The sequence below is a fragment of the Amblyomma maculatum genome, chromosome 4 (assembly GCF_055883805.1).
Source record: "Amblyomma maculatum isolate TAMU_Amacu chromosome 4, ASM5588380v1, whole genome shotgun sequence".
Classification (NCBI taxonomy): Eukaryota; Metazoa; Arthropoda; class Arachnida; order Ixodida; family Ixodidae; genus Amblyomma; species Amblyomma maculatum.
This window is the reverse complement of record NC_139347.1, coordinates 161,995,144-162,264,323: the sequence shown is the minus strand read 5'-3', so window position 1 is coordinate 162,264,323 and position 269,180 is coordinate 161,995,144. Positions and strand designations below refer to the sequence as shown.

The 269,180-nt window shown below is 43.4% G+C and overlaps 1 protein-coding gene and 1 long non-coding RNA gene across 3 annotated transcripts; one reads left to right on the top strand and one right to left on the bottom strand.

Annotated features, from left to right (window-relative positions):
- The first annotated feature begins 63,285 nt into the window (after positions 1-63,285).
- Positions 63,286-268,458, top strand: LOC146193380 (MAM and LDL-receptor class A domain-containing protein 1-like). The gene is made up of 65 exons (XM_084600534.1): positions 63,286-63,443; positions 68,300-68,431; positions 68,983-69,239; positions 73,772-73,862; positions 78,520-78,660; positions 81,405-81,572; positions 86,017-86,117; positions 91,272-91,365; positions 94,751-94,912; positions 96,010-96,155; positions 96,618-96,734; positions 98,718-98,841; positions 108,449-108,586; positions 110,004-110,287; positions 115,308-115,416; positions 115,558-115,674; positions 120,397-120,536; positions 122,061-122,171; positions 128,287-128,503; positions 129,330-129,494; positions 133,762-133,980; positions 136,645-136,677; positions 137,242-137,376; positions 139,699-139,834; positions 140,921-141,029; positions 142,738-142,819; positions 146,070-146,195; positions 148,433-148,580; positions 165,725-165,836; positions 166,799-166,895; positions 167,077-167,127; positions 169,342-169,422; positions 171,743-171,948; positions 172,638-172,731; positions 172,851-173,096; positions 189,177-189,308; positions 192,003-192,148; positions 196,293-196,377; positions 199,035-199,154; positions 206,092-206,247; positions 208,985-209,070; positions 211,343-211,510; positions 215,792-215,888; positions 217,139-217,288; positions 221,346-221,519; positions 223,519-223,617; positions 226,982-227,136; positions 229,426-229,510; positions 229,756-229,914; positions 230,421-230,526; positions 231,658-231,808; positions 234,053-234,146; positions 234,981-235,091; positions 237,983-238,233; positions 239,132-239,363; positions 242,248-242,370; positions 243,377-243,513; positions 245,593-245,707; positions 251,393-251,476; positions 257,403-257,582; positions 262,450-262,581; positions 264,123-264,266; positions 266,718-266,826; positions 268,082-268,137; positions 268,379-268,458. The coding sequence occupies exons 1-65, from the start codon at positions 63,335-63,337 to the stop codon at positions 268,399-268,401; spliced, it is 8,658 nt and encodes a 2,885-aa protein (XP_084456660.1). The 5' UTR covers positions 63,286-63,334; the 3' UTR covers positions 268,402-268,458.
- Positions 150,026-159,231, bottom strand: LOC146193381 (uncharacterized). 2 transcript variants are annotated; one of them, XR_014706833.1, is made up of 5 exons: positions 159,127-159,231; positions 157,115-157,251; positions 152,321-152,478; positions 151,266-151,406; positions 150,026-150,534 (listed from the first exon to the last, which is right to left on the bottom strand). It is a non-coding gene; the product is annotated as an uncharacterized LOC146193381 (long non-coding RNA). The 2 variants fall into 2 exon arrangements; XR_014706834.1 differs by having other exon boundaries at positions 157,115-157,248; positions 159,127-159,192.
- Positions 268,459-269,180: the final 722 nt, after the last annotated feature.

The window sequence follows — 269,180 nt, the reverse complement described above, 5'->3', positions numbered from 1 at the left end:
TTAGATTTACTCGTGGATCATACTATTATAAAATCAGGGTTTCATCTCTAAAATCAGAATCTGGTTTATCTACACGTTTATGTCGTCGTCTAATTTCCAGGTTTTCATGTATCACAAATTCTTCTTTTCCTCCCTTAATAAAGCACCCGACATCACAGAAGCACCATGTATATCTTATCGAACCAGCCATCCACATTACCTTGCACGCGCGCGCGTCCCACCTTCACTGAGCCTGGATCATCCCACGCGAAACGCCCTAGGTCCCAGAAGCAACCATCACCGATTCTCCAGAAAACATTGGGGTAAATAGTGTGTCAGTAGTGTTCTGCCAAAATATTTTTGCGAATTCTTTTTTTTATTACGTAAGCGCGTTTCGAAGTTTCCGAGAACAGACAAAAGATGCTGCATTTAAATATCCTTAAAGCAAAGCAATTGCGAAAGCAGATAAAATACCAGATTCTATTTCATATTATCGCAAATAGGTTGTGCTTTCATTTCATTTCATTAGTGCCACCTGTGAGTATTTTCTGCGGTTTCTTGTTTCAATAAATGAGCAAAATATTATATGAGGGTTAGCTTGCCTTAGTAACAAGCGCTCCCGCATATAAAAAGCGATATGTACAATGGTTCCTTTCGCCGTGTGAGCCGCGATAGGGGTGAGGTGTTAGCGTTTTGTTGCTGATTGCGGAGCTATTGCCCGTTGTTCTTTCGGTTCAAAAACTAAGATGAAAAACCCAACAAAGATTCTTTGAGGCGAGAGCACACCTTGGGGCATTAAAGGAGCAGATAAAGCTTTTGAACGAAGCGGTACCTCTTCAGATGATGTTATATGCGCGTGTTATTCAGACCTAATTATTTTCAGCTGGTAAAGCTGTTGTGCAAAACTATGTTCAGCCTCACCACGGCCAACGGACGAAAACATGCGCCGTCACCGCCGATTTTTTTTTTTTTTTTTTTTGAAAGTGAAAGTTGTTAGGTTGAACATATTTACACAGTGCATATAGAATACAGACGAGGGTCCTATAGTCAGAAGACTGAACCGGGACCCTCGATAGATCAATACAACAAAATAAATAACAGCATAGTTAGCGAATGGTTATATTATGAAAAACATGGCAAATCAGTATTTTTACACAGAAACAAAGGCGCTAGTACAGGTATTAGACATACAAAATATAAAACATCAGCAATTCAGCAAATATATTTTCAAGTTATTCTTAAATCTGGGAAAGAATATATATGTTTTCAGTGTTAAAGGCAATGAGTTCCAGAATGAAATGGCTGCAAAAGATGTGATCCTTTTTCCATAATTAATACGAACTTTCAAGAGTAGGAGCTTGTTATTAGCTGCAAATTTTGTAGAGATATAGTTCGAAAGTAGTATAGGATTAACAAACTGACAATGCAGGCTGCCATTCAATAACTTAAAGGATGCGCTTACAAGGTCATACTGAAAGAAGTGATGGACTGATAGGATATGATGTTCATATAAAAAGGAACAAGCGTTAGTGGAAAAAGGACTGAAGGTGATAATGCGGATGACCTGATTTTGTAAATGCTGTGGCGACGATAAATGGCAGTTGTATTTCCCCAAGCCACAACCCCGTAAGTGAGGCGCCAGTGAACGAAAGCTTAATGCAGAGATAAGAGAATGTAATATGGAAAATATGGGCGTGCTTTAATGAAAGCTGGGATGTCAAACATGGATATTTTTTTTTTTTTTTTGAGATGAGCAATGGTGGGCTCAGAATTTAAGTTTAGAATCAAGAATAACGCCTAGAAAGCTAGTGATACCAAAAGCTGGAATAGTACGAGAACGGGGGTTAACGTAGGAGCGAGTAGAAGGATTTTCTGGCTACTTTTGAAGGTTAAAAACTTTTTTGTAGTGAGGTTAATAACCAGTTGGTTATTGAGACACGATTTGTTTATGTTACTTAAAACGGTATTCAAATTTACAGTAAGATCATCAGTGAATCTATTAGATAACGACATGGCAGTATCTTCATCGTATAAAACACAGTGAGTTGGACTAATAATAGTAGGAAGGTCGTTAATATATAATATGAACGGTAAATGTCCTAAAATGGATCCCTGAGGAACACCTTGGTTGATATAGCTGGAGATGTAGTTTTATTAATATTGAATATTTGTTTACGATCTTGTCAGTAGCTTTTCAGAAGGAGAGATATAGGGCCTACTATGACATGACATTCTAGTTTCTTTAGCAAAATCAAATGGTTACTCGTATCAAACGCTTTTGTGAAATCTAACAACACAAAACCAACATATTCGCCATTTTCAATGCCATGGTTAATAAATTCAGTCAAAGAGATCAGAGCCAAGTCCCATCATCGCAGAACCAAGCGCGATTTGAACGTGTTTCATTGCCTGCACCAAACAAGAGTGTGCAGGAGCCAGTCGCCGCCGTCTCCGTTTTGTCACTCCAGCAGCCGCATGCGTTCGCGCGACTACGACCTATTCTCGAGCCTTGCGTATTGCTGGTGCTCGTTTATCAAATAACTCGTGAGTGCTGCAAAGTAAACATACTCTATTTAGTATTTAATGTGACAGCACGAAACTACCACAGGAATGCGCTAATTCGCAACGTCTTTGTTTACATAGCTTTTGTATATAACGGGATGTATGTTGCTCGTTCAAACAGCATAAAATACAACCTGAGCTGGCAATCTGAAAATATTCTGCTATTTTCACACCAGTTGCACCTTTATTGGATTACATACTATCCAACAGCGCTGCAAGTAGCGCCGAGGATGATACGTTCCCGGCCTGCGCCGGGTACACACAAGCGCCGCCTAAAGCTGCCAGCTGCCCTCAGTATGCTCGCCAGATAACGCTCCCCGCCCAATGTCCACATGCTTTGTGATGTAAGCAATCGTCGATTTGGGGTCGATATAGCCAGAACTACCCTCGGTGGCCCTATTCAACCGTTAAAGCTGGTGAATGCGTGCTCCGTACTCGCCGAAATTGAAGACCCGAACAATGCATACTCGAGCTAGGCCTACTCGTCGCTGAATGGGCAGGCAATTTGGCACCGACTGGCATTTCTAGCGAGGGTCATTGCTGATGAGAAGTGTGAATATACAAAGTGCAGCTGCCTCTTTTCCTTTTTGTAATGGTTAAGCTATATACCCGGGCAAGTACAGTAGTTCAAGCCGTTAATCTCATCGGGCGTCGTGTTCGAAAACAGATCGGGCAACTGTCCGCTGATCTGTTCCATCGGCGTCGCATGGTCGAAAACCTCCCACTACTAAGATAGGCGACCGTCAGTAAGGCTGACGACGTTGCCAGTGTAATACGTCACATCGGTGACGTATTACACACATGTCTAATACACACATGTCTAATACACAATACAATACGTAATACACACATGTCTATAAGCTAAGGAACCTAACCACGCAGCTCACCGACCACGCCGTAGAAAACATACCTTAATATTTTTTTTTTTGTTTACGGTAACATGTTCATGAATCACTTTTGCATTAGAGAGGACCACTGCGTCAATCGTAAACGAAAGAAACACAGACGTGTGCTTTGAAATTACAGCCTTCATTGCAGACGGCGCTCCAACATCTGTTCTCCTCGAACGTCGCACAAGAATTTCAAAATGATGGTCGCTCTCGGTGGGAGAAGTTTCCCCATTCAGATTTCTATCCTGTATTTTGTAATATGCGCCACGCTCTAGGGACAAAAACTTTGCGAGGAGAATTACAGACCTGTATACTATTCACAGAAGTATAAAACGGAAATACATCGAAGGAACCGGTCATCGCCCCTTTAAAATAATATTCCAGTGTAAAAAGAAAGAAAAAACCTGACAATGACGTAGTGGCAAATTAACTGCATTTTTTTGGCTCACAAAATATTATTCACCTATATATATCGAATATAAAGCTTATAGGCACTCTGAAATTGAGCTGTAGTGCGTAGGTCATACGCACTGAAAGCATAGTTCGGCAGTGATGAACAGTAATTGTGAATTTCAAAAACATTTCACGCGTCGGACAAAATCTACTGAAGCAAAAAGTTCTGTATTGTAAGCTGAAAACGTTATGTGTTTAATGAGCCATGCAAAGTAACTTTCTCTCGAAGGCTTTCATGCTTAATATACCTCTCAGTTTAAAAAGAGTATCGCTTTTTGCCAAGTTTGGGACCGACTTCCCAAAGTACTCCAAAAGTACTTCTTAAAGAAAGTTTAAATTTTTTTTGGCCTCAAGTTTATCATGAAGTAAGAAGGTAATAATTTATTTATACTGAAACATGAACTAAGGTCTTCATAAATATTACTAAAAATGCACAATATTTTGCTTCTGTATTCAACCAAAAAAACGCAAAACAGGCTTGCAGAAAAGGCTTACATTGGGGCAGTTATGAAGGTACATTAAAGGTCAACTGCGGCGATTTTTCAGTGCTCACAGATATCAACTAAACTAGCATTAGACATTCTTCTAAACGTCAGCATTACATGTTCAAAAAGTATATTTGAGGACGCTTTAGTTTTCCCGCAAGTAATTTTAAACATAGCGTTCTGGGACCCACGACACGCGCTGCCAGATAGGAATATTTTACGGCCAACACTGGGCTTGATGACATCACAGTCGTACGAGGGTTTTCGAGCAGACGACGGCGACAATGCAACGGCACTACTGGGTGCAAATTGCACGGTGTGGCGTCACCTGTACGATCCTATGAGGTGCTGCTGGCACGGGGCAGGTGACGGGCCACTCAGAAACAGCCTGATACGACGCAGGCAAAGCAGAGAGCGTTCTTGCAAACAGCATAGATCTTGGAATCACTGTCTTCTAGTTTCAGCTCACACTTTAAAGCATTCCTCTGCAGCGATGGGTGGTAGCTAGCATCGTATTATGGCTGCACGAGTTATTCTATGAAAAACAACATATTGATTTACCACCGCTATTCCGGGAAAAACAAAAGTTTGACGACAAATTAAATTGTGCGATCCGGCGCTCCCTCTACACCTAAGAAGGAATATATGGTCAGAACATTTCGCGCGGGTCTGCTACCTACACAGGATGGTTCTGAACTTCTGATAGAAGAGTGGCTTTGCGATATACTAGGCGATTATTGAAATCGAATGCTTGTTGACGATTTTTCCACACGCGACATAAGCTAAACCATCTGGCGCAGTCCGCCGATGCCAGCACGGCAGATTGTTTGCAAGCCATCCTCATAAAAAGAAAAAGGCATGCTAAATTCTATTGATCTCCTAAATAGTAGGCAACCAGATAAATAAGTGTTAAAAAACCCTTACTAAGAATTAGTCATCTGAAACGAGATTCTGGGGAGAACTGCGATGCAAGCTAATTTCTGCTCGCAGCTTACAGCTGCCGATATGTCGCTCAGCTCACCCGATTTCTTTAGCTCCACTGCTTAGGCGTCGCCGAGGTTACATCTTTCTTTTACTTTGAGAAAGTTAGGTTGACAGTAAGGCTTTTCCACAAACAGACCGTTTACTATAGCGCTGATCAATCCTGGAGCGCCATCCGCTTTAGCTTCGGTGTGACGCCTGGGGCGCAGCGCACGGCCAGAGCGCCATTGCCCGCCTCTCTCGCGGGCAGCACCGTTGCGGTAAGCTCGCTCCGTTTAGTGCGGCAAATGTTGTGATTTTTCGGCTACTTTATTGATGCGTCTGGGGTTGGTCATATTTCGACGTACCGCTTAGCATTTATTACCCTGAGCAAACCATCCTGAGAGGATGGAACGGGGCTACATGCTGCGCCGTCGGGTGCGTACTCCCTAAGGTTGTATCCGTCGATCGGTACTCTATATGCAATGCCTATATATGACTTGTTGCTCTTGAAAGTTGCTTTAGTGTGCGAAGTACATGTAGTTGAAACTGCATGGCTAGGCCGTACGCACTAAAATTTTGTATCCGGGCTCGGCGCACCTTCCGCACCTTTTCGTAAACAAACGCGACACCGCCGCTGAGCTTCGTAATGGAAAGTCGTGATCAGCAGGATGGTTACGTATGGCAGATAAGACGTCAACGGGGTTTTGAAAACTGCTTTCGCTCACAGCGCAATCATTTTCATAACATATCGAAGGCCTGTAAAATTTGTGTGCTCAATGCTTCAGTTCAGGCGTTCAGTCGTGTCCGACTCTTCGTGACCCTATGGACCATGTCACGCCACGCTTTCCGGTCTCTCACTATCTTCTTAACATCACATAGCTTCATCTGCAATGCCTCGAGAATGCCATCTAACCATCGCGTTCGCTGCCTACCCCTTCTCCGGCGACCCTCAACCTTTCCCAACATCAAATCTTTCTCCAGCGACTCCTCTCTTCTCATCAGATGACCAAAGTAGCTGAGCTTTAACTTTAGAATTTGACCCTCCAATGAGCAGTCAGGGTTTATGGTCGACAATATCGACTGATTTGATCTTCTGGCAGTCCAAGGAACTCTTAAGAGTCTTCGCCAGCACCACAATTCAAACGCGTCAATTCTTCGGCGGTCAGCCTTTTTCACAGTCCAACTCTCGCATCCATACATCACAACTGGAAAGACCATAGCACGGGTTATACGGATCTTGGTTGGCAGACTAATGTCTCTGCTCTTTACTAGGCGGTCAAGGCTAACCATTGCTCTCTTTCCCAGAAGCAGGCGTCTCCTAATTTCATGGCTGCAGTCTCCTTCCGAGGTAATCTTGGCGCCCAAGAACAGAAAATCTGTCACAGCTTCCACTTCTTGTCCATTGATGCTCCAGGACTTGATAGGGCAAGACGCCATGATCTTCGTCTTTTTAATGTTCAGTTTAAGCCCAAACTTCTCACTCTCTTCTTGTACGCGCATCAGAAGTCTCTTGAGTTCCACTTCACTTTCTGCCATTAAAGTGGTATCATCCGCATATCTAAGGTTGTTGATACGTTTTCCAGCAATCTTCACTCCAGCTGAAGACTCGTCCAGACCGGCCTTCCTCATGATGCACTCTGCATATAGGTTAAATAGGCAGGGCGATAGTATGCAGCCTTGCCTCACCCCTTTCTCAATCGGAAACCAATCAGTAAGACCATGCCCAGTTCTGACTGTGGCCTCTTGCCCTTCATACAGGTTCCTGAGGAGACAGATGAGGTGAATTGGAACTCCCATCTCTCGGAGAGCTTGCCACAATCTGCTGTGATCTACGCAGTCAAACGCTTTCGCATAATCAATAAAGCAGAAGTAAATGGGTTTCTGGAACTCTCTTGCTTTTTCCATGATCCAGCGAAGGTTGGCAATTTGGTCTCTAGTTCCTCTGCCCTTGCGAAACCCAGCTTGCACGTCCGGAAGCTCCCGATCCACATACTGCTGCAGCCTACCTTGCAGGATTTTTAACATCACCTTGCTAGCATGCGAAATAAGCGCGATCGTGCGGTAGTTGGAACAATCTTTGGCACTGCCTTTCTTTGGAATGGGGATGTAAACTGACCTCCTCCAATCCTGTGGCCACTGCAGGGTTGTCCAAATCTTTTGACATAATGTATGCAGTGTGTTAACAGCGTCGTGGTTGAGGTTTTGAAGCAACTCAGCTGGAATACCATCAATTCCGCTTGCTTTGTTCTTAGCAAGGCTGGCTAAGGCCCATTCAACTTCACTCTTCAGGATGCCCGGCTCGAGATCAGTAATCACAACCGTCCTATGTTGGGATTGCACATCCGGGTCCTTCTTGTACAGTTCTTCTGTGTATTCCTGCCACCTCTTCTTTATCTCTGAGGCTTCAGTGAGGTCCTTGCCTCGTTTGTCCTTTATCACGCCCAGCTTAGCACAGAAGCTTCCTTTGATATCTTTGATTGTCTTATACAGAGCTCTTGTGTTTCTTAATTGGCTGTTGTCCTCAACTGCTTGACACTGTATGTTCAGGAAGGCATTCTTATCTCTCCTTGCTATTTTCTGAAAATCCGCATTGAGAACCTTGTATCTTTCTCTTTCCCCCATACCTTTTGCCATCCTCCTTTCCTCAGCTATTTGCAAAGCCTCTTCAGATAACCAGTTTGCTTTTTTGCATTTCTTTTGCTTTGGAACTACCTTAGTAGCAACTTCTTGTATTATATCACGAACATCAGTCCACATCTCTTCGGGCTCTTTGTCTTCTAGATCTAATTCTTGAAATCGATTCCTCACTTCCACAGCATATTCTAATGGAATCTGATCCAGATCATACCTGAAAGGCCTTCTAGTTTTCTGCGTTTTCCTCAATCGAAGCTTAATTTTGGCAACAAGAAGCTGATGATCGGTGCCACAATCGGCCCCAGGCCTTGTTTTTACTGCTTGTATAGCGCTTCTCCATCTCTGCCGGCAAATAATATAATCGATCTGATTCCTGTACAGACCGTCCGGTGAAATCCATGTGTACAGGCGCCTCTTGTGCTGTTGAAAATGAGTATTCGCTACGGTCAGGTTGTTTTCTTGACAGAACTCTACTAGCCTCTGCCCAGCTTCATTTGGCTCACCAAGACCGAACTTGCCTGTAATTCCGGATATTTCTTCACTCCCGACCTTAGCATTCCAGTCTCCTATGAGAAAAACGACGTCTGATGATGGGGCGCGGTCTAAAAGGCATTGTAGGTCCGCATAAAATCTCTCAACGTCAGCTTCTTCAGCAGCAGTGGTCGGTGCATAGACTTGGATAACTGTTATGTTGAAAGGGTGACCTTGGATCCGAAGTGAAATCATTCGGTCGTTTTTGGGGTTGTACCCTAGCACTGCTTTGCCCATTCTTCTGTTTACTATGAGAGCGACCCCATTCCTTCTCTTGGATTCGTGCCCACAATAAAAGACATAATGGTCGCCGGAGTTAAATTCTCCCATTCCGGTCCACTTGAGCTCGCTGATACCCAAGATATCAATGTTCAATCTGTCCATTTCTCGCTTGACGATATCCAGTTTACCTTGCGTCATAGATCTTACATTCCATGTTGCTATGTGACATATCTCCTTGCAACATCGGACTTTCCGGTCGCTTCCCGACACATCCACAACTGAGCGTCCTTTTGGCTTTAGCCCAGCCGCTTCATTCGTCCTGGAGCTACTAGGAATCGCCCTTTGTTCATCCCCAGTAACATGTGGGACGCCTTCCAACCTGGGGGGCTCATCTTCCGGCGCCATATCGATAATGGTATTGTGACTGGCCATAGGGTTTTCTTGGCAGGAAATACTGGAGTGGGTTGCCATTACCTTCTCCAGTGAATCACATTTTGTCAGAACTCTCTGCCGTGACCTGTCTATCTTGGGTGGCCCTACACAGCAGAGCTCACGACTTCATCGAGTTTCGCAAGCCCCTCCGCCACGACAAGGCAGTGATCCATGAAGGGGCTCAATGCTTATCATGCCATTATTTGCAAAAGGCATCAGTTTTGATTGTTTAGCAGCGCGTAAAAGAAATAGTAAATACGAACGAAAATTCCATTCGGTGGGAATGACATAAAATTTTCCATGTGGCAGGGGTATTCTTGTGTAGACAATAATCTCACTCACAGCGAGGTGGATTTAGGGTCCGTATCGAGAAAAAAAAAAGGGAAATTTGTAGTAATGATCAGTAGCCCTCTTATATGCTGGGCTCTTCCATCGGGTTTGGGAGTGCATAAATGGCTTAATATTACAAGGAATTGATGCTTCATACGGCAATAATTTAGCCTCATTCAAGATTGCTAGCTCGTCTTGCCCTCATTGGCAATGTATGCATGTCAAATATTGCTGTTTTCTTTTTTTTTAATTGCATTTTGATGATATCGCGTCCTAGCGGTCTCTGTCTAATGACACCGAGAGCGTCTCACCGACATCACATATGTTTAACATGAGGCCGTACGTGACAGCGATTAACGTTCGTACACCTGGACAGAACGGCAGTGGGTGCGTGATGTGCGCTTGCACGCCTGCACGCCTGTGTCGTCATTATATGACTTCACGCAAGGCACTTCTCCCCGGGTCCCGTGCGAGAGTTTCAATTGTGATTCAAGTTTTTTGCTTCTTTGAAATTATAGCTTCGTATTTTAATTCATTAATTCATTACGATCAAAACATTGCTGGAGTTGCCCTTTAAAGAACATATATGCGATAATATAATATGCAATTTATTATTGTGTTTGCTTTCGAACCCGATTTAAAAATACGTAAAAGCAAGCAAGATTTTCGTGTCCACGAAACACTTCGAAAGGCGCTTACGTTAAGAATGTTTTTAGCCAAATTACTGCACTAAAACAGTATTCAGAAGATCGAAAATTGCCAAGCTTTTTTTTTTAAACAGAATCTATGATGGCCGCTCCTGAGGCATGGGACGTTTCGCTTGGATTGACCCTGCTTCATTTTTATTCCGAACGCCCCAAACTGGAACCACCTTTCTCACGAAATCGCTCCTACTACTTGCCAACCTTCTTTTTTGCAAGTTATTACTGACCATTTTTCTCAATAATTATTTGCCATAATCTTTCTGTTTGCAGAAGACTGCACCTCTTATGTAATATAAAGGGGGACATTTAAGGTAACAAACCGAACTCAGCTGAAATTATTTGATTGTAAATGTTTGCATATAATACGGCACAGTACCTGTTTGAGTGCGTTACAAGGAAAGGAGTACAAAGGTTAGTAACTAGCCTACAAAGAGAAATTGAGCGTCACTCTTAAATACTGCGTTCATCCATGTTAGCTCATATTCTGTAGGAAATGCTACATATTGTAACAGTACAGAAGAAGATGAAGTTTAGAACACAAGTGAAGGAAAAAGACGTTGGAAAAAGACTCTCGTGCCGGACGCGCTGCCGTTGACCAGCTAAGCTCCCTGCCCTATCGTCTTGTTGCTCAGCGCTCCGACGTCTTACCCCGTCGTAACAAATTGGTGGTCAGGTGCTGGGTACGACTACCCTCAACACGCATCCTCAACCGCTGGAGCTTCGTCAGAGCCGTCGCCTCGCTGGTCTCTCACCCTTTTCAACAAGAATGCAGCAGACTACCGAGCAGCCCCGAACATCAACACGGGACCCTCTACCCCCGCCGACCACCATGAATGCGACGCTACCGTTTCGCGAGCCTCGTTCCTTTGCCGGCCAAGCAGGGGAAGATGTTGATGACTGGCTCACTCATTGTAAATCTGTCAGCCGCTATAACCGTTGGGATTCGGTGGCTAAACTAGCCAATGTTGTCTTTTTCTTGACGCAAACCGCCTTGTTGTGGTATGAGAACCACGAGGACTCCCTGACAACTTGGGAAGTTTTGTCGAAGCAATCAAGGAATGCTTCGGTGACCTAGCTGCAAAGAAGAAACAGGCCGAGCAGACGCTTGCTCAGAGGGCCCAGGCAGCCGGAGAAACTTGCACCACCTACATAGAGGCCATACTCAAGTTGTGCAAGACCGTCGACAGCAGGATGGTTGAAGATGATAAGGTAGGCCATCTGCTCAAGGGCATTGCAGAAGATGTCTACCACTTCCTCATTGCCAAGGAAAACTTGGGTTCGGTCTCTGACGTTATCCGGCACTGCCGAACATTCGAGGCCCTAAAGACTCGCCGCATTACACCGAAATTTGGACGGCTCGCAAATGTGACTACAGTGGCTAGTATTGAAGAATGCCATCTAAAAGGCTCCTGTGCACCCTCTGTGAAATTGTTCGAGATGAGATATCACGACGTGAGCAGCTTGCCCGGCGCAATGGCTTCGGAGGGGACGTATATGCTCTTCCAACCTATGGGGGTGCGTGCCCGCCGATGTCAGCAAATGTCACCAACTTTGTCGGCCGCGAAGACCTATACACTCCGCTACCAAGATCTGAAGAGAATTTCCATCAATTCTCTTGCCATCAGCGTAGAGATCCTCGCCCTTACTCCAGTCGTACATCGCGCCGACCGCCGGACAACTACATCGTCCCGGAACCACCATCTGGATATTCGTCGCGGCCTACCATGCAGGAACCAGCTGACACGCCACTCTTTGACCGACGTCTTCCGGTGTGCTACCGGTGTGGTGCCGCGGATCGGATTTCCCACTACTGCAATCGGCGCACATCGCTCCGGAATCCCCCGACAGCACCGAACCGGCGCATCGTCCAGTCCTACATCGACAACTATCGGCCAGAACATCCCTCCCGGAGGAGCCGTTTTCAAAACGAAGGGCTCCGCAGTCATTTGCCAGCGTCTGACCGTAGTGTGACACCACCCCCATCATTTCGTGTGCGCCGCTCCCCGTCTCCACGCCGCCGATCTCCACCACCAACGCAGGAAAACTAGCCAGCGCGGCCAATGGAGGTGAGGTCGCTGGACAATGTGCGCTGCTACCTATTATTCCTCCGTCTGTGTTCATGTTAAAGTACAAGGTCAATGTGATTGTTGATGGTTTGCCAACGATGGCGTTGGTAGACACTGGTGCTACAGTTTCAGTAATGAGTTTAGATTTTAAGAACCTTTTGAAGAAGAAAGTTATGTTTGTTTGGGACAAAACTGCCAATTTTTATGGAGTAAGTAGAGAGGTATTGTATCCGGTTGAGGTACGCAGCGTTAAAGTTTCCTTGGGGGGCACAGTATTTGCGGCGGAGTTTGCAGTGCTGCCCCGATCTACACACGACGTAATCTTGGGAATTGACTTCATGCGTATGTACGGCGCTACAGTTGACTGTCGAACGGGAGAGCTAGGTGTTAGTGGTTCTCTTCCTCGTGAACTTTTGGAAGAGACACCAAATTATGAAGATGTTTTGTGTGTGTGTGATGAAGTCGTCATACCGCCACATTCAGAAGTGTGTGTCGAGGTGTCCTGCTCCCGTGCTATTAACGACTCTTTTGAGGCTACTGTGACACCTCTTAACTTACAGTGTGTAAAGAAAAATGCGTTAGTGCTTAATTGTTTGGTTCGCGTGAAAGAGGGCCGTACCGGACTGTGGACTATAAATTGCTCATCGAAACCAGTTGTTTTTCCAGCAGGCTCCAAACTAGCTTCATGTAGCGCAACTCTCCCGAATTGTGTAGCTGTCGTTACTCCTTCCCTAGACCACCCCGCTACTAACCCACCTGCTGACGAAAAGCTTCTTCCGATGATCAGCGCATCGTTGAACACCTCACAACGACAGATATTCAAGAACCTCTTGTCCCAGCACCTATCCGTCTTTGATTTCACGCAGTCCGACGGCTCGCAACGTTTTCCGCTGTCGCACGCACGCCACAGGATTGACACGGGATCTGCCCATCCGATCCGTCAAAAGCCGTATCGTGTGCCACCATCAGAGCGAAAGATCATCACCGAGCAAGGCCAAGACATGTTGAACAGGGGCGTAATACAAGAATCCTCCAGTCCTTAATTGGGCTGCTCCCGTGATATTGGTGAAAAAAAAAGACTGAACATGGAGGTTCTGCATTGACTATCGTCGCCTCAACTCCATCACTAAAAAGGATGTGTATACTCTCCCACGCATCGACGATGCCATAGATTGCCTTTTCTCCGCGTCTTATTTCTCTTCAGTTGATTTGCGATCGGGGTATTGGCAGATTCCGATGGACCCTGCTGACAAGGAAAAAACTGCATTTGTTACGCCGGATGGCCTATTTGAATTTAACGTGATGCCCTTCGGCCTATGTAATGCGCCGGCCACATTTGAAAGATTTATGGACACAATACTTCGTGGCCTGAAGTGGGAAATCTGCATGTGCTATTTAGACGATGTTATTTTTCGCCGGACTTTTACTGAACATAACACACGACTCGCTGTCGTTTTAGATTGCCTAGAGAAAAGGCTGGCCTTGTCCTGAATTCCAAAAAGTGCCGTTTTAGTGAACGTCAAGCGCTGGTACTCGGGCATTGGTCGACCGCGATGGAGTTCGGCCAGATCCACAGAAGACTGCAGCAGTTGCAGCATTCCAAAGACCACAGACTCAAAAGGAGCTCCGCAGGTTTCTGGGCCTGTGTTCCTACTTTCGATGATTCATGCCAGGGTTTGCCGCCGTCGCCTACCCTCTGACATCCCTTCTACAAAAGGACATCCCTTTCGACTGGACCTCAGATTGTGACGCGTCTTTCCGCCAACTAAAGTTTCTGCTTACATCACATCCCATACTACGGCACTTCAACCCCTCCGCTCCGACTGAAGTCCACACTGATGCAAGTGGGATTGGTGTTGGCGCTGTGTTTGTGCAACGTTCGACATCAGGCGAGCATGTAATTGCGTACCCAAGCCGTTCCCTCAGCAAACCTGAGCGTAACTACACTGTTACGGAGCAGGAATGTCTCGCTGTAGTTTTCGTTGTTCAGCGGTTTCGGTGCTACCTATATGGACGCCATTTCACGGTTGTGACGGACCATCATGGCCTGTGTTGGCTTGTCAACCTTAGTGATTCATCTGGTCGTCTGGCACGCTGGGCCCTTCGTCTGCAAGAGTACGACTTCACTGTTTCGTACAAGAGTGGCCGCAAACACGCCGATGCAGACTGTCTTTCACGTCTTCCTCTTCCTACGACCGAATGTGACTCTGGTGATTTCGATCGTTACATCGCCTCCGTCGTGCCCGAGTTTCCCGACGCCTCGGCTCTGCGGACTGCGCAAGAGACCGATATAAGCCTCGAGCCCCTACTTGCGGAGGCACGGGATTCCACTGCTTCCAGCCCATTTTGTTTCCGTGATGGCCTTTTGTACAAAAAGGCTTACTCAAGCACCGGTACGAATTTTGTGCTTGTGGTTCCCGAGCGCTACCGCTCCTGCATCTTACGCGCCATGCACGACGACCCCACTTACAGTCACCTTAGCTCTGCAAGAACGCTCCATCGTGCCCGCGACCGGTTTTATTGGCCAAAGATGCGCCAGACAACTGAGCGATATGTGGCGAGCTGCACTGTGTGCCAACGACACAAACGCCCTACGTCCACGCCACAGGGCCTGCTGCATCCCGTGACTTCACCACGTGGCGCATTTGAGAAAATCGGAATCGACCTTATATGGGTCCCTTCCCGAAGTCATCCGACGGAAATCGTTGGATCGTGGTTTTTTCCGACTATCTCACCCGCTACTGCGCAACGGCAGCTCTTCCTTCCTGCAGCCACAGCTCACCACGTGTCCCTGTTCTTGCTCTGTTCTGTGATTCTCCGCTATGGACCTACGCGAATGATCATCAGTGACCGAGGTCGCCAGTTTGTGGCAGATGTTGTGGAAGAGCTTCTTCGTTTGTGTGCGTCGCATTTGCGGCATTCCACACCATATCACCCTCAAACCAATGGCTTGACGAAGCGCACAAACCGCACACTCAGAAACATGTTATCTATGTACATCGCATCTGACCACAAGAATTGGGATACTATATATAACGTTTGCATTGAACACTTGCAACACACGAGACTACTGGCTACAGCCCGTTCTTCCTGCTATATGCCCGTCCTCCTCGGTATTGTCTAGACACCATTCTTCCTTACTCCGTCCATGACGAACCGTGCATCGCGGAAACTCATTGTCGAGCCGAAGAAGCTCGCCGTTTCGCCCGTTTGCGAATTCTCGCTTCGCAAGAGCGTTGAAAAGCTCGGTACGACAGCCGGCATAACCATGTGTCTTACATCCCTGGAGATTTAGTGTGGCTTTGGCGACCTCTCCGAAAGCGTGGTTTAGCCCAGAAAATGTTGGCGCATTACGCTGGCCTTTACGGTGTGCTTGAACGCGTCAGTGAAGTGAGCTACCAAATAGCACGTATGACAGAAAGTGGTCGTCGTTCAGTCAGAACCGAAGTTGCCCATGTCGGCCGGATGAAGCCGTGTCACTCTCGTGGAAACGAATAACTACCTCGCCCGGGGGGCTTCGTCTGCCCAGGGGGAAAATGTAACAGTACAGAAGAAGATGAAGCTCACAACACAAGTGAAGGAGAAAGACGCTGGAAAAAGACTCTCGTGTCGGACGCGCTGCCGTTGACCAGCTGAGCTCCCTGCCCTATCGTCTTGTTGTTCAGCGCTCCGACGTCTTACCCCCCTCGTAACAATATGTAAAGTCATTACAGAGAATAACATCTGAATATCAGGATAAAAAGAAAGAACATGCTTTTATTAGGAGGTATGTCACCACAGCCAGCCCAATTACTATCATTTAGAGAGGTCAGCAAATCGTTTAAATCTCAACCACAATCGTAATTTGAGGCCTTAATGTTTCAGCATAACCGATGAAGGTAGCGGTACTCGATAAGCATTCCGTGTGTTGAAAACTAATTTAAGCTATTCATTGAATGGCTTAGGCGTTTCATCATTACCACTGAATTCTTCATTCTAATGCTTAATAATTTAGATGCCTGTCTTTTCATTATGAGATTTTTTTACGTGCTTCCAGAGAAGTTAAGAATTTCTGAGAGATGCTTTTCGAGCCTGATATAATAATATAACCACAGAGTGTAGACATCTCGGGGTGAGGTGTAAATAAAATTTTCATAACATGTGTTTAGGTGATACACCATAGCACTGGAATTAGCCCTCCGGCAGGAATAGACATTTCTCATGCCCTAAACACGAGGACGGAAGTTTGAAAGCATAAGAACAGCAGAAGTAATTTTTTGTTCATTACTTTCTTCAGTTGTACTACAGTAACCATGTTTTTGTCATGACACAGTAATAAATCGGTACATTAAAATTGCGTAACCATTTGTTTACACTGTCTTCATAGCCATTCATGCTAATCAAGTCATAGAATGTGTAGGTGATCCCGAGAGGTCGAGTAATTTTCGCCAGGGATGGTAGGAATATTAGATCCATATTTGACGTCATGGGCTCATAAGGGAAGCATTATGGTGTCGCAGCGCTGGTAGATGAGAAGAAAAGGACGAAAGGCATACACATAACTGCGCTGAACAACAGTTGTGTGAACAAGCAGCAGCGCAGTTGTGTGCGCGGGTCTCTCGTCATTTTGTCCTCGTCTGCCAGCGCTGCGACACCATAATGCTCGACAACCACCAACTAGCCTAGCAACATACCCTGCATTAAAGGGAGAGTCCACGACAGAGTCTAAGGCCTTCATATAACCGTCGCCTGACTGGAAAGATTTTTCCAATATTTTACTGCACGAATCTGTTAATTTATCTTGTAATAAATAATACATATGATGTCTGATGTCTGGTGTCATTTGATGCAGCTAGCACAGAACCGGGTTAAGCGGAGAAATATGGGAGAGGCCTTCGCCCTGCAGTGGGTATAGTCAGGCTGATGATGATGATGATGATGATGATGTCCGTTACTCCCTCGAGTGAACTTCGATGGTGCGAAAAGATGAGCTTCTTTGACCACAGGATTTGACAACTAGCCATGACCGTAGCATACAGAGTATCTTCGTGCTTATCTACCTGTCTCTCGCGCTGCGCTTTGCACGTCGTCTTCATCAACTTTCATCCGTACAAATATTGTCACGCTGGCAAAAAGGCGTGTGAACGCCGCAGAGCCGGTAATACTGAGAGCCCGGTGTTTCCGAAGTCCAGGGACGTATGGTCCGAGCGCGAGAAGGAAACTTCTTCGTCTTCTGCTTCTCTTCCTTGTCTTCCTAATACTAGCATCATTAGCTCCCCCCGGTGCGGAAGCATCGCCCCTATGCTCGAGGCAATTAATGGACTTACAGGGAAGGCGTCCGGGCATGTAAAGGTCTGAGTCGAATGACGTGGGCCATCTCTCAGCTTGCGGCATGACTTGATTGTGGGGCCTCGTGAGGAAGAACTTCATAGCTGAGAGCGCCACCGCGGCACAGAACTCGGTAGGACCGAAGTAGTGACGCAAGAGCTCTTCGCTAAGTCCGGATCGTCGAACTGGAGACCAAACCCAGACAAGACCACCCGTCTGATATTTAACACTACGGTGCCGCAGATTGTAGTGTCGCGCATCCTGCACCAGCTGCTAGCGGATGCGCAGCTTAGCGAGCTGGCGGGATTCTTCGCCACCTCGCAAAAAGTACACAACGTCATCATTGCTGTGGTCGTCGACATGGGGTAGCATAAACAAGGCTAAGCGGCGTCATATTGGTCGTTTCTTGGATGGCTTTGTTATAGGGGAACGGTACATAAGGTAGGACTGCATCCTACGTTTTGTGCTGAACGGCACCACACATTGAAATCATGTCGGCAACCGTTCTCTTTACACGATCGCTTAATCCGTTCGTCTGGGGATGGTAGGAAGTAGTCCTGCGGTGACCTGTGTGACTCAAGTCAAGAATATGCTGCATAAGCTCAGCAGAAAAGGCAGCACCTCTCTCCGTGATCACAACCCGAGAAGCACCATGGCGCACGACGATTTGCAGTTCAACGAATTTTGCAACATCAATAGCGGTTCTACTCGCAAGAGCCGCTGTCTCCGCGTAACGTGTCAGGTAGTCGGTGGCGGCTATTATCCACTTTTGTCTGCAGCTTGAGGTAGGGAATAGGTATAACAAATCCATCCCGATTTGTTGAAACGGTTGGGAGGGAGGCTTTATGGGTTTTAGGAAACCGGCTGGCTTGACAGGAGGAATCTTTCGGCGCTGACAGTCACGGCAAGTGCGAACAAAATTCGTAACGTCATGTCCCAGACGAGGCCGATAGTATTTTGCTTGAATTCTGACTTGCGTTCTAGAGATTTCAAGGTGTCCGGAAGCTAGTTCGTCGTGGCAGGCATGCCTAATTTCATTTCGTAGCTTCCTAGGATCGACAAGCAAGTAATGTCGACTGTTGCGGGCAAAATTTTTCTTGAAGAGCATGTCGTCGCGTAGGCCGAGAGAGGATAAAGCGCGCCGGTAAGCTACAGAAACTCTGCTGCTAGCACTTTGCAGATAATCAATTACTGCCTGAAGATCAGGATCGGTGCGTTGTTGCACGCTGAAGTCTGTAGAGCTTACTGCGTTGACGAAGATGTCGTCTTCGCCTGCTTCAGTTTGGCTCAGAAAAAACAATCTGCGTCCAAATGTCTACGACCGGATGTGTAGGTCACTGTGATGTCATATCTTGTGATGTCTTGTAGGCGCAGACTCCATCATGCAAGATGCCCTGATGCATCCTTGATACTGGCTAACCAGCAAAGTGCGCGATGATCCATCACTATATACTTTAAAAGGTCTGCCGTACAGGTACGGCCTGAACTTCATAATTGACCATACGATGCCGATGCAATCTTTTTCAGTGGCAGAATAATTGCCCTCGGTCTTCAACAACGACTTGCGTAAGCAAGTACACGTTGTTGAGCTTTTTGGACCTGAACTAGCATAGCGCCCAAACGAAAATTACTCGCGTCGGTGTGTACCGCGGTATCAGCGTGTTCATCAAATTGCGCAAGAACGGGTGGTGACTGAAGGCGGCATTGAAGGTCCTGAAACGCCTGCTGCTGCGGTGTTTCCCATTGAAACTGTACATCTGCCTTGGTGAGATACGTAAGGGGGTCGGCGATGTTTGAGAAATTTGGCACAAAGCGGCGGTAGTACGCACATAACCCCAGGAAGGGCCGAAGTTCCTTCTGGTCTCATGGCGGCAGAAAATTAACGATGACAACAGTTTTCTCAGGATCCTTGTTGACGACGTGGCATAAATTCAATTTTTTGTAGTCCAAGTGACATTTGTCTGCCTTTAATGTAAGGCCGGAGGAATTTATACCTTGCAATACCGCCTCGAGGCGTCGAATGTGTTCTGCAAAACTTGGGGCGAAGACGATCACATCGTCGAGGTCTACGAGACAAGTCTGTCATTCCAAGTCCGCGAGGACGCTGTTTATAAGCCTTTGAAAGGTATCTGGCCCGTATCAATGGCCGAACGGCACAACCTGAAACTTGTACAGCCCGTCTGGAGTCCTAAATGCAGTCTGCTCGCGGTCTGTCTTGTCTACCTCGATTTGCCAGTACCCAGACTTCAGGTCCATGGAAGAGAAATACTTGGTGTTGAATAGGTGATCTAAAGCGTCATCGATTCAGGGCAGGGGGTAAACATCCTTTTCAGTTACAATGTTAAATCGTCGGTAGTGAACACAGAACCGTAATGTGCCGTCTTTCTTCTTGACAAGGGCAACAGGTGCCGCTCAGGGGCTCTGAGATAGTCGAATAACATCGTGATCAAGCATTTCCGTAATTTGAATGGTAATTACGGCACGCTCTTTAGATGAGACACGATAGGGTGACTGTCAGAGTGGTTGTACTCTATCGTTCGCAAAAATACGATGTTTTACATCCTGTGTTCGACCGACGCACGGCAGAGACGCGAACGCAGTTCTGTACCGATTCAGGAGGTTCCTCGGGATATCTTGCCGTGTCTTCGGTAGTGCCGGGATGGTGTCGTACTTCAGGTCGGCACTTCCTCTTGTTCCGGTCGAGAATAACAAGTTAAACTGTGCACGCACTTAGTTTCAACGATGGCATCAATATAAGCAAGCGTTGTTCCATTAATGAAATACCGGTGTTCGTTAGTGAATTTGGTGCGAAGTAAGTCATACTTACCATCTTCGAGGAGGATGACCGCCCAAGCAAGAGAAATTCCGCGGTCGAGAAGCAAAGGCGGTTTACTCTCGATGACCCCTTTAGCTCCCCGGAGGGTGTGAACATCGACGGTTACTATTACACTGTAGCGGGGCGGAATAGCCACCTGCTCGTCGAGAATGTGGAGCGGCGCCGGCAGAACACAGTTAACTTCGAGGGAATTCTCAGCCGAAAACTGAACCGACTGAGATTGCAGGTCGATGATGGCGCCGTTTTCCGTAAGGAAGTCCATGCCCTGTATAACGTCGCTGGAGCAAACCGCTAGCACAACAAATGCACCCAGGAAGGTTCACCCTTGAACGGTGGCTCGCGCTGTGCTCATTCCTCTAGGTGTAATCAAATGTCCTCCAGCGGTACGTATCTGTGGCCGTCCCAAGCTGTCGTAACCTTCTTGAGCGCCGCGGCGAATGATCCACAGAGTATGGAATAATCGGCCCCAGTATCCACCAAAGCGGTTGCGGCGATGCCGTCTACTGAAAGGTCTAAACAGGCTGACGGTGACGTCTCGCTGCAGTAATGTCGAGGTGTCCGGTCTCGCATCGAAGAGGTCCGGTGTCGTAGAGGAGCAGTCGTGCTACGCAGTTGGTTGGGTTGTCGGCTTGCCGTTAACTTGGGTGGCTCGATAATCGTCGTTGTCTTCTCTGGGTTGTTCGGCATCGGTGAAATGGTTTGCGTCGTTGGAAGGTCTTGTACTTTTCGTCGTCAAGCAGCCACACGTCCAGAAGCTGCAGCGTCTAGTTTCCCCTACGGGAATTTCTAGACTGGTCCCGCGGTTCGGAGGATTCGTAGTGGTTGGGCGAAGGTGATCGGTGGCGCTGGACTGAGTCCAGGTTAGAAAGGTAGTCGGGAATCTCCCGTGGGCGCTCTCCCGGCTACGGAGAGCGAGCACCGAAGGAGAACCTGCGAAGACCCATCTCTTTGTACGGGCAGTGACGCCAGGCATGTTCAGCTTCGCCATAATGGTAGCACAGCGGCTGGTTGTCCACGGTTCGCCAGATGTCAGTTCGGCGGGGCATGGGTGGCTGGAGAAAAATCGACTGGAATGGTGGCAGTGGTGTTTGGGGAGCGGTCGGCAAAGGTGCTTCGTAACATGGTGCTGAAGGCGGCAGAAAACGGCTTGCGACGGTGGGGAAACTCATTGTAGGCGGTTGTGGAAGGCTTGCAAGAAGCGGCGCGGCACCCAAAGCTTGTTGACACTTCTTCGCGAACAACATCGTTGACCGATGCACTTTGCGGCTGAGCCGGTGTAGGCAAAAGTTTCGCCAGCTCTTCGATCAGTATGGCTCGAATGGCCTCACGTAGTGACTCTCCTGATGACAGAATGGAGCTCTCAGTAAATGTGGACAGCATCGACACAGTCATGCGCTCGTGCTACCGTGACCGCATGCCAAGAGCTCTCCCGATGGAAGTAGCTTCCATGAAAAACGCAGCTACGGTCACTGGTAGACTGCGAACGAGGCCAGCGAAGAGCTGTTCTTTCACATCTCTCAACAATAATCGCACTTTCCGCTCTGCCAACATATTTGGATCTGCGCGGCGGAACAAGAGCTTCATCTCCTCCGCGTACACCATCACGCTTTCGTTCGGATGCTGGATGCGATTTCAAAGTAGAAGATCGGCCTTTTATTTACGGAATGTGCTAATAAATGTCTGCAGAAATTCTGTTTTGAACGTGCCCCATGTTTGCAGGCGAGATTCATGATTGACGTACAAGGTCCTCGCCGAGTTCTTCAGGGCAAAGTAAACATGGCGCATCTTGGCGTTCACGTTCCAGGCATTAAAAGTGGCCACCCGGTCGAACTGGTCAGCAAGTCCTCGACGTATTAGTGGAAAAGACAATGAAAGCTAGAGGGGTCTCGCTGGTGAAGCAGGATATTGGCAGCTATTTCTTGTGTGTTCATAGTGATAGCTTGTGTGCTTGTAGACCGTAGATCAGGAAGCTGACCGAATTCGCGAGATAGGCCACGCAGTCGCCGGCTGCCCTGGTGAACAGGCGTTTCACCTTGGGAGTGCGTACTTGGCTGCAGTCACGGCTTGAAAGGGGCGTCCGGTACATGAAAGATATACCCCACACCTCCACCAGATTTCACGTTAGCAAAAAGACGGGTGAAGGCCACAGAGCCGGTAGCACAGAGCGCCCGGTTTTGGCGATGTTGAGGGACGTACGGACCACGCGCGCAACGGGAACTTCGTCGTCTTCAGGTTCTCTTCCTTGTCTTCCTCATACTGGCATCAATATGATACAAAACGCAAACCTTGTGGTGACAAAGTTTATTAAGGAAAGTGAGCCTTAGTTCTAACGAATGGGATTGCTCTTGGTTGCGTGTCGCAACCGGAAGGTCACGCTACTCGGCGACGAGTTGGATGTTAGGCAACTTGAAAATTTCATCGAAAGTCATCGATTTCGGCGCTCTTCCTCTGACGTCTGCTATATGTTGAAAACAGATCCTGGGACATCAAGCAAAAAGAAATCCAATATGCTAGCAGACCTAATTAGTTATTGGCCTAACCACTCTAAATCGTCATCTTCGTAATGATTAAGACGCACCATTATCCTTCGTCTGTCTAGATTACTGATCACAATTTGAAACCCATTTAGTTACCCACCAAGACAATGTGATCAGCTGATCGCAGATAATCTGCAATGCACTTTTTTTTGGGCGGCTTTTCCTGTTTCCAAACGCTCATATGCGACCGTGTATCATTATGTTTGCTAATGACCTGAACACCTAATCTCTGGGAGCGGAGTCGCTTAATGCGAGGTGTTGACGGAGCGGTGATCATTAACGACGTGCAACGCATGGGATGACAACTGCCTGGCGATGGATGACCGCCGCTCTTCGAAGACTGGTATCTTCAGTAGCGACAAGCCGCGGCCGAGCCGTGTGCATTTACGGGGGTAAGTGAGTCGAATAGCAAAGGCGGGTGTGACGGGAACGACAAAATGCAGGTGGGGGACCGCATAAGCCACAAACGTTTCTGGTGGCAAGAAAATGGCTTCTGTTAAATCTTGGAGTGTTCTCAGTGATCGCACAACTTTGTAGTGGGGAATGGACATCTCATCAAGGGTTGAAAGCCGGTGGTATGTCTACGCAGGAATGTGGCGGCATCGCTGCGTTGCGACACAGAGGTGCAGTCGGTGAGATGCACAGCCGGATAAAAGAGTTAACGGATTAGTTTGAAGGTTGTGACAGATTTCTGGTATGCAGCAGGTGGCGCTTCTTCTGGTGTAGAGAGGGAAAACTGTTACAGCGCAAAACGACTGGTTATGAACTCGAATCGGTATAGCTTGTGCCGGATGCATAGGCTGAAAATGATGTTGTCATTTGCGTTGGAAACCAGAGTGCTTGAGGACAGTGGCATTGAGGTGATCGTATATTATGGGTCAAAGCGGCGGCAAAAGCATTCGAACAGGCAGTCTAGAAACGCATTGTGAAGGGGTAGCATCGGATACCTGCGCAGGTGACCGCGTGGGTATGAAAATTGGACCTGACTTGCACGAACCAGCATGAGGGGTCGCTGGTGTAGAAAGATGCTGAACCCTGCAAGTGTGGGAACTATATGTCTGGCTGCTATCCAGGTAGCACCAAAACACTACAGAAATGTTACATGTCTGCATCCTTCGGAAGTTATTTTAATGTTCTTAATGTCTTGTTTTTTTTTTAGTTTTAGGAACGTTGAATATAAACTTTACCATGATATCTTTATACACATTCAAACAACATAAATTCAGCATTCTTGATGCTGATAAAGCGAAGCTACACGAGCGTGTAGGCCAAAAGCACGTGTTTTTACACCAATTAAACCCTTTGCAAAGATCACAGTGCAGTACAACTCCTTACACAGCACAATGCCTAACGTAAGGTTTGGCGCTGTCTCTGGCAGGCATATTATCTCCAAGATTTAGATGGAAAATAGTGTTATTTAAAAAAAAACATGCTTAAGAGAAGATAAAGTTTTAAATTGAAAGTGCTCAGCGTGTTAAATAGATTTCGTATCTTATTTTATAACTATAATTCAAACAATGTTTTAACGTGTATAAGATCATATTAAAACGTTTCCCTGCAACACAGAAATAATACTTAAAAGAAAACATAAATTAATATATAATAATACAGCAACCTTCAAAGTCAAAGTTAGAACAATATTTGTTTTGAAATTCCTCTAAATGTTTTCATTTGATAAAACATTATGTATAAGTCAGAAAACTATATAACACTCTTATAACATTATTCTAGCGTTCGCGCCGAAAGCTTGGGTGAGCATAAGGAAAGAATCGCCTAGGCGGGATGGGACCCAGTGTGATGTGTGCATGGAGCTGCTCGGAACGATCGATGACTACGGAAGAAGAAGCGGCTGGGATGCGGCGAATGTCTAGGTTGTACACGGTCCCAAAATGTGACAAATGATCCACATTTATTCAAGCAGCCCACGATGAGTGCTGATCGGCGCCTGCCAGCTAATGAATGCGTAAGCGCCGAAGGAAAGCCATGTTGTATGTTCCAGGGAAACGGGAAACACCTTTTCCTCGTCCACATACTGCCACGCTTGGTGGCGCTAGAAGTGCGACCCGGGGACGCTTAGAAGGTAAGTGGCAGGCATTTCCAAGCACGGCCTCCAGGCCTCTGCGGGCTTGCGTCACATCGGTTCGACATAAGCAGTCGTGTAGTATGTAGTGCCTCTTTGGAGACAGCGACAGTTTTAAATCTAAGATGCATGATCATTTACATATGATTAAGTATAGCCTATGCGCAATACGCTTTTAAGAATTTTCAGACTGCCTCCGTTGTGTACGAAATACGTGATTTCTTCCAGAGCTAACATCCTTATCTCTATTATCTGGTAATTATCAATTGAAATTGGTAGTTCTGCAAGCTCTATTCTGCAGTTGGACTAAACGTTTTTGTGCTTTGACCTTCTGTACGTCGTTCGTCTCTTTACGCAGTTTACATTTACTATGCCTACATAGAGTACCGCCTAGTTCTACTGCACAAACCATTCTTATCATTCATTGCTCGAACTCATTCACCTTAAATCCTAATATCTTCTCCGAAGTGATGCCTTGAATTTCTCTGTATTCTCTCCTATAGCTATATTTGATAGATTTTCTAAATGTGTTTTTCGTTCTCACTTCAAGTACAGACTAACTCGAGGCCGTACCATTTCATGATTGCAATAACGAACGTTTCCGATGACTTCCATATGTACATTATTCGCAATAAGTGCAAAACATAAAACCTACTTCGTCACAAGGCACTGACCAATCTCAAGCCCTGCGTTTGCTGAAAAAGTTTCCTGAAAAGTAAAATATTTCCGAGCTCTGGTGAAGACTGGCACCTGCTGTACCTTAAACCCGTGCCGTCCACCCACTGTCTAGTGTGCAGCTTGATTTTTGCCTACGCTGGCAATGATGTCTTGATATTATATAGTATATCGTGTTTCTGTTTTGCCAATATCGAGTGTATAGACCTGAACAACCCTCAATGTATACCTTTCATTTCAGGCTATGACAGAACAGTAGTTTCTTCTCACTTACGGTTTGGTTTGGATTAGTTTTGGGGTTTAACATACCAACGCGACTAAGGCTATGAAAGACGCCATAGTGGAGGGCTCCGGAAATTTCGAATGCCTAAAGGGGTGCATTGTTCATTGTAATCAGTCGGACAGACACTCTAAGGTTTAAAGCTCTCATCATGTACATCCTTCATAATGTTCCTGTCGTGACACATATCGTGACAAAACGAAGCTATAATTTAGGTTCCACTCCAATGTTTTATGTCCCGATGTGTTCGAGCTGTAAAGAGAAACACGTCATATAAACTGAAACGTCTGTGTGAATTGCCTGCTGCTTTAATTGTCAAAGCGCTTTCGTTTCCTAGGGCATGCCAATCACAAAAATAGGAAACGCATTTTCAAACTTCCTGGAGCAAGAACTGGTACCATAACGCTAATCTCGCCACGTGCTTTCTCTCGCATTATTGCACTGTTACAGAGCTCCTGGCCTTTTATACGCGCATGGAAAATATTGCAGGTGGTGACCACTGTTAATTCTCCGTCACCAAAGCCAATGATTATCATGCTGAGTTAGCGCAGCCTAGGAATTGCTTGGTCGGCGGCACATTTTTCCTGGTACAATGACAACAGTGTCGCGTATGCAGGGTGACAACTAGTTTCGATCTTGTTTTAAAGCGGTATGCATGCTGACTCCTATCCGCCAAAAGCATTGTGCAGAGCACGACTTAACTGCTTTGCATTCATTATAGCGTTTAACTTCCGCTATGATTTGTATTCAATTCTTCGACCCCATTGTAGACGCAGGTAACAAGTGGTGAAATCTCAGAAGTAATTCATGAGGGCCTACATATAAAATATAAGCCGCAAATAAGCGTGCTTCATTCGCGATTCCTACTTATGTAGAGACATTGCTTAGGAAATTTAGTCTTTCACTTTCAGTGCAGTGCAAAGCACATGTTTCACATAATTTAAGATGTGCAAAGCACTGGTTTCCACACCTTAAATTTAGCACCCGTAACATATTTCTTGCGGTGTCCTTCTATCCTATTATCGTAAGGAGCGACCTCTTTCCATGACATTGTCGTCATCGCTTCACCTGTTTTTTAAGCGTATGTAACCGATCATCTTATATGTTAAAAATGGTCCCTGTCCGTATTTCAAATGTATTCCGACCACTTATGTAACACCCCTTGAAATAAAACAACAAAACTAAAGTTAATCTGCACCACAAAACTCGAAGTCAGTAAATACAGGCCTCTAGATTCTTGTCCCCTTCGCATAAAAACAGCGTGAAATGTGAGAAGTATATTATTCGATTCAATTTGTAAAATCACAAAAGATTTCAATCTGGCGAAATCTGGGGAATTTTGTTGCGATCTGGGGTCATGACAACTTCCAAATCTGCAACGCTGAACGGATATATGATTTTGGCCCGTTCCATACAATGAAAACAAGCTCAACATTGACAACGGCGCGCCCACGTTAATGAAATCCACATTTCCATGCAGAAAACAAAAATGGATTGTGTAATCTGAAAGTGTAATTGATTAAGCATCACGGCTCTCTCTTCACGGCTGGCGGGTTTAGATTACAGTGCGTCGATGTATTGCATTATGTCTAAGGGTACTGGAATCGCTTGCTATTCTTATCACTTCGGCTGCCCATTACAATGTACCCTATGACTGGATGAAGCATGAACTATGAGTGTGAGCAAAATATATCTTCCGGCACACCTCCGGCTAAAAAAAGTAATAGCATGATTCATATTTTAGGGTAAAAGTTGAACCAAATTACACATCCTTTGAAGAGATTTCAAGAAATATCTCTCTGTAAAGTGAATCGTGTAGTGTAAATATAACGCAAATGTATGATAATTCTGTACTGTTTATAATGTAACTTAAAAGCTAATTTTGATCAAACTGCAAAGGAATAAATTGTGTCATTTTGTACTGTAGCAAGTATAATAATAAACGCAGGCTCAGCATTTGTTTTCACGTAACATTAGAAACTCGTTGCTGCACATATATGAAGGAATTGAAAGAATATGCTTCAATTTTGGAAAAAAGCAAGCAAGCAAGCCAACCAAGATCCGTATAACTCGTGCTATGGTCTTTCCAGTTGTGATGTGTTGATGCGAGATTTGGACTGTGAAGAAGGTTGACCGCCGAAGAATTGATGCATTTGAATTGAGGTGCTGGCGAAGACTCTTGAGAGTTCTTTGGACTGCCAGACGATCAAATCAGTTGATATTGTCGCCCTTAAACCCTGACTGCTCATTGGAGGGTTAAATTCTAAAGTTAAAGCTCAGCTACTTTGCCAAGGTACTTTGTTGGGTGAGTTGGTACTTATTCATTACTAATTTAAACAGCGCGAACACGAAGACAAAGGACAAGATAAAAGAAAGCCAAAGTACGAGCGCTGACTCACAACTATGCCTAAGCCCCTTTACTCTAAGGCCCAGAAAAAACAACATAAAGAAAACAAAACAATCACGTGAAACAACCCCCGGGTTCACCTGCTGCACAAAAAGTCACTCAAAAAACACACCTCTTTGCTTGAAAGAGCGAGAGCAGTCTTCCTGACACACTTATTGTCCATTGAAATAAAATATAATTCCACTATCTCTCTCGTCATCTTCTCTTTGTGGCGATACAAAATCCTAACCTTGTCAAACTTAGGAGTGCACTTCTTCTCGTTCTTCATTATTTCCCATGAATGGCAATGTGATACCAGAAACGTTTTGTGCTTTCAACTTTCTAAGTTCTTCCGGTGTTCCTGTAATCTCTTATTATTACATCGTCCTGTTTGACTTATATAACAGGCTCCACAAGAAAGTGGAAGCCTTTACACAACACCGGTCTTGCATCCAACAAATGAGTTTCTATGTTTCACCCCACATTCTTGCTTCTTCGCTTCTCTTTCCCTTTGAATAGCAGGGCAAATCCTCTTCATCTTGAGCGGGGTGGTCAATGCGACATCAACACCATATCTCTTGCCTACATTTTTGAGGCAATGTGAAATTCTGTGAACATACGGCACCCCCACAACCTTCCTCTTCCTCTCACCCATGCTGGGTAGGGATTTCAGTCTGTGCGTTCTTTTAAGGCTCTTCAGTACCAGGCAACTGGCCTCATTAATAACCGACTCTCGATAACCGGCCTTTGCAATTCTTGTCACTTGTCTTTCAAAACTCTTGTCCATGCCGTGATAACAAGATTTCTTCAACGCATTTAATTCTTCACTAATTTGGAATGCCCCTGTACTGTGGCTTTGTTTTGTCTTGTCCTTTGACTTCGTGTTCGCGCTGTTTAAATTAATAATGAACCAGCTACTTCGGTCATCTGATGAGAAGAGAGGAGTTGCTGGAGAAAATTTGAAGTTGGAAAAGGTTGACGGTCACTAGAGAAGGGGTAGGCAGCGAACGCGCTGGCTAGATGGCATCCTCGAGGCGCTGCAGATGGTTATGTGATTTTTGGAAGATAGTGAGAGACCGGAAAGCGTGGCGTGATATGGTCCATAGGGTCGCGAAGAGTCGGACACGACTGAACTGAATTGAAGGCGAAATACCAAAAATGACTTTTCTCAATTACCTAACGCCATCAGCAACGTAGATACACAATTTAAAACTTATAATTCATTCTAAACGACGAGGCATAGAGTCAGGGTTAATGAAGGTTTAGCCAGCATTTTGTCACTTTTTAAACCGCCTTCCATATTTGTTCAGCGGGCAGTATGACTTCTAATCTCCGGGGTAATTCGCTAACTCTGTCACAGATTTTTTTGATCACATAATAAGACAACATGGGTTTTCCAGTCAAAAACGTTAAACATTTTCTTCTATAAGCAAGCCACTAGTATTAAGCAACTGCTTACAGGCTTTAATGAGAGTTTGGTCTGGTCGTTATGTATTAAAAGATATCTCACAACACAAAGTTTTCTTTGTTTATAAAAAAAAACACTTTCATATATTACTATCCACTCTCTTGTTCATTGTACCTTGATTTTGGCGAGGAGACCAACGCCACAAGAGGAAAATCAACGTTGGTCTGCACCACACCTTATCTAGTGGTTTAAGTGGTTTAATGTAGGCAGTATTTAACGAGCTTGATATAAAGCGTATTCGGGACGATGCATACTACGAATATCATTTCCACATGACACGAACTTCCATTAGTGTAGCAAAATCCCAATTATCCATTTTTCTGCACATGGCGTTCATTACCCTATATTATTCCGAAAGCCCTACTTGTTTCATGGATATGCAGATATGCAGCTACGTTGAAATATATAGCTCAGTACATAGCCCGGGACATTTCGCATTTGTATGTGGTCACTGAAGGGCTTTTTACTAGAGAACGATCTTCGCAAGTTTTGATAAAAGATAGTAGAGAGTCGAGAGATTAGTGATTTCTGCATCTCTCCTATGCCAGTGAAGATAAAAAAATTCAAGCCTCCCATGAGCGTACATTCTGTAAAACTTGCAATTCAGTGATTCTGAAAAGCAATTAAAGCTGGTGGTCTTTGCAGAAATGTGGCCCCTGATAATTACAATCCGATTTGTTGGGGCGGTGATACTTTCAGTTACGTGCTTAAAATGAGCTCAAAGTTCACAATGATAAATGTGCCAGCCGTTCTTTACCTTTCTAAACGCGTTCAACTTTCACCTCGTTTATATTACGAAAGCATCCGGCACATAAATCTGCACTAACCTATCTCCTATTACTTAACGCATTTAGCGGGGAAAGTCCACCAAGCGTGACTATAGAAAAAAACCAGCTCGTGATAAAAGTGGCAAATATTTTTGTGAACTTCGTACATGGCCCATCGCTATCGACATCATCAAGGTGCTTCGCTAAGATGGTGAGTGTTCCACCGAATATAAAAGAAAGGCTCAGAAACAATCCAATCTAATTCAATCCAAATATTGCAGAAGTAATAAGTTGCCCCGTTGATTCTATAAGGTTTATGTCCATCAACCTACACTTTCGCTCTTTCTAAACTCCAGGATCATCTGCGTAGGCTCCCACATTTGTGTTAGAACTGGTGACAACTATCTTCGCTCTAAACGTTTCCAGGCACTGCTGATCTTCATATTACCTCATTTAAATTACTTTTGCTCGTGCGCTTATGTGACCTCTTTCTCAGTGGGTTTGTTGACAGTTCCGCAGGAAGCTTATATTTTAAGCTATGCCCCTGACATTCCTGAAAGGAGCTCCGGAGGACAATTGCTGTGTTACGCAGTGCGCGGTCTTATTTATTGTCTGAGGTGATAGGTGTTGTTTCCGCAATGTCACTGATAGCAGCCATTGTCTATTAAAACAGCTGTGCACGTCTGTGGTTATGGAGGCTACGTTCCTGCGCTCTCCTATTAGTTTGGCGTGTGCTCTATTGCCGCGCTTATTCTTAAAGTTGCGCTGTGAGCTGTGACCTCACAGCCCACCTCACAGGTGGGCTGTGAGGTCCCAAAGAATGGGGATTGCTGAGTGTGGTACGTCGACTGCTGAATGCTGCACGTGCTTGCGCAGCTTTGCGCTTTGCGCATGTACACATGCGAATGATACTTGCAAGGCGACTGCGAAAAGAGTTGCTAGCACAAGTAGCAGAGGGCTGAAGTTTGAGGAAACCGAGGTGTGAAGGAAGAGAGCACAGCAGACCACGCGGAATTCAATCATAGAGGTGACTGTAGACGGGCTGTGTGTCTGTGTTGCCGAGATGGCCCCTTGGAACACCTGTTTGAAGCCTGGATACGCTTCTCTTGATGCCAAGTCTCTGCAGCTGCTGACGGCAGTCTATCGGCGTCTTCCTTTGGCCCTCTCCTACTAAGACCTGGCTTCCTTTCGCTGTCGTATTTGATGCAACGACAGCGATGCGTCGTAGTTCATCCTTCCACGTCCGCCCTGCCAGTGAGGCATCTCCACTTTACCCTGCACGCTCATGAATTTGCGAACCCTGCCCTTCAACCTGTAGTCTTGTGCACATGTCGAGTGCTTGATTTTTTTTTAGAGACGGTGAGAGAGCAGAACGTTTTATTTACACCAGCGGATGAAGGATGACGGCCTTCATTCGCTTGCGACGGATGGGGGAGGCGGGGGGGGGGGGGTCCTGAGAAGCAGGCCAACGGGCCTTGTTGGGGGGCGGTGTCCCAGGCCAGCTGGATGGCGGATAGCTCGAGACTAGGGTCTGTGCAGAAGCACGATTACCCAAAGTTGCTGCGTCATATTTTGGGCTCTCCCAGGATAAAATGGGCAGTCCTAGATGAAGTGTCGAGGGTGCTTCTCGGGTCACAGTTAATAACGAATTCCAATCTTTCTCCCAGGAGCATATGACTCATCAGGAGCGGGTGTGGGAATGTCAGTCTCCATGGCGGCGCTAGGCGATAGGCTGTCTACAGTTTAGTGTAGGGGCTGGCATAGCAGCCAGCTGTCTATTCAGTCGATAGTCTATAGAATTTCTCTAACATTTGGCACACTTTAAGCTCCAAGCCTTCTCCCCTCTCTGCCACCGACTCAGTGATATAGCCCTCGAGCTAGGCATGAGCAGATGCGTTGCCGGGAATGTCAGTGTGCGCCGGAGTGCAAATCAAATGTACAGTTCGCGAGATTGGAGATTGGTGTAATATTTGATTCGCCTTGGGGGCAATCAACCCACGACTGTAATATCATATGGCAGGATTGCTGCCGCAGACCACAAAACGCCCCTTCGTATGGGCGCAGGCTGGAGCTACTGCCACTGCCTCAGCTATCTCCGAAGGTCTAGGTTTCAGGGTGACCGCCGTGATCGGTCTACCCTATCAACTCGTTGCTGCTGCAAACATAAAGGGGCTTGTCCCTCCGGCAGAATCTGCAATTACTGCGTCCTCCGGTGGCAGGCAGCTAAATTTCCTACTCAGCATTTCACTTCACTTTTTCTCGATGCTCCTTATGGTGTTCCGGATGTATGTATTTTGACAGCAGCGGGAGCATTCATAGCCTTTCTCGTACAGCCTTGCCTGTTTCAGATCTTGGCTGGGCGCCTCCGGAATTGTCGCTCCCTAGGTTGTCTAGTATGAATCGGCCTGCGCTGCTTAGGCGGAGACGTTCTACCCGCGAAGTACACACCGCTTCCGCGATCTTATGTGTTATGGATGCCCAGTTGCAGGAGGCTCGGTGTGGATGTAATGCATGGGTTACCTAGGGATCTTTTAATACTTTTACGAATGAGGCTTTCCATTTTATCTCTGTTTTATTAGCAGGCTCTTTTCCTTATGTCCTCTGTATTTCCTTGAAACTGGGTGGATGAGGCTAAGTTCTTGAGCCTTTTAATCCTTTGAATAGTTTCTTCGTTATAGTCATTATCTTGGAGTAGGAGACCTAATAAACGAATCTGCGAAAACCGGGGAGCATGCTGTTCTTCTACCCATATATGTATATCCACTTTGCGCTGGGTACCGTGGGTTGTACACAAATATTTTTATTTGTACGGCGAGCAAGCCTACATTCTGCTGCGAACCACGCGGAAATGTTCACCGCCTCTTCGAGCGTGTGTTCAATTACGGCATCGCTCAAGCGGCTGATATATAGTTGAATATCGTTAGCATAAATACTAAAATTCATATAAGAGTGACGCCACATTGTAGTAATTTAGCCATTGCTATAGCGAAGAAAAGAGGCGAGAGTACCGAGCCCTGGGTGATACACCTGCTTCCCAGAAGGAAGGGTGATGGTGTGCTATCGTGGAATGTAAAGCGGACACTACATCCACTCAAGACGTTCTCGGCATAGTTATAAGATTTGACCCATACATTCAATTCTGAAAGGCCGTCTATGACTCCGTGGTGAAAGATATTATCAAATGCCTTCTTTAGGTCTAGCCTAAGGATGAACTTATTATCTTTGCTCTTGGACCGGATAATGCTGTTTCAATTGAATCATGAGATCCTGTGTCGAGAGATTGGAGCGTAAGGCTATCATCTCCCGCGGGAAAAGGTCGTGCCTGTGGATCTATTCGGTGAGTCTAGTTAAGAGCACATGGTCTAGTAGCTTCCCTAGCATACAGTTCGGAATACCGGGAATTATCAATCTGAAGCGGTTTAGCTGGCTGGGGTGTTAGATATTATCAGCGTTGTCCACTGCTGAGGTATTTCTCCTTTCTCCCAGCACTCCCGCATCAAGGGAGTAGGAGCGACTAGCGATTAATTTTAGTCTCGCATCATTTTATTGATGACACATTCTAAGCCGGGCGCCGTATTGGTTCTAAGCCGGCAAAGTTGTGCTCTCACTTCCGGCCAAAATATAGGGGCATCATGGTCATTATTGAGGTCACCTAAGTAATCTGGAAGGGGTGTCCTGCTTCGATCGCAATCGCTTAAGCCTTGTTTCTGCCGAAAAAGATATCATCTGCTGGAAACGAGCGTCTAATTTTAATGGAGGTTTAGTGCCTGCTTGATAATTCGAACTCATGGGGTCCAGAAGGTGAAGAAGTCACCAGGTCTTGACCATCATCAAATTTTCGCCATGTGTTTGCCTCAATTCCTTCAGTTTTGCTCCAATAGCCCGAAAGCATTATCTTCATTGGCCTTTACCGAGGTATCCCTACTTAAAAAACTGTAAGGGGCAATAACCTCACATTTTCTCACACAATCTCACTCAATTCACATAAGAGGTCAATCACGTACAGGTTGCATAAAATTGCATAAGTTCTCATAGTTTCTTGTATATTATCATAAATTATGTATGATATTTTATGATAATGATGTGCACCGTATGAGACTCTGTGCGATTAAATGAGATTTTATGAGGTTATTGCCCCGTAGAACGTTTGGTTTTTCAGTAGGGCGTCTTACGCCTAGGTGGTCCTGCACGACTGTCAAGAGCTGAGCGCCATAAAAGCCTTGATTCAACGGACGCGGGCGACGTTGATCGCCAATGGGCCGCCGGAATAGGGATTTCACCTAGTATTTGAGGAGAGGGGTGAATAAGGCTCTAGCCCATTCACCTCCCTTCAAGCATTTTATGATTAATAAACGTTTTACCAGCACTACCTCCGAATACATTTATGTAATTGTTCAGTTGATGAGAGGTTAAATTTAGAAAATCAATACTGACTCGTTACCTCACGTGCTCAAATTTAGATTTGCCATGTTAGCTTTCTTCGGGTTTTCAAACAGTCTCATTCCGATATTTTGTGAGTGAAAATTTTATCGTTGTTTAGAAATCCTTATGTCTTAGGGAACAGGTTGGCCTGTATAAATTCTAGAGCAGTCGTTTTTGAGCTGGGGCGATAGATAATTGACAATATGTAAATACCTAAACTTAAAAAATGTTAGCTGAGCCTGTAACGTCAATTTAAGGGCCACGAGAACATTTCATAATGTTGCAGGCCTTGCCGCTCAAAAATGACGCTTTCGTCTTCTTTGTGATGCGAATTCTGCTGCACTCCTCGATTTATTTTTATTTTTTTGTTCAGCTGAGGAGCAGATTTTCGGCACTGTCTTTACATGATCCCATTAAGTTTGTGCGCGAGTGGGCCTACCTATGCACGTGGTCGCCTGGAACGTTGCTCGCTGCTTGAATTATTAAGCCATGTGACAGGGTGTGCTCATAAAATGGGTTGTAATTGCACGCTCGGTTTTCTCGTGAATATTTCACTTAGAAAATGGGCCTAAGATAAATCTGCCAGCTGCAGGAAAGTGTTATGGTTCGCTTCACCAGAAGACCAGGGCAACTTTCAGTGTTGTTTTTAGCTGTACTGAGAAAAAATATGCATTCTGCATACACTTCTCCTCAAGCTCAAGCGCGCGAAACAATTCACTTCATTCTTTGCGAACACTGATGAGCAATACTGACGGCATGGTAGATTTTCTATTAACAATAAATTTCTCCGCACCACGAAACATCATTGTTCGCCATGTGCTTCCAGAGTGGGGCTTATTGCGACAGAGCACGGAGCAATTATCGTGATAAGCGTCGGCCAGTACACGATCGCTGAACCGGACAGACCTCTTCAGCTGACTTCCAATTAGTCTTATCATACTTCTACGCCAGCGATCCAGATGCCGTAATCTAAGTGCTACCTCACCTTGTCAATGAACTTTATCTTCCAATAAACTAGACTTTTCATTCAGCTGTTACTCCGTTCGTTATATTCAGAGGTGGTGCAATATACATTCCCTTTAATGCATGTAACATGCGTGAGAATATTCCGATTTGCCACGATTAGAAGGCTACAGATTTAGATTCCGTTTTCTAATTCCTCTTGTTTGACCTCTGATTTAACTCTGCACCCAAAGCCTGTCTTTCCCCTGCCACATGTGGATAAAGTTTTTACATGAACTGCTAAATCAGTGTATGCTCAGTTACAGCAGCATCATTGTCGAGATTCCGCCTCGCATCGCACACCTTTCTTTTGAAGTGATTTGTGCTCTTTATTGTTGACGTATCCAGATATTGTCCAGCTTATAGAATGAAGTAGACAAGGAAATATATAGCAGTCTGATGACGTAGGTTTATCACCACTGCTTGCTGCTATCCTCTCTCGGCGCGCCGTGTTGCACAATGAACTACTTTTGCTTTGGCCTGAGCAGTGTCATATATTTTTCACGCGTTATCAGGGTGGTGCTGTATTTACCTGTTTGTGTGTCTTGTCGTGCACAGTTTATTTGTGAAGTATTCGCACAGCCGCGTTTTGCCAACTTAAACATTACAGGCGAGCAGCCCGTATACATGTTTATTTTTCAACGGGGTCATTTTGAAGTAATGTGCTCGTGTGCTCGTGTGACCATGCGGCCAGCCTTTGCTTGTCCTTTACTTCACGCTTATTTCTTCACGCACAGTCAAAGTAAGACGTTATGCTTCCTTGCTGCTCTCAGTATGAGGGAGTATTTATTCTGCAAATCTGAGCTTGAGTTCGGCCAGAGTTTCAGGGCATGTTGGTTTCATATACTCTCGTCGTGAAAAAAGAAATTCTTTGGAAACTGATGGGCCTTCGCACTGCTTAAATTACTGAAAATTGTCTTTTCCATTGGTTTCAAGCACGTATCTTAGATATGTTTTGAGGGAACCTTTCCGTGCATGCTCCACATTATGTATCATAGGATCAAACGAGAGCGCACTATCGCTACGTCGTGCCATTCCGCCATTCCTGTCATTCTAGTGCGTTCCTTGAGACAGACTACTTATACAGGTAGGCCATTGAAAGTGGTGTCGACTTTTCATTCTGCATGAACCGCCTGCAAAGTTTAAAATGCCTCCTATATTTAGGAAGTGAACGTGTAAATTTTAATTCACGCGCTCCCACTCTACAAACCTATACAAACTATAAAAACCTATTAATAAAACTTGTAATGAAAAGGGATAATATCAGATAGAATGACATGCGTGATCAGTTACTAGCCCTATCAGGGTATTATAAAGCGCGGCTCACTGCAATCAAGATGCCAGAGATTCTAGATTATCTTTTTCGTCTGTCTTTAGCGGCACAGGACTTGTTGCAGTCCAACTTAATAAACGTATTTTTCGCCGAGCCATCTTACTTTCGTCAATTTTGATATCGTTTGGAAGGAATCAAGGGGGGTAGAGAATTGGGTTTGTGGTACAAGCGTAGTGACTAGTTTTATTTCTTGCTCTACTCGACAATATTCTTTTTTTTTTTACTGGGCAGATCTGCTAATAGCGTCCGCCCACCTGAAGTTCCGGAACCCAATTTTACGCTTACTCTCGAATGTAACCTAGTACTTTATCTTACCGGTCATCGGTAATGACTGTCGCTGTATTGTACGCAGTTACCCTCCTTGATTTGGACTAGAGTGCCATCCACTCGCGGGCCCTGCTAAAAACTCTCTTTCATGTATTTTAAAGTCAGAGCGATAATGTTTTCTTCAATTGCTAACAGCGTTGTCCCAATGTTATCCCTTACTCTCTTCGTTAGCGTCCACTTTCGCATCGTATATATGGTGTTATTCGTAGCGTTTAAACTCTCAGCAAACACTGATATTATAACTGGGGCCACACAGGAGGGCTCTGCATAGAGAACGACAGCGTGAGGATTTCTAACGTTCGCTGAAATCGCGCAGTACACGGCCGCTTTGCCTTTTGCCTTCATAGAACCTCGGCCGTGTCAACCGGATTTCAGCCCTAGTGTCCAAGAACAGTAGATGAGCGACATCATCACAGACCCTGTCGTGACGCTGGGACTAAGTCAACCCGGCCTTCACTTGGTAGCGTGCAGAGACTGCGGGTTGATGAAGGATTGAATCTTCGAAGTTGGTAAAATATATACAAGCAGGTTTAATGGCACTTTGAGAAAACTTATTTACATAAAAAAAGGTATATCAGCAAAATGGCAAACGTTAAGAGTTCATAGCGAGAAGCGTCTGGATGAGCCGTTTACCCAGGGCTCAGAGCCTCATTTCGTGCTCTGCAACGTCCTTAAATCCCCTATGTCCAGCCCCTCTCTGAATATGCTGACCAATAAGTTCCAGGGCACACACCTCAGATATCGGCAACCAATCGAACACATCACTGCACTGATGGTCTGATGCACTGGCTGGTCCAGTATTGTTTCGTCGGGCGTAGTCACGTGTTGTCGGGTAAAGCTTGGTAACGGCGAGGAGGTAAATTCCGATTCTTCTGCAAAGATCCGCTATGTTGGTTCCGGCAAGTAGATTTCCTTCTCAGAAACCCAAGTGTACGTGCGCGCCACGAGTACTGCTCCCAGCATTGTCCCTTTCCGGCAATTGTAGCTCTTTCCTGCATTCACGGGAAATCCTCTAATGGCCGTAATCCTCATGCTCCTTTCTTCTCCTGTACGTCAGCGGACGTGTCACTCCGATCGTCTCTTTTGGACAATAGGCATTCCTCACTTGACAATAGCGCCTCTCGACGGGAAGGGTGAACAGTTGAACAAAAGCCCTTCCGGCTATTTCTCACAGGGCGACGTTTCTTTGTATTTTTCTTGACGTTCCGTTGACAGAGCCAACTTGGCAGTTGTAGGGTCATGACAAAGCAAAGCATACTCACACAAAAAGATTCATGTGAATACGCTCACTTAGAGCCCTTGCAAAACAGCACATATCAATACCATGCCCACAGGCGCACAATACGCGCGCAAGCGCGGACCATGCGCGGTCACAACAACCCTCAAGATCGGATCCCCATAAGCGTGCACTGGAAAATTGCAGTTGTTTTTGGCTTTCTGTTCTCAGACTACCAGTAATAAGGTATTGGTCATCGACGAGTACCACCCTCCAACCGCACTAACGTGGAGTTCTAAGGGCTTTGATCTGCCGAATATCTACCGGCGATGTCGTGTTAGCGGTATCAGAGCCCAAAACCAAGAGCTTACCCTAGGCAGGTATGGCCGTTTATGGATTTTTATCGCCGTAGCATGTGACGTTACCAAAGCAGACAATATGACTGAATTCGTTGGCGCTGCGAACTCAGACACCACTTGTGAGTTGGAAGAGTGAGGTTGAAATCGAATTCGGACCTTTGACCTTGATCTCAAGGGCCCCACCTACAAGCTACACCGACACGTCCTTACGGCGTGGTTAAGGCTCGGATTTATTCCTAGGTCGGCTGAGCTCTCACATAATGCCGTAACTTACAACTTCATGACAATGAGTAAGTGGGAGTTGATAGAAACTCACATTAAGGGATCAGTGATTAAGTGAGCATCAAAGTGCATATACACGAATTGTAATCTGTAAGAGGAGCCTCAGATGGAAGCCACTAGTGCTGCCACATCACATAAAGCTTCAGCGCTCATCATTTTTACTGTCATATATCTGTCGTGGTTCAAGTCAGAAGTCACATCTTGGCTTAACTAGATGCTTTCCATCACCACCAATAAACTTCGCTTCTTTTGTTAACGTCTATGTTCGAAGCTAGTGCGTTTTTCTGCGCAAAAATTTTAAACATTTCTAGTAATCGTTATTTAATGTTTACTACCTGTCACTGCCCACTTACATCATTCGAGGCGTAAAGCAAAAACAATGCCTGTCTTTACATTAAATGTTCTTATCGTGCCTTGTTAGGGGCAGTCTCCACATAATGCGTTATCTGCTTCAGCCCAGAGCAAACCAACAGCAAATGGCGTATTGTCTTCGCCCGAACACAGAGGCGGAGAAGCATGGTATCATGCTCGCCGTCTGCCGCAAGCATGATACTATGCTGCCGCCGTCTGCCGCAAGCCGTCTGCCGCAATCATTATCAGCAAGTACAAACACTTGCTATAAAAGTGCCAGGAATTGTCAAGGCCAACACATCGGAAAACAAGTTTTTTCATCTTACAGGCACTGCTTCTATTCTTACTAGGCCTTTCACAAGAGTGGACATTTCAAGTAAACCAAAAGGGCAAACTGGTTAGCACAGTCTGAATAATACAGTCAGAGTACAAATACAGAAAAAATGTTTACATCACAACGATGTAAAGATGAAAGGTGACCAAACACGAGAAATGGTAGTTTTCTGCTTTCATTTGCTAGGATGTGCGCATGACAGCAGCACCAGACAAAAACAGGGCGCGGCCAGTCGCGGAAATCCCAATTGGTAGGGTACCACCGAGGCAGAGAGGTCGATAATCAGCGCAACTCGAGGCGCGCTACGGCTAAATAGTCGCTACGTCCCGCAGCCGTTGCTGAGCAGCGATCGGCAATGAGGCAATAGCCCAATCACTTCATACGTTTGACAGCCGCGGCTTCGCCAACTAAGCACTGCGATACAACCAAATGTATCCGAAATATAGAAATTAAAAACTATATAATACCATATCTTGATAAGGTACAGATGGAGATAAGGGGAGAAGGAGACCTTTCGAGTAATTGGCAGTTTGCTGGCTCTATTGCCTTGTTAAGTAACAAAGGGGAAGAACTCTAACCCATGGTCAAATAATTATCGGTCAAAAAAAAATGTGCATGCAAAAAAAAAAAATGCCTGCTTAGGACAGTGAAGGAACCTGGTAAAAAGAAAGCGAAGAGGAGACAATTTTTCAGCTTCTCTGAGATCATAAACGACAGTACAGCAGCATGTCTCATGACAAAAATATACAGTAGCGGTATAATATTGATACGCAGCAATGCTGAGGAAACATGGCGGCAAACAAAGACTATTGGATGTAAAATGGAGAAAACGCGTCGGGTTACGAAATAGAAAACGGTGATCGCAAGGTTGCGAGCATGGAAGGCTGTAGAGTTGGTCACAGAACGCGTGTATATAACGTTGCACTAGAAATGAAGAAAGAAAGCTGATAAGAAGCGCGTGTATTGTTGAAGAAAGAAATTGTCGCTATGTTGAAGACTTGGTTGTAGCACACGGTGGGTGAAATTTAGATGCATTCATAAGATCTCCGCTGACAGCAAGTGTCTGGGAATACATTTCCGCAGCAAGCTTAGGTATATAGTTATCGGATAAGTGTGTGTTCTTCAGTGGGCGTTGTTTGTATGATAATGATGATGAAAACTTCCCTGTGTCCGTGCAATACCATTATCGCAGCAAACATCTTAATCTTATCGGCCCTGGCGTTCTGCCGCCGCTGCCACATTTCCTTTCTTTGAAATATAGTTGGTTATCGTTGAAGACAATGTGTTGTCGTTCTTCCTCTACTTTCTTTCTCTGCTTTCTGCGCAAGTTCATAACCTTTCTGCTAATTAGAGCCAACTCTCTCAGACGAAAGCACTTGTGGTACTAATGTCTCGAACATTAATCTGCTAATTGATTAATTGCTTTGGTTTGATGTTCCGATTTGAGAAAACTATCAGAAACCGACGAAATGAAATATATTGCAGTAAATTATGTCTGGACGTGAGGCATGGGAATGTAACAGGGCCGGTTTGCAATTTTTCCTATCCTTTTGCCCCCATACATGTGACTGGAGATAACATTGTTTCAGGAATTTCCGTGCACTGAGCTGATGAGGCGTTCCGTAGGCATGTTCAGCAATGTGCATACCAACGGCTTGTCGTGTTTCAACAGACCAGCAATTACTCTATTCTCACAAGCTGTTTTGCCCTTTCGCATTGCATTTGAAAGAATATATTTATTTTTTCTTCGTTTATGGCACGATGGCGAAATTTTTCACAAACTTGTATCCGTGCATATCCTCGTATTACGGAGACTGTATAGATCTCAAAAAAGTGTTCAACCTATAATAACTAGCTCATCCCTATTGCTAATTACGTTGCTTTCGCTGCCACGCGAGCGCCAAAGTTTTGCACATATCTAGGCAAATGCCGAACTTACCTATGGAGATGAAACGCAGAGGCTAACGAGGACAACGCAGAGGGCTATGGAAAGAAAAATTGTAGGTATAACGTTAAGAGATAGGAAACGTGCAGAGTGGCTCAGAGAAATACCTCAAGTCACTGACGTTCTAGTGGAAATCAAGAAGAAATGTGCATGGGCAGGACATGCAGCGCGAGGAAAGGATAACCGATGGTCGCTTAGGGTAACAAACTGGATTCCAAGGGACGGAAACCGTAGCAGGGAGCGGCAGAAAGTTGGGTGTGCGGATGAGCTTAAGGAGTTTGCAGGGGTCAAATGGTGTATGCAGCTAGCACAGGACGGGTTAATTGAAGGAGTATGGGACAGGGCGTCTTCCTGTGGTGGGTATAGTTGGGCTGAGGATGATGATGATGGATGAGGTATATACCCGCCACCGTAAGGGGTCGATCAATACGCTTGATGTCATTAATACCATCCAGCCTCCTCTTTGCTTTCTCGGCGTCTCGCTGAGACGGTGTCTACGCTACACCCAGGCGGCAGCCGAAAAGAGACGAAAAGGGTGAGTTAGGCATCGCGGGGGCTAGTCTAGTCGAAACATATTGAGAGCGGGGAGGAAGGCTTGCCGGACCCGCCGAAGAAGTTCACTTTTTCGAGGCTGTTGCGACCGGGCTTGAAGGCGCGAGTAGAAGGGAAGTGCGGGTTCTCTTTTCTCGCCCTACTGGGCAGCGCAGAGAGATATAAGAGGTGTTAAACCAGCCTAGCCATAGCACGCAGAACGCACATCGTCCGAATTAATGTCTGTTTTAGGAACTCAGCCAATCATTAAAGAAAAAACGCTGCCACACGAAATAGGTTCGGGCCCCGGCAATTGACGGGATGGAATAAATTACGAGTGGTCGGCAAATGCGCGAAAAGCGATGCCTCGATGATGACTGAAATACTGGATGCCAACAATTCTTGGGATACGTTGTAGCATCGGCAAGCGCCGCTGGACAGAAGGGATGCCGCCGCACCGCTCAAAAAGAGACGACGACTGTATGTTGGTTTCACTGGTACAGAGTCCTCGAAAAGATGAATTGCATGAAAACATGGTCCAGCGCTTCTGTTTGTCCTCCGCGAAGGTAACGACTCCGTTAAAGCCAATAGTCGGCCCGAATCCAGGAGCGGCGAATTTAACAAAATGGCCTAGAAGTGTTAATGCGTTTTAATCTGTTTTCTTAATGTTTGGTAGAGGAGAGTTAGATAAGATTTACTCTAACAGAATGCAAGTATGGGGTGTGTTGCATATCCTAGTGGGTCAATCATCGCTGTGTCCCCTACCTCAATTTCGGATGGTTTGAAGCAAAATTTATCTCACCGATTCTGCAGGCATTTTAAATAAAAGTTGTTTTCTCGCTCTCTCTCCCCTTCTTCACTGTTTGTTCATGCAAAAGGTTTATGAAGTTCCGAAAATTGGGAGGCGTTCTTCCCAGTTTGAAACCAATCATGTGTTGAGTTTGCGTGATGAAAACGTGGACCGGCCCCTAACTCGGTAAACCTGGGCAACGGGGCCTGGAAAATCGTTCTCAGCTAGGTTTACTTCTTTGCCTCGTCGGCTATATCGAAAAGAGTAAAGCCACTTGCAATTTTTTTTGCCTGTTGGAAATATCGATAGCAAGAGTGATGTATGCCACTGGTCATGGCGTGGTTGAGTCCTTTTGGCGGGATCCGCTGATATTTATACCATAGCGAGGCCGCGGATCGCACCGTATGTTCCTACACACTTCTATGTAAATATAGCCACATCTTAGCCTGTCTTCGGAGCAGGCGTTTCCTGAGAGCGGAGCGGCAATGCACGGAAACCGAAGCTGGAGTAGTATACACAACATTTAAGCTCGACTACAGGCGTATGCAAAGCTTCAGTTTATTTCCCTTCAAGACCTGCTGATTCCAAATCTCGTCTACTGTACCATCTTTGACGGCGGGGCACATTTATTCGTGCCGAAGAACTAATGAATAAATTAAATACCACCTTTAAGCAACTCCCTTTAATATCATATATGTCTGCATTGGTCCGCTTAGGTTATTTTAAATATTATAATCGCTATGCCATCTATGTTTTTTATCTGATTTTAGGTTTACATGCCTCATGCAGCGTGATACTCTGTACAATTTATCATCATCAGCATCAGCAGCAGCAGCAGCCTGACTATACCCACTTACCCTGCCTCGGTACACCAGTGGTTAGATGGCCGACTACTGTGCCGCAGTACCCGGGTTCGATCCCGACTTCCAGCGGCTGCGTTTCGAAGGAGGCAAAACGGAGTCTCATCCGTGCGCTGTGCGATGTCAGTGCATGTTCAAGAACCCCAGGTAGCCGATATTTCCCGAGCCCTCTCCTACGGCGCCTCTCATATCCTGAGCCGCTTTGGGATGTTAAACTATTGAACCCAAACCAAGCTAACCTGACTATACCCACAGCGGGACAGACATCACACATGATATTTTAAATAGGTTCTGTTTATAACCCCTTTAACTCCTCAACCTCGTATCTCAGATTGTTTTGCCGCCCTCTGCTACGTTCGAGGTCCTTTGAAAACTTTTCTTCTTAGCAAACATCACTCACTTTGGTTTCGCATTCAATTCCGGGCCGATGACGTTTCCTTTCTTATTTCAGCTCGAATGCCAGTAACTCGTTCTTGTTCACTAATTCACTCTGCAAGCTTCCTCTCTGCTCATTTCACACTTATCCTTTCGACTATAAATCTCTTTGCGTTGTACCTATTATAAGTTGCACCCGTTTTCTTTAGCCTCCACGTTCCTGCGCCATGGGGAAGTAGAAGTGTTATGTACAGTTTTGTAAAGTCACCTGTGTTCTGTGGGATGTCAGTGCACGTTAAAGAACGCCAGGTGGTCGACATTTCCGGAAGAAGTGAAAGTGCAGTCATGTACGTACTTTCCTATTTAGAGATTTGTAAGATGTCAGTAATGACCTAAGAGGACTTGCCAATGCATTTTCTTTCAAAGCGTCTCTTCTAGCTGTTTCCCTCCCGTTGTTCAAATCTGCGATCAGTGGCTACCGTAAGTAGATGTACGCTCTATCCACTTCTGATACTCTGAATTGCATTGCAGTGCAAACCATTGCCTTATCGCATATTACTGTGGTGTTCTCCACTAAAACCTATGATCCTTGCCAATGGAAGTCTCTGAATACTTCCGATAAGCAAGATTTAAATTGCATGGGAGATGTCGTGTCTCGTTATTCAAATTCCTTCCTTATGGGAGTTTTGTTACTTTCTTTGCGGAAGGCTGGTTGCTGGGGCGCCACATCTGATTGTCATGCCGCAGTGCCACTTTTCTTATTATTCTCATTACTTCGTCTACTGTTAGATCAATACCAAACTCCTCGCCTACTTTAACATTTCCATCCATGTTATAATGACATCGCCTTCTTGTCTCCCTAATGTATCTGATTTTTTCCAGTGCTTATTTTATCTGGTCAGCTAATAAATTACTGTCTCTTCAAAGTCATTGCCAGATCAATTCTTTGTACAGCTCCCTTGCTGATGATGGATAAAACGCGCGTGTTGGTTAGCTGATATAGCTCTGCCATTTCGGTCTTAGCTTGAATGCCTGCATGTTTTGACGTGATACTTAGTCATATCTTCCGTCTCCTTAGTGTACAAGTATACAATCTAATTATCCAATTACCTACTTTACTACGTGCACAGTTTAGACATCTCTAAAATTATCTTTCGTTGCTTCTTCTCTGATGTCTGTGCCTCAGTTTAAGCCGTATATTTCTTCTTCAGCGAGATCCACATTTCTTCTAATTTCTGCCTTAGCACTAATAGTTTGATGGCCTGCTTCCATGATGGTCTCTTTGGTGTCCTTTTCAAGTCTGTACTAATTTGAGAACTTGCTTTTTAGGATGTCTGCTTCCTGCACAATGCTAAGGTTACAGCATAAGAAATATGTCACTACTAGTCTAGACCCCTTTGTGTCCACTAAATGAAAAATCACCAATAAAATCACTACCTGGATGAGTCGAAACATTACTCAACTCAAATGAAAAAAGAACACTAAAGAAGAAACGTTTACAACCTAGCCTCATCCTTGCACTCAAAGATGACCTCACAAAAGCAGTACACAGATCTCAATGCTTCTACCTCAAACCCACTCTGCCAAACTTGCTAAGAAGTGATCCGAGCAAATTTTATGGGTACATCAGCGATTTAAAGCAGCCTGTATCTGAAATAGCACTTGCGAATAAAACAATCAGTGATTAAAGTGTCATGGCAAAATTCTTCAACGATTACTTCCGTAGAGTTGTCTCTCTTTTGGAGCCATCCACGCTTAGCCTTGCTTTCGCTTATCCGTCGGAGGTGAACTTCATAACTTATAAAAACATAAGTTAACCTTAAAACTAAAACTTCCTCTCGACCAGACGATATACTAAACACGTCCCTTCGCAGGTATGCCGAAACACTTGCTTTCTCGTCATTATGTTTCGCACATCTTTGGCTTTAGGGAAAGTGCCAAGCCATTGTAAGACAGCAAGAATCATGCATATTTTTAAGCAAGGTGATCGCCTTGAATAAAAGCTATCGTTCTATATCTTTACTTTTGCCATGTAGCAAACATGGAGCATGTTATCGCCACTCACATTCGTGAATCTGTAGAACGTAATTCAATGTTATCTAATATCTAGCACACCTTTCAGAACGGTTATTCTACTGTGGCACAACTTCTATCTGCTGTTCAATCCTTTGCTTAAGTATTCGACTATAACGGACAAATTGACGCAGTATATTTAGACTTTAGCAAAGCATTTGACGTAGTTACCCAAATAGGCTAATAGCCAAATTGCAACGAACAGGTCTCCCACAAATATTTATTTCTTGCCTAAGTGACTATCCTATACGATACGCATAGTGGGAATCACTCGGCTTCCTTCCCGTCACTTCGGTTGTGACTCAGGGGAGCCTTCGTGGGACATTGCTGCTTTTGTTATATATTAATGACTTAGTAGATGAAGTGTGCCCTGGTGTTCGGATGCGACTGTATGCCGAATATTGTTCAATGTTGCTGGAAGTCACTAAAATTCAAGATAAATGTGACATGAAAGCTACTCTTTGCAATATTGGTGCAACCCTTGGGGCATAATAAAGAAAAATGGTATTATCGTAAAACTCCTCCAATAAAATAGACTTACACAGTCAAATCTTCTGAAATAATAGAGGTTCCTGCTGTGAAATGCTTATGCGTGACAATTACTAGGGGTCTATGCTGGAATACAAATATCCACAACACCTGCACGGCAGCATTTGGAAAATTGTTTTTTTCAGGCATAAGCTTCGTAATTGTTCATCTGACAGAAAAATGCTTAGCCATTTTTTTTAATCAGGCCTAAGCTTGTATATGTAAATCCCGGCCTCGGCGGCCGCTTTTCGGCGGAGGCGAAAAGCAAGGCGCCCGTGTGCTGTGCGACGTCAGTGCACGTTAAAGAACCCCCGGTGGTCGAAATTTCTGCAGTCCTCCACAACGGCGTCTCTCATAGTCTAAGTCGCTTTGGGACGTTAAACCCCACAAACCAACCAACCAGCATGCATAGTTTGGGGCCCGTATACTACTTTGAAAAAATTAGGTCTCTTAGATGTCTTTTAAGAGGAGAATGACGAAAGCCTACCCTTCCTATCTCATAATTTGCCTCCCATCGTTAACCTCTTGTCGGTATTCGTTTCAGTGCTACATATAATTATAATTGGTTTGCAGGAAAGGAAAGGCGCATGGACGCTACACCATCGCTCCTGTTGCGTGGCGTTCCTTGGCTCGCGCTCAAGTGTGGCATTGCAGATGGCAGGGTATAATGGGGTGGATAGTTCCTGGCCCTAAAGGGCTTGGAAGGTAGGTCAACGCCGCTTGCGGCGGGGGCTAGCCAGCCACCAAATTTTTATCTGTTGTAGGCCGTCATTGCACCCGCCACCGTTTAGGTGTTGGACGACGGCTGTTGTTGCGGAGCGCGTCTTTCTCTTCCTCTTCTTTTTTTTATTCTCCATTTTCTCTTCTGTCTGCACGAGGCAGCGGAGGTGCCGCCCTGCGGGAGCGATGTAGTGGTAAGACGCCCGAATACTGTGCCTGAGTACCGGGGTTCGAACCCGACCTCGGCGGCTGCGTTTCGATGGAAGCGAAACGAAGAGTCGTCCATGTGCCGTGCGATGTCAGCGCACGTTACCCAGGTGGCCGAAATTGCTCCGTAGCCCTCCACTACAAATTCTATCTCTTTCCACTTTCATCCTACCTTCCTCCTTTCCCTTACGGCACGGTTGAGGTGTCCACAGAAAACAAGTGAGACACCGCGCCTATAATCAATCAATCCCTTCCTATAAATCAATCAGCGGGGGTGGCTCCCCTACAGAGCCAGTAGCAGGCCCGTAAATTTTCGTTTTTTTTCCAACAGCCACAACAACAACATGCTGCCTCGGCTAATCAGAACGCCGCAAAAGCGGGACCCACTTTGTCCACGATCAAATTTTGGCCCTGAAGAGTCTGGGGCAGGTAGGTCGAGGTCACCGTCGCTTGCGGCGAGGGCATTCCTGCCACAGAATTTTTATCTGTTGTAGGTCGTCATGGCACCTGCCTCCGCTTCAGTGGTGGACGACGGCTGTTCTTGCGGCGTGCGTCTTTCTCTACCTCTTACTTTTCTTTCTTCTCTTTTCTCTTCTGTCTGCACGAGGCAGCGAAGGTGGCTCAGCTACAGATCTAGCAGCAGGCCCGTGCTTTTTTTTTCCTTCTTCCTGCAGCCACAACAACAACAGGCAAGTCACTGCCGCTTGCGGCGGGGGCTAGCCTGCCACTGAATTTTCATCCGTTGTAGGCCGTCACTGCACCCGCCACCGCTTCGGTGGTGGTGTACGACGGCTCTTGTTGCGGCGCGCATCTTTCTCTCCCTCTTTTTTTTCTTGCCTATTTTCTCTACTGTCCGCACGAGGCAGCGGAGGTGGCTCAGCTACACAGCCAGTAGCAGGCCCGTGCATTTGTTTTCCTTCTTCCTGCAGTCACAACAACAACAGGCAGGTCATCGCCGCTTGCGGCGGGGGCTAGCCTGCCACTGTCATTTTATCTGTTGTAGGCCGTCAGTGCACCCGCCACCGCTTCGGTGGGGGTGTAGGATGGCTGTTGTTGCGGTGCACATCTTAGACTGATTATTTAGAGGAAGGAAAAGGCGCGGTAACTGTCTCACTTGTTTTCTGTGGACACCGCAACCGCGCCTTAAGGGAAGGGAGGAAGGTGGGAGTGAAAGTGAAAAGAGAGAAAGAGGAGCCGTAGTGGAGCGCTGCGGAGTAATTTCGACCACCTGGGGATCTTTAACGTGCGCTGACATCGCACAGCACACGACGCCTCTTCGTTTCGCCTCCATCGAAACGCAGCCGCCGAGGTCGGGTTCCAACCAGGGTACTCCGGCACAGTAGTCGGGCGTCTTACCACTGCACCACCCCGGCGGGGCACGGTGCACATCTTTCTCTTCATTATTAATATAAACGTTGCGAACACGAAGACAAAAAGGACAAGATAAAAGAAAGTCACAGTACAAGCGCTGACTCACAACTATGCCTAAGCCCTTTACTCCAAGGCCCAGGAAAAACAAACATGAAGAAAACGAAACAGTCACGTGAAACAACCCCTGGGTTCACCTGCTGCACAAAAAATCACTTAAAAAAGACACCTCTTTGCTTGAAAGAGCAAGAGAAGTCTTGCTGACACACTTATTGTCCATTAAAATAAAATATGATTCCACTATCTCTCTCGTCATCTTATTTTTGTGGCGATGCAAAATCCTAACCTTGTCAAACTTAGGAGTGCACTACTTCTTCACCTTCTTCATTATTTCACTTTTTTTTTCTCGAAACGTTTGCCACAAGGCATAAGTTGAGAAAGGGGGAATAGGATGTAGGAGATGAGTGGCAATGTGATACCAGAAACGTTTTGTCCTTTCCACTTTTCATGTTGTTCCGGTGTTCCTGTAGTCTCTTATTAATACATCGTCCTGTTTGCCCTATATAACTGGCTCCACAAGAGAGTGGAAGCCTGTACACAACACTTGTCTTGCATCCAACATATGGGTTTCTATGTTTATATGTTCCTTTAATCTTGTCCTTTGTCTTCGTGTTCGCGCTGTTTATATTAATAATGAATAAGCACCAACTCGCTCAACAAAGTATCTTGATAAGACAGTTTTCTCTAACTCTTTTTTTTTCTTTCTTGCCTATTTTCTCTTCTGTCCGCACGAGGCAGCAGAGGTGGCTCAGCTACGCAGCCAGTAGCAGGCCCGTCCATTTTCTTCTTTCTTCCTACAGCCACAACAACAGCATGAGCCCTTTAAAGGCTTTCGTCTTAATATAAAAAGGGGGAAAAGGTGCAAAATCAAAGCCTTGAGGTTTGTGTACTCAAAATTTCTGATATCCGATACACATACAGAAATAATGGAACCTTACGACATACCTCTCCTTGAAAATCGGCGAAGAAATTTTCATCAAAAATTTCATGTTACTGAACACCAAAGTAGGTTTTGATCCGTCCCAATATGTAATTTAGCAGACTGCCAGAAGCACTCGATACTAGCTAACTTGTGTAAGTTTTCTTTTTTTTATTCGCACCATTACTGACTGGAACTGTTTTCACAGGTCTGATAAAGCTACCATGAACTAGTACTTCTGGGTAACCAGATCGACTGCCTTTTCCTGGTGAAAAAAACAGGGAATACCCTAACGATTCCTGTGTTGAGCCCAATAAAGAGGTCCCGGAGGAAACCGTTGAGTGGAGCTACCCGGAACACAACAGGTCTAATAAGGACCTATACTTCCCTCTGTCGAACCTGAGTCTTGCCTACCTTGGTAATGAGGTCACGCATTAGTGCACTGTGGTTTATCGAGACCCTGTTTTTATAGGGAATTATAAGGAGGTATTCATAGTCCTCGTGCACACCTCTACGAAACTTCTGCAGTATTTTCAGAGGGCCCATGTTACATTGCTGGAACGCGCATTGCACGTGCCGTGCATTCATAGACCACATACGAACGCTTGGTGTAGAAAAGTGTTTATTCGTACTCCAGCCAGCTTACATAGCGTGGCCGGACAAGGGTGAGGCGCAGAGGGAGCGAGGGAACGCATGACTCTGCGCTGGGCGTTCCCTGACCTATCGAGGGTGAGGGGAGGAAGGAATGAGGGAACGCGTGAGACATGCCCTTGTTGTTCGCCACAGTGATAAGCAGAACGTTTACAATATTCGATCAGTAATTATTCATAGCCTCTAGTTCTGCTGAATTCTCAGACGTGATCGCCCTCAGGACGTCATTCATTGACTGAATACTGGCAAAATTGCCCTTACTTAAAACGAATTATCTCCCTGCTGAGAGATCCTGAATTAATGCACATTTCAATTTACGTTGAACTCGTTTATGTACGGCATTTTAATCGGTTTTCTCTTCTTGTGGCCAGGAGGTCTAAAGTTGTCAAACAAATCCAGGTCTTTTACGATGCCAAGAGGCGCGCATAATATTTTAGATCTGCCCAGATAACCATTATTGCTGATGAATAAAGAAATGAATGAAAATCATATTTTGCAATACGTTTTTAATTTGCTTGTTATACAGAGGAAAATATGTCTTCTATGACATTACCACCGCTCTCGGACGGTGCTCTTCGTCCGCCTAGTTTCGAAAGCACGACCCGTGCTCTAGTCCAGCATGGAAGGAACGGCAGACTGGAAACCACCACTTATCGACGGAAAAATGTGCCCTTGCCTTATCAGTGTATTGGCCGCTCACGCGTCGACATTTCCCCTCCTTCGATGCTATCATTCGAGTGCGCCGGAGCCCAACGCAATATCTTCGCATATTCCTGGCTTTCACTTGCTCTAGCGGCGACGCTCGTCCAATTTATGCGAGTATTGTTCCGGGCGAATCATATTTTCTCCAATGACAGGGATTATCTTTTAGATAGCGTGCTCATGGTTACCACTCTAAGCTGTGAACGACAGCAGCGGACAAAGTTTGCACCTCTCATTTTTGTATTTAGTCTTTCATAAACTAAGAGTCGGAGGCCAGCACTCCTTATTTTTTCCTCAATAATTTAGCCATAGGCAGTCTCTTTAACGTGTAAGAATGCACTGAAAGTGCGCTAAGAAAGGAGTGGTCAAACATTGTCTCCATTAGAAATAAATATAGGGAACGCTTTTACTAGTAAGTGGTCGGCAAATGGTTATCAAATTTTTTTTATACCCTTGCCGAAAATTTTCTGAAAAGAAGCGATGGCGACATATATTTGCAGCGAAATATATTTATGATCAGATTCCGCGAGTTTCAAACGAACGCTGAAAGTATAACAACGTAGTACAACTATTGCCAAATAAGTAGCCGCGTTAAACGGGGCATATGGTAAGTGACCCAAATTGCAACTCAAGAAATACAATTGGTTGGGTTTGTGGGGTTTAACGTCCCAAAGCAACTCAGGCTATAAGATACGCCGTAGTGGAGGACTCCGGTAATTTCGACCCCCTGGGGTTCTTTAAATTTCACTGACATCGCACAGCACACGGGCGCCTTGCTTTTCGCCTCCATCGAAAAGCGGCCGCCGAGGCCGGGATTCGATCCCGCGTCCTCGGGAACAGTAGTCGAGCGCCGTAACCACTGAGCCACACCGGCGGCTTTATCGTATCCGCTTTAAAGCATTCTTCCACTTCAACCGGAGGCTCACTTGGGCTGAAACTGCGTACAAACTTTGCGCGCTGTTGTCATCTTCGTTGTGATGTATGTTTGACCATGGGGCTTGGTTTCGCCGCGCATTATGAGAAATCAGAACCGTCTCCGACGAGACTGAAGAGTAAAAGGCACCAACGCCAATTTTCCGCCGAAGGACAGCGGTGACGCCATCTAACTCCAGGAAGGTGCCATGCTTGCCTCGGCTGTTTTGAACCGCAGCGCTTTCTTCCAGCAATGCCTGATGATGCAACAGCTGCCTTTTGCAGGAAACTCTGCGGTAGCGTATTTGGCCCCTCAGTCTCGTCGTAGACTTTTCTTGTTTTTTTTATCATGAGCGGCTGAATCAATTAAGCACCATGGTCACAACAGATGAATTTATTGATAAGAAAGGCAGACAGGTTGGCCGGAATAATTCAGATCTGGCCTGCTACTCTGCACTGGGGAAGGGGAAGGAGAGAAGAAAGAAGATTGTGATGGGTGACGATGTGGGAGAAGGCATATGAAATATATATACAGGCACAGTAGCTTGCTTTACAAGCGCGAATCAAGTTCGCTGGCGCACAAAAAACAGCAAAGAGCATGCACTGCCTGGACGCCCTTCCCCTTGTCCTGCTAAGCGCTCAGCGGCAGTTCCTCCGAAAGGAACCTTTTGTCCAAACGCTTCAAGGAAGCGGCTAGCACACGTCTTTTGCACTCATACACTGGGCGCACCAAAAATATATGGTCCACAATCTCTGGGATGCCACAAGTTGAACATTCCGGCGAGTCGACCTGTCCAATTAAATGTAAGTACTTGCTCGTGAAAGCTACGTTTAAACGAAGTCTGCATGACCAAACTTACCTTGTGAAGAATGGACAACAACGCGCAAGCTTTCAGCGCAGTTTCAGCGCAAATGAGCCCCCGGCTGAGGCTGGAGAAGTTTTCAAAGCGGGTTGGATAAAGTTGCAGAACACTGTATAGGGCAACCTACCCATATTTCCGGCTTATAATACGCCTTTTTACAAAACGACTCTTAATGTATAAAAGGTTTCAACGAAACTATTGGTATGTGAGCCGTAGGTAATTCACCCGGTTATGGCAATAGGACTCGACCATGCATGATTGTGCAGCCATCACGTAGTGCTTTATGCCTTTTATAGCCTTCTGTACGCAGCGAGAAATGATAATGAAAAAGGAGCAACACTTACGGCAGCAATATATTCCTTTCGCATAAGCAGAGCAGCAACATTTCTTTTTTTTTTTTTTTTTTGGTAATCAAAGCCTGCATCTTCCGATGCTCTATCAAATATTTCACTGGCAGAAGTACTCCAGAGACATCTTCTTCACACCCAGAATGACTGCTCCAATGATTGGCGCGCTTGGGCGTAGCACTCGATGGTCGTCAGGTTCAGACACGTCGTGTCGGCGTAATATACGGAATCGAATAGAAAAGCATATATGCAGTAGCTAACAAATAAATTTGCGAATGGAACCAAGGTAAATGGTTACATTTCTGCTCGTTGCACTTGTAAAAATGAGCTCGCTTGTTCTGGCTTCTCTTGGCAGTGTGGACAGGTGGAGAAAGCGGATGTCGCTAGCTTCTAGCATCGCATATTTGTATATTACTAATGCCTGGTGGCTTTGAGACGACAATAGATCTCGTAATCGCACAAGGGAAGACCTCCCCCGTTTCCAGACAAATTTCACATAGAAGCTTTTCTCGAGAGGAAAACAAAAAGGCGTATAGACACACTGTTTTATCGAAGGTAGAAGAAAATTTCTGCAAAAAAAACGTACCGTAATCAAGCGAAAATATGGTATATCATTATTAGGCTTCTTCGTGACAAAGCTTATGTAAAGATTCGGTTACTAAGCTTTCATTCTATGCGTACAAAGTCATGCTTCCGGCTATGAAAGGGATGCGTTTACAGTTCAGTTCAGTTCAGTCGTTCAGTCGTGTCCGACTCTTCGTGACCCTATTGACCATGTCACGCCACGCTTTCCGGTCTCTCACTATCTTCCTAACATCACATAACTTCATCTGCAGTGCCTCGAGGATGCCATCTAACCATCGCGTTCGCTGCCTACCCCTTCTCCGGCAACCCTCAACCTTTCCCAACATCAAATCTTTCTCCAGCGACTCCTCTCTTCTCATCAGATGACCAAAGTAGCTGAGCTTTAACTTTAGAATTTGACCCTCCAATGAGCAGTCAGGGTTTATGGTCGACAATATTGACTGATTTGATCTTCTGGCAGTCCAAGGAACTCTCAAGGGTCTTCGCCAGCACCACAATTCAAACGCGTCAATTCTTCGGCGGTCAGCCTTTTTCACAGTCCAACTCTCGCAAAAGATTCGGTTACTAAGCTTTCATTCTATGCGTACAAAGTCATGCTTCCGGCTATGAAAGGGATGCGTTTACACCATACGCCTATTGGTTGAAACTGCAATACTAATGCTGTGACAATGACTGGAGTTCGTATCACACGCTTCCTCTTTAGTTAGTCAGGGAACCTATCAGCTGCTGCATCACCTCAAGCTGTTTGAGGCTACATGCATCTGCCTTGTTTAGGAAGCCTCGATAGGTGCCCTTTTGTTTCCCTCATATAGACAGATTTAAACTTTTGAGATAACTTGTAAAGCTTTAAAAATGACAAGGAAGAGTTGAATTCTTGATTTCTTACAGTTACCTAAAGGGAAAGCTGGAGCCGCTTTCTGTGGGCGTTTGAATGAATCTTACAGGAGAAACGTTCAGGCATCATGGGCGCTGTAAGCATCTTGGGCCGCAAACCTACTTGGTACAAGAGCTTCAACTTCTGCCCACAAAGTAATGAAAAATAAAAGCAGTTCTCCAAGCAAATTTGTCCTAACATTAAATATCGTCGCTATATATAAAAGAAACGAGCACAAAAGCATGAAAATGCAAAATTCGGTCAAATAAACGTTGGTTCCTATTCTGCAAGTACTATACACCACAAAAAAAAAAAATATTTCGAGACGCTTTGGCGACTAAAGTGGTGAACGGTTAAAGCATGAGTGCCGCATTCTGCTACGAATTTTTTGCGATTGTGGCGGTGAATGGTGCTTCGAGTAAAGGGTGACTACTGTTTCACATTCCTCCCTTCCTTTATGGCATGGTACATGTGTGCGCGGAGAATTGTGACAGATCTCCGCCTTTTCTATCCTTTAACTCAACTTCAAACGCCGCCGATGCCTGCTGTACGTACTAACCAACGTTAGCTAATCTAGTAACGTTGGTACTAACGTCTCCTAGACATCTGGGTCTAGTTCTGTTTGCTGTGTGGTGCGGCGTTCGAGGAAGCGGCCAATGAAAGGGCGCACGGACGCCTTGATAGGACGCCCGGTGGCGTCAGCTTCGTATATGCATGAATCGCCATATGACGTCATCACCTGAAGTGACAGTACATTGCACGCCCCTTGTCGAACACAACCTGCATTTCACTGAACGCATTAAGGTTCGCCGGCGTTCTGTAATTCGCCTAAAGGAAAGAAAAGGTGAAGTATCTGTCACTCGTGGAATCACTATCATTCTCACTGTAGACAAGGGGAATTATGAAGAGCGTGTCACGATCCGGGGCGTGGCGCAAAAAGCCAGACAATAACGAAACAAGCCCCGCCGGGGTGGTGCAGTGGTAAGACGCCCGACTACGTGCCCGAGTTCCCGGGTTCGAACATGACCACGGCGGCTGCGTTTCGATGGAGGCGAAACGAAGTGACGTCCGCGTGCTGTGCGATGTCAGCGTACGTTAAAGATCCCCCGGTGGTCAAAATTACTCTGTAGACCACCACTACGGCTACCCTTTCTCTCTATCCCTTCCCTTACGGCCCGGTTCAGGTGTTCACAGAGCAAGTGTGACAGATACTGCGTCTTTCCCTTCCTGTGAACCAATTATTATAACGAAACAAGGTTTTTTGAAAGCAAGGGCTTTTATCTGCCATGGGGTTCACTTTGCTTAATATGTAAACAGCCAGAGACAATAGACCATATATTTCTGCACTGTTGGGAGGGCGTCTATTTTTGGGATGTGCTGCAACGAACGTTTAAAAAAGAATTACCATTAGACTCGTACGGGATTAGATTCCTGCCAACTTTAAGTTACATACAGGAACATTATCGGTACGAACGTTTTTTGAAAGCAAGGTCTTTTATCTGCCATGGGGTTCACTTTGCTTAATATGTAAACAGCCAGAGACAATAGACCATGTATTTCTGCACTGTTGGGAGGGCGTCTGTTTTTGGGATGTGCTGCAACGAGCGTTTAAAAATGAATTATCGTTAGACTCATACGGGATTAGATTCCTGCCAACTGAAAATAATGATGGGATTCCACTTGATACGGTTATGCTAATAGGCCTGCACAGTCTATGGCGGTCCAGAATGGCGGGTTTTCACTGTGACCCTGACGCCCGCCCTGCAAGGCTCTACTTTCGCGAGAGTATACACGCATTGGTTGAAATGCACAAATTGAAGACCACTGCGCCAGACTGGATTTCAAGAGTCTAACCACTATGCGAGCTGAAGGAATTTTAACTTGACAAAGGCAACTCGTATGAGCCTGCCGGCTTCTGTATTAAGAGTCATGCTTGTGGTAACCGCTCTCCTGTGAGCATTCTGTTTGTACCGCGTTTTTGTTGGTTTTGGTTTGTGTTGGTGATGACCGGCAATAAAGGAAAAAAAAGGGGCGTGGCGCAGTGTTCAAGCGCTGGGCTGGGGATCCAAAGGATGGAGGTTCGATGGCTCGTTGTGAGACATTGTTTATCATTTATTTTTTAAGTATCAGAGCCGCCGCAAAAGTGTGACACATTTGCTGACGACAACGATGAACCTAATTAAAGGCTTTAACCACAATATTTCGCTCCTAACCCACATTACCCCCCCTAGGATGTGTAAGCCGGGAGCACGAAAATTACAAATATGTGTGCCAGGCAAAATTATCAACATAATTTTTCCTTTCCTGCGAGGAGAAATAAATGCGGCCGATAGTTAAAAAGATGGCAAGTATTTTGGAAAGGAAAAGCCGCGTCAAGTCGTTTTCAAGTAAACTATATTTCAAATTCTCCGATAAATATGTAAAGACAAGACACACATACCTCTGAAACTCTCATCCTCCGCTGTGGGCTTCGCACAATCGCGAATGCTTCTCAAGCTGTCTGATATGCTGCCGTGTAGGCTACACTCCCTCTTGAATACTGCCGCTCAAAAGATACAAACTTTGAATCTTAGTGCAGTTCTCCCTAAGGACAACATACGAACCTTGCTTAGCAGCATATATGACCAAAATCCCCATTTTGCTGGCGCAAGTAACGTTGGTGGACGGGCGTTATTGGCGCTTGAACGTTGTCTGCGCCTTCGTCAGCGATAGGGGTCCGTTGCACTTCGTTCATTTTTCGTTACGTTTAGGCCCATACCTTGAGCGACCGGTGTTAATCAAATTGAGTGCATGGGCCGGCATATCGGTCTACACAAGAAGCTTGCGTCACTCGGAGAAATATTCAGAGGATAGTGTGCCTGTCGGCTATATATATATATATATATATATATATATATATATATATATATATATATATATATATATATATATATATATGTATATATATATGTGTGTGTGTGTGGTTTCACAACACATGTCTTAGCAGCGTTTTCAATGCTGATTGTGTTCGGAAAGCGTTGCCTATATTATGACACATGTCTCCAGACCTCTCGCCAAGTTTTATAACCTTAGTCTCCTTTGGCTTTATAGCCCTCGTCGCGCAACAAGAAAAACTATTACGATGTGTTTTCCTTTAATTTATTTGTGCGAGTACTAAACGTGTATGGTCATGTGTATCGCGGTGTTTAAAAAGTACCCCCTCCCCCCACTTAGATATGACAAACTTTCTCAATTTGTTCTAGGGTGTTTATGCTTTGCTCTGAACCAAATAACCACATGTAATTTCCCTGTTAATTAAGAAAACTGCTTTGAAAACTTTCGCTTCCGTGTATTCCTATGGGAGCTAAGCTTGCCTTTTGCCTCCGGTCTGCAGCGGTAGGGTGCCTCGATGTTGCCCGCGCGGCGGAGTGCAGGCAAGATCGAGGCACCCTATGCTGCGGGATTCGCGAGCTCCCACTTTTTTTGTAAACACGGTGTTGGTGTATACTGAAAAAGGACCTGGATACTTGTCTAAGTTAATAAAAACTGGCACTGTTCGTGTGCATGTATTCTCTTCCAGTGTTCTAACAATACAAATCCCACTTAGCTTTTACGCCATTGGCTGTACATGACTCGCTTTGAGCATGAAAGAATTAGCAGTATAATACAGGGATGAAACCTCTTTAGCGCGAAAATATCATTTCCGCTGGCCACTGTTTTATAGCAGTGCGCCTTCACTGCTGCCCAACTCCATATGTTTATTTGCAACTTTCTTGCGCTGTACACAGCATGTCATTGTCACACACTTGTGGTCATCAGGGGTGGCTTTCACTCGCGAGAAGGGTAAAAATGGAGGGTATGCCATATTTTTGCGGACCCCAAAGGCATCAGCGTTACCGGAGTTTAGACGCCCCTGAAAAGAGGAAGCGGGTCATCGAGCAGGAGCAGATTGCATTAGAATTGTTCAGCCATGAAAAACCTGCACAGCAAGCCACGGATTCAGAAGCACGAACTTAGCAAGCACAGCATGTGCTAGGGCGCACACTTTGCGGTCAGCCGACTGAGCTAAACCGGGTGTACTTTTTCGCCTTCTGCTCCGAATTTTCGCCGGCTCTTCCTGCTGATGCAGTGTGAATAAACTGATCCAACAATGCGCGGTTCCTAACAAATGAAAGGGATTCATTCGCAGTTTGTTAGGGTTGCATGTCTAAGACGCATACGAACCTTAGTGCCCCAGCCAAATTCTTCATAGAGAAGTAAATGTTACGCCAAATTATACGAAATGATGAGACGTCCCGTATGCACTTCTTTTCAGAAAATGATAAGGACTGAAAACGTGCTTAATTCTGCACATTTATTATACATTATCAGCGGTGAAGATACGTTCCGCATGGTTCTTCGCGATTATTATTATTTTTTTATTTATTTATTCCTCAAAGGTCTCTGATGAGACATTACATGAGGGAGTGGGCGTACAGGGCATATAAGTATAACAAAAATCTTAATGAGATGTTTTGGATGATGCGCTTGAAAATTTTGGGGTCGATGATCAATATGAGATGTTTTCAATGAGCCGTATGAATATTTTGGGGTCGATGACTGTAGGGACTTCGGTGGGCAGGCCATTCCAGTCCTGTGCGGTGCGCAACAAAAAAGACTGCTGAAAAATAGTAGTGTGAGCTTGAGAGGGATACACTTCATTAATGTGGCGGGAGCGGGAGATACGGTGGGCTCTCTTTATGTACGTGTTATCAGATGGCAAATAATAAAAACATTTATGAAAAAGGTTAAGGCGCGCGATTCTACGCCGTGAGGCTAGGGAGGGTAAGCTTAATTGTGCTTTTAGTGCCGAAATACTCGAATAGTAGGAATAATTTGGCAAAATGAATCTTGTTGCTCTGTTCTGAACTGATTCGAGGGCATTAGTAACACGCGATCCACGCTTAGTATTGCTTGTTCCACGACAGAGCTCCTGACATACATTTCTGATTGTTACTTAACTGGTTTCGGCTCCAGGTAGTTTATTACAACGTCTTTTATGTAAAGCTCAGCTTTACAGCGTCATCATTTAATAATCCCTTAAATTATTTGTTAGGGATATTACAAAAAGGTAGGAGGATGGGAGGGGGAGACAAAGCAGTCAATATATAGTCATATATAAGCAAGAAAATATAAAATTACAGAAATTGAAAACAATACAACTTGAGCAGAAAACTTCGGGTGGTTAGAACAATTGAAACAAAAATATAGGGACACCAAACGGCAATAAAGAAAAAAAAAATGATATATGTAAAAACAACTACACTGAGTGTAAGTGGTAAAATAAATGAACTGCCGAAGAACAGATTATGATGCAATACTTAAGCAAATCGGATTGCTGGGATAGGAGCGCTAGGAAAAGTAGCTATTGCAGGTTGAAATGGTCACTAGTTGCCTAAATTTGGAAGGAGTAGATTCTGTAGCACTGCTTTCAGGAAGACACTTCCATTCTTCAATGGCAATGTGCAGGAAAAGGTTGTTGGAGGTGTTTGATGAACCATGCAAAGACTGACAGTTGAAAAATCGGAGATTTAAGCGGCAAGAAAAATATAGTAAGTTTTCGCTCAGGCCGGAAAGTTCAAGTATAAGTTCTGGAAAAGACATATCACTGTAACTTTCCGACGAGAGTCCAAGGGTTCAAGACCGAGAGACGATTACAAGTTAGTAACAGTAAGGCTACTGTATATTGGGCAGTTATGAAGCCTTCTTTGCGATTCTGGGTGTAGGAAAAATGTCCCCGAAAAAAACGTCCCCGGATGATACGGCCCCGAAAAAAACGTCTTCGGAAAAAACGGGCCCCGAAGAAGCAGCAACTAGGAAAAAAGGTCGTCTAGGTAAAAACTAGAACTAAAAATGATTTCTTCCGGAACTCACATGAGAAAAAAAAAAGTACACATTTTATGTCATTATTTCTTGGTTTTGAGTAAAATGTATTCATCATTCGGGACCTGTGTCCTCTGGGCGCCCGAGATGTTTACAATAACTACGTAAAAGCATGGTGAAAGAGCCAACTGGCTCTTTACACATTGCATGGTTCCGAGCTCCGCAGCTTGTCAGGCAATCATTGAGACAGTTCTAATCAGCCTGGTAATACTGCCCACTGATGAAGGTACAAGCGGATAGACGCGTGGTAATCTCGGGGATTCGCACAAAGCACAAGACATCACTATAATTACCTTCCAGACTTTTTGGTGACGAGGTTCAACCGTTCCTCTGATAATAGTGTTTAATGGTGAACGGGATAACAGTGATGACGGTGTAAGCAGGGTGAGAATTAACCGGTCGTGCAGCATGCCCACCATAAAGCTTCACTCCAAGTTTCTAGTCCGGTAAACTCCGGTGGTCAGATTGCGTTTTCCTCGCAAAAAAAAAAAAGAAAAAGGGAAGCGAAGACAAGTCGCTGTCACTTCATTCCCGCTGTCATAATTTTTCTTTTTTTTTTTTGTCATGAATGCCCGCATCAGTTCGATGTTCGCGGTCACTTCCAAGCCGACAGGTGAAGCCGCCGTAAAAAAGTTACCATAGATCATTCATCATTGTAGCTCGTCACGGGGAAACGCAGGACTTCAGTCCCCGTTCGGTGACATTTTTTTCCTATTTCGCAAAAAGGGACATTTTTTTCCGGGGGCTTTTCTGCCACGGACACTTACTGCTGGGTCGTTTTTTCCGAGAACGTTTTTACCGGATCCCGTGTGATTCTGGATGTCTTCGGGCGACTGGATGAAGTAGGCCTTGTGGATATTTTCATATGCTATTTCCATATGCATATTTCCAAATGTTTCAATATTTTCCATATGCTATTTTAGGGCAGACATAGGTTTAATAAGCTGGTTGTCTAATAGAAGAAGAGTACATAGTCAGACATTTTCAAGTGAAGCCAAGTGGTCTGGAACTGCTCACACAAGCTTTCGTGATGTGACCCACGCAAGTTAATTGTTTCGTTATTTCGACGTCGAGGTACCTGTATGAGTTGGTTAGGGATAGGTCCGGGGCACTGAGGGAATACGGAAATGAAATAATGGAGTTCATACCAAATATGCATGCATTGCCGTTCAGAAACATTGAACTGCGAAGCACCTTATCTGGATTTAGTTTAGATCGGCTTGTAAAATTTCCTGATCGTGATTGTCGGAAATGAGGCAATAAATGACGCAGTCATCTGAAAAATATGGACGAGCAGAAGTTATCTTTCAAGATTTAGAAAATTTTGTGTATTTGAATATTCAAAGTGTGCATTAACTTCCAATTCCCTCTATGTAGTGACACTGCTCTTTCTTCACTTGCTAAACTTGTGCAGTTACACCCCTCTGCCTTTCGAGTCATTACGAATGCAGAAGAGCAAAAGAAAGTGCTGAGAACCTGCACGCTTGCGCTTTCACAAAAACTAGCTTGGGTAACCTGCAACCGAAATCGGCCGCATTTAATACCATTTTACTTTTTCATTTTGCGAGGCAAGAGCAGAATTTCAGAATGAATAAAGCAATAAGGCGATGTGCTTCCCGTTGGCAATCAATAAGGAAGCAGTGATATGAAAGAAAAAGCCTGGTCGTCAATATAGACAACCGCCCCCATTGTTTCAGCGAGACGTTGTCTGCCTGATACCTCAGTGCTATCTCCCTTGTCTCAGATACCCGTGGCCGCTTGTGTAAGCAGGTAGTCGAACTTACTGACGCACGTCCACGGTACTAGACTCGTGGGAATCCAGGCTCTTACACACCCGACAAATCGGACGCCCTCCGTGCACTCGGGCAGAAGACTGCCGAGTCTACGCAGCCCGCGCGCATTTGTCCGCAATGCAGCCGGACCGAGGAGCACACCGTGTCAAGATGGCACCATTTTTTACTCTCCGTATCATCACAACAGTCTTAATCCTCTCATTGGAAGCATCTCTCATCGCGGCAGGTATGTCTACTCGATTTTATATCGCACTGCATTGAGAGCAAGGTTACTGAATTGGCTGAGCAATCATGGAGTGCGCTTGTTTTTTCTCGGATGCAGAATGTCTCTGCAGCTCAATTATGTAATTATTTGAACCTGTAAGCGGCAAACACATTGGCGATAACTAAAATTTAGTATTACTCTCAATTGAAAACAGGGGAATAGAGCTAAAATACGACAAAATATTACTCTGCGTTTTTTTCTTGAGATCAGCTTTATTTTCTTCATTATTTAGTACTATTCAGTAGTTCTATAGCTCTTGCCGATGTATGCTTCTGTAACTGTATTTTTGCAGAACTTTCCTGTTGTGGCTGCAAAAAATTCTCATGTTAAAACCGAAATGTCACTAAAATTTCTTTGTGGGTGGGTTGGTGCATTTCGGATTTAGAAAACGTAACAACACAAAGGCATGCAACCAAAAGGCAGGCAAGAACACAATGTGTTGCACCCTGTTCTCTCCTGTCTTGGGGTTGCTTGCCTTAGCGCTGTTACATTTTCTAAACTAAACTGAAATGTGTGCTGTCAATAACGATTTCCTACCTAAAGCCACACAGACTTTTTGTTGTGTAATTGGTTGTGTAATTGCAAAATAGTCTGTAGCTTTTTTCGACTAGAACGTTATAAATGACCTATACTGTCATCACACCACACAGGCGTTTTGCAGATACTTAAAAACAATCGTTTTCCAGCAGTACATAGGAAAGGAGTTAACAGACACCGATACCAAAGAAAGCAGTGGACTTTTATTTTAGTGTCCAGCAACGGGAAATGATAGGGCGATCAGGAGCTCTTGGCTCCTTTCTCTTTTCCCTCATGTCTAAACCTTCATTTTATCTGCACTTTGTAGCAAGTATTGAACCGCATTATAATGTCTGAGCATGAAAAACGTTCCTAAATATATCCAAATCTGGATTCTAAGAACGCATTCTTTGTTGCTTAAAAACTGAAAACTTTTAGTGTCTGCTTGCTTTCATCCATGAGAGACAGCTACCTGTAAAATAATTTTGATAGCAGAAATAGACAATTATAAAGCCTAGTGGGCGAACGGTCATATTGTGAAATCACCGGAAAGGTTCTCTTTCTGTCCATCTTGGCAAGATTCTGCAGCCCAATAGTGCATTTTTTCAGCTTCAGAATGCACATAACGTATTGGTTTATTATACGTGACGGGCTTATTCATTTTATTCCTGATTCCATCTCTTCTTTTCTGAATGTCACGAATAAAGTCTATTTTTTCACATTGAACACATTGGATGCTTCGTCTAGATGGCGTAGTTATTATAAGTTACTATTTAGTGATAATAATATTGTCAATATTACATGCCATGGCCAAAATATTGTCACCATCAAAAAAATAGAATTTTCAAGTCATTATATTCACGCCCTCAACAAAAAAAAGTCCCCACTTGGGCATTTTCTTTAAAACGTTGTCAAAGGCGCCCTTCAAACTAATTCATTTTCGTTTACGTCAACTATACCGAGACCCGAAAAAATGGGGCGGCGATAAGTACAGTGTTATTACTAAATGATGTGCGGCCGTAGGTTTCCGGTAGTTATTACTGATAATCCTGCGTCATTTAATTCATTATCAGATATTTCTTGGACCCAGCATGATTCAGCTACGCCCACCCGGTGGTGTTTCGAGTAGTGCGAATAATCACTTTCGTTTCAAATCTGCGGAGCCCAGGTCACGGCGGCGACTGAGATTCCATTGTGTTTCTTTTATCACTAGAAATGGCATGTCTTCTAGAATATCGCTATATATCCAGCAAGCTTCTCGGCTGCTATCAGCACGATATTACGGCAGCCATTTTTCGCAGAACACAATGTCTACACAAAGTTTATTAAAAGAAAAGACGTGGACAATACGAAGAAAAAGCGAGCTGAGACAGATTACTTCAGCGCAAGCACAATGGCAGGGCACACGAGGCTTACGAAAGGAAAGAAAAATCGAAATTCTTTCATTCAGCAGCCGCCAGAAGATTCTGAATCACGCTCTTGATGAGTATATTGAAGGATGGTGTTAACTCTACAGTTCTGCAGACATATTTTTATTTAAATCTTCAGAATTGTGGGGCTTTTTGCGGCTGTGCTAGAAACGGCATGTTGCAAGCTCTCGTTCAGACCAAGACCACATGTCACCCGACAGTGATTCTGGGTGCGTACTAGCAATTATGTAATCCCAGCAACCGGCCATACTGTATAATAATTAAAAACTGCTTTAGACAATCCTATGTCATGCTTAGCGTCGTGTTTATCTAAAGCAATCGTTTTTATTATATATGGAGCCCGCCAATAATAACTTTCACTTCGCTATAATAGATGAGTAATCGAACTGGCGCACGGTAGCCGCGTTTTAACACGATGGAAGGCGGATTAGGTTAGTGGGTTTTTGACCTTACCGTGTCGGCTTTCGCATAACGTGGAAGGTACGACTGCATGCTAATAGGGTCATTTTTTAACAACATACGCATCACTGGACAAAAAGCATCGAATTAAATTTTGGTTACACTTGCGGAGCTGGTGTAGGCAAAAAATTACAGAGGGGATCAAAGGCTCCTGATGAGCGGACATGGGGAAACATTGCTAGATCAAGGCCACAGTTCATTACGGGGCTGTTGTGCGCTTCGTTTGTTTTCCAATACGTACACTGCAAGTTCATTTTTACTTTATTACACAATCTTCATTTACTTGAAATTTTTATTGTTCTTCATATTTAGCATTTTTCTTTATTTTTGTGATTTGTATTCCTCTTTGTCCTATTTCGTCTATTGTTTTTCTTTTTTTAATTAATTTAATTTTATTTTCTCTTTTTCCTAATTTTCACGCTTTTTTTTCTCCTCTTTTTTAATTAGTTTGGAGCCTAGGTACTTTGCTGATTAGTCACCTATTTTGTTTCCCTCAACACAGAGCGTACTTACTCTAGACAAGGTTATTAAAAACGCACTGGAGTAACGTCAGTGTAGTGTATTTAAATAAAGAAAAAATCAACGTAGAGTATTTGTTAAAGCGTTAGACTGGGGAACGGAAGAATGGTAGATCGAGGCCTGGCATGGAGAGCATTTTTTTATTATCGTGATTGAATGGCAGCAGAAAGTGCACGCTCTCTACAACACATCCTGTTGACTGCTTTGCACTCAGATCTTGATGATACGCTCTCGCGATGCCACATTTCTGCCTCGTGAGCCAAGAAAGGCTCCCGATTTAAAAACAAAACAATAAAACAAATAGATCTAGTGAGTAGGAGAGAATAGAGGGGCACAAATTAAGTAAATAGTATTTAAGCTTGTGTCCAAGTGCAAAGCCCCTTGAAACAGCAGTTTGAGAGGAAGAATTGCTAGTGAAGAAGCACTTGGTTCAGGGAAAAAAAGAGCATAAGCTCGAAGATTCGTTCTTTAAGTGTTTTGGCAGTTCTATGTACCATTTTTTTTTTAAATTTAATATTGAGCTAGTGTGCCGGATAGTTCTTTCTGCCAGAGGTCTCTATAAAAAAAAATTTGAGCGTTAATTCAGCGTTTCCGCTTCTGAGTGATAGTGAATGCACAGTCGTTTTTGTGTGCAAAATACTATTAGCGGCATATCATGTTCTTGGTATGAGCTATATAAGTAAAATCGGACGTGCTTTTTGCATTCACTTATGCTGCTTTGAAGGCGAATTGCCACCGTGAGCAAAAGATATACATATATGGTCATGCATGGTGCCTCTACAACTCTTCAGTGTGCTGTATTTCAATAAGGAATGCAGAACTGCGCGCGTTGAAGGCGACAAGCTAAATATGAACTCGGCAAACAAGTAAGCTGAAAGCTTCTAAACACTGGCTACTGTGTCTTCTGTATGCTTCCATTGCATCAAAGCCAAGTGATGCCCTGAATCTGCGACTTACACGCGCTAGCAATTTTCTCTAACAATCTACAATGTCCCGTAAAGTGCTCCGTAGCTGCCATCTAAGTGGTCTCCAGATATCAGCTCCAAAACACAATATTCAAGACTCACCCATTATTATATTTTGAAATGGTTCCTTGCTTCCTGTGTAATATCTGGACCTCCCGACAAAACCCGGTGACAATATAGAACGTCGTATGCCTACATTGAAGAGATGTAGGAGTTTATGCGGAATCAGCCTCACAGTTTTGAGCGGAGAGGGGATTGGGGCTCTCAGCCACAGCTCCTTGTTCTGGAAGGGCTGTCCAGAATGTATTGTTGGCCCTATACAGTCTGCCAAATTAAATGTCTAGGAAGCTCCATGTCAAAGTACTAGTCCAGGCTACCCTCGGCATGTAAATGGTTTCACGACCCCAGCTCCATAAAGACCAGTGCGTTTAAGGTGTCTCTGGTTCAGTGAAGCAGGTTGTCGCAATTTATATTTCGGAGAGATATTAATTCCAACACACTTTGTCTAAACAAGGAAGTATTTCGCCGACATCTTGGATTATTGACGGAGTGAAATACATACAAAAAATTAACAGTTATTTTGGCATAACATTGCCATATAAATTTAGCAAATAATGTGGAGAAGTCGCGAGTTTTAACCTACTCTCCTGTTAACGTTTCTTTGCCCTTTGTCGGAGCGCAGTCGACGCCATAAAGCCTTCCACTCACTTATTCTCTCAAATGAAAAAAATATGATTGCTTCAGTTAACGCTTAATTTACTGTAAAAAAGAGCCGTGTCTAATGTATAGCAACCCGCCTTTTGAATATCAGAAATGCGAGTTTTTATTTGAATATGCATATTATTTTGTGTATGCATGTCAACCTTTCATAACTTTTTGTATTAGGAAAACGAAGTCTAACATGCCGGTATGGTACTTTTCTGTGCAGACATATGCACATTCGAGAATGGCACGTGTACTGGATGGGTGACTTCCAACTGCAAAAGAATGGCATGCTTCGAAGTTCGCAAGGTTGCAGACATGAAGCATGGGCCCGCAGTAGACCACACTCTCCAAACAGGTGAGGACGGGGAACTGCAGCTTTTATACGGACCCTCAAGCCTTCATCCGGTGTTAGTGCGGATTCTTAGCATGTTTTTCGTAGTGTAAATCTGGGTTCAGTAGCGCCTTGCTTCCTTTGTCCAATTGCCTTAGAATGTTTACAGCAAAACTTGTTCCGCCTAACTTTACTGTTTTACGCGTCCTTGCCAAGTGCTTAGGCGTGTAAGTTGAAAATACTATAAAGACGCTTGGAATGGGTGGAATATGTGAGAGGCCTTCGCCATACATGTAGATCTAACACGGCTGATTGTGATAATGATAAGGATGATAAATATGCTTATATGTATGAACCTCGTGCCCATACGGTGTAGCGCTGAATTCTTTCAACTATACAATTTTTATTTAAACTGCAACGAAAACATCGCGAGAACTATGTGTCTCAGAATTAATAAGCTGCAAATATGGCGGAAAGGCCTATGGGCGTTCGTGTACAATGGCTGCTAAGGTGGATGATTAAAGCATGCGGTTAAAAGTACGGTTACTTTTGTTCTTTTGCTCTCTCCCATGCAGAGCTAGGGTCCAGCGTCCACGCTGTTTTGAAGAATTCCTCGATCTGGCCGCCTACGGCTTTGCTCTCACGCAAAGCACAAGGTCCATTTTGCTTCACAGCTTGGTACCACCTGACCGGAGCACTAAGCTTTCGCGGCTCCTTTGGAGCGTACCATTTTTCGGATGGCGTCACTCGAGGCTTCTACATGACAAGACAGGAGCGGGACGGTCGCTGGCAGCGCGTGCGCTACTCCGAGAAACGCACAGGCGAGGTCCAGGTTCGTACGTAGTGTCAGCCTTTTATGAAATTCTTTCTGACTGTATACCCAAGATGGGTAGGTGCTTGATTTCCTTAAGGAGGACTTGGTGCGCTTTTGTATCCGACACTTAAACTATTTGTACGTCTTTTAACTGCGGCAGGTAAAGAAAAACTCACTAGGCAGTCAGAGTCCCAGGTTCACATTACAACCATGTCCTGCTGCAATTATTGTAAACTTGAAGGAAAATTGATTTCGTGAAAAGAAAATTATATCACAGTGATGGACGGTTATGCCAAAAGAAGAAAGTTATATCTCTCTAGGTCTAAGGGGATAATACTTGCTGTGCTTTGCAGATGAATTTATGATTTAAATCTATTTGAACAGCAATCTGCCCAATTTATTTTTGTTTAAATAACACGCGTCTCGCTTGTAGATTGTGAGAAAATGGCAATTACTCATGTCGTTAAGCACCATAAATAATTGGACAGGAAGTCACAATCTTTCTTAGGAAAAACTTACGTTTCTACTATTTCGTACCTTGCCGTGGCATTGAAATAAATTCCGAGAAGTTTTTTTCCCAATTCAAGAAACCAGAATCGTCACAGGTGCGGGGCAATGCTTGCCAAAGAGAAAGCTTTAGCGCATCTCTAATGGTTTGCAGGGTTTTTCCTGAGCGTTTTCTTTTGTTACCACTTTGAAAGCGTTTTATCTGTTGCTTAATTGTCGGGCCTGTAAAAATTTAATTAGTGTTTTCTTATGTTGTGTGGGAAGGCGTACAAAAGCTAGAAACTAGTTTGCCAGCAGCGCAGGCATTCAACTGCCTAATCGTCCCTAAAGTGGCAAAAATTGACTGATGCACAGTAAGTAATAATCAATGTTGAGGCATTCTGATTGCAAAGGTATGTCGAAAATAGTGGAAATTTGAAAAGTTGCTTTATTAGTAATAGTTTGGTTTGTGGGGTTTTGCATTCGAAAGTGGCTCAAGCTATGAGAGAGGCCGTAGTGAAGGGCTACGGAAATTTCCACCACCTACGTGCACTGGCATCGCACAGCCCACGGGAGCCTTGCTTTTCGCCTCCAGAGAAAAGCGGCCGCGGAGGCTGGGACTCGATCCTGCATCCTTGGGCACAGTAGTCAAGCGCCGTAACCACTGCGCGTCACCGGTGGTGCTCTTTTAGTAGTAGCCACCTAGAAAATCTTAATTGCAGCTGGGTCCCAGACTGCAACCCTTCTCGGAGTTGACACGCACATTTATCTCTTTCCTGACATCTGCTAAGGTAAATATTGCTATAAAACAAACTAGAGAGACTTCCCTAAGAAACCAGATTTCAATTAGTGGTTGTGGGCGTCCTTGATGCACGTGGAATATGGTGCTTTCGGTTAATTTTTCCCAGATGTTTGTTTGGAAACCGATGGGAGAGACTGTCTGTGGTCTGTGTGCGTTGATTGCGAAGCAAGGCGGAACATAAAGTTCGGGATAGGCTATAATATTTACACGTTGTACCAGCAGATTGAACGAGCCAAATTCATATATTTATAAGGTACAGTATTGCATGATGGAATTGGTGGCCATCTGTATCAAATTACAGATAATTTCAAAAATTCTTTTAAGGGACAATGTGGGTTCCTACATCGATCGTCAACATATACGAATCTAAGAGCTCGTTTAGTTCGCTTTCCTGCATTCCAAACATTTAAAACGGCTTTATTGTTCTTTTTATCGTGCCGAAAATTAGATGAACGTATTTTCGATTGCACACGCACAAAACACGCCGGTATTTTATAAAAATGTTTTAGGAAAAATGCAATTGGTAGCATGTCGCAAATAAGCCTTAGGTAAAAACCAGACCTATGAGCATTCAGGTGCTGGTGGTTTACGTTCAATGTCTTCAGCAACATTGCTATTAGACTTAAAGAGGCATTTACATTAAATGTTGACTGTCTTCAATTTTTGCAATATATGACGGAACTATAAACAATATATAGAACCATTGATTGTCTAAACTAAATAATTATTTGTCTAACTTTAATAAGTCTTAACAATATAATAATGGCTTTCAAGTCCGTCAGCTGCACTTACTGCACAGACGTTGGGTACCTCCCATAATTTTGTTTTCAGGTATCAAACATGTAAATTTTCAGAAATCCCCCTGTACAATCAATGAAATAAAGACGGCCCTGTACTGCTATGCTCGAGGAATATGAAGCGACCATCGGTTTTCTAGTGGGTTTCAAGGTCAAGCAGTGCGTACAGGCACAATGATCTCGGTTGAGAAATAACTGCTGAGTACATACCCTGAATGCGTATTTTTGTCCCTGGTGTACACACAGTTTTCTACCATTCGTGTCTTTTCAGCTCCTTGAAGCGCTGCTGCAGCTGAAAGAATTGCTATATAGAATTATACAGACAGCCACATAGTATCGTTCTATATATATTTGTTGCAGGCACATAAAGGTGCTCTCACGGGACTTTTTGAAAACATCATTCTCACTTTTATTTCGTTCTCTGGTGGCCAGTGCAGCGCCGCTACTGCTGAACGTAGTCCGCTCAATGACTCGCGCGTTTTCTAGTATCGCTTTGAACGATGTCAACGACTGGCCACGTGTGGCAAACGAATAGGCGAGTAGTAACAGCCAGTGCGAGCGCGAAGAGCAAGAACGTCATGGTGATGTTCATAAGGCGGTCATAAGACGGCTCTTTCCGTCCTCTGAGGTGCGCTGACCCGGCCGTGCCGGTCTGCCAGCGCTACGAGCCAAAACGGCCTCCGCCAGAGTACAACCAAGGAAATATAGAACATAAAGCAAGGCGAGCGGTTTCAGCAAAGAACTGGTGTCACAGCGAAGCACTGCTTGCTTGAAAACTTCATGTTCGTACGCGATCAACAAAACAGCAAAGTTATGAGAAGGACTGTCTGCTATATACCCGTTTAACGTCGGCATTCCAGCATAAGTGCGGCAATTTCGGCAACGGCGCCTCCTCCGGATGGACCGGACGCCCACATACGCACCTGCATGCCTTATATTGTCGCTATAGGCTTCCGGTTTCGCATCAGATATACAGTTGACGGCGTTTCGCAACAGGCCAACACTGTAGTAAAGGTTCGAATTTCGTCATTACTCTACTCGAAGGCATATCTAATCTTAAAATAAGGATAAGCTAGATTTCCATGACGCCTTCAGCAGTGGAGCTAGCAGACGCATGGTCATCGCTCCGGGCAGCAGTAGCAAAGGCGCTGTAAAAAAAAAAAAAAACTCGCCTGTATCGCAGTGATCACTTGTAGTAGCACTTTAGTATTGGCCGAAAATCTTCACAATTAATTTGCTCGTTAATTACAGTCCTGTATCCAAGGCCTTGCTATGCACGCTGAGAGGCAATACTAAAGCATTTTGCCGATGCCAGTGGCCGCCACAGGTCCTCTTGGCTAGCAGCGTTGACAGGTCGGCGCGGCTGGGCCCGCATGTCAGTACCAACGGCACGGAAAGAGCACTAAGCGTCACTCTGATGTCGCCGCTCTTCTTGATTGCATTGGATGTCACCATCCACCGGTGCGCATGCCGCACAAGCCCATCGTTGACATCACGTGGAGCTTTATTGGAAAACATGAGCGTTGCTAAGCGGCCTACGTTCAGCTGTTGTAGCGTATTTATTGACCACTGCAGACGGGTGACCTTTAGCCTCTCGAGAGCAAAGCGTACGGGCGTATTTATTTCCGTGGGCTTACTTTCAGTTGTATTGGCGGTGACAATACGTTTTATTCACGAAGACTTAGAAACAAAATGGCGACGAAAATGATCTTTACCAAAAAACACTTGTGTGCACCTTTAATTGCACTTTATGATATCCTGACAAAGCGCCCTGGATTTTTCGTGTCGCTTCGTGGACGTGTTTTGAAGCCCACATTGTTATTCTGTAAAGTGAGCTGAACCGCACAAAAATGATTACTTTCGAGTCTGCTTATGTACTCGGGTATGTACACCCTTCTCGTTTCATTTTGGAAGGTAAAAGATAATTGTACATATTCCCTCGAGATACAGGAAACACTCAAACATTATCGCTTGAGGTCTGAATGACATTATCCGCAGAGCTGCGGAATACCCAGGTGCGTATTAGCGGTAGACACCTGTCTTTATTCGACGGAGACTGCGCGATCGAGGCGCTGAGTTCAAGATGTTCGGTTAAAAACTGCAATTTGGCAATCCCAAAGCGACAAAATCGAACTGAAAGCAGGTTCGTGAGCTATGAAGTGTCATTATAGCCGGAAGATTTCATGGCTGGAAATATTACGAAAGGTTTGGCTGCGAGGTCTTATTTCTTTTGTGGCCCATTCAGGGCAATAAATTCAGCGAACGAGTTTCATTGTTCGACAAGTACCGAACGAATGCGTTGCCTTAGATAGCGTCGAGAATAAGAAGCTCCATTTCTTTATTTGAAATAGCTCGACTCTCTTTTTATAGACTTTTGTTTATGCATTGCTGGGCTGATGGTCTGCTGCGTACGTAAACGTCGTTGAGAATTTACTGATTACGGTCATTTTACGCGTGCTTTGCAGATTACAATTCGTTATCATGTGACTGGCAGCCCTGAAATAGCCGTCTTTGCATTGGACGATCTGACATTGGAAAGCGGGGAATGTCCACCTGGTAAGGGTTTCTGCCTTAGAGCTGGTTATATCAGCACAAAGAGACAAGGACAAGGCGAGACGACAAGGACGGCGCTGAACGTCCAACCTTTATTACGAATGAATCGCCTGAACATATATATACTCTGAACATCATCATCATCAACATCATCAGCCTGACTACAGGGATCATACCCACATATAAAAGTTGGAAGTTCAGCGCCGTCCTTGTCGTCTCGTCTTGTCCTTGCCTCTTTGCGCTGTTATATATTTGTTCCTGACATGTACCAACGAGCCCAATATAGCACGTTAATCTTGTTAGGTGACCCTTCCAAATTAAAAAACAATTAGACATCGTGCGACTAATCTAGATGGATCGGTAAACTTCTACATATTAACTTGTGTACCGGCTGCGTTATACAGACCATCTTTGCGAAAAGATTTCTACAAGTGTCAAGCTGCAAGAACTTCTCTTTTAAAAGGAAGTCTTTTGACCGCTAACGTACTGACTGAATGTCAAACAAAAGACCTCTTTTCAAGTAATGTAAACAAAAACATTAATTTGAGGCTGTCATAACCACTGCAGCACTTTCCCGATGTCGTCACTTACTCCCACAGAAAGCGAGCAAAATTTCAAATTTTTCATGCGCAGTTTTTATCACCTATTACTATTGTACATTGGTGTGGGGCACCACAACGCAGGGGAACATTAATAATTTATTAATTCTACAAACGAAAGCGTTGCGTTACATCGCCAATGTGCCTTACCAATACACGTGTAAAGAATTGTTCTCTCGACATCGTATAATGAATGTTGAAACAATTTATGATTTTCGTCTTTTACACGTTTCTAATTGCCGATAACGTGTCTGAAACCTTTCTCGATTCTTTATCCAATTTAAGAGTGTACAGTGGTGACCCCCCGAACATTCAGCTGTTAAAAGTGACTCATTCCTCACAAACGTACTGACAGGTTGCAGTCCTTAAAGCACAGGTTACAATTCTTGCTAAATAAAGTTTTCAACTAAGGTTTTGACTTGGCAACTGTTACCAGAAGGCGATTACGCGAATTTCTTGTATCAATTTGCGCATTGCATCTATTTTTTATATTTATTCGTCTATGATGTAATTTGGTTGTCGTTTTCTATCCTACTGTTGCGTTCATTGATATTTTCGGTCTATATTTACTTTGCTTGTAACTCTGACATGCACACTGAAAGAAAAATTACCTATTGTTTTGTTAAATTCACAGAGGGGATTTGAATTCTGCTGACTTGTACGGGCTCCAAGCCCTCTAAAGCTGTTTCTCAAAAGCTGTTTGTCTGAGGACCCCCAACGATACGTTGGTAAATAAATGATGATGATGATAATGATGACGACGAAGATTTAGTAGTGAAGGGTGCCCAGACGAGTGACCACTAAACGGAGTGTTCAACTTATGCGTTAGCTACCGTTGGAATAAAATTGTCTCAGATAGTGCGGCAAGGAAACAAATTCCCTTTCACTTTCATTGTTAGCGTCTTTCTAGGTCACCACAATATGCTCTTGAAAGATGATCATTCAAGAGCTGCGGGCTGTTTACTTCGTTTCCAGGCCTAGTACTCCCACAGACACATATATAGCACAAACTCACTCGTTCAGTGCTGCAATTAAGTCATGGTATGTTGGAGTATAGGGAGAGAGAACTATGGTTAGTCGAATATTATAGACTCTTTCGAACTACTGACCGCGACAAACCTCATCGAGAGGGAGTACGTGTTTGAGTTTGCATGTATATATATCTCCGATGCTTTGAAATCCTGCTTAAAGAACGGTAATGCAGGTTATTCCTAAACCCACTGCATTATAACAGCTGGCGAAAAGACACTATTTCCTATGCTAACTTCACAGCACAAATGCAAGGCGTGAGTAGAAAATTTCCTTCTCTTGTCATTACATATAAAATTCTAGAATCCTATTTCAGCACACACTTTGCTCTCATACGATCATATGAACACTCCCTTAACACTCTCCTATTACTGACGGGTGTAAACATAGCACAGCTCACAGGCTGACAAAATTCAATTTTAAACAATCCAGAAATATCATCACTAGCGTTCACTTACACATGCTGCCTAACGGCCATACGATAAGGGCTTCGTTGTAAAATTTTGTCGATTAGGAACCCGCCTCTTTTTAGTAGAAATAATAAATCTGCGTTTCCGATCAGCTTTATATTGAAGAAATAAATGCCAATGTTAAAAACCACAATGCTAGGTTTACCAAAACTTGAGTAATATTGCACGCAAGACTATAGTGCGACAGACCTGTGATTGTTTATTAAATCGTGTTTAAAACATCTGCTATTCACAGAACTGCTCCAAAAAATTTATAGGCCAAGATATGATGTAAGAAAAATACGGTAGTGCTCTTGTAGCCAAGCTGGGCCGAGTGGAGGGAAAAATAAATCTTTCCGGCGATATGAGTAAATGGATTCAAAATATTTCGAAACAGTTTTCTGATTTCGCAGTGCGCCTATGATGCCGTCATTTGATGCAGGGTAGTCATGGACATTGTACAACAGATTGTGAAAGTATGAAATCTCATTAGACAGGCGGAGCGGTTTTAAAACACTGGTAAACGCACCGGGGCACAAGTCTAAAACACATCAAATACATTCGAGGAAAACTTACCTTGAAACGTTTTCAGTTTCAGAGAGCGCAAATTAATGCGGGCGATGTGTAAAGCTTACCGACTGCTTGTAATATAAAATGTGACAACGTATGCTAATTCATTTGGAACGTACTCTTTTTTTAAAGCGCCCCAATATATTTGTACTGTAAAGACCAACATGCATTTCAAAAATTTGTTATCGGCTTAATGCCTGTCGCAATTGCTACAGCTTCTCGTTTTCTCTCTTAAATACTGGCGCCCAAATTATATAAACATTAAAACTAAATGCTGTCCTGACTTAGTGCAAAAAGCTAGCCTTGCTCAGCAGACGATCTAACTACCCGTCTGCTCACATAATCCGCGTGCGCGGACGCCGACATCATCTGCGTCGCCGTCTGCAACAGTGGGCCGTTCTCTTTTGATAGTTTGTCGTGACGTTTGAAAAGTGTTTTTAAATGTATTTTTGTCTATACTGAATATCTTGAATGACCCGTATTAGCAAATCGAAGGCGTGCCGCAGCCGCAGCACAAGAACTTTTCGCGATTCGGAAAAACCACCGAAAGGTAACGAGCCTGTCGGCGGTATACGTATGGCTTCACAACACATTTTTGGTGATGTCTTAAAGATGGACTGCCTTCAAGCAACTTAGCACACTTTTTCAAACTTTCCTTCAAAGCGCTCGCCAACTTTGAACAACCGACAGCCTTCATTATTATTCTGCGAAAAGAGAATAAGTTCCGCTTACATGTATTTCTATGCGTAGCTCTCTCGACTCGTACCCTCGTGCGTTTCGCGGTGTCTTAAATATACTCTCTCTCTATGAAATCACGTTCCATATTATCTAAATTCGTTCTATTGACTGCATGGCTGTACTGGGCCAAATGGCGACAATATAGGTGCCCTGTGAAATCGGAATGCTGTTTTGAAAAAATTCGCTGCCGTGCATTCCAATGGAAGGTAAGCCTACTGTTCACCCCCAGTCCAGTGCGGCATCAAATAGTGCCCCTTTGTTTACAAACACGGTGTTGATCTACATGCATGCCATCATAAACAAAGCCTCCTCAAGCTGAACATGTAAATCTCCATACAGCTGGCCTGCTGTAATAGCGGCCTGCTGCCTTTACATCAATTCGTGATGGATGAGAAGCTAGCCATTTTCCACTCGATTGTTCGTCTTTCTTGCAAATAACGCGCCGAAGTGCAACATAAAGAGAAAGCAGGGGGTTGGAAGTCTTGCAGAATATGAATAAAAAAACAAGGTTCGAAGGAACAGGTAGCTAGCAACGCGTATTCCACATGATCGGAATTTAATTTGTCCAGAATTGCCATGAACATTGGTGAAGAAGGGCGAAATAAAATTTAATATATAGGAGATATAAAACGCTTTGTTAAAAAAGTGTAATAATAGGTTTGTTCGCCAGCTTTAAACTTGTGAATTTGCAGGGGTGCAAGGAAGTGAAGTGCTAAGAAAATATGGTATGAAAGGATGCATAAACCCAGGCGTTGAGGGTGTGACACGATATATGATGACACTCCTATGCGGCTCCTCTTGCGGAGGCCCATCTACGTGTATTCACATGGCCGTTGGCTTCAGCTCTAAGCCTTTAATTTCTGCCCGTAATATATTTTTGAAATTGATTAGAATACAGGTGTAATATATCGAATTATGTCATAGACTAGGTGATAGGGATATCTCTAATGCACCGCTTTAACCAAGTCATACGGAAGCGCGTGCATGGCTTAGAGTAGCTTGTCTCACTGATAGCCCAAGGGCCCTGGTTTGATTTCAATTTTAACAGTTTCTGCCACGCGATATGGTCTCTCGACATCGCACAATACGCCGAGCAATGAGTACATCTTCATGCCACTTGCAGACTAACACCTGTAGGGCCGTGCCTGTGATATATTGGCCATTAAGCCGAAAACGCCATCATCGATTATATTATGGCCCCCGGGAAACATTTTGCTACCCTAGTCAGAGCATTGATACAGAAGGCCGAACGGGTACATTCTTTGTTTTCTTCAGAGCCTAAGAATGCTTCCTGCGACTTTGACTGGGGCGACACCTGCGGCTACGACCTCGGCAGCGGCGGACAGAAATGGTCACTCGAAGACAGCGACAGAAAAACGCTTCTTTCACCTGACTACTCTACAGGCACACTGCAAGGTACGTTTCGCATTTCGCCAGACTGTTGACCTTATAAAAGGTTGTTTTTACTCCAAAAAATCGCTTTGTTATGTTCGACGTTCTGCAGTACATAACTACATGTTTAAAAGATCCCAGTTAACAGCGAAGGAGCTTCTCGCTAACTTTGATCGCTGCGAAGCCATACTGCTATTTAGAAAAGCTATACGGCTTTCTATGTGCAGTCACGCGGCTGCCATAGGTGGACGTTAACAGAGAGCTTTATATTTTTACACCCATTTGGAATGTTCTCTCTAGAGGCGCCATGCGAAGCGCGTGCGGGCGTGTCTGGGATATCGAGTGCGCTTATCTTATCCGCCTGAGCGGGGGACGGATCCGTCGAGCTAGTTTTGTCACGCGCGACGTTTCGCTAGTGTATCCGCTGCTTCGCTCAGCTCCGCTGGTTGTAAGAAGGCTGAGCTAAACGTCTCAAATGAGTGACTCTTCCGTTATTACGCATTTTATTGAATAACGTATATGGCTCGTTGTTCCGAAAAGCATTTGCCATAACCTAAAATTCAGAAAATATTATCGGAGAAAGTGCGCATTCGTAATAAGTTGTGACTGAACTGAACAATCAGCAGGTGCGGGCTAGTCGATCATTTATCGCATGAAGGGTCAGCAAAACAAACGGATTCACAAGAGAATGCACATAGACGAAAGGACAAGCGCTGAACTTAGTGAATAATTATTGAAATGCAGACAACAATTTATGCAACTTCATCACATTTCCAATTACCAATTGTAGCCATTACACGCCATCCGGCACCATAAAAACACATATAACCTTTTTATCACTGGAGGTGAGAAAAGGCAATCAGCTCGTGGGCATGCCTCCAAATGAGAAAAAAAAATAAACATCCTCGGTGAAGGCAGCAAAAACAACTCGAAAAGCTCCGTTACTGCACTTCTGAAATTCTATTATTTTGTCTGAACTTTGTGGGTAAAACAACTTAGCCGCTAGGATCAATAATCGCATCCCCCTGTTGTCGCTTAGGCAATTGGATTTTACTTGGGTACAGCTCAACTTGTTTCCCTGCCTCTGCTTTCGGCTCCTTCGCTATTAGGGTAGTGCACGGCGCACGTCTAAACTCTGTGAGAAAAAATTATCTCTAGCAGTGCTGCTATCCCACTTATGTGAAATGGTAATTATTTGAAATGTTAGACATGGCTACATGATATAGAATTTATTACGTCGGATATATGTTTTGACATCATTCTTATCTGCGCCCTGTTTGCTGCATTCTGTCACTGACCGCAGCAAATACTTTGCGGAATCTTCACTTTTACAAGCCTGCACGAAATGCTCCTAAATTTTTAAAGTAAAGACATATTTATCTGTAACAACTCACAAACACGACATGCAAACCTGTATCTATGGGCATTCAATTACGGCATCATAAGGTTTTAAACTATCGGAAATTACTTATGGTGTCTTCTCAGAAAAATATGGTTCAATGCTATTAGAAGCGGGATTGCGTGTTCATAAGTAATACGTTGTCTTGTCCACATAGATTATTTTATGCACCCTTCGAATTCATTCAGCGTACTTTTATTTTTTTTTGCGTAATTTATTACCTCTGTCAAAATTTCAAAGTGGCTTCTAAGCATCGTCGTAACTGTTGATTCTTATAGCTCCTTCTCCCTGGTATTCATACACAAATTACAGTACACGACATACTATCCTACTATTCCACGACACATCTTATTTTATGGCTCGTAGGTAAGAATTCCGCGTAAAAGTCTTTGGCATAAAAAAAAAGTAAGACTTTGTGAGAAGTGATTAGCGTGTACGCCTGGCTGTTCGATGCCCAAAATACACACGTTTATCACATTTCTGTTCACTTATTCCTATTTTTTGTTCTAGATTTATGATTTTCGATGGTCGCAGCGCTGAGTACCATGGGTTTTTAGTGAAAAGCGCTGCTTTAATGTTGTCGCGTTAAGACCATACTGTCCAAAAGATTTTATTTTGTACTGTACCATGGTCCCTCGTAATACATCAGTAATGGTACAAATTTTCTAATGTATGCGTTCTATATATGCTGCTGGAGCCCCACTACAAGGTTTTATCTCGAGGATCTGCTGCAATTATAAGTTACAAGAATGGCTACCCCTTCAGCACCAGCAAAATAATCATGAAATTTGTATCACTGGATTCGCGACAAAGCAATCAGCTCTTGTGAATGTCTTCTAAAACAAAAAAAGCAGCCGAGGTGCAGGCAAAAAGAAACAAAGAAACTCGAAAAGCTTCATTATTTGTACATCTGAGTTCGTATTTATTATAGGTCTCTTCCACCAAGTGGCCTACAACCACGCTTTTTTAGGTCACAGATGAACTTCTGGGATCTAAGTTTCAACGTAGGTAGCACATTATTACCGCATTTCTTATTACCTATGCATAAAAGCATGCATAGCTTAAGGATTTGAGTCACTTCAGTGCTTCCAGGGCTTCGATTTGCAGACATCTGCAAATACTTAGCTATGTTTTCTTAGGCGGTTATTCATTGTCCTTGTTTTGTCATGTATTCCCAGATAGATTTAAAGAATCCCTACACGAAATCCATAGCAGCAGCTAAAAATGGCGAAATTATAATGGGTTTGTTTCTTTCTTTATCGGTGTCCGTATTTCAACACATGTAATGAAAACGTTCCTAGTAATGTATAGTTTTGACGTAATAGTGGCGCTGGGCCTCCTAAATGCGGTGTGGTATGCTTTCTCGCAGGTGGATTTGTGCACATGACGGCGATGAGGAATCGTTCCGCCATAGGCACATTGTCATCCCCAGTCCTGTCCGGCCGGAAAGGCATTCAATGCCTGCGATTTCACTACTATGTTCCATATGCCAGGCCGGGATTCGACGCCGTAAATACGTTGAGTGTAACGGTGAGAGGTACGAGTTTAAAGTTTTTCTTTGTGTTTTGATTAGGACACCTGATACCCGTATGCCAAGAATCCTGAAATTTTTCATCAGATGATTTTTAACCACCGACTTAAAGTAAGGAACCAGTTCTAAAGGATTATCGACAGCTTTTATGATGACCACAATGAATGTTGTCGCGAACTATTGTAGTCTTTATTTCTCGCAACTAACAGCTGGCTTAATTACAGTGGCCTTATCAATTTGCTTTTAACGCATCGAAGCATCTAGGTAATGCCGCTGACTTCTTTCTCTTTGGGCGCACTCACAGCTTTCACAGGTGGCTTTGTCGCGTTGTATATAGCGGAACATGCGGTTAGATCTAACACGAATTTCCAGGTTGTTCTAGTTGCCTTTCGCACATTTATGTTCCTGTTGCGTCTCCGACCTTAGCTTCAGTACTGGCGGCACAACCATGCACATCGTCATCTTCAAGCGGAAGACGATTACACAGCCGAGCGCGAAAATGTTTTGCTGTTGGAACTTCATGAAGACGAAGATGTTTAGAGCCCAGCGCAACGTGTGTTGGAGTTTTACACGAGGGGTGACCGGCTACGTGAATAGTATAGTTTTATGTACTTTTGCGTACTTATCTAATTTCGTGGCGATACCTAAGCTGACAAGACATAAAAAAAAGCAATGATAGTATGGTGCTCTCTCGCCTTGGACAAGGAAGCTATTCTGTTTGGATGGTAGCGTCATTCCTGATGGTGACATGATTTCGTTCGTCAGTGCGAAGAACATTTTATGTTTACACGAAGCGTGAGGCAAAAAATGCTGTCTCGTCGACAAAAGCAGCAAACCGGAGCTCCTGTGTCGATGATCGCCGCTTGAACGCCATAACAAAGAAAGATTTCTACTCCCTTCTAAGTAATGACTACACACTGAACGGGCTCCGCAGCACTAAACACTTTCTATAGTTAGACCTGATGAAAGCTTAAGGTCGAATTGAGTTCTACGAAAGAGCTTCTGAGAACACGACTTTCATCACATATCAAATGGCTTCTCTTGTTTGAATGTGAAGTCACTGGGCCCGTGCTCTACACCACCGAAGTTCCAGTGAGTAACGGATGCTTTACTGGCAGGCATTAACTGGCAAATTTGTCTGCGCTACTAAGGCGATGTCTTTGACTTCTCTTTAAATTTTGAAGAGAACCTGAAATAGCTACATAGAGCTCTGGACGCAATCAAGTTATCAGCTCTAAGGTTGGAAACCGAAGATGCCGCTTCACCTAAGAGAAGCTTTTCTGCTAAGACATACCGTATTTATGGCTACAGTTCGTCAAGAACCAGTGGAAAACATATAAGATACAGTTTTTCCAGCCAGTTGACATAAAACTGTGCACAGATTATTCAGACTCTGCACTTATTACAGACGGTTAATCACGAACTTTAACCCATTGCCGAACTTTTGGCCCTTGTTCCATAAGCAGCTGTGACATTTTAAATGAGAATCCCAACAAGGAAAAAACCTAAAGGAGTTTAGGCTCCGCTCACATCTCCTGTCCTCGGAAACGATGAAAACGCTGAGATTGAAATTCATTTTGCAGCAAGCAGCGTGGACCAGGCGCTATTTTCGTTCAAAAATGTCGCGGACCAGAGAAAGTGTTGCATGCTCTTACCCTTTCCATTGCGATGTCAAAGGCAACATTTCGACGGCCCTTAAAGAATGTCTTGCCATGATTGAGACTAGACTAAAATTTTGACCCCCCCCCCCCCCCCCCCCCCGTACAACTGAACATTGAAGGTCTTGAGAGACCACCATTGTATGGGGCGCCTGGAAAAATTTGCAGTATCATTCAGGCCGCTTTGCTCGATAGAGCCTGGGCAATGATGAATTCGATGTGATTGTTGTCTACAATTCTGGCCGCAAGCCCCCGACTCTGACCACTTATCACAATTACCTACAAGACGCATTATCGGAGGAAGACGACGCCGAAGTCTTCTTGGGGCGGAAAGCGCCAGCAGTGTCACATGACAGTGTTGTTCAGGTCTTGGGTTATAATATACAATGAATTACCCGAAAGACGTGACCCTTTCTCTCCTTGCAGTGTTCAAGCGTCAGTTGTCGTCCTTCATGTTACACAACGACGTCCTCGTGTGTGAGTTATAGCGCTTCGTAAGCTTTAAAATAAAAATAAAAAAGGCATCCGCCTGGACCACTTTGTACAACAGGTCGCGCGAATAGTACTTTACAATAATAAGGCCTTTGAAGAACCCCGCGCTGAACAGAATCATAAATCTTGTGCCCGAAACATTTTGGAGGAGAAATCTTGCAGGCTTTTCATTGTAAGCTTCTTACAGCAGAGTATTCTGGCTTAGCATGCTTGCTGCACGAAACTCAAAGGAAGTATGTTTGGCTGCGGCTAGCTTCCGACATTTCGCTTTATGTGATAGCACGCTACGAGTGTTGCCGACGCAATGCGCCTGCGACCTGACTAGCTAGGTGCTAAATCCTCATGCATTATCAAAGCAAGCCCTTTCAGCAAATTTGCGCAGGCCGCCGCCCCTTCCCTTCATCGGTACCAAAAACGAATTTGCCCATTACTCTGAAGGACGAACATTTCCATCTGACATTGCAGCGGTTCTCGCGCAGTTATTCGTATCCTACAACCATACAACCTTACAAGCCAACAACGAATGGTGTATTCTTTCCAGGTCAACGAATTTACACAGTGTCACAAGCAAAAAATTGTGGCGGACATGATTTTCATGTATGTCGATGCTGAGCACAAGGCATATAGCATGCCATTCTTGGGCGCGTGGTCTTGACCTGTAACACCGCCGTCTGAGAGACATCTAGGACAACTAAACTGCAACGTGTGTGTACTAGGAAGCCCACAACAGCTTTCGACGCTGTGCGGCCTCATGTCTCTGACAAACACAACCTTAACGTCACTTCCTACCTTCGGCGCGTAGAGAAAACTGGCAGACTCGCTTGTCTGCGCATATAGACCAAGGGCGCACTGACGTCCGATGCTAACAATTCTGAGGACATGATGCAGACTACAAACAGGGGTCAGTATGTGTCTGGAAGCCGCTTTGCCTTAGTGAAAAGCTAGTTTAATTTTTGGGGTTAACATCCCAAAGCGACTTAGTCAATGAGAAACTTCGCAGTGGAGGGCTCCGGAAATTCAGATAACCCGGAGCTCTTTAACATCAACTGGCATCGCACAGCACACGGCACCTTGCTTTTCTACTCCACTGAAAAGCGGCCGCCATGGCCGGGATTCGATCCCGCAGCCTTGGACACAGCATTCGAACACCCTAACCACTGCACCATCGCGGGGGGGGGTGGGGGGGGGGGGGGGGGGGCATGAGTGAAAGGTCACAGCGATAATTCTGCTTGTATAAGATTCGTCGTGACTTCGGAAAACTCTACTACAAAATCTCTCGACAAGGCAGCAGCGCAACGGCGCCACGTACGCTCAGAAATCTGCGTGTTGTACGTTTTAGGCGTTATTAAGCATGCTATAGAGGCCCGCTGATGTTCAAATTTCTAATGTATATGTGTTCCTTCAGTGCACAGTTCGGAACGATCGAGGCGACACTGTTGGGGCAAAGTAAAGCGATATAGCATTACAAACTTATTTCTTCCTACCAGCAAACGTCATATGCGGTCTTATTACTTTCCTGAAACACATTAAACGATCTCTTTGACCGCAATCTAAGCCGCAATGATTATGTTCTGGTTGTCTGTACCCGTTCAAAGCAGCCGGATGCTTTCAGCGCTACTGGCGTTGTTGGCCACAATTAGAAACGTAGACTCAGTAAACTGTAATTTTTCCGAATGAGTGAACCAGTGTAGGTCTTTTATTTTATCTCCCTCTCTCGGTTCTTACCATGCGTATAAAAGGCGCACCTATGCGTGTGGATCTGACATGGGCTACGTTCCCTGCAAATTTAAAATGATGCAATTATGATTATTTCTCCCATAGCTGATAGAACAACCCGCTTTGATTTGCTACTTTAAAAAAAGTAGCGCGGTAACAATGATAGCCAGGAAAATAGATGGCGAACGAAGCAAGAACAACTAATGCTTTTTGTTTATTCTAGTTTGAAAGACATAGTGCCTAAATAAAGCAAATACCGAACATGAATTACTCTGGAGTAGCATCAATCTATTAATGAACCAGGCATCAATTCTGCTACTTAAACTGTATTTATGAAATGGTCCTTCACTTGAGGTCGACTGCAGCGCCGCAGCGGCTCTGGTAAACCAACTAGCCCCCATTGCTGCTCTGCTTTGCTCTTCATACCTGCAGCGTCACGCGGGAAGGAGTAGTCTGGCCATTGTAATGTATTCTAGTGCACAAAAGCTTCAGCTCAATTCCGAAGCCATTTGTGTTGCCGGCTACTGAGAAGTGTGATTGTTACAAAAACCTTAGAAGTTAAACCCTTCTTTTTTCTTTGCAAGCCCCGAGATATTACTTAGTCTGGTTGAGAAGATCTGAGGAGCTACTGAGGGATGCCTGGACTCCAGTGGACATTGCGTTCAATGCGGAAAGTGATTTTAAGGTAAGAATAGCGCTAAAACCAAATGAAATTTACGAATGTGCATGCGGTCATGATTAGATGAATCCTAAGAAATATCTTTTTATTTTTTCTGTGTGGATGAAGCTAACAGTATTTCTCTCTTTTGTCGTAATACATTTTTTTAAACGTACGCTACCGCTATAAAATGTGTGTTGTTCCGTTACTGATTTCTTTAAAGGAAACCATGACGTTAATTATCACCCCCCCCCTTTACTTCTTCGCTGTCTTTACAAACATCGAAATATCACCGCATTCATTATATCACAAAACAAAAATTGGCTGTCTAATCCATGGAACGTCTAGATTATTCTTCTCCTGGAATGCGTGCGTACTGGTATAAACAAAGTACAGATTGTGAGGAAGCTCATAGTTTTATTCATGCATGTTGTTCCTGTGCTGTTGCGGAGGATAGCGAGTAACGCCATGAGTTAATTAAATAACGTAATTAGGTAATGCTGGTTACATCGACGCGCCGCGAAAATTTGTAATCCAGACAACACGCACAAATTTCAGATAGTGGCTTGAGGTGGGTTAATTATAATAACCATAGCTCATAGCGTCTTTGTAACATAGACGAGAGTTGACAAGTGGGATATGTACGGATCTACATGGTGCCGGCGGCGCCCGCCGTGGTAGTGACATCTGAAGCCAGGGTTCCCTATATTGTCCAAAAACGGCCGTCAAGCTTGGTGGGCCACCATGTTAATAACCAGCTTACGAGGGCACTCTATATATTTACACCAGGCTTGGGTAAAAGGACAATTTTTTCGTATTACCTGATTAGAACTTTACGTGTTTCTATTGGGAAAATCACCGCTTTGTAATTAAACAAAAATAAAATTTCTAATAGGAAGTATCGTTTGCCGATGCGTTGTTTTCATGTCTAGCATTATTTGGCTGAAGTACAATGCCTAGAGTTAACTGGCTGAATACAATGTCCGAAGAGAAAGTGTTCGCAGTAGCCGGGCAGCTCTGTGTTGTTTGAAGTACAACACCACAATTGTTATACCAATGGAAAGCTCATGTCGAATGTAAGTGCACTTGACTATTTGCAGCTGATAATTCATCATCACCGTCGTCATCCGCCTGACTATAAACGATTTTACAGAGGGGTGATAGGTGCTGCCACATTGGGCAGTTGGGCTGCTATCGCAGCACAGGAAAATGTTAACGATTTCCCCCCTTAACCGACCAGTCAAATCGGTTTCCCCAGGATCGTGAAATGGCCTATACCTGCTGCTGGGCGAAGGCCTCTCCCATAATCCTTCAAATAACCCACTCCTATGCTAGCAGCATCCACTTGACCCCTGGGAACTTCGTAACCTTATCTGCCCACCTAACTTACTGCCGCCCCCTGCTAACCATTCCTTTCCTTGAAATCCAGTTTGTTACCCTAAGTGACCATCGGTTATCCTCTCTTCGCACTAGATGTCCTGCCCACGCGCATTTCTTTTGATTTCCACTAAAATGTCAGTATTTTGAGTTATTTCTCTGACCCACTCTGCACGCTTTCTCTTTCTTAAAGTTACACCTACCATTTTTCGTTCCGTAGCCGTCAGCGTTGTCCTTAACTTAAGTAGAACCCTTTTCATTAGTCTCCACGTTCAGCCTTATAGGTGAGTACAGGTAAGATGAAACTGTTATGTACTTACCTCTTGAGCGATACCAGTAAGCTACTAGACATAATCGGTGAATACTTGCGAAATGCGCTGCATGCCAATCTTTTTCTTCTTAATTGTTGTTAGGTGTTAATTGACGGTAAATATTACTTTTATTAAAAATAAACTCCATACTATAACGCCTGGTCATGAATCATTAGAGAGCATTTACCGGGTACGACTGCTCTACACTATTGCTGCTTTTAAATAACAACTTCCAATTAGTTTATTGTGATTAACACTTTTACAATAGACTGCAACGTCAAGTCGTGTGTCACGGCTTGCTTATATGACGCACGATTGCAATGCACTAATTGTCGGTCGTAGTTCCCGGCTTGCCATGGATATCGCTTGTGCAACGGTTTTCAGGCAATTAGTCCTTGTTTTTAGGTGTTAATAAATTGACGGTAAATGATAACATTGAATTAAAATGTAACTCCATGCTATAACGGCTGGTGATATACCATTGAAAAGCGTCTAACGGGTATGACTGCTCTACACTAATTGCCGCTGTGAAATAATTAGTTCTACTTAGTTCATGGTGATTAACACTTTAACATTAGGCTTTAACGTCAAGTCGTATATCATGCCATAGCTTACATGGCACACAATTGCAATACACTAATTTCGGTTTTAATTCTCGACTTGCCGCATTTTTCCTGGCATTTTTTGACATTTGTTTTGCCCAAGAATCAAGCAATTATTGCTGACAAACAGGCTCAGTCGCCATCGTTGAACAACGGCCCTGTTTCATCTTCCCGGTGATATTTCGCTCTCCCCATCTCCCTTTTCCAACAACGTCCCTTGCGTCTTGGGGCCTCAGGTCATCCCAGCTCAGTTTGGTAGCGCTTCCCTTTTTAGACCCTCTTCGCCTGTTCCGTGAAAAATACTTAAGACATGAGTTCTCAGTCTCAGTTGGCACGTTGTGTCCTTATGAATTAAACCAGCGTTGAACGCGCAATATTGCCCTCCGTCAACGGCACCCGACTGGCCCGCTGCCATTCAGACGTGGCTTATCGCTAGTCCTCCACAATGGAGCACCCGCCATGCGGTCTCGATGCATCTGGTAGCAATTAGCTGGCCGGCCGCAGCTTAGGTTTAGGTTCTCGGGTGCTCCACAGCATCCGCCCCAATTCAAACTGGGTACGAAGTAAGCAGCTTCGTCGGAGTGCTAAACGCACGCGCCCGTATGCTTACGGCCATTCGGGAATTCGGAAAAACCGTCCACTACACAATGGGCCGCTATCTGGGCATTGATTCTCCCGCAAGCTTTTCAGCTGCTTTCCGTCGACGCGCGGTGATTATAAGATCACCAGTCCAGTGTGTCACCGGTTCGGGGCAGGGGGTAGACATCTTTTTTCTTTATGCTATTCAAGTGGTGGACGACGCAGAATCGAAGGGTGCCCTATTTCGTCTTTACCAAAAAGGACTTGGGCAACCCAAGAGCACTTTGATGGTTCTCGCGAGCATACACGTAGACTCTATGGTGCAGAGGTCTGACGTGTTCTTCCGTGACGATGCGGTGCGTGGGTAGAGTTTGTAGCACTTTCGATTGTGACGAAGAGCACTCGCTGTAATTTTGAACAATGGCCGTATCTAGCTTTGCCTGTTTCGATGTAGTGCTGGATTGATATCGAACCACTTGGTAAGTTTTGCCTTTCACGGGCTCGTCAGGAGCGAACGAATATGTCTCTGATATCTGCTAATTCGCCGAAGAAGAGGACTGTTGTTTTCTTGTTGAGATGCTGGCATATTTCGTGGATTTGGATATCAGCACCTGACCTTGTTCATTGTGAAAATGAACGTTGCTTCTAGCGATGCCAAGTCCTCTATTAAGTAACAACTTAATGCTTGCTTAGGCGCGAACTTCGCCAATTTCGATTACTTTTGTACCCAATGGGAAGATGATGCATGATCAGAGTGGTATGGTCAAATCGTCGTCGAGGATGTTGAGAGCGACGTGATGCGTCGAAGTTGTCGTAGCCGGCACGGCTTTGTTTGCCGAGAGCATGATCAGCTTAGATCAGAGGTCGATGATCGTCGGATGTTCATTCAGAAAATCTGTACCCAAAATCACGTCGCGCCAACATTGGTGTACGACTACGAAGCTGGTAGGGTAACTACTTCCATTTACTTGTTTGCATCGTCCGGATGGTGTATTAAGGTTACCACGAGCGGTGCGGACTATCGGGATAACGTCAAGTGGTCGTAACTTTTTTCAGCTGAGTGGCGAACGGTTCTCTGACGAGAGAATAGTTGGCTCTGGTGTCCACTAAGGCAGTAACCGTGCGGCAATCGATGTACACTGCAAGGTTACTTGTTCGTTTCCTTGCATTGCACGGGGGCTTGGTGTCCCATCTTCGCTCCTTTCTGTACTGCGGCCGCGGCCGGGGCACACCACTGTCACTTCGATGGGCGGTGTCAGCATGGGCCTGGTCATGTCGTCGTGGATACTGTCGTCGTGCGTAGCGGCTCTGTAAGCGCTGCAGTGACGTCATTCGCCGTCGCTGCCGAATGATCTCCGTTAGTTCGACATGTAGCAACCTCACCTACAAAGGATGCAGCTTTTAGGTTCCCCCATGGGGCAAGGAGAACTTCCTTGAACGTGCCTGCGACCCGACGCGAATCTGGCGCTTGGTGACTCTGCCCTGCGCAAGTGGTTCTCAATTTCTTCTGTCATTTGCCAGGACGCGATCGTGGAGCGTCTATGGCGAAGCCGCGCAGGCCGGTGCATCTGTAAGGAGAGTGGCGTAAAATGTGGCCTACACCACCGCAGTGGAAGAATAGTGGGCGATTGTTCACACTCCTCAGGCGTCGCACTTACTGGGGCTTGAGGGCCGTTCGCTGCTGGCTGGACGGGCGACTACCAAGGGGCGTCGTTCAGTAACAGCTTGTACGCGTCGTGTGGGTCTTGGAAAGCCTCGCTGGAACGCAGGATGGCGTAACGCAAGCAGCGTAGTTTATTGCTGTAGGTTCTTGCGTTGAGCAGTTGGAGGCGTCCCTTGGGAAAGGCCAAGTACCTGATGTACTTCGTCACGGTGACGTCAGCAAACGTCGCTATTTGAGGTAGTTGGGACGATGACTGGACTCTTCGAAATTCTTTGCTGACCATATGGCGGATAGGTTCCCGTAGGTTACTTCCGCATGCAGCTTCCTGACAGAATTCCGCCGCAGTCTGGCGGATGGCGTACAAGACCGGCGAAAAGTTGTTCCTTTACACGGCGCATGATGAAGTTAACCTAATTCTCCTCAGTCATGACGGGATCGGTGGTCCGGAAGAGACACTGATCTCTTCAACGTAAGTAAGGACGGACTCATTTGGGAGTTGAATCCTGGAATAAAGGAGATACTGCGCTCTTTTCCAACGATACTTGAAAAGACCTTCAGAAGGTCACCGCTGTGGTGCCGATAGCGAGAGCTGAATTTGTTTAATGGTAAATATATGCAGGCAAAAAAAAAGACATCTGTTACTTTCCAGGTTGAGTTCAACTGCAATCTACGGGCCAGTGAAAATCACCCATCTTACTGCGCAATAGATGCGGTTCGTCTCGGTGACTGCAAAGGTAATAGAGGTAAGTCCTAGCTACATCTCCCTCAGTCAGCGTATGATTGTTTTGGCCGGCCAGTATATCACTGTTTAGACGAAAATGACTATTCGAGTTGCGGGGTGGCATTTCCGCTTAATGTGGCACTCAAGCGCTCAAGTGTTTTAGCAGTTTACTACGAAAATGTCTTCAGGTGGATGCCTAAATTTAATAACTCACAAGTAAAATTGTTTACATTGTTGACACTGTGCTAAATTTGTCTCTATTAGGGTAATGTATTTCTTAGCCGCGCTCTTCTCCAGCCTCGCTGTAATTACCATTTACTAGCCAGGGGCTCTATTTTCAAGGGGAACTTCGAGAGACTGACTCTGTCTAAAACGAAACCGTGAAGGTGCGATGGAAACTCATAGTGTCTCGACCAAGATCCTCGGAATTTGTAAAATATCAAAAGATACAATATTTATACGAGATGAAGATTGCTACAAATTTAAGGATTGAAATCATACGACACCGAACCAGGCTTCGGCTAAAACTCTCTCCCTAATGCGCGTTATAACTTCTGGCACGGCTTCTTCAAATTACCGCTCATAAGCGGATATTGTGGCATGGAAACATAGGTGCATGCATTACGTAAATTTCTTTACCCAAGTGATCTATTGTCCTCACCTGGCTTCAAAGCAGATTGCTTAAAATCAATTTCAAAATCAACATTAAACACATTAAACCAGAGTAAAACTAAAGTTCTGTCACAAACACTGCGATCAGTTTTAAACATCTCTTTCTGTAAACTGCGCATTGATTTTTCTAAACTGATCCAGAACCAGGGGTTATTTATACTAAAGTGAGTATAGTGCAAGACCACGTACTTTTGTCTTTTGTGTTTTAACTCGGCGTAACTGCTCGTTTTACACAATACTTAGCTGATACAAATTTTTCTGGCTATGACTTTGGCGTATTGCAGTTTCAGCTGTACTTGTGCCGTCCCGTTAGATCCCACCCGCGTCAAATGGCAAAGGCCTTGGTTTCCCGATCGCTTCAGGTCAAAGAAGCGTGTCATTGCAGATTCCCAAAGCTCAGTTCTACTGCATCGCACACTGTGAGCAACCGCGCCAACTAACGGAACTTTAACCAACTTGAACCTGAGTATAACGAGGGAGAGCCCTCGCCAAAGTCGTTACTGGTTCCGACGCTCGGCTACTCGAGCCTATTATCCGGTGTTCGTTTAAAACAAATTCCAGTTTATTGTGATTGGTTTTATTGGAAATTAAATCACTACAAGAGTTTATGGTCAGTTATTTGTCCGTCATGCTCCTTGGTATGTTGGCTGGTGAACATAAAAGACCCGACCGGAAGACTTGTGGGTTAAGCCGCCCTACCGGACTGAATTAGAATGACCCACGCGAGGCCACGTGGTTGTGACCTCACCAAACACCTTAACCAATAAGATCAACGGTACAAACAAGAAAGAATGGACAAGATTCTTGCTCGGTAGTGGTGAGCGTATGAAAGCTTTCGAAAAACATTTGAAGCTGGTATTTTTATATTAGGTTTACGTGAACACGATAATGGTGATGTATTTTGGTTTTGATAAAAAAAAAATTGCTCTCTTGCGGAAAATAGCATTTATGTTTTACCCTCTTTTACAGAAGTGGAACTTACCTTCACAATGATAAATTATTTATATATAAAATAGTTTAATCCTGTAAATATCAGCACAAAAGATATGTTTATACAAGAGCTTTTCCTGCAGTGTTGGCCGGTTTACTCGTGTTAGCCTGTCCAACGTATGTCTCCTTGCGCTAAAACTAATGCAGAAGCTGCTTCAGGGAAGGTAAGCTGGAATATTTAAAAAAGCTTGGCTCGCGACGTATGAAGGTCGCTCCTGGGGAATTTTAGTGCTCGGGGAACAAGGGAAACGTTAATTAGTTAACTCGTTCAGTAATTTCTAACCGTTACATTTCAGCTATTGCAAACAGGTTCCTAGCTGCAGTTACCTAATTTTCGCTAGGTGTTTGTGATTCCTATTTTGTAATTCGTGTGATTCCTATAATAAAACTGGAGACATGCGATTACCTCTAGCCCTGTAGCACAACGGTACCTGCGCTGAGTGAGCCTGGAAACAAAAAACTGTTCTTCGGCGTACATGCTAGAGATTTCAGCTAAAGGAAGATGCTTGACATATGGAATTCACCCAACAACAGTCGAAAGAATATTAAGGAATAGCGCGAAAAATGATCACGGTTTCTAAATTTTAACGGCTCAATACACAATAGTTCGGTTTCTATGTTCACATTGTTGGGTTCGCAATAGGCGCCGATGTAATGTTTAAAATTATCTAATTTAATTTCATTTAGGAACCTTAGCATGATTCACTAATACATTATATGAGCTACAGCAAAGAGAACACGTAATAGTCGGCTAACTAGTTGTAATCTACTGCTAAAAATTGCACCAGCATGGGATCAGAGTCCACAGCTGAGATCAGTGGTGTGCAAACCACGTGCTAATTTGTCGTGAATGAAATATAGTTACAACCGATACCAAGAAAATGCGGCTTAAAAACGTTGAAACAAGCCCGCGCATAACTCGCCAGCGTATAAATAGCAGCGCGCCCGCGTATAAATGCTGACATGGTGTCATAACGCTTCACAAGAACTACTGAATACTCTTACTCTGCCTGGTCGCATTTACTGCATTACGTTTCTTAAAACTTTTTAAAATTTTTCCGTAGCATTGATTTTAGGCGTATTATTTAGGCATCTTTTGTTAGTTTCTTATTGCATCGAGCTTGTTACTTGTTCGGGCGCACTCCAGTCAAAATGATATGGCGATGGTTTTTCGCTTGTTGACCTGCATCACTGCGGTAATACATCGGCATGTAAACGACTAGTGACACCTGTTTTGTGGCACTTGGAAGGTCGGCCCCCGAATAATAAATTCCTTAAGCTGAGATTTTTAGAACTATGCTTTTCGTCCTAAACGTTTTGAGCCAGATATTAAAGGGCTAAAGTTTATTACCAGCGGTGTTTCCATGAAGTTAGATGAGTAATGTGAGCTGAATACACACGAATGTACTTACAGCTCCACGAATGCCCATTCGTTCACCGTGAGGGCTTCAGCTCTGGCGTAGAATCAGTCCGAACATGCATTTACAAACTCCACGCATCAATTGAACTCGTAATTGTCTGTGTGGTCGGCTAATGAACGGAATATATTTACATTTCTTACGAGATTCCATTGCTTTTCCTAAAACTGTACAACCTCTGCATTGGTTTCGTCAGAAGTCGGATTTCGGATATGGACATGGTGTATCACGCTACTGTCATCACAGGCTATATAACTGTATGGAGGTCAGAAAGAAAGACACAACGGTTTGTAGTATTTGTGTCATACTGCTACTTTTTTCTGACAGGTCCAGGAGACCATCTGTGCAACTTTGAAGACGGCTGGTGCTCATGGAGAAACAATGACTATTTGGGCAACAAGCCCGCCTGGCAGTTGGGGGGAGGAACTATGAAGACCACTCTCCTTAGGCCTCATGCGGACCACACGTTCTCGAATGCCACTACACCGGGCAAGTGCACTTTCCATGTGTCTTTATTTAATCTGGCACGCAAAAGTAGGTTTGCTATCCGGGATTTGATTAGGTTATAAAAAAACACAGTGACCAGAGCTGTTATGGACACGCGTTCTGCAAAAGCTGCGTTGTGAGGAAAATTGCCCTTATTCGGGAAAAAACAATATATCAATTTCGCTCACACCTCTTGCTTGCTGAAGTCTAGACACGGGCAGAAGTCTAACCAGAACCTCTTTGATAGTAATTATATTTACACCCATGAATATACTTTACCATAATAATTGTGATTATGTGTGTGTGAAAGTGTGCGGCAACAATTGTTTTTAATTTATTCAGAGATATTTGAATAATCATTCTGCTTCCTAGACAGAATGATTTTAAAGTGTTTTACGTGAAATATGAGATCGGCGTTGAAGAATTTGAAGGTTTTGTATTATTGATTTGGTTTAATGTATGGATTTAACATCACAAAGTAACTCAGGCTATGACAGAAGCCGTACCTGAGTGCTTCGTAAATTTCGACCGCATGAGGATTTTTAACGTGCACTGACATCACACAGTACATGGGCGCATAACTTTTCGCATTTATCGAAAAGCAGCCGCATGCCTCCGGGATTCGATCCCGCATTCTTTCACATAGCCGTCGAGCAACCTAACCACTGCCGTGCAGTGGGGGAGGGGGGGGGGGGGGCAGGTTTTATATTTTTAATCTGTTCTTTAATTGTGATCATGTTTAAGATTGTTACCCAAGTGTAACGGTTATTTTCGAAGGCTATTGGTGTGGGTGCAGCCTTTACGGCCAACTTCTGAGTATAGATCAATTTCAATATGGGCAAAGCCTCTGTCATTTGGCTTTAAGCAGCTAGCAGTCACCCCTCAGAAAAGAGCCTGATAGTAAATGTTCAAGAATATCAAGAATGACTGAGCACTGATAGTTATTACAAAAACCAACTAGAGCATGATCCTGCCTTTAAAAGGGTCAAAGACGCTACGTGGTAAAATGTTGCTAATTGGCGGATTTCCACGAATATTAACACAGCGAAATTTTCATTATATGCTCTCTCCGTTGCACTTACATTTGGCTTCGTTTTCAGGATCTTACCTTTTCTTCAGCAACTACCAGAGGAATACAGGTGATCAGGCAGAACTAATCGGGGAGCTCCTTCCCAGGAACACCAAGATAACACAATGCGCAGAGTTCTGGTACATCATTTCTGGCGACAAGTCTTCAAAACTGGAGGTGAAATAAGCTGGATTGCGGCTATCATACATCATGCAAGAGTAGAAAATTGATATCAAAATTCTCAAAAGCTTTTTGTCTAACCAAAGCGCCGCGAAACTATGAGAAAAAGACTGAACTAGTTACGCAAATGCAAGTTTCAAAACGGCATTTTATAAAGAATGTGAAGTATACTCGTGCAGCGTACTTGCAACGCCTTAACATCAGTGGCATTGATTTTAGATTAGTTTTATTTTATTTGTATAGTGCGCAAGTAATATTGCGTCCAAGGTTGAAAATTCCGGACAAGACAATACTATTAGGCAACTAATTTAGGACAGTAACATTTAGAGCAACCAACGATTTAATAAGCCTGTGTAATTTTTTTGCTCGCTGCTGCCTACATGTTTTTTCGCAAGAATCTCTGCAGCACTTGCGTCGTTGTTTTCCCGGTTTCACTGACGTTTGTATTTGCATTCTCAGGTGCTCTCGATCGATACTTCCAACTCGCGATCGACACATTCCCCTCACTGGTGGCAAGAAGGCGACGGCTCTCACACGTGGCAACTGGGTCGCGTCGCTGTTCCTAGTTACAAGCGGGTATGATCATACTGATGCTTCCCGCAACCTTAGAATGATTTCTATAATTATCGTAATGTTATTTCTATATTTAATTATATAATTATATAGCTATTACCGCTTTTTGCGGTGATAGCTAGAACGAAACAAAATAGCAAATACATTGTCGAGTTTACGGCTATCACGCATAACAATGAGAGCTCTCGGATACCGCGATGCGCTTCCGCACGCTGTTAGTGTGCGCAGGCTGACTGGCTCTCACTCGGCATTGTGCTTACAGCTCGGCAGCACATGACCCCGCGTGCTGCTGTGAAGTGAATTGTGCACACAGGCAGTCACCTCTCCTGCAAGTGGGCATGCATATCATGCTAGGTAGAACCTCATTAGTGTTGGTATTAGCGCTGCGAAACAATCATGAGATAGTTAACGGGTGCTTCCTGAAAAACAAGTTATTATGATTGGCACATCCACGCATTCTATGAATCGAATCTGCAAAGAATCATGCTGCACAAGACAATGCATATTCAGAGCATAGACTGCGGTTTCAGCTTTCTAAAAACCAGGCACATGGTGGAACGCAGAGTTTAAAGAAATGGCACCGGAAGGGCGGCATATGACAGGCTTGAAAACTGCAAGGCTTACCGAGAAGTAGCGGCGTTTCTTGCCTTCGTGTGGTGTGGTGCCGTCAGGTAAATACCCTTGTGAGCTTTCTTGCGTTGCAAAGATCAGGCAATATAAGTGAAGCACTCAATGTGGCCAAACTCAGCACATTGGTAGCCAAAACTTCAATTCGACCGTGAGACTGTGAAGTGGCTGGAAATTTGTGCTACCGCGCAACGCTAGGGGTACTTAAAAATTTTAAATACACACATTTCTCTGGCGACATTGTTGAAGCGCTGTCTGCTAAGGTGGTCATGTCGCGTGTCATGTCAAGTCGAGAAATGTGATTGGTATTTTGGCCCGAATAACAGACTAAAGCAGATTTAACAGAATAAAATAAAAGAAATAAAACAGATTTCATTCTATTTTGTGTTTCCTAAAAATATACTTGGTTTTGTATTCCTCGCATATTAACGTGTCCTTTCTTTTGATGTTTTCGTTTCTGGATATGTGTTGCTTTTAGCTATTGTCATTGTTTGTCTACGTTACTGCAAAGTTGTTCACAGAGCATTCATGTATTTTCGACAGCCCTCTCCGGTCTGAGTCTGACAAAAGCCTTGCAGATAAGAAACTAAATAAACGAATAAATAATATGTGTTCTCCTAAACCCCTAAAGTAGCGAAGAAAAGACAATAAAAACGCGAATGAGCCACATTTGTTTCCGACAAAAGTGGTCTAAAGCTGTGTGCAAATAAAAGCGATATTTAGGGCCTCTCGGGACCTTAAGATTAGCTTAAAAGGTCCATCGGCTCGAGTAAAGTAAGCAAACAAGACATTTCAGGAGGTGCCGTTAAAATTACTCGTTTATTTAATAATGTTTCTTCGTTTCAACGCTGATTAAAGTTTGTCTCATTTATTAATTTGTTTTCTTTTTTAGCACTGCTCTGCATAAAACACGTGTCTCATTCTTTTCATTTTGTGACTCGTTTACAACAGATATCAATGTTGCATAATAAGCGTCGAAAGTCTGTGCATTGAATGGAAGCGCCATTAGGTTATGCAGTCTTGTTCTCAACATGGGCGAACACTGCCGTCCTCCGTACAATATAGTATTGTGATTTGGCAGCCAGGCATGGGAGAGGCGTTGGGACTTTCCAGTGAATTTTAGGGATTTTTACACTGGAGTATATCTTCACTTGTAACATGTATGAAATGAGAACTTTTAACACCTGCTGGATAGCCATCTATTGCGGGACGAATTCAGATTAGCCTAACCTCAACGCTTTTTATTGTTGCTAATGAAAACCAGACAAACGTCTGATAGATCATCAATTCCGGTGTGCCGAGACAGCGCCTTCAAGACAAATGTTCTCAGAATGCGGCTTGTGATATGTTGATTACCAGGTTGTCTTCCGAGGAACCGCGGGGTCCGCATCGACGCCAGCCTACATAGCGCTCGACGACATCGCCATTAGCCACAACGACCGGTGCGGAACTCTCCCCCAAGACGCTGACGCATTATCAACAGGTGAGTGCCAGACACAAGCAATACATTTCCAGAGAGTAGAGCCAACCGCTTTTTTAATACATTCTGTCGTTAGGCCTGGGCACTAGTGGCGGTTGCGCGTCTCCGGCAACCGTGCCTCTTTAATGATGCGCGGCTGGTGAGCCCATCGCAACATAGGTTATCGCTACCCTGACACAAATATTTACCACACATCTTAGTAAGAAGTAAAACTTCGCGAATGTCGTCCCAGATCCGAACGACAACTACAAAAAAGTCCTGCCATTCCAGTTCCTGAAGCAAAACCTAAGGGACAATTACGAGTAAGTATTGACGTGCCAGCTTGCGGTGCGGAGAAGGCGATACAGCGCAGCCTGAGCCATGAATAGCACCCTCATGAAACTTTGGACTGCGGACAGGATGCAGGGAGCCACATAAGGCCTCATAAGTGTTAGAACCACTCATTCAACAACATGGTGACCTTCATTAGACATAACCAGCAACACACTCAATTAATTACAAGTTGAACATCAGTCTTCAATGTATACCCTTCGCCGCAATATCCATATTTAACCGCTCCAAGAGACGGTCTTACGCCCTTGTGATGAGAGTTGACTAACGTTTGATTTTTATTACAATGATTAACATTTGCATTTCTGATGACATCTGAACTAGGCAGTAGAGCGTGAACACAAGAGCGGCTTGCCAAAATGGGCTTGGTAGATACTCACTACAATGTAGACTATTTATTACCTGAGTTCGTTACTTGTCCCAGGTCATCTGTTCTATATACTACCTCGGTAGAATTGTGTGATCTTTCTTGTAATGCAGTAAAGGATTTTTGTCTTCCATCCTTTCGCACTTCCCTCCATTCTGAAGTTCCTATTTTATGCCTCGCAGCGGCAGTCAACGCTTTCATGTTTTAAGTACGCCAAAAAGGTGCTTTGAGCAAGTGTATTAATGTGTAGTGGTACTCGCGTGTACTCTTTAATGGATGAAGTGAGCCTCAGGGAGTTCTTGTGGACTACTCTGCATAAATGCGAACGTAAGCGCTTGCCTGGCTTCAGAGTTGTGTTAGGAGTAACATTCAATATTTTGTTTCTTTAGTAACTTACCCTTTGTACGGTTTTCGTTTATCCGGGTGCCTGTATTTGGTGTCATGTTAAAACCCGTGCTTCAGAATGGCGAGCCCGCTGTGTTGCCTTGCTCCTTAAGGCCCTGGATAAGAGTGACCTAGAGGACACGATCAATGACAGTTTCGGTGGTACCGTTTTAATTAAAGTGCAACTAAAAAACAAAAATAGGGTGTGCGATGTCAGTAAAGGTCAAAACTCCCGAGAGAGATAGGGGGACACTTATTGACTCACCCTGGGTAGGCCGTGGCGTGAAGCCGAATATTTGACTCTGTATTGGCTAACACATGGACGATACGGTCTATGAGATTTTCCTGCAGTATTTTACGGACTTCAGCAGGACAAGCGGCCCAGTTTCCCAATGAATAGGGTACACAGGGTAGTAAGAACGTGCATTCCATGTGATGTGTTTGGTGCATGATATTTGGGCAGACCAAATATGTGGGTAAGCCGTCAGGATAGAGGCCACATGCCTGTAAACCAGCGCGACTCAAAGGTGCGGAGGTTGTTTACACGTTTTTTCAGAGCCTCCTCTCTGACGCTTCGTTTCCTTCAATCATGTCCTCCTCGTGTTCTCCTATAAGCTGTTGGGCAGTTGTCCATCGGTAATCGACAGTTATTTGCTAAGGATATCGCTAATAGAATCAGGACAACCTTAGACTGCAATTAAGCAAAGGATCAAGCAGGTTTTCGGAAACGGTACTCTCCTATCGATCATATCTATACGATCAACCAGGTGATAGAAAAATGCTCGGAATATAACCAGCCCTTATACATAGCATTCATTGATTACGAAAAAGCATTTGACTCAGTTGAAACTTCGGCGGTGATGCAGGCATTGCGAAATCAGGGTGTAGACGAGCCGTACGTGAAAGTGATGGAAGATACATATAGGGACTGCACAGCAGCCATAGTTCTGCATAACGAAAGTAACAATATTCCCATAAAGAAAGGTGTTAGGCTAGGGGACACGATTTCCCCAGTACTAATCACAGCTTGCTTAGAGGAAGTATTCAGAGACTTGGAATGGGAGCAGGTAGGAATAAGGGTTGATGGAGAATACCTCAGTAATCTGCGATTCGCTGATGACATTGCCTTGCTAAGTAATTCGGGGAATGAACAGCAAATAATGATTGATGACCTAGACAGGAAAAGTAGAAAGGTAGGCTTAAAAATCAATATGCAGAAGACGAAGGTAATATTCAACAGCCTCGGGAAGGAACAGCAGCTTACGCTAGGTAGCGAAGCATTGGAAGTAGTAGGCGAACATGTCTAATTAATACAGGTAGTAACCGCAGATCCGGACCATGAAAATGAGATAACAACAAGAATAAGATTGGGATGGAGCGCATTTGGCAATCACTCGCACATTATGACTAGCAGCTTACCGGCACCGCTCAAGAGGAAAGTATACAACAGTTGCATCTTACCTGTACTCACCTATGGGGCTGAAACGTGGAGGCTAACCAAGAGGGTTCTGCTTAAGTCTAGGACAACCCAGAGGGCTATGGAACGAAAAATGGTAGGGGTGACTTTAAGAGATAGGAAGCGTGCAGAGTGGGTCAGAGAAATACCTCAAGCTACTGAAATTCTAGTGGAAATTAAGAAGGAGAAATGGGCATGGGCAGGACATGTAGTGCGAAGAGAGGATAACAGATGGTCGCTTAGGGTAACAAACTGGATTCCAAGGGAAGGAAAGCGTAGCAGGAGGAGAAAGAAAGTTATGTGGGCGGATGAGGTTAAGAAGTTGGCAGTGGTCAAGTGGATGCAGCTAGCACAGAACAGGGCTAATTGGAGAAATATGGGAGAGGCCTTCGCCCTGCAGTGGGCATAGTCAGGCTGATGATGATGATAAATCGCCAGTCTCTCGAGCCTTAGAGATCGCATAAAAACTCCTGTCCCTGTTTCCTGTCGAGTTTGCTGCGTTTGGTAGCACAATTTGTACAAGTCCTTTCCACACTGAAATATTTTTCTCGTAACAAATCGCTGTCTGATTATTTCGCTCTTCCTAATTATTTCGTTTTTGTGCGTAGATGCAGTTTCTAATTTCTTTATCTTAAAAGCGCTGTTATAAAAAATGTGTATGCTTTAGTGTACGTATTTCATTACATTGATTTACTATTGAGCATTTAGTATAATACATGCCTATGTTTCATATATTCACGTATTTTAACGAAGAAAGCGATGCAAGTGTGTTGAATTGCATAACAACCAACAATTTGATAAGCACACAATGTTTATTATCATGAACCCCACGAGAGAGAGGGAGGGAGAGAAAACATTGCTTTTTACAGAGAGAGATGAGGCGCTCATCAGATCCTCGCCACGGAGTCCCAGAATTACTCGTCTATTCACTTGGCCGCCAGCGTGGTACTACAGGTAAAACGGAGTGGAAAGCGCAAATGTGTAATTCTGAGCAATATTAGGTAATGAAACAAAGTTACTGGCCTAGGTTGATGACCACTTTGAAGCAGAGCTACAGGTAAGGAAGCATGCCAAGCAGGCGAATGTCAGCAGAGGCACGAAGAGCCTTGGTTTGAAGAGTTCTGCGAATATAACTGTTAATGGGGCTGAGTTGAGAGATGGGCTATGATATGAGTAGGGGTCGCGGAGCTGCGCTTTGTGTTTGGTGATGGTGCATTTATAGTTCACAGCCTTGTAACTGGTCGAGGGACTTGATAACCAAGTCGGAGGGACCCAAATCTGAGTTTCGTGAGCGCACAATAGTCTCTGCGACCCATGAATCGTTAGGCATCCACATTAGACAGTTCTGTGGAAGAACATATGGTCGAGCCCAGAGAGGTCATAGTTGTGATCAGCTTAGACTGTGTCCTTTCCAAACAAGCGAATGGCGTCCATAGTGTTTATGTAATTTGTGCGTACAGATGCCACTGGTAAACGAGTAAATGAGATAATGATGTGCGCAATGGGGGCACTCACAATTTGGTAGCAGTTGGATATTGTACTGGCCAGACTGTTGATGCAATAAGTTTACCCAGGGCGTGAAAAGCGTGTTGCGTTCGTGGACACCTGTTTTGGTGTGGATCAAAGAAGTGGAATGTGTCGTGCGGGCGCGGTCTGTCTGCTTCCGTCTATCTCTGCTATATTGGGACGGCGGGAGGTGGAGGTGAGCGCCAAGGTTTATTGGAAGTAACCAGCGGCATTGGAAAGTGTCTGTTAACAGCGTATTCAGGCGTTGCTTGTGAATGTTAAGGCGTTAGCTAAGTTTGAAAATAAGCTAGTTTCTTTTAACGTGATATTTTACACATAACCTGGGAGGTATTAGAAGCATTTTTAGGCGATATTAATAAAGCACAGCCTTGGTTATTTCTTGGTAAGGCACCCATAGAGGTGGGACAATTCGTTGTTTTCAGAGCTCAGGGTGCCGTTCAACTGTTTTTTCTCATGACATAAACGTCAGAGTGGCAAGAAATGTTTTAAGTATTGACCACTCCTTGACGACATTCCTTGTTCAAGAGAAATGAGAGTTTGTAGCGCTAACTCCAGCGGTATTTGCACCTATTTAATGTGATGAAAGAGGCAGCCACCAGCATATTGCTGGCAGGAGTAGCGTCAACGAAATAGGGCTTCGGAATTCTCTAGAGAAGTATGACCGCCAGCTTGAAGAAGAACGAAGCGAATGGTCTGCGTCATAGTTGATCTTAAGGCGATCTGTGCCTAAAGCCGGAAGGAAGGGTTGCAAATACTTTGTCTCAGCCAGTTGATGCACCAATGGCGCCAGACTGAGATTCAGCATTGTGGGGAAAAGGGCAGTTTCTTCGTTGAGGTGTAAGTGTCGCTGATTGATAAGGTTGGAGTAAAGTATTTTTTATTTTAAAATGGCACTTTTATCTTCTAGAGAGTTTGGTTTTGGTTTGGTTTGTGAGGTTTAACTTCCTAAAGCGACTCAGGCTATGGAGACCGTAGTAGAGGGCTGGAGAAAGTTTGACCACGTAGGATTTTTTACGTGCTCTGACAACGCACAAAACAGGGGCGCCTTCCTTTACGCCTGCATCCAAGAGTGGACGCCGCGGCCATGATTTGCACATATCCTTGTGCACAGCAGTCGAGTGCGTTAACTGCCGCACAACCGCAGTGCAGCGGGGCTTGAGGCAAGATCAGAAGGCATGTCTAGGTCTCAGTGTCGCAGTTTGTCATGCATGGAGTATGGCGGCCTGTTTTGTAAGACCTTATCGAATGCTGGACACTGACTGAGATCAAGGCAAGTACTTGGGCGGACTATGCGGAGAGAAAGGTGTGTGCCGTTCTCTTCATTTGGTTTTCGCACTCACGCGTGCGCGTTCCCGCACACTCAAGTCTAGCGAGACGATTCAAAGGGGTTTTCAAGCAGGGTTTGTGTATCATCACTCTTAGAGAAGATTTGCAGTAATAGGGAAGAGCGCCGTTTGTTAATTGTTTTTTATTTGATTTAGTGTGTGTTTTTTCCTGGAATTCGGGGAAAACATTATTAGGTGTTTTCTTCCAGTAATCGTACACATAGCAATTTGGGTTGCCATTAAAGACTGCACTTTTGAGGCTTGAAAAGAATCTAGTATATGTGGTCACCACAGCAAAGTTTAGGAAGCATAGGCAAATATGCCACCAAGCATTTTGAAACACTTCATAGACATTTCTTCACGACAATATTAGGGCAATTCTCTGAACTGCAGGTGCTCGATATTTGATCACATGCACAATAGGGAGCACCAAAAAAAAGGACTTCCACATCGGTTAAGCGCACACTACCAACTGCAAGTTTATTTCTAAGGAGGAAGAAGAAAACTTCCGATGACTTCATAAAAAAGACAGGAAGAAAAATAAGAAAATTTGAAGAAGACAAGAGATCGGAGGGACACTCGGTCTAATTTATAACCTACTGTCCCTTCGAGGAGGACACCGCTGGATCCCCTGAGCCGTGCCAGCTGTTCCAGGTTTCTGGAACCTCTCATTCGGCACCGCAGCTTAGACTGGCGAGAAGGTAGTAACGCACCGTTTAATGCTATGCAGCGCCAGAAGTTGAGAGAATCGTGTCACAAACTCTCCCACACGTAAGTTCCATTGAAGGGAAGTTTAAAACACGTCTAACAGAAACGCTGCGGTAGTAGTCCGCTTACAGAGGGGTGACGCCTGGGCCTCCCCAGTGCAGAAAGCGTGCAGGGGAAAAAAGGGCAACTAACATTATGAAAAAAGAACAGTTAATTTTTGTTACCTATAGTTTATGGTCTTTCCAGTTGTGATGTACGGATGCTAGAGTTGGACTGTGAAAAAGGCTGACCGCCGAAGCATTGACGCGTTTGAATTGTGGTGCTGGCGAAGACTCTTAAGAGTTCCTTGGACTGCCAGAAGATCAAATCAGTCGATATTGTCGACCATAAACCCTGACTGCTCATTGGAGGGTCAAATTCTAAAGTTAAAGCTCAGCTACTTTGGTCATCTGATGAGAAGAGAGGAGTCGCTGGAGAAAGATTTGATGTTGGGAAAGGTTGAGGGTCGCCGGAGAAGGCGTAGGCAGCGAACGCGATCGTTAGATGGCATTCTCGAGGCATTGCAGATGAAGCTATGGGATGTTAAGAAGATAGTGAGAGACCGGAAAGCGTGGCGTGACATGGTCCATAGGGTCACGAAGAGTCGGACACGACTGAACGCCTGAACTGAACTGATAGTGATGACATTCGCGCTGTTATGTGTGCTGTAATATATTTATTTTTTTGCATTTGTAGACAATCATGCCAAATTGTCTGCTTAGTACATCAGGACAACAAGACTCAACTCAATGTTTGCCTTCTCTAGATTTAAATTTGTGCCTTGTAAGTGGACCTCCGAAATAGCGGCGTTTCTAGCCGGCGTGTAATGTCCATCAACGTTCCCGCTATTACAGCAAATACAATCAAATGGCTAGCATGTAATGAGAGGACAAGACACGCTACAAATCAGAAGGCCATCAGCGTTAGTTGTAATATTGAAATATATTTTATGCCTTTCTGTGTTTCCCTAAGCACGTTAGTGACAGCTGCCGGATACGGGGTTTCGCAAAATATCGCAGCGTATTCTGACTTCAAACTGTGGTTTCACGTCTGCGCGCATACACATTAAATAATTTAGTGAGGCGACTGTTTGCAATTGTCATATGCAGACACGTAGTCCAGGACTCCAGTGCTCTTAAAAAATGCCTGTGGCTGAGCTTGACTAAGATCAGATATTCAAGCCAAAGCTTTGTTTGCTTGGTTACGCTCCCAATGCTGGATCTGAATTGCACTTTGGCGCTATATTATGGCTGCTTACTATCGGCACCGCTCAGTAAAATTTCGAACAGGTGTCACAAATGTGGGTTTTTGTCGGGCTGTTCGTAAAATTTCAACGAGGCTAAAATGAGGATGGGTATCAGGGCCGGCTTGCACGATAAAGTCCGAGCTAAGTCCAGACTTAAATGGTGTCTTTAGAAAGACCAAGCTTATTTAAGACGGCTCGTGTTCCGAACGTCAAACGCTTCGGGTTCATGTTCACCACAGTGGCTTCCCAGAACGGCCTCAGCAACCACTTGGGGCATTTTTCCTCGTAACACAATCTTAAGCCGCAAAAAGCAATGGCACGGATTTTACACAACGCAAAATTGACGGAATGTGTACATTTTACAGCAGGGACAGTGCTAGCGCATCCCTGTATTTCCCTAATTTCTCTACTTAGACACCTGGCGTCCTTGTGTCTTAACCAAGATAGCACTAGAGTCGTAATCATACAAGCGACTTATTCAAGTCAGGACTGAAGCCCAGTCTTGACTCCAGTCTTAAGCGGCCATGCTAGTGGCCTATTCTTTAGACTCTAGTTAAGTCTGGACTTAGCTAAGACAGTCTTGTTTTGTGCAGGCGGGCCCAGGTTTCAGCTGTCTGCATTCTTCCCGCGTGAAGTGGCGAGTGATGGGTCTGACGATTGAGTGGGTTGTTTTCAAGATAGCTGTAAACTGTTGGACATTTTGATGATGATGAGCCATACGGCGGGAAATGGTGTACGTTTATTCGGGCGATAGCATGTGATCGCTTGTGCGGACGGACTTGTGCCAGAAATCCCAAGAAAAACATCTGGCAATTGAAGCACATTTCCTCGGGTCCTGTTCCGCGGGGTGCATATTTTTCCCTATACTGTATGGAGACAGTGCACTTGGGGCCGAAGAAGAGTGCTTCGCAAAGCTGCATGTTGAGAATGGCGTGCTGAAAAGTAGAGTGGCATTCTTGCAGACGTCGGCCTGAAAGCCTGAAGGCAGAACTCTCGTCACCTGATTGTGAGACGAAAAGGCTGCGCATCACCAATGCTGGGTTTACAGCCCTTCTGCCGCCAGCTTCGTGGGCCTTTCTCGACTACTTATGACAGTACCATTCGAAAAGCTTGATGTTAAGCACATTAGAATATTTATACCCCTTGTGCAGTGCTTTCTCTTCCTGTACATAATGCATTACTGTCTAGATTGAATAGGATAAAACGGTCAGAGGTCACTTCAGCTGGTGGTTGGGCACAAATTGGACATTGTCATAGAGGGCAAAGGTAATAACACTGCTTTTATGTGCTTGTAGTCACGTTATCCTAACACGCTCCAGTGTTAATGAGTTAGACCTCTAGCTCGTTGAGCGGGAGTACAGAGCCCACCTATTTATGGCGGTTTTCCTTCTCGTGTATGTTACCTAATATTTACAAAATGCATTCACTCATATCGCACCCCGAAGCAGGGAAACACAAATTTACCGCCAAATTGAGCCAAGTCGAAAAACAATGGTGCCCTTAAGTTTTAGGTTGAAAGATCTTTACATGCTGCATGAAGGACTCAGTGGTCTGATGATGAAAAGGTCTGCCATATTTTCATATGCATCACCTATTTTCTTTGAGCTTCACTCTCTTCTGGTCGAATATCCATCTTCCACTGATTAATGTCAGTAGTAACTGTGATCCGACGATTTGGTAAAGTGACGTTCAATTTAACTGGACACAGATCATGGTTTACGCTTGAGCAATGCCTGGCAGCGTTCAGTCTAACAGGAAAACAGATGACGTTGACAGCAACACAATTATAAGGTTTGAAAAATCATCTCTATTAGGCTTCCAGCGTTTGTTGATAAGACGACAAATATCGTTATCTACGTTTGAAAGCCTTTTTAGTAGAATCGACTGCCTCCTAGTTAAGCGCGGGTCTTTACTTTTTTTACTTTGATAAGAAAAAAAAAGCAACGCTTCTGGTTTGCGTTTGATATAATCATAGTTGCTACTTACAAAAGGGCGTTGCGTGGTTGCATCAGTCAAGGGGGCTTTCATAACGTATTGGAAATCGATTGAAGGCATTAAATTCCAAATCTTTTAAACAAGAATGGTCTGCAAATGTGACCCACTTTTCGAACTTACAATTCGAACTTTCTAACGCCTGCTCTAATTTTTATTGCTTGTTCCCATCGCTCGACATATAGAGCTAGTTGGCGCTGGAAATATCATCTACTTTATTTTTCCCTTTGGTACAGCTGACTCCTTAAGCTGCAGTTTTCAACGCTTTGACCTCTGCCATTGGATATCCTTGGGTCTTCCCTCCAGTGCGTGGGAATTTGGAACAATTTTCGTCACCAGCCTTGGTCCCTTAGCGCCACCAAAGAATGGAGGAGGTAAATATTTGCACAAACGGGGCTCTATCACTTTCTGTAGCAGGTTTAAATCTTGATTTTATTACCACTCACTCTCAAGCACACACCATTTTACGAGAGTTCCATACTGCCTGGTTTTAGAAGCACTTCCCGAAGAATGAATTTCTGTCATGTTGTAGTGGTCGTTCGCCGATATTAAATTGTATAACACCAGGCATTCCAATGGAAATTATAACTACTGAGTCTTGTAACGAAATGGGCACTTTATTCATATCCTAAAAAAACGTATGTCTTGGTTATGATTAAATATGCCGGCAAAAACATTGTGAGGCAGCAGCGATAGGTTGCAATAATTATGGCTCTGATAGGGTGCGTTGAGAGCACTTTTATTTCTGCACTATTCGTCTGCTAGAATTGCTGATATTATCATGGCCGTGAAGATGGGCCTGTGTTTTGCAAGGAAGTAAGCCCAAGCATGCAACTTGCAAGAAACCGTCATTACTACATCGATGTAGTTATCATTTAGCAGTAGTTCATCACTATTGTTTTGATACCTTTATATTGTGCATGAATAAACATTCGCGATATTTCTTTGTCTGAGATTCTGAACAAGGACATTTCGGTTCAGTCTCGGCGACTAAATCTATATACGTTTTAATATTCTGTAATATATTTATAGATTCCTAAAAAAGTGACTATCATGATAAAGAAATGGATGCTGACTTCTTGTTTTGCTGCCGTCTGAATACTATTTCACTGTTTGTGACTAACTATATCTGTGTTCCTTTGCAAAACCATGATATAAACGCGGCGAAGGCTAATGAGTATATTCATGAAGAAAAGAGCGTTTCATACGCTTGATATCACATTTCTTCCGTAAAATATGTTCCCCCCCCCCCCCTAAAAAAAAAATCTGAGACAACCTTTTCTAGTCTTTTAGCAGCTTTCATGTTTTTTGAAAAACCGGGAGAATGCATTCGCTTAGTCGGCAGAGCTTAATTTAAGACAAGGACTGTTTTGCTATAGACACTTAAGGTTAGGCCGCATGCTACGGTTAACACTTGATCAAACGAACTCTCCCCTCGGAAAATCACTACATCTCTACAATTGCAATGTCTAGAAAAGACCCTTGTGTATTCGTTTGTTGAGTTTAGTGGAAGCATCATTCCAGCCAATTTCACACCGCATATATCCAGAAGTCACTGTCCACCTTCTTTGGCCGGCCTAGGTTGTTTTCTGCTGGCGGCGCTGTAATAACAATAGGGCTGTAGCGCTCTTTTTAATGCCTTTAGAAAAGGCTGCTTGTTGCTCAACACACAAGGCACCAACATTGGCGTCATGCTACAGCCTTCTGTAAGATTATCTTTCAATAATAATGGCGCTATTGCTCTAATGGGGCGGCGAATTTCTTTTCAAGTTGGAACTATGTTCTGTTCAGGCGGCATGGTGTCTCTGACTGGGTACAAACTTGGGCTCTCCGGAGGCACAGCACAGCTGCAGTCTCCCACGGTTGGACTGCAGGAAGAACCCTCGTGCTTTTCTTTCTGGTACCACATGTTCGGCGGCCGAGGTGCCACACTATCTCTTACCGTCTGGAAACCAGACAAGGTGAACCGAAATAGGTGGCAAGTCTCGTCAGTGTTCTTCCAAACTGACCGCACTACTGCCGATCGGTGGTACAATGTGCGCAGGACAATCAGCCTCGACGGTGTGCACAATAAGGTGTGTATGCGTTCTGGCGATGCCAGACGAAATTCTCTCTAAACAGCCTGTTTTGGATTTTTGATGCGAACATGAGGATTGAATTTTACGCTTTACAGTAGCTGACGAAATATTTGAAATTTGTGAGCGGTGCTTCCAGTTAGCCCGCATATATTTAAACAACTCGGAAATGTACGATCTACTTAAAGTTTCTGTTTGTGAATTAAGCGTCTTGATAAGTGATTATCATAACCGAACTTGGCATGCAGTTACCGTTGTGGTGTCTACAACGGTACAGACGCATGCCTTTTTCATAGAAATCAGTGCAAAAAAGACGAAGGACCAAGGCGAGAGGACAAAGACGGGCGCTGAACTTACAACAACTTTTATTGTGGACGATTTCACTCTTACACATTGTGTACAGCTATAGCTATTATTCCCGCATGCGCAAATAGGGTAGCTATTTTTACGAAAAGGTGATAGAGGCGGTGCTGACACAGCCTTCCTCCAGACTACATATCTGTTCAGATTCTGCAATTTCTATTGCGATGCGTTCTTTGCTCTTTCTGGTTACGAAGGTGTTATCAAGTGCAGGTGAACAATCTTGGCAGGTAAGACAATTATTAGCGAGAAAACCTTCAAAAGCATTTCCTTCGCGCGTACTTTTTAACTTTCCTGACTTGCTCTCGTAACCTCTCGTTTACGCATCTCCCAGTTTGCCCAACACCTTTTTCCACAAATTAATGAAATTTTCTCAGTACATTCATCAAACGCCCACCTGTGTTTCTGCCACAGCCGCGCTTCTGCGTTACCTCCGGATCAGTTATCCTGCAAAGCTTGGACAGCTTTTGAGGAGCAGAAAAGACAACATTTAGCGTTACGGCTTGAAAGATGCGTCGTCTTTGTCCTCCTCTGTTTTTGCTCTGGCTTTTCTGGAAAATATGCACCAACACGCCTAACTCACCCCTTTAACACATGTCTTGAGGATAAATTCATTAGTGACTTATCTGCGAAGTGTTGAGTTCGTGCGGGAAACTAGAAAGAGAGATTTGCTTCTTAAAACGGTTGACATGTCTTTTCTAGGCGCACTTCGCAAATAATTTTTATATACAGATTTCAATGACAGGACTTCCAAAGGGTATCAGCTTTCAAATATACCTCGCCTTAGTTTCACGCAGTATGTGTCCAGGTCAAACTGCATGGGTAGCGATGTTAAGAAGGTTGTTATCTATCGACGTTTACCGTTTCCTGTAGGCATATAGCGCGGATCCCCAAAAAGATGAAGCAAATATCGCTGAAGATATTTGCGCACCAATTTGTTCATTCAGACTATATCGTGTCTACCGTTCATAGTTCATCTGATATTCAGAAATATTAATAATAAAAATGATAGATTTATTATTCGTGTCCTCTACAACGAGATGAGTATTTTTTTGCATTATTATCTATGTATATGAGAACACGTTTTTGTCTTTATAACGGAGAAAATATGTATATCATACATATCGCTTTTACTTCAAAGAGGTTTTCATCATTATACATTACTAAAAGCTCTAAACAGCCACGCATGCTTAGGATATAATATAGCCCTGTTGAAAACGCCTGCACCGATTTCATACTGAATTCGCTATAGAGGTTTTTTGTATAGACTGATCCGGTAGGAAACCGGGTGGAGCTGAGATTCCAGAATTTCCTGTATGTGTTGGTGGCCCCGCTTCCTGGATGATTAAAGAGCGGCCCGGGATGGAATAAATGTGCCGAGATATCAAACAACACAAGATTTAAAAAATAAAAAGAAATGGAAAGTTGAAAACTTGTACCACGCAATGGTTTAAACTCCCGTCCTTCCCCAAAACAGAAGGACATGCTGTTCAGTACTCCATGGCAATTTTTCTTAGAACATATTGTTTATTACCCTGAACGTAAACTATGTACAGTGGTTTTATGAAAGGCCACGAAGGACACCTATAAATTCAGTCGACTTAAGGTGGTCATATATCTCTTTATTAGCATAACTTTGCTGTTTTGCTCTTTTTTATCTTTTCTTAGATGTAGAAATTGCGGTCGTAGTTGATTACTCACCCTTTAAACCCGTTGAATCTTTTTTGTAGCACCTATTATGAGGGGAACTAATATCCCACATCTTTATAAATTTTCGATATCCCGCAGGCAGTTCTCAGAATATCTCAATTTGATAATGCTGGCTACTTTGTTTAGTGTCTTAGAACGCATATACGTTTCGTTACATACAAAGATATGTGACAAATTTATGCTGATTATACAACATTCTTTTGCTTTACATGCTGCCAACGCAGCAGCGACGTCAATGAACGCCAACGAACATCAATGAAACTCTAAAGGAAGAGCCGCCTGATATGCGGCTCTTAGTGCATGCTTCGATGGTCTACGTGTGTTCCATTTAAAAGGCAATACAATTCACCATTACATTTTATAAGCATCTGTACATACGTCTGTGGCTGATATGAAGATTTGTTCATTTAGCCGCCACGATTTACTTGTACAGCTGATACTATGCATTATTATTCACCAACCAAATACGTGAGCGTAACAGGGCGATAAATCCTAATGTACTACGTCGTTAATGTACTACGTCGTTATTAAATACAAAGTGCGCTTTTTTGGTAAGGCACAACAGCGTGACAGACCATGAAGTACTAAGTAAAATTAAAGTCAGAGCTAGCTTCCTCAATAAGGCCAGGGCTAGGCAGTGGCTGGTGCCCCTCCCTAATTTCATCCATAGTCATTAGCATAAACTAGCAACCTAGAACTTTACTTTGAAGACTGCACGACATACATTTTTGGTTGCACTTGTTCTTTCAAGCCGTACAAGCCGTAGTTTGGTAACAAGCTTATTCTTATAGCTCGCATCGCAATTTTCGTGGGCTTGAAACCCACCAAAACTTTGATTTTTTAAATAAGGGAAATAATAGTCATATCGTTTCAGATATCTGGTATATTAATTTGCGCTTATTTGTTATGCTTTACTTACTGTTATTCTGCGCTTGATGTCGGGATCACGAAAGCGGTGTGTGTATATAAAGTGCTCACGAAAGATCATGTGGCTCTCACGGCACGATCCTGGCGATCAATCAGAATTTGGCGACGTAAAATCAATGACGAGTCAAGCGTAATTGTCACTGTCTCGGGTCTTCTTTCTTAACGTTAACCAAGCAACAATTAGGGCTGCTTTATAGCATCTTTTTTGTTCTTGCCCCTGGTATTTCTTTTGGACATTGCTGAAGAATGCTGAGTAAACATTTCATTGTATTTATAGCGCTCCGCCGCTTTAGACTATAGCTCATGAACTTGTTTTGAACCGTTGGAGAGCCACATAAAAAAATGCAGCCACCGCCGATAAGTGTTGAAGTGCACGAACTTAAACTGTTATCCATCAAAATATAATTTCCAAGGATCTCGCTGAGATGAATCGTTTGATACCACTCGCATATGTCTGCGACCAGTGGTTTGCCAGATACGAACCGCTTTCCATGCCCCACCTCCCTCGGAAAATGCGACTTTTGACCATATATGGCCCTCCATATCAATGAGAGCAGTTAGATGTAAAATTGCAATTTTACGCGTACGAACCCAACTAATCGTTATTCACTACTTCCTTCTCTACCACCATCCATAAGGTCCCAACTTAGCGTAAATAAATGTTTGTGTTAATACATAAATTTCAGCCCTTCACCGATCGGCGTTAGATTGAAAGAGAATTAGAGGTCCGAAGCGATTCCCCGCTGAGTGGTAAGCAGATATGAATTCCACTGCTTTGGTTTTAAATTCGGGTATCAACATGTTCGTCACTAAACAACGTTCTGTACCACCCGCGTCGGCCTGCTGCTACTGGTTCGCCCGCCATACACGCCATGGTGGCTCGAGGGTTAAGGTGCTCGGCTACTGAACCAGAGTACCCGGGTTTGAATCCCGGGCGAGGCAGCCGCCTTTCGAGGGGGGGCGAAACGCAAAAGCGTCGGTATGCTGTGCGATGCTAGTGCACGTTACAGATCCCCAGGTGGTTGAAATTATTTTGGAGCCCTCCACTTTGGCACCTCTTTCTCTCTTTCCTGTCTGAATCCCACTTCCCTCCGTTCCCTTACGGCGTAGTTAAGGTGCCCACCGAGAAGTGTGACAGATACATGCGTCTTAATTTTTTTTTCCACGCCGCGCCGCTGAACGTTACACTTCCATTACGGTTGTAATGATCAGAGGTCGTCGGTACGACTACGTCACACATTTTAAAGCCCGGCTAGACTAGCAGCTTTATGTACATTGCTACAACGAACCATTTAGCACCAATCCGAACATCGAACTTTAGGGCGGACGCCTCCTTGGATTTATTAAGTGGTGCACCACCATGATTGAGATGGCTTTGGACGAGAGAAATTTGATGCCCCGGCAAAACCGACAGAAGTCGCCAAACGTGAGAAGAGCGTCCGCTCATAAAAGAATGCGACTAGCAAGTGAAATGCGCTTTATCAGTCATAGTTACTTAAACAAGCATTCGCATGAAGGAAAAACAGCGTGCCACGTGTTATGTTTCTCCAAAGTCCTACCGAGTTGAGTCCAAAGCAGATAGATAGGTTCCGTTGCTTCCGTGGACCCTTGAGTGCTGGCAGGGAGGACAAAGGCAGCTCGCGATCCTTCTACAATAGAAACATTTAGGTCAGCGCGTTGAGAATGTCCTAGACCAGGGTCATGACTCTTAATAGGGCGTTAAATATAGTTGTTTCCTCATCCTTCTCCTCGGTCAGTGCTACCACTTACCGCTACCACTACCACACCACTCGACCGGTAATACGCAGGCATAGATCAGTCAGAGGGCGACATATGGCGGCCCGTTACCTTCACATGCAGGCGAATTCGGCGCGCAGGCGCCAATCAGCGCGTGCGCGGCTCACGACACGCTGTAGGGGTAGAAGGTAGCGGTAAGCGGTAAGCGGTCACTTAAACTAAATGTCTATAATATGAAGGGCTGATATGTGAGGATGTGACGTTACGCGTTTTTTTCTGCGTGCAGCTGAGCTTCTTGGTATCAAACGTGCCCTCTATGCGAGGGCCTGCGCACGTGGCACTGGGTCCACTGAAGTTGACTCCCGGCGCGTGCGACGTCTTGACCGACGGTGAAGGTGAGCATTGTTCACATGGTGCTAACCATTTAACAAGTTCCTGCCATTTAGCGTGGTGCCATGATCGCAAATTATACCTTGTGGACCCCTAGAAAAACTCCTAACACTTTATCTGCATACTGTAAACTACCACCTCTACAGGGTACTGCGACTTTGAGTTCGACACGTGTACTTGGACTGCGGCGAAAGGCTGGCGGCGGCAACAAAAAGGAAGGGTCCTGGACCGCGTCGAAGGGCGCTCTGGACCAGCCAATTCAGGTGAGCTAGCGAATAATATCTCTTACATCCAAAAAACAATTTCCAGCTCTACAACAGTACGTTAATGCGAATTTGTTGGTCTAAAACATGAATATCTTATTTAGAATATTCATATTGCATTTCATATATGTCTGAGATGCACTGACAAGCGACAACTGCAATGTACGAGGTTGTTGCAGTATTTTAAGAGTTGATGTTTTCTTTTTTTATTGATTATTTTATTAATGTGATCGTTATATTACTTGTTAATATTTTCTTTTAACAAGCAGTACTTGTCGTGTCAGCATTTGTAGATGAATATATGAAGTCCACAATTTCCCTGCCTCAACTAAAACATACCTATTTTAAGGGTTGCCACAAAGCGTGCAGATCTAGCGCCGCATTTATACATGCCTAGGTTTAGCAGTAATTGGCCACATTCTCCTTTGAATACTCCAATACCCCATCGGCCTAGTGTACCCAGTGGCTGTGGAGCAGCTGACTACTCAGACGGTTAGAGTTCTGACGCTGCGGAAGGTGCTAAGAATCTATGGCTCCAGACTGGCCGCCATTGGAAACTGGTACAGGCAACGTTTAAAACTAAAACCCTAGCTAGTGTGACTGGTTGAGTAGTTCTTTTTGAGGTACTGGCTAGCACAAAAGATGATATCATATGGCTTAGCGAGGTTAGGAGGCCAAATGAGGCAAATACTGAACTAAAGGGCGGGCATCTATTGTGTCATCGACGCTTATCGGAGACACGAGAACTAAGAGCAGGGTTCTTTGTGTATAAGCATATAGCTGGCAAAGTAACGTAAATGAATTCTATAGCATTATTGAGAGTGTAGCATGCATCGTAATAAAGCTTAATATGTGGTACAAACTGAACGTAGTACAGGTATACGCGCCTGCATGTAGTCACGATGGCCAGCAGTAGAAAGCTTCTGCGAGGATGTAGATTTGGCAATGGGGAACGCAAAAACGCAGCATACTGTACTGATGGGCTAATGCAGAGAAAAAGCACGCAGGAGATCAGTCAGTTGGCGCCTATGGTATTGGCTCTAGATATAGCAGGGGGGCCTAATAGTTAAGAACGCAATAACTTACGAATAATGAGTGCCCTCCTAAGCAAAATAAAGCCGAAAATGGGAATGGAAGAGCTCTAAGGGGCAGAATAAATGTGAAGTCGACTTCATACTGTGTTCTATTTTATTTAGTTTTTTATTTATTTATTACATACTTTCAAGGTCCATAGGCACAACAGAAGGGAGGGGTGGAGAGTTGAAGGTGAAAACCAGCGAAAAAAAGGACGCGTTAACAAATTTGATTGGAGTGGGGTTACAGTATTTGCAGAACGAAGAAAAATAAGGAAGGAACTATAAGGTATCGCGAACAGCGAGCTTGAAATTGCTCCTGTCACAAATAGATACTGAGAAGGCGGGAAGGCGGTTCCAATCAGTGGCGGTTCTTGGTAAGAAGGATAATGGTATAACGTAGTGCGGCAGTCCTGGTGATCCGCGGTAGGCTTGGTGTTTAGGATGTATGATAACCGAAGGGTTGCTTTGCAGTGACCACATGATGGCAATGTCTCAAATTAGTATTGATTCGAAGAGGGAACGAACAGCCTCGTAAGAATGAAGTACTCAAAGAATTAGCGGTGAGAGGGATGGGAGAATTTCAGATCTCTTCACTGAATAGATACTCACCTTCAGCTGAACAAGACGACCTTAATGAAGATACAATGAACGATAACTTCAGAGATATCATTATCGAGTGTGCGGTATAAACAGGCGGTAGGATAGTAAGAGAGAATACCACCAAATAATCTAAGTGGATGAAAGGTTTGATTAAGCAACACCAAAGTACGAAAGCATTCAGCCCAACAGAGAGGTCATGTTGACACTATGTACTGTGATTTGCGCAAAGCTTCCGACGTTGTTACTCAGTGATTACTTGTCGGAAAGCTTCTCTTTTCTGGAATCATAGTCCGTATTGTAGCCCCCTGAGTAGTTATCTCCTTGATCGCTTCTGCTTTGCCAGTGTTAATGAAAAGACCTCCTTCGTTCACCCTGCAACCAGTGTTCTTCCTTTAGGTTCACTATTCTTACCGCTTCCGATCTCAGTTTTATTAATTACGTTTCCTCTGTGCTCCAGAACTTTTCGTTATGCTGATGATATAATTATTCAAGGTAACACGCTCTTCACACGATTTATTGTCTTTGCAATTGGACATATCTGCATTGATTGGTTGACGAAAAATTTGCTTAGTGTCAATTCTTCCAAAACTAATGTTGTCTCATTTACTCGTAAAAAGAATAGCCTTGTTTACCCTTATCCTGTGATGTCTGTGATGTTGTCCATGGTTGATAAAATTAATGACCTCGGTGTACGTATCGACCATACATCAAGCTTCTCTCATACTAAACGCATTGATGTGCGAGTTATGCGCACACTTGGATTCATTCACAGGCTTTCCAGAGAGTTCCGTAGCCCACTTCCTTTCTTAAAGCTGTACTTGTCCATGTGCTTGCCGCTCTTAGACTATGCGTCTGTTGTTTGGAACGGTACTTTCAAATGGAACTGTGACAAAGTCTACAGAGTACAGCCTAAGTTTTTACAAATATTTCAACAACGTGTTTTGCTGCACAACTTGCAGCTCTCACTCCGCACGGAGTAAGTCGCCGCATCTTCCCTTTCTTAACTGCCGTCATGCCAGGGCCGACATCATGTTTTTCTACGATGTCCCTCATGGTTGCATTATGTGCTATGAGATCCTTGAGTGCATCTATAGTACGAGTTACGATGAAGAGCATGAGGGAATTGAGACCATTTCAAGTTTCTCTTCTTCTGTATTCCCCACTCGCATCTGGACAGAATGCAGAGGCGGTTTAATCCTATTTGTTCTCACACTGATATTGTTGGAAACTTGCTGTCTTTAATTTTGCCCTATTCTGAACAGTCCTTTCTATCAAATATACTACTTCCTCTTTCCAGCCATTTGTATTTACTTCATTGTGCTTTTCTTCCTGTTTAATTTTGACTGTATTCTCTAGAATGTTTTTAACCTGTTTCTATTTATATTTTAACCTTAAAACTGTATAATAGCATCCGACCATTTGTATCGCTTTCTATTATTTTTTTGCATTTGACTGCATTTTGCTCTTTTTTGTTTTGTATTCGTCTTGCTTTAATGTTTTACAACACATCGTCCGCATTGTTTTCATTCTCTGAGTGATTATTTTATCTAAATTCACCTGCATGTGTTGTTTCCGTTTTGTCTTCTTGCGTGTATATTGTTACCTGGAAACGCGGTACCAAAGTGATGTGCTCACTGACGAAGACGACGACGACAAAGCGTTGAGAAAGAGGACGACGCACACAGAGTGGACACTGCACGGCTACTGAAGTCTCAGCGCCGAGTTCAGCCCATCGCAGTGCTGTTACATTAAGTGCATCCCCGTAACATCTTGGTGGAGGTCGCGGGTTCGACACAATCTGACGCTGGATCTCCGCAGTGGCCGTCACCTCGGAACCGTCACGATGACAACCGACGCGGCTCCATCTACCTCCGCAACCCCAACTGTCGTCGTAGCCCACCCCCGTGACCCTGGCTCATTCTGCGGTACAGATGAGGTCGACGTCGAGGACTGGCTTTCGCTTTATGAGCGTGTTAGCCAGCACAACAGGTGGGACGCCACGCTGATGCTGGCCAATGTCATCTTCTACCTTACTGGCACGGCACGCGTTTGGTTCGAAACGCATGAAGCAGAAATACCCTCCTGGGATATTTGCAAACAAAAACTCCGTGACCTGTTCGGAAAACCGGTTGGCCGTCAACTCGCCGCTAAGAGGGACCTCGCCAAACGTGCCCAGACATCTACCGAGCCTTATATTACGTATATACAAGACGTTCTGGCCCTCTGCCGAAAAGTGGATAAAGACATGCCAGAACCTGATAAGGTGGGGCACATCCTGAAAGGCATAGCCGACGATGCCTTCAATCTTCTACTCTGTCGGGACTGCACTACGGTTGACTCCATTTTGCAGGTTTGTCGACATTTCGAGCAGGCCAAACACAGACGCATTGCACATCGCTTCGATCGGCTCCCCAACACTGCCCCTACCTCCATGTGCGAGGATCTGCCGACCCTAAGGCAACCTTCCAACACTGAAAATGTGACACGCATTGTGCGTCGTGAACTAGAGGCGCTCGCCCCTGCTGCATCCAACCCGCCCTCCTCGGACAGCAACCTAGCGACGATATCCCTCATTCAAGCCGTCGTTCGTCAAGAGGTTGCCAACTTGGGCGTCCCCTGTAGCCACACCGTAGAACAACACAGTTCGAGCTCCGTCCCTCCCATGGTCGCCACCGCTACACCCTGCAACACCTACGCGCCGCGCTACCGATACCACAATCCTGATGAGTGGCGCACCCCTGACGACAGGCCTATCTGTTTATTTTTAAGTATGCTGCAGAACCAAGACCATATAGTTGATCCTGTGTTCATCAAAATAAATATTGATTTATTGATTGATTTTTAAATACATTAATTATTATCTGAGAAAATCTCGAAAGGTCGACTATTTGGTTCTTGCGTCCAACCAGCACAGGTTACCAAACTGTTCGGAGAGAAAGGCGCTGCTGTCAGGTGTCGAATTCTAGTCATCTTAGAAGTTTTAAAACTGTAGGAATACGCGTAGAGAACCTGAAAAGAATATGTTTTCTCTCGTTTGCAATTTCAGCTTACGTCATGACAGCTACAGGGCGTTCCACTCTAGGCGATGGAGCTGAATTGACGAGCCCAGTATGGCAAGGTCAAAGTCAGCCCAAATGCTTGGAGTTCTGGTACCAATCTGCAGAGATCACTGGTTCTCAACTTCAGGTGAGTTTTGCAATAGGGTATAACAAACTTGCCGCTGCTGTGGCACCTTCAGTGTTTTGTTGTCACGTATAGTTTAAAAATTCAGAATACGCGATACATACCTGATATGAAACATTTACTTCTGAGTTTTTGTCAGTCGTGTCAAACGCTAAGTTACCGGCTCACATAATGTTATCTTTATAGTTAATGTTATCTTGTCATATCGTCCTTACAAGCCGGTTCTCCAGGCCGGAGGTGAAGGCTCCTTTTTAGCTGCTAGTAGGTTGTGTAATTGCTTAAAGGCGGTTTCGGCCACTTCAGTTACAGAATCTTTCCTGAAAACACGCATACTTCTTAACTGGCCTTAGTTTGTTGTCATATTCCGCAGCCCGTATTTTGTAACCTCAAATTGCGGTGCTGGGCTGGTCAATGGCTGAGACTTTGGATTTTAAGGTAGTAGAAAAAAAGAGCGCAAAGCAAAAGACGACCCAGCAAAAAGACATCTAACTGACTGGTATGTTTGACTTTATCATGGTGCCTTGACTTGGCCGGGAAAGCCGAGTCCATGAATATTTCAGTTCGTAATGAGTGAACCGATATCCTCTGTTGATGAGGAGACGTATCCGTGTTGTCATAAAGAGATTAAGCTGCTCATACGAGGCCACAACATTGTAAGAGATTCATAGGCAGCTGGAATTTGTCCTTGTTTACCTGCAGACCCTACGGGCTACGAAGCATGGGATAGTTTTAGGATGAAAATAAATGACTTATGCAAAGCCTTTGCGCGGAATTCTAAACTTTGTGCAGTTGAGAACCGATGTGTTTCGCTTTAAATTTAAGCCAGTATGCATTCTTGTACTCTATTCAGGCTGTACATTATATCGTTTGCTCACGGCTTTTGTTTTCTTCTGAAAAATGCTCAATCGCAGATTCTTTAATGGAACCACAAGTTAGTAAATAAATTTTTATTTTCCTATATTTCTGGTGCAATGCAGGCTTTGCAAAAACGTCAGCATATATACATTACTCATATGCGTCATGAAGGCATGTCCTTCTGCAGGCAGTAAGTTGCCGTAGTAAAAATGTCTGCATTCTATAACCAGGCAAACGTGCGGACACCGGGCATCTACCCCTTTTTGATATGGTAGTTGTTCTATCGTTGACGATTACTTTGATATTAATTATATCTTATGCTCGCAGTGCATGTCTAACAAGAGCGCAGAGAACACTGTCGAGAGAGAATAGGGACCCAACAGGCACTTACTTCTTCAATTCTTCCTTCATGTTGGCTATGTGTTCCAACCATCTTTACCAGTCTGCTTTGACCGTGCTGTTCCACTTTCCTCCGCAGTTAAACCTTATAAAAATGTACGAATTAGTTATTTGTCCATATTATTCTGAAAGTTTGCGTAACTAATTAGATTAACTAGAAAAAAAGTTAGGAGAGATCATTTCCTGATCGGGTAGTATCTTTTCACAAAAAGGTTTTAGCATCATTCGTTGCAATGCTTTCGTTTTTGGCTTTGTCCAATTTTCCCCTCGCAGGCTGAAGTTCTGGTAAATGAAAAAAGTGAGGTTGTTTGGAAGAAACCTCCTTATCCGGGACCTGAATGGATGCTGGCGCGAACAGAAATAGTTCAAGAGAAGAACTTCAAAGTGAGTTCCGCAACACATTCATTTTGCTGAAACTCTTGAGGGATGTATACTGTTGCCGTTATGTGTAATTGATATTTTTCGGTAACTTTGAGACTTTCAATGAGCCAAAGCAGTTTTTCTCTATTCCTCTGAGTCAGTTCCTCACCTATGGTCATCCTTATCGTGACATCGTGAAGCTGCATCTTCGTAAGGAGAAAGGGCACTGCCGAAGCCGTAAGTTACGAGGTGCAGTGAGAGCGGTTTATTTCATGCTTTTGGGAAACGTAGCGCAAAGAAGACAAGGACAAAATAAGGGATACACACACGCGCGCGCGCGCGTGTGTGTGTGTGTGTGTGTGTGTGTGTGCGTGTACGTGCGTGTACGTGTGTGTGTGTGTGTGTGCGTGTACGTGTGTGTGTGTGTGTGTGTGCGTGCGTGTGCGTGTGCGTGTGTGTGTGTGTGTGTGTGCGTGTGTGTGTGTGTGTATCCCTTATTTTTTCCTTGTCTTATTTGCGCTACGTTTCCTAAAATGCAAACGCACCAACTCGCCCAATTCCGCATTCTTGTGCAATCATTTCTTGCTCCCGCTTGTGGTCGGCTTTCATAAAGGAGCTTGGCTTCACGTCGTTTACGTATAAAAAAAGAGACCCGAGCTAACACGACTAGTAGATGTGTACGTGCGAACCACTGAATTGGACTAAAGGTGTGCCGCACTCATGAGTCTCTCTTTTCTGTTTCCGTGTGCCTATATTACGACGCCATTTAAGTATACCCTGAGATAATAGTTTTGCGTATTTTTGAATTTTGCTAAAGATCGTTTAGGTTTGCCTTCGCGCTGACGACGGGTATTAAAGTGCCCACCGGAAAGTCAGATATTTTGTTTTGTCTTTTTAGTTTTGACTTACAATATCAAATAGGAATAGTCTTCACCTATCCCTCCTCATGGGACCAAGAACCTAGAACGTTTCAAACGTGGTGGCGGTTCCTAGAGCTGGAGCATCACATCTCGACGTCGCGGTCATCCTCGCCGCAATAGCAGACGATGGCTGTTGTTACCAGCGTGTCCTTTTTTAATCTTATTCTCACTTTTCTTCAATCCGCAAGAAGCATTGAGGGGAGGTCAGCTATAGCCAATTGACGGTCCCGTGCATTTCTTTTCATTCCTTGTACATTCAAAACAACACGAAAACAGCGCGGAATGAAGGAACACACTGGTTGATTCATGCGCTTCACAAATAGCAGCGCAGCATGAAGGGTAAGTGCGAGCAAACTGGTAACAATGAAGTTATTGGTCATTATTATAGGCCGTATAATAAGGAATTAAAAATGAATGTCTTTGGGGAAAAAATAGGCAGGTAAAAGTAAAATTTGAGAGCCCGAACGCAGAAAAATATATAGACGCAATAAACATTTCCAAAAGGGACATAGTGTAAACGATTTGAAGATAGGCACGCATTATCTGCCACGAAATAAAATGGAGCAGAGATTATTCGGTGTCGGTATTTTTACCAGGGCGCAACTCTAGGAGCAGGTTTTTAAGGCGGCCTTGTGACATGCCATATAATTCACACGATTCGGCAACGCAGGTGGTGCGGTCGCTTCCTTACACAGATATGTCTGGGAATAGTGTTACCAACACTTATAAAATACATTTGATTCACCTGCATATTCAAATACAAGTGCTCAAGCCTTTCATGTACTAAAAAGATTCTGGCTTTTGTTTTATGTTACAATTGTCCGGGCATGCTCCTAAAGCAGAACAGCGAACACGCTATCAGGATGCCCTTTATAGAAACTGATACAGATATCGCCCCTTCAAATTATTGATATACGAGCTTCAAGTCGGCCCTCGTACAGGCATTAAATTTGGACACGCACGATCATCCAACAGTAAGGAATACGCTGCCAGGTAAAGTGTGCTAAATTTAGTGGTTTCAAGTGTGTGGAGCCACAACATGTCCGTAATGCCCACAGTCGCATGACCAAATGATGGTGCGATTACGCAGTTGCTGCCAAATCTGGTGTCTAATTTCAGAGATCATAACCCAACCATCCAGAACCCCCGCGTTCTGGTGGAGTACCCCTAAATATTAGGTCAACACCGTTCTCACATCGAGTTATTGATCACTTCGCTCTCGCCGTATACCATATGATCCGCTTACAGCAGTGGTTAGCTCAGTTGGTAGAGCGATTTCCGCGGAAAGGCGGTAATCCCGGGTTTGATTCCGGGATCAGGACGAATTTTTCTTTAACTACGAAGTTTCTGATAAAGCTCTATATCCTTTTTTTTTTGCCGCATGGCTGCGCTTGGGTGGATGTCAATGAGATATACTACCTTATTACAAACCTACTCCACCTTGGGGGATTCTACTAAATATTCAGTCATCAGCGAGCGTTCCGTTTACGTCAATATAATGATGCTATGTCGGTAACAAAATTTTAGTTGTAATGCTGCTGAAGGACGGGAAATCGCCATACGCCCTATACACGGGTTCCCGTAAAAATGTCCCCGCAAAAAAGTTTCCCGAAAGCAAAGCTCCCGAATAAAAGTACCCATTTGGGAAGTAGGAGAAAATGTTCCCAAATGGTTGCAGTCAAACGTGCACCAAAGTGAAGCTTTCGCTACGCCTCGTCCCGGCTCCTCAGAGGTTAATTACGCTTTTTTTTTTACGCCTTTAATCTTACAACTGCCTTTATGAATTTAGCTTGAACGTTATTTGTATTTTTGAACCCCTTTCGTTTTTCTCCTACGTTCTGCAGTTGTGTGTACTACAAGGCGTAGAGGTAATTTCGTAATTGCAAGCCGCAACGATGTTTTCAATAGCGATTCTACTCGTCGGCTTGAAAGGTACATAAAGTGGAACATAAGCCGTGAACTCGTGACAAAAAAAAAATGGTAGCAACGAAGGAAGTCTTCCCGAGGAAAAGTGCGTCTCTAGATCATTCTGCGCATCAAAGAACTGGTCGAACAGTCGTATTGATTGATTTTCCTCGGAAGGATCTGCGCTCCATGATAGTGGTCTGATCTAGCACTCCAACAGCGGACCCGTTAACATCGGCCTTGCTTGCGCTTCGGTCGCGGGATAAAGGGATTGGGGATTCATGCATTTCATAATAATAGGCGGATGTCACGTTGTGTAGCGTTTTTTCGCCATGCTTTCTCGCCAAGCCTTCTACAGTTCCTGTGAACATGCCAGTGACGCAGAAGACCCACGTCTCAAACAATAATTTAATCTAATCTCGATATAAAAAAAGTGCAATCAAACGCGCATTTTAGGGCGAAAGGAGTTCCTGAAAGATTTACTCGAGTTCCTTTCTGCCTTGGAGACGTTTTTTCCTAGGAACCTTTCTCTGAGGCCCCTTTTCTTGTAGGGACGTTTTTCCCGGCGCCATATCTTCCGGGACCCCCACCCCCCTCCCCCAATTCCTTGTACAGGGTGGTGGTGGGGGGGGGGGGGGGGGGTTCTTGGCAATTTTAAGGAAACGCTCACATTCCACCAGCTGCTGGAGAGTAAATAAAATAGTGCCAAATGCAGAAGCGAATACTTGATATCCCAGGTTGTTTCAAGATAAAAATGCTCGTTTCAATACCCCAACAAAAAATAGACAAGGCCGAACTATTATACTAGTTTTGTGCAACATTCAGCTCATGCGAAGTCCTTCTGAACAAAGAACAAAATATTCGTTATGAAATTCATCGCAGGCCTAAATGAGGGACAAGGAGCCGGTCGCATAAAATTGAGTCATCTCCGACCTTCCCAGCTAATCCGTGACAATTACCCGCAGGAAAAACTTTTTCTGCTGCTCTGAAGTCATCGCAATAAAAATTTAATTCCCGAACTCCGTAATACAAGATGGGTAAAAATTTTTTATTAAACCACTAGTATGACGGCGCGAGCAATGACACCAGGAATAAAATTCGACACATTCATGGTCTCACTGCAGTTTCAAAAATCCGGGAATTTAAATTTCCACCGACACTTACGGAGAAGGGTCATTTATCTTGAGTCACCTTGATATGGAGCTATGTCCAAGCTATAGAGTCCTGCTCATCGAATGATCAGAATCATCAAACGTAGACTAAAGGAAGCGCCTAGCCTAGTTAATAAATTCGCATGAGCCACCGAAAAATGAATACGCATCTCCTACCTGAGACTCGAGCCAAGTCTACATCCTACGTAAAATTGTAATCCTCCAAGCCGTGCTGCACGTTTAATTCTTTTTTTTTTGAGAATCCTCCCCGTACTTCAGCATTACAACACTAAAAAGTGTGCCACGTTGGATACCTTATCACTACGAAAGAAACACTCTCGCCTATTACTATTTCATAAATTTTATAACCAGGATCATTTACACGATGACTTTTTCCAGTCGCCGTCAGTCATTTTCAATCACCGAGAACCCCCTTACAAGGTTAAACGCCCAACAGACCGCTCAACGCATTACGTACAATCGTTTATATTCACAATCATAGCCGAGTGGAATAGCCTAGAGTCCAATGTTGCCGCTGAAGATTGTGCAGATCAATTTTACAAAATGATGCGTAGTTTTATTAAATTGAGCTGCTTGAGCTTTCGGGTTTGTATATTTTTTTTCTCTGCTTGTCAAACACCAATCCGTTTTTCCGATATTGTTCGGCAATTTTTATAATTTTATATTGTTCTTTGTATTATGACTACAAGTGCCGAAAATATCCATGCTTTCTGTTTATTTCGGGCTATTTTGTAGCGTAAAAGTACACTACGCGGATCACAGCAGGAGTCTTGCCCCCCGTTATGCGCTTGCGCGAGAGCCGCACAATTCGAAGCGGCCAACCAGAAGTCTCATGCTAATCACCATTGCATCGATATTTAAAAATTGAATTAAAATTACTAATTACACAGTAATTATGTTTCTTTGAGTTGATTAATTCTTCTTGTGAAGAATCACACCACTTCGACACCTGTTGTGATGTTATCATTCACGATTCCCCAATTTTGACAAATTTTGACCGAAGATATAAGTTCCGGCTGATGTGAAATCACAACCCTAGTTTTCCGCTTCTGTTTCAAATTTTAACCCAAAATAAAAGCTTTTCGGGCATCTCAAGCATTCCTGAGTTTTAATTATACGTTTGTTCTAATTTGACACGAACCAGCCGATTTTAACTTCTATTTGACGTTTTTTGTGCTATTCTGTCATCCCTAATGTTTGCACGTCCCTGTGGCTATAGCGACGTCCGCGCCATTTCGAAGTTAATTTGACATTTTAGGTCTAACTAAATTAGTATTCATTATACAGTCATAGAACTTGGGTTATAAGATAACGTTTTCCTACTATAGGTGGCAAATTATCTTTTTTTTTCTGCTATTTCTATTAGTTCGGACGCTAGAAGGGGTGAACATGCTAATACTTTATGAGCATACCCTTGAGCCTACAAAAAGGCTTTCGTCTTAATAATCAGATTAACAGTGACAACCCCTGCCACTTATGCAAAGCTAATGTTTTCCGAAAGTTCTTTTTTTTTTTTCTCGCGAGATGGCCAAGCTATTTGTACCAATGTTCCTAATAAAATTACACTTTCGAAATTGAAACTGATACGATCACGATTAATAGCCGGCTACAAATCTCTAATTGTACTCAGTTGCCTACCTATATTAAATAAAAAATAATTATCGGAAAGATGCTAACTTGCTGACTAGTTAGCACCACTGACTTTTTGTGATGTCCGCTTCTACTGGCATTCGGGCGCAGCAGCAGTCATCTTTATAATACATGAAAACCCTGCTTTCTTTTTATAAGGGTGGCCGGCTTCTCTCAAACACCTGGTATCTATGCTCTCGGACAGACGCGTCCAAACTGTTCTATTGCTTGCAAGGGCAAAAGGAAATATTTCTCAGGGGACGTTCAGCACTGAAAAGTGGTCGGTGTTACTCTGTCCATGAGAGTACAATAACAATTTTGCCTTTTGCAATAAATCTGAACTCTGTTCGTATACAGCTGTTTAGATGGGGAAAGAATGGGACAGCATGGCATTTCAAAATACCAAAAAATATGATGACAGTTAAACACTGTATATTATTGCATGGAAATGTTAAGCTGCATTTAATTCGGGTCTTATCTCACATCTCTTGGACTTGCTTTTTCCTATCTCAGGTGGTTTTTCGTGCGAAACTTGAGGGAGACCCGAATCTTTCAATGAGCCTGGACGACATCGTTTTGCGGCCTGAGCCTTGCGCACATCCTGCAGAATGCGACTTCATTGATGACCTCTGTGGCTACGTGAACAAATTCCAAAGCCACTTCCGGTGGCTGGTCGGGTCAGGCCGAACTGAGACGCGAGGAATGCAGCCAGACTGGCCGAGTCGTCAAGGTGTGAGAGTAACGGATCTTTTGAAGCGCACTTACATCTGTGTTGTGGCGTTCGACACTAAGCAAATTACTAAACAACCTAAATATCATCCACAATCATGTCAGCTGCGAGGATAACTGTTATAATCACTGGGACGGGCATGCAGTAATCTGTCTTTTATAGTAGCACCTAAACTTTGGGATTAAGCACCTAAAGGTGGCATCATCACGTGTCTTAATAAAAAACACGCAACAAGCAACATAAAAGTGCGCAGAATATTTTGCGCGAGTAAACAAACATAGACGCAACATGGTTTCGCTGATTGAAATCTATGTATGTGCTTGCAGAAAGGGACGCATCCCTGCATCCCCATGTGCTGGAACCAACATCAGAAAGCAGGACAATAGCATGCCCAAATTTTGCTTCCACAACAGCGGTGGCATGGCAGAGATATCTGATACCCTTTCAACATCACTTTTTTATTTCTCTGGTCAATAGTCTGTTTACACTTCCTGCTTAACATGTGGACACTGAAATGAACGAATTAGAAAGAACACCGCATTTGCAGTTACGCTTATGTGCTTGGCACGTTCAAGTAATTAGCGAATAAGGTACGGAAGCATATTACCCGCAGACCCCATTGAAAGAAAAACAAGACATTTCTAAGTGCTTGGCGATGATTTAGCTCACATCTTGTGTGCAGGTCAATAAAAACAGAGCTTCGTGAGCATCGTTCTGCGTACTTGAGAATGTTTCCTCCCCCTTTCTGGAATTGTAAGCGCCATGTTCTCATCAGCAAGTCCTGCGATTGTGTTCCTTTTTCGGTTTTCTACATGGCGGAACACAGGTCGGAGGGCTTCCTTCGCCTACCTGGACCTAACAACGGGGAAAACGTGGAACGATGACACCAAAAAGTCCGAACACATCAAGACAGTGGGGCTGCTGAGTCCACTCTTTCATGTCAACGATGACAACAACGCTCTTTCATTGGAGTACTTCAGGAGCGGACCAGGTGCGCCAAAGCATGCTTCTATGCTTCCTCTCGTTTACGACAATTATGAATGCCTCCGAAATAGAACCTTATGTTAGGCCTCTAAATTACAAGCGTGCCAATAATTCGTTTTTATTCACTGTTTGTGACACTGTAAGGGGACCTTCCTGACTCTACTACCCCTCTCCTTTGAATATGTCTTTGTGCCAGCTCCATTGATTATTAAAGACTACCCACTTCCTCACTATGACTAAATGTTATTGTGAGACTCCTAGTATAAAATCAGGCATAAGAATGATATTTCACACATCGCGACAACCGCAGACAGACATACTATTGGAACAAGATTAGAAAAAAGAAGACGGGAATTGTTTATAAAGCTAACCTCTCCTACTTAAAGCAAAATTCAGCAGCTATAGTGACAAACATATTGCCATTCATCGCGACACACCGTATCGGTTCATTAGCATTCCGGCTTTTACAGCGTACCTAGCAAGCTTATGGCACATCTGCTCAGTGTTGTGCTGTTTAGTTTTCACATGCTGAGATGACATGACAAAGGTTAGCTTGTGACGGAGGAGGAAGAAGTAGCGGTCAGTGAGTGAGGCGCGCAGTAGCGCTCGTGCAAGGCCTGCCGGCCTTAATTAAAATTGCGTCATCGTCATTAGTCATGTTCGGTCTGTTATCTTGCTTGCCGCCCTCTAACAATATTATTAACATCCTCAAATCGCTGAGTGATGATTCACGTAGTTTTCCTAAACGAAGGAACTATTTATCGTTGCGTTTAGTTTTGTTTATAGGGTTTAACGTCCCAAAGCAACAAGAGCTATGAGAGACGCCGTAGCAGAGGGCACCGGAAGTTGCGACCACCTGGGGTTCTTTAACTTGCACTGACATCACACAGCCACAGGCACCTTGCTTTTGCCTCAATCGAAAACGGCGGCCGCCGCCGAGGTAAGATCCCGCATTCTTGGACACAGTAGTCGAGCGCTCATACCACTGCGCCACCACGGCGGGGTAGAAGGTACAGTTTAGACTTGCGCTAGCGTCTACGTATAAATGGCATTGGTTCATAATGTGTTAGTAAGAATTCGCGGCAATGTGCAACATTTCTTGAGTGCAAAACACGCTCGTGGGAGCAACCGAACGAATACACTGCGGCATTCAAAGCTAATAGAAAGGGGTCAGTTTTTAGGAAATAGGCAGATTATATTCTGTGTTTGTGTCCTTCTATCTTTGTCCTCGTCCTTCGCGCTGTTATTCCAAAATGTTATACCAACTAGCCGGCACCTCAACGCTTGTTATATTCTGACGTTGAAAAGAAAATTTGAAAAAAAAAGTAATTTAGATACGAATTAACAGGGTATTCTTAAAGAGTGCGATTCTCCCTTTTTTTGTGTGCGGCTTCCCCAAGAAACGATTGAATATATAATGCAAGTATTGCGATTGTACTCACCCATGAAATAAAGTCTTACACCGACGCAGAAAGCGATAACAAAGCAACAGCGTTGACCTTAAAAGACTTAGAATAAGCAAAATAAAGAAAACAATTCCCATAAATTCTTGGCATGAGGGCGAATGCGACGGGGAAGTGGAGCTCGGGTAGGCACAATACACGCGCTATCTTCGAATTACAGATGGCTTCCAAGGAAAAGCAGATGTAGTCGAAGTTGACAGGAAGTTACGTGAGACGTATGAGACCGACGGGACACAACGGACCGGCCCGGGAGGCCGGAATAATCAAGCGGCTACGTACCCAGCTCTTTATGGCAGTTTTTTCTGTAGCATAAGAGCGGGCTAGCAGCGCTTATAGCCATGTAAAGCACGGAAAGCTATTATAGGCCAAGTGCCGCGAGGTTACTGCCAGTCAGCGGCTTTGTGTGTGCTGACCGTAGGCCGCACACACGAGCCGACGCGACCTGATCGTCATAGGTCTGTTCAAGGAAACGTCGAGCACAGAAAGACGGTGTTGTCCAGTGCCTTGGGAAGCATGGTTGCGAGCAGCAAATACAGGAGACGCTGCGACAGGCGCGTGTACGACCGCTACACCACTCTTTCATCTAGGAAAAGCGGGGTACTAGACGGCGGCGGTCGGCTGTGGGAAACGACGCTGCTCATCAACTGTAAGTGTCCTAACGCTAGAACCGCAAGTTGAATGTGGGCAGCATGCAGTATTTTGTATTTTGTGCTCTCTTTTCTGCTTTGTACAGTGAGAGGGAGTTTTGCTCACACTGCCAAACGTACTGGGGGGACTCGTGACTTTGGCTGGACACTCGCAACTTTTGCTGATATTGTAATGCTTATATGTATGTGTCTTGTGGAAAGCGGGTTCTGTTTAGGTTAAGCAGGAATTACATGCAACCACGAACCAGCAATTATAACGCTCGTGGCGATTGAAAATTTTCAAAATGGGGGCTCGACCCCGAGGACTTATAGCCAACCCGAGCTACCAGTCCGTCGTTCTGGGCTACAGTAAAATGCTATGCATCTGCGGCTGTGGCGAGTAAGGGTCTTTCTTGGCCGTAGCAAGTTCAAGCTGTTTATATCTTTCGCTCTAGCCTTCTGCCTTACATTTGTTCCAACAGCTAGACTTGCAAATTTCTGTATATATGAAAACTCAAGTTTAATCTCTCATTTGTGGCATCGAATAAGTCGTTGCAAAGACCGTCTCCGACGGGGCACCAAAGAGGCAAGAATGACTCCCTAAAAGTCTTCAACATCGTCTTTAAATCGGTGTACCGCCTAAAATTTATTTGTGGGATCCACGGTTTCGGCATTTGCTGGCCTACGCCAACAGCGGCTGCAAGGACATAAGCCACTTAACATAAGTTACGTTAGCGCAGCGGATACATATCAGGGCTTATGCACATCGTGTTACGGGACGCGTCCTGCGCACCAGCGATGGGCAACGATAGGGACAGGTGGGACCAGCGTGAATGCGAAGGTGAATAAATTGGCGAGAGTCTTAGGTAAAAGGCACGAAAACACACACGGACACAAGAAAGGCAACACGGCTGAGCACCTCGGTCTTTTTGCTTTCTTTTGTTCGTGTCTGCTTACGTACCTTTAAACTAAAATGCTAGGCCTTCAATGGCTTGTAAAATCATTGATTAACTACGAGAGAGTTGGTGCATCGTCCGGACCTTGATGGCGCTCTGTGAAAGGCGCCACACTCCATCTAGCGGGAGAATGCTGCTGCAGCATATAAATTGAATGAATTTAAATCGTAATTACAGATTTGGAGATCAATATCTTATTGTTCCAAATTTTGAGCAGAAAGAAAGTCACACTTCACATACAGGCTTTAGGCGCTCACCATTGTAGAATAAAATTTTTCACAATATATTTTACAAGGGCTATGGTACACCCTGCAATTAGGGAGCTTCCTTACAGGGATATCTAAAAACGTTACCCAAGGCCAGTTCCATGTGGTCTGCCTAAAGTGTTCTTACAAACTTGCAAATTGCCTTCAACTCGGCAACCAAAATGGCGACCTTAAAATATCTGTCGTGTACTGATTTTCATCGCGAATAACCTTCTGATATTATTTTATATTTAAAGAGCAGCGTGGTTATTTTTTTTCCCTGAAGATATGTTGAGACACTTTCTCGAGAACCCAGAAGGAAATGAATGTTGCAGCACATTACACGCTAAAAATCAAAAAGATATCTCGTTTACAGCCGGAACTGAATGGCTCAACGCTGTCTTGATCGATGAAATTCAATAATCGGATCGCGGGGGACGAAAGCTCAATTTTTTGTGACTGCGTATGTGCCGAGGGAATTTCTTGCGTATCAGGTATAATATACTCACCACATTGCTCTCATGTTTTACTAGCAGCTTTTTGTTTCCTGTTATTTTATATTGTACACAACAGAATGTTATTTTGTGTAGAATGAACCGCTTCGTAACGTTTACTTTTCCTAGGGCTAAACAAGGTCATCGCAGTTAACATTACTATTGTGCTTTATTTTTCAAATAAAATATGTGATATCTATGCTGCGGCAGGATATGAAACCTACAGACCCTGGGGCATAAGCCGAGTGACACCTTCTGCAAAAGAACCAATTCGTCGGTGCATGCAAGAAAATGATGCTTGGAATTTTACAGCGCAGCACTACAAGAAATCTTTACGAAGCTGTGCTGCAGCGCCTATAGAATAAGTAACGATGGAAAATGCCCGGGTTTTCTCCAGTAAAACTGTGTCTGCGTCAGGCATTCAACTATTGAGACTTATGTCTGGCAAGTGACTCACCTAGGATTTGGTATGCTCCTTAATCCTTTGCAGATATTACTTCGGCAAACCTATCCGTATCCTGTTACGGAAATGATGGCACCGCCGATGTGCAGCTGGCTCGAGAGTTGGACGAAGTCAAGGCCTGGACGACCGCGAACGTGAAGCTTAAGCGGGGCACAAACTGCCAGCTGGCAGTGTGGGTGGAGCGAGGTGACGGAGCAAAAGGAGCGATGGCCATCTCAGCGGTTAAAGTAACAACATCGCAGCCAGGTACCGGCATTTTCTCACAGAAAAAAATTTGGATCGTCAGTCGGTCTACTGTTTACAGCGCAGCACTTGTGTGCAAAACGGATAGCCTACACTTTGATGTAATACAGACGGCTCATTTGAAATGGGTGGCCATTACCGTCCTTTAAGCGCTGGAAAACAGTTAAGACAGTGGGCCGCATGTGCTTGAGCTTTCTTTTTTGACCCGAAGGCATAAATAAGGTTGTTTAAAATGCGAACACCAGATTGTGCTAGCCTGCTTTCTGCAGCAACCCGCTGCGCAGAACTTTTAAGTTGTGCAATAGGAAGTGCAACATTGCGCCAAATGACAAAACTGGCAGCCCAAAATTAGTATTCCTGGGTATTTGTTTTAAACACGAAGCGGGGAAGGCATGACATTTTTTTAAATTGATTACCCGGCCAAGCGGACATAAACCGTGGGAATAATTTTCATCGTAAACACAGTGTAAGCGAAATTTTCCAATTACACATTGCTTCAAAGGCATTACTATGCGTGTTTATTTCATCGTAAACACGCAAAAGTGGCATTCGAAGCGTCTTTTGGCTGAAAATATAGTTCTACTAATGTACCTGTGGGCTGAGATATACACGTATAAGGTTCTTAATCAGTCTAAATACATATGCGAAACGGCGGCTATCTGCATGAATCTTGTCTCTACTGTGACGCAGCTGTTGCATATAATGCTCCGTCCAATCTTTCGAAAACTGCAACCAGCCTAATTGCGAATGGCGTGTGTATAGTAATGCTTGATTCAGCGGATTTTACCGTAACTTGTTTAATGCACAGCAGAGGCATGGCGTGAAAATGGAGAATTTCATGGAATGCGCAATATACGCTCGGCGCTCTTCCAGATCAGGTACTATACAGACGAAAGGACACGGATAGTCGAAAATAAAACAATTATTTCGCCAAATCACATGAATAAAACATTAGTACTCCCCCGAAAGTATAGTTCCGAGTAGTCAAGGCTATTAGAGTGCAGTGCTTGAATTGTCTACAAATATTTTGCCATGGGCAGGGCATGTAATGTGAAGACAAGGTAATCACATGCCAAGTGTAACATATTGGATTGCAAGAGAACGCAAGCGCAGCATGAGACAGCAGAAAGGTGTCCAAGCGGATGAGAATAAGTAGTTAGTGGAGATAACGTAGGTGGCTCAGGGCCCCTGCGACTGGAGAGGTACTGGACAGCCCATTTCCCTGAATTGGGGTTGTATAAGGCGTATGGTCTTGATAAATGATTATAACAAAATGATCTTTGAGGCATCTTATAATAGAACTGAGTGGCGTTCATTAACCTTATAGAGTAAATACAGCGCTTATATGTCGTCCTCTTTCTGTATCACTGCGTTCAGCCATGTATTGATGAGCTTTCCAACAGAACTTATTTTGAGCTACATGAATTCGCATTTTCACTAAAGGGCAAATGAGTGCCTAAAATAATCACGTGGCCTAATTTTGGTAATAAGGTAGCCTTTGAGAACATTTTAGGGCGCAGCAGATTTTTTTATTTAATTTAGCCGAGATCCTGAAGCTTTTACAAAGGGGCGAATGAACAGAAATATTGCCTTCAATAAATTTATCCCACAGCACATACAATACGGGGCAAATTATGTGGCTCAGAAACAAACACCTCGAGCACCAAACTATTGATAAAAGGCGTACTCATTTATGTAAGCAAGAAGGAACCAAGTAATAATTTATAAAACATTTCTTATTTGTTTGTTCGTTTGTATTCATCGTCCTTGGACACGTACCCCCGTGGACGAAAGTTGTATACTCCACGCGCTGCAAGAAAACTTTCCGCCATATATTTCCCGCAGAGAAGCAGTTATTTCTGAGATATGCATAACGTACCCTTCTTGATATACTTACCATCTCACCTTGTCGAAGCAATTTTGTGTTGCACTTTTTTTTTACACCTAAAAAATGCAATCGTTGAGGCTCGCATGGAGTATACCACTTTTGTCCACGACTGTACGTACATGTGCGGTGCAGTGCGAATACTTTTCAAAAATTGGTATATGAGGTTTACATTCGTATTATGCTCCTCTTATTGTGCTCCATTTTTCACATCGTATCAGATTACTCATATATGCATAATACTATTTCCAACCCTAGATTTGGCAGTAGCTCGGTGGTCTGTTTATTGAGACTGTTCTTTGCCTAGTATATTGCGTCTGCTCGTTTTGACGAAGCCTGTCTTTTTTGCTTTTCAGGGTTCGCCGAAATGAGCGATCTGTTTATGTTCTATATGCCCTGGTTATGTATTGTAATGGTTTGTTTCCAGGGCCGTATACTCATTTGTTATATTCACAAGCACTACCGTGTATCGTACGCACCTCACATGCGTGCGCCTCGTTTTTAACTGTACTAATCAAGGCTAGTTTTGATTTTGTTTTTCTAGTATCAATGTGGCTTTAAGGTTTATCTCCTTTCACGAGCAGGCAATACAAATATTCTTCAGTATTTCACTATGATCTATCAATCTGAACACACACAGAAGTGAGAATAGCTAGAGACATCAAGCATTGACCCTATCATTTAACAGTTAGCGATGCCAGTTGCACTGCTGTGCCCAGATATCCTTGTCAATTCTTGCTGAAATGTGACCATATATAGATCTTTTTTTTTCTTTCTTTCAGAAGTAAAACCTCCGCCGTCTTCGGATTCTCCTAGTGAGTATTCTTTGTTTTACTAGTATATTTCCACTACAGCGCTTTCTTTTGCACTAACATCCATTGTAGAATGTACGCAATTGTACAGCAAACAAGAGTATATATATATATTGTAAGGTAACGCGAAGGTCGGGCTTGGCGGATCAGGTTTTACTGGAGACCTGAATCCCTGGTCCCACACTGTAGAGAACCACACTCGGCGATGACGATATCTACTAGAGAGAGCAGGATGAAGATGAAGCAGCATGTTCATCCGTGCGATGAAGCGCCACACAGTGCTCACAATATATAGTGGAAATGCACATTGCTTCATATTGAAACATTTATTACAATTACGCTTCGGCCTCAATCTGGCTGGCCGAGAAACTGTTTCTTCGCAACATATATGTATATATATTCCCTATTACTATTCATTAACAGAGATTTTTACAAGAGCAGGTGCAATATGCTTCCTATATATACGACCGCAAAAGTCTCTAGTCTTATACCCATTCGCTCCAATGAATAAGGAATGTATCCTTGTTTTCCGCTGTAAAATTTTGCTTCCGTCATTTTCAATTTCAGCCCGCTGCACATTCGAAGATGGAACCATGTGCGGCTGGACCAGAACGAGCGTGTCCATTCAATGGGTTCTGAATGATCCATCGAAAAAAATTCCCGTTTTTCCACGTTTCGACCACACAGTGAAGGCATACAGAGGTGAGAATTGGCAAATGTGACAGAAAATCTTCCATTAATTCGAAAATACTCAACAGCCATACTGCAGACGTTAAACCATAGTTGTCGCAGTTGTCATGGAGCTCGGAAGAATTAGGAAAGTATAACTAAATAACTTCCCTCGCTTTGAAGCCCAGATCGCTTCAATTATTTAAAGTTTAACCCAGAGCTACATTGACTGACAAGTGCGGCGCAAACGGAACTCACCTTCACACGGCATGTGTAGTTGCCAGCCGCTCAAACAGGGTTGTCAGTAGGCACAGGTATCCACACATCGAGGATATGTGGCTCGGAGTGGGTTATGCTTCTGGGAAAATCAGATTCGAAGACGTTTGCGATGGCTGACTCTCCATATGCACGTGGGTTTTCTTACTGGAGTCGCAGCTACGTCTTTTGAAAATGCACTGAAAAATCACCGACAAGCGTCGGACGACGGCCCCGCGATAGAGGCAACAAATTTGCCTTGTCGGCGTATTCACCTATTTTGGTTAAAAGGTCTTCGACATTGTCGAAACATAGGATTGAGGAAAACATTTCGGTAAGAATGCGCAGGTTATTTATTACCATCAAAACTAGGACGCAACCATAAGCATGAAGTTTGAGGGTGCTGCATTAGGATTTTGCTTTCAATTTGGCATCCACCTGCTAGTGAATTTAGAGGCTAGTTTTCGATACTGATTTAGAGCGCCAACATGGGAACTTACAGTCGTATGCTCTTTATTGTAAGCGCAGGTCTTCATCGAGAAGTGAGACAGTCACTGCGACTTCCTTTCCCCAGAGACCAGACAATTTAAAGACGCTTTGCATTTCTTCAAGCTTCTTATTAGTCTCTCAATGCAGATATTCGCAAAATGAAAAGACTCCGTTCAACGCGCTATTAAGCTAACTTTAATTAGAATGCACAATGAAACCGTGCAAAAAGACAAGGGACAGAGAAGAAAGTGACAGGACCCATGTATTTTGCGCGGTTTTATGATGCATTCTAATACTAGCCGCCAACTAGCCCGACTTTCACTATTATACACGCTAAATTTAAGCCTAAGCTTAAGCTTCCGCCTGATGTTTTGGTCGCCCGTAGAACGCAGCTCCCCCATCAAGCCATTATATTTAGGCGGTTATTCACATACCTGCAATTGTCTGTTTTTATCAAGTATTTTCCGGATATAATCACTCTTCACTGCCTCGTTATTCGTGTCAAAGTGCTCCGTGGATGAAGATTCGTAGCATGGAGGGAGATGTGCACTTAGATCGGTGCTTAGATAGAATATGAAAAATTGTTCACATAGATTCAGTAGGTATAATTAGCTTAGCTTTCAGCAGTCTTCCGAGGTGCATTTTAGAGGATCAGTGGGGCTGGGAATAGCGGTCGTTGGACTTTAAAATTATTGAAATCGCGGGTCCGGTTTTAGATTTCGCGCCTCTGAGTGTGTGCGTGCTCGTTTCGCAGTTTGTAAGCAATTCTTAATCCCGTGCTTCCAAGCTTTAGCGTTGGTTGAGCGAGCTTTGCAAAATGCTAAGGAGGTGTGCATTCAATTTACTGCTGCGAAGAAAGCCTAGTTGCATGAAGGAAGTGAAAGAATTACATGTGAAGAGGTGCGTTTTAAACTGAGCACTTTTATTTCCAATTATTTTCGCTGCTATTGGCCCCTGGTAAAGTATTCGATGGGTGAATCACTCATAGGGCTGCCAACACAACCTGACGTATTGAAAACTGACTGGATGCTACTTTTATAGGAATATAGACTTCTAATATTTGATTACGGATTTTATTTTTTGGGATAACGCGTAAGAGATGTATGTATTTTTATAGCCTCGTGCTATTTGGTTATGACCGATATACAACTTATACCCGAATTTCATTTCTCGTCTATTTCTGGTACGGTCTCAACAACCAGGCAATGTCTATGGCGTCAAAGTTGGGTATAGGCGAAGTAAGGCGCGAACAAACTGCGAACTCCTTCATAGAGTTTATTCCCTGCAACTTTAAAACCAACCTAGAACTGCCTCAGGGACAACAATCACGGAACAAGAAGCAATGATTATGTCAATGTTTTTTAACCCCTCACGATACCTGCTTTTACTTTGGCGTCATAGACAATGTTCCGCTCTTGAAACGAATACCGAACGTTGCGAACAAAAATTCAAACTTAAATTGGGATCATTAACATGAACAAAAACGTAAAGTCACTTAAGTGTCTATATACCTTCAAAGCATATGCATTGAGAGGCTGAGTTGTATTGATTTTCTGCAGATGCGCGTTACCCGACTTTTGCCCTAAATCTTTACTCTTCTTTCTCCTATAGGCCGATTTCTTTTTGCCTCGAACAATAAAAATGAATTTGCCGTAGCGAGCTTGGAAAGTGCCGAATTGGACATCGATGCAAGCAAAGGCGCCTGTCTCAGCCTCTGGCTGTTTACCGTTCACGCAAGGCATAACCAGTGAGTATCATGAAAAGGGCGGGTACATATTATAGAAATAATTAAGAAAAATTAACATATTTACGCAGAATAGACATGTCTGCATACTCTCAAAAATACATATCTGATGTTATTGCACCGTCTCTGTCAGCAGTGTAGAGCCTATGCGGCATGCTTCTGAGCCAATTCCAGCGGCTTGTAATGATTTACTGTTGTTCCGAATATATTTATGGGAAGAATTTTTGCCCTACCCTCTCCAATGGCCGTGACCTCCAATAATGCTAAATCAGCGCCACTACGCAGCTCAGAAGCAGACCCCCTGGGCTCTAGATTTTTGACAAAGGCTGTACATCTCTACTCGATGAAGTAATAATGAAAGAGCCCCCTTTTAGAACAGTAACTTTGACCTACTAGCAGGCAAGATGTGAAAATGTTTATATCGAGCCGGCAATTGAATCTACTATGTCTTTACAATTATAGGGGAGAGTTAATACCTTTTCCGCCTTGCGCGAATCATATTTCATATCGCCTGCGCCGGAGTGCGCCCGACGCTTGATTCATTGACAGCGCAAAATTGTCCGGCCGTATGTGCTTGCTTTTCGGCCGCAACTCAGTGCTAACTAGACAAATATGCTTGCACAATAGTTTCTATTCATTTAGCAAAATAGTGTGTTCAAATACCTATTATAGCTTCATGCCTGCATGTTTTTGTAAGTTGCGCTGAAATGTTTTGAAACCGCCCATTCTGAGAATGAAGCTTAAAATAATACAACAAACTGCAAGCTATAGTGATAATATTTAAAACGCTAGTCGAATTCACATCTGGCTCATATACTGCATTTTAATTTTAAACTTTATAGTTGTTACGGGAGAGGATTGGGAACAAATGAGCGAAAACCTCATAAGAAGCAGCCATTCCTTCCTCTCTTTTTGTTCTGCAGCAAAAGTTTCGTTGTAAAGGTATTATGGATATTTGGCAAAGTTGTTGCAGTATCGAATATATTTATTTAAGAGGCAGTAACAAAACAAACAGAATAAAAATACAAATTTTGTGTAGTATTGCTGTCTTGAGCATCTTGGTTTATGCCTAACTTTTGTTTGCAACAGCTTGGCAGTGTTCATAGAAGGGAGGGCCATCTTCGACGCCAACGCTCGAGCCAGTCACCGCTGGGAACACGTGTTGATCGATTTCAAAAGGCCTGCTGGAAAGTTTAAGGTGCGTCTCATGCGAAAATTTATTTTGCTGAACATTTTCCACCCTGCCTAACGAAACAAATATCGCATATATCATAGGTGAGGGTGTTATGATTAGCGGGTGCCGCCAGTAATCATGGCTCATGAAGACTTCCGATATGGAAATGAATTGTGACGTCAATTTGCGCGTGACCGCACTAACTTTCGCAGCACTCCGTGGTCTTAAAAAACTTCACTAGAAAAAACTAATTTCGCTCAACGCGCCGAAATTTGGGACCAGTTTTACAACTCTTCCAATTTAAAAGAAATGCGTCAAACTGATTCTAACTCCACACATTATTGTGTAAAACAGCAACAATGAGTGATATTTTCAGTAAAACGCTTTGCATTCAGGCATTTCAAATCTCACGCGAAAGTTTGTTTTAAAATTTAACATCCTGACAGAGCAGCAGAAGTATTGACAACATAGATTTAAAACGTTCATGATTCTTTTCAGAGACTGGCTGGTTGCTGCGAATGAATCGTTGCATATTCACCATCTGAGGATTATTAGACATAAGCACACCGGACATATATCTATCAATTGTTTTGTACGTTGGCGGTCGATATGTTCAGATGGCTCGTAGCACCGCTTTTTCCACTGCTGCTTCTGGATATCTCCTGAACTTGTTTTGTGCTTATATTTGCCCCCTTAATTCCTAAAACTAGACTGCTTTTTCGAACCACAACTTGTAGTTGTGAGGAATTAGCGGAGAAAAAAATAGCGCGAAAAGAACAGGAAGGACGGAGAGGATGATGCAGACCGTTTATTCCGTCATTCGTGTTCCTTTCGCGCTGTTAGTTTTGTCATGAACGCTATTTGTTTCAACATTCGCCAACGTTCTACGCGCCTGCCTAACAAATAAATGAGACCAAGTTCTATTGCAAATGTTATTTGGAACCAGGAAATTTGCTATCTGCAATGCTCTTGATCATCTCTTTAACGTTAAGAAACGTTTGAAGAAACAGTTTCTGCAACGTCAAGAGACATTTCGAGAGAGGCTGTAAATTTCAGCTATTATAACTTTTCCTTCTATATTTATGGTGTTTCGCCTCCTAACTTTGTTTATTCAATTGCAATAAAATATGCCCTGAGGTTTTCAAGTAAGCTACGAAGGGGATTATGCGTATAAGCGCATGGTACACATAAAAGCTCGTCATAGTGCGCAATGTAGTTTCGTTATTAAAATAGTTTAAAGGAGGTTGCGCGAATGATTCAGATTAGAAGCTTTCGAGTACTGAGGTCAGGTGTTCCTGTTCTCGTATTTCTGCTTGTAGCGATGTTCCTCTGATTGCGTAGAAATCAATACTGGCCACCTTGCCACCGTAGTTACCGTCATGTCTTAATCTTCTGGCACTGAGAAAGAGCCCTGCAGGCGTGCAAGCGCGTATTACGTGCACTGAATAGCCCCGCCAACGCCATTATTACTACTGATGCAGATAATTTGGCGGCCAATACGCGGAAAGGCAAGCGTAATTTTTGGAGGTTCAGAACAATCATCCCTTCACGTAGTTTGTTTCTTCCAACACACCTCTGCCTTTTGATTGTTAGCGCAGTAATTACTGGTACAGGTACATCCCAATGCAACTTGGCAGTCTATTTCTGCAAGATATGCCTGACATTATATATTGGCTAATTCTCATGACTGCTGCTAATTATTCTGAAATTTTCCCGAATATCCTTGTTACAGCTCAAGATACAGGCGTTCTTCGGCCGTGGGCTCGTGGCCCTTGACGACATACAGCTGGATACAGGACGTTGCCCACCAAGAGGTAAAAGCAATGGAGAAATTTACAGCTATACTCAACTCTAATGTTTCTAAAGTTGGCAGCAAATTCTTTTAATTAGCGCCTAAAATAAAAATGAACGCTCCTACAGAAGTGCCTAACCTTCATTTATAACGCGGTCAATCGAAGATTCACCCTTGCCAAAAGTAACCAAGAAATAAGGTTCACTCAGTCATACGGTTTTCATCAAGTCTTAAGATTATAATATATACCTTGGAGTTTTACAGTGCTCTAAGGACTGCTCTAAAGGGAGTAAAAAAATCTTGCTCCCCTGTTACTTTTCTCAAATACGTATGTGCAGCATTTACAAAACGTAAAGGTCATTTGCCGTCCACATACGTAACGCGCATGAGACAAATTATTCGAACCCCTACTATAGGTCTCTTCTTCCGGTCTGTATTGTTGGACGCCGGTAGATCATTAGCTATCGAAGCTGTTTCGGCTGTCGGCGGGTAAAAATCATGAAGTTCACTGCGTTTCAGGAGACTCATAGTGAAGAGCAGCGAGAAGTATAGGGTACTAAGAATTGAAATTTCAAATGAGTCACTTCTGCTGGCTGTATAAAAAGATAGCTCCGGGAGCCTATGTGAAGACAATGCAACAAATGCCGTGATAGTGTAAAACAAGGAGGGGTGATGCATGTTATTTCCAATATTTCTGATCCTTATTCCTTCAAAAATATCTTGTGAGCTGCCACCTTATTATCAGAGTAGCGGTGTAGAAATATTGATCTTTGCTTTCTCAACTCGCAGTCTGTAGAGTAGTTGCAATGTTGCCCGTTATGCCTCTCCAAATTTTACAAAATTGCTGTCTAAACTTTTATTAAGATAGCGACTGGTCTGCCCTTCGGACTGCTTGCTGAAGGGAAGTGGAGTAAGACGACTGTACAACCGCAGATAGTGGAGCATAGAGGGTGCTCAGAATTACATTGCCAATACCTATAATTTTCTTTTTGTGGCTCACAAGAAGCTAACCAGGCGATGTCTTCAGTCGGCGCTCTGTTATCTCCCGGTTCGTTGACTTGTTCTAGTTGTCTCTGCAGTGCACAATGTTTTATTAATATTTCTGAGCCAACACGATGGCAAAATTTCATACCGCCGTAGATATCTTTGCTAAGCACTGATAAATATTTTTCATTTTAATCTCTCTCTTCGTATTCAGAGAAACGGGATACACCTTGTACAAGCAAAAAAAAAAAAAAAAGCTTAGGAGGACACTCAAGTTCCTCATTGAAGAATATGATGGAGACAGTAAAAGTGTTTCTTGTTAGCGGATCACTTTACTGACGCTTGTTAGGAAATAACACTTGTATTGGTTTAATCACTGATCTCATTTTTGCGTCTCATGTCACAAGTTCAGTTCAGTCGTTCAGTCGTGTCCGACTCTTCGTGACCCTATTGACCATGTCACGCCACGCATTCCGGTCTCTTACTATCTTCCTAACATCACACAACTTCATCTGCAGTGCCTCGAGGATGCCATCTAACCATCGCGTTCGCTGCCTACCCCTTCTCCGGCGACCCTCAACATTTCCCAACATCAAATCTTTCTCCAGCGACTCCTCTCTTCTCATCAGATGACCAAAGTAGCTGAGCTTTAACTTTAGAATTTGACCCTCCAATGAGCAGTCAGGGTTTATGGTCGACAATATTGACTGATTTGATCTTCTGGCAGTCCAAGGAACTCTCAAGAGTCTTCGCCAGCACCACAATTCAAACGCGTCAATTCTTCGGCGGTCAGCCTTTTTCACAGTCCAACTCTCGCATCCATACATCACAACTGGAAAGACCATAGCACGAGTTATACGGATCTTGGTTGGCAGACTGATGTCTCTGCTCTTTACTAGGCGGTCAAGGCTAACCATTGCTCTCTTTCCCAGAAGCAGGCGTCTCCTAATTTCATGGCTGCAGTCTCCTTCCGAGGTAATCTTGGAGCCCAAGAAGAGAAAATCTGTCACAGCTTCCACTTCTTGTCCCTTGATGCTCCAGGGCTTGATAGGGCAAGACGCCATGATCTTTGTCTTTTTAATGTTCAGTTTAAGCCCAAACTTCTCACTCTCTTCTTGTACGCGCATCAGAAGTCTCTTGAGTTCCACTTCACTTTCTGCCATTAAAGTGGTATCATCCGCATATCTAAGGTTGTTGATACGTTTTCCAGCAATCTTCACTCCAGCTGAAAGGCAATCACAATCCTACAGTCATAAGCTGCCGCCTTATGTGAAAGTCCACTGGGAACAGCTAGAAAGCCCTGTTTTAACCAATCCTCTCTAATGTACGATCATAGCCCAGGAGTAGTGTCTGACGCGGGATACAAGGGTATCGGTGAATTTCGATTCCCATTTCAAAATAGAAGCCTGAGTTGTCATTGTTTGTCAATTCAGCACGTAACGTGGAAAACGGAAAACAGAGAATTTTGCGCTGCTTCATTTAAACTCAGATAAAAACTGCCATTTGATTTGAATCCTTCATCTGAACCATAGCGGCGCACATTTTGTATAAATTTGAAAACCAAACTTGTGCCTTGCCAGCATTCAGCTTGCAAGAACTAATAGTTTTTACGTGCTGACTGCACAAACCTTCTCTGTCCAAACCAAAAACAAACTTGAATCTGCTACTTAGGCTGAGACAAAACACCGCTGCTAAGAATAAAGGAACTTTCCCCGATGTCCACACGCATAGCTTATTTGCAGAGATGTAGCCGCTTATAGAAACGAAGGTATGTATATCCTGCCCTTAAAATTCGCAGGAAACGCTATAGTTCTGAGTCCCGGTACGATCAAATGCGGCGGTTATATGAAAATACCGCAGGCCACGCTGCATTGGTAAGGTATTTGAATATCCTCGTGGGATAAAATAGCGCAACATTGATTCAGGGAACATGGAGCAACGGCGGTTACAAACCATTTACAAGGAACGTTTCGCTTTCCGCCGAATTGTGCGTCACCTTTTTATTGGAATTAGGGTTGTTAGCTTTAGCTGCTGAAAACTGTTTACCCGAAGACAGCAAGATGTTATCCTAGCTTTCTGGCTGTCACAGCCATACCAGTAGAAGTTACTCTTTTCCTGGTAGTAACTTGTAGATTACGGGCTACATTCGCAGCGGAAGTCTTAGGTGCGGATCAGTAACCGTGGCCAACATGGAAATCGATGCGTGCTGTTTGGCAAACCTTGCATACCATTATGATTTTATGAGATTGAATTACTAACCCAAGCATTTTCCACCTTGTTTCGATTAGATTTCTGTTCCTGGGAGGAAGGCTCTCTGTGCCTGACAATACCAGCTCCAGGCAGCTTCAGCTTTTGGCAACCACGCCGCGCCGCACTCCTTGGGCTTCCAGATCACACGCTCAACAATCTGGAAGGTGAACGCTGCTCTTAACTTTGTGCGCCATAACAAAAACAAAAAAAAAAGATGTTGCTTCGTTAGTGGCTCCTTTGACCTGCTCTACTTCTTCATGCTCTTTTCTGATGGGTGTGTTATATGCCCCTCTCGATTGAAAAGGATAGATGCTCTTTTGCATGTGGCAACACCTCCGACAACAGCACTATAATCCGGAGGCTCAGAGTCTAGCAAAATTTTCTAAAGCTTGTGCCCTTGTTCTGATTGGCTAAGCCATTTCGGCAGGCCACAGCCACGCGCCCTCACGCGGCGGGTAAATCAAACTAGGTTTGTTATCGCGTCTCCAACCCGCGAGTCTCCGCGAAACGTCTAAGTTCGCCAGTCCACAGAGAGAGTGATGCAGCCTCTGACGGACCATGACTGACCATTCCCTCTTGTAGCACTTCTTCCCAGAAATTACGATCGCAGTGGATTCAAAATGATCGGATTCGGACTAATGTGCACGGGTGCAGTAGCTGAGCTTTGTAACCACTGAACGAGCGTGGCTTTTCTTGAGCAATAGCTTACGCACCCTTTTCGGCTGGAACGGCACCAGCGTCTAGTAGTAGTTCCACGCACCGCGTGTCGGAAATAATCGGGGCTGCGTAAAAGACATTTATCATGGTATTTTTCTGGTTCTTGTGATAGACAATTTATGTGGGTGTGATAGGCGATAGCGAGTTAATGAAATCGTAATTAATTGAATAATTTAAAATGAGAAAAGGCAAAATAAAAAAGGAAAAGTGGGTTAAATGGTGTCAAATTGCTAACAATGAAAATCCAATCTTTGATAATGCTGATTAAAAAAATTAAAAAATTTGTAACTGATCAATTCATTGAAATTATTGAAAAATAAAACATTTTGAAAAGTAAGAACGGAAAGCAAATGCTTTCTGCTGCTGTTTATTTGTGTATAAAACGTTCTAGGCATTTAAAGGTAAAAAATGCCGTCCCAGTGCGTGAAACGCTGTTGCGCCATGCTGTGAACTATGGAGTTCCAGGATATTGAATCGAGCGCAAACATCGCATTCCGCTGAACACGCACTTTGACGCATCATGTTTCAAGCAGCGGCGTCCGAGCTTACCGGTGGAGTCATAGCCCGGCCGGCTTGAAATCAAACAAAAAATATAAAACGAATGAAAAATAAAAAAACAATTTATAAAACATCGTCCGTGAGCGCTTGCTGTAGCGTCATCCTCTTAACGACGGAGCTTGTGTCCCCTTATCTTCTATACATAGTACTTATTACACGTAGTTATGTACAGAAAGGCTACATGCACAGACTATATTAAAAAGCACTCAGTGCACCGCAGCGGGGGCTTTAGCTCTTTACAATCAGTCTTGAGCATGGTTAAGCTTCCACCTCTTTACGCGGCGGCTCCCGAATGGCGCCACATGTAGAGCTCAAAGTGCAGCACCGTAAGCCCATAGCGACAGAAAGTGTGTGTAACCCGGGTTTGGTACCACATTAGAATTCTAGCCAAAATGATCTGCATTTTATGTGGTATATTTATGAGTCCGTATTTAATTTAACACAATAACCAAACAGCGCGCTTATCTTTCATACAAGAACTGTTTTGAGTTTCCTGCTTGCTGAGAGAATTCCTGACTGGTTAGTTAAGGGAATTGATATGTAGTAGTTCTGTGGAAGAATTGCAAAGAGTGATTGATGACCTTGACAAGAAAAGCAGAAAGTAGACCTAAACATTAATATGCAGAACACTAAAGTCACCAGTCTCGGGAACAACAGTTTACAATAGGTAGCGAAGCACTGGAAATGGCAGGTGAATATATGCACTTAGGACAGGGAGAAACCGCAGGTTCGGGCTATGAAAGGGAAATAACTAGGAGCATAAGATTGGAATGAAAGGCATTTCACAAACACTCGCAGATCATGACCAAACGCCTAAATTAGGTGGGCGGATGAGGCTAAGTTTGCAAGGGTGAAGCAGATGCAGCCAACTCAAGGCCGGATAATTCGAGCAATATGGCAGAGGCCTTCGCCCTGCAGTGTGTATAACCCAACTGATGATGATGATGATGATTCCTTGAACGTCTTACGCATTTCTTTGATTTCGTTCACCCAAGACGGGGTGAAAGACGAAGGGGACACAAAATGAAGCCCCGTGTGTCTCCTTCGTTTCTCTTGGTGGGCTTTGAGCGTAATAAACGCAAATCAGCTTACTCGAATTTCTGCTTTATTTACACATTCCTCTCAGGCCGGTACTTATACCTCAACACAACTGGAGTGGAGTCACATCATCCTGTCTCCAGAGTGTTCATGCAGACCCGGCCTCCCACGGACGGCACCTGCGTCACTTTTTGGTGGAGTGGGCGAGGCGCCAGAAGCCGGTTGAACGTTTACAGGTGACTTGAAGAATAATTGATGGAATGGTTTGATTTGGTTTGGTTTGTAGGGTTCGACGTCCCTACAAACCTAGCTAAGAAGGCTATAAGAAATGCTGTGGTGGAGGGCCCAGGAAATATAGACGACCTCGAGTTCGTTAACGTGCTCTGATGTCGCACAACAGAAACGCGCCTTATTTTCCGCGTCCATCGAAAAGCGGCTGCTGCGACCGGGATCCAATCCCGCTTCTTTGAGTGCAGCAGCTGAGTGCCCTAAGCACTGCGCCACCGCGGCGTCGAAGTTGAATGTTTTGTACGGATTACTATTTGGTCGCTCTCGAGATTTTGTGAAGAGATAAAGAACTGGGTACGAGGGCTATACGTCCGTTTTAGAGCGCCGCTCTTTGGCGTCAGTTCCTGCGTTTCACGTCGTCGTAGCCGTTGGCGTCGCCGTCGGCCTCGTAACCTGATCACATCATCGACCGTGACGTCATGAGCGGATGTGACGTCATTATGATGTCACATCCGACCATGTCTAATAACCGAAAGTAATAATGCCGTCACATCCGGTCATGACGCCATGACTGGTGATGACATCACGAGAAGCAACGGAAGAAAAATTCATAATTAATGACCACAAAAAAGCCATCTACAATTACGCAAAGGACAGGATCTCAACGGAAGCGGTGAGAATCCTGCCGAAAAACAGCTGAATAGAAAAGTCAACTTACTATGGACTTCAGCGCACGCGTCTGTTCCCGGTAACGAGGTGGCACACCAGTCAGTCCGAGCTCTCTACTTCCGGGTAACCGTGGAGCCGCCCGATAGCCAGAACATGGACGAACATCTATTAAATTACACAGAAATAGTGCAGACTTACAGAAAAAGCAGGAAGCTGGTGCCATCATCGGGTAAGCGTCTGAGCAACAAAGAGGAGACTGCATGGTGGCGTCTACAGGCAGGGAATTAGATCCCCCCCCCCGTTTAGGCCTATCACGTCCAGAAAGATAAGAGACAGGACGATACATGTAAGCAATGGGGGGAGAAAGGGACCCTCAATTACGTAATTTGGGAATGCGCTAGCTCCCCAGAGTCTAAGACAAAAATAGTAAGTAGAGAATCCTAGGAAATCCTTCTGCGGAGCGCGACCCAACCCTTCAGAAGCCATCCGCCTGGCGGAAGAGGCCGCAAAGAAACGCCGCCTAATCGCGGGGGTCCCGGCTCCCGTCGCCTAGGCCTGCGTGCCGGGGACGTGGACTAGGGGGCCTACATTCTGGTTGAAATAAAATTGTTCACACACACACACACACACACACACACACGCACACGCACACGCACGCGCACGCACACGCACACACACACACACACACACACGCACGCACGCACGCACGCACGCACACACACACACACACTCGCGCGCGCGCGCGTGCGCATTTACGAAGCTGACCCCGCCGGGCGTTGGTTCCAGCCCTTACAAAAATGTCTATGATCACTTTATGCGATGTCTTTAGACAATATGATCATAGAAGCTATCGACTATCAAAAGAAAGTCTTTAGAACACGTATCATCTATGTATGATCTCCCTTCCGACAATTGGCCACCGTGATTGAATAGAATGTATTTACATAGAACGTATTTATACCTCCTATGATTAGCCTATTGATAGCGTATATGGACACTGTAACGACTGTGTTCCGATAATTGGCCACCGTTATTTTAAAGAATCGTGTTAATACAAAGTATTAATACCTTGTGTTATGCTAACTATATTTCAAGTGTCCAATAATAACGTGTATTTTACTCACTATTCACATGCATGTAATATTTCGTGAAAAGTGAGTGGCGAAAGAAACAGATGCAAATTCATACCTTCATTTATTGCACAAACCCTTGACACAGAAACACTTGGTTTCCGACGGCAACGTCATTGTGTGTTTGATGTACCAGCCATATCAAAATTTATCATGGTGTCACCTAGAAAAGAAATATACATGTTCAAAATTTTTCTGCCAATTTCACACGCTTTGTGCTAGCATCACACACATCTCTCTTCACTCAGATGCCTGTTTTTCCTCAAAATATGCTAACTGGTTTCCAACCACTTTCTGTACAAACTAGTACCTGCAAAACATTCTCAGGAGATAGAGACTATTGCTGTGTTTAGTTGTATTCCTTTTGATCCTCTATATCACTCGACATTAGTTTATCACAATAGGGGCCCAGGAAACAAAGGAGTGAAATTTACGCGCCAGTATGCTTGGTCATCAGATACTCTCTCCTCTGTCATTTGCAACATCAAGCAAATACACATGTCGAGCGGCAATGTATCAGTATGTATACATACACTGGTGCATGCTACCAGCAAGTGATGCCACTATGCCTGTTTGCTCCCATTTTTCCTGACTGATGGCTATGTTTGCCATAGCAGATGACACACACACATAAGTAATTACTGAAGGAGACCAGCTACACCAAGCACCTAGGGGAATACAAAAGCGATAATAGGGAATGATGAAGTATATTATAGTTAGCCTACAATATGCAGTCACACATACTTTTTGCTACATATGCAGGTAACAAGTCTCAATAGTGTATTCCCAGAGAGTAAGAAAATAAGAAAGTGTCACTCATGCCCATCTTTTCCTTTCAAGAGCTTGTCACCAAGGTAAAATCTTTATCACATATGAAAGCAAAATTTAGAATACCTTTCTTTTATAAGAAGTCCACATGGATGCTGCTACATCCCACTGCTACTTGTCCAGGAAGTCAGGTTGCCTTGTTACTTGTCGGCACAGACCACGGCAACAGGGTGTCTCCAGATATGGTCGAATGAAGCAACAAGAGGACTGCATGTACATATGAGAACACTAGTCAGAACAGCAGGAAGAAAGATTGTTTGAATAATAAAGGAAAAGTCAAATGCACAAGTAAAAGAAACATAGGAGGAGTATTTCATATGGTTGCTGAGTGACAGCATGAAAAGCCCAGAATTGAAAACGCAATGCTCCACTGAGGAAAATTACATAATCATAAAATACATAAATACATAATAATCTAGGTAATCTCAGGAACAGTGGCAAGTCTTATGTAGGCACTATCTTTTGGAGATACATGGAAAGACAAGTCATATGGGGTGGTAAAAAATGACTGGTTTCTTTATGTGGTTTAACATCCCAAAGCAACCCAGGCTATTAGAGATGCTGTAGGGGAGGACTTCAGAGCATTTGACGAGCTGGGGCTCTTTAACGTGCACTGACATCGCACAGGGCATGAATGCCTTTTTGCTTCAATTTTGAGCTTACTGCTGAACTGGTCGTACTCAAAATAGGTTGGCGCTACTTTTATTTAAATTTAGACAAGGTCCTTTTGAGGATACAAGACTTTCATGTGTCCCAGACACATTCAGGGAGACACGTTGGCCCTGTACAAAGGCTTAAAACGTGGAGAGCTTGTCTCATTAAAACCCACCCGGCCCCGCATAATCACTTTTTGGTACCTAATATGGCCTGCTTTGGCTCGTCAATAGTAGGCTACCGACAATAGGAGCTAAATTATTTCATCCTTAAAAAATCATGCAGCTTACTGCTGGAATATGCAGTCACACATAATTTTTGCTACATATGCAGTTAACAAGTCGTAATAGTGTATTCCCGAGACTAAGAAATTAAGAAAGTGCCATAAATGTCCATCCTTTCCTTCAAGAGCTTGTCACCAAGGTAAAATCTTGATCACATATGAAAGTCAAATATAGGAGAAATACCTGTCTTTTATAAAAAATCCACATGGCTGCTGAAGAAACCATGCAGCTACGTCCCACTGCTACTTGTCCCGGAAGTCAGGTTGCCTAGTTTTTACTTGTCGGCACAGACCACGGCAACAGGGAGTCTCCAGATATGGCTCAATGAAGCATCAAGAGGACTGCATATGCATACAAAAACACTAGTCAGAACAGCAGGAAGAAAGTTATTTCGAATAATAAAAAAAGGAAAAGTCAAATGCACAAGTAACAGAAACAAACAAGGAATACTTCATATGTTGCTGAGTAAAAGCATAAAAAGAGAAGCACAGAATTAGAAATACAATGCTCCACAGAGGCAAACTACAGTAAAATGCTTGTGCACAAAATTCTCTTCTAGAGTGGAAGATTCAGTGATATATGCAAGGGGTTACGTTTATCTATTGTGCATGCATACGGTACTATAGGAATACAACACGGTTGACGACTGGGCACGTTGGTATGGGTTCATACTTCCCCAGCCAAAAGACGAGACACAGCAAAGAGGAGGACAGGTCAAGGCTGGACTATCAACTGAATGTTATTGATAAGAAGAAAACAACGAAGACTCCTTCCGAAAAGCTCGCGCACAACCCAACCGGTGGAATGGCAGGAAATTGGGAAGAAGATGAAGAAAATTCAAAGCCAATTCCAAGTCAAGGCCTAACTAACGACTTTTCTAATAGATGAAGTTCCTTACAATGAAGGCTAACAGACGCCTTAGCCACACACTTGTCCTCGGCTTTAGCAATGTAAAATGCTTCAACGAACTCTCTGCAGAGTTGATTACCATTGCTGTAAACTACGCCCGTATTATTGAAGTCAGGTGCACAAAGGGACGGGTCATGCTCCGACTTACACTCTCGGGATTGCACATGTAGCGCAAGATTAGAACTCGCCTTCCTTCCCAGAGAATTGGAGTGCTCAGTCAGGCGCACATTTAGACATCTGCCTGTCTGCCCGTAGTAGCACCGGCCACAATTCAGCGGAATGTGGTAGACCACATTCTTTCTGCAGGTGGTGAACTTTTTCTTATGTGACACTGCACAACGAAAACTATCACGAGGTACACTGTCGAGCCCCTTTCTAACTCTAGCGCACAAGGCTCCTATCTTGTTTCTCGCTGTAAATACAACGAGCAGACAGGCAGATGTCTAAATGTGCACCTGACGGAGCACTCCAATTCTCTGGGAGGGAAGGCGAGTTCTAATCTTGCGCTACATGTGCAATCCCGAGAGTGTAAGCCGGAGCATGAACCGTCCCTTTGTGCACCTGACTTCAATAATACGGGTGTAGTTTACAGCAATGGTAATCAACTCTGCAGAGTTGGTTGAAGCATTTTACATTGCTAAAGCCGAGGACAAGTGTGTGGCTAAGGCGTCGGTTAGCCTTCATTGTAAGGAATTTCATCTATTAGAAAAGTTGTTAGTTAGGCCTTGACTTGGAATTGGTTTTGAATTTTCTTCTTCATCATCTTCTTCCCAATTTCCTGCCATTCCACCGGTTGGGTTGTGCGCGAGCTTTTCGGAAGGAGTCTTCGTTGTTTTCTTCTTATCAATAACCTTCAGTTGATAGTCCAGCCTTGTCCTGTCCTCCTCTTTGCTGTGTCTCATCTTTTGGCTGGTGCAGTATAAACTATAGGAATACATTACTGTCTGGGAAGTCAACCTCCACATCACCAGGTATCAAACTATTTCAGAAGTTTCTGAAAGATTTCTATGCAATGACAGGAAGATCTTTCGCTATCAAACACAGTTGCAAATAACACTAAAATCTAATGAGCCCATGTATGTTTCTCTTAAAAATGTGCGGACGAAGGAAATGTACTTGCTGCTCCTTTTATTTATTTACTTGTAACTAATACTGCATCATTTCCAGCTGTAGCATGCGTGAACACAATGCAAACAAACACTAGAGGTGAGCAAGCTTATCTAAAGATTTAGAATGACTTTTTGTAATAAAATGAACAGAAATCATTTAACTAGCCATGTACAGGAGACAATGCATGTACTAAAGCAGGGCTGCACAGATTTAAGAGCCTTAAAAGCTCTAGCAAAACACCCTTCTTGTCACTGTTGCCTTTTCACAAACACTACAGGCTGGCCGAGAGCTAGTTTAGGTACAATACCTCTAATTATCGCAATAAAACTGATCACTTTTTCAAATATATTGATAAACACAGGTAGACATGGCTGAGCTTTCAAAACATCATCTGTTGGACAAAACCCTCATTATACTCTTGGATAGATCTGATAATAAAGATCAGCATGGCGAACAGCCATTCGGCGCTTCCATGCGCTATGCAAGCTTAATAGCCTTATCATATCTTACAGAACACTGTTGTAATTTTCAGCACCTGAGAACCAAATTCCATGGGGGTTTAAAGGGACATCTTTGAGCAAAGTTCACTGTAGGATATTGCCCCCCAAAAACCCAATCACAACAATCTATAAACACATGTTCGACAGCCTCTGGCTTTCTGCACAAAATACAGTTCACACCCCATGGCAGAAAGATCTCTCTGCCATCTGTTTATCCAGGCAGAACCCAAACATGCAATTTAAAAAGATTTTTAGCAGGTTGTAAAGGCATTCGTTATACATTTTAGAATGCATTATTATTTGATAAACATAAAAGGGCCACCACACTGATACTTCCCTTCGTCTTGCAGCCCACCCCTTCTGTAACAAGCCCCCTCATGTTTGCAGAACTCAAAAACACACAAAACAATTAAACAGAAAATGTTCTCCAACAGATAAATATCAACATATTACTTTTGTTATTGCTAGTAACTATTTGGCTCTAGGGTTAACGATGCATTTATTTAGGTTGTGAATAAAATGAGTTCGGAAGTTAATTGCAAATCTTGGTGACTAGCAAGAAAGTAAATATTTGTGTATATGTTGCTTTGAGCAAAGTAAATGTTCTCATTTAGTCACAGAAAAATAGAATACCACTTGAACGAACGTCACTTCGACAATGTATTCAGTCGTACGAACTTTATTAAATCCCCCCACTGAAGCTCTATTGAACACTATGCAAACACACTTCATTTTAACAAACCTCAGTTATTGCTCATTTCAGTTCAACAAAAATTTTCCGCGGTGCTATCCTGTGTCTTCAAAGTCATACTGAGCGCTTAAAAAAGCACAGTCCGCACTCTTTGTAGCATATTTTTATGTTAAGAACCACTCTTCATTATCGCGTGAAGAAAAGTGGCCGTTATTTAGCTTTAAAGTGAATTGGCTGTCTAAACTAGCTTGTAACCAGACGAATCCATATAGCTGTCTGCACGCTTAATTAGCTGTACAGTCATAGCCAGTCAAAACCAGACCTTCAGCCCTACCAGGCCCTTTAGCTCCAAGAATTGCAAATGTGTGCATTTTGGTTAACCATGATCTGCTTGGAGAAAATGAAAGCCTTGTCTCCTCAGCAGGCCGTTGTGATAGGCAAGATTCTCAGGAGCTTGCACAGTAATCGAGTTCAAAACCACTGTAGTCCTTTCAAAAGTGCTGCAAAAGGTTACACATTCTTCACTTGCAAATCAGCGCAGTGACAAATAAATGGGCTCAGATAAGATTTGAACAACCTAAAAATCTGTGACAGATTTTCTCTTCTTGGGCTCCAAGATTACCTCGGAAGGATACTGTAGCCATGAAATTAGGAGACGCCTGCTTCTGGGAAAGAGAGCAATGGTTAGCCTTGACCGCCTAGTAAAGAGCAGAGACATTAGTCTGCCAACCAAGATCCGTATAACTCGTGCTATGGTCTTTCCAGTTGTGATGTATGGATGCGAGAGTTGGACTGTGAAAAAGGCTGACCGCTGAAGAATTGACGCGTTTGAATTGTGGTGCTGGCAAAGACTCTTGAGAGTTCCTTGGACTGCCAGAAGATCAAATCAGTCGATATTGTCGACCATAAACCCTGACTGCTCGTTGGAAGGTCAAATTCTAAAGTTAAAGCTCAGATACTTTGGTCATCTGATGAGAAGAGAGAAGTCGCTGGAGAAAATTTGATGTTGGGAAAGGTTGAGGGTCACCGGAAAAGTGGTAGGTAACAAATGCGATGGTTAGATGGCATCCTCGAGGCGCTACAGATGAAGTTATGTGATGTTAGGAAGATAGTGAGAGACCGGAAAGCGTGGCGTGACATGGTCCATAGGGTCACGAAGACTCGGACACGACTGTACGACTGAACTGAATATTTCTTGAAGCTAATGGAAACAATCTTCCACGCATTTATTTCAGTCCAATGAACTTTCATTTCAACAAACTTTTTCCTAAGGTCCCTTGAACTTTGTTCAAGTGAAACATCACTGTATGTGTACATATGCTGAGGCAGTCTAAATAAACAGTAACTGAATGTCAGCATGAACATGCACACATATGCACAGTGCAGTCAGCTATATTATGAAACAGCGTTTGTCACTGAGCTATTAAAACACAGGTTTACTCAATTTTGCCTCAACTAGAAATAGTAGGTACTACAGCAATAAAACAGCTAAGTATATCTCCTGTTTTAAAGCTCTGAAGAGGCCATGAAAAATTTTCTTCAGTGCAGACTATGAGCAAGATTCACCAACATGTCAGTCTTGCGCTAAAAACACAGCAAGAATCATATAACAACACCGAGCTGGTTTCAAGCTTTGCTTTAATGAAGCCTGTTACACATCCGCCCTTTATACTCTCAAAACAATAAATGCAAAGCATGAACCAGTAAAAATTATACAGTTATAAAGCAAACACATGAATGCAAAAGACATGAGCATGTGATACCTACCAATTCAATGTCTCCTTTACAGGAAGGATGCTTTAGGGCAGGGCACCCATGGCTAATAGAATAAACTGCCTCAACAGATTCATGACGCTGTCTGCTTCATATTCAGGCAGCACTCCCTCGATGGCAGATGAAATCTGCTGCAAAAGCAGTGTGACAATACAATTGCATCAGCTGGACTGCAAGCATTATTGCCAAACAAGCCGTAAACGCAGTAAAAGAAAGACTTCATTAAATCCATGCTTCTCAAAACCCATAACATACCATTACTTTCCCTACACTCCTAAAGAAAAGCTGTCTCAGAAAATGAATCCCTAGCAGCTCTAGGTCACATGCCATAGGTTACCAAAAAACTCGATCCTATCATCTGTTTCAATTCTGACCTTTGTCAGCAATGTCAAACATTATTAAACGAAGAACTTCCATAGTTGAAATTCACTTTTCAAAATATGCTGTTTCTCTGTGAAGCTTAAAGGTTCTTAGAAATTAAACAAAACAGAAGACTAAGTTTGAAAGCTCTAATCGCTTAATTCACAGCCAATTGTTAGCTTGACCCACATAACTTGCCACGCCTCGATCCGTTAAAAAAAAAAAGAACACTGGGCCTGTACTAAAATAATACGTACTGACCTACTAAGGATATAAATATATCTATTACTGCGTTGGTCTGCGAATTGTTATAAATAAAATTATATATCACCCCCCCCCCCCCCCCCCCAATCTGTGCTTACTCTAAACGAAAGCTTAAAAACCTAATTTTACGCGGAAAGTCGTTGCTTATGGACTGTTCCAATAAAGAGGTAACCGAATGAGGCGACAACCCCTAGCGATCCGTCGCGCGACGCCGCCGCCAACGCCTGTCGTTGTCGCTGGTGCATACCGCACGGAGCGACGGCGCTCAGCGACAGAAGCGCGTTTTCAGCGTTGCTCTGTTACCGCCGCCTCGTCATTCGGTAAGGGGAATGCAATCACGCTATATCCCATTTTCAACACTAAACAGCATGAAGTACGATAAAACACTGATGAAATTTCTTGTAACGCATCGTATTTTAAAGGGTCACAGGGCAGCGGTGCGTTACTATACACTGCGATGCCGACTTGCATTGCAATCAGCGACTTTCTCCTGCTCCTTTCGGAAATTAACAATATCAAGCCACGTTAACCTTTTTCTTTCATTTATTACCCTTCCAAGCTTTTACTGAATTATCTCGATGCACTCATATATATACATGGATCAGACGAAGTGAGCGCGTGAAGGCACCAGGTTCTTCGCCCAAACCGGACTAGGAAAACTAACTTCACACGCAATAAAAAGAAAGCCAGAACGGAAGTTGAGCACCCTAAAGCGCTAAAGCCCTCTGCGATTGGCTGCCTCGCGAGCTGCTTCCGGGCGACACACGAAATTTTCTAAAAGCCCAGAAACCGAGCGACGGCGACGAGCGGCAATGCTTTGGCGGCCCTCAGCCCGTCGCGCGGCATGTCGCCGCGAATTGTCGCCTCATGCGGTTAGCGCTTTAACCTCGAATTACCGGCTCCATGTGCAAATAGCTCAACGAAGAAACGCTATAAATAAAACAGATAGGTAGCGAGCGATCGCACACATCTGATGGAATTTAAAAATGACAGGTTTTATACGTCTACATAGCTTTTACGCAGTACAAGGCCTCTCTCAATATTTGAAATTTGACGGTTATGGCTGCGAGGCCAAGCGGTTGTTTACCTTTGAAGAATTAGTAATAACTCCGCAAAAAAGCGCCTTAAAGAGCAGAACTATGTTGCAAAATGATCGGAAAGAGGCCGCGGACAATCGAGGATCACTTTTTAAAACTTAACTAGGTGATAAAAACGCTAAACAATGAAAAATCTTCCTAGAGCATTGGGCGTGCAGTATGCAGCAAAGTAAAAAATGGGTAAACGCTTGTAATGTAAAAACTGCTCACTTATGAAACACAAAATTTTCCGCGAGTATGCGCAAAGCGTTTATAAGAAAGGAATGAAAAAGTTTGTCAACTTACATTGAACATTTCTGGCAGAAAGAACTATTTTCCACGCTCGACGTCGCCAAACAGCCAAACGCCGCCTCTCAGTCAAGGGAGTATCACGTGACACATGAAGCTGCATCACGTGTTTTGTGCACGCTTTCTTTCTTTCTTTTTTTTTTTCAGTCGCGCTGCCACGCCGCGCTGCTCCATCACGTGTCTTGTGGAGTTCGCTTTTTCTTTTTTTTTTTTCCAGTCGCGCTGTCGCGCCGCGCTGCTCAGACGAAAGGCAGGATTAGTGGAACGCCCAGCGAGCGTCACTTCTGTACATTCGCTATCTTGTGCGTTCGTTCTTTTTCTTCCGGTGGTTTTGTGGGGTGATTGGTATTCGAGGCGACGCAGAGACTCGGAGTGGCGAGCCCACTTCAGCGATCGTGTGTTTGCTTTCCTCATTGTAATGAAAACTTGAGTTCTTACCGTATGCGGAGCCGCACATATTGAGTGCCTGAGCATGAGTTATTTGCACGCACGCGCGCTCACACACATGCAGCTTTGCAGAGGCGAAAAAGAAATAGCTCGCAAGACTGAGAGCATCATACATTTGTGCTAAATAAACACGAAAAACTGATTGCTGATTTCGTTACTGTTACTCGGAGACAACTTTGCTCTGTGAATATTTTGTGAAACTTTAAACCCATCCTTTTTGCTGTATTGATGACATCACTGCGGTAATACCGTGAAATTGCGCTGTTATTCGGTGAACACATATCTGTTTTCCTTTTCTTTCCTTTTTTTGCTTTTGCTGCTGTTCATCTCTGTAATGTCTGCAATGTTTATGCCTGTGTTTATGCCTGTAATGTGTTCAATGTAAACTAGCTTCCTGTTGAGCTGTCACCTGCTGATGTTTGCGAGGGTCCTCGGCACTCTCAAGCAGTGTGCAACTGCTTTCTCGCTGAAGTGCCCCCCCCCCCCCCCCGTCCTGTTGATTTGAAAACAAAAAATTGATTGATTGATTGATTGATTGATTGAAGGGCGCGTAAATGAAGCCGTCACAGGTTTGATACCGCGCGCTGTCTACGTTGGCTAGCCTGCCCGCTTCTCCTTTCATACCTCCCGCACTTCTAGGGAAAAAAAAAAAAAAATGCGTGCGTGCGTGCGCACTGCTGTGTGCTTTGCTCGCAGGGCGGCTAGACGCCCCCCCTCCTCCAGCTCGAAGCCGCGCTCTGATGGCCGAGCGCCTCCTTGCATCCTTCCCGCGCATTGGATTTGAAGGACAGCTTGCAGCTAACCTCTCGAGAGGGTGGTTGCGACTAGAACTAGCATAACGTTCCCAATGGATCACAGCGGAAGGATGAATATGTTCAGCTACAGCTGGTCGATATTCCGTGGTTCGGGTCAAGTGCGTGTTAATTGTGCTGTAAGGGCGCTTAATTGATTTACAGAGGTCGGTGCCGCGGACCGCAGGTTGCGCGCTGATATAGTTCACGAGGCTGCATGAACGCTATGCGAAGGCTGCGAGCGAATATGCGTTTTTCTGCTGGCGCATTCTGTGCCGTTATGTGTGTTAGTTCGCCGCCCCCCTCCCCCCCTCCCCAGCCGCCGCGCCGCCTTCTCTCCCCCCCCCCACCTCTTCCCTTACCATTAGCGCGCTTCCTTACCCTACCCTTGCCCTAAGCTCGCACCTCACCCAGACACCACCTTCAGCAAAAACATAACAAACAAAAGCAGAACCTGTAGAGCGCTCGCTCGATTGACGCACATGTCCAAAGGCTGCTGGGTGGTGTCGGGTAACCTCCGCGAGCGAAACATACGATGCGCGCGGTCAGGAACAGATGGGCTAAGATATGGCCGCTGCCTTGACGGGAGCGGCGGCGCGGAAGTGAATAAGAGAATAAGACAATCGCTAACATACTGAGCGCGGCGAGAGAAAATGTCGGCGGCGGGCGCCGATTTGTTTTCATAAGTGGTGGACAGGGGCGTATGCACAGCGGGGTGGCTCGGATGCGTCTGGGAGCACACTTCTAAACACGATCGGGTCGATAAAGAAAAAAAATACAAATTCATTTTTTTTTTTCGGATGAAAATTTGGTCCTTGCCAGGGAAATGCACCCTCCATTTTCCAGTAATTTCGGCGCGTGAGAAGGAAAGCGGAGAAGGGGGGGGGGGGGGGGGCTCGTTCGGTAGCTTACTGTACATGTGCATATACCCAATCATTGTGTGTATGCCAATATATAATTCTAAAGTTTCGCCCATATAGCTTCTGAGGGATGAGCTACGTGGATCCGAGAGTCCAGGGCGTGCGTCTCAGCATCGCGTGATGTAACCCGACAACACCCACAGCGCGCATTCTCCACTGTAAAGTCGGCGGCGCGGTGCGTTTACCTTCCATTTGTGATGTTTTTGTATTTAATTGTGCGAGCGAGCTTGATAAAAGGACTCATTGCGTCCTCAACAAGAGCGGACGCTTGACTAAGAAATGCGCGATGAAGAAAGAGCGAAATTGTAACCAGTTACATTTTCAAATTATAACCTTATACGTTTTTATCTATAATTCATGCAAATTAATTGTATTAATTTTCCATTTCCATTTCTTTTTTAACAGATACTATTCATAATAAAAAATGTAATTCAAATATGAGTTGCAATGAATAGCATGCACTCGGTCAGTTAATACTATATACTTTCGATCTGAACATTTTTTCTGACATGCCAAATTGCTTCAATATATTTTAATAGCTGTGTATGAGTGGTATAACCAGAAATAATTTTCTAGGGCGTTATACGGCATCGATAAAAAAAATTGCAAGAAAGGCCGAAAGAAGGAGTTCAAAAACTCTCGGAAGGGTTTCTGACATCGAAACAGAGCCCTGGCTACGCCCCTGCTGTATATTGATAGGAGTATATACAGAGAAGTATATTCACCTAACAACTTGCTATGTACAAACTTTATATGAACTGATTTAAATACGCAAAAGTAACCGTGTATGAACTTCGTATTTACACATGTTCATACAGATTAAAAGTACGTACAATATTGATAGAGTCAATAAGGTGTTAATACAGATTCTAAACACTGTTCACGACCATTTTTGTAAGGGAGGCGTCCGTGCGGCACCTTTCATTTGGCGATTCCTCGAACGCCGCACCACAGAGCATATAGAAATGGACGCAGTACAGCAAGAATCAGCGACGTTTCAAATTGGTTGATATCGAAGAAAAGACGCAGTATCTGTCACAATTCTACGCGGACACCATAACCGAACTATAAAGAAATGGAGAAAGGTGGCAGTGAAAAAAGAGAGAAAGAGGTGCCGGTAGTGGACGGCTTCGGAAAACCACAAAGCTTCCTTCATGACAGTCAAGAACTTTTATTGGAGTGTTTCTTGAAGGAATATGTGTGAAAAATTAAAGGCTGTAATTCAACATACATGTCTTGCTCGAAACCTTTGCCCCAATCTATCGAAAAGTTGAAACAGCTGATGAGCTGCGCTCAAATTTCGCATTACGAACTAACGTAATCTTCGGCAAATGTGTTCCATACCTAAAATAAAATATAGTGGCAAGGAAAATATTGTTATTTACCCGAAGTCCCTATTCGCATAAAGGCATTGCATAGGCACTTTACCTTTAGGTAAGTTCTCTACCCTGTGCTTATTGAGGTAAGTTGAAGAAAAGAAGCGGAATAATCTTTTGTCGATTCGACCCCGAGCCCTTGGTTCAGACAGTCCGCCAAAGATGAACCATTTCAATTTCACATGTATTAGCGAGTCATATTTCAATACATCGTCATATTTACAAAAATATACAAGAATTGTGTTCGGAATATTGATGTGCCTTAAATAGCGCTTGCTTTTTAGAGCTCTTTCTCAAGTCCTAGCCAATATTATGTCATTATCAACTAAACTGATTTTAACTGTATAATTTATTGCTTTAGATTATAGCAACATCATTTATTTATTTTTTTCTGGAACTGTGAATGGTGCTTACCATTCGCAATGGCAGCTCTCTCCATCATTTGAAAGCCTTGAAATCTCTTTTTGAGGAGGGACACTATGAAAGATAATCTCGTTGAATAATATAAGCCCCATACTTTGCTGCGATAGCTCTTATAACAGTGGCGCTGCAGTATTTTATGTCTAAACAGGAGCTCTAATTGTGGCTATCAAGGTGAAAACAAGATATAAACTAAATTAGGAAAAGGACTGCTGCAGCTGAGGCTCTAAGGGAGCAGTTTAGGTGAGGCTCAAAGGAAGTACCTTTGCAAGACAAACAGAACCACCTTTGCAGGCTGCGAGGTTCGAAACTGGGTTTGGGCCCACTGCGGAGAGGGGCGCGCAGCGGGGTTTTGCGGAGCTTCTCCAAAACGCGCACCCCCGGAAAAGCCGAGCGCCAGGCTGGGGGACGCTTGTACCCATTTTTACCGGTGGGTGTCCGGCGGTGGGTTTCGAACTAACCAACTAATAAGCCCCATACTTTGCTGCGATAGCCCTTATAACAGTGGCGCTGCTGCATTTTATGTCTAAACAGGAGCTCTAATTGTGGCTATCAAGATGAAAACAAGATATAAAGTAAATTAGTAAAAGCACTCACTGAGCTCCCTGAGGAGATCTGTGGAAGTGTCTGTAAAAGTGCCGCTCCTTTCAACGTCTTCGTTCCAACCCTCACAAAAAGATAAAATTACTCAACGAACATAATTGCCATCGATGTGATCTCACCGCACAATTCCGGACAAATTTGTGGGTTTTTGCCATCTTGATGTATACTCTTAAAGAAAGTAGTAATCTAAAAAAAAACTCTTCCGTTTGTACACTTACTTCTTGTGATATATTTTCCTTTTACATTTCGTACACTATAGACAGACCGGAAGCCTCGATTATAAACCGAAATAATTTACTGTTATGCACGAAAGTGCTAGCCATGCAACATAATTGTCGGGAAAAAACTTGGCAGCAATTAAAAAGGGGCGGACAGTACATGGAAGTGATTTCTTATTAAAAAATTGCGCAGCCATTCTTTGCGCAGTGTTCAAGGTCATGTCATGCTATTTATCTTCCAATTAAGCCTCCATGCGCTAGTGAAATTGGAGGCTAGTTCACGGTAAGGATTCGAGCCGACGACATATGCATATCCAATTGTATGCCGTTATTGTAGGAGTAGATAGCAGTGATACAGATACTGTGCCTTCGCTTTGCCAAGAACTAACTCAAGGGGATACTCAGGTATTTAAACCTAACAGGAGGTTCCGATACAATTGCTGACTCTGGGACCTCCTTCTGTATGTATAGGCTGGAATGTAATCAGCGATAATATAATAAAATTGAATTGAAATATCCTACAACCCTTCCCCACGGTCTTTCTTCTTATCTTTCTTATTTCATGCCTACCTTCCTCCCTTACCTCTTGGCGCGGTTGAGGGGTAGAATCAGAGGTGCGAGAGATACGGTGCCTAAAATTACAATATATATATATATATATATATATATATATATATATATATATATATATATATATATATATATATATATATATATATATATATATATATATATATTAAAAGGAGCGAACAGTTTGAGTGCAAGGCAAACTTTTTTTTATTTTACACTGTTGACATTTACAGGAATGTTGTCTTTATGCTGATTATTGCAATAAAAATGCAAAGCGGAAGGAAAAAGAACGCGTTGTTCTACCTTTCGTTTTGCATTAAATGCTCTTTATTGCAATAATCCCCAAATCACCATAAAGACAACATGCCTGTAAATTTCAACAGTGTAAACTAGAAAAAAAAAGTTTGCCTTGCAGTCGTGGCTATACGCTCCTTTAAATGCTCTATTAACGAGCCCCTCATTTGCCTTTCAATTGATTGCTATATATATATATATATATACACTCCCCCCCCCCCCCCCCCCATCTCTTTTCTTTTCTCACAACCCAGACCACCGCTCATCCTATGCAGAAGGCACAAAAGACAACCAAGGCCACCTGCGCTAATCGCACGCACTACTGCGTCTTCTTTAAGCTATGCGCTAACTCTGAATGCGAAGAAGTCTTACCGCGTAAAGCCTTCCCTCTCGAATACCCACGCCCGCACACACCACCTTCCCTACAACACATGTTTGACCTTACACTTACCGAGGAACCCACCTCGCACTGCTTTTGTCCGTTCTCTCTTGTCTGTTCTTGTCTCGAGCGTCCCCCAGTCCTCAACTTTGCCCTCCTTCCAGATTTTCGCCCTCCACTTTTTCTTTTTTCAGTTGGTTAAGAACTGTCCTTGCTCGTGTTAATCTTATTGGTTTGTTTGTTTTGTAGCCGTGACGACTTAAAAAGACAGTCCCAAGCGATGTAACACAGTCTTGACAAAGGTCGGGCTCCGACCGAAATGTCGACAACAAATAAATGTGTCTCTAAGAAGTGTCTACTCTGTTCAACTTTTAATTACGGAAGTCAACGAAAACTACATCGTATATATATATATATATATATACGATGTAGTTTTGTCAAGATATCACAGCTCCTATTTTTTACCACCCATACCAGATGAGCTCGAGTGTGTATGCTTTTGCAATTACCTCAACCTTCATGACTTTCACGTTGTATGTGATACGTGTTCTTCCTTAGATTTCTTATTCTTCCACAGGTTCACGAAAGAAACGGTTCTACGAGATCCGCTCATCTCTGTTTCCACACCCGTCGGTGATGGCCTGTGGGCGGCGCGTACAGTGACCATCTCTTCTAGAACCAATTGGAGTGTTAGTACCCACCCCCTTTATGTCTTTCCAGTCGTGCTTGCTTGCACAAAACATTTAAGAACTTAGAATTTTAGCGACTCTGCAGCATAATCAGTTACTGATATATGTTACAACTATGACGCTCCATTGCATTTGCATATACTTTTAAAAGCGTTACAGACAACAACCAAAAGATGGTGTCATTTATAAAACGTTTGCTATGTTCCTTAGAAAAGCATCTTGGTCTCTAAAATGTATTCATTTTGTTCATGTCTACTCGCTTCGAGCCATACAATTGAATTAGCAACGTCCCACTTAATAAAATATGAAGAGAGCGGAATCAATTCCGCAAAAAATATTAAACTTCAAGAGTTACGCATCTAGGTCAACAGTTATTTATAATACAGTATGTTTGTTCTTTTTAGTGACTCAGGTACTGGAGGAGATTCATAACAATGCATTGGCAGTAACAATACGTTCTACATCGTCTCGCATACATACATCTTTTATATGGAAACACAGTATGCCGTTTAGGCTTCAAACCTTGCCGAAATGATGAAATATATTTTAAATCATTACAGTTAACAGACGCAGTGAGCAAAGTCAATGTGTCGGAAGAAGAGGAAATGATTTTTGTGGAGTGCTGTGGGTAATAGGTAGTCAGAAGATCAGTGGAAGTACAGAGACGCACGCTGAAAGACCAGGCCCGCAGTGGTCAAACCAAAAAATTGCCCCCATAGAGTCCGTGTTTTCTTGTTTACCAGAGTGCCTTTTCTATTAGCAGCATTCATTTTATCATGGAGGACTGGCCTACAAAAGTGGCATTAGCCTTTCATTCCCTTTGGAGCGGCATCGTTGGTTCGCGTGGAGGCTCTGGATGCACACTTCTGACGCCGTGGCAAAAGTTTTTGATGTTCAGGTCGCTTGTCCGTGTCAATTAAATAGTCCACAAGAGTTTAACTACGTTCTGCCTATTTCTGCAGCTTGTCTTCGAAGGCGTCGCCCCAGTGGGGGTGAAGCGGGATTCCGGAATAATGGTTGACGACGTAGAGTTCACGGATGGTGAATGTCCTCCTTACAGTAAGTGTCTAGTACTCTGATAGCAGTAGCAATGTTAATGCATGAGTAAGCGTTATTATCGCCTTCCTTCTATCTGGGTGTGCAACAAAAAGCTAGATGGCAATTGATGTCAGTCATTAAATGCATAAGTCATGATGCGAAATAATTAATAGTGACTAAAGCTTTTTTTTCTGATATTAAGGTTTATGCACCTTTGAGGACGAATGCCTGCCCTGGAGAGTACCTGAAAATGGTAAGACTTGCGTGATGCTATTCTGGATGATTTTAAATTCGATACCTGTTTCTTTACTGGTGTTCATCTTTCGGCAACTCGTGTAGTTTATATAAACATGAAATTGGACCAGCCTCGTTAGGGCAGGTCGAGGACGAGTGAAGGAAGGCATTGATCATGCAGCAGAAGAACAAACAGGTGTATTCAAAAAAGAAAACATACGCTTGTAAACAACAGAGGATGTTAATGCGCAGAAGGACAAATATGGAAAAAAAAAGAAAAAACGATTGCAACTTTCTGGTCCCGTTGGCTTAAATGATGTATCATTAGTAAGGCCATGAAGGTGGAGATTGTTTCATTTACAGGTGGCGCTGAACAGCCTTTCTAAGGATGTTATATGCGTTCGTATCCTATGGTCTAAAATTTCTATTTATTTATTTACAAGCTTTCATATTTTTGTCACACAACGTACTTGAGCTATTGTGCATCAATGCGCAATTTAAAAAAAAAAAACTGTAGTATGTAGTCCTGTAAGCAGAAGACTCATTTATGTTACTGCAGTTATGCTATATATTTTTCGGATGTTTCCTACTAGGCTCATAATTTATTTTCAGTTTTTCAAAGTGCGCCGACGCGGTAAGTGTGTCTGGATTGGGCGGAAAGGTAGCCATTATATTTTTTCTAGAGTGTAAGCACAAGTCGAATAATAAATGTACTTAAGAGCTTTATAATTTGTTCTTTGAGAGTGCCGCGTTGTAATGCTAAATTGAAGGCCGTAGAAATCGGCTGCCAGCACATATTTTTTAAGTCGACCTCGACAAGGAGAAATTCACTAGAAGATTTGCTCATGTTTCCACTTTAAATTCAACAAAGCGCACTCGGAAATCATAGTTACTCATCTGGGGTTTAATGGCGCTAAACCAATTGCGGCTATGATGCGATATGATGCTTGCAGTCATTCACATATTCCAATAAAAAAAATTAAAACCTCATTAGAATCATTTCACCGCGCTACACGCGGATTAAAGGAGTTTCCTAAGTATACACACTTGATCTGGTCCCAAATAGGTTCTAGTTATGAGTACACCCTTTAAAAAAGTTTCCCTTATAAGCGAAACGTTTTTTTAAATGTTCCACTTATAACTAGAACCTATGTGGAACCAGATTAATAACGTATATTTCAGGAAATGAGCGGTCTGTTTGTGCCAATTATAAAGTTAAAAATGGTGTTGTTCTGGCGAAGACTATATCCCCTACGCTCATTCGGAGTTGCCGTTTGAGAATTGTGAAGGTTCGGAAATCTTTTTGCAGGTTGACTTAAAGAGCGTTTTTCACATCTAGTACCTCGTGCTATGTGACTGATTTGAACAATTTATTAATAATTTTGATTTTGAGGGTCCTAATTCTCCTCAACATTGAACAGAAACTAGTAGCAAAACAATATTTTGTTAATATTTTTAAATTGTTGTATATTCCGCAACATCCGCAATGCCATAAAATTACAACGTGGAGGCTCGTTCCACGTATATATTGAAAAATTTATAAAAACAAAAAACGCAGTTTCATAGGATAATACTCACGATGCAAGTAATCTGAAATGCCGTTAGAAATAACACGACCAGTATTGAGGCAAAATGTTCCTGAAGATCATAACTAAAATTCAGGTGCCACTTGAACTGTGTACAATTACGCTTAGTATAAGTAAGTTTCAGTTACTTTCCTGAGGTTTACCTACAGCCATTGCCAGCATCAACGCTAATTTCCTGAGGGACCTGAATGCAAGCAGCAACGCAGGTTTTAGAAGGGTAAATTTACACCTATCTGAAGCGTGTGGAATAGTTCTACAGCGCTCTTGCTTACTTTGTCTTAGTGTCATCGCCGGGTAGCAGAATGTGAAGCCATCAGTATATCGTAGAGTGAACAGGTAGTCGCTATAATATCAGGAAACCATATTCTTACCAAGTGTTGCGATTGCGCTAAATGTTTTCCAGTGTATCCGTTGCGAGAACAAGAGATTTTCGAAATATGTGCGTTTGAATAGGTGGACGTTTGCGACGAGCTGCTTTTGTAGCAAATAATTAAATGAAGATGAGCGCTTCATTAATAAGGATCTCAGCAGAAGGTGCTGGTTTGTGCAAGTGTGTGTCGACAAAATTATTTTAGAAATGACAAGGGCGGAAAATTATGATTTGAATTTCCTATTTTCCTTGACGTTTACGTTTATTCTCGAATCAGGGGAAGAAGCACTGTTCGAAGTGGAGAGAGCCGGGTCTTTCAATAGGCTTCCCCGAGATCACACTACGCAGACAGCGGACGGTAAGTTTCATGAAGGAGAATAAAAAGTAAATTAAGCAACATTACATTGGTGACATGCTGAACCATAAGATCGAAGTTACTGAAACTTTTCAGGATACGCCCTCTATAGAGGATGCAGTTGTGGGCATGTAGTTTGCTTGTTTTCGAAATAGTTTGCCTTCGGAACAATAAATTTGCAGTTTCGAAGCTCAAGCAAATAGTATACTTGACGATGTAGAGCCTGGCGATATTCAGGCAATAGGCTGCAAGAGGTCGATGAACTTCACTCGGCGGAGCTCCATCTTGCGGTGCAGAAAAAATTTGTTTGAATTACTAGTAAACTCTGACGTACAGCGACGCCCGAAGTCTGGAGGATTCGGAAATGGTCAGAAGGAGGCGGTCACTAGCATAATAAATTTTCATTCGAAACAGGATGAAGGTTTTAAGGTTATCAGTACGTCCAGCAGTTCAAGTTGCTTTTCTACTCTCAATGTCTGTAGCCAGGATGGCCTTGATGCTCACTCTCTGCCATATTGAGATCAGGGAAAGGTTTATGACTGAGAAAAGAAACTTTTCGCTCACCATGAAACACATGCCGCAGCCACCTTTGGGACACTGAAAGCCATGGCAAGACGGGGAGATTTGACGGTCAGTCATAGATATCGCTGTCAGTTTCGCCATAGTGCCACCTCCTTATCCAGTACGGCCGAGTCGCAGGGATCTTGCGACAGGAAATTTTCGCCCGTCCATTGATGAGTTCCTTTCCCTATGCTTGATTAGCGTGATAAATTTCGTCGCATGCATGTAGAGCGAGGCGTCGGGCTATGCCATTTGTCATGGCGCCTGTCCGCTGACGCGGCATGTACGTAGAGAGCGTTTACAGAATTCATTGGCGAAACATCACTGTCGCTGATGCTTTACAGCGTTCAGTTACTGACTTTGGCATCCCGAATTTGATCCCAGCCATGGCTGCCCCTTTTCAATAGAGGCCCAAATCAAGGCGCACATGTGATGTGCTGTGTCAGCGCAGATTGAAGAATCGATGTGGTAGAAACTATCCTGTAGCCTTCGACTCTGCCGTCCAACACGGCCTGAGTCCATATCGACCATTAAACCTCATAACTCAAAAGCTAGACAAAGTCAAGCTGGAGATAGGCTCACACTGGTCGTGCTCTTGTATTTTGCGGCTTTTTAGAAAGCCAGCGAGAATATAAATTACGCACAGTAGTGTATTAAACAATTTTGGAACTTATACATATTTTTAGTCAAGTTTATTGGTAAACTAACTCTCACCTAATCTGCAGAATGTTCACTGAGTTGTCCACGGCTGCCTTACAAGAGTGGAATTGAAGATGACGGCATCGACGTATATCACCTGATCACATCACGACTAGAAAAAAAAATGTTCATGAGCCATGATCGCTCATGATAGATTTAATACGTGGAACCCCAAGGCTGAGAAATTGGGTGCATGAACCAGGCATCATGCGACTATATTAGCCGCCGCCGACCACTAGACCCCGCGGGGCTGAGCACACGAGGAGAATGACATGCAGCTTTGAAATAAACCGGGACTACGTTGTTAATATAGCTCTCCTGTTGCCGGTCCTATGAACATGACATATGCACCTCTCGCGTGCTCTGGGCCATTTACGATGCATTTTATGCGTATCCAAAGCAGTCGTTCACAACTCAGCGCGCAAGTCTGCCAATAGATGTGAAAAGTGTCGGAGCATTGCATAGAAGCACTTCCTCAGAGAGCCGACACGAAATACAGTGCGGGCTAGTTGCTGTGATGTGCACCAGCGCAACACACCAGGATGCAGTACGAAGACAAATACACAATGAAATGCTTATGGGGACAGAGATGCGCTTTTAGTACTTATTGCTTGTGTCTGTATGTACGTGAGCGCTTGCACGTCCGCTTCTCTTCGCTGTGTCTTTCGTTGCGGGGCGCTAGTATGCATCAAGGAAACTCAGTGCGCGACATCGCTCCACACCGGCAGTGACTTTACCCAAGCGCACATACATTGTTCACGGAGCGTCACTTGCCTTGCAGCCAGAATGAGACTCTACGCCCGCTTCATGAACATCTTGGCCTCTAGAACACGCAGGCCACGTGGTGATACCCTTAGGGTCACCTGCGTGGCGAGAGGCCTCGGACATACAAAGCATAAATATTTTTCCAACGTGATGTCACACCAGGCGTGGTATTTGCACACTTAATGTAATCTGACGTACATTGCCGATACGATTATAGATAAAATGATCAGTGCAAACATGAGTTGATTTCGCCTTGTCACGGCGATAACACAACGCACTTCATTTACACTGCTTTCAGGGTACTACGTTTTGTTCAAGAGTCCTGGAATCCAGGGAAACCGGACATCGATGGTACTTAGAGAGCCCAGACGGTACCAGTGTCTCTCGCTCTGGTACTACCTACCAGACCTGGCCAACGGTGTGCAGCTTCAACTGCAAGAAGAAATAATCTCAGAAGGGAAAGGAGTCTGGAAGCGCCAGCAACTGCCCTATCCGTCCCTTTGGGTGAGTGTAGGAAGCAGTACTCTAATAAGGAATACAAAAATAACATCTACACATATATATATATATATATATATATATATATATATATATATATATATATATATATATATATATATATATATATATATATATATATATATATACATTATATACGACATTTTGCAGATGTCATATAAACGACACATCCGCAAGCTTACGAGTTCTAAAAAAAATATCAGTGCGCAATTTTTATGGCCAGCAGTTTTTCGAAGGGTGTCACGGTTATTCGATTTCTGGGGAAGACGCTGCAATCTGAGGGCGAATCAGTTGTACAAAAATGATTTATCTTTTTTTTCCAGCAGCACAGAACACAGAACATATGCCACTCGCCTCATCCCCGGAAAAATTTTCAAGCCATGACTTCACAATATTTTACACTGACGCGAAGCTAAATCATTAAAATTGAAGCATTGACTCTCAGCGAATGTGAAATGAATATTTTGTAACAGCCAGGAGGGTTTGTTTCAGTTATAGTACGCACTAAATTAAAACCATCCATCGAAGTATGAATTGAAAGGTTTTCAATTTTATAATTGTAGCTTAAGAAGTGGTAGCGATTTAAGTTTTTGTCTCATTAGACATAACATGTTTGATTGTTCTCTAATGTAGCAAACGTGCTGCCGTTGATAACCAATTTCGCTTTCTTTCAGGCTGAACCAATTGTCGCCGTGTCGGGAACAAACACAGATGGTTTCGCAGCTATAGACGACGTGTTGTTGAATGAAGCTCCCTGCGATGAGACCTGTGAGTGCATGTTGCAATAATTGAACGTCTGCAGAAAATGTCCGTCCCTAAATAGCTGTATATGCATGTGACGTGTGCTCACACGAGGATTATTTCTTTTTTAATAACCAATGGTGCAGCGCGGACGACTGAGAGGTTTGACTGCGGCAATAAGCAGACCGTGACCATGGAACATGTGTGCAATTTCGTGATGGACTGCAAGAATGGCGCCGATGAACGCGACTGCGGCGACTGCGACTTCAGCAATGGCACTTGCGGCTGGCAGCTTGACGGATTTCTGAACCGCGGCAGCACCGCTTGGCGCCGGGTGCCGATTGGAGACGTCCCGCAGTCACCTCCCACCGGCGCTGACGATCGCAGACATGGTCAGTGAAAAAACAAAAAGGGCCATGCCTCGCATTTGGCGACACGGCAGAAATTAACGAAGAGGTGTCACTGTAGCTTTTTAGCGTTTTTAATAACGCACACACAGATCATTTGTTCTTGCATTTTTGGCATAATTTGGATAGTTCGCGTAGTCTTGTCACATTCGCGTTTTATTTCTAAACTTAACCCACATTTTATTCGATCTCCGTTTGAGACACAGTTGGAACTGTGATGTTTTCTTTCCAAATAAGCCGCGTATCTGTCATTCTATCTTCTATGGCACTGTGCAGGATGCCTAAACGCGGGATTTCTCCGAGCTCTTATTACGCCTTCAGTTGATGAAGAAATGCTATCAAGACACGAAATGCAACCCTCGGAAAGCCTCGCAGTTTTATTGGCTTATCTTCTATAGTTACTTAGTGGTTATCACCGCTTGGGTGTCGTTTCATAAGCTTCGTGGGCGGTCGTCATAGTACGACTCATATGATCACACCTTTGATCCATTGTTTCACTTGTTTATCGTTCCACCGAGTGCCATACTTGTGCGAGTAAGTTGTATAAAGGATTATATTTTGCGCGATTTTATTAAGGGTTTTTCGGATCTTTAGAAGCATTTTATAGTGTGCAAGATGTGCATTGAGAGCGCTTTAGCACAACTTGTAATTTATGACATCTTGCTTTGCCAGCGAGGGAGCGCTACGGCCGCGGGATCAGCTGAGGCGGCTTTTATTTCACTGGAAAATTCTACAGGGTGACGGAGCCTCCTCTTGCCGTGTGGCGTGGTAGACTGCGCGCGTGATTTGAATAGACCGATGGGTTTGCAAGTTAAATTTGCGGCATACTATACGAACAGCGCTGTCCTACCGTGTACGGCGGTGGCATAGAAGCGGTGAATAGCTATCTGCTTCAGCACACTCAGAGGAGAGCTAAACTAGTTATTACATAATTTTCTCCTCTTTCATTTGTGTTCCTAGCTCACTCGTGAGAATGTCGTTAATTCATTGACCGTGAAGATCTTGTAATTCAAAGGACACTTTATTTCAGTACACGTGCCATCGAGACACCCCACAACTCAAGGATTTTGTAGTGAAGTAAAGTTTACTTGATATAAACATGTTCAGCCGGTAGCCTGTAAAGTGAGCGCGCCACTGCTTCCGGACAACCTCATCAATAAGCGCATCGGAGACGTTGCTTGCGCTGCATATTTTAGCGCGGGAGGGTTGTGTTCAACGCATCTGATTGTGTAAACGCTTTTCAAATATCTACCTGTCGTACAGAACTCAAGAACACAGGGGACTTCCTCTTCGACTCTGAGCGCATGAGGCCTGCAATGTAGTCTTCGCAGACGTTGGTTGTCGTCTAGCTCATCGCTCAGGCCTCTAGAAGCATTTTCAAAAGGCAAAACTGTCGCTGGAGCTCTATGTCAGCCATATAAACATTTGCAGCAGCTCGAAGTGACGGTCCACGCTGCACATTCCCCCGTCATGACAGTCGCGAGTTCAACTTGGGGGCTTTCGAAATTCGCGAGTTTCACCGCAATTCGCCTCTCAGTCAAAGCCGCAACTAACGCGTGGGCGTGGCGCGTAAATGATATGCGTGGAGCTCCAGCTTTGGACACACAAAATGTGCCTGCCGGCTTCAGCAAAGCGATGCTTCAAGGCTCTAGTAATCGTGACCCTGGCAAGTTAACAGGTGCAAGGACGCTGTCGCAAAAACATTTGAACATCATTATCGAAGACACATGAAGCGGCTGGTCACCCGTGTTAGTTATCTCTGACTGCGATGGCTTAAGAGCGTAATAACCTGCATTTTATCCGTGTAGCACAAAGCGAAAAGCGGACATGTTATCCTTGTTACTTCCCAGGTGTAAGGCGCACAGGATGCCGGTAACGAAGAGGGGCACGCGCAATCCTTTAGAAGAAAGGTGTTACTACTGGCAGTGTATGGTCACGCGGCGAAACATTGCAGCCGCAGTCTGCCTAATGTCTCTTCCTTGATACACAATGTACACGGATAGCTTTTTATTACCAGAGAAAATTCAAGCATTATTCGGTATTTTAAAAACGTTTAACAAGTCTGTACTGTATTCGAAGGCATTCAAAACTATTCAGCGTGAGCCCGTGATTTAATCACGAAATGGTTTTTCATCGAGTGTGTATCACGTAACAATTCGTCTAGACTTTGGGCTGTTGATTCTATAATATATTTTCTTTATTAAGAGGACTCTGATACGTTGTTCGTTTATCGCATTAAGGAAACAGTCAGCATGTAGCAGACGCCCAAAATCCACTCGAGAGAAGCAGCAAAAAGGAATGGCACAGCAGCGCCGCCGGTGGCATCTCACCGTACAGGATTCCTTGTGTGTTCAGCTGCTTTGAGTTGCCACCTTCAAGCTCATCTCCCTTGCACCACCCGCGGCTGAAAGTCCCTATTTTTCGTCAGTCTTCTCACGCTTCGGTTTTTTTCTGAAAGCTTGCTTGCACTGAAAACTAGAAGTCATTATTTACGTAAACAATATTTTTTGTATTATACGTTATCCTTCAACGTATCCCAAAGAAGGGTAATGATTAGCGTAATAATGACTTCATTCACTAGTGAAAAATCCCTCTTCGCGACAAACGTGTTTGAACCGGTCCTGTATTATCCGTATAAATTTCATATCAGCGTGACCAGTCTTGTATGAAGCTTAAACGGGTTTATATCGGACAGGTCATATCCGGTATGAATTTCAATACGGACTGTCCGGTATAGAGCTAATGCAGGGCAGACCATTTCTAATATGCAACTTATACATGACATCCCAGACGGTATGAATATGAAACAGGGCAGACCAGTCCTGTATTGAGCTCATATTTAGGACAGGGCATGTCCGGTTTAACAAAAAACGGGCAAACCCGATATGAATGAAACTGATACGGGACAGAGTATTTCCGCTTCTCAACACAATTCGGCCGGATCGGGAAGCTCAACCAGGATGACCACGTCAGAACATGCCTTCGCGCTAAATAAGCATGAAACCATACATATTATACGTTACAACTTTTCTGTATATGTGGAGTACGCGTTGTTTCGCAAATACTTGGAAGATATGAAGCCGTGGATGTGTGCGCTAGCAAGTACATAAACGCATCGCGTTTTGCTTTTTGAGTGTGCAACAGTCGCCACAGCTTGTACGATCTTGCGGTGCATCTTCATATCTGCGACTGAAGATCTGCCACCTTCAACGCGAAAGTGCAAGCAAGAACGTAGCGTTTCGTTAGCGCGGATAAAATACGCTCGAGAATAAATGGAACACATCGCTGACCATCGAAATATGCACAGGTCAGCCGGACATCGGGAGTTGCTTCCTCGAGTGTTTACTTATGCAAAACACTTGGTCAGAACTAAATTCATTGACGTCGCGACTCCGCTGGCAGCAGGTGAAGCTAAAAGAAGCAGTATTACAAGTGTTGGTGCACCGCATACATCTATATGTAGCAAAAATTGCATGCGTTCGAAAACGGTGACAAAACACAGCAGCACTAGTAAAATGTGACATTCTGAGGTTTGTCTGCAAGAAAGCGCTACATTGTGAAGATGCGAGACACGTATAAACCTTCGTGATAGCCAGGAAAAAGATTCAGCGTGTTTAAAGGGCGATCGGTGAATTACGGCCACACATTCTACAGCCAAGGAAAATATACGAAATACGAAACAGGAAAATTAGCTACATATAGTGAGTAGCTACAACTGCAACCACAACCCGCCGTGGAGTAGTAGATAAGGTGCCCGTCCGAAGACCATGAGAGCCGAGGTTCGATTCCATACTTGGTAGAAGTTTCTATATTTTATTTATTATTTTAAATGTAGTCGTGTTATTTTGTATTGCTGCATGCGCTGAGGTTCGATTCCATACTTGGTAGTAAAAGTCTTTTTTTTTATTGCTTTTTATTTTATTTATTATTTTAAATGTAGTCGTGTTATTTTGTATTGTTGCTTGCGTTTTCCACCCTGGCGACGCGTTTCTTTACGGAAACGAGGGCCATCAAGCATACAGGCCTTTGCGGTATCAGAGCTCCGCGCGATTTCATTCCGGACTTTCCAGGGCAGTACAGAAATTTCCAGAAATAGCCCACAATCCTGTATCCCAGATCCTGTACAGTAAACCTCTATACCATTTCCTGTACGAATTTTATACAGGATTTTTCATTAGGTCGGCACTGTTTACCTTCGATAGTGGATAGACAGATGACGACTAAAAGAATTGGCACGTTCTCCACCCGTCCCAGACGTCTTCTACCAGCGGCTTCCAGCGAGTGCGTATATAGTGGTTGAGTCATGATATTACTATTTTGGACATTAAATTGATAACATTATTGGCACGTGCTCGTTGTAGTGCTCAGTCTGCTATGTTTTAAACGTGAAAGCGGCCTACACAGGGTTCGCTAATGTTGCTTTGTCCCGGCATTTTATTGTCTGCTGCTTTCGTGCTCTCCTTTCCACCTACGTTCACTGACGTTCGTCCCACAAACTGCTATACAACATGGGTGACATTTCAACATGGAGCATCCTACGTAGAGCAGCTGGTTATCAATTCGTTCTTCTGGGGGCTACGCCTAATACTGTGAAACTGTACTCCACTAACAAGATGCGTGAAAGACTGCCCTATGTAGATAAAAGTCGTGCTTAAAAGAGACGCGCGATTGAGCCTATACGTAGCCTGGGCATGTAATACTTGGAACCCACAGCACAAGGCAGTGAGTTCGGCTGCAATCGCATCCTCGCATTGTAGAGTGTCTTACCGAGTTGGCAGATCCTAACATGCCGCCTAACGTCGGGACGTCTCGTAACACGCCTGCCCTTCAGTCTCCGGCAATCTTGACTGCCAACCGTTATCTTCTAAAGGGTTGAAAGTGACCTTGTGTACTTACGTACCGTCTGTTGCAGAAGTTTGCGGCCCAACGCGCCGGGCAGAGGAGCAGTATCGCTCCCGAGAGGCGGCGCTGCCTGGTGACGCAAACTTCTGCAACAGACGGTACCTTCTCCCTGTCTGCCTGTGTGGTCTAAGGTAGAATTGCGTTGTTAGGGGTAGGCTAGTGTTGCTAGGGCTGCCCCTCTCGCGTACTCATTACACTGCATCGTCTGAGGCATGTCCCATCAATGCTCACGAAAAAAAAAAGGTAAAATGGTCCCGCTTGCAGTTCTGTGCAGACAAAACTTCATTTCAAATGCGCATGCTACCTTACACGCTGTGAAGCGGAAAAACTGTAATGGCGATGCTTCAGCTTCTCAACACCAACTTATTCATTTATTTAGTAATACTGCAAAGTATTTCAACTCCAAGCAGGGTGTGCAAAAAAACAAGTAAAAAAAGTACAACAAAGTATACACGAGATTCATGTAAGAGCAAATAGATGATGCATACAAAGAAACAAAGGCTTCACATGCGAAAGGCTCACAAGTTATAAATGAATATTTCTACATTATGGCTGTTCAATACACACATCCGCCGTTAATTCCACTCTGTAACCGTTTTAGCAAAAATGAGTCTTTAACTGTATTAGCGCTCGAAATTCTAGCATCCTTTCATGATTAAAATTCGTACTTGCGCGCGAAAGAGGAGTAATATAGTGATGGGAATTAAGTTTAATCACTTTGTTGTGAATTCGGAGCAAAACTTTCAACCTTGCTTCAGTGCGCCTTGCTTAAAGGGATTCTAAACCAACAGAGTTGATCATTTCTGTAACACTCTCTGTGCGTTTGAATCTGTTACAAATTAAACGGAATGCAATCTTTTGCACTCTTTCTAATTTCGGAATATTCTTGACTGTGTGAGGGTCCCATAGATGACATGCGAATTCGAGACGAGGACACACCAAAGTCTTTACGCTGTCAATTTCATGTTTGCTGGGGCCTTTGTCTGTTTACGCCTCAAGCACCAGAGAGTCTTCACAGCGTTCCCGCAAATAACATCGATGTGGGCATACACACCCAGGTTATTACTTATCTGGATGCCAAGGTATTTTATAGACGTGGACTCTGGTAGTTTTAAGTCAGCTATGCAATATGAATGTGTCAGAATAGTTTTCTTCGTTTTTTTTTTATTACGTCTTTATTTCTGCTTACGGTAGGTGTTTACCTTGCGGCAGAACTAAGTTGCTTCATGGATGTAGGGGTCAGTGAGCGGTTAAGGGTGGGGGTGAGGGTATGGGTGGGGGTGGGGGTGAAGGTTGGGATAGATATGAGGAACCGGTGTCCACTTCTTCCTCGAGGTAGGGTCGTCCCGAGGTCGGCTCCGCGAAGTAATGGCCTGGTCCTTCTTCTTCCTTGAAATAAGAAAGAAAAGTTCGCCAGAGCCGGGTTGCGTCTGATGGCCCGATGCGCGATGGGGGATCGACCCATGCCTGCAGGGTTGTAGGTCGAAGCCCGCCCAGGGACTTAAGTGCTCTCTCCCGTACTGCGTCAAAAGCAGGGCAGCTCCACAGGAGATGTTCGGCCGTGCCTCTGGCCTGGCATGTCGGGCACTGAGGAGAAGGGTGTACCTGCGGGTTTATGAGGTGCAGCTTCGCGGGTGACAGAAGCTGACCAGTCTGGGCTCGGCGAAGGAGTACTGCCTCCACTCTCCGGAATGAGCTATCTGGGCGGCGATATAGTTGCTCAGGGTTGGCCAAGTGCTGGAGTATGCTTCGACGATAGCGTTGTGCTCGATGCCATGTCTCCGCCCTATCCATATGAGGCGACGACGGATGCGTAAAGTCCTCAGGGGGCCACGAAGCGGAAACGAATGTGGATCCAGGCAAAGGCGCGGAAAGAGCTGCTGCGCGCGCTGCCTGGTGTGCCTTTTCGTTTCCAGTGATTCCTTCGTGTGCAGGAATCCATTTGGTAATTAAGGTGTAGCCCTCCTCTCTCAGGCGACGGACTTGTGTTCGAATAGTGTTCAGAATGGCATAGTCTGCTCCCCCTGCGCGGCATGCAGTGTACGCTGCTTGTGAATCTGTGCAAACATGGTAGGTGCACGGAGCCCGATCTTGTCTAGCTACTATTCGAGTAATGGCAAGTCGTATGGCAATGAGTTCGAGATTGGTAACAGTGTGTTCCTCGGAAAGCCGTTGCACTACCGAAGTATCTGACACATAGTCGTGACAAGCTATAGCTGCGCAGTGTTGAAACTGAGTGGCATCTGTGTATAGTTGGATAGCTCCTTCCTGGGCTAGCTTGTGTGACATCTTCCTATGACGTTTGGCGGCAGCTTTGCGCCTTTGAGGATTAGCCGAACTCATATTCTTTGGTAATGGTATACCATCTACTAAGTCAATCAACTCCCATGGTGGGGCGGCGGACGAAAGTGGCTCTAAATTGTCAACGTTGTAGCCTAATGCCTGCAGGATCTGTCGGCCAGCCGCCGTTGTGGAGAGACGGACTCGCTGGGCTTGCAATTGCTGCTCTGCCAGATCCTGAAGGGCATTAATATTGCTGCATGCGTGTAGGTTCACTACTGGACAGTACTGTGGCAGACCAGTAACTAGGCGAATCGCCTTGCGATTGATTCGCTCAAGCTGAACGCGTTGGGTCGCGTTAGGTCGCATGTACGGATATGCGTACAGGATTTTCGATGTTATGAGTAATGCCATCGATGTAATGCCATCTGACGGAGCCCCACCTCCTTGATTCCCCACCCACGCGCAGAGACGCGGCGCATTAGGTGTAAAGCCTGATGACAGCTAAGCATCGTGTTATGAAGCCAGCTTTTGGCTCCTCCATCCTCGTCAATAAGCATGCCTAGTATACGGATTGTTGGTTTCCGGCAAATAACCGAGTACCCTAAATAAGGAGAGATAAGTTTGCATTCTGCCTCGGCTCGTACCCGCGGGCCGTTTATGACAACCACATACTCGGTTTTTTCCGGAGAGGTTTTCATTCCCCACTTCTCGATGTATTCATGGACGGCATTCAGGCCTGTCTGTAGGGCTTGTTCTTGCTCTGCAGGGGACCCTGAATTGGTCCACAGCGTTATATCGTACGCATACACGGCGAAATTGGGACCGGGTATCAACGACAGCATTGGCGGGAGACCTGACATAGCTATATTGAAGAGAGCCGGTGATAAGACAGCGCCTTGGGGGACACCTGTTTGGTTGCGTTGCCAACCACCCTGAGTATCTCCAACCATTACCGAAAAGGTTCTTTCTGCAAGAAAGGCTTTCACGAAGCAGTAGAGGCTGCCGCCTATCCCCACTTCCTGGAGCCGGCGAAGTATGGTCGAGTGGGGCACGGAATCAAACGCCTTTTTGACGTCGACCCCAACAACCACTCGGAGCTGTGCGCTGCTAGGGTATGCGAGAACGTCGTTATGAAGCCTTCTGAGAATATCTTGGGCGCAGAGCCCTCGACGAAAACCTACTTGCATAGGAGACAGGACGTTGTACTTGTCTAAGTACCATTCAAGTCTTCTTAGAGCCATACGTTCCATGACCTTACAAAGGTTGGACGTCAGCGATATCGGCCTGAGGTCTTGTAATGTTCGATTTGGCTTGCCAGGTTTTGGAATTGGTATTACCACTGACTTCTTCCAAGCAAGAGAAAGATCACCGTCGGCTCAGTATTTGTTCATCTCTTTCAGCAGGGCAAGTTTGTGTGACTTGGGAAGTTTCAGAAGCGTTGAGTAGCTTATACCATCCGGTCCTGGGGCGCTATTGTGATTGGAGTCATAAAGTGCTACCTCCAGTTCGTCTGATGTGAAGGGAACGTCGTATTCGTTTATGTACCTGATAAGGGGTCCGCAGGAAAGGCATCCGCATTTTCAGGTTGGGGAAAAAATACCTTCCCTGCTTGTATAGCTAACACTGCCGGGGAGACGTTCAATTTCAGGGCCATACTTTGGGCAGGAGAAATCGGCTTCTTGCGTCCAAGGATAGCTCGAAATATGTGCCAGGCCTTCGACAAGTTAACTGTTTTATTAAGTGAGTGGCACAGCAGCTGCCAGTCTTGGAGAGCAAGGTGCAAAGTATACTTCTCAGCTTCTTGGCTAATGCGAGCGAGAGCCCGCCTCCGATGGGATGTCCGGCCTGATCGGCGATACGCTGAGAGCACGAAGCCTATGATTCCACAGACGCAAAAGGTGAGAGTACGGCTTTGGGGCATCAAATTTGACTGAAAGCTTCGTTGTAGCTTTCTTCTTGGCATCGCTGATCTGAGTGATGAGCTCGTCTAATCCTGTGGGAACGTTCACCTCACCGAGCATCCTACGGAAATCGTTCCATGAGACGTGCTCCTCTATTCGACGGCCTTGTTGTCGCTGTAATGACTTTCGCCTTCGAGGAGCCCATGAGACCACCACGAGATATTGATCACTGCCCATGACATCATCAGCCTGGGACCATAGGATCTCACTAGGATGAGACACTAGTGTCAAGTCTGGGGAAGTGTCTTGTTGACCTATGTGCTGGCCAAGGCGAGTGGGTAGAGTGAGGTCGTTGGCTATGGTCAATTTCGCTCTGACAATTTGCCGCCAAAGGTGCCTTCCCCTAGCATCTGAGCGATAATATCCCCAGCCGGTGTGCATGGCGTTAAATATACCCCCAACCACAACGCGATCCTGGGGATATATCCTTAAGAAGTGCTCTAAAAAAGACATATCCACTCGATATGTCGTAGTACCAAATGATCTCGCATAAACTGAAAAAACTAAGGCTTGTTGGTCGCTATCTAAGCTAAGGCGTACTCCCGCTACCTCCTGGGTCTGCATGCACCACGCGGAAGAATCTAGTTCAGTATGGGCAGTACGCGACAGAACAAGGACGCATGCCTGCCCATTGGCCATTGGAGCCGCTGTTCGCGATCCTGGCCCGGGGCGTCGGTGCACTATGGAAGGAGTGCAGTAAGAACTGTACCCTATTAAATTGGGCTTATTAATGGCGGCCTCCTGAAGCAGGATAGCTATAGGAGGCGTTGACGTGATGGACAGTCTCCTCTGAAGTTCCGCTTGTTTGCGACGGATTCCCCGACAATTTCATTGCAATAACCATGTAGGAGAGTCCGAAGCAAAAAATGTCATGTGGTTTCCCGCTAATGCCTGCCATTTTTAAACTGAAAGGTACGCGGAACTGGAGATGATGTGTGCCCAATTTCGGACTTTTGATTAAAAGAAACCTGTGACATTCCCAAGAGTGGCAGCATACGCTTGATCACCTCGGCGGTGACCAGTTCGGTAATGTGCGTGAGCTGGTTTTCATCTAAGTGTAGCGTATGCGAACGTTCTTTCGCAAGATTCATTTGTGCGCCGCGCAGCGTATCACGGAGAGATTCAGCGTGAGCCCGATATACGCGCACTTGCTTCGGTGCCGTCGCGGTATGCTCAGAAACTATGGCTAGGGATGAGGTGGCGTTCCTTTGACTATTGCTATCAGATTGTGTAGAGGATTTATGCGCGTCTTGCCGTTTAGTTTTACGTTCATTGTCTCGTGTCTTCGACAACGGCTGACTTTGTAGGGGAAGGAAATCCTGATTATCAAGCACAGTTGCCTCCGAGGTTGATTGCTATATGCTGACAGGGCTGTTGTGCGCCGTCGTCGCCGCCGTTTGGTTGCTACGTAGAATCTCGGCTTGTTGTTTGCGCTCTTTTCGTCGCGACACTTGTATACGGCGGAAGATGTCATTCCTCAAGGTTCTTGTGGCCTGCTGCCGAGCAGGACACCTTGGGTCCGTGGCTACATGCGGACCTCTGCAATTGCGGCACACTGGTTCTGTCGGACAAACCTCGAGGTTTCCATGCGCGAGGCGACCGCAATACAAGCATCGTCGTTGGTCGACTAATGGACACGAATTTGCCCTGTGTCCGATTTTGTGACAGGTCTTACATATGACAGACTTCGGGTGATAAGGTGTCACCGGAAGGAGTATGCTGTACAGATGAATTTTGCGGGGAAGTCTGGAGCCCTCAAACGTGATTAGAGCTGTTCCGTTCTTGCCCATAGGCCTCGCGTTTATTATCCTGCACGAGTAGCACTTGAGGTTTGCCATGATCTGTTCGCTTGTTAACCCGTTGGCGCGATAAATGACCCCGCGGATCTGGCCGGGACGTACGGTTTCATAAGCTTGAATAGGTGTATCCTTTCCAGCAATGACGAGAGACTGCAGTCCAATAATGTGGTCTCTGGCATGTACATGCGATGTGTCGACTGCAAACTGATTGCTTCGCTCAAGTGGCCGTACTTGAAATCCAGAGTGAAAATGGATTTTTCGAAGCTCATTGGCAACAGCTTCGTGCAGCCAGTGTGCGGGGAGTGTGCCTAGTTGTCCAGGTCAGGTTAGCTTAATTATCACAGTGTATTTAACACTGATTGGATCGGCGGCTGTGGCTTTGTTCTTTCGTCTAACCAACTGCCAATCATCTTCAGCATGTTCATTATCAGCCAAGTGATAGTTTCCACCCATTGTTGTGACTATGGGCGCTGAGGCAACGCCTTGCGCTCGATAAAGCGCGTCCGCGAAGCGAGCGTTTGTAGCTGTCTGCGAGTGGCCATGTTTTAAGCCGTGTCGTGTGTTCACAAAGCGAGTGCTTTCTTGAGCTATCTGCGAGGTGCTTAACCCCATCCTAGGTTGCTTGGCAAATTTCGAAAACGGAAAAGTGCAAGATCCTACCTGAGCAGGGGTGTTTCCCGGCTTGTTCTCCATGGAAAGAACAGAGAAAGGGTTGGAGACAGGTATCATCGCAACCACTGGGCTGGATTCGTGATCCGTCATGTTTTCGTCTGCGTCGAGCACGGCGTCAGGTTGGGCCGCGTTATCTGTGCCACTGCATAGCGATGTTGCCGCGGCGTCTTGCCGGGGCTGCTGTGGAGCCATGTTGGCGTCTTCGGCGGTAGGCGTATCCGATGCATCCGGATGGTTTCCTGGCGTAGTCTTCGACGCGGAAGCGCTGAAACCGTCGTTCTCGGGTGGCGGGGAACACGATAGGGGTGGCCCATTCATTTTCGGGAGCCTAGACCAAAAACGTCCGGGCCAAAAAGCTTCAGAGTCGGAGCGATGCGAACGTGCGTCTGCTCGAGACGGCTGCTTGCAGCCCAGAATAGTTTTTTTTTTACAAAGGACCAAACAATTAAGAACACGCCCTATTGGATGCAACATTCAGAGATCTTCTTTTGATTACTGTTAAGCTTAGTCCGGTCTACTGTGGAGTTAATAGTACAGTATAGAACGCATTCATTTGCAAATAGTTTAACTCTAAATTCACGATCAACTATATTCGTTAAGTCATTTACATAGATAAAATATAGCGTAGGTCCGATAACAGATCCTTGTGGGACACCAGATGAAACCGGAGTGGATTGGAGGGCAACACTGACATATTGAAATCAATCTTCTTAGTAGGCTTCAATAAAGTCAATAATGTTAGGATTGGTTACGGCAATGTAAAGCTTTTTTTTATGAGTTTAGTGAGCAGAACCTTATCAAAGTCTGGTAAAATAAAGGAAAACAGTGTGCATTTGCAGATTGCTAATCAGTACGATAAAAAAATAACGAAAAACGGTAATCAGTTGCGGGACGGTAGATAAGCCAAGCCTAAATTCATGTTGCTCATTAGACAAAAAGAGGCTGGATTCAAAAACTCTGTCAAGGCTCGGCAAATCACATGTTCAAACATTTTGCAACTGCTTGGGACCAAGGAACTTGGGTGATAAATAAATACACAAATTGGCTCGTTTCCCTTAAAGATTGGTGCGACACGTGCAATTTTTCATTCTGACGGGACTGCGCACTGATCCAAACAGGCATTGAAAATAACAAAGAGGTAACAGGACAACCATTCTGCATAACGGCGAAGAAAAGCTGGTGGGATATTATCAGGCTCACTGGATTTTTTGATATCAAGTTTTAAAATGAAGATAAAGATACCATAGCGGGAGACATAACATCTGGTATTATACAGGAATAGCCGTCTTGCGTAGAAAAAAAACTCGAGTTTTTGTCAACGTACACCGATCTAAAATACTCATTGAATACATAAGCAAAGTTTTTTGATCCGATGAAAGGTGAACCACTAGCTATTAGTGACATGTTGCGTTGTCTTGAGCTATTTATGTAATGCCAAAACTTTTCTGGAGCCTCATTGAGGGAACGACCAAACGTATTGGTAAAAAAAAAAAAGAGTCCTTAGCTTGCTTGACATTACATCATAATAAGTGGCCCAACATTATCACATTTGCCTAATTCCGTTTACTAGAATGCCGCATCCTCTTTAATTTACGTTTAGTGTGAATGTTGTGTTTTTTTTCTTCACAATATTAGGGACACACATTGGAAATCAATCAAGGAATAGGTATTTAAACATGCACCATAATGCATCTACATTCTCCTCAGCCCTAAAACTATCAAATTGAGTCTGTAGAAAATCAAGGATTCCCACACCATCAGCTCTGTTAAAATTTTCACAATGGAATGATTTTTGCATTCAGCAGAAGCTGACAGGAAAAAGGCGCACGAAAACTAGATTAATCAGATACACCTTTCATGAAATCAACAGAAATACATTTAAGGGCACAGCTACTGAACGCTAGGTTAGGAATGTGGGATACAGACGTACAGTCTTTTTCAAAAGTATATGGCCCAGGGGTTTTTCCTCTAAGCCTCGTAACGGGGCTCGTATTGCAACTATGGCGTTCAAAATCTTGCAGATGATAAAGCTCGTCCCCATTCTGCTCTAGCTTACATTGATATTCCAGTATTGCTACCAGGAGCCGCGTTACAGGGCTTGGAAGCGACACCTTTGCGCCGTATATTTTTGGCAAAGAGTGTACATAATCTGGTTAGTCTCTCAGCACCCTACGTCAGGTTACATATGACGGCAATATGCAAAAAGAGCTCAGAGTGACCAGAATTGGCACCAATAGCATCCTTTCGAAACCAATCAGAATCAGGCAAGTTGAAGTCGCCACCTAAAATAAACTTCACCGGTCGCCACGAAAGTGTTAAACATAATCGCACAGGTCTTCGAGAAAGGGGACATCTGCTTTAGGAGGTCGATATACTACACCCAATACAATAGCATATTGTAGTAATTGCCACAGAAATCAATCTTACAAAAAAGACTTTCATGATTGGGAATCCCAGGCAGGAGTACAGCAGGTATACCTTCCTTAAGTACTATCGCGACTCCTCCTCCGCGCTACGTCATATCGCGTCGCAAAATTATATAGGCGGGGGGAACAATTACATCGTCAGGGATATCAGACTGTAGCCAGGTTTCTGTCACAAACATAACGTGAAGGTCCAGTTTGTAAAAGAGCGTTTCGAATTCGGCTGTCCTATTTGCGATGCTTTTTGCGTTGAAAGAAATGATTCGTAACGGTCTGCTCTTATCGGCCCGTCATTTTTAATTTTTTCGCTTCTGACGTCGATTGACTGCACTACTCGATGATGTGGCAGCACTGTCACTGTCATCAGTTTGGCAATATTTTCCATACTTTCGGAGATTTTCGAAGCCGTACTGGCAAAGTCGATCTTTACAACAGTGTTTCTTGACAAGGGCCTGTGCTTATGATTCAGACGCTGCCAAATGTTCTTGTACCGACTCTACACGGTGTTATTTTAGAAGGTCTAAAACTTTTGCGAAGATTCATTTAACCCTCGGGCTGTACTGGGGGTTGCGGCGAGCACTATGTAAGAGGCAAATTGCTGCAATGAATTTGATAATTAACTGAATAGGTGATTTAATTTTTGAATGTTTATTTTGGGCAATGTTGCGTTTTTAGTATTGGAGCTCTGGCCTTAAAATTTGCACCACGGAAAGAGAAGAAACATTTCATGAACTGAATAAATAGTAACACGCGTTATAAGGCCACCTAATAGGTAAATTTAAAACCTTTATCTTATCTTTGCTGCTATGAAGGACAGGGTTCTTCAGCGAGAGCTCGAGCTTCGGCAGCTTTGTCGATTTCACAGCTTCGTTGTCTTCGGCAAAGTCTTCTTTTTGCTACTCTTGCTGCGTTTTCACTGGTCAAATATCTCTCTTACATAAACAAAATGTACTAGAAAACACTTTTTTTTTGGAGTCGTGCGGACATCTTTGAGGCGCTTCGCTTTGCCTTTCACATTTTTAGGTATGTCCATCAATGAAGCAGCTCTTTGCAATGTTCATTGCTGCTCTCGTAATCTGAAATAACCAATATATTAAGTCTTTGGATTTAATGTTCTCTTTCAGCGAAAAATGCTGCAGCGATGTTCTATAAAGAAATCCCCTTAACGCGCCTTTGTCTCAAACGCAAAAAATCTGAAAAAGGGACTCGTTTCAAATATAAATTGCCATACATAACATTGCAGTGCATATGGTTATATGCAAATAAATATTTTGATAGATTTCAGTCCCAATCCGAACCAACGACCCTTACGGCGCCAGCAAGGCATGTTGTCGCCTAGAACCAAAATGTGCTTTTCTTCGTTCTAGGCCGAAGCTGATTTTTATTGTATGTCTTGTTTACTTTCAATTAAAGGGGCATCTTGAGTGCATGCTAACAAGTATGTGTGTGAATATAGGGAACATAAATACTGCATTAATAATTAGGCTACAAGCAAAAGTGCATGTTCGTGTTTCTTACAATTTGTTCGTTGACTTACCTGTTAGCGATGGCATGTAGTGGCCGCCCACTTGATCTGATATGCACCACAACCTTAACACGCGCAGTAGCAGTATTGTTTTCACCGTACGGAACCCGCTTAAGGTTGGAACGCTCCTACTTGGCTTTAGCATTTTCTTTGGCATGAAGCTTTCGCTACAAAAATTCGTCTCTTTATACCATTTCTCAGTGCAAAGTCTCCTCAGTAGCCCACAGAGTGCTATTACCTTCTAACTTTACACCAAGCTTAAGTGTCTCCCTAAATATTTTGACGCTTTATCGGGCACATATTCTTTCGTTTTCTTTGTTTTTGCGTAGTATTTTCTCAATAATAGACAGCTCAATGTCAAGTCAGCTTCGTGTGCGATATGATAAACATGATATCTCTTAGCCCCCTTTTGTAACTATTTTGTAGTTAATAGGCTTGAGCAGAAATACAAAGTTTTTCCTAGAAGCTGCTTCGAGAAATCTCTTCTCATTCATTTGCAGGTCACTACCTACTTTTATATTCCAACGCTACGACACGTGGAAGACCCTCCAGCGCTGGAATTGATTCGCCGACGATCAGAAACACCAACGCAATGTGCTCAATATCGTTTTGGTACAACATCCTCCGAAATGGTGAGCGTTTATTGCTTTCTTTGGTGGGAGTAACGCTGCTAAGGCTTACAACGTGACGAAGCAGGGGTGTTGAGGTTGTTTCAACCTGCTGGTGAGATTACCTTGGCGGAATGTACCGGCAGTTCCTCCATGGTTGTAGGACTCGGATAATAGTTGATATCCTGGACAAGGATACGGAGTGGAAATCTGGGAGATGTGTATCGCCACTTTCGCAATCACCCACAATAGGAAACCGGTGTTTTCGTCACTAAGATTTCCGTTAAGAGTCATTGTAGTGATTTTAATTGATGGCAACCATCCTTACTAAATGATTTGTTAGAGCTGAGGTCAGCAATGTACGTCTTTAAGAGAGCCGTGTAGCGCTCCTGCACGTTTTTTAGGAAGCAAGAAAGACACACCTTTCTGCGCTGTAAGATGTGCAGTACATGAGGTAGTGCCTCAACCATCCCCAGAAATCGCAAGAAGAAAATCAGACGAATAGTTCTATGTTATGGATTTGTTGTTTGGGTTTACTGTGTGTGCTTCAAATGTCTCCCATGCACACTCGTTTGGTAATACCTCCCTATGGGTCTTTCAGTCTATCATAGAAATATAAATAAACGAACGGCAGATTTTCACGAAGGGAGTGATATGAATGCTCATGAAGTATGGTTGGTAATCACGGAAATATCGGGGCGTAAATTTTACTCTTCTCTGTGGACTGCTGCACAAGCCTCGCCGCTGACTTAAGCTCCGTACTAAAAAAGTACAGCAATGCCATAAAAAATCCACTCCGTTCTTCATACTCACTAATAGTATTAAGTCCTTTACTCATGTAATGCCCTTATAACAGAAGGACGTTACGCCCTATATTTGCTATCCCTCTCCAAGAGGAACTGCGTCGCGAGGTTCTCGCCGTCTACTCATCGCTGGTTGCAATCACGGGGCAATCTTACGAATTTATTGTGGCAGCGGGGCAGTGCGCGCACACGCGAGAGAACAGTTGTATGCGCTTATGTGTAATCGGAACGTATAGTGTTTAATCCCATTTGTTCCTCACCAGGCAGTTGCTGCGCGCCTCACCTGGCTGTTGTGTGCCGTATGCCATTTATGTGGATGTGTTTTTAAGGAAACATGCCATGCGCACGTCTTATAGATATTTAAATGTGTGTAAGACGCCTGCACAATTCCAGACATCGAGTGTGTGAATCATCGTCCGCCTCCCTCAATCATCAAGAAGGCTATTTTTATGCGAATCCAGTGCGGCTTGGTAATATCGTGTGATGTTGAGCATTCTGGTGTGGCTGGTTAATAGTATTTGCGAACATGGACCCTCGTCTTCAACTCTTGCAGATAATCGCAAGGCTGCTATGCGATAAGGGGCAACTGCTTTCAAAGTTATGCTATTTCTGTGAATCTACCATCGCAGCGGGCATCCCTGTCTCCCCTGTGCAGCAGAGATAAATATTGTAACTTAATGTATTCTAAAGGCAAATCGTCCACCACCCACAGAGACTACTTAGACTACCTGATTTACTCGATATAGACACGACGTTTGAAATGTCACGGTACAACAAAGCACTGACCACAGAGCATTATACGTAGGAGTCAAAATAAAAGATGAACCCTTGGTGAACCCAAAAAGTTTCGATCGCTACATCAGCCATGGGCATATAGGGTGATGAAGTCACGAATGACACAAGAATGACAAAAACAAACAATCAAAATGCCTGAGAAATCGAGTGCTATCACAGCACATCTAAGGCTTCTGCCTTGTCGTCTCTTCCTGTAGCTCCCTTCTATTGCTGCTCACTCCCAGTCTCATTATTTTTGCTCTCTACAACTCAAGTTTAAATCATGCCATGACTAACTCAAAACTTTCTCTTCCTTTTTATTTCTATTTTACAAGTTACTGTGATGCAAAAGCGAATGAAATCATAGTGCCATTCTGTTAATAAATTATGGCAATGATTTAGACAGAATCCCCACCAGTTGATCAAGCAAATGCCTAGAACTTCAATGGTATTATCAATGAAAGTATACCTTTAGATTTGTTGGCTACTATTTATGACTGATGTTATCAAAAATAGTCACAGAACCATTGGCAATATCAAAAATGTGTATTGCTGAGCCCATCTTGTAGACAACAAGGCAAGGTGCTCGTAAAGGAGGTTTTCCGCCTCTACCTTTATCTACATTAGCGCTTCGCCTACCCCAAAACACATAACGTAGAAAAGCAGGGACCTTGACTCTGAAAAAGAGAAGCAAGCTATTAGACGCGACTTTAGTGTTACCATCAATCCAGGTCGAGAACACCTGACCATATCCGGTTCGTAGTACAGTGTGGTGGAGTTTGAAAAATATTTCCGCACTCCTGTCCCCTCCCTCCTCACTTAGTATTATAAATGAACCCCACCCTTAGAAGATCTAAGACTGGTACAGCATCTCGGCAAACTTCAAAACATGTCCTCAAATCGGTCCTCACGTCACTGTGGAACGTTGCTGCCTTAGCCTGCTTTTGCATTGAAATTTTGCGAACCTTTTATCAACTGGTTTAGTAGCTTGCTTAAATATGTTTCAAAACTGCGCATGTTGAGGTTTATTGCGAAAGTCATGCCTGCGTCATTCTTTTCTCACTGTCATTCAGCGAACGCATAATGGTTTGTCATTTTCATTACTGGTTCTATTTCCCTTGATTTTTTTTTTATCCTGCAGAAAGCTATCTCGACCTGAATCTGTATATGAAAGTGGCCGGATATAGCTTGCCGGTATGGACACTTAGTGCTTTGCGCCCGGTACCTGACGAGGGCGTGTGGAATGGTGATTATGTGATCATCGGGCGCTACCCCAAGGATCTCAGCGTGAGTGATGCGCTTGCCGGTTTTCATTACACTGACGACGTTGCAAAACATATCTTTGAACTTAAAAGTATAAACACAAATGGACCATATCTTATGAGCAGCGCAGGCTGCAGCCACGTCTGCCGTGCTAGCTACAGAGAGTACTCTACCTCCCAGTTGGCTTCAGCAAAAGAAGTACGTTCGTAGTCGAGTAAGTGCCGGTAATAATGCCTTAATCCTACTCACTTCATAGAGGTGGCAATGGCTGTGAGTGCAGCTGTAACTAAGGATGAAGAGTAGGGAAAGTTGTACGCACTAGGTGGCGCATCTATGGTCATTCCTGCTGGATTGAGAGAGAGCGAGTCTTGCAGGTTTTTTCTGCGAATTTCTAATATTTACAGGGTACAGGAGGTCTTGCTCTCGGCGATATTTTTATTAATGAGTACACATGTTCAGAGTTTCATGGCTGCAGGCGCCTAGTATTTTGGGAGAGTGGAGCCAACTGCGACACAATGTTGTAAATCACGGCCATTATTTTGTATGCAAACAAATGACAAAGAGAAAAAAACGCTCGAGGAATTACGTTCCATCGCCCTCGCAGGGTGCATGCCAAATATCGAAAGACCACTTCAAAAGGAATCCAGAGGAGCATAAGGCAATTTGGTACTCAACGATTCCGCATAACACCCATAACACCCCCCCCCCCCTCGTGGGGCAAATGGGACAGTGGCTGGGGCTAATTGATAAACCCCCCAAAATCAACACATTTGTTTATGTTGTAAAGAATTTATGCTAAGTTGGCTCCGTGAATATGTATGTAATATTTATGAGCCTATTTTAATGACAAACACTGTGTTGAAACAGACGCGGTCCTGTTTTGTGCAATATGTTCCCAGTACAGTTCAATCACTTAGTCTGTCGTCTTCATAATCTGCCACGCATACATGAGCCGATCAAAGTGCAAGTGCAAGCAGGCACTTGCAAATGTGGGGGGTGGAGTGCCAAGTTGTGTCACCAGGCTGGTCTTTACCGAACCACTGATGACAAGCTGAACGGCAGGCGGGTAAATGTAAGTGCAGTACATGTTCGAACACGTTGATAGCATGAGTCTGTCTTGCTTTCTTGTCGCGTCGTCCAAGCGCTGTTTTATCCTAACCAGTTTAAAGCATATACGTCGTAGGTACTGGTACCTCGTTGGGACATATGAACATCCCACATCATATCTAAGAACATAAAATGTAGTCTTAGTGATTACTACTGGCCATTTTGTTTTCAATGATTTCTTGAATATTCTAAACAATTTCCAAATTCGGAGTACCATTGCAAACAGATTCTTAGTAAAACCAAAATTTCAAGTGCAAATAGTGTGACCAATTTAGGTTCATGTACAAAATTATTCATGAAATTGGGCCCATATTCTTCACATAAATCACACTGATGTCTAGTGCATCTTTGATCAATTGATGGCTTTTTAGCAATTTTGTTTTTTGCTTCACAGTTTTACCATCACGCCCAATGGTGTTGAATGTGCATCTAATGTGGTTTGCTTTGTAACCCCTGAACACGAATTCTGAAGGCGATTCTAAGCAAGACTGACTGACAGAAGTAATTGTCGGGTATGACCGAGTGATGTGTATTTACGTCAGATTGATGCTGCTCATGTCTAGCGGACAGAGTGTGGTGCTCGGGTTCGCCAGACTTTTTATAGATTTTGTCGTCTGTAATGTGTGAGCAGTGTGCATGTGTTTAAATGATAGCGCACATACTTTGTGACTGCCCTCAATTTGACCGTGAGCCTGCCTTCTTGGCTGCTGCACTCCGCCGCTTGAACTCCCGCCCTCTAACACAAGCTAAGACTCTGGGCCCTTGGATGGCACTTCATCAGAAAGGAAAGTAGCTTTTAAAGGACTCGGGGTTCAGTTCAAGACTACGTGTATGCCCTCTGCCCCCCATTACTAGAAATCTCTGGACATCTGATAGACTACATTCCTTGGCGCTCTTTCTTTCCTTTTTCTGCCTTTGTTCCCCACCCAACGTGTATGGTAGCCTACTGCACATCACCTAGTTAACTTCCCTGCCTTATCATCCTATTCAATTGCTCTCTTTCTTGTCTGTTCGTCGGAGAGAGAGAGTCTAGTAGCTTGGAAGGTGACGGCGAGAGTGAGAATCCCGCAACTGGGATGGGGCTTCCATGAAATGACCCTAGCGCTTGGCAACAATTAAAAGCGAGCTACAAGATATGACGACGTTGGACAGATATACAATCTGAAGGTGGTTACATGGTAAATGCAGGACTATAAGTCTAAACCGAAGCTTTTAAAGAATCTACTGATCTACTGATTCATGAGATAGGCGGCTCACCTTCGCTTTAGTGAAAGATTTCGCGCTTTCAATTGCATATATCGCTACTTTATGCCTGCTTAGACGAAGTCTATTCGTGCCAGTTTTACACGAAATTGTAAAGAATATGTACCTGTGGCAATCATTTAAATGTTTAGATAGTGGGGTTATTCATTAAAGCGTTAGATTGTGGTTTGTGACAAACTGTCCAATTTTGCTCCGCCCTACCCGACGCACACGTAGGTATTGAAACTCCAAGAGAACGATCTCCCGAAGGTCTTCAATCGTCTCGTTTCCCAAATGATTCAACAGTAGTAGGGCACGCTTGTTTGTTACCTACCCCATACCTCTACGGCATGTTACCGAATGATCTCTCTCTCCCACCTCATAGATCTACAACGACCATGAGACTACCGCTAGTCTCCGAGAGTTTGTGGACTGCAAGTGGCTGCGAATAACCGGAAGATGGGATCGTGGATATTTTCCCAACAAAGCCTATCACAGTTCTTGACAGTTTTTTATTGTACCTCTACAATTGTACCATGCGACTGAAAGCCTATCAGGCAACAATTTTCGTCTTAAATTAGCGAGCAGTTGCCCTATACGGAGTATACGTTATTTTCATGTGTTCAGAACACTTCACGTTCTTTGGTGGACTCTTCATTTGCCTTCGTTATTCAAACGTAACTGCGAATGCATCCACCTCCGAGTACTTTCAGCGTGACCAAAGGTCGGTGCAGATGCAAGTTAGCTTACGGTACTGCCAGGTAACAGTAAAGCGGCAGCTTTAACGCAAAGCAGCAGTATGTTGCCGTGGGTTAGTTCAGAAAACAAAATTGGGTTTCGCTCATAACGTACCAAGATACTTTGTTGGGCGAGTTGGTAAACATCCATTGTTAATTTAGACAGAGCGAACAGGAAGACACATGACAATATACAAGGAAGCCACAATACAAGCGCTGACTCACAACTAAGCCTAAACCTTTACTCCAAAGCCCAGATAACAACAAACATAAATAAAACGAAGCGATCAAGTGAAATAACCCCTTGGTTCACCTGCTACACAAACAGTCATTCAAAAAAGAAATATCTTTGCTTTAAAGAGCAAGAGAAGTCTTGCTGACACAGTTATTGTCCCTTGAAATAAAATATGCTTCAGCTATTTCTCTCGTCACATTGCCATTCCTGTGAAACAATAAAGAAGGAGAAGAAGTGTACTCCCATGTTTAACCAGGTTAGGATTTTGTATCGCCACAAAGAAAAGTTGACGAGAGAAATAGCTGAAGCATATTTTATTTCAAGGGACAATAACTGTGTCAGCAAAACGCCTCTTGCTCTTTCAAGCAAAAAGATTTGTTTTTGAATTACGTTTTTGTGTAGCAGGTGAACCTAGGGGTTGTTACACGTCACTGCTTCGTTTTCGTCATATTTATTTTTATCTGGGCCTTGGAGTAAAGGCTTAGACTGAGTTGTGAGTCAGCGCGTGTACTGTGGCTTCCTTGTATACTGTCCTGTGTCTTCCAGTTCGAGCTGTTTAAATTAGCAATGGTGGCTCATAATGGTTAAATTGGAAACGAATAAATTGACCCATCGTCATGGAGGCGGCTAGAGTGATGGGCTTATATTGGTGGCATAAGGCGGTTGCTATCGCTTCCTTGTATACCTACATCGCTGATATGCGCGCAAGTCTGACATGGACTACGAAATCACTATATGCCCAGTCTTTATCATGGCCTTGCGCACATAAAAGAAAATGACTTCTCATTTTTGAAATTAAGTTTGTTTAAAAATGAAGTCCCATCTGACATGTTTGCCCCTCTTCCAGTTCTATTTTTCAAGCCGTCAATACTCTTCAGGGGGTCCGGCGATTGCTCTGGACAGCATACAGTACGGCGGATGTGATTTACCAGGTAAGAAGATACCGCACAACTTCGGCTTTCTTATGTGCATGTGTATTTCTACGTTGGCGCATCAGGCGCCGCGAAAGCTTGAGTAGGTAGTAGTGTATATACTGAAACCATTCCGGTCATCCACCCCCACCTAAGCAGGCCTCTCAAAGAAGAATTGCTCGTCGCCTTTACTACACTGCTCAGAATTATAATCAGAAAGCGAAAGCGTTTCTAATTGGAGGCATTATAGGCGATGTGAAGGCGGCTGTAAAATAACGTGCAGGATGAGAGCCAAGAGCCACAGCCAAGCAGCAAAGAAGTTTGGATTGGTGTAGATTCAAGGTGAAGCACAGCAGAACTAGATGGAACTCAGACGAATACTCCTGCATGCTCTAGCTAGTCGTTTTCGCGTTTCGCCATTAGCCATAGTGAATGACGCTGAGAGAGAGAGAGAGATAGATTTAGTAAAAAGGAAGACATGCAGGTTCCCTAGAACATTGATAGGTTGAAATAAACTGCATACTTCAAAGAAGAGTAGCTGACTCACTGTGTGCGTTTTCATTTCTGCTGGTGTTCTGGTGAGGAGCCACACAACTAAAAGACGAAGCTAAACGCGTTTATTGCGACCGAGGTAGAGATCAACAAGCGAAATAGAAGTTTTGATCATTGCAATAGATATCCAGTAAGCGCAATAAATGCTTGTTTCAAGACATTTATGTTTCATTTTCCATTTGTGCCGTGAGGTGCATGAGAAAGGATGTAAAAAAGTTGCGCGCGCTGCTTTAATTACCCACTCATGTGTTAAATTTGTACAATTTCTTACGAATTTGAGTGGCATATTTAGCAATGAAAAGACGTCAATGGTGAAAGCAACGACCATTTACAATGTCACTAGATCTCATATGAATTATGCTGGCATTTCGGCTTTTGAAATTGCGGGCACTCGGACCCTTCCGTCAGTTCTTGGGCCACAATTTTTCGTAATCCGTCAGAACCATCAGCCCTGGTCCAGAGTTTTGCACCTAAGAGGAGGCATCACACAAGTTTTCATTCTCCATGAGGTTACTCATACTTTATAAGGTTATTCATTCACACTTCAGATTTCTTGAGAGAAAAGTGCATGAAGTGATAAGTTGAGCTGAACAAGCCCAGGAGCGAGACTCACTATTAATGAAAGGTTCAGTCAGAAATAAGTGTAATTTAGTAGGTCGGTTGATGTAAGACTCTAGTATCACAAATTACTGAAGAGTTTTCTGTAACGTTTTTACTGTGCCCTGTTTGAATACTGCGGCCCAGGCGCGAAGTATTGCAGCAAGCGTTGGCGTTTCGGCTTTAGATAGGTAATATATGTGTTAAGCAGGCTACTCTTAGGTGATTAGATGTTATCACGATTATACTACATCATTGCGCTTGCTTGGATGTACGAATAAAGTGGTTTACTTATTAATGCAGCTTTAAGTTTTTTATTCAACCGTTTCATTGGCGACCGCACGGCGTATATAAGTTGCTGTTGTAGCAAATAAACGATTAAATATACATCGCCGCGAAAGTCAATACTAAACGAGATCACAATGAGGCCTACAAAACACATGCGGAAATCATCGGAAGGAACGGCTTTGTAAACTTATCTGCTCTTTGTAGGGCAGCCAATCTCGAATAGTTCTCAGCATATTTATGTAGGCATGAATTTTATGCGGCGAACATTTTCACCGAGACTGGGGCTGCAATCTGCTAATTGACAAAATGGCGTAAAGTATTTTTGAGCTATTATGATTTAATTTTCGGGAACAGCTGAGTTCAGTTGGAGGCTGTCGATCTTTGAATGGAGATGCGTTGGTGTTCATTCCGCCTGATCGAGGGGGCAAAATGTCTAAATGCATATGCGTCTTTGATTTTGCTCCCACGCTGATAAGAAAGAATATAAAAAAAAAATTCTAGAACTGCTTTAAATGACAATTATCAATTTATATTCGCTGATCGTCTTGCCTAGGAAAGAGAGTATACTTAAAATTGTTCATTTTCTGGCAGGGAGCAGCTATGTGTCCATCATTGCTGAGGGACAACCAGAAGGCTTTTCCGGAAGCTTTGCTGCAAACTGTACGGCCTGATGCTTTTCCGCAATTAGACGCTGCGGTGGTTTGCGATCACCCTACTGTGCTTCTTGTGCCCAATCTCCTGATAGAACTGTTTCAGGTCTGCAGAAACCGCGGAAAGAATTTAGCTACTTTCACCGGAAGAATGGGGTCGAAAGGCGATCGTGGCGCCATTAGATGGTTCTGTTAAATATTTTGGTTGCTGCGTAGTGTGTCGCGTTTTAGTTTAGTGAATGTGACCGCAGAACGCGCCGACGAGTTCTGCAAGCCTATTGGCGGCGAACAACTTTATGTGATTCAGGAGGAGCAATGCGCACAGCAGCACAGTTTTCTTCAGGTGCGCGTATTGTTTAGGAGATTTCAGAAACGCTCTCGACACACCCATTCTTAGCCGGGTAGCAAGTGATCAGAAATGGTTGCCATTGTATTCAGTAAATTTGAAGAATAGAAAGCAAAGTATAGCGCTATTTTAGTAATTGAAAATGATGATGAATGTAGGTGCCCGAATTTTGGACGAATTGTTTTTTTAAGAAACATTACAATATGGTCACACTTTAATCGTACAAACTCGCCTTTGGTTCGCAGCTAAGGAAGACGACTGTTCTGAATATGACTTTCGCTGTGCCAATGGCGCTTGCGTGGCGCTCTACCATCGCTGCGACTATGTGGATAACTGTGGAGACAACAGTGATGAACAGAATTGTGGTAAGTTTCTCGTACGTTTGTCTCATATATATATATATATATATATATATATATATATATATATATATATGAACCGCGGCCGCCATCTTCCGCTAGTATTGTCAATTAAACTATCCTGTGATAGCCTCTCCAGTGCTGAATCGAATCTCCTCTCACGCGGGTGATCTTTTGCCCCGCATCCGGTCGATACAACAAGTTTACTCCTGTAAGAAACCTAGAACATTCCGCACGCAGATTGAGGCTTCGAGAGTATTTCCATGATCGTCCCCATTGCCAATGGCAGGGAAAAATCATTACCCTCGTCGAAGCACTGGACTCTTCCAGTAAAATTTGACAAATATCTAGACATGCATGTACAAGCGGTGCAGCAGAACAAATAGGAGCATATAAATATAGACAGACTTTCCGGCACAATTTATCGGCTGATGAATCGGTAGCAAAAAAGAAAAAGAAAAAACTAGCGAAATACGCGGAAATTGTTATAAAGCCGGCAGACGAGGGGGGTGCCGTAATTATTATGAATACGTCAAATTACATTAGTGCGTGCCTGAGAGAACTAGATAACGGCACGTTTTATAGACGCCTTGATTCTGATCCGACATCGCAGTACAAATCAGAAGTTATCGGCACCCTAGCTGTAATGTTGAAGTCTGGCACAATTCCAGATAAAAAATAGTGAACACACTGATTCCTCTTCGTACGATTGATGATCGATTTTACATATTACCAAAAATTCATAAGAACAACCTAGGGCGACCTATAGTCTCTGGTATTGGAACAGTTACTGAAAGCATCTCGTATTTTGTTCACTCCCTCATTAACAAAATTACCGCCAGTTCTCTTCTTTCATAAAGGATACCACTCATTTCCTAGCTAATATCAATATCCTTAATATCCCACCTGGCTCGCTTCTTGTTATTTTAGATGTCATTTCACTTTATACAAATATACCGCATAGCGATGGTATTGATCCCATAATGAACGCTTATGATGAAAACTGCCCTCGTAAACCTGTTGATAGTTCGACATTAGGTACTCTCTTGAGGTTCACACTTGAACTTAACCATTTCGCCTTTAATGACCCCCACTACGTTCAGGTTAGTGGTACCTCAAAGGGTACCAAAATAGGCCCTAATTATACTAACATCTTCATGGGATGCCTTGAAGTAGAGTTCATTATTATTTGTCAACTAAAGCCGTTATTTTACAGGCGTTTTACTGAAGATTTTTTTTATAATCTGGCAGCACTGCGCAACAACACCTTGCGTTTATTGCAGATTTAAATAATTTTCATTATTGAATTTCTTTCACACGCGTACTCGGCTTCACCCATTAGTTTTCTTGATGTGACACTGTCGCTTAACGGTGAAAAACCAACTACTTTTCTTTATAGGAAACCTAGTGACTGCCAGTAGTATCTTCACTTTAACAGCAGCCATGTAAAGCATTGCAAAACATGTATTCCATACAGCCAGGTCATTCGTTTTAAAAGTATATGTTCCAAATGATCTGGCTTCTACGGAAATTGTGAAGAACTTCGACGCTTTATAGCTAAGCGAAAATATCCGGCAAAAGTAATTGACGATGCCGTTAAACGCGCTGACGCACTTGACTTGATTGGTTACTTTATTCAACAAACGATCCTGTCTCGAAAAAACAAACTAACTTGGTTTTAACCTACTCAGGCTCTCTCCCTAACGTTACATGTATTCTAAGGCGACATCACAACATCCTGATGGAAAGTGATCACCTAAAAGACATCATCTGGGAACTGCCCCGAGCTGTATTCAGACGTGCTAAAAATTTCCGTGATATTTTAACTTCTTCGAGAACCATCCGCCCCGATTTTAGTGGCTGTGAACTATGCAATAAATCTCGCAGTAAAATATGTTCCGAAATGACACCGTCATCAGTAGCTGTTAGCACGGCTTCTAACTACCGTATAAAAGTTAACGGCCACCTCACCTGTGACACTGCCAATGTAATTTACCTGCTTGAAGGTTCCGCCTGCCAGCTCCAGTAAATAGGGCAGACTGCGACGTCTTTTATATTGCGTTTTAACGATCACAAGGCGCACAGTACAAGCCTACCCAAACTACCACTGTCCAAGCATGTAAGCATTCGGTGTCATTCATTTGATCAATTAAGGATCACTACCTTGCAACCTGGGTTTCGATCACACTACGACCTTGAAGTTGAGAATCGTTTTTAATTCACAAGTTTAAGGCTGTGACGTTAGGTATTAACGATAGCGTGGGAAAGCTAAGTTGTCTATCTAAGTAACACTATTTCTGACTCCTGCAACTTCAAAAGATCAGCAGAAAAATCACTGGTACCTTATTACTCCGTTCCCTCTCTCTCACTCTATTTTTTGTACGTATTGTGACCACCTCATTGTCCGCAGCTTCACCATGTGCCTTGGTACGCTTAGTATTCCGATGAATGGTGATGCACCTTTGCGCACGCGTGGGCTCAGTAGGATTCTCGATAAAGTCGCGCCACCCCGTGTTATTATTTTCATGTTATTTTAAACCAAATCCATTCGGCATCATGACGCATGCGTGACTGCATGACTGTTACTTATATTAGCTTTAGTTTATTAATAGGTGGTCACCGTCATCAGTACTGATACCGATAGACCTAGCATAAAATATAGGACGCTGCTTGCAACCTAGTTTCTTCCGACGAAGGCTAGTCTAGCGGCCGAAACGTCAACAAACTGTTTTTCTTCACCCCGTCTGACCTTTTGAACGTATATATATGCATACCGGGTGCCCAAACTAAATGCAACCAAAGTTTTTAAAAAGGCGGTGGGACCCAGTCTAGAGAAACCACTCCAGAGCTGTTCAAAGTCACCTACGTTAATCTGCAGTATTTTTATATTCACAGAAGTTACATTATTAGCAAAGACTAATTTGCTATTGTTTTATATATTGCCTTGAGAGAAAACGTGGCAATTAAAAGTTGTATATATTTTTAAGAACGAACAAGGAAGACGCAGCGGGCAGTGGCGCGGGCAGGAGCGTTCGTGCTAGGCCCGCTAACATTTCAATTAACGTCATCCCGCGGTCATCCAACGACTTCTCACTGTTCTTTGTTCCCCTGTTTTTATCGGCTTCCCGCATTGTAACAATATCCTCAAAAAACGGCTAGCTGCGTTGTTGCCGTTATGCTAGAATTTACGCCGTCTTATATATAGGCCTTCAAAAAAATGCTGCCACGTGACCGGAGGTTATTTTATAGCATTGGCGAAGTTATAAAAACAGCTTTTTCTTGAAGGGCACGTTACGTTCAAGCGGATTATGTGGTCTAGTATGCGTCTCGAGGATTTAAAGCGACGCCGCAGTGACGAAGATTTTTCCTGCTGTGCCATGCGTAATTTTCGGCTTTTAAAAAATCACTTTACGTAAACGCTAGTTTGATAGAAACCACGTAGGTAGTCGCTTTTCTTTAAAAAATCTACAACTTTTGCAAAGACACTTTTTCTTTCAATTCAAAATACATAATATTCTTCAGTAATCGACTTCAGTGGACGAAAAAGTAGCACAGACTAGCGTAGACGACTCTAATAAGCTCTTGATTTATTTCAGTGCTTTATGGCTGAAAACAAATTTTAAACTATTGGTTACATTTAGCTTGGATACCCGGTATGTATATAGGATATTAGAGAAGAAATTTGTGCCAAACGCACATAATCAAAACAAATATCCCCTGTTGATAATTTTTTTCTCCTCGCCGTATATTCGCTTCTTTTATGTATCACATTTAGCTCCTCATTTTCGCCACATTTCTCCGCTAATAACTTATGAGGGCCTCGGCAATCGCAGTCTTGAAAGCATAAGTAGTGCGAGAGGGTTCTTTCACGCTTTTGGCAAACGCGCGCTGCCATGGAGCAGGGAGGCTCTGGTGATGGCAATTCAACTTTAGGTTACAAGTATCAGCAAAGAAGAAATAAATTCCTCGTCGCAGGCCTTAAAATTCAGCCTTGGATTAACAAAAACAACGAAAAGAAAGCTTTAAATCGTTTTCGCTGAGGTGATGAAGGGCTGTTAACTTAGTGGTGCCCATTAGTAGTCTCCTCTAGCATGGCGCCGCACGGCTTTACCTGTTAATACTTTTAGTGTTTTGAGATTTGAATTACATTCGCAATTTCTCGGCGATCGGATTCATTAACACGTATAGTTTTATGTGATTGGCATACACCTTCCGTAACTAGCTTATGCAGATCTCTTCTAGTGTCATTATAATTCCGCAAAACATGGACACCTGATAAGTCTCAGCCTTTCATTTCATTTCATTTTATATATTTACCTTAAAGGCGCCTTTCGGGGTATTACTTAAGGCGTGGGGTAGATACACATCGAATGTTACACTTTTCACAGATTTTCACATGATATACACATTTCAATGTTGGCGTTGAAGGATGATGGGCAGGTGATGGCAGCGACGGAGTGGGATAAGTCGTTCTAGTCTGACGCGGCTCGTGAAAAAAAGTAAGAGGAAAAGGTTACGGTACGGGCACGTGGACGAGAGATTTGAAGTGGGTGGCCGGTGCGATGGGATATGTGTGGCGGAGGTGCGCAGGTGTATGGTTCTTCGCGCAGTGAGCTGTAATAGAATTTGTGGAAAAGAGATAGTGTGGCGGTGCGGCGACGACAAGAAAGACTTCGTAGATTAGACTGCGATTTGAAGGATGATACACTAACTTCGTACCAATACTGGGAATGAATGAATGAAACGAGCTGCGCGATTTTGGATGGCTTCAAGTGCATCGATGAGGCATCTTTGATTGGAGCTCCAAATAGGGGGCTCATATTCAAGTTTAGGTCTGACCAGCGTGTTGTAGGCGAGTAATCTTACATCTGTAGATGCATGACTAAATGGCGTTCGAGAAATTCTAGAGTTTTATTAGCAGAAGAAATTATGTTAGTAACGTGTTCGTGCCAAGATTAGTTATGGCTTAAAATAATACCAAGGTATTTATATGAGTGGATGAGGTCTATTGAAGTATTAGCAAACCTGTAATAGAAAGAAAAACGGTTGATGTTTACGGTGAAACAAAATAAGCTTGCATTTGTTTGGGTTAAGGGTTATTAGCCAATCATCGCACTATTTTTCAATGCGGTTAAGATCATCCTGAAGGGCATTTTGGTCAGAGATGTTTTTTATTGAGCGGTAGATCACGTAGTCGTCACTAAATAGACGGACATTACATGAGAGGAGCTCTGGTAAGTCATTTATATATATTAAGAAGAGGATAGGGCCTAGGACAGAGCCCTGGGGTACGCCTGAGGTTACGGGGATGGAATTAGAAGACTGGTTATTAATAGAAACTGTCTGGGAGCGATACGCAAGGAATTCGTGGATCCATTTTACGAGGTTAGGGTGTAGGTTCAATTGTGAAAGTTTGAGCAGTAATCGTCGATGGGAAACTTTGTCGAATGCTTTAGCAAAATCTATAAATATGGCGACAGTCTGAATATTCAAGTCAAGGTTTGCATGTAGGTCATTAAGGAATATTGCGAGTTGTGTAATGCAGGAATAGGTTTTACGAAATCCATGTTGCGCAGGGTGAAGAAAATTGTTGTCCAGAAAGAAAATGTGTCCAGAAACTGCATGATTTCAGAGTGGATAATATGCTCCATGATTTTGCATGGTACACTAGTGAGCGAGATAGGACGATAATTTAATGGTGAATCTTTGTTACCGGATTTGTATACTGGAATGACCTTTCCCTTCCTCCAATCATCTGGTATGGTACCTGTGGAAAAAGACTGAGCAAACAGTAGTGATAAATATTCGGCAGAAACATGCTTGGCGTTCTTTAAAAGTTTACGGTTTATTTCATCAGTGCCTGCTGATGACGAAAGTTTAATTTTATCTAATAGCCGAAACATTCGGGATAGGCATGCTGGGAGAAATTACAGTAGGTATAATGGATAAGGACAAATCAGGCTCACTGGTGAAAACGGAAGAAAACGCAGTTGATACGATGTCAGCACATTCAGTATCATTAAATGGTTCTCCTGAGTCATTATTGAGTGTAACCGAACGCTTGTTAATAGGATTTAAGATTTGCCACAACTTGTTTGGGGTAGTTTTTAGGATTTTGGTCAAGTCATCATGATAAAATGATCGCTTAGCTTTTTTTATTGCTGATAAGTATGAGTTTTCGGCTGAACAATATTTATCCTATGCACAAGTACTAGGATGCACAATTTAGTGAAAACAAAAAACATACTCGTTTGCATGCGTCGCAAATCACGCCATATATTCCGTTTCATAAAGTGTTGCCATCCTTTGTCCGGAATAGAAACTAGGCGCAATTGCCGGACCTAAAGGCTAAACCTAGAGCTAACTTGAAACTATCCCCTAAATTATATTCGAGGGCCCACACGTGACAGTTCGCTGTCGCAAATCTTTTCATTTCATTTTGCGACTGACTACAAACCATTAGAGAGATTATCAAGGTGCATCACATTTCGGAACTGCGTAAGCAGTCTGTGGGCCAGTAATTGGTTACATTACGTGGTGAAATCTGCGTCCTCGGAACCCGACGAAAAAAATTCTTCGCCGGGCTCTCGCTATACTCGAGTTAGCCCCAGATATCGTGTTTAATTGGTTTGGTTTCTCATGAGCCGTAGCCAATCTCAGAATTTGTTAATTCAGACGCCAACCTGGCTGTTCCTTTTCTTGGTTTCTGTTTGTTTCTTTGGTGTCTCTTGCAACCAGCGTTAATCAACTGCGTCTTAGGAAGTTACCTGCATGGAATGTAATGCAACGTGGTATGGTCAAGTTCCACAACTACCTCTCTTAGATTAAAGAACAAGTGGGCAACTTAACGCGCTCTATAATGCACAGGCCATAAATATAGGAAAAAATAAGACCATTTTGCTCTGCACCCCCTCTCTAAATGTGATTGATGCTCAACCTGCAGGCGATTACCGCCTAGGCTGCAACTTCGACACCTCCTTCTGCGACTGGGTGCCCCAGGCACCACCGGACAAGGACACCCGCACCTGGGAGCTTGGCCGCGCGTCCTCATTCTTGATGACTGCACCTACGCGAGACCACACAACAGGAACCCCGGAAGGTACGTTGTACTTTTTATCGCTGCTATTTCAGGAAGAGAAAAGGTGCAACTTCAGCGTCGAACGGCAGTGTTTATTCCAAAGATAGACACCTGTGTTTATCTTTTCCTCCCGTTCTAACCAAAATACATATTTATTGGTTAGGAGGGAGAGTTAAATGTGATATGTTCTTGGTTTTGTAATTATCCGACACCTCAAGCTTTGTGCGTAACAGCGGACGAACGGATCGGTTAGCTAAGGTGTGACAGCATGAATAAGACTGCACCGCTGCCTCCAAAATCTGTCGATGCTTTTTTTTTTCTCCCTGCACCACAATATATTAACTCCAATATGACACAAACTTTAGCCACGAGGGTTACGATAGTGAAGAACGGTGTTATTGATGAAAACCTGCATAGCACAGATTCTTTCCCGGCATGCAGGATAACACGGAAAAATCATGAGGCCAGATTACGATTTGTAGCGCGCGTTCTACGGCAGCACCACTTGGACTGAAAATGTACATATATCCTAGAATAGAGGTGCAACTTTTGTTAGGATTGGAAAGACAAGCAAAAAACAAAAATAAAATATTGGACATCTTCAAAAATACTGTGCCCAGTCCTCAAGTAGGACTGCGGGCGAATAGCAGCTTGTCTCTAGAACTGTCATTCAGTCATTAGCCGGCTCACCGATCACAGATAGTGCATCTAATAGGAGAAGAGTCCCTACAGGACGGTTAAAATACATCTGCTAAATGTGCCATGGCTCACGTACGGGCATCCTACGTGGGCGCAGGTCGATCTAGTCTACACTTGCGCCCAGAAGTCAATCTTGTTATCTCATTACTCGCAGTGTTCGATTATCACGCTCTAATCTCTGTTTATTTTCATGCCACCTGTTTTTCTTTTCGGTTTCGTTCTTCCGGAAGAGTTCTTGGTCTGGGCAATTTACAACACCCATTTGTCCGGGCGCGGTTCCGTGTAAACAATCATTTTGCTTTTTCTCTCGGTTTACAGTTTTTTGGGCGGCGCGGGAGGCGTCTGATGGTAGAAGTCTGTTTCGATGTTGTTTTAGCTCTTCACTGTCCCAGAATACAGGCCAAGGCTGCACTGGCAACTTTCACGCACGGAATGCAAATTCGTTCTTGCTGACCGCACGTGCTTACGCCGCAAATGGAAATATTTTATCTCTTGTTAAGTTGGTTTTTTTTATTTTGTTTTAGATGAACGCCAGAATGAAGGAGGTGGGGTATCCCTTTTTGCGGAAGCGAGAGATAACTCTCTCGCGCCTTTCTTTCTTCCGGAGAGGAAGGAATGGTGCGCTCTCTCTTCAATAATTTTCATATGGTAGATGCCTTGTGAGGAGAAATGTTGTTAGAGCTGATTTGGAAGGACGGTCTCGTGTAGGGCAGCTTTCTGTACGCCGGTAAGCATAATACTTTTCCGTGCTTTGTCGGTAGAGTGCCAAGAAATGGGTGCTGTCCTGCTGTTTGTACAAGATGCTAAACTGTATGGCTGATTCTGTCAAATTTAGGTGTGACCGGGCGTTTTGTATTTGAGAAGTGACAGCCCGGATGGCTCAACAGCTAGGGGTTTGAAAGGCCAGCTGCAACTCGCCCGCAGTTACACCTGATGAAGGAAGGAATCGAGTTGGTTCCAAAACATCGTGTATTTAAATTTTTCTCTTTGCTTGTGATTCTTTTCCATAGCTTAAACTATATTACTCTCCCAGCTAGACAGACCTCAACCAAAACGTTTCGCTTGAGATGCTACAATAGTATATATCAGGATAATTTTGATGCATTGGTGAGCGTGTTTCACGTAATAAGAAATTCTGCTCAATGTCTGGAAATAAGTTGATGTACCTAATTTTATTGCATATTGTGTAACTGTGCCAAAGCCACCTATGATTATGCATCTCTGCCTAAGCAGCCCCGTAACGTTTGCTACTGATCTTAGAAAACAGCCCAAACTGTTTTTAATGTCATTATAAAATATTCTTTGCGAGTGCAGGACACAATTCCAAAGCGAAATGTTGCGTTGCACCGAACGTTTAGACTCTTAATAGCAATAGGCTCCTGCAAGTTTCTTACAGTATTCCAGTATTCTACAGTTGCCTCACAATCATGTAATAACTTGCCTAATTCATTCTTGGCGGCGTTATCTTACTCGCTGTGAGTGCACGACTTACTACAGAAGCCTACTTTCATTACGCATTGGAAGTGACATTGGTTTGTTTATTATTTATTATTTGTTTATTTATTGGCTTATTTATTTCGATGCAGGCAGCCTTCAAGGAAGGCCTTAGTCACGATAAATCAATTCTATTATTATGTTCGTGAAATAACTGTAAAATGCTCTGCAGTTGCCATAAATTATGTTAAAAAGCGTAGCAAGCTCTTTTTCTTGCAGCTTCAACTACTCTCCGCGAGCGCAGGAAAAACTTTAGAATCGAATTTTTCATCATCGTCCGAAGCTTAGACCATATTTATCAACAGTGACGTAACAGTGCTGTAAAATATGAGGTAGATCTTCATGATTGAGACACGTCCTCAAAGGCTAGACATGGTTGTAGATGGGCAGTGAGGTGTTCGCGACTAAGGCATTAACCAGAGAGAATGAACTAGAACTATTGCCAGATATTTTTGTCAACACGTTTTCGCGTACCCGTCGAAGAGAAATTTTAAACTGGTTAATTTAAACTGAATATCCCAACGACTGCACTTTTGTAACAAATATTGTGAATGGTTATTTCCAGGGAAGTTCCTCTTGCTTCGTTCTGGCCGCAGTCCAGCCACAGCTACCATTGCAGGTCCAGCGTTTATTAATAATGATACATGCTCCGTGAGTATGAAATCTGCATTATATCACTTTTATCTCTAAACCAGATTTCTAGTGTTCCGTAATGGTTATTCTGAAGTCAGGCGACTCCAAGTTATTATAGAAGGTTCCGTGCCGTTTTGGATATGTGTCATTGCAGCCCAATTTTGGTACGGTGTGGTGTCGAGGGATTATTAATGCGTGAGCACTAGCGGCTCCTGAGAGGATATACGAAAAGCGAATGGTTGTAATCAATAGAGGATGAAAAAATGTCACCAGGCAAAAGCATCTTGTATATGTGGAGTCATTAGTTAATTAAGTAGAGCCGACCAAGTCAATAAAACATCCAAGTAGCGAAACGGGGTAATGTCGACGTCCAAAGTAATCACGGGGTACCTCGCTTCCGGCCACCTGAACTATGAGGACGTCGGAAAGTGACGCCGAAAGTGTGCAAAAGGTGTTGAAAGGTCGCCAGCGAATACGATTTTGTGCATGTGGAGTAATTAGCTCATCACTTAGAGCAAGGTAAGTCAATCGGACGTAGAATTAGACCGACGAGGTTATGTCGACGTTCAAAGTAATCTGCTTATGCATTCCTCTAATGCGTGTGGCCGCAGTCATCTCAAACGTTTTTGCGGGCTGTGGCATCTGTACATTTATTCATCGCAACTTACTCTTCTCTTCTGCTTGTGTTCTATAAGGCATGAGGTTTCTTGCTGGATACAGGAAAATTTCCCGCCTGACATGAAGCCCCCTCATTGGCTTTCCGAGAAGCCGTTTTTTTTCTTTTTTTTTTGGGGGGGGGGGGGGGGGGGGGTCGCCTGGCGCCTCTGGGGGGAAAGGCAAAACATGGGCTTTTGGCAACACCGCTCACTGAGAATCAAGATGGGGAAATCTGATTTGGTCTGCAAGAAGGCCTGCATTTTATCTTATGACCAGAAATAGTTTTATGCATGCATGGAATGGCAATGGCAGCAGAAATTTTATATTCATGTTATAATAGAAAATTCAAAAATGCGCATGTTGTTGCATTGCATGTTGTATGCTACGCCGTTCTTTTCGTTTATATTCTTCAGCGCGAAAAACAATTACAAGCTAAGAAGAAAGACAACACAAGAAGCATAGTTCTTCGTTGATTTCGTAGAACGCAATGATTGCAGCCTACACTCTGGACAGAAACCGTATTGTAAAGCTGGGAATTCCGTCCTCGGCGACCGAACAGGCATTTGCCAAATTAGTGGGTCCGTATTTTCAGTCAAAGAAAGCCCGAATGGCAGGAGGTTATGCTAGGAAGATGCAAGGTTTGAATAACGTCTTTCCACATCAACAAATATATTGGGTAAGGTATTTGTGACTTTGAACTTCGTAGCTCCGATTACGTTCTTTTCATGTTACTATAGTACTTACTGCTGGAGTCATAACCACACTTCTGTATACCGCATCAGTGGCGTTTAAATCGATATTTTTCTCATACGCTCAACTTGCGATGTGGCGAGGCAAAAACCGCCAAGCCAATTACAAGTTCACAGTTTAAAGGCTTGTTTGATTTTAAGGTGTTTAACATCCCTACCAAGGCTATATGAGAGGCGTTGTAGTGGAGGGCTCCAGAAATTTCAACCATCTGGGGTTCCTTAACAAGCGCTGACATCGCTTAGCCTACGGATGCCTTGCTTTTCGCCTCCATCGATAAGCGACCGCCGCAGCCGGGATTCGATCCCTCATCCTTGGACACAGTAGTCGAGCTCCATAATCAGTCCACCACATGGCAGGGCCCAAAGGCTACGCAGTTACTTTTCAGCATGATAGTTAGTCCTAAGACAAAAACAACACTTTGAAAATTACGCGAAGAGAATATAAAGCAGCTGGGGCAGGACAAAGCAAAATTGAAATCTACGGCGGACATTTTCTTTCCTTAATGTAGGCAGTCTGACTGAAGCTGATATCGCCAATGAGTATTCATTTTTGAGCAAGCGTTACAGCCATATTTATTTAGTAGTTATTTTCGACTACCTTGAAGTGCTCCGATTAGATTTCTCCTAAATATACTTGTGTTTATCATTGCCGGAAGGTTTTATGCTTCTAGTATACACTAAACTGCACTAATTCATGTATGCAGTGGTCACATAGAAAAAAATAGTTCGATAAATTGGGATTAATAATATTATGCAAATGAAATCGAAGCAAATCGCGGAATACGCATTTTGCGAGCACCTTCGGACTAATAAATGTCTACATCATGCCAGAATTGTTTCGTTTATTGATATGCAACCCTATACGGTCTTTTTCTGCTGCCTAGATCTCATTTTTCTTCACCGTGCAAGGAGAAGCCGATTCGCAGCTTAAGCTTGGTGTTCGCACAACCAAAGATGGTCCTTGGAAGATCATCTGGAAACAGGCAAAGCCCACCGAATTCTTTCACTTTATTGAGGGGCTTGTGCTGCTGACAGAGGACGCTCCCTTTCAGGTGAGACATGTTGCGGTAGATTGTCCTGCTTCGAATTTACATCGAGTGCCGGCGTATAGTGCTCCAACATCTAAATACACAATGCGGGTACCGGTGGAAGAATGTTTCGTCACATTATTGAGGCCTCAAAAATAAGACTTAATACACTGTACCTTAGATAATAAATAAGCTGAGACTTCAAACAACACGGTTTTTCTGGTCTAGATCAAAGACGCAATTCGTCAGATAGTACTGCGCAGACGATTTTGCATCTATTCCTTACGATTTTTTGAGATTGAGATGAGAGAAATAAAGCAAGGGTTCATTAAACACATCAGTTATTTTTGTATATATAGCTAAAAACAGTAGAAAAGGCATTTCACCGCCAACCGGTAGCCCATATTCAACTGTCTCTTTGGACAAGAGCGAAACACGTGAGAAAAATTACGTAAGAGAGGGATTTGGAGAGCCGAGGTAGCTGGTTGCACTTCGGACAAATTTTTAAGCGCGAGATTCACGATGCTAGATGTTTAAAGACGAAATAATAATTTCAATCGATATAATATGTACTAAAGCACCCTAATATGAGAATGACAGATTGATTCGAAAATGTGTGCACAACACCAAAAGAAGCATGGTGTATACCGACAGAAATGTGGTGAAATTGGATCTCATTTATAAGCGCTAAAAATTTAGGGACCGTAATAGATCCATTCATGAACATTCAAATTACGTGGAGCTATAGATCTCACCGAAATTGAGACCTACAATGGATGTATTTCTGTCCACCAATTCCGCACGTAGTGTCGAAAGGCACCGTTTCCAAACTCAGTTGAACACAGCAGGCGCAACCGGTTAACATGTAGGCGGTTGACGGCCTTAAACAACTGCCCATATTCCAACCGGTTTTATGGTCATCAATGCGATGCAATGCTATCAGAGCAGCAGGACGAGTATAATTGAGCCTTGGTATAAAGACAATGCAAAATCGCCATTCGAAAAGCGCAGTTCCTGCTTTCGTTATTGCTAAGAAGTGTCAGTTGTTACTGCAACTAAATCTGAAGGCATTTAAAGTCAGCACGGAGCCCCTCGCACATCCAAAATATAAACCTACACTGCACGAACGGAAAGCTAATGACGGGAAATTGTGAGCGCAGATCCGCAGACAGAATAGGAAAACCTTCACATACCATGACGGTGGAGCTTAACAGTAGCGTCAAAGTTTAACGCTACCGCCTAACGCTTCCGCAAGCAGTCAGTAAGCATGCCCAGATCGCCTTGAAGGTGACAAACGGCGCCACGGACCGCCAATATAAAGGCTGACCCCGGTACGCCGGGGGAATTAGCGTGTGCGTTGATGACGGCGTAAGGTAGCGGTAGCGCTGTGCTAAATGTTTCTATAGCACAACACGATCCATGATCCGCAATGACGGAATCCACTGCACATGCGCAGATCTCTTCGGTGGTGTCAGGCGCCACGTGCTGGCTGACGGCGCGGAGGCCTGCTGCACCGAGGCCAATCTGCATGTGCACACTGGCAGTGCCTCTAGCGGGATACAGTAGCGCACCACCCACCACGTGTAATAGCGTTAGCCCTTTCCGTTCATCGCAACCAATCTGCTCATTTACATGCCGAAGTTAACGGTGTCTAATATTTTTCCACAGAGCACGTATAGAACCCTCGGTTAAGCGTATAAGAGGAGTGTTTGGGGCTTATCGAGAAAATTGAATTGCTTATGACATTTTTAGTTTTCGTTTACTTTTCGCTGTCGGCCACCACTGATTTTGTAGCGAGAGAAGCATTGCTAGTCGAAGTGAGCTTCGTCATGCCTGTCACAAGAACAACTGTGCATACGCTCCGCCAGTGCGCACCGCTGTGCCGACTCGTTGAGTCACGTGCCTCTTTATGCAGTCTCGTTGCGCACACGTATGTCATTGTCCGGTCCCCTCCGCTGTACCGAGTCTCCGTTTATCATGTCTGACTGCGCATGATCAAGTAACCAACAGTGTACACATGAAACATGAGAGGCTAAGCGTGCGTCTGAGACGCCCGAAGAGCGGGAAGAATGTCTCGCCAAGCGGGAGCGTCAAGCAGCGGAGCGAGAGGCCCCGAGATGAGCTTTCGCAACGCATATCTTGATCTAGCCGCGCTAAGCTACAATAAAATTTTTCTTTTTATCTACCGAGCATAACTACTGCGCAAATTGAAGACTGGACACTGAAGACTGCGGCGAGAGTAACAGGGACAGGAGAATAAAAGACGCAAACACAAGCGCAAAGTGCACGATTGCTTAAGGCCTTCTCTTACAGCTTAATACTACACACTGGTAGTAACAAAACCTATGGAAACTAACGTGTGGCTTTTCTGGGCACACTGCAGGTTAAGCAATTTATAGCACCGCGCTTCATCTGGTTAAGTACGATAGAACAGAGTTTAATTATTCAACAAATGAAATAGCAACTTACCTAAACAAATATACTCAACCTTATATCTTCTATAGAGGGGAAGGAAAGTGTCATAATAATATTATTTAGCATAAGTAGCGTGCGGCCATATTATGTAGACCTTCGTTTTTCTTTTCTTTTTCATTGGTTTCTATTTCTAAAGCTAAGCTTTCATAGTAGAACTCTTAAAGCACAATCCTTGTCAACTAAAAAACCCTGAATTCACAAGTTACCGCGGTAAATGCGAATTGGCCTTTTTTAGGAATAAATCTTACTATGTGCATATACAATGAACACTCTCTTTTATGCTTTGGTTGCAACATAATAGTATTTGTCTCATGGGTTAAATTAACAACCTGAAAAATCATTCCTAACTCCGAGCATCATGATAGCATTTGAGGATCTCACGCAGAAGCAATTTAGCGAACGTCTATATATCAGCACACCCTTGCCTCTTCGTCATGGGAGGTTTGTGGGTTTCATTGAATCTCTTTATTTGCACCCCACTTGTCGGAATGTTACGTTTGCTAGTCGCTGCCCAGCACATACTCCAATATGGTGAATACGAGCTCGCCATGGGACATAAAGGGCCCAACTTCGATCCCCCTTTCATCTAAATGACAGACCGTTTACACTTTGCAAATGCTTAATTGCCATTATCCTTCGTCGAAAGGAGGAGGAGGAAGATGAGGAGGAAAGACAGGGAGGTTAACCAGTAAAAGCTACCGGTTTGATACCTTGCGCTGGGGGAAGGGGATGAGTGGATATAAAAGTTGCGAGAGAGGGATAGTTGAAGTTAATACAGTCACATAACAGACACGCCACATCACATCACGTTACAGTCATGTCATAGCAAACTCATAGTCTTGCGATTAGGCCTGTGCTTCTCATAAAGCGGAGCAGTGCCTGGGAGGCCTTCGCCGCAGACGAGCACCGTGGCCAAGGACCTAAAATCTTAGTTTCACTCAATGGGCGTCAATCTAAATGCTCCAGCGAACGGCACAGACACTTCCTTTCTTCAATATATCGGGTACTCACAAAGAATGTGGCCTAAAGACTCATCGCATCCACAGTTTGTACATGTAGGGCTGTTTGTCATGGCTATCATAAAAGAATGCGAGTTTGTGAATGCTACACCATCCCACAGGCGGCACAGCAAAGTTTCTTCGCGTCTGGGTAGGCCAGGTGGAAGGCGGAGCTTCAGGTCAGGGTCCAGAGATTTTAAGCAGCAGTTCGCAAACTGGCCAGAATTCCACAAGGAGAGTGTGTGTTCCCGCGCAAATTTGCGCCCGCTGCGTCTGCCCTGGAAAAGGGAATCAACACACAATCGCCGTCTTGGTGGGCTGTTCGTGCGATTTTGTCCGCTCGAAGATTGCCCGCTATGCCGCTGTGTCCTTGAATCCACTGGAAGATGATGTCATATCCTCCATTAATTGCACAGTGATGAATTTGTCGCATTTCCGCAACGAGTTGTTCATGAGCTCCACGGTGAAGAGCCGCTTTTAATGCTTGTCGAAAAAACTTTAAAGAATATGAGGCGCTCGTTATGAGATGCATAAAAAGGCGAGCCAACAGCCTGACGTGGCGTATCCCGAACCCCCTTCCCTTAACTGAGTACGTTATTGTGAATCCTAAATTGCTAGGTTGGGAGCGACGTGGTTGGGTTGCCATGAACTATTTGGATGAGTCTTGTATAACATGAGGTCACATCGGTATTTCGCGTCAGTCATGACTTCTAATTCTGTCACGGTATTATCAGTCCTTTAGTCATCCGATTTCCATCAGAATTCTGTAATGTTTTTTATAAAATAAAAAAGTATTTTTGCCTTGAAAAGTGCTTTTTCTCCTTTCAATTAGGTGGCTTTCATTGGAGAACACAATCATCCTGGCCAGACTGGTTACATTGCCATAGACGACATAACATTCTGGGAAGGCTGCACGGCTTTCCATGGGGGTGAGTTGAGGTCGAAACGAAAAAGGGTATTTTGGAACACTGTTTGGAAGTACCTCAAAAAGTAAAAGCACAATTTGCACAAGAATAATAAAAAAGAGATCAATTTCAAATTCAATTTAAGATGCATTTTATTTTTGCTTCTTCTATTCCTTTTACGTTTTATTTGGCTAGAACCCTATAAAAAATTATCCTTTATTCACAACTTTCGAATTTTTGGAGTGTAGCCTAAAGATTAAGAATATTCGTTAGAAGAGAACCCATTCGCCGCAAACATATTTTCGCATCTTGCTGCGCGATTGTGGCAGCCTGAAAGAGGATGAACACACATAATCGTCTTAAAAGGTATGATTTGGTACCTTGTTCAAGCCACACTAGCTGTTGGTGAAATCATATTGTAATATGGTTGGTATCGAGGGATTTCTTAGCGTCTCATAGAGCGAATGTCTTTAGACAGGTAACAAATTACTAGAGTGACACTAGGAGAAAATACGAAATCTATCTATACACATAGGTTAGCATCAATTGATAGGAAATATTTAGTTTTAAATTCGAAGAAGCAACTTTATTTTCTATATTATGTAAATATAAAAAACACGCGGTTCCGCCACCTGCAAATTTATGTAACTGCAGCTTAGAAGTTTCTTGGAGTCTTCTGCGTGGGACACAGTCTCGCAACCTATACTCAGTTACTGCCAAAACACCAAGAAAACAGCGAGGCGAGTGCTAGCATGAGTGCCAGGGCTCGCATCATTGAAGCAGAGCAAAGCAATGACGGGCTGAAAGAAAAGAGGCCAAAATTAGCGCTGATGCTTTTCGCTTTAATTCTGTGAACGTGTGTCCAGATACGAAATAAATTCAAAGCTACAGTTGTACGGGAGTTTTTATTACAGCCGACGCAGGTATCTCTTTTTCACGACATTGAGAACTGTGGCCATTGTTTCTATTCGTCGGCTAAAACTCAGGTTTCCAGTTTTTACTCTCCAAGGGCATCAACTTAGTTGTACGATGTCTCATACGCACGAGATATCATAAAGGCTGTAAATAGATGTGTATAGTAAAATGGCTGCGTAAAGTTATAGCGAGATTAGCTGCCCATGGCTTCTTGAGTGGCGGATATTTATGACCGAACAGAAAGATTTTGGAATTGCCCTTCAAGTTCGGTGAGAAAGATAAATTGACTTCGGTCAAAAAGCGCACGGCACCAAATAATTCCTTGATATTCTTCTTTTGCATCACACTGCCGTACTCAGAGCTACCAACAGCCCCGGTGCCAACCACACCCCCGTCCCTATGCGGCAAAAAGGAGTTCGAATGTACGGGCAGTGGGGAGTGTATCCCGCTATCCCAGGTGTGTGACTTCAAGGAAGACTGCCCCAACGGTGCGGATGAAGCAAAATGCGGTATGTGAATGCGTTTTATCGTGTACTTTCCATGTGAGTTATTGTTGAGGAGTTGTGTATAGGAAAGCAAAATTGTGTCACCGGCGGGTGACTTAATGTCGCACGTCTAGATACACGCGATACCGCAAAGAGAAGCCTTATTTTGTGAATAAAGAGGGCCTTCGTTCTCTCATATTGTACTTCTTCGATGCTCATTCTTAGGATAAGACAGAAGAGCTGCCCATTATTGAAATTTGTAATTTACCTCTATCAAAATACCTCCGTAACCACAAGTACTGGGTACAATTATACTTAGAAGCACAGCTGCCAACTTCTGCACTATCTAGAGCAATGGCGGTGTAGGTTTCCTTTTACGGCGCGCAACAAGTCTGTCAATAGACCTCATCAGAAAACTTCACACTACTCTCAGAAAAATTTCTATCGTGCTCACTAGGAGCAGGATTGATATTGTTCTGAAATTGTTAGTGTTTGAAATTATTTAATACGATGGAAGGAGGATAGAGTTGCAGAACAGCCCGTCGACTTCCTGTCTTCACTTGTTTGCAAACAAGTGAACATGCTAATGGCGAGGACACCGATTTTGAGAATGCATTGGTTATCGTTGGCTGTAGCCTTCATCCTGTATTGGCGTACATATTTATAGGGTATTCAATACCTTGTAAATATGTCTGACAATCAACTAGATCTGCAGTTAACTCTCTTAATGCTGTATTGGCTCTGCATCAAACAAAATTTTGAAAGCATTTTTTTCATTGTGTAAGATGGTTTTAAAATGTCCAAACAATAAATATGCGAACATAGTTCAAACTTTATTATATAATGGCTGGTACGCCAGCATTTATCCCCCATTAGTCACAACCAATAGGAAGAGGGGCTCAAGTGCTGACTTCCAATTAGGCCCACTAAGAGCAAGCTGCGGCCGCCACTCCTAAAAAATCATGATCTTATCAGCGCAAGTCCTAGGTCATATCTACAATCTTCCTAAATTAAATTCATCAAGCTAAACAAAATTTTTGCCTACATTTGGCGTTGAAAGCCATGCCTTTGGCAATTTTACCGTTCTGTTTTTAATGGGCTATCAATAATTTTCATGGTATCTTTATTTCTTTTACCTGCGCAGTTAGCAAACATATAATTGGCTGGCAGAGGTTGACCAGAAACAATTAGGGAAAGACATTTATTGAGTATAAAACGTATATATCGTCCTCAGCAGATAGGCGTGGAGTTGCGTCAGACAGAAATATGAATCATTCACCTTTTGAAGGACGTGAGTCAGGCGTTAGCGTCCAATGAGACTCTTTGTTTCACCAGAAATTATCTGGCAATAAGAAAACAACTTTATGCAAACAAACCATAAAAAATGGTATGTGAACGACTTATTAGAGTTGGCTTAGCTATCTCCGTAAAATCCCCAAGTTTCACATCTTAAGCTGCATAGCTTATAGGGAAAAGATTAATCTCACCATAATAAATAGATGTTTCAGAATATTCATTAAATCTACGCATGTACATATCTTTCAGGGTACGTACTTTATTTTAGGGCTCTGTTTTTATAATGAAACGCTGAAACGGTGGGCATTATTAAAGCATATCATTACTCTAAATTGCTCAGTTATCAGATTAGCTGACATGAAACTTAGTGTGATTAAATATCGTTCGAAGGGAAGCAAGCTCATTGATACTCTAGTCGATAACCTTAAAAATTTAGAAGCGGTGCCTTTTTTTTTTACAAGATTTATTGATAAAGGCCTGGGCAAACAGATGTGGCTGCGGTACGCTGAAAAGGTCATTGCGTCCTGACACTCGAACAAGACAGCGTGGTTGAGAGGGCGCTTTTTAACACTCTTCCTGCAAAGAAAGCCGCATTTGCCATCATTTTAATTTGGTCACTATATGTCTATCATCAACGATCTGTGACGTAGGCAATATGCGATGCGCTCTGCTGACGGCTTAAGAGCGATAGAAATAGGTGTACACAAATGATTTCGAGGACAATTTCAAATCTCGCAGAGCACCTGCGACGCCTTTTTTTTTCTTTCATGAAGAGTAGCTGCCGCGTTACTGCTCTGATGTCGAGACAGAAGTACTGAAGGAAGAACACGAGTGGGAACCGTACAATCCCTAAACTGACAGCCCCATTTGTGCCATCGTGTTACTTACAGCCAGCGGGGAATGACGTTACCAGCGGGATGGGGCGCGACGCCAGTCTTGTAACACGTGCGTCGACACCGGACGAATTATATGCGTTACAGGGCGCGTTTTACATTCGATGAACCGCCAAAAAAGGCCTGCATGCCTTGGAACAGATTGTAGATGTGCGACATTTTCTTTGACAAGAAGTGTATTTTTTAACAGTGCGAAGATGCGCACGGGGTCCCATTCTCCCATTTGAGGCAGAAGGTGAGAATGTGACCCATAAAAACGCGTCAAAGAAACAAATATCAAGCAATTTAGTTGCTAAACAAACTATCTACGAAGACTACTATTCGTTAGAAAGTAGGAAGAGCTTTGAAGAAGATTGTCATAAAGAATGCTGCCTAACTTTGAAGCTCTATTTTCAAAAAAGCATGAATGTATGTTGTGGAGTCAGTAATACCCGGAAAACACGCTCTTCGGCTGGACTTTTCTTCAAGTTGCTCAGTTGTTACGATTGTCAGAGGTACTATATTGCATGCGCTATATTCTCTTGCGAATATTGCTGCAAAATCTAGATGCCGTTTATAGGATTAGATTGGAGCGCTCCCTCAAGCTGACAATAAGACATTATACACTGTGGCAGTGGAGAAACACTATGTTTACAAAGGCAGGTATCGCCTGCGCCATGGCGTGCTACAATGTACTCTTGTCTTTGTATCACTTACCTTTGCGAACTGCTTCATTATGTAATGCTCCGGGCTGCCTTCTCTCCTTTTCTGCGCTATTCGACACATGATCTCATGAAACGAATGACGTATTATATACTGTGAAGAATGTTAGAAATAACATCTGCTCTGAGTTTTGGGTGATTAACCCCCCGCATACTTCTTTCCCATAGGCAGGTGGGCGATACGCTTTGCGTTTTCCTATCTATCTTTTCAGATGTGTCCTGAACAACAAATCAGAATACGAGAACTGGCTTACAAGCATGTTGGCTTCGTTCTCTTATAAGTACCCGTACTGGTCTATCCACTATTCACGTGGACGTATTCTTACATATTCAACTACTATATGTCGTCAACTAGCCTGTATCGCCTCTGCGCTGAATGCTCGCTCGTTCATTTTCAACACCTGCAACAATGTATATAGTTGCTTTTTGCAGTGGTGAACATCAAAATGCAGTTTGAAGCGTTAAAACCACTTTAATGAAATCATTGGTAAGTATATTCCAAGCGGAATATACTCATTCTATTATTATTATACTCATTCTCATCCCTCCACCCCTTCTACTTCTCAGTTGCCTACTTCTCATTCTACTACTCCTATATACTACTATTTACAAATACAGCAAAACTGGGGTTAGAGATCTATTTTGAAAGGCAAACAGTGCAACAGATGAATACTGAACCAGAGGAACCGAAGGAAAATGCTTTTTCTGTGGTGCCTCTGCTTTTGTTTTGGACTTGTTACATTCGTTTTTGCCCTTTAATACTACTTTTCGCCCCAATAGCATGGGCATCTGCAAGTGCCTCTTTCCTTTGCTATCGTGCTGTTAGGCCTGGAGGTAGAACATGACAATACCGCAGTGAAGCCGCAGAAGAACTGTGGACACAGCCACTGGCCTGTTTCTTTTACACAGAAGCTACGAACGCATTTGCAGAGACAGAGCGAGAAGACTATTTTAGTTTACTACGAAGGGGGAGTTTAATTAGCAGCAAAGTGCAAACGTAACGCTCCGTGCTTTATATGCTTTATATACAGGCTGCTAGATAACTTTTCACGTTTATTGCCGCTAGCGCTCAACATGTGACAGCGACCAGGGATTATTGGAGGATTTATGGTCGTTCACGAACCGCCATGAATTGTCCGAAATACCCCCTGATTGAGCATTTGCTATTGGAATTTGTATCCGGTTTTACAGGAGCTTGCGAGTTTTCAACAGACTTGTGCGGATTGGAAAATGAGGATCGAAACACGCGCTTCGGATGGAACTGGACAACAGTGCAAGATGGCAGGAAGAAAGCTTTTTACCCCGCAACAGACAGCCGGCTAAGCGAAGATGGCACCTACGCTGTGTTCTCACTGATGAATCCAGGTGAGGAATGTTTAGAGATATTATGTGTGTTAAGTCTCACATGCTGCCTACTTGTCTGGCTAGCAACAAAAATAAAAAATTGACTCATTACGCATCGTTTCAAGTAGGGGAGCTCGATCACCGCGCTTTCGATTACTTGGTCAAATCTGGACGCCCGTTCCGCACAGGGGAGAAGCGCTGACGAGTGCTGGAGGAGGCTGGGTTTATATACATCTTAGATAAAGGAAGCATCAAGGAGAACGATGCCCTAGCGCTTTCAGAGTTTTATAGGGTTGGTAATCCCTAGGTGAAAGGCGGGCGCCCGTGGTCGAGGGAGTGTCTTTTTAATTTCAATATCGCTCAATTGCACATATTCTCATTCCTCATTACAAGCCGCCGAAAGGACTTGGACTTGGTTGTGAGGAGGAAGTCGTTGTGGGGGTGAAGATGGCGGCACAAGAGCCGACGCTCGTTTCCGGCACGCGAAAAAGCAACGGTCCCTGTGACCCGCCCGGCTACCCAGAAGGGAGAACGCCCGTGCGGCCGCCTTGGAGATACCGGCCCATGCGGAGCCACTTGAGCCCTTTTGTTCCCTACCGGAGTCTCGTTGACCGGAGTCTTTGAGCGGCCTAACAACACCGCGTTTTTATTCGGCTCTTCTGCAATCGCTGCTTGAAGTCGCTTCTAGCCGTCGCCGTTCTTGACCGCTCCAACTGTTTTGAGCCGAATGGCTTAGAGTTCTTGCCACATGGTCCGAGGTGGCTGCTTCCCCGCTCGACTGGTTATCGTCATCTTTAATAGCGTAGACGTGGCGCTGGCCTGAACATTTTGCATTGTACAATTTTTTTTATGGTTCAAACGTACATGACGCATAATGCAGTTCTTATAACAATAGGCTTCTCCGAGCTACGTTGTCGGACGACAAACAGCAGAAATTTTATGAAACCAAATAAAACACAATTAAATGTGCGCATTCCCGTTGTTTCTGCAGCGCAATGAATTAGTGGTACATTTTGTACGTCAGAGAGAACTAGTCCCAATACACTCCTTTCGGGTGTTTTTTTTTTCTTTCTCTACTTTTTTTGTAGACAATTTACTGTAAGCAACCTTATTACTACCATGTTCTCCAGGGGTGTGGTTTCTTAAGAGTTGGCTTATGAAATGGTTTTCAACTTTAACAGCAGTGAACTAGCATTGAACACAGCCAGAACCCGACATGAAATGTTAGGGTACAGCAGGGATGACAAAATGCAATAACTGGGATCGAAATCAAATAAATCCTACCCTGTATGTATATTACGTTTTAAGTTTCATTGATATAAACGTTCGAGTTAAAATCACTATTTAACCTTCTGGTAGATGACAAGAGAAGAAGGATAGAGTTACGGGGGATCTAGCGTTGAGATCTCAGAATTACGCGCATAAGACATCAGCTTGTCAGATGTGAAGACCATGGTGACAACCGGTGTGCTAGAGGGAACGATGTCGGGGCGGCGGCCATCCGTGTTAAACAATGGTTTGGAATGCGTGCGTCACTGAAAACGTAATATCGGCAGCACGAACTGCGGACTGCACCAACAATCTAAAGTTGTGTAGCTGTGTGTGTATTGCTTTTTGGTGTTTATTACGAATTTGTTTTTATACGCCTTATATGAAATGCGATCAGAACTCCAAATCGTTATTAGAAACTGAAAATGTAGTTTAAGAGGACGTAGACCCGTGTTTGATGGTTTGGTTTCTATGCAAACCTAAGCATTCAGTGCACTTGATCTTTTGTGATCGACTTTTAAAAAAGCGTTCAGTGCTATCTTAATCTTGTAGAAATATTAGATTCGAACAGTGTATACTAGCGATATTTCAGATTATTCCTGAACGATCAGATACGTCTTCATATTACAAATACTCATATGTGGAATTTGATACCATTAAATTTAGGACAGACAACATGGATTCAAACAGAGATATTAGTGAGGCATGTGACAGCTGCTGAACTGGTTGGGGTATCTATCTAAAATTACAGATGTGCCGCGGAGCCGCGCCAGGTCTTTACTAACGCCAAAGCTGGGAGAGATGGCCCACTCCTGCGTTGTGAGTTTCTACACCTTCGTCCCGAATCAAGGTATGTGTTTTGATTTCTTCTTTTTCGCAGTCGGACGATTTGGGTCGCGGTAGCGACGATGAACGTCGCGCTGACGCAGTGCGTCTAATGTTTTCCCATAGCTCTGGTGTCCCAAGCTCACCAGCAGTAGACATTCAGTAAGTCATTTGCAAACGAAGCGTCATGACTCTAAATCGCAGCTTGCTCATTAGAGCATCTCTGCATGAAAGCTTAGGTTGTTGATGGTCGGATTTGTTGTCACAGGCTTTTTCATGAGCGGAAACATTTAGATACTCTGAAGACAAAATTGCGAAAATGGTTCAAGCAAGTCAGCCTTCGTTAAACTGGCCGCGAAGTTTAGGACTGGATAAAGAAATTGGGCTGCTGGGGCAAAAAATAAGGGCCTACTGCATGCTTTTTTCAAATATAGACCCTGTATTTTTTCACAATAGAAGATGGTAGTTAATTTAGTTACACGCCAGTAAACTAACACCATATCCGTTTCTGAAGACTGCAACTAAATTAAAGAAGAAAGTACGTAGACTTGGCTAATCTGCACACGATATGCAAAGCTAAGAATACAATAACAATAATGGCGTTGAGAGGAAAGTTAGTACGAAACGAACGAAAGTTTGAGGAAAGTTCGACACTGAAATATTTTCTTATTTTAGTGTCAATTTTATGCTATAACGAGATGGACATAGCTGAAGATGTCAGGTAAGAAAATATAAGCACTTTCCTGCTATAAATGGTCCCAACGCTTTGATTTGCTTTAAGGCCGTTTTATTAATAGACTTAGGCATCGATAGCTTGCTCTCAAAAAAGCAAATCATCGTATCGAGCAATTATTAAGTGACAGTTATAAAATAAACCGTCATTAGAAAAATACCGTATGTCGTCCGTTGCAGTTAAGGCTAAATATTGCATCTATTAAATTAATTTTATCACGATATTCTGTTCGGGTTGGTTGGAGTAGTTCGGTGTCACAAAGCGGCTAAGGCTGAGAGAGACGCTTGAACAAGAAGTATCGCTGGTTGTTTGTGCAACCGCACGTACGGAATACGCTGTCGCGATCACTACCATAAATTCAGGTATTGCTTCACGCATGTTATTACACAGGTGCTACTTACCGGTTCAAAACGCTAAGCAACAAAATTTACCATTCCTAGCACGCTTTAGGGAAGATATATTTTTACCACATCTATAAAGTAGGGAGGGGAATTACCTCCCCTTACGCTTACCTAATGCACTGAAGGGAAAACATCATACTCTAGTTAACTGTGAGAAGTTTTACTTTCTCAGGATGAAACGGTTTATGGAAAAAGACTTGTCCCTTTCCGGCATCGATTCTAATAATTTAGGCGCTGCTTCCCAAGCAAATATGCGCAGATTTCGCCTGCAGGAGCAGCCGTTACAGACTACAAACGTATCAATATTCATATTCATGGCACTTTCTGGCTCTGTGCCTGTTGACATCACTAATTACCAATAATAAATGAAAAGGATAAAAAAGTAATGAACGTCATTGTTAAAGATAGAAACTCATATCATGTCCAGTAACAATTTTTGGGCTCTTTTAAATAATGCTCTATAACTTAAAGTCGAGGTTAAGATAGGATAGCCTTTGGTAGAAAGCGTGGATGTTGTAGATTGACGCTCGCGTATTTATTAAACATATTTGTTTAAATGAAAGCAGAATGATTTTGCGTTTACTAGATTTAGAATGAACCTGCGGTAAGCTGGAATTTGTTGACATGTGGTTTTAAAATGCATTTTAGCTGTATGAAAACCTGCGACACAATGTGTATTCAACAGGTTGCTTATGTGGAAACAAAGCCTAGTGTGCTTCCTTACCACTAATGAATTTAGCCATAGCAGTGATTAGTAGCGAAATTCCAAAATGAAAATTGAAGAAGGAAGAATGAATGAATATCTTTATGAGATCTCAGTGGCTAAAACACGCACAGCATTGCCCATACATATATGAAAGAACTGTATATCAAGCAGCTACCTTGGGTTCACTGCTGAATTTAATAAAACTGAAATATTTGAAGGCCTAGGCTGCTACTGGACAATCATTTATCTCCTGCAGCACTCTAAACCGCGTTAGATTGAAACGGCCACATTTAACAGCTTTGTTTATATTAGGCTAACCCCTGGGAGCCATAAAGGCAGCAACTCTTAAGTCAAAGTATTAAGAAAAAAGTTACGGCATAATTTCTACGTTTTCTTTCTAGCAGTAAGCGCTACAAACTACCCAAGGTATGCCTGGGACGTAATTGTGAACCATTTTAGAGCCTCGTGTTTCGAAGCCGTAATCTAGCGATGAGCTCCGCAATAACCGCGAAGGGCATCAATATATCGAGTGTTACAAACTCCTTAGTTGCGCATATTGAATGTGCTCATATCAAAGCTATGAGAAGTCCGCCAACTAGATTCCGAGCACGGAAGCACACAAAGGGAGCCAGGAGTGCTGGCGAAAGTAATATCAAGGAGCATGACACACCTGTGGACACAAGGGGGGAAAGAATCCATAATAGGCGCTGCTATTCAAGGAACAGCACACTCACATTCTGCTGTAAACCTGCTTGACCAGAGCAAAACTATATTTCACCACGAGTGCACCTGATGCGTGCGTTGGATGAGTCTTAGTTAAAGACATCATCAGGATTTGTATTTTGTATTTACCTCCTGGCTATCGTTGGCTTTCAGAATGGGCTCTTTTCTATCCTTATCAATGTGTCTGATTACATGAGCAGAGAAGCAGTTAGAATCGCTTCCTCTTTAATTGGGCAGCTGAATGTCAGTAATGTACCCAAAAAACTTTTCCACGGGCGATGCACACGGTGTACACGATGCGCACCTCCTTGACCTGTAAGCAAAATCTGATTTGACACATTATTCTTAGAATTCTTACGAAGACAAATCCCACTCTGAAATATAAAAAAATGTGTACAACTTCCTTAAATATCTGCGCCATGTCTTATCGTTAACGCAATCTTACGCAAAATATGAACCTGTACAAATGTGCATATACCCTTCCACAGATACTTCTGGATGACAATCAATAAATTTCAGTTATTGCAAGGAACGTTCTATAATAGACAATATCTTCGCCCAAGCATATTCTCTTTCCAGCACTTCATAGGGAGTTTCACGCAAATATTCATAGTTTTGAAATAGAGTAGTTTATTACCTTCTTGTCAGTGTTAAATGTATTATATATTAAGGTTGTGGTGTGTGCAAAACAAATCTGGTGCAGGGGCCTCAGTACATTTAAATGTTGAACTAAATTAACCTTTGCAGCCTAAAATTGTACACTGTCGTTAAAAAGCCAGTGTGAGGATGCAGTGGAGTAACTATATGGTTCTGACTGTACTTTCAGGCTCTGCATTGCTCTTATTTGGAGTATTGCCACAAACGACAGCCACTTCCCAACGTGCTGAAATGATGGAATTAGCGACAATAACAGGAAGCAGACTTAAGGGCCAATGGGCGAAAATCACAGTAAAGGTCGGAAACTGGAAAGCAGGAGCAAGGGTGAGCTTTTCCACCTTTCTTCAGAGTGAACTGTACAAAGTAAGACGCATACTAGAATAACTGGTAATTATTCGAGACAATATTATAATTACGTCAATTAAATAAAGCATCTTGAAGTAAGGCAGGCTTCATGGAAGATTGCTCGGGAAATGTGGTTTAGTTCCCTCTGGCGATACAAATGATTTACTCAAGGCGTGACTTTTTTTTTTTTGCCATGCATAACTTTGGGAACTTCACCCGCACAGACTGCAGGACGCCGCATTCATTTTGATCAGTTTTGTGCACTGAAGCTTCAGTATACCACGCTGCGGACATGAAGCGAATAGGTGCTTCTTCCATTCTGCACAGCATCGACTGTACCAAATTACGCGGCAAAGGTTCTGGTCTCATAGCACATTGGAGTTCTTCTTGATGTATGTTAATTGCTGTCTCTTTTTCACCGCAAAGGAAGGTGTAGTATATTTAATGCGATTGCGCTAAGGAGTACGACGCGCAGAAAGGCGATGTTTATGGCCACAAACAAATATGCCTGATGGAAGCAAGGAAATAATAAAAGTTGATGTCGATGCAACTTAGTTGGCTAAATTCAGAGTATGTTTCATATCAGTTTCTCTTTGAGACAATGGTTTCAATGTAAGGCTTGACTCAAAATTCGGCGACATCGCTGCCTGGATTCCTTAGTAGTAGCGCACTATAAACATTGGGTCGTTTAACGTATCTTAAGAGCGCAATTCAACAATGATTGTTTATATCTATTATAGGCACAAGATCAAAATTACGATATGCAATGCACAGAACGACATAATGTAGGTAAAAACTTCGGCGCTAGCTATGAGGGTCTGTACAAACTCCTCCCGTAATTGTCACATTCGATTCCATTCTAGCTAATATTTTCTTTTGGGAATATCGAATGTAGATGTTACAGATATACGTTCTGTTTTTCCGATGTACCGCATAAAGAAATGCTCTCGCATCAATAATTAAGGATATATAACAAAAAACATTCTGATTTACACAAACATATCCCTCTTGTAAATGCTCCACACCCAGATTTCCTAAATAAATAAATAAATAAAGAAATTTTATTCGGGGATTCTGCAATTAAAACAAATTAATTAGGCTGAAACTTTGGTTGAAGTACACTGTGAAATGATTCACACCCATGCAGGACCGTCGGTTACGAGAAGGGCACACGGCTCATAGGCCATGATACATTATATTTTCCATTAATCGAACAAGCAGGCGTTGAAATGATAATCTCAAACATACCCTTGAATAAACTAATCGAGCTGCATAGTTCAATCCTGCATTTCCAATAGCTCATTGGCTCCAATGGATTAAGGTTGCGCTATAGTGAGACTGCGCTGTGGTCTTCGACTTGACCCCAGAGACACTTGCTTATATGTTCATTAGTAATTACGTGCACTAAAGCAATTATTTTGTTCATTGCGGTAAAAAAATATATATATTAATCACAGCGCGAAAAAATTTTCATTCATTGTGCCATCGTCTTGAAGAATAGCAGAGCCCGCTGCGTAGCCATCCAAGGGGCTGGAGATAAAATGAAAATTTCATCTGAGGCACAAAAGGAGTAGCTGCACTCTCAATGCTCAGGTTCAAACTGCTGTGCCTCTGTCATTGTTAGAGGCGCGAAAAGTTTCCAATGCTTGTGCAAGCCGCTCATTGTTACAGTGGAGCAAAAAGATGAGAAATGAGAAAAGAGAACCAAGTAAACGTGAAATAGAGACATCATGCCATTCTCTTTGAGGAAGCCAACGAAAGAAAAACAAGAGAAGTTTTTACAATGAGAAGCAAGCTGTTGTTTGAATTTTAGTGCGCGATTCGAAAGGTCCCTCTATCCGCACTTGCGTTCTACTCATAATGGCGCAACTTAAGCACCCTCAGGTTGTTCATATTGTAGTGCCAGAGTCTCCTGGGCTTGACAATATTCTCAACTTTCCCTCACTGTCGTTATTCTCTCCTTTACCAAGCAAGCGCGCCGCACTGGTCCTTTCTAGCTCTCTTTTTTAGTTATTCGTTTGCAGCGTTCCGTTTTCTGGCATATTAGAAATTGATTTTCATTCTACAAAATCTGCTTCTAAGGAACATGAAAAGTAGAAACATACGTTATAGTATGCTCTCGTCTTAATCTCAAATAAAAACATCTCGAAGGTCTATACATCTCACACTCATAGCGTATTCCGAACTCTGAAAACCTCGGGCTAGTCAAACAAAGAAGCGTGTTTACTTTCTGTAGGAATGGTAAGTGACCGATGTTTCTTCTTGCAGTTCTTTTATCGGGCCAACCACGTGGGCGTCAGCATAGACCGACCCGAGTACCTGCACTGCCATCCAGACACACAGAGCGAAGGATGTGAGTAACGAGATCTCTGAAATATATCATCGCTGCAGTAGTCAGCTTTGTCGTGTGCCTTCTCTAATTGGTAAAAGATCTTATAACAAAGACATAAAAATTGTCCAGCCTTTAAACCCGATAAAAGGTAATGCTGGGCGAAATTCGTTACTAGCGGGTCATGCAATATACTCGAAGAAAAATCCGAATGATCACTTCTGCTCAGTTAGTGTAATGATCCAAGCATGCATTTACTTTCTCTGTAGGGGAGGCGACACAGCATGTAAGCTGCGACTTCTCCAGTCCAGTTGACTGCGGTTGGTTTCCCGAGCGAGGGGCCAAATACACAGACTGGATGTATTATGCGGGCGGAGCTGGAAAGCCCATAATCAGGTGGCAGCCCACCGACGGCCAGTCGCGAAAAGGTATGGGGAAGGAATTATAAACGTTATCATTTGTTGAAGTTAAAATATTGTTCACTGGTAGTGTTAAGACAATTCAGAAACATATGGCGCAAAATAATCCATGATGTTAACGTAAAGTGCATTTAATCAAAACAACTGTACGAATCTTGTGTTTAAAACAAAGCTTAAATGTTATTCGAAGTTTAGAAGTCCGTGAGTGAAGTGAGGCTCCCCTTGTAGCCTCTTTCATGATTTCATAAAAGTCCTCTCTCTCTCTCTCTGTATATATATATATTGATTAATTAAAATTTACTCCGCGCTGTTGAATCTCACATATTCAAAATGGTGGATGCAAACCTGCGCTAAGCGTATGGGGCCCCATATGTAGGTCAGTTTGAGGAAAATGCAAGGCTCATAAGGAATTTCACTGAATACAGCAAAGGAACAGTTTAATCTTGTTAGCATCTGACGAAGAACGTTCTTTTGCCAATATTCGTTACCTCTGCCATGTTCATGGGCTGATGCAGGAGCCTTCATATATGCCCGAAACACACATCCTGATGTCTCAGTCGCCCACCTGGTCTCCATCAAGATGAGTGCGACTCCCGACTCAGGTCGTTGCTTCACATTCTGGTAAAGTTCTGTCGTTTTTGTTTTTTCGCTTTAGTGAAAAAGTATAGTATGCAAATTCACCCTTGATGTGCCTTTAAACACTGCACACTACCCGCGGAATTTCGCATTTCTGGCAAGAAAACAAAAGATGGAGGACACTTGGGCCCCGCTTTTAAGTGAATGACGAAATAACGCTAATGATTCCCTATTGAGACTCCCGCAGCGCTTCCTTATTCATGTATATGTATTTTCTCTTCGCCTATTTGCCAGTTCTTGATAAATTTGTCTTATATTATCTTCCGCATTGTGATTAACATACAATCCTAAGCAAGCACCTTACTCAGCTACTGATGGTAAGCGACCGTTTGACATAGTGGTAAAGCTTCGATTTAACCAGACGTTACGAACGTGCCATCCGTGGCCTAGGCGTGGCGTGCCTGAATCGTCATGCGAGAGCCCTGTAAGGTTATCTGCTATCCCACCCTTCCACTTGATATGAGCAACCAGTCTTCACAGCTGCTGCCAAATTTGTGGGAGCATTTGGTGTCCTTACGTCAAAAAAATTCATTGACGAATGAGCGCCCGGCCATATCACCTCCTAGCTACTAGCTGCCAAGACCATGCCCACGATTGTTTTTCTCATAACGCCGAAAACGTCCATACCAGAGTTTCTTCTGAGCAGAGTCTTTAACGCTATGACGTTAAAAGATTTAATAAAAAACTTGCACATCACAGTTTATAGTTAGCAAAGTGGCTGTATTACTTTCTGGCGCATAATGTAATATGTTCGCCGATACTCCCCAGGTTTTTGCAGACGCTGCTGTGCCGTCTAGCATCAATAAGCATTACGACTGCCAACAAAAGTAAATGTTACAATTTATTTATGTCTTCAGCACTTTTATTACAACTTAGTCTCCCTTACGCCACCTTGAAATCACGGACATTCATTTATCACTTCAACCTTATCAATGTCAATAATTCCCTAAATTAACAGTCTAATGAATCAGCGCTCTCCAAACTGTTTGTTCTCTTTTTCAGTTTGGAAGGAAAATTCCCTCCTATAAGTGGCGTCAAATAATTCTGCGTTCCAAAGTCTTGCATCAAGTGCTTAGAAGTAAAGGTGTAACCTTTATGGGTGCCCTTCTGTCACAGGTACAACATGTGGCACCCGAACATCGGCGAGCTCAGGCTGTTGCAGCGCGTCGGCAACGCATCTACAAGCCTTTTGTGGAGGCGTGAAGGGCCGCAAGGAAAAGACTGGAAGCAAGGACAGGTCCAACTCCACTCTGAAAATACACATCAGGTTCGAGAGTATAGTTATTGTTGGCGGTCTACGGAAACTTAAAGCCCACTAGCTCACGGAACAAATGAAAATAGCTAACGGGAGCAAAATTCAGTTTTGAAACACTTTAATTTTTGTCACGGGAGTTGTCGTCGGCTTCATTTGGATGCCTCTCATAGGAGAGATGAAAAAAATTTATTTATTTGTCTTCACTGCTCTCAAGTACTCCTCATACTTTCAACATATATTAGATTTCATTTCACTCTCGAAATGTGCTATTTATTTTCTGCTTCTTGCATGTTACAATGTGTACGTTGTAGCAGTAGCAGAGTATAGCGATTTTGGTTGTTTTACAAAACGTGACCAAATGTTTAAAGAGCTTCAAGTACTGATTTCGATACGAGGGCTCTATAGGGACGATGCCAAACATTATCATTGAATCGCGTATTCAGGTCAATCAATACACCCTTCAGGAGCCGATGCCATGATCGGCTTCTTAAGGTTATATTGATACACCTGAAATTTTAAGGACAATCACGCTTATACGCCGTCCACGTCCTAATTTATATTCACGCTGCATACTTTAATGACCTTAGCATTAGCTTTTACTGAAACGTCCAGATACTGAAAGGCTTTCACATGCTGCGGTGTGGTTCTGTACTTCAGAATAATATGGAGCGCCTGAAAGAACCATAAGGAGGATAAAAGATATTGTAGCAAAAAGCAGCTCTTATTTTGTGGCAGCGGCTAGCGGTATAGTTTTATGGGGCCATGAGCATGTCTTCTTTACAAATCCCAGTTTATATACGCAACACGGAGAACAGTCCTTCACTTTCACACATTGAAAATTCAATGCGAAAAGTTGTTTTCTCTGCAATAGAGAGCCTTGTGTATGTTGGGCAGAAACACTGTTAATGACAATAATATATTTGTTCTGTACAATGCCCTCCTGCCTATATCTTATCAAAATTACTTAGCTCTTCTGGCATACAAGGAAATAAAATAGCACTTATCTCGCCTTTATGTAAGCATAGAGTGTCCACATATATATAACCTGCGTTCAGTTTCTCTAATTAGCTCAAGGCGTCACACAAATCAAACCAATGATCATCAAATAACAGTATTATGCAAGAAATGTTCGAGATTGCTTGAACACAAGAAAGTTTTACTGTTCAGGAATTCAAAATAAAAAAAATGTGTTAAACTTTAAATGCCTCTGCGCAACATATGTCTATTAGTGCTTCATTTTATGCTTAGTTTTCATACTTTACATACTTTTCCTTTATGCCATAATCGTGTCTAGTTTGTCTTGCGGTTTGTCACTGACCGTGATGCACTGACATACTATATTTTTACTTCGGTGGGAATAAGTGTGCATGTATGAGTATATATGCTGTCTTTATTCTATTTGGCCGCCTGACTGTTGATCCGGTTTTTGGCTTCTGTATTCGTTATTTCTGTTTATTGACACACGTGAATGAGACTTGTTATTTTTGTTTGACCGCATGACCCGTATTTAAGCCTTATTTGTTGTCAAGTACATGTTTCTGTACTGCTAATAGCATCGATTAGTCAGGAGACACCAAGCTCTTATTTAGCCTCTGCTCGTTAACACCATGCAGTGTTGGCCATAATATTCTAAACATGATGAAGATGATATGATGATCATGTCACAAAGTGAATTCTTGTAGTGAGGGAGGAGTCAGCAGCATTTATTTGATGTATATCGTTCTGGTAAAACGCTTGACCCTTCTGCCATTCTTGAGCAGCATCTCATTTATAATCCAATGGCACAAAGAAAATGCAGTCTACTTGTGCTTGGCAATGTCTTTTAAAAATATCAGTACATAACGAGCTAACGTTTTCTTGGAACCATATGCTATTGGACAAAGAGTTGATTTAAAACTCTGGTTTAACCTGAACTCTTTTTTAATGTTAGAACTATCGGTATATTATGCCTTTTGTTTTCTCTTTATAAAAGCTATCTTCGTCTTTCAAACGGGAAACGTTCCATGCTTCTCAAAGTCTACTTGCACTTTGATTCTCACAATCCCTGCACACTGTGAGCTGCTGCATTAAAGACAATGCGCTCGTTAGCTCTCTTTACACAGCAAACGTGTTTGGAAAAACATGGCCACCAATATGAAATAACATGAAATGAAAGAAGCCTTTGTTTTTGTAGCTTATTTGTCATCAAAAATGACATTTAGTCTCAAGGCTCTAAAAAGGTGTTTCAGTAAAGAGCAAAAAATCTTTTTATTCCAGCTTATATTCGAGGCACTTGTTAGCCCCGTGAATCCCGGAATGATTGCTCTCGACAACTTTATTCTTACAGACAGCAAGTGTGTTAACACAAAAGGTAAATATTCACATCTCACATCCCCGCCCCATTCTATTATGACTAAATTATGAATCATCACGTCGTTAGTGCGAAGGTGGGCTGGAAACACGGATAAAGAACTCTGTGCCCATTCTAGAGTATTCAGTCCAGTTAGGCAAAGCTACGTAACTGAAATAGCTAAAAAGAGACGCATGCGGCGAAGTCTTATTGGGATCTTTAGGTACGATATTGTATCTGCAGAACGGGTTTTTCAAATGCCTCATCCATGTTGTAGAACTGAGTTGCCATTAATTACCTATCCGACAAATGGAATCTGTTACCTAAAATGCGGGATGCCTTCTGCGCTAAGGCGATTTTTTGTCCATGCCTCATGATCAAACCATGTTGATTGAACATGGCCAATGAAAATAAACTGGGCTATTATCTCTAAATGCGTTTCACATGCAACCTAGTATTAAGGAAGTACTTCTGTATATTTTAGTTTGTTCCTTTAACGCCCAACTCAGAGTAACGCTTATGTCACATTTGCCTGTCAAAACAAGACTAGGGCCATGATAGCATTGATTGAATTTTCAGGCGAAAGTTGTCTTAAGAAAGCGTGATATCTGTGTACGGCGCTGCTCTAACCGTGAATACGACTTTAATTTTCTAACATTGGGCTCATTCACATTAAATTCCCAGCAAACAATCTAATGGCAGAGTACTTCATTCACGATTGAGCGCTTGTTGATTTTTGCAAGTTGTCTGAAAAGAAAACACAACTGCCTTGAAGAAAGGTTCGGAAATTTGTTTATTGCGCGCAGAAAGGTTTCATGCAGAGACCATTACTTTCTATTACCTATTAAAACGCAGTGTGCACTTTCGAGTCCGACTCATGCGGTTGGCAAATGCACAATTGGGAGAGGACCAGCGGAAGCAGTGTTGTCCTGCCTCCGTCTGATTACACCACCCAGTCATCCTCAGGTAAGAATTACAACTGAAGAACATTTACTGCTGAAGCCGTCAGTAGCCATCGGTACAATGTATGACAGTATTCAGAGATAATTGGAATTAACCACCGAAATCCATAATGTTTTCCATGTTACGGAATTAATCCAAATATTACGTCTGATCTATTCAGGTTTTTTAAGCATATCTCGCAGGTCTGTCTTGCTGTAGGTGCGAACATTGTGTAAACTTTGCTATCACTGCAAACATCTCTAGCCCATATGAAACATGTTTAGAACGCGAAAGGAAAGCTTTTGGTGCATTTACTTTAAACTATCAAAATTCTAAGTCATTCAAGTTTCAAACTTTCCCATTTGTAAGACGTTCCTTGAAGGAACATTATTGCTTGCAACAGTTGTAATCGGATATATAAATTGTGCTATCGGGCATCTAGAAAACGCCTTGAAGTTTTCTAAATGCTTAGTTGTAGTGCAACTGCGCTCAATGAAAGCTTCCAGTGATTCTAGCAGGTATGCTGGCGATCGATGGCCAGACTATTTGAGCAGCAGCTACGTGCATTTTGGCTCAGAGAAAACCAATGCAGCGGGAAGAAGAAAGAAATGCAGGGAGAGTAACAAAAATTGGTTTTGGTAACTGTTTTTCTTTGGCACGTAATAACGAACTTTTGCAGTCGCTGACGTTTGCTCCAATGGCCAACATGTTAGCGCTTAATTCAAACATACATAATTCAATACTGAAAGATAACAATGGCGGTGCATGATGGCCGAAGGCACACGCATTTTTAATACTTCAAACCATTTTTGGACCATTGACAAAAGTTTCTAAACCTTAGTGAATGCACCCTACACAAACATCCTTAATGACGATGGTCTTGAAGTGTGTCACTCAGGTGCTAATAAGTAGCTATATGTTACCTACTGTCGCTATAATCAGTGAACGTGTCCACAAATGCAAAGGGGGAACGCTATCGCTAGCAGCTTCGAACAAGATCACAAACAAATGAAACAAAACAAAACAAAGTCGGTTTTGAAAGTTTTAGCTAGTATGCCAACAGAAAAAATCACACTTGAAACAAAACACACACAAAACCCGCACAACCCTGTAAGTTAAATAGAAGAATTCGCAGGTAAAGAATTCCCAGGAAAAGGAGGGGCTGTCTTGTAGCCAGAGCAAACGCGGTTAGGTGAACTGTGTCTAGTCGGCGGTGCAGCGTTCCTGAATGCTCTACGAAGAGCCAGGGCCGGTATCACAGAAAGTGAACGCAAACGCAACGCTTTTACGTCACCTGATATGCAGTTCCGATGGGTAGCTTTGCCGAAAGAAACAGGGTGTGCCATGACGTAAAAGCGTTCACTTCCGAGGCTTAGAGCGGAAGTGCTTCCAACCAATTACAGAGCGTTCCGAACTGAACGTACACTGAACGCAGTTCTGTAATACCGCACCAGGTGGAAGCAGAAGCAGAGGCGGTGCCGGTGGACTTGTGTCCGCAGCCCCAGGAACTTGGCAACGGCAGTCTTAACGATCTCCGAGACTAGCGCCAGACCCATCGAATGGCGTCCCGTGGCGCATAAGGCTTAATCATGCCAGCTTTGCAGTGGTGATCCAAGAGAGGGTTCTTAGCAGCACAGACGAGACATCCCTCATCTGCTAACCTCTACGCTTGAATGCCTTTCCTTTCTCTGCCTCTCTTCATTGATGCCACGGTTGCCCGACACGTCACCTCTCCGTTCCTCGTGCCCGGAACAGGCTTCGTCGTTCTCGCCACTCGCACGTGCGCCGCTCCGCCGTCGGCGCAACAACAAATCCATTGTTTCACCACGCCACACCTCACATACATTGCTTGTAGTTCCAACTCTTAAAGCATCCTTTCTTTAAAATATTTGTGTTTTATCTGCACGTACTGCTTGTAGGATTATTCAATTTTGACGCTCTCTAACCTTCACACTTTCGCTCACGTTATTAGTGATGTTTCAGTAAGCATTTAACAAACGTTTCATAACACACAATCAACCACGACATACTGGTGATTAGCGTTCGAAGTCAGAGAAGGCCAACCCTGCTTTATAAATTTTCCCAAGGAGAAGAATTTACTGTTGTAAATAGAAGATGAGCTTTGGGACCAGTCGCACCACGAGCGCACGGCGCGACATAGAGTTGTTGGCGCGAAAGCCTAAGACGGTCGCTTCTGCGAGGTCTTTCCCTCGGGTCGGTCCCCTTCGTTACAAGAAACCTCGTTTCATTGTTTAATTCCACTTTAGTGCGAAGGACTTCGGCTTTGTTGTCTCACAATATCATAACTGCCAGCATCAGATAACAAGAAAGCGCGTTTCCTTCCCAACGTCCGCTGATAACTCGTTTAATTGTTTACAATACTTCATACAATACATTATTTTCCTTAATTTCTTGAAGTGTGGAAGAGGTAATTCATTTCAACTGCGTTCGCGGTCGTCACTTGGGAGCATAACAGATCAAAACAAAATTTATAGGACCACAGAGACAATTGGACTGTTAATTACGGGGGTGATGTCGTCATTTTAATTTGTTTTCAGCAGTAAGAATGTCCACAAACACTTCATGACTTCAATTTCGGTTCTGATTGGAGAAGAGCACCTCAGTTGTTTGCTTTGCGAATCTTTATGAACTACTTGTTCTCACTTAAATAATCGATAAGCTATCGTCTTACCCGGCTTTTTGAATTCTCATTTTACTTCAGCACCAGTTTGTAACACTTTAAATTTTTTTCATTAAATTTATTTTATTCAAATTTCAATAGTATATCTTGATAGCACTGATCACCTAAGAAGTCATCTTTCTCAAACTCTCTAACCTGTGAGTTTTTGTAAAGTGTTTGGTCACACGTCGGGTGCAGAACGTCTTGGATCATCCATTGGTTCCCGCATTCGCAGGTACCTTTGCTCTGGCGCAATCTCCTAGTGGACGCATGGTCAGCCCACAGGGCTGGTACGATGCGACTCGTCACAAGTGCCTGCGCTTCTGGTTCTTCATTTCGGGAAGCTCAGTCGAAGAGCTGAACGTCACTCGTGAATCTGAAGAGGGCTCAGAAGAGTTTATTTGGAGTGTAGCCTCAGTCGATGTTTCCATAAAGCGCTGGTTCTCGGCAGCTGTCGGCTTACTCAACCCTAAAGGAATGGTTACGGTGAGTGCATCAAATATCCCGAGATGATGAATTAGGAATGGACGTCATGCTCGCTTAGCCGACTATTGTTGTGAATTCTACAGTGCATTACTCTATGACCAACGGCTAATAAAAGTGGTGATTTAGGCTGGGAGTGTTTTACGCACCTATAGACAGACCCTTGGGACTGTTTAAAATCGCGGAATTGTTTCTTTCTTTGGTATTTCTGTCATATAACTTTGTATAAACGTTATGGAAGGGTGCAAGTGCCTCAGTTTGTGCTGTTCGATTCTAAAATATACTAAAAGACAATTCTCTTCTGGCTGCTGCGAATCCCGGCGGGTTATTAGAATTTCCATCATTGTGAAAATAAACACGTTCATCCTTTCTGGCAATCGAAGTTTACCTTGTACCGTGAGAACACCGAGTACTATCTTTGATTCGTGCGATAAGAATTTTTTCCAGGAAACCTTCGCTCGAAGGCGCGTCGGCTGAATTTACAGTGTTTTTCTCGCCATTCATATAGAAGTCTGATAGTATTCTTCGTGAAGTGCAGCTTTTTGAGCCAAAAATAATTCAGCTCTTCGCTATTTACAACCTCCTCGAGAGTGTTGTTCTCAACATTGACTGGCAGCGTCAGCCAAACCTAATCATTTATTATATTTTAAATATAAGATCTTACGCAGAAAAACCTAAGCAATTTCTCTTGATGGTAGTCTTGTCAGGTAATAGATCCCTCAGCTGCTCTAACACCAGCAAGCCGCAAATTTCTTCGCGGTGTACGCAATTCCCTGCAAATCATGAATTTCTAGGTTCTATCTCGTCGATGTTTAAGTTATTAACTGTTTGCTTCATGTCCTACGCATATTAAGATGCAATCCGTCCCCATGTTATAAAGCAGTTCCTCGTCTTGCCGCAGATCGTATTCGAAGGAAAAACATCCGGTGACCCGGGCACTGCAGTTGCTTTGGATGACATCAGCTTGGGCGTGGAGGCCTGCCCCGCACCAGGCAGCTGCGCGTTCGAAGAAGACACGTGCAACTGGTACAACAACAGAGACCTGTCCTATTCCCAGTGGTATCGGCACAGAGGCTACACTGTGTCCAATTCCACAGGCGTCGGCAAGGATCACACCCTTGAAAGCGATGAGGGTAAGACCTTGCGTTTCACATAATTAGCGCAACGCCGTGAAAAGAACCGTCCTCCAGCAACATCCGACGTTGTCCATGTTTTCGGCATTGTGAGCGGAAACCTTGAGTATGCTTCTGGCAGGGAGTAGTTAGCAGATGACACGGCGACTATGGCTTAGTCGGCAGGTTGCGTGAGGCTATGAGAGGGCAGTAATATCCGATGGGCAAGAGCTGCCAGTTCCTTTAAGGTGGAATGGTAGGTCTGAATCGAACCCAGGACCTTTAGAAGAAGAGTCAGACGCGCTGCCCCTTGGCCACGCAGTCACATTCGTAGGGCTTAGTTAAAGTGGCACATTATGATTTACAGAAGAGATGGAGGTGGAGGAAGAGGAAGAGGAGGGAAAGATAAGGCGAGGAGGAGCTCTTTTCTATAATTCGATGGTTTTCCATCCTATGCTAATGAATGTGGTGTTTTAAAAAACAGAGACACAAAGAAAAGGACTCATGTTTAAATGATTACCAAAATGTATGTGTGTGGGCGATTATCCGTAGACGAGAGCCATTAACGCTTACGACTAATAACCTTCGATGCGAAATTTAAAGGGCAGTAGAAGTTTTATTATTCGACGAGCAAAGAGAAAGCTTCAAGTAAGCTACGCTAAGGCATTTTGTGCTATCAATTGAATTGCGTATGTAATCAAGCGATATAGGCGTTCAGCCTTCTCTGCAATGCACTGCACAGACCTTAGATCAGAATGACGGTGACATAAATGATGACGAAGTGAACAAGCGGTTTCTAAAAAACAGCCAACACCATCGAATAGATAACTCATTTAGGATATTTTGGTTGCATTGCACGACTCACGATGGGATTTGGGTGAACCGAACGGAAATCTAAACATTCGGCAACAATAAGGTCATGCAGAGTCTCTCCGTACTAGTCCGGCGTATTAAGGAGAAGGCTTAGCTTTTAATCTATGCTAACGCCATATTTTTGAATATTTATGCTTAGCCAGTTTACACGCTTTATCAACGAACTTCATAAATTCGAATCGATGTATGCTGCCAAAGTTTCAAAAGAGCACTACAGCTTCTCTTTAAGAGATACCATATTTTTTCCTCAGACATGGTGTTGCTAAATGTCGCTTTCAAGTTTATTCTACTTTATGCGTTTTACATGCGTACACCCTAACGCTCAACGCTGGTGACTAATGCCTAGCGAATTAAAACTGTGTTAATTCGAAAGCATGTCTTCCCTCATGAGTGACGCGTACAGGACCTGGCATTTGTCAATAGGAAATGTCATCAGTGTATGCAAGAACTGTGAGTCATTAATAGGAAAACTGCTTTCAAAGAGAGACGTTAGGGGTTGAAGTTCCAAAGTAGGATCAAGGGCTTGAGTTCCAGAAAGGTACTTGAGGTCTAGCCCCAATAGTCATGGGTTCAAGGTCCAAAGGCAGCCATGGGCTCGAGTCCCCAAAATTGATAGTGGGTTCGAATGCAAAAAAAAGTCGGGTTTAAATTTGTTCAAAAGTTCAGTTCCAGTAATGACCGTGGGTTCGTGTTCCAAAGAAGGTCGTGAGTTTGAGTCCCTCACTCGGCAGCAGCTGAATACAAGACGTGGCAAAACTCGGTGACCTCCATTTTTTGACAACTCGGATAAATAATGTATATCAATTGATCGATGCGCCAAATAGAGTGCAGGTGCTAGCACAAAATAAAATAATTTAAATAGCTATGATCAAAAAGTATACAGTGATTTGCATAGTAAATCAAAGCTTTGCTTTTGAAAAACGCCGCACTCCATTTTCTAATTTCTTTTTTATTCCACGTTATCTCCGCTAGCGTGCCCATCTCGCAATTATTCGTACAGTATGTCATTTGCCCTTGGTTACCTTCTTTCAGTCAACCTCAGTTGTCGTTTCATTCTACGATAACATGTTTAAGGGAGGGGTATGCATGCCTTTATAATGAGCGCTTTGCTTCAAGCGAAATAATCGATTGGAATAACTTGTATTCTAGCATGATGATCAATATAGCCCTTGTAAAAATTACGAACACTGACCAGCTGCGACAAAGATATTTTTCCTACATTCCTTATTCAATGGTTAAATATAGTGCATGAAGGTTTCTTTCCCCATATTGCACTATGATGCAAATGTTTTAGGTAGATTGTTATTTATTTGTTCTTGTCGAGTGCCTAGCTTTCATGCAGGTTCCGTCGCATTTTTTCCTTCTTACAATTAGTTGTATTTTTGTTGAATATATGCGTATGAATATATATTAATTGTGAGACTATTATTTGTTGAATCAATATTTACTATTCATGTTAATCCTCCAATTAACTCTTTTTTCGAAATAATGTTGTGGTCATCTGCTGCTTCTAGGTATTCATGAGCTTGTACAACTAGGTGCTTGTGTTGCCCAGTTTAGTTCATTTAGTACACAACTGATGTGCTTTTAGTTTTATGGGCTAAGTATATTTATATTAACTTTATATGGGTGCACTTCCCTCTCCTTATTTAATATTTTTCTTTGAGAGTTTCTATTGGTTCTTTCAATAAGTCGGGTACAAAGAGGTGAGGGTTCGTGAAGACATGCACCTATAAGCTGCCCTGTTGTTAAGACGAATGTACGCATCAGTATCTTTTATTCGTGGCCATTTTTTCTTTGTGACATTCGAAACGATTTCCCGCTCTTCCCTTTTTTGAAACCAAAGAGGATAGCTGCTCAGGTACAATTAGCAAGGAATTCATAATGATGAGCTGGATAGAATGCTACAATCATGGCTTTTTGCATTATTATTTAAATGATTTCAGCGTATTTGTACGTTTACGTGCTCCGTGCTAAACATTATATGATAATGTTTACCAGGGCAGTCTTTCATTTCTGTTTTTTTTTTCAGGGTTTTATCTTCTACTGGACGCCGAAGACATGGCAAGATTCCAGCTTGGCAGCTTACAAAGTCAGATTCTGTCCTTAGGGCCCAGCGTATGCTTGAGGCTCTACTACATCATGAAAGAAGGATGTAAGTTTCATTAACCTCTTTCTATGCAGATTGTATCCTCCTGAGGTGGCAACAAAGACAACGTATTGCGTTCTCTCAAAGTCGTATCTGTAGCCTTTTGAAGCATTAGGTTATCTAAAGGCTTCAAACATGCTACGCATTTGTCTGCGCCTAAATGTACAAGGCTCTCCAATGCCTTGATTGATTTCGTTAAACAACAAAAATATTGAAGCGAGCTAGTTACTAGTAGCGGTTTATGTGAGAGTGCTCAGAGCGATTGATCGCAGAGTGCGCCCTAAACAATCTAGCGTCATACACCGACAAGTGTTCTTTACGAGAGGCCCGCAAAGTGTTTGTAAAAAATTGCATCCAAAGAAGTTTGAGTTTAAGTGCTGTAACATGTCTCCTTATGTGTCTAGCTTCATAACTCGCAGGTGACGAGCAGCCTCTACTTCGCTGTTCTCGAGCTTTGTTATTCCAGGAGGGCTTGCAGGAGCCCCGTTAGAGGGCTTTGAAGCGAACCACTTGTTTTGTACATTTTTGATAACAACCCTACATACATACATTAGGTGTCTACATCTATCATAACGCAAACCGCAACCTGAATCATCCACAATTCTCGAAATTGTGGTGTTTAAGTCTCACGGAATAAGAAATGTTGAAGGCTGATGTATGAGCCGATCACCGATATTGGCATGCCAAGGATCTAAAAAGCTGCGCTAATTCATTTGTAGAGCAGTTAAAGTATGTTGACCATTTTATAAGAGCGAAGTCGATTTTCTTGTGAGGATTCGAGTAGGCGGCTAACCGCCATGTCCCCACACCTTCCTGTATATAAAGTAATAAAAAAAGGCCAAACTTCTTTACAGGGTCAAAAACGTACACAAAAAGAATACTTCCAACAATGAATCCTGTCAAAACTATTCCCTGCATCCTTTGCTTCGTAATAGTAATTTAGTAATTACTAATCACATTTTTTGTTATTAGTATTTTTCCTTTTTATATAACATCATCTTTTTCTTCGCAGCGGGAGCTTTCCTTGGAGTGGCATTCATAGACGAGACTGGCCTACCATCTGGTCAGCCAGTCACCGTGCAAGCCAACACATCTACTGAATGGACCCTACTTACTGTCGAACGCAGTGACGCACCTTCTCAGTTCTCGGTGAGAGTCTGTTAGCAACGTACGCTACCAATGAGGCTGAATGACAACAGCCACATTTCGGAGAACTTCTTGACTCTTGTCCTTAGCCTCTTCTAGCCATTTCCCACACCTCTCGATAAAATACAGAAACCTCACAGACGTTTTCGCTGTATTTTGGTTTATACAGCAGACGATGTGTCTTGGATCCTCGTATATGTATGGCATCCTCGATAATTTAGTTTGACACTCTTTTATGAACATATAGCATCCTTTATAATTCAGCTATACACTTCATGAAAACAACATTTCACTATTTACTTGAAAAGAATGAAAGGCGAAGTAACGAAGGAAATTGGACAATGGCAACATTGTCATTGACGCCTTCTTTTATTTATAACTGAAACTTCTGACATGAGAATGTATTTTTGAGGCCGAAAGCTGAAGCAATAAATGAAGGATATTCATAACGGGGTTTAGGAAACTAAATAATGGTGTATATTATTTCTTTAGCTAATATCCGCAGCTGTAGCAGCAACACACAATTTAAACGTAGAACTTGTCAATTTATTTGATAGCTATTCCTAGCATTGTTACGCTACTGTAATTAGGCTGCGGCGCACTTGCTTTTAGGAATATAATAATTTTGGGGCAGCACAGTGGGGTCCTGTGCATGCGGGGATATGTTGGGTGCTATTGCTGGTTTTAGCTCTAAATCAAGAAATGTAGCCGTCATTAGGTGGGAGAGCAATAAAGTGAATAGTCTGAAAGCACGATGGAATCCACAATGCAGAAATGCGAAGCCAGAGCGTTTCTGCTGCACCCGATGCATCACGTTAGCTCTCATTATCATTATCAACTGAATGCACCGTCGTTTTAACCGCTACTGTCATCATTATCATTATTACTAATTACAGCTTCACTGTCATCGCTGCTATCATCTTCACGGTAGAAGGAGAATTACGATGTCCATTTCACTATCCCGTTCGTAACGCAGATGGTTAAAGCGTTCATCACGGGATCCGTGGGACGGTAGTTCAGTTCCCGGTGGAGAGAGTTTTTTTATTTTTCAGATGACGTCATCAGGCTAATCGACAGAAACGTTTTCTTCTCATACATCCTTGATTAGCAAGTGACACATGAGCATGCCGATCGAATGCACAGATCGCGCACACTCTCGCGCAAAACTCTCGCTCATGGGATTTCTCTCTATGAGTCTAGAAAGGCGTTCACTTTAAAACAAGGGGTAGGCCACAGAAAGGACTGCGAACTAAGGGCGTGCCAAGAGCTATCGTGGTTAGGTCGCATTCATCTTACTGAATATATGCTACAAATTGCGCACTATTATGCATCGCTTGTAAGTGCAGGTGTATATAGAATTTTTGCATGTCATAAAAACCGCAATAAAATAACAAGATTCAAGCGCATCATAGCAAAATATAAATTGCAGCTATTCGTCATAGTGTCACGGGTACGAACAAATGCAAGAAAGCTAGGCGTTCAGTTAACGCTTTAGGGAAAATTATGGTTAAAAAACGGCTGTACTGAGATTTGGAGAATAATGCTCTAGGACAAGACTATGTTTCTGTTAAGATTTCAGGCGGTTCAAGTGCGAAATCGTTATCTTAAACAGGATGAATAATGATCAAATATGAAAGCGGAAAAATCTTCTTCCCATGAAAGTAATAGTTCTTTCCTCAATAACATGATGTTCTAATCATACCACGCTGCCCATTTCATGCAGCCCAAGTAGAGAAAGTAGCTGATCTGGTATGTGTCCTACAGTACATATTCAGTGTTGTTAAAGAGCGCAAGTTCCTACTGTGAGCCAGGAAGCGCTTATGTCTTTCAAATATGTAGAATTCAATTGATAGGGTTATGACAGTCAGCAAAAGTATCTCTTTAGCATTATGGTTTAAATGGTGCGCGCATATCAAATAGATGAGAAAAACAAGGCCTCCGACACGAATTCTGGTGCTCCATTTCGAGAAAGGTTGCTCGTCAGCCCCTGGAACTCTCAGCCACAATGCCACTTTGCCACATCAAAATTCCTGTGGCTGCGTACGTCCTGACTCAGTCATATTGTGGCTTTTGTTTCCGCAGATTGTGATCACGGGACGAACGGGACGCGGTGCTAGTGACGTTGCTATCGATGATATTGACGTCCGTTCTGGCAAATGCGAAGTGGCACCGCCAATCACGAGGCCTCCTCAGTCTGGTACGTACTGATCCGTCTTTGCGAAGTTTGTGAATGTCAGAGAATATTGCATTTTTATTATGCTCAAATAGCTTAGACACATAGGTCGTGTCACAAGCTGTAATGTTTTACTGAACACGTGCAGGGAAAAACGGACGCCTAACCTGTTTTAAAGCTACGTTCAGCCCTACTTCAAGCCAGAGTTCCCACTCGTGTAGATGTGTTAGCAAGGGGTCAGCTTTACAGCTCCTTCCGTGTTATTATTAATGCTATTGTTCTCCTGAGGGTATCATTACGTAGCAGCTCCTTTGCCTATGAATGTGCCCTTAAAACTGCTGATAGAAGTTTGTATACATACAAAGGTAAACAAAAAAATACGCTGATTCAAAAATTTTAGTATAACTTTAATGAATTCCTAAAATACAAGTAGTTTCAGTTATTTCTCAATATATGTTTGGTAAATGATATCCTCGCATTCTTCCCGTAGTTATCTGGTGCTTAACTGACTCATTATAGTTCATTTTTATTCCTTGTCCTTTCATGGGTGTTTCCAATGCGTTAACTTTCCGCTTGTGCTAAATTATTGCGAACTTGCTACTGCGGTTACTTGTACCAATGCATATTTCCATACGAAATGGCAATTTGCTGCTATTTTGTCTTGTTCTGTAACTGAAAATGCCAACAAACTTGGAACTTGCAAAGGACGTAGATCAACTAAGCAAGGAATTGGAGGCATTGTGTGGTAGTGTCACCCTTTTCAGTAACCGGGAAGAAACTAGGGAGCAATAACAGGAGGGTCTCGTAAAAGGAAACTAAGATCTGGCTCACAACAACGAGCAGCTCACGCAGCATGTTGCTGAGCTTGAGCAGTACTGTCGACAGAACAACGTTGCAATCAAAGGAGTACCCGTCACACAGGGTGAGAGCGGCGCCGCGATTCTTGAGCGCATAGGTGATGAGGTTGGATGCCCTGTAGCAGTGACAGTCATCGAAAAAAACGTTATGAGCCCAGCATATTTGCTTGGTTTCCTTCACGAGAGAAAAAGGTCGCCTTTACCGTGAAAGCAAATAAGGTACGCTTGTCCGCGGAATCTCTTGGCTTCAGCGCTGACAAGAGTAATCCCATCCTTATCAACAACAACCTGACCCCTCACGAAAAACGACTGCGGGCAAAACACTTCAGCTAAAGGAAGAGAAAGAGTGGAAGTTTGTCTCGGTGGAAAACTGGCGGATCAAGGCCAGAAAGACAACAGATAGCCACGTGTTAAGAATTGGCAGCCACTAAGACCTTTCTATTTTCACCTAATCTACCTAGCTTTTTCATCCCTTAACCACGGCATCTTATACTCTTGAACAATTCCAATCACTTCTGTGTGTCACCGCTCTTTCCTCGGAATCCATTATTCATGTGAACATACGCAGCCTGACCTGTCATTACGATGATTTAGTAAACTTCTTAACCCATACTGATCATGCGTTTTCTCTGATATGTCTTTCTTAAAAACAGCTTTCGTCCTCTAGTGATATATTGTCACAGAGATTATGCACATCGCCATGATAGCAAATGTTTTGGTTTTGCCATTTCCATTTCCACTTTTTTAACATATAATTGCCGGCATGATATTGTATTTTCTACAGAGAATTGCAAATCTGTTTGGGAAGAAGTTCACGAACCATTCCTTTCCAGCAAGAACAAAATAATCGTAACCACATGTCGCTCACGTTCCGCATACTATTCTGTTCTTAGCTTTACTGAATATTGACCATGCTTAAAGGCGCAAACAGAAACATTATCAATTTGGGAGATGTCAACATAAACATTATTAACAGAAATGGCATGTGCAGCATCAGTTATAACAACTGTTACCTTGGCCATGGTACACAACCACTTATCAGTTCATCTACTCGCATTATTCCTGGTGGCCTTTACACACTTATCTACCCCATTTTAACTAACATAAACTATTCTTGTACTTCTGTAGTGGTTGATTTTCATTCACCTTATCATTTTTGGGTTTTCTTGTACACAATAGCGCTAGTAACCGCACAGACATTCATTACGAAACAATCACCTGATCACAGCAAATTTGCTCAGAATATATACCTTACAGACTGCAGCGATGTCTTGAATGAAAGTTGCCCTGACAAAGGAATTGAAAAGTTTATCAGTACAGTAATTGAAAGCCTTAACTCTTCTACAATGATTTTCAGTCAAGTGAAAAATTTTCCGTACCAAGAAACTCAGGAATTGCGGCAGGTTTATTGCGTTCTATTCGCAAAAAAAAAAGGCGATTCTTCGGAAAAAAACCTAAAAAAAAAACAGCCGATTAACGTTACGCTTCTTAATCGCTTCAAGGAGACTGCAGAGCGCAATTTTTATCAAATCAAATAAACATGATTGAAACAACGGGCGTAAAAGCAAGGAACTAATGAAAGAGTTCTTAAATCTGGCGGCCGTGAACCTACCACGACCAAATAGATGGCACCAACCCCTTCTGAAATGCTACCGATATCACCAACGCTTCATATCGCAGTTTCAGTGCTGACACAACAGTCGTTAATTCACAGTCTCCAGTCGCCACTCGCACCCCTCATTCCTTTTTTTCTACACCCAACTGATGCAAAAAAGTACTTCCAACCATTATGTTATTAGAAAATACAGGTCCTGTTCTAGACGGCATTACTCCAGCTAAAATGAAATGGTTTTTCATTCGCGCAACAATGAGGCATTTTCTGCTCTTTAGGTGCATTTAGGCACGAACATAATTTACCCGACGATTCCACAACATTTCCTGATGTCGTTCTGAATAATCAACTAAAGTTTCATCAACATACCAAGTTTATTCAAACTAGAGCAGCCTATGGTGTTCACACGATAATGAAAGCCCGGCATTACTACGACCTACCTACACTTTTCATGTTATGTTTCTCCTTCGTACATAGCCACCTCTCGTATTGCATATCATGGGAATCCAGGTAGAAAGAAAGGAAGAATTTGGATCGGCCGGCGAACTGAGGCTTATTCCCCTCTACCCTTGTTCAGTGCTCTTTTTGGTATCATCTTGGGGTAACACATGCAACACTCACCTTTAATGCGTTCGCTACCTTCTAATATCAAGCACTCTGAATGGTTAATTTTAGCCCTTACCGTGCATCTGTTCTCGAGTTTTATCGCACTCTTAACATACTGCTCTTATCGTTACAGCTTCATCTAGGGTTGGCATCAATTATCTTTAAAACGCATAATAATGATGTCGTTCGTAGTATTTTGAGTAATCTAAGCAATTTTATAGTAATGACAACAAATTTGCTGAACATCTTATTCTACTATTGCTGAAGATCAAGACTAATTCTGGAAAACAAACTGCATACTTCTCGGGTATATCTATGGGGAATGTATTGCCATCATAAATCAAATCGCAGCATACTTTTCATTTATTTCATCATTCATTAAAGACTTCCTTATTTTCTACCTTGCTTTGTTCGACCGACTAAAAATGTTTCTCTGGCTCTTAAGCTTCTGCTTTTACATAATTTCATTCGTTTTTCAGGATCTTGTATTTTCAGATTTCTGCAATTAGCACATTCTGGTTTTAAATTCTTGATTATTTACAATTTACCAGACTGTTTCTCGTAAGCATTGTGTAATAAGTTTTTCTCTGCATCCAGTATATTCTGCCTCGTAAGTTACCCACGAATCGTATTCGTTTTGTTATAGGAGGTCCACCGCAGAGTGAATATTTCGGGACTTCCTTCTGTAATACTGATAACTATGGATGCATGCGTATCTCACAACTGAAATAAAAAGGATGATTATGATAATGACGTAAGATCACCACGACTGCTCAATTGGCTAATATCCACAGCCTCAACTTTAGGATGAAACAAGGTCAACCTATAGCGCTTTTCAAAGTAACGCATTCGGAGAAATTGCCAGTTCTTCACTATAAAGATCCACAAGAGGTCTATTTTCCATCTTATTCCGGACAGTGCAGGTCGCCAGAGTAAGTTGTCGAAAAGGGCATTGTTCGCACCAGCCGAGAAAACTCACGACTGTTTTTTATCGACATTTCAGAATCGAAATAAGAAGTGTATTTCAGCATCGCATACACAACGCTGAGGGTGTAGGCAAAAAGCATTCTGGAGGCTTGACCAGAGCTATACACCCTGCAGAGAGACATTTAGCAGAAGCAGCAGCGATTATCATAGTAGTAAAGCTAAGAATACAAAACATTGGGAAGATTCGCGTGATTGAGAAAACAGGAAAACGAAAAAATCGGTAACCTTCACAGTCTGTGACCAATAAGGGGGAATATTCGGAGTTAAGAGTGGGTGGTAGCAAGTATTTTAACATTTGTCTTCCGCAATTTGTTTCGGTGCGAGGTGCTACCCAAGGGTCAGAACTTTTGTTCGTAGTGTTAAAGAGGCTAGGTCTTTAAGGTATGTGTCATTTTTCGCTATGCCGGAACGTTAGCGTGCGGTAAAAAAGGAATTGTGCAAAACGGTAACAGGTAGTATCTTTAGTTCATCAAAGATTGATTTTGTATGGACGTCAAGTTTAGCATTAGTGATGATTCGTATTGCTTTTTTCTGAAACCTAGAAAGAACGTTAACGTCAGTTTGCGTGGCAGTGCCACAAATAAGAAAACAGTAGCTCAGAGTGGAAAAAATCTGTGAATTATAGAGAAACAGTTTGATATTCTGGGGCAAAATAAACCCTAGCCGCGACATCGAGATAATTGTGAGAGCGAGTTTCGCACGAATGTGGCTGATATTCTCTTTGTGTCAAGATTTAAAGCGGCCGTCATAGACTGAAACGTCAAGTGGCATGTGTTGGGGAAAAATACTAAAGCGCACCTCAATCTCTCCATATCAGATAAGAGTATTTTTTGTATTCGACAATTACACAAGAAAATGAACACCAGCCTGGAAAATAATGCTGCTGTTCGACGAAACGAAGTTTTTTTTTTTATGTCAGAATGATAGGATTCAACCCATACTTTGCTTCAGAATCACTTTAGTAGCACCTTGTAATCAGCTTCCCACGTTTAACCACACAGGCGCGAACTTTACAGTGCGGAACTGTGAAGTTTCTTACAGTTAACCCCTTTCGCGAAAGTCAAGGTATAATGAGCAGAAAAGTTTATCAGAAGGTTGTTAGGAAAGTATTGTTCCTTATGATTGCAAGAATCTGGGCTTTGGATGTGAAAACAGAAAGGCTGCTCAAAAGAGTTTTCTATACTCGTGAGGAATTCTTAGGAGAATAGAGCTGGACCTTATGAAGTGGCCAGGCTAGTGTAGTTGAACTGTTGGAATTAAATATATTTGAAAATGCTGTTTCATTACATTTTTGTGCCCTATCTACCAATGAAAACCTCGCATTATCACTGATACTTTCATACAGTGTGAAAGGGGCTCTTGAATAAATTTGCTGCTACATAAAACTAACATCATACGGTGATAAACCTGGTTGCTTTATATGAACTGGAATACCATCTTCCCATTTCACTGATGCTCAAATTTTACTTTTGCAAAAATTGAATTTAAAAAAAATGTTATATTATTCCTTTGTCATGGTGCGTGTTTTTCCGCTTTTTTTTTTTCAAAATGCGCTGATATAATGAAGTGGTGCATTATGAAACCATAATGACACTTCGAAAAAACAGTTCCATCGCTCTCTGTGTTATATAAAAATGGTCCTTGCAGAAACCACAGCATCCGTAGCATCAACAACTACGCCGGCTCCAGAGAGGTCTACGACGCAGAATACGCCGATGTCTGCTACAACAGGCAAGGGTGTTTCGCATATTTTAAAAACCTTTGCTTCTCAATTTCCGGCAATGCAAGAAAAGAAGTTAATTCCTACGAAGGGCAGAAGATAAATCAGTGCTTTTGAATACATCAAGTATACAAAATATACATCTCATAAAAGGCTCAAAAATACGGCAGTGTCTGATGGGCGTGTACCAATTACGAAGAGTCAAGCAAGTGTAATATGCTTGACTTAAGTTCACGGGTAAGCGTCTACTCGATATGATTGATGCACCTTGGTCCACTGAGTCACAGTTCGCTTCATCAGCCGAGCAAAGGGCCGAAAAATGGGAGCAGCCTAAGGGCGTGCGAACAATGTGGAGCTGTGGGTCAGTGGACTCGACATCTTTGCAATTTTAATTTTGATAAAACATTTATTTCCGAATTATTTTTTCCTTATTAGAGCAGGATAGAGCGGCATCAACTGCAGAGCCAGTGGCTAAATGCTATGGTGCCATACGAAGGCCTCTGCCGGTCTGAAATCGACTGATGTGCTGTATTATTTATGCATACGAAGAAAATAATGCAGATAAAAATGTGGATAAGCAGTACTAGTCAGTCACAATGAAGTGAAGGGTATTATACAGATAATTCGTTTAGTGCAATTCTACATTATACTGCTGCACACGTATAAGAAAATTGAAAATACATACTACTCACAAGGACACGATGCACGAAAAAAGTAAATAAAACCAGGTTCCAGTAGAAAGATATCTTCTAGGGACACATGGCGAAAATTGTTTTCAGTCTACGTAAAAAAACGCCATATGTTATTAAAGCAGGTTAATGAGCTTTTTGAACCTGCCTATACAGGATATGAAATTTCTTTTACCTTCTAGTTTATTAAGAATAGATACTAGATACCAAATGGCATGTGATTGTTTCTTTCGCGTAAATCGTTGCTTTCAGCGTGAACCTTTAAAATGTTTGAAGCGATATGCACAGGTTTTTTTTTCCCTTGTCGAGATGAACACCTTTTGCATTTCTGTATGCTGAAGTAATCTGTAGTATAAAATCTAGCCAGCTCTCAATATTTTATACTTTAAGAAAAAAAGGCGAACTGCTTAGAAGTTTGTAAGATCTATAATAATTTTCGTAACAGAAGAATATTTTTTTCTGTAATAATGTTAGCTTATTGCCATTAGCAGTTCTTGCTCTCCACTCTACCGCATCATATAATGAATTTGAATAGTACAGTGTGTTATGCAGCAGTTGTTATAGCCCCAAGAAAAACATATGGGCTACTTCCTATAAACAGCGTACGATTCGTGCCTCAATCATTAGCACGTAGCGTCCATAATAATTCTTTCTTAAACCACATGCCCAAGAAATTTCCTCTTCAATTTTTAAGAGTGAAAACTTTGTTCCCCATTCTTCAGCATAAATATATTGTGTAATAATCTTGTTAATAGGGCGGACAATTATATTATATAAGATGTATTCTTGAATTCAGTTCGATCATATTTTTCATGAGACACCTGAAGGAGTATACAAGGCAGTTTTACAGTTTGGTTTCGAGCACTGCTATAACATGCGATGTTAAAAATAAGACTTATTGTATTCTGCGTTCAAATATACTTTGGTGATTCACGTATTTTGAATATATCATTTACATACGTGAGTAAGAGCAATTGTCCCGGTATAGATCCCTCTTTAACACCCTGAGTTCGTTTTAGCTGTGATGAACTTCAGGAATCAATGCGCACGGTTTGATAGCGATAATAAAGAGAAGAGAAAAGTTGAAGGACAATACCACGTACACCGTGCTTAAACACTTTGTTTTTATCAAGATGCTTCACTGGATAGAATATAAAGCATTTTTATATCCAGGAAACATTCCACTATATTTTCTATATATTTCTATATATTTTCTATGCTTTGCCTAATAAATTATTTTATACGTAGTGTATAATGAAGCCTGCTCTGTTGGATTGCCTTTTCGACCCCCCCCCCCCCCCCCATATCGGCGTTCTAAAATAATGTGTTTATCAAACCTTCTCGCTAAGTGGTTATGAATGCTACCTTCAAAGATCTGTGACAGCGGTCACAGCGCGGATATACGACGTTAATTTGCAAAGTTATAGGGAGCCCCACATTTACACATTGGCGTACCTCTTGCTATATTTAACTTTGGTGGAGAAATTTTTTGTGGATAGCGAAATAATTTTATAGTAGGCAAAAGAATGAGATATCAAATTAGATAAAAACTTCTCCTCAGTAGGGCTGATGGCATCGATTCCAGGACCAATTACTTTCCAGCTTGTTTATTAAGGTATCTACTTCAGCAGTATGCGTATAGGTTTGGTTTGGTTCGTGGCGTTTAACGTCCCAAAGCGACTCAGGCTATGAGAGACGCCGTAGTGGAGGACCCCGGAAATTTCGACCACCTGGAGTTCTTTAACGTGCACTGGCATCCCACAACACACGGGCGCCCTGCTTTTCGCCTCCAATGAAAAGCGGCCGCCAAGGCCGTGGTTCCATCCCGCTTCCTTGGGAAGAGTACTCGAGAGCCATACCTATTGCACCACCCCGGCGGTGTGTAAGATGCGTATAGATAGACTCCGTTAATCGCTTTACAGTAGGTACTGAGTGATCGGCAATATACTTGTTTGTACAATTATATGAGCTAGCATTTACACATGCAACGTATTATCTTTACCGAGATGTTTAACGCACACAACCTTGCCATGAACAGATTTCAGTAAAGTATGAATAGCTTGTTTTTCTTCTAGCAAGTGTATTTGTTGCATCCCACGCCTTTAAAGCCTGATCCCTATGCCACAGAATTTACCATAGAAGTAATCTTTTTTAAGTGTCTTAAGATCAGTGAATTGTGACAACGTCACTGTACAATTTTCATGCACTAAAGAGTCTAATTCTTAAGAAGCCTACGTAAACCGCGATTATGCAGAAACTTCGGCAAAACGTGCTTGAGAAAAAAAATTATTTAGACTTATTACATGTTTCCATGTAAAGCAGATGTATTTCGGTCTCGTCGCGTTTCAGTCCAAAGATACGAGGGGAACCAGCATTCAAATTCAGGAAAAAGCTTAAGCTTCGGCTTAAGAGTAGACGCCAAGCGCCTAATGCCTTCTTTTCATTGCCCCATTTGTTGTTCTCCAGTTTTTCTTGTTTGACTCATCTGCTTGGTTTCGTTTGGTTTCGTTTGGTTTATGGGGTTTAATCCAGAGCGTCCCAGATTATAAGAGATGCCTCAGTGGAGGGGTGCGGAAATGGGGGTTCTTTAACATGCCCTTAACCAGGCACCTTGCTTTTTGCCTCCATTGAAAAGCGGCCACCGCGGCCTTAATTCGATCCCGCATCCTTAGGCACAATAGTCGAGCACCCTAACCAGTGAACTACCACAGCAGTAAACTCCTCTCAAGTTTACAACTATTACTATAACATCAGCACACGCACGCATCCTAAACATACCTTGGCAAGTCATAAGCACCACAACGCCTTCACTAGGGGCATCTCGAACACCCTTGGCACCAACAACCTTTCATGACCTATGCGTTTTGTGCCTGTTTGGCATGAAACAAAACTACGACTTACAAGAAGAATCAGGTCTTCATGAGGGAATGGTACGATTTTTCCAGCTAATTTTACAGCCTTCAGGACATTCTGCTCTCCAAAGCAGACATAGTCGTTAGGCAGGCCCTGGTATGGTACCTAGGCAGAGCTGAATCTCCCATTGTTGCAAAAAGTACGTAGATAAGCGCTATTGCTTAAAAGATTTATTGAATGCGTAACCAGGGGAGGGCGAACGTTACATGAAGCTAAACACATAGAATGAGAAGAGAAGAATGTACAGACTTGCGTGTGGTGCGGCTTGTTTACGTTCAAGTATCGTCTGAAGCCAATTTCTCTATATAATGTTTTTAATGCATACCAAGTAGCCTACTACCGTGCCCTATCAGCAATTCTAGTTCCATTTAGAAAATTAAAACACTTATCTGTAATATCATGCAGGTTCACCGCCCTCTTTGCGTGTTATGTGATTCGGCACAAAAACGTTTAGCGGACAATATTAAAAAAATTGTTGATTTGCATCAGGGCCTTGAGTGCTAGGCTTCCCACGAGAGCTGGATATTTCGACTTCTGAGGTGATTCTGTCCCCGACATGTTTGCCACGGCTAACGATATTACGATAGTTCATTTGTGGTAGAAATTTTCCTCTCGTCCGCGAACCCTATTTTCAGGTTAAGAATATTCCTGAAGCAGGAGGTAAATATAAGGCATGCAGTTCCCCCCAGTGAACAATGTAATAAAGAATTACGCCGAGCAAGCGCGCTCAAGGCAAAAACAAATTACTGCTCTACCGCTTTGCTTTCGGTTTTCCGTCGCACATACCCATTAGCATACCGAGGTATATGCAAAACGACCACCTAAAAGACCACCAAGCATAGCAATAAATCACCGTTTTAACTGAGCCGCAAGAACATCCCTACATCGCCTAGGAGTAGAATTGCTGACTCAGGCGGCAATAGTCGCATTATTGGTTCAATTGCCCTCTGAAAAATGATGCTCAAGCTCGCATTTCCTGTCAGCTCAGCCATGAAACCTGATATCGGCGTGTCAAACGCATCGTCGAGTGAGCAGTTCTCGTCCATGCCGTCTGACAACTAGCCATGTCAGAGGCATATGCTTGTGCAGAGCACTGAGCAAACGTCGGATAAATGCGGATGGGGGGATATTAGGCTGATGCATTGAAAACATATTTGGTTTCTAAATGCCCTTATCCTTGATTTATGTGGTTTAACTCCCCAGATAGAGAAAGAAGAAAAAGAAGAGAGGAAAATTTTAGTTGCGAATAGAAATCGACTCTAAATTCAGCCGGGGCTCCTTTGTGCAAGGCTCAAGTGACCAGGGCGGCTGTGCAAACCTTGTCGACCGAATGCTCTTGGTCGTTCATGTCTTCGCTAAACAGAACTTCGTCCCGCTGCTTTAGTGCGGAATTTCGCTCGCGTGGAACTGCTGTGAATTTTAACATCCCTTTTATGTGCAATAGTGTTGGCCTGTCTCCGCATTGAGATGATGTGTCTAGGTAAATAATTGGGTTTATTGGAATAAGAATAAAGGAGTTTGGAAAGGTGTTAACATTTGCCTCCAATACACTGACTGCTCCTCATCTTTCCATACATTGTATATATAACCTGTTCTTTCTGATTTAATTTTTGCCGGAACGGGAACGCTGAGCCTGCGATTGCCACCCACTTAATAAGAGCCGATGGTTAGAGTGGGTAACAGAAACTGGAACGAAACCGTAGTGCCGAAAACGTAAATATAAGAGTGAGGACACGTCGTATTACGACGTCTCTGAGAAATGATTCGGTAAGAGAGTCCTCACAACTCATCACCTAGATTTTCCAATCACACTTTTCAGTTGCCTTCGTCTTTTTTTTTCTGATTTGAAATTTACGTGATGTCCATCTGTTTTATTTGGCTGTCATGTATTGATGACTGCGGGTGTTCCTAACTGCGTCGCTGTTCTCACTTACAGATATTCTGGCTTACAGATGCCGCCGGCAGAATATGCTTCGCACTTAAGATCACTTGCCAAAACCGTTTTCCAGCCTCTTTCCCTGTCCTTCCTTTATTTGCTTTCGCCAACTGAAAAGAGGGCGATGCGCCTGGCTTTTTATTTATCATGCAATCAGTTCCAAACTGCCTGCCAACTTTCTATTCATTACACCTACTGATTTAGGCTTCTGATATTTTTATGTGCCTTTGTAATGCATCTCTGCAACCAGTTTTGGGGTAGTTGAAAATATATTAATTCGCCCTAAGCTGCTTAATAGGATTGAACGAGCTGTCTTGTGTACCATTATGCAAAAAAGGTGCAACATTTTTATGAGAATTGTTTTGAAGTGAATGTTCACAACAGAGCATGCTATTTCAGAATACACTTGGCCAACGGCTGGCGTTCCTTCAGAGACGACCAAAGGCGCACCACCAACAAGGCCTCCTCTTCAGTGCAATCGAGGCTACTTCAACTGCCGTGACGGCAGCACCTGCATTCCGGCCGTGCTGCTCTGCGATGGCGTTCCTGATTGTCCTAATGGACTTGACGAATACTGCGGTATGAGAAAAGTTGTGGTTGGCCTTGTATAGATTATTTAGTTTAGGAAGACTCCAAATTTCAATTGATTTTATTGCGACAGCAATACTACTCGCACTTGCAAGCATTGGCGTGACCCGGCCGCAGTTACATCTTACCCACGTGACGCTGCGACATCACACCTCACGTGACACACGGGCTGGCAGGAGCTGCCAACTTGGGTCTCGTTTCACATGGGACGGTTAGGTCAGAATCAGCCTGCGAGGACCCTGGCATTCACGTTACCCCTATAGGCCACTAAGGCACGTTCATATGGGTTGGTTAAAAGGGGGCTTTATATGTGGGCTGAGGTAGAAGAAAAAGAGAAGAACGCTCGGTCATCCGCAGCTAATGTTTTCGCTCAATATTTGGTTCAACAGCGTTGAACTCTTTAAATTTTTAGCACAGCTTCAGAGAAAAAAATTCCCTGGGCACTGCAGAATCTGCACTGTAGTAATGTGTAAGTCTGCGCGTTGCTGCGGTACACGGTATATAGCGCGCCACTTGTAGAGATCTCACACTACTAAAATTGCGATAGTAGCGGCGTGGTTGCCGACATTGTCTAGCAAACTGCGCATGTTCTTTTATTTTTTAAGGTGAAAGCCTTACTAGGCTCATGGTAAAAATCTTGCGTAGGCTAGATGTCTCAACGATATGCCGTTGGTGACAGATACTGCGTCTTTTCTTTACTGTAAACCAATTATAGAATGCAGATGAACTTTGATGCGTTCACCGGAACGCCGGTTGTACTCGGCAAAGGGCGCGTGATGTACCGTGTGCAGCAGAAATGCTCGGACTTGCGCATTTCGCCACTGCAGATTCTGCAATACTATACCAGAAATTGTTTTCTTTCTTCTTCGATTAAAAGACACCTCACGCATTTCCGATCGATTGTGTGACGTCATACAGTGATGTCACATCCCTACGTCGACATGACTACGTAGCTATTCTGATGGCCTCATAAGCCACATGACCGAAAATTATATAGTATATGTCCGGAAGTGAGGTATCACGTGATTTCTTGAACGTCGACATTACTTTGGTTGCTTATTTCGACGTCCGGTGAACTTAGCTGGCTCTACTAATGAACAAATCACTCTACATGAACCAATTTTTTTCATTAACAATTTTTCGTACTCTGTCGACTACAACCATTCGCTTTTTTCTATCACCAATCATGTAGACTTAATCTGCTGACAAGGTTCTGGTGACAAACCCCTTAACAATAGCGATTTAGTGCTTATGCATTAAAAATGCCCTTATGTCGCCGCATGCTCGGGAGTAGGCAGGAGAGACTCCCACGTCTCTGGGGTATTTGAGTTGTCTTTGTTTTAGTGTGTACAAGTCCGCGCCATGTGTATGAGAGTAACCGGAGTTGAGCAGTGTTTGCACATGGGGGCTATCTGTTTTGCAAAGATTCTGCTGTATAAGAGGGGGTGTGGGAAGTGCCAGTTTGTAGTTCGCGCCATTGGACGGCCTCGCGTCTTGTTAGATCGCGGTGTGCGGGAGGATATGAGCATCTTTCCAGCCGGTAGTGCTGGAATATATCCGTGTGATTGGTGAGTAGAGAACCGCGTGAGATATTAGTCTCAGGGGAAGCAGGGTGGCTGCTCATACTCTCGGCTCGGCAGCTGAGATCTCGAACGAGAGTGTGCGCCGGGGTGTTTCCGCTGAGCGACTCGTGGGTTGGAGCCCAAATAAGTAATCTATAAGTAGAAGAGGGTGCAGTATAAAGTAGAATGTGTAACCCTTTGACTGGTATCCTGTTTTTGGGCGCAATAAAAGAGTTCACCACCACCACCGCAGGTCTAACTTTCCTGATCAGAGTACGGTCCTTCTCAGAACTTGAAGAACAGAAGTTGGCGGAAATTACCGCTTTTTTGTCTGGAAAGCTTTCATGAGATTATTCAATAAAGTTTTTAGTATCTTGTGCAAGCAAAAATAGATAACCTAAGGGGTGTATTTGCATACAACACTTAAAGGTAAAGCGAAAAGTGTAAAGTAGTATTATCAGGTAGGGGTTCTCAAAGTTATAAATTATAAAAGTTTTCTCCAAGGATTCGGGCAAATATTCAGCTCCGAGAGACATTTTAGGGGTAATTTCAGGGATTTAGCCTCTATACTGTCATTCCTTCCTTCTTCATATGCCGCTGTCCACACTTAATTGGACTCTGGGTACCACTTAATTAAAGGTACAATTACTGACACATTTCCTCCGAGGAGTTTTCTCCAACACGCTTAATTTTCTACATCAAACAATTTCAATTGGCCACAACTGTGTTCTTAATATTCCAAAGCAGCAATTAAGCTCCTGTACAAAGCAGCAAGCGAATACCACGTACTACCGGTATTTTAGACAGCACAATGAAAGTGCTGTTCACTAGTAAGAGATAAGACACCAAATGAATCTCAATCGAATACTTTAAATATTCTTGGCTTTTTGTAATAAAGGCACACCTATCCCAAACTGTCCCTATGTCAACACAACGAGACTGCCAGGGTCTGCATGAAATTCCATCGTGATTTCTCCGGCGACGTTAGCACCTCTAAAGCTATGGGTAGTTGCCTCATGACTCGAAGCAGGCAACACGCACTTGAGCAGAAGACCACCAAAGCATCTTGAACATTTTTGTAATCACAGATGTCTATATATCTTGCAAATTGCTAATTGTACACCTGGCGTCAAGACAGAGCATGCACAGCTGTCAAAGTTGCCTAATGATGCGCAATATAAATGTAGTTAAGCGCGTTCGTTATTAGGGCATGCTTGCTCCCCTCGTCGCCTTGAAGTGAAGTTCTCGAGGTCGCTCCGCTTTTCTGCCGCCAGGTCTAATGTTCTTTCTAAATACTCCTCCTTTCTATAAATAAATACGTTTTAACTATTTTATTTGGTGGTATTCTTGAGAGAGTCTAATTCATTAAAATTGCGCGATATGTTGAGAGTGGGGCGCGTCTTTGCCAAAAGAACGCAGACGGTGTCAAAAAGACTTTTATCGGTTGTGCCAAAATATACGCGACTCCTCGCCTAGAGGAATTTTGATTAAAAAAAGAAAGAATACTTAGCGGTCAAAATTCGCAATCTCACATTTACTTTGAAAGGAAACCGATTCTATGGGGCATACAATAACGAAATTGCTTATTTTCACTTGGTGTTGAAGGCTACCTACAGGTGCCTGTAGAGCGCGCCAGACGGATAACGAGAGAGGGATAAGAGCCTTTGTCGCAACCCATTTCAAACCTTGTGTCGCCCTGTGCGCCGCCCAGCGGGTTGCTTTCGCCTATCGTTGGTTTTCAAAGAGAACGCAAGAAGGATCCACAAAATTAAAACAGCTTTGCAACAGTGCAATGGAAATGAAAAGTCCCCCTGGGACGATATTGTTACGGCGCGGCAAGCCGATTAATACAGAGAATATAGAGATATCCCATGACTGTGCGGGGATTTTAATAAATCTCAAGGGCCAAGCACGAGCGCTCCTGCGTTTACCACTGCCCGCTTCTTTCTCGTCCGTAACATTATCAGGGGCCACCGAGCGATAGTCCCGGCCATGGACATGGATGAGATCCATGGCTTGACGATGGGCGTGACTGAATGGTTGAAGATAGAAGAACAAGAACACAATGCCTTGCCACCACGATGATCTCCCGATGAAGCCTGGCGCAGGACACTTTGAGGCGACAGATCGTCAAGATCTGGTAGCCGAGTTCCAGGCACGCATAGCACGGCAGGGGTAGGGGTGACGTTTTCATGTATAGCAGCTCCTTGGGTCGTTGGGGTCTTTCTTCGGTGTCTTGGGTCATTGGGTCTTTGGTCGGATCATCAGGTCTGTGGAGTGATATGGTGTTCGGCTCTGGGTTCGTGTTTTGTGGTCGTGTGGGTAGCGTCTCGGGTCCGTCTCTCCTGCGTAGTGTCTTGTTTTCGGGGCGGGGGACGGGGTGGTGGAACGGTATCGCAGGCTGGGAACCAGCAAAGCGATGCCTCTTAGACCGTCTACGGACGACGCACGGAGACGTAGGACGCTGAAGCTCCGGGCCAAGATGAGGAAAGATGAAGTCACCCAGCAACTCCATCAAATGTTACGGAGCGAGAAGTTCATTACCGCAGAGAACAGAGAGAAGGTGTCCGATGACTATAAAGTGATTTTAATGAATGGCGGCGTGCCTAACCGTCACTAACCACTTTTTCCTCGTCCGTAACGATGTCAAGCTACTGATGATGGTAATGCTGATGGAGCCTGTTGACCTCTGGCGCAAAATGTTGCCAGGCTCTTCCATTTTGCAATAGTCTTCTGGAAAATTTATTAACCTTGCGTCTGGTATTTACGTCTAGATATTCTTTCACACTTCCCAATATGCTATGCATAGAAAGGGGAAGAATAAATGGAATGCTATATGTCCAATAACAAATAGCCCCAAGTATTTCTTTTTACTTTCACTTTGATGCAAAAGGTTTCCTAATAAATACCGAAATGGGGTGACCCACGGCAATGGTCCACTAATGACTTGTCTAGATTTATGAATATGGCTCCCGGTGGTCGGATATCACTAGTTTATACATTGAGCTTGACCAGCAGGAAAGGCAAATAAAAATATTGTGAGAAAAATTATTTTCATCATCCATTAAGCGACAATCACAAATGTTTGCAAATGGAAATTACCTTTATTTTGTAGCTATTATGAAACAACGGATTTTTAAAGAGGATCGGAATATAACCAAAATAAAATCGCATTTCCTAACTTGTGGTTCACCGTTAGTGGCTTGTATGCTTAGAGGATTTTTAATTTTTACGTTTCAATATTAGTGCTTTCAATATTCACAATATCTATAAACTGGTTCTGGCTAACATTCCAGGGACGATGGATGTCTGCGAGGAAGACGAATTCGTTTGTGCCAGTCGCTCACCAAGTGCCTGTCTTCCTCGTTCCTTGCTTTGCGATGGAAACGAAGACTGCTCTGATGGCTCAGATGAGGCCATGTGCCGCGGTAAGCAAACAAATGCTTTTCACATAGGACTCACGAATGTTTGAACAAATGCCGTAACTCTGCAGGCGAAGTATGTTTTTAAAAAAAGTTTGAAGAGTTTTGCACGTGAAATAGGCACGCATTTTATATAGTTTCAATTATCTTTGCAGAAAAAGCGAAGGCTGCTTGTTTGGCACATATGAGACAAAATATCCTCAAGCTAAAATAGTGCCTCACGCCTAACAGAGGAAGAGCGAGAAGTCGGCAGAATTGTTAAATAAGCTTATCACTGCTTGAAACAGCGTTGTGGTGCGCTTTAATATTACTGTGACGGCATGCGACTTCGCGTAACTACTGCTCTGAGCATTCCTCTCACTACCGATATACATTGTAGAGTGAGCCCAGACGGAAGGAGCCAAGACCGAGAAAGATGTGATGGAACTGAGTGTTAAGAAGTTCGCAGAGTTTTTAGTTTGCTTATTTTGCATCCAGAAAGAAGCGAACCAGCTGAAAATTGATAAAATATTTCAACACAAGTTTCATATTTGAGCAAATTTATGACCAAAATTTGCATTATGAGAACTTTTTTAGCAACTCTCCAAACAGAATCTCCCAAATTCAATAGTTGCTCTGAAGCATAGAGCATAGAAAATACTTCAAAGTATGTTGAGTTATGTAGCAGAAATTCACTACGTTTCTCATCAAAATAAGATTTGAAGCAATTGAGAAGAATTCCGGTACTCAGTTCACAGTTTCTTTCGCCAAGCCGGCAAGGAAAAGGATATCATTTTTTCGCACCGCTGTCCTCTTTGAGTCTTTAATACTTTAATGCTAGCCATGTTTTTACTCCTCCTTCTAGAATCAGGTTCGCTCCTGAATGCCACCAGTCATAAATAAGGCTGTGTGTTTTGCGCTAAATACAAGCCATTTCTTCATTTAGGTCGAGCTGGACTTCAAATGTGTGACAAGGAAGTTTTGTGGGTAGTAGAAAAGCACCATGTCTTATATACGCTTGTCAAAAGGTGAAGTCACTGGGTGCTCCTAAACAATGCTGTAACGATGTTCATTTCAGTTAAAAACGCTGGTGTGTCTATACGATGGTTGAAGCATGCCCTGTGAGTAAGGGCAACTAACTGTTCTGTCAAAATTCGCTCGCCACTGTATCTTGCGCTACTCTGCAGCAATTCTAGCGCCCCTGGAGCTCATGAAAGCGCGTACAGAAAAATTACGCGCTGGAATGCCGAGTCATTTACTGTAAGGCCTAAACGCATAAAGAACCAGTACATGACCAATAGGCACTGTTGCGTGCCGTACATTTAGATTTCCAAGCACTTAGCATTTAGATTCGGCATATATATACCGATAAGTCGGCATTTAAATCTAATTTTTACCATGACGGCCTTGACAGATATCTATTTTAAATCACTATTCACACAAAATGCCATAGTAGTGCTGAACATTTCCACTTTACTATGGTCCGTCTGAAATTAAATTTCTTGTCAAGAAACGAAGGTGTTGACAACTTCTATTAACGTGGGTTTACTTGGCTTGACTTTTCCTAGTATGCCCACGTTTCTTCTGTCGTAACAACGCCATTTGCGGATGGACGCCACAGAACGCTTACCCATCCTGTGACTGCAAAAATGGCTACAATGGTCGTCGCTGTGAACTACTGGAAACAAGAAAGGAAGAGCAGGTGACAGTGGGTAAGGTGACTGTTTTATTGAAGCTTGTCAAGCTAAGCGTGCTGCGGAACGCGAACTGATAATTTAACTGTGGGAGGTTTGCCACGTCTGTCAAAAACAAATTATCCGTGTGATACTTTTTTTTTTTTACAACAGAAATGCCCTATAGGCGTGCACTCAATGGCGTATTCTTGGGAGACGTGCAACATCCGTCGGCCAAAACTATTGCGCGAACAGAGGCAGGCATCAAAGCGGTCTGCACCTTTTAGCGTCATAGCAATAAATGCCTCATCGTGCACTAAATCCGGCCCTGCCGACGTGGGAGTTGTTATTGTCAGCTAAAAATCACAAAATGGGGATAAAACAACAGTGCGTAGCTAAACATGTGACAACACAAGACAGGCGCCGAACACACAAGGAATAACTTCGAAGTAGGAAAGAGGAAGAGAGTCCTGATGTACAAGAAATATATTCCAAGAGAGCATTATTTGAGTGTTCAGCGTCTGTGTTATGTTTTCACGTCCTTGACTTCGCACTCTTTGTTTATCCCCATTCTTCATGCACGAACTAGTCCGCCAGAACGCTCTCTCGGACGGGCATGGTAGTTGGCGGGTAGCATGGACGTGTTTTGATTGGTAGGTGGGTTGCGCTACGTCAGAAACAACTTGTGAAGGGAGAGAGTGAAATGAGAGTCGAATCTTCCAGAAGGCGTAGGCAATGGGTAAGATATGATACCCTTGTTCCACGCGTCCATTTTCTTGTCGCTGAACTATAGCGAGGGTTTAGGATCTTTATGTCGGGTCCTCTTGCGCATAACTGTGAGCGCTTCGGCAGTGAGCTAATGATTATGCGCGAGCTAATTAAAGTGCAAATTAAAAGAGTAGAGAATAAGAGAATACCAAAGAGCATGTGCATGAACGAGAATGTACAAAGGGAGCCACAGACGGTAGCAATAAAAGACATTGGAGAGATTTAGCACCCCCCCCACCCCCCCCCCCGTGATCCGCGATCCGCTATCGTGATCCGCCACCGCGCGTTCAATTGCGCATGCCCAGATGCCTTTCATGCCGATAGATGGCGCCACATACTTGATGTCGGCACATTGACCTGGCGCATCGGAGCCAATCAGCTTGTACGTCCCGCCCACGAGCGATAGAGTGCCACGGTGGCGGTTCGCGAATCACGGTATGGTAAATCTCTCTAATGTGTCATACCGTTAAAGACGTGGAGCTTATGTGTCCCCAAATGTTTCTATAGTCTCGAATCAGTGTTTGTCTTTAAATATTGACTAATTTAATTCACATTTCACTACGTGTAACCCAAGGTTATGCTAGAACGAGGAATCTATTGTCGATGGTACCAACGGGGTTCACTACCAGACAGGTATTCAACGTGTTCCATGACAGCGAATATTTCCTAGCTGATGTTCTGCTGTTTGTGTTAGCAGCCTTGGTAATTTTTATTGCGCCAGTGTTAGTAACCCTGTTCTCCAGCAAAATGTAGGGCAGGCGTTGTCGGCGTAGGTCTTGTGAGCCGTATCCGCTGTCATTGCTATGGGATTTGGCAATTGAGTGGTGAAATGGTCGTGCACTAATTGGCCATCTTCTTATGTCGCGTCACGATACAGCGTGATTGGACCGAGTTGGCAGGCGCTGCTTACTTCGGTTCTGTCTTTGACCTAAAATGGCTAAATTGAAATCCAACCCTGCAGAACCATTTGATCTCGATTTTCAGATGCTGCATTTTGGCCAAAGCTTCCATTTTATACGGTTCGCTCAAAACCAAGCTTCTATGTCAGATGTTGTCTCATATAATGCATTACTTTACGACTTTACGCCAAGGAGTATGTAAGGAATAATTCGCGGGCCGAAATGAAAAGATTCCTGCTTAAAACGAATCACAAAGGGCCATGCGAATATAGCTTCGTAAGAAGAGCTGGGAAATGCTAACCCTTAACACTGTAGCGACAAACCATTAAAGGTGAAACAAAAGCGACCGCCAATGTTTGTTACTGAAAAATTTGGAATATTTTTAAATTGTCAAAAGCGAATGACTCAATGCCCAGTACGTTGGTCACTTTATGCCGGGAATTATGTTGTACCGCTACAAAGACCTACGAATTCATTAAAAGACAAATTTTTCATTTCTAGGCTCTAACAAATGCTGTATGAGCGAAACGCTTTTCTTTTATCGAACATTTACTCGTGCAAGATTTTCAGGCTGCATTTTCATAGCCTGAGCAAATCAGTCATTTTCAGGGTTGATTCTCATAATTTTTAGGGCTATTTTGTTCAGAGACTTTGATTATAAGCCTTCTGAGAAATAAAAAAAATACCATTATCTTGCACTACTCGCACGAATAGCAATAGTAAATTTACCACTGTAAGGTTTCAATTATCCTTGTATCACAATCGGCTATATCAAGTCTCAAAAATTGTTTACCTGCAATATTATTTCGTTTTATTTTCACAGCTCATTCAGCAACTGGTAACATCGTGACCGCTGTCATTATTGTCTTGCTCGTCATCGCACTTGCCATTGTGCTGGCTCTTGTCTTTGTCAAGCGGCGACGAACGTCTCAGTAAGCAAACATTTTCGTTAAATGTTCCATCTTCGTTCCCAGCAATTTATTCTCCATTCATTACTTGTAATATAACTTGCACCAGAAATGCACCTCTTAGGGAGATTTAAACTTCCTAACGCTCATAACAAAGCAAAAATAGTGGTGAATTGCGACTTGACTTTTATTCAGCACAATATATGCTGACTCACGTTGGGCGGTTCTCTCACGTCGTAATTAGTGCTGCTTTTGCTAGCATCGGGGAAGTAACCAGCGACGAGACACCACCTTTTTTATTGTCTAAGTCTAGGCACTAAGGACTTGCTTGTTAATAATGCGAAAGCCATTCAAGGCTCATTAGTGTGAAAGAAAGTGTGCGTCCGCGCGAGGTATCTACCGTTCCTAGCACTTGAAGGAATAAAGATGTCAACTTTGCGTCGAAATAGCACCGGGCGTCAGTTTACTCAGAAGTGGAAAAGCTCCGACGTAAAAATAGTACGAAACGTCAAAATTGGATACGAAACGCCGGTGGTTTGATGAATGAGATTATGTACGTGTAATTCAAAGTAAAATCATACTACAGGACTCCGAAGGACCTATCATTTCATTGGTGTCAATTTCGTAAGCAAATGCAATAAAAAAGATACAAATGAGAGACAGATAATGGATGTCGCCTTATAGCACTTAAGAGCACTCTAAGTGCCTCCAAACAATTTTTGAAAGTCAAAGCTTCAATGTTTCCAATACAGAGGATCATCTCATGCACTATAAATAAGGCATTCTGTATTGAGCGTAGAAACTCATCAGGTTCTAGCGTAGGGATACTAGCATTTTCAATGAGAAGGCAGAAAATATCGCAATACTTCATGGTAATAAAACCAAACGAAATGTTTACAGGGCAATGCAAGAAAACGTGGCCAGTATATTGCACGAGCGCTTTGTCTTGCACGTTCTTAGAGAGAAAGCAGGCTGAGAAAAATATGGCGCCATTCGAGAGGAGAGGTTATATCATCATTTCTAATTATTTGGCTTTCAAGCCTTTTATGTTCTTTGTCGCAATATTTTATAGCTGGCAGAGCTGAATTCTGCATTCTGGATTCATTTATGGACAACTGTGTTAGATCCTAAGTTTGATTTTCAAGAGCCCAATACTGTATCTTAAAGTAATATTACGTCTTTGTTGAGTGTGTGTTTTTTTCTGTAATCTTCCCCTGAGCTTATTCCTTATAAGAAAGTGTCTTCTTCTTTAAATGAAACGATATCTGCTTTACTTCAGAAACTCATCAGTGTTTCTTGACAACCCTTCGTATGATGCTTCGACTGACCAGACAAGTGAGTTCGAATATTTTTTTTTTTTATAACATGTTTAGCATTTATTCATTACTCAGTGATGGCGTTTTTTTTCATCGCCTTCAATAGAGGCATCAGAGATCGAAATGCGAATGGTCTTTCAAATAATTAGCAACGACGGGAACATAAACAATGTTCAATTTTGCAGTGTTATCTACATAAAAAGTAGCTCTTTTAATTATTTCTGACTGCTATCCTTTTCTGGCCCTCTTTCTCTCCTTAGGACTCTTCAACTCAACGTCGTGACCTGTAAATATATTTTGGAGACTCTTAAAATGTGGAGCACTTCTTTCCATGCCTTTCAAGCAAGAAGGACGGCTGCTCGACACAACTTTAACTTATTTCAGAACACTCTTATTCAAAGCCTATGCTAAGTAGGTGCCAATTTTAGAGAAAGTATATTCTTTTCATTGGCCTTGAGATGGGCATTTCGCTTAAAACTTTATGCAAGCGAATGAAGCCATTTTTGTGTGTGTGAATAAATTGTGATGAATTCCTTATCAAAGTTTTGGAGGAATTTGCATATAAATCTTTTATAGACATTCTTTGATGGCTGTAAAGTTTGTCCAAAGTCGCCCCACGTTCATGCATATATACTATAAACTCCCCCCCCCCCCCCTTCCACATCGGCTTTTCGCACTGCACTAGCACAGACTGCCATGAAGACCACGTATTGTAAACTGAAAGGAGGGGATCAATAAAATGCACAAAACTCCGTGAAATTATGTGCTGCTGCATAGCAACTTACCTCTTTGCACCGATAGACAAGAGAAAGCATTTGATCAAGCATGCTATGTTCGGTGGATATATCCACCGAACATCCACTTTAAAACAAAGGAATGGCTATTTAGATAAAAGTGGCATGATCATAGATGAAATTATTTATGATTCTTCCGACCCATGAAATATGATTTTGTTTTGTCAAAGAAAAATATTTGATTTAGGCTACAAGTTCGTCCTCTCCGCGAATGCTGGCGCTTTTGCACCACCAACATTGGCTCATACCCGCATCGGTCACGTCACAA

What these genes read in the sequence shown, in the direction of transcription:
- LOC146193380 (XM_084600534.1), top strand. Translation starts at nt 63,335, where the DNA reads ATGCAGCCGGACCGAGGAGCACACCGTGTCAAGATGGCACCATTTTTT. An exon ending in ACAAGTCTTCAAAACTGGAG is followed by an intron (nt 96,156 to 96,617) that starts GTGAAATAAGCT and finishes TTGCATTCTCAG; the next exon opens with GTGCTCTCGATCGATACTTC. An exon ending in TTAATAATGATACATGCTCC is followed by an intron (nt 209,071 to 211,342) that starts GTGAGTATGAAA and finishes TCTGCTGCCTAG; the next exon opens with ATCTCATTTTTCTTCACCGT.